This window comes from Anomaloglossus baeobatrachus, chromosome 4 (assembly GCF_048569485.1).
Source record: "Anomaloglossus baeobatrachus isolate aAnoBae1 chromosome 4, aAnoBae1.hap1, whole genome shotgun sequence".
Taxonomy (NCBI): domain Eukaryota; kingdom Metazoa; phylum Chordata; class Amphibia; order Anura; family Aromobatidae; genus Anomaloglossus; species Anomaloglossus baeobatrachus.
Window position 1 is genome coordinate 663,025,325 of NC_134356.1, and position 251,277 is coordinate 663,276,601.

Below are 251,277 nucleotides of genomic sequence, written 5' to 3' on the forward strand. Positions count from 1 at the left end.
CTCACTATTCTTCTGGTGCAGTCACTGTGTACATATTTGTCACGCTCCCCGGTCCCCGTGCTGCGCTCCCCGGTCCCCGTGCTGCGCTCCCCAGTCCCCGTGCTGCACTCCCCGGTTCCCGTGGCACGCTCCCCGGTTCCCGACGGCGCGCTCCGCTCACCACGCTCGCTCCCGGTCCTCCTGCTCCCTCTCCCTCACCGGTATCCTCCAGGTGTTCCTGTTCCAGGCGACCCTCTGCATCGCAGGACACTGCCCGGCACTCCTGCTTCCTCAGCGCCGCTTCCTTCCCTGGTCTCAGGCACTCAGGCCTCGCGCATGCGCGTTAGGGCGCGCGGTCATTGACCTTTTCTTAAAGGGCCAGCGTCCAGAAACAGGATATTGGCTTGCAGGTACAGGGTATATGAGGATTCTTCTTCCAGGTGGACGGGGCCTGTTCTACGTGTTTAGTAAGCTAGGAGTTCAGGTCCCCCTTTGCTTTGTCCTGTATTAACCCTTGTCTGTCTCGCAGAGCCCGTCCTGCCACGCCATCCGGTTCTAACCACGACTGCTGCGTAATTCCTGTCGGAGGGTTGTCGGCTGAGGACTCCACCATCTTCTTCAGTCCGGACCCGGCTCCGATCCCCAACGCCACGTGGGGACCTCCGTCCTCTCGTCCAGCTGGATCCGGTTCCACCTGTCATCTCCACCCGGCACCGGAACCAGAGCCTTATTGTTGGGACTACCATCTGGACCCTTGTGACCTCAGGGACATCTTCCTTCCTCCTCCCGCAACGGACTGTGCCCACACAGCTAGTGCTTCGGCTACCGTGCATCAAGGCCCTCTGACGGGGTGACCGGACAGTCCCTGCATAGGGGTTAGCTCCGGGTTGCTCCGCTGGAGGAGTCTGGTGCACGGCCCAGCGTTTCCACCACCAGGACCTTACAACATTACTTTACTGATCCTGTACTAATCCTGTATTATACTCCAGAGCTGCACTCACTATTCTGCTGGTGCAGTCACTGTGTACATACATTACATAACTGATCCTCAGTTACATCCTGTATTATACCCCAGAGCTGCACTCACTATTCTGCTGCTGCAGTCACTGTCTACATACATTACATTTGTGGCGCCCTGGACAAGCCAGGGGCCACAGATAACAACACCAACACACCCCACACCCCCGGTCAGGCACACCTAAGTCAAACAAAATCCTTGTTGCCTTTCTCCAGGGGCTGATGTCCACACCAGGGGGTGGGCCAGGCGATTGGTCCCGCCCACCGAGGAGTTCACAGTCCTGGAAGCGGGAAAAGGAGTCAGATTAGTTAGAGGAGTGGAGAGAACTGGTAGTAGAGCAGTCTGAAGTGGTCCGGGTGTGTGGCCCGGACGGAACAGCAAGGTTGGCAGATGGTGGTGACCGTCTGCAGGAGAGGCTAATTGGAGCTAGCCGTAAGGACCGTGGACGGGCGGTGGCCCGGCGGTACCGGACCGGTACGCAAAGAGAAGCCAGCACCATCCGGCAGGACCCCGAAAAAGGCTAGGAGTCGCCGTGCAATTTGTCAAATCCGTTAGCGAAGGGAACCTCCTGGGTTTCCCAGCAGCCAAGTCCCGACAAAAGGCAACAGTCCAACCGAGAGAGGGAAACACAGTCACCACCAAGGCTAAAGTTCCCAGGGCCAGAGCCTGCGGGCAAAAGGGGCTCCTTCAGCAACCTTCAAGCTGGGGAGTGGGTTACCGGTGGGAAGCCATTGGAACCGTTTACACTACACAGGTGCAGGGAAAGGCAGTCACCATCAACCTGCCGGGAGGAGAAACACCACAGCCGTCTGTGGGACCCGTCCATCCAGCCGTTTGTTTTACCGGAGACTCTGTGTACATCATTGGCTGAGTCAGTACCACCGTGCCGTGCGGCACAGCGCTGCCCCCGCGACCCTGCACCTCGCCAGGCCCTGTAACCCGCCTGCCATCCATCCCTACCCCATCACCGGCCCCGGGACAATCAACCCCCTACCCACGAAGGGGAGAACTAACATCCAGGCTGCTCCCTGTCATCGCTCCCGGGATCCCCGTCCAGAGCAGCGGTAGTGTCACCAATCTCACCACAATCGTGGGTGGCGTCACGGACAATATCAAATCCCCACAATCATTCCCCCTTTTCACTCACGGGCGAGGAACGCCGCTCGAGTCCCCGGGATCCGGCCCACCACTCGAGCCACCACCGAGCAGCAGCAGCAGCAGCCGGACCCGAGCAGTGGGAGAGCGCAGCGTCCCCTCCTCTGCCCGCGACAACTTGGTGTCACGAACAGGATCTTACCGCTCTGCCGTCTGGTAGAGGTGCGCCTTGTGACCGCCGGATGTGTCCGTCCGAAAAATTTGTGAAGCCGCCATCTTTGGCGCGAAAGATTCCCGCTCGAGCGTCTCCTCGAGCAGTAGGGGCGCGAAGGCCTAAACCCCGCCCCTGTAGAGGAGGAACCGGAAAGAGACTAAGGGGGACTGATGGCGTCTGGCCGTATGTAGCCCGCGGCTATACGAGAAGGGACGCCGGGACCCCGTGATCCGCTGGGCCCTGCAAAGGATGTCTGCCCCACCCAGCTATGCGGAGGCTACCGAGCCGGTGCCCGGAACAGCGGCCTGGCTGAGGGCCCGAACGGCAGGGATCTGCCGACACTACCGAAGTCAGATATGCATACTGATGGAACAGTGGACCGCGGAGGTAGAGGAGGTAGCTGCAGTCGCCCGGGTGTATGGAATGGAAGCAATGATGGAGGAGCTGGTGAGTGACTCACGCCCCTGTGTCCCCGAGGGACCGGCCGTTGTGGCTGAGGGACCCGGTCTACCCCTGGCCCCCGGGGCGCCTCCGTCTTCCTTGCCCGTGCACCGCGCTGCGCCTGGTCCGTCTGGCGTACACCCCTTCGTGGCAGTGGCCGAGAGAGTGGCGAGCCCGGAGGCTGCGGCAGCTGGCGGCGACCCGCCTGGCGCAGGGACGAATGATAGCGACTCCGGACCGGACACAGAGCCTGTTTCCGAGGAAGATGAATGGATCGTTGCTCTGTGTGACATGGAGGCCACTTACATCCCCCGAAGCAGAAATAATGGGTACCGTGCGGCCCATCCCCGTCGCGCCTGCTATGCGCTGGAAGGGCTGATTCCTGTGCTCCTCCACCCGGGGCCGGCTGAGGATGATGAAAGCAAGCAGTGATGGCGGCGGAGTCCCGCTGAAAGTTGTCCCCGTTGGGACCACCAAAGTACCGTTTAAAAGTTTTAAAAGAATGATAAGTGAATGATTACCGAGTAGTTACCTGATTTTCAGCCCTGATTGGAACCGGTCGTTGCCGGCAACTGTTGTCCCCGTGGGGACTGTTTGCAAGTTTATGCGTAGAAGCTGCTACGGACAAGCCCGAGAACTGGCAGGGCAACCACGAACTTGTGGTATGTAAATAAAAATGTTGGCTTTACCGTTACCGCCTCCTGAGAGGCTGATTTGGAGGATGGGCCTGGAGGGAAGTGATGGCCCAGGCCCGCCACTACCGCAACCGGTGGCGATCCTCCGGGGGTTTCAGGGGTTCCCCATGGACGTGGGTCCCCTGAAAAGGACAAAACCCGCTCGGGTAACTTGTGCTGGACTGGGGTCAAGGGGTGCTGCCCATTTGCTTAGGGGCAGCATTAGGGCCAGGTTGCTTGGGTGGGAGAGAGCGGAAGCCGTTACCGTTAGCAACGTTTAAGTATGTGCCTCCCGATGTGGGAAGAAGTTATTATACCTGTATTATATGTTTTACCGTTTATCTTTTTCAGTTGTGAAAATAAAACCGGTGATGGACAGGCAGCCCGCGGATGGTCTGCATTTAACTAAGGGGGAATGTGGCGCCCTGGACAAGCCAGGGGCCACAGATAACAACACCAACACACCCCACACCCCCGGTCAGGCACACCTAAGTCAAACAAAATCCTTGTTACCTTCCTCCAGGGGCTGATGTCCACACCAGGGGGTGGGCCAGGCGGTTGGTCCCGCCCACCGAGGAGTTCACAGTCCTGGAGGCGGGAAAAGGAGTCAGATTAGTTTGAGGAGTGGAGAGAAGTGGTAGTAGAGCAGTCAGAAGTGGTTCGGGTGTGTGGCCCGGACGAAACAGCAAGGTTGGCAGACGGTGGTGACTGTCTGCAGAAGAGGCTAATTGGAGCTAGCCGTAAGGACCGTGGACGGGCGGTGGCTCGGCGGTACTGGACCGGTACGCAAAGAGAAGCCAGCACCATCCGGCAGGGGCTTACGGACCCCGAAAAAGGCTAGGAGTCGCCGTGCAATTTGTCAAATCCGTTAGCGAAGGGAACCTCCTGGGTTTCCCAGCAGCCAAGTCCCGACAGAAGGCAACAGTCCAACTGAGAGAGGGAAACACAGTCACCGCCAAGGCTAAAGTTCCCAGGGCCAGAGCCTGCGGGCAAAAGGGGCTCCTTCAGCAACCTTCAAGCTGGGGAGCGGGTTACCGGTGGGAACCCATTGGAACCGTTTACACTACACAGGTGCAGGGAAAGGCAGTCACCACCACCCTGCCGGGAGGAGAAACACCGCAGCCGTCTGTGGGACCCGTCCATCCAGCCGTTTGTTTTACTGGAGACTCTGTGTACATCATTGGGCTGAGTCAGTACCACCATACTGTGCGTCACAGCGCTGCCCCCACGACCCTGCACCTCGCCAGGCCCTGTAACCCGCCTGCCATCCATCCCTACCCCATCACCGGGCACCGGGACAACCAACCCCCTACCCACGGAGGGGAGAACTAACATCCAGGCTGCTCCCTGTCATCGCTGCCGGGATCCCCGTCCAGAGCAGCGGTGGTGTCACCAATATCACCACAACCGTGGGTGGCGTCACGGACAATATCAAATCCCCACAATCATTCCCCCTTTTCACTCACGGGCGAGGAACGCCGCTCGAGTCCTCGGGATCCGGCCCACCGCTCGAGCCACCACCGAGCAGCAGCAGCAGCAGCCGGACCCGAGCAGTGGGAGAGCGCGGCGTCCCCTCCTCCGACCGCGACACATTACTGATCCTCAGTTACAACCTGTATTATACTCCAGAGCTGCACTCACTATTCTGCTGGTTATTTATTAAAATCTCTTGCTATCAAACACATCCTTTACTGTGATGTTCAGGTTCTCGGACGTGTATCTTCACTGAAAGATTTCTCTTTACGAGGCATCATCACTATTAAGTTATTATGCAAATGCAATTATTCTCATATTTTCTTTAATGGGTAATGCATCTGAGTCAATATGAAATTGAAATCAACCGTTAGAGCATAGATTAGAGTATAAATCACATTTTATTGGATAAACCTCCCAGTGATAATGGAATTTTTTTTCAAAAATAGAAAAACTTAAAATGTACTGTTCCAAATTATTATGCACAACGGAGTTTCCAAATGTTTTATTGGTTGTAAGGAACTGAAAATGGTTGTTTCTTGAATTTACAGCAATAAAGGAGTTATCCGCTACTAGGACAACTCCTTCTCATTCCTCATAGTTGTCCATATTCAAATAAAAAAGCTTATACTCACCTCCCGTGCCAGCTTGGTTCCAGCAATACTCCCTCTCCCGGGTCTCACATGAGGTTATTATCTTACATAAAAGTAATCAACAGGAACTGAGACCTGTGGCTGCCGCTCACTTACTGTTGAATATTTGTAGGGAGAGAGAAGCCGGCGGTGATTGGGAGTGGGGCTCGACTGACGTAACAATCTCACGAAAGCCCAAGAAATCAAGTGCCGAAACCACTGGAACCATGCTGGCACAGGAGGTGAGTATAAGCTTTATATTTTCATATGGGCAAACATGGGGAAGGAGCAGCGATTGTCCTGGTAATGAACAACCCCTTTAAGAGGTTACATTTACTGAAATAAAAAACTTTTCCAATCAAACACAATAGATAAAACACTGAAAATACTGTAACTGACCCAGCTGGTTCCTCTACAGACTAGAGATTTGGACCCCACAGTCCATAAAAGTTCCTGCATGTTCTGGAATACCCTAACCACAGACTATCTGATGGCAACTTGGACCTATGCTGCCTAGGCGGCCATCGAGTGCTTCACGTTTCTTCCAGACATTGACTTCAGTCTCCCGTGGAAAGGTTTTGGTCCGGAGGATAAATCCTGTTTCATGCGCAGGATTTGCATGCAGATCGCCCAGTGAGAGAATTCTGTCAGCGGTTGGGGATCCCACAAAGTCCAATGGGGAAAAATGTCATGCATTGGGGTTCGAACCCATAAAATTGTGCTTTGTGGGTGACTTATCTGTCCACTAAGCCCCAGTGGATACACCTTTTCTCTGGGTGATTATTATCTGTTATCTTTGCTATGGTCTTTTAGGTAATAGGTTTTTTTTTCATTTACTTCAGTCACCTTTCGTCTGCGGCTATATATACCTTCCTGCTGCTGATATTTCCTGCTGGTGATATTTTCATTTGGATGTCTAGCCATACTGCCGTTGTTTTATGCCTGTCAGTGAAAGATTTGGTAACAGTTTATCTCTCTGCTGTTTATGCTTTTCACCCTGCATCTATCTTCTGCTTCTTAGTAGGAAATAGGCGACATACTCCCTAGCAGTATTTAGCCTATGTTTTGCAATTTGTGGTTTGTTGTTACTCACTCTGGGAACCCTTTCTATGTCAGCATTCCTTCTTTTCTGTAGGTATATTGCACTCTGCTCTGCCCTCCTGTTCTTAGGAGGAATGTGAAGCACTTGATGGCCATTCAGGCAGCATAGGTCCGAGTTGCCCCCATTTAGTCTCAGGTTATGGCCATTCTAATATGCTCACGAACCACTTGGGACTGCAGGGCCTGCATCACTAGTCTGGACAGGAACCAGCTGGGTCAGTTGCAGTATTTTCAGTGTTTTGCCAATTTATCCCATGTGATTTAACTACACAGTCATATCAGGTTTATTAAAGGCAGTCTTAAGCGGGCTTTACACGCTGCGATCTCGCTAGCGAGATCGCAAGCGATCGTAGCCACCCCTGTCAGTTGTGCGACACGGGCAAATCGCTGCCCATGCCGCACAACCTCGCTTAGCCCCGTCACACTACTTACCTGCCCTGCGACGTCGCTCTGGCCGGCGAACCGCCTCCTTTCTAAGAGGGCGGTTCTTGCGGCGTTACAGCGACGTCACATGGCAGCCGTCCAATAGAAGCAGAGGGGCGGAGATGAGCGGGACGTAACATCCCGCCCACCTCCTTTCTCAGCGTTGCCGGTGGACGCAGGTAAGGAGATGTTCGTCGCTCTTGCGGTGTCACACATAGTGATGTGTGCCTTCGCTAGAGCAGCGAACAACATCGTACCGACACTAGCAACGATTTTAAGGAAATGAGCGACGTGTCAACGAGCAACGATTTTTCACGTTTTTGTGCTCGTTGATCGTCACTCATTGGTGTTGGTAACGGCGCCGGATGTGCGTCACTACCAACGTGACCCCGACGATATATCGTTACTGATATCGCAGCGTGTAAAGCACCTTTTACACTCATCACCTTGGCAAACACGTATAAGTATATATGCCCTTCTCAGATCCAGTTTAGAAAACCACTTGTCCCTTGCTAGTTGATTAAACAGGTCAGGAATAAAAGGTAGTAGGTAAGGATTTCATACAGTAATTTTATTAATTTCTCTAAAATCCAACAAAGAAAAATCCCATGGCGACGGGTGAGGTGGAAGGCCTTATGTGACCCTTGGAGATAGTTATTTTTGAATGTACTCTCTCGAGGCATCTCTTTCAGGAGGAGAGAGGTTAAACAGATTATATTTAGACAACTTGGTCCCTGGTATAAATTTAATACCACAATCATAAGAGCTATGTGGAGGAAGAACTGAATAAAATCTGGAAGAAGAGATCTCAAAGATGCCAGAGATTTCGATAACTGGTAAAACAAGAATTTCCCCAAGGTGGCGTTACACGCTATGATTTATCTGACAATATGTTGTCAGGGTCATGGATTCCGTAACGCACATCCGGCATCGTTAGCGAGGTCGTTGCGTGTGACACCTACGTGCAACTCTGATCGCAAATAGGATGAAAATCGTTGATCGTTGACACGTTGTTCAGTTTCAAAATATTGTTCATCGTTTGGAACGCAACAGACATATTGGTACGTTTGACACCCTACAAACGACGGACAACATCCACACGACCGCCTGGGTCAAACAAGATATCGCTGAACGATCTTGCGTCGTTTGTGAGATCGTTACGTGTGACCGCTAATAAACGACCTATGTGTGATCTCGGCAAATCGTAACTACGATCTGGGCGTATCACATCGTTTTAGAGATTGGCAGATAAATCGTAACGTGTAACGGGGCCTTTAACGTCACAAATCTCCCAATTGATGGTAGGATTGTGTTTAACCAACCAGGGCATACCCAACACAATTTTAATTGGTAAGGAAAGAAACATCATGAAGGAAATAGATTGTGTGTGTGTAACGCTCCCATTTCATGCACACATTCTTAACCTTAGAAATAACATGACTTTGGGTAAGGGGAGAATTATCAATTGCGGATACTTGAATAGGAAGACTGAGAGTCAAAACTGTGTATTTACACTTGATAGCAGAATCAATGCCTTGAACAAGAATCTGAAAAAAATACTAGTGTATGCCCTTATTATCTTCAGCCTGGACTACTGTAACCTCCTGCTCTCTGGCCTCCCTTCTAACACTCTTACTCCCCTCCAATCTATCCTAAACTCTACTGCCTCTCCTCTCTGCCAATCTCCTCACTGACTTCCCATTGCCCAAAGACTCTGTTTCAAAACCCTAACCATGACATACAAAGCCACCCGCAACTTGTCTCCTTCATACATCTGTGACCTGGTCTTCTGGTACTTACCTGCACGCAATCTCCTATCTTCACAAGATCTCCTTCTCTGCTCCCCTCTTATCACCTCTTCTCAAAATCGCATACCAGATTTCTTCCGTGCCTCCCCCATACTCTGGAACGCTCTACCACAACACATCAGACTCTCACCTACCGTGGAAACCTTCAAAAGGAACTTGAAGACTGACTTCTTCTGACAAGCCTACAACCTGCAGTAACCCTCAGTCCACCATAGCGCTGCACTATTCGATCTACCCTCACCTAATGTATCTTTAACCCCTGTAGACTGTGAGCCCTTGCAGGCAGGGTCCTCTCCCCTCCTGTACCAGTCTGTGCTTTTAAATGCTCATGATTATTGTACTTGTATCAATTATGTATACCCTTTTTCACAATTAAAGCGCCATCCATTATTATATCTGAAACCAGTTCGATAACAGTATAGAAAGAGAGGAGCAAGTGAACCAAGCTCAATTACCTCCTTGGACTCTCTGTAGGCCCCAATTTGCACAGGTTCTCCAGCCTCAATAGGAGGAGAGGAGGATGTCACTGAAACACTCTCATATGTACACTTATCCCTAAGTCGTCTGTCCAAACCCACTGCCAGTGATATAACTTCTTCCATGGACAACGGGGATGGACAATAAACCATCATATCTCGTACCTAACTAGAAAGTCCCTGACAAAATTGACTGTGGAGACCTGCGTTATTCCAGGAGGTTTCCACTGTGAAACATCTGATTTGAGAGCAGTAGTCCTCCACTTAATGATTTCCCTGAACCATCCTACTGATCATTGATTCAGCAACATTATCGAGGTCGTCATAAATGAGCCTCACAGCAAAGAAAAAAGCGTCAACTGAGGAAAAAACTGGAGAAACTTCAGGCAAAGAAAATGCCCAAGCCTGAGGATAATAATAATAATAATAATTGTATTATTTATATAGCGCTATTAATTCCACAGCGCTTTACATACATTGGCAATATTGTCCCCATTGGGGCTCACAATCTAGAGTCCCTATCTGTATAGGATAACACCCAATTAATAACTCTGTCTGTCGCGTCTAGGGTTATGGCGTACTCGGTCCCGAGCACTGTATATCTGGGGAATGCCACTGTGGTGGCCGTTGCCCGGTTCCGTGCCCTGGGTCCTTTTTGTAAAGGGGATATATTTACAATGGATTAGGTTTATGTTCACACTTGATGCCACTTGCGGTGTTGCGGCTATAAGGATGGATCTGTACAATGTCGCTACTGGGGCTGGTCTTAATTGCAGTCTGGACAGTAGGCCCTCCGCAAGCAGGGCTAGGCCCTAGAGGATAGGTGATGTGAAGGAGGTAGTCCACACAGGAGTTCAGTGCAACTGGTCTTTACTCACTTTTGTTGGTGGTAACTGGTTACCCGAGTGTAACAGCGTGTCCCTCCCCCGCCTGTGCTCATGGTGTAATAGTCTGTCTCTCCTTTGTGCTGCTTCTGCTGGGGGATTGTTTGTTCTTCTAAGCATGGGACGTCTCCATTCCACAACTTGGTAAACAAGAAAGAGCCAGAAGTCTAAAGTCCATTCATGTATCAAATGTCATCAAATATCCAGGCAGATTTGGGCCCACCTTAGGAGCTGATCCCAGGAGAGAAGAACAATGAGACCCATGTTAGGTCTGTTAGTTGGATCTTGGCTGGAGAAGCACTAGGATCTATAGCTTATGCTGGATCCTAGAGCCTGTGTATGGACTGTTACAGACTGGAGATCAGTGGCCACGTGGGATTGCGTTTTGTTGTTCACCCTGTTGGACTCAAGGAACTCATATAAGGACCATTCGCATATTTTCCCTGGCATCGGAATACCAGGCGGTGCCCCTGGATCTTTTGTTTTGTTGTGGACTCCTTGCAGACTTTAAGGATTTATAGTTATGTTTGGTGCTTTATCTTTGTGGTTCCAATAAAGCCCTATGGATTGTTCCTTTGCCTGGCTCTGTCGCATACCCCGTCACACCGAGGCCGGCTGGGTTTCACCTCCAGGTCCCATTTGTCCCAGTGTAGTAATCTGGTACCTTCTTCCTCAGCACTTGTCTCTGGTTAATGGGTCCCCGTGGCATAGAGAAACTGGGGGACCCCATTCGGGGGTTTGTCCACTTCTGTCCGCCTGACGGTAGCGTGAACCCTGTGGGGTTGGAGTCTCTGGTCTTATCCCTGGTTCTCCCTTTGCTACAGAGTCTTCACATTCTTAGGGTCAGCAAGGTCCTTGATAGTCCCCTCGCTGTGCAGGTGTTAACGGCCAGCTTGGAGCTTCTCCTGTCCCAGGGTCCTGTACCCGTCAGTGCGTAGTTCCGGGAGTACTCCACCATACTCCACCGGCAACTACCCTCCTGGGCACCAGGTTACTGTCAACTCCGCGTCAGTCCGTCTCTTCACCTCCACCTTCACTCCTTGACTCTCTCAAACTATCTGACTGTTCTGTTCTCAGTCCGCACCTCCCACCTGGTCAACTAGTGGACTGGACTGGCTCCACCTCTAGGCGGCCATCCATTGGTCCGACCCTAGCCCTGTACCATTGTATGGAGGATTTTTTTTGGGAAAACTGGGATTTTGTGAAGTATTTGATGTTACCAATACTGGTCTTCCAGGGCCCAAGCGTGTAGGCCCTGCATCCTGGTGAGGGATGCAGTACCTTGTAGCTCCCTGATGGCTTCAGGGGCGCTACATTTCCTCTAGAAGAAGATGGAGACAAAATACAACTTACATGGAGAAAGAATTATGGAAAACTTACTTCGGTCCCTTACGAAGCAATCCAATAAAATTACCTTAGGCTCAAAAGACAGTTTTGGGTGGACTAAAACCTCTGTAGCGGCAGATAATACATGTTGTTTTTGCCGTTTGATGTCTGCCACCTTCAAATACAGTAAAGACAGTCCAAAAATGCACCTTTTCTTAAAGGGCCAGTACATCCTGACCTGGAAGTGCCTCTCAGCTCTGCTGAAAGGCTTCAGGTATTTAAAGCACAGCATCTTCTCCTTAAGGGAGGTGCCTGGGCAACATGTTCTATACGTTGCTACTTCTCAGGTCCTCAATGTTGCTGCTGCTGTATTTGTGGTGTATTCTACTGCTGATTCATATCTGTGTTTTAGTGCATTACAAGTCCGCTGTTGCTGCAATTATCTACGCTGGCCCCTTTCTATGATATCCACTGCTGCAATTATCGACACTGGTCGCTTTCTATGCTATTCACTGTCACTGCTGCAAGCATCCACGTCTGCCGCTGCTACTGCATCCATCCATCAATCCTGGCCAAATCCAACACATTGGCTGCAGCTGTATCCACAACCAGAGACTGTTTGTGTCCAATTCACGATTCGCTAGCTGTTGAGGTACCACTGATCCCCTGGGGCTGCCTCTGCTGGCTGCTTACCAATGTGTGTGGCTATCAAGCCCATGGAGGTAGATCAAATGCATCCAGTGAATCGCCGCTCATCATGGAGGTGTTAAAAGTAGATTTTCACTACTTTAGGACTTTCAAGGATTCTATCAGCGCTGGGGAATTGGCACAAGTTACGAATTCAAACTTGTTTTTCAAAGATCCAAACCCAATCCACAAAGGATGAATTGTTTATTATATACCTAAGAAAGCTCATGTATAAATGAAGGTGATCACAAAATAGTAACTAATAGCAGAATACATAACAGCATAGTAAATGCAGACACTCCCATCATCCACCCAGTTTGACCAAACCCCTCAAACATCTTTCTTCCAAGTAGTTGATCCTCTTCCCCTATACATTTTTGTCAGGTCTGAAGCTTTTTAACTCCTTCATTACTTTATCAGTGTCCACAGTAAAGTTGGATGCTCATTTCTAAGTAGATCAGATTAATAAACATCATAAAGCTGTAAGAGTATCGAGTAATTTATTTTAAAGAAATAGAAGCAGAATATACCGTATTTTTCGGACTATAAGACGCACCCTGGTTTTAGAGGAGGAAAATAGGAAAATAAAATTTTAAGCAAAAAATGTGGTCATGACACAGGGTTATGGGGCGAGGATCTGCTGCTGACACTGTTATGGGGATAATGTCCCCAAATTCTCTACTAAGGTACCCCAGCCTGGTAATGATCCTCTTGCCTTGTATATACAGTATATGTCCCTCATCCTGGCATATGGCCGCATCCTGCTATATACCGTCATCCTGGCATATGGCCGCATCCTGCTATATACCGTCATCCTGGCATATGGCCACATCCTGCTATATAACCCATCCTGGCATATGGCCCCATCCTGCTATATACCTCCATCCTGCTATATACTCGCATCCTGCTATATACCCCCATCCTGCAATATACCTCCATCCTGCTATATACCTCCATCCTGCTATATACCCCATCCTGCTATATACCCCCATCCTGCTCATATACCCCCATCCTGCTCATATACCCCCATCCTGCTCATATACCCGCATCCTGCTCATATACCCCATCCTGCTCATATACCCCCATCCTGCTCATATACCCCCATCCTGCTCATATACCCGCATCCTGCTTATATACCCCATCCTGCTCATATACCCCCATCCTGCTCATATACCCCCATCTTGCTATATACCCCCATTCTGCTCATATACCTCCATCCTGCTCATATACCCCCGTCCTGCTCATATACCCCCATCCTGCTCATATACCCCCATCCTGCTCATAATATACCCCCATCCTGCTCATAATATACCCCCATCTTGCTCATAATATACCCCCATCCTGCTCATAATATACCCCCATCCTGCTCATATACCCCCATCCTGCTCATAATATACTCCCATCCTGCTATATGCCTTCATCCTGTTATACACCCCCATCCTGGTATAAGGCCCGCATCCTGTGACACATAAAAACAAATAAACGTTCATACTCACCTTACCTCACTCCCTGCAGCATCGCTCCTCCTCCGTCTGTGTTGGCAGCAGCGCCGCTGAGTGGAGCCATCCCCGTTCCCCTGCAGCATTGCGATGTCCTTCTGTCTGTGATGGCGGCGGCTGCGTGTGGACACGAGTGCACAGCGATGACGTCATCGCTGTGCGCAGCGCTAGTCTCCACAAAGCCGCCGCTGGCACAGACAAGAGGACATCGTGGTGCTGCAGAGGAACGGTGAATTATACTGATTCACTACCCCCCGCGCTGATGATGATGCACGGAGCGCAGTGAATACAGCCGCACATGATCACTCCAGGCTGTAGTTGCCGGGGTGATCATGCGGGCAGGCTGTTTAATATGCGCGCATTCCTCGCCCATCATCCCGCCCACCTGTCAGCGCCGGCTTCAGCACTGAGAGATGATGGGTGGGATGATGGGCGTGCATATTAAATGAGCGGGTCCACGTGGTCACGACAGGTTGCTACAGCCTGCTCGTGCCGCCGATGGCCCGCTCCACCGCAGTACCCTCATTCCCCGCAGCCCTACATTCAGACTATAAGATGCCCCCCCACTTTCCCCCAACACCGTTGCCGGTGGACGCAGGTAAGGAGATGTTCGTCGCTCTTGCGGTGTCACACATAGCGATGTGTGCCTTCGCTAGAGCAGCGAACAACATCGTACCGACACTAGCAACGATTTTAAGGAAATGAGCGACGTGTCAACGAGCAACGATTTTTCACGTTTTTGTGCTCGTTGATCGTCACTCATTGGTGTTGGTAACGGCGCCGGATGTGCGTCACTACCAACGTGACCCCGACGATATATCGTTACTGATATCGCAGCGTGTAAAGCACCTTTTACACTCATCACCTTGGCAAACACGTATAAGTATATATGCCCTTCTCAGATCCAGTTTAGAAAACCACTTGTCCCTTGCTAGTTGATTAAACAGGTCAGGAATAAAAGGTAGTAGGTAAGGATTTCATACAGTAATTTTATTAATTTCTCTAAAATCCAACAAAGAAAAATCCCATGGCGACGGGTGAGGTGGAAGGCCTTATGTGACCCTTGGAGATAGTTATTTTTGAATGTACTCTCTCGAGGCATCTCTTTCAGGAGGAGAGAGGTTAAACAGATTATATTTAGACAACTTGGTCCCTGGTATAAATTTAATACCACAATCATAAGAGCTATGTGGAGGAAGAACTGAATAAAATCTGGAAGAAGAGATCTCAAAGATGCCAGAGATTTCGATAACTGGTAAAACAAGAATTTCCCCAAGGTGGCGTTACACGCTATGATTTATCTGACAATATGTTGTCAGGGTCATGGATTCCGTAACGCACATCCGGCATCGTTAGCGAGGTCGTTGCGTGTGACACCTACGTGCAACTCTGATCGCAAATAGGATGAAAATCGTTGATCGTTGACACGTTGTTCAGTTTCAAAATATTGTTCATCGTTTGGAACGCAACAGACATATTGGTACGTTTGACACCCTACAAACGACGGACAACATCCACACGACCGCCTGGGTCAAACAAGATATCGCTGAACGATCTTGCGTCGTTTGTGAGATCGTTACGTGTGACCGCTAATAAACGACCTATGTGTGATCTCGGCAAATCGTAACTACGATCTGGGCGTATCACATCGTTTTAGAGATTGGCAGATAAATCGTAACGTGTAACGGGGCCTTTAACGTCACAAATCTCCCAATTGATGGTAGGATTGTGTTTAACCAACCAGGGCATACCCAACACAATTTTAATTGGTAAGGAAAGAAACATCATGAAGGAAATAGATTGTGTGTGTGTAACGCTCCCATTTCATGCACACATTCTTAACCTTAGAAATAACATGACTTTGGGTAAGGGGAGAATTATCAATTGCGGATACTTGAATAGGAAGACTGAGAGTCAAAACTGTGTATTTACACTTGATAGCAGAATCAATGCCTTGAACAAGAATCTGAAAAAAATACTAGTGTATGCCCTTATTATCTTCAGCCTGGACTACTGTAACCTCCTGCTCTCTGGCCTCCCTTCTAACACTCTTACTCCCCTCCAATCTATCCTAAACTCTACTGCCTCTCCTCTCTGCCAATCTCCTCACTGACTTCCCATTGCCCAAAGACTCTGTTTCAAAACCCTAACCATGACATACAAAGCCACCCGCAACTTGTCTCCTTCATACATCTGTGACCTGGTCTTCTGGTACTTACCTGCACGCAATCTCCTATCTTCACAAGATCTCCTTCTCTGCTCCCCTCTTATCACCTCTTCTCAAAATCGCATACAAGATTTCTTCCATGCCTCCCCCATACTCTGGAACGCTCTACCCCAACACATCAGACTCTCACCTACCGTGGAAACCTTCAAAAGGAACTTGAAGACTGACTTCTTCTGACAAGCCTACAACCTGCAGTAACCCTCAGTCCACCATAGCGCTGCACTATTCGATCTACCCTCACCTAATGTATCTTTAACCCCTGTAGACTGTGAGCCCTTGCAGGCACGGTCCTCTCCCCTCCTGTACCAGTCTGTGCTTTTAAATGCTCATGATTATTGTACTTGTATCAATTATGTATACCCTTTTTCACAATTAAAGCGCCATCCATTATTATATCTGAAACCAGTTCGATAACAGTATAGAAAGAGAGGAGCAAGTGAACCAAGCTCAATTACCTCCTTGGACTCTCTGTAGGCCCCAATTTGCACAGGTTCTCCAGCCTCAATAGGAGGAGAGGAGGATGTCACTGAAACACTCTCATATGTACACTTATCCCTAAGTCGTCTGTCCAAACCCACTGCCAGTGATATAACTTCTTCCATGGACAACGGGGATGGACAATAAACCATCATATCTCGTACCTAACTAGAAAGTCCCTGACAAAATTGACTGTGGAGACCTGCGTTATTCCAGGAGGTTTCCACTGTGAAACATCTGATTTGAGAGCAGTAGTCCTCCACTTAATGATTTCCCTGAACCATCCTACTGATCATTGATTCAGCAACATTATCGAGGTCGTCATAAATGAGCCTCACAGCAAAGAAAAAAGCGTCAACTGAGGAAAAAACTGGAGAAACTTCAGGCAAAGAAAATGCCCAAGCCTGAGGATAATAATAATAATAATAATTGTATTATTTATATAGCGCTATTAATTCCACAGCGCTTTACATACATTGGCAATATTGTCCCCATTGGGGCTCACAATCTAGAGTCCCTATCTGTATAGGATAACACCCAATTAATAACTCTGTCTGTCGCGTCTAGGGTTATGGCGTACTCGGTCCCGAGCACTGTATATCTGGGGAATGCCACTGTGGTGGCCGTTGCCCGGTTCCGTGCCCTGGGTCCTTTTTGTAAAGGGGATATATTTACAATGGATTAGGTTTATGTTCACACTTGATGCCACTTGCGGTGTTGCGGCTATAAGGATGGATCTGTACAATGTCGCTACTGGGGCTGGTCTTAATTGCAGTCTGGACAGTAGGCCCTCCGCAAGCAGGGCTAGGCCCTAGAGGATAGGTGATGTGAAGGAGGTAGTCCACACAGGAGTTCAGTGCAACTGGTCTTTACTCACTTTTGTTGGTGGTAACTGGTTACCCGAGTGTAACAGCGTGTCCCTCCCCCGCCTGTGCTCATGGTGTAATAGTCTGTCTCTCCTTTGTGCTGCTTCTGCTGGGGGATTGTTTGTTCTTCTAAGCATGGGACGTCTCCATTCCACAACTTGGTAAACAAGAAAGAGCCAGAAGTCTAAAGTCCATTCATGTATCAAATGTCATCAAATATCCAGGCAGATTTGGGCCCACCTTAGGAGCTGATCCCAGGAGAGAAGAACAATGAGACCCATGTTAGGTCTGTTAGTTGGATCTTGGCTGGAGAAGCACTAGGATCTATAGCTTATGCTGGATCCTAGAGCCTGTGTATGGACTGTTACAGACTGGAGATCAGTGGCCACGTGGGATTGCGTTTTGTTGTTCACCCTGTTGGACTCAAGGAACTCATATAAGGACCATTCGCATATTTTCCCTGGCATCGGAATACCAGGCGGTGCCCCTGGATCTTTTGTTTTGTTGTGGACTCCTTGCAGACTTTAAGGATTTATAGTTATGTTTGGTGCTTTATCTTTGTGGTTCCAATAAAGCCCTATGGATTGTTCCTTTGCCTGGCTCTGTCGCATACCCCGTCACACCGAGGCCGGCTGGGTTTCACCTCCAGGTCCCATTTGTCCCAGTGTAGTAATCTGGTACCTTCTTCCTCAGCACTTGTCTCTGGTTAATGGGTCCCCGTGGCATAGAGAAACTGGGGGACCCCATTCGGGGGTTTGTCCACTTCTGTCCGCCTGACGGTAGCGTGAACCCTGTGGGGTTGGAGTCTCTGGTCTTATCCCTGGTTCTCCCTTTGCTACAGAGTCTTCACATTCTTAGGGTCAGCAAGGTCCTTGATAGTCCCCTCGCTGTGCAGGTGTTAACGGCCAGCTTGGAGCTTCTCCTGTCCCAGGGTCCTGTACCCGTCAGTGCGTAGTTCCGGGAGTACTCCACCATACTCCACCGGCAACTACCCTCCTGGGCACCAGGTTACTGTCAACTCCGCGTCAGTCCGTCTCTTCACCTCCACCTTCACTCCTTGACTCTCTCAAACTATCTGACTGTTCTGTTCTCAGTCCGCACCTCCCACCTGGTCAACTAGTGGACTGGACTGGCTCCACCTCTAGGCGGCCATCCATTGGTCCGACCCTAGCCCTGTACCATTGTATGGAGGATTTTTTTTGGGAAAACTGGGATTTTGTGAAGTATTTGATGTTACCAATACTGGTCTTCCAGGGCCCAAGCGTGTAGGCCCTGCATCCTGGTGAGGGATGCAGTACCTTGTAGCTCCCTGATGGCTTCAGGGGCGCTACATTTCCTCTAGAAGAAGATGGAGACAAAATACAACTTACATGGAGAAAGAATTATGGAAAACTTACTTCGGTCCCTTACGAAGCAATCCAATAAAATTACCTTAGGCTCAAAAGACAGTTTTGGGTGGACTAAAACCTCTGTAGCGGCAGATAATACATGTTGTTTTTGCCGTTTGATGTCTGCCACCTTCAAATACAGTAAAGACAGTCCAAAAATGCACCTTTTCTTAAAGGGCCAGTACATCCTGACCTGGAAGTGCCTCTCAGCTCTGCTGAAAGGCTTCAGGTATTTAAAGCACAGCATCTTCTCCTTAAGGGAGGTGCCTGGGCAACATGTTCTATACGTTGCTACTTCTCAGGTCCTCAATGTTGCTGCTGCTGTATTTGTGGTGTATTCTACTGCTGATTCATATCTGTGTTTTAGTGCATTACAAGTCCGCTGTTGCTGCAATTATCTACGCTGGCCCCTTTCTATGATATCCACTGCTGCAATTATCGACACTGGTCGCTTTCTATGCTATTCACTGTCACTGCTGCAAGCATCCACGTCTGCCGCTGCTACTGCATCCATCCATCAATCCTGGCCAAATCCAACACATTGGCTGCAGCTGTATCCACAACCAGAGACTGTTTGTGTCCAATTCACGATTCGCTAGCTGTTGAGGTACCACTGATCCCCTGGGGCTGCCTCTGCTGGCTGCTTACCAATGTGTGTGGCTATCAAGCCCATGGAGGTAGATCAAATGCATCCAGTGAATCGCCGCTCATCATGGAGGTGTTAAAAGTAGATTTTCACTACTTTAGGACTTTCAAGGATTCTATCAGCGCTGGGGAATTGGCACAAGTTACGAATTCAAACTTGTTTTTCAAAGATCCAAACCCAATCCACAAAGGATGAATTGTTTATTATATACCTAAGAAAGCTCATGTATAAATGAAGGTGATCACAAAATAGTAACTAATAGCAGAATACATAACAGCATAGTAAATGCAGACACTCCCATCATCCACCCAGTTTGACCAAACCCCTCAAACATCTTTCTTCCAAGTAGTTGATCCTCTTCCCCTATACATTTTTGTCAGGTCTGAAGCTTTTTAACTCCTTCATTACTTTATCAGTGTCCACAGTAAAGTTGGATGCTCATTTCTAAGTAGATCAGATTAATAAACATCATAAAGCTGTAAGAGTATCGAGTAATTTATTTTAAAGAAATAGAAGCAGAATATACCGTATTTTTCAGACTATAAGACGCACCCTGGTTTTAGAGGAGGAAAATAGGAAAATAAAATTTTAAGCAAAAAATGTGGTCATGACACAGGGTTATGGGGCGAGGATCTGCTGCTGACACTGTTATGGGGATAATGTCCCCAAATTCTCTACTAAGGTACCCCAGCCTGGTAATGATCCTCTTGCCTTGTATATACAGTATATGTCCCTCATCCTGGCATATGGCCGCATCCTGCTATATACCGTCATCCTGGCATATGGCCGCATCCTGCTATATACCGTCATCCTGGCATATGGCCACATCCTGCTATATAACCCATCCTGGCATATGGCCCCATCCTGCTATATACCTCCATCCTGCTATATACTCGCATCCTGCTATATACCCCCATCCTGCAATATACCTCCATCCTGCTATATACCTCCATCCTGCTATATACCCCATCCTGCTATATACCCCCATCCTGCTCATATACCCCCATCCTGCTCATATACCCCCATCCTGCTCATATACCCGCATCCTGCTCATATACCCCATCCTGCTCATATACCCCCATCCTGCTCATATACCCCCATCCTGCTCATATACCCGCATCCTGCTTATATACCCCATCCTGCTCATATACCCCCATCCTGCTCATATACCCCCATCTTGCTATATACCCCCATTCTGCTCATATACCTCCATCCTGCTCATATACCCCCGTCCTGCTCATATACCCCCATCCTGCTCATATACCCCCATCCTGCTCATAATATACCCCCATCCTGCTCATAATATACCCCCATCTTGCTCATAATATACCCCCATCCTGCTCATAATATACCCCCATCCTGCTCATATACCCCCATCCTGCTCATAATATACTCCCATCCTGCTATATGCCTTCATCCTGTTATACACCCCCATCCTGGTATAAGGCCCGCATCCTGTGACACATAAAAACAAATAAACGTTCATACTCACCTTACCTCACTCCCTGCAGCATCGCTCCTCCTCCGTCTGTGTTGGCAGCAGCGCCGCTGAGTGGAGCCATCCCCGTTCCCCTGCAGCATTGCGATGTCCTTCTGTCTGTGATGGCGGCGGCTGCGTGTGGACACGAGTGCACAGCGATGACGTCATCGCTGTGCGCACCGCTAGTCTCCACAAAGCCGCCGCTGGCACAGACAAGAGGACATCGTGGTGCTGCAGAGGAACGGTGAATTATACTGATTCACTACCCCCCGCGCTGATGATGATGCACGGAGCGCAGTGAATACAGCCGCACATGATCACTCCAGGCTGTAGTTGCCGGGGTGATCATGCGGGCAGGCTGTTTAATATGCGCGCATTCCTCGCCCATCATCCCGCCCACCTGTCAGCGCCGGCTTCAGCACTGAGAGATGATGGGTGGGATGATGGGCGTGCATATTAAATGAGCGGGTCCACGTGGTCACGACAGGTTGCTACAGCCTGCTCGTGCCGCCGATGGCCCGCTCCACCGCAGTACCCTCATTCCCCGCAGCCCTACATTCAGACTATAAGATGCCCCCCCACTTTCCCCCAACACCGTTGCCGGTGGACGCAGGTAAGGAGATGTTCGTCGCTCTTGCGGTGTCACACATAGCGATGTGTGCCTTCGCTAGAGCAGCGAACAACATCGTACCGACACTAGCAACGATTTTAAGGAAATGAGCGACGTGTCAACGAGCAACGATTTTTCACGTTTTTGTGCTCGTTGATCGTCACTCATTGGTGTTGGTAACGGCGCCGGATGTGCGTCACTACCAACGTGACCCCGACGATATATCGTTACTGATATCGCAGCGTGTAAAGCACCTTTTACACTCATCACCTTGGCAAACACGTATAAGGTTTTATGCCCTTCTCAGATCCAGTTTAGAAAACCACTTGTCCCTTGCTAGTTGATTAAACAGGTCAGGAATAAAAGGTAGTAGGTAAGGATTTCATACAGTAATTTTATTAATTTCTCTAAAATCCAACAAAGAAAAATCCCATGGCGACGGGTGAGGTGGAAGGCCTTATGTGACCCTTGGAGATAGTTATTTTTGAATGTACTCTCTCGAGGCATCTCTTTCAGGAGGAGAGAGGTTAAACAGATTATATTTAGACAACTTGGTCCCTGGTATAAATTTAATACCACAATCATAAGAGCTATGTGGAGGAAGAACTGAATAAAATCTGGAAGAAGAGATCTCAAAGATGCCAGAGATTTCGATAAACAACTGGTAAAACAAGAATTTCCCCAAGACTTAAGATGGCGTTACACGCTATGATTTATCTGACAATATGTTGTCAGGGTCATGGATTCCGTAACGCACATCCGGCATCGTTAGCGAGGTCGTTGCGTGTGACACCTACGTGCGACTCTGATCGCAAATACGATGAAAATCGTTGATCGTTGACACGTTGTTCAGTTTCAAAATATTGTTCATCGTTTGGAACGCAACAGACATATTGGTACGTTTGACACCCTGCCAACGATGAACAACATCCACACGACCGCCTGGGTCAAACAAGATATCGCTGAACGATCGTGCGTCGTTTGTGAGATCGTTACGTGTGACCGCTAATAAACGACCTATGTGTGATCTCGGCAAATCGTAACTACGATCTGGGCGTGTCACATCGTTTTAGAGATTGGCAGATAAATCGTAGCGTGTAACGGGGCCTTTAACTTCACAAATCTCCCAATTGATGGTAGGATTGTGTTTAACCAACCAGGGCATACCCAACACAATTTTAATTGGTAAGCAAAGAAACATCATGAAGGAAACGCTCCCATTTTATGCACACATTCTTAACCTTAGAAATAACATGACTTTGGGTAAGGGGAGAATTATCAATTGCGGATACTTGAATAGGAAGACTGAGAGTCAAAACTGTGTATTTACACTTGATAGCAGAATCAATGCCTTGAACAAGAATCTGAAAAAAATACTAGTGTATGCCCTCATTATCTTCAGCCTGGACTACTGTAACCTCCTGCTCTCTGGCCTCCCTTCTAACACTCTTACTCCCCTCCAATCTATCCTAAATTCTACTGCCTCTCCTCTCTGCCAATCTCCTCACTGACTTCCCATTGCCCAAAGACTCTGTTTCAAAACACTAACCATGACATACAAAGCCACCCGCAACTTGTCTCCTTCATACATCTGTGACCTGGTCTTCTGGTACTTACCTGCACGCAATCTCCTATCTTCACAAGATCTCCTTCTCTGCTCCCCTCTTATCACCTCTTCTCAAAATCGCATACAAGATTTCTTCCATGCCTCCCCCATACTCTGGAACGCTCTACCCCAACACATCAGACTCTCGCCTACCGTGGAAACCTTCAAAAGGAACTTGAAGACTGACTTCTTCTGACAAGCCTACAACCTGCAGTAACCCTCAGTCCACCATAGCGCTGCACTATTCGATCTACCCTCACCTAATGTATCTTTAACCCCTGTAGACTGTGAGCCCTTGCAGGCACGGTCCTCTCCCCTCCTGTACCAGTCTGTGCTTTTAAATGTTCATGATTATTGTACTTGTCTCAATTATGTATACCCTTTTTCACAATTAAAGCGCCATCCATTATTGTATCTGAAACACTGAATCATTACATGACCAGTTCGATAACAGTATAGAAAGAGAGGAGCAAGTGAACCAAGCTCAATTACCTCCTTGGACTCTCTGTAGGCCCCAATTTGCATAGCTTCACCAGCCTCAATAGGAGGAGAGGAGGATGTAACTGAAACACTCTCATATGTACACTTATCCCTAAAGGTACCGTCACACATAACGAGATCGTTAGCGAGATCGCAGCTGAGTCACCGTTTTGGTGACGCAGTAGCAATCCTGTTAGCGATCTCGTTATGTGTGACACCTACCAGTGATCAGGCCCCTGCTGTGAGATCTCTAGTCGTTGCTGAATGGTCCAGGTCATTTTCTTCAAAGGCGACGTCCTGCTGGGCAGGACACATCGCTGTGTTTGACACTGTGTGACAGGGTCACAGTGACTGCTGAGATCGTTATACAGGTCCCTACTGCGACCTGTATCGTTCCTGCATCGCTGGTAAGATCTGACTGTGTGACATCTCACCTGCGACCTCCCAGCGACTTACTAGCGATCCCTATCAGGTCGCATCGTTTTTGGGATCGCTGGTAAGTCGTTGTGTGTGACTGGGCCTTAATTCCATTATTTGTGGCACAGTATGTTAAGCTATTTATCTAATCTTATCACGTGTTATAGTATCTGCTGAGCTGTGTATCTAAATCAATCATGTGTGATATAGTCTGCATAGCCATGCATCTAATGGTATCGTTTGTTACAGTCTACTTTTCAAGTATCTAATATAATTATCTGTGATACAGTATTCTGAGCTGTGTATCTAACTCTATCCTGTGTGATACAGCCCTTTGAGTCGTGTATCTATATCTGTCATGTGTGATACTGTCACGCTCCCCGGTCCCCGTCGCCGCGTGTCACTCACCGCTCCGGTCCCCGGTTCTCCTGCCTGTGCTGGTCCCTCTCACTCCCCCTCATGTGCGTCTCCTGTGCTGTCCGTTCGCCGGTTTCAGCATCCCGCTGCGCCTCCGGATCCTCTGCCTGGTTCCCCTGCACTTCTTGCATCTTCCTCGCCGCTTCCTGCTCTGACCTTCGGCACTCGGGCCTCGTGCACGCGCATTAGGGCGCGTGCGCGCTCGCTCACCTCTTCTTAAAGGGCCAGCGTCCCAGTAACAGGTTATGGCTGATTCAGGTACTGGGTATATAAGTCTTCCCTTTCCAGGTGGGCGGTGCCTGATCAACGTGTTCCATAGCTAGGTGCTCAGGTCCCCTTGTGCTTGTCTCCCTTTTAACACTGTCTCGTCCGCAGAGTCCGTCCGCTGGTCCTGACTGTTGGTTCTCTAGGAGATGTCCCGGTGACCTTCTGCTAAGGATCCCGCCATCTTCCGTCAGCTTGTACCCGTCACCGATCCCCGATTCTACCTGGTACATCAGCCTGCACGTCTCACCAGACCTGGACCCTGTCTGCTGTTCCTACCCGGTACCTGAACCCGGTCCCAGTCATCCGTTCTGCCTACGGTGTCCTTGGACTCAGAGACATTCCCTACAGATCCCTGGAAGGACTCGTACCCTTATTGTTCCGGCTACCGTGCATCTAGGCCCTCTGGTGGGGTGACCGGACAGTCCCTGTGTAGGGGTTAGCTCCGGGTTGCCTCTCTGGGGGAGTCCGGTGCACGGCCCAGTGAATCCACATCCAGGACATTACAGATACGGACTGCTGAGCTGTGTAATTACTATGATCTGAGTGCTGCAATGATATAACTGCTCCACTCACATCTCTGTAAAGACCAGTGAGCATTGCACGCACCAACTAACAATCAGCCCTGCTACCCGTCAAGGTGACATTGTCCACATCTTAGTATCACTTTGCCTTCACCAACAAAATGCCGCTGCGCAGTGTGACACAGGGCGGTGGTTATGGGCGAGATGCTGATTTCTCTTGCCCTGACACGCCACATGAAAGATGGGGTCCTGGTTGGGTGTGTATATTTGTGTAGTGAAGGTGATACGCCGATGCAGGCCGCATGCTGCTGCTGACCTTGGCATGCCAGGACCATACCATGGTGCTGAGAGACCTCTGGAGATAATGAATGTCATCCTATCATTTCCCTGCTTTACGTTGCTATACCGCCTACATCACACTACACTGCCAGTCAGTATGTTCTCATCAATATGGCGGTCACGTAGGATCAGGTAATGATAACATCACCTCTTGCAGGAATTTTTATACTGGACACAATAAAGTTTAACCACCACCAATATTATTCTATAAATTCTGGCGATAAATCCTAAATTTCTCCCTGATCTTCTCTGGGCTATTCCTGAAGCTTACGTTATGTTGTATCCATCACTGTATAATAATAGGGACTCTCTGATTGGATGGATTGTGTATAAATATAAAAGACTTCATTTTGCTTTGTATTTTTTTATTACAGGACGACCCACTACTTGTGGATCCCAGGAAAAGTCAATATGAGACTTACATCAGAGTTCCTGTTTGGCTTTTCCGTGGCGCAGCCTTTATCACGGTGATGTCTGTACTCATCCTAAGGCTAGCGCCACACATCCGTGCTGCCGGCACGTGTTTGTCATTTTTTACACGTACCGGCAGCACGGAAACAACTTAACCAATGCTACCCTATGGTAGCAGGCACACACACGTAAAACCACACGGAACGTGTGTCTGTGTGCGTTTGTACGTGTGTGCGTTTTTGAAAGCGCTGACATGTCCGTTTTTTCACCGGCAGCACGGGTGTCACACGGCCCGCACCCGCACCACACGGGTGTAGTGTGGATGCGGTCCCGTGTGACACGCGCCGGAGAAAACACACATGTCATTGAAAAAAAAAAAAAACATTAACTCACCTTCTCCAGCCCTCCTGTCTCTGCCGCTGCTGCCTCTTGCTGCCGACCGCCGCTCATTATTCTCATTGAATATTCACTTCACTGCCTGGCAGCAGCAGCAGCGGGGAGACGGGAGGGCTGGAGCTGAAGATCAGCACCAAGGACAGCAGCGCGGACAGCAGGAAGGACCAGGTGAGTATAATAATTACTGATTCTACGTGTGCTATCGCGGATAGCACACGTAGAACACACGTGTCACGCACGTACCAGAGACACGTACTTACCTGCACGCAACACGCAGGGAAAATACGTGTCTCTCGGCACGTGCGTGAATTTCACGTGAGTGTGGCAGAAGCCTAATAGAGTACATGGCCTACAAGCTTGTCCAGAGCAAGTGGGCAAAGAGGGAGAAACCCTCTCATTCAGATCCTGAGAGCAAAAGTATTCTGGAAGAATTGAATACTTCCTTGACTCCTGCTTCAAACTATGCCAAAGAGTCTCCTAGATGCAAGTTTAAAGTGGGGTTCAGTAAAATCGTCTGGGTCCGAACTATACCTAATGAGAACATAGGAAGAAAAGCTCGAAGTTCTACGGAGCATAATGAGAGGTTTCTGATCTATCAACGAAACCAACAACCTAGAACTCCAAAGCCGAGGACACCAGAGCCAAGACCACCAGAGCCTAGAATGGCTCCTGCTCCTCAGGATTCAAAAGAAACTCCTAAACGCAAGTTTAAAGTGGGGTTCAGTGATATTGTCTGGGTTCGTACTATACCTAATGACAACAGAGGAAAAAGAGCTCGAAGTTCTACGGAGCATAAAGAGAGGTTTCTGATCTATAAACGAAACCAACAACCCAGAACTCCAGAGCAGAGAACAGCAGAGCCAAGACCACCAGTGTCTATAATGGTTCCTGTTCCTCAGAATTCAGAAGAAACTTCTAAACGCAAATTGAAAGTGGGTTTCAGTGATATTGTCTGGGTTCGCTCTATTCCTAATGAAAATACAGGTAAAAGAGCTTGAAGTTCAACAGAGCATAACGAGAGATTTCTGATCTTTGAACGCAACCCACAACCCAGAACACCAGAGCCAAGAATGCTCACAACCACGCAACCCAGAATCAAAAAGAGAAGTTTTTTCTTTAGATGTTTTCGAGGCGAGGAAGATTAAAGAGTTTCCATCGCTTTTGTGTCAACTGATCCGGAGCCATCCAGGTATGAGTGACGCCTCCTGATGTCATCGGCATTTCACCTCACTCTCTCCTTTTGCTAACTCTAAAGGGTTAAGTTATTCTTTACCATCTTTAAATTTGATGTCCACTTTCTTACAGATAACGAGAAGCCTGAGCTTCAGACCTGTGAACAGCTAAAGGCTGGAGGGTCTTTACCTGTTGATGGCTCCCATCGCTTCTGTCTCAACTGATCCAGGATTCATCAAAGGTATGAGTGATGCCTCCTGATGTCATCGGCATTTCACCTCGCTCTCTCCTTTTGTTAGCTCTGCTGGGTTAGGTTGTTCTTTACCATTTGTAAATTTGTTGTTCACTTTCCTACAGATAATAAGAAGCCTGAAGTTCAGACCTATGAAGAGCTGAAAGCCAGAGGGTCTTTACCTGTTGATGGCTACCAGCCGGAGGGTCTTTCCCTGTTGATGGCTACCAGCCGGAGGGTATTTACCTATTTATGGCACTCAGCAGGAAGATCAATATCTTTTGATGGCACACAGCCAGGTCCCTCCCTTATATCAAGGGACACTGTGACACCAGTCATCCTGAACCATACGCTAACTATGTGGTTAGTCCACCTCACCCTGCACCATCATGGAGGACACTTCTACCAATGTCCACATGTCAACAATAACTTACATGCCTAATGCTGCTATACTGGGGGCATGTGGACCGTAAAACTCCATACAGGATGGACAAACACCCCAACAGACCAAAAGGTAAGAGTTACCTATGTTTAATAACTTTGATTACCTTTTCATTTTGCCACACTTTACTATATAACCATGCTAACATATGCTTTTACAGTTCTGGCTCCACTAATCTTTAGGCTATGTTCCCACGTTGCGTTTTTTCCTGCGTTAACACTGCGTTTTGAACTGCAGCGTTTCAGTGCCAAATTGCATGCGTTCTGCTTCCCCAGCAAAGTCTATGAGAAGTCCAAAAATTCAATGGACACGTTGCACTTTTAATCGCAGCGTTTTGGATGCCAAAAATCGCTGCGGGAAAAAAAAAGCAGCATGTCACTTCTTTTGTGCGTTGTAGCTGCGTTCTCCACCCATTGAAATCAATGATGTGGGTCAAAACGTAACCAAAATGCACTTGGACTGCATTTTTGTTGCGTTCCGCATGCTTTTTTGACAAGCGAAACGCAGGTCTTTTCAGTCTCTCTCTGTCGATGCCGGTCAATCTCTCTCTGTCTATCGTTGTTGGTCAATCCCTCTCTGTCTGTCGGTCGGTCTCTTTCTCTGTCAGTTGGTCGCTCTGTCTCTGTCTCTCTCTCTGTCCGTCGGTCAGTCTCTCTCTCCCTGTCAGTCTCTCTCTCTCTGTCCGTCGGTCGGTCTCTCCTCTCTCTCATACTCACCGATCCCCGATCACAGGCGCGGCACTGCATGGCTGTCACAAAGCTCCGGCGGCTTTTCCTCTTCCGAAAATGCCGGCCGCTCATTAATCCATCTCGTATTCCCTGCTTTCCCCGCCCACCAGCGCCTTTGATTGGTTGCAGTCAGACACGCCCCCACGCTGAGTGACAACTGTCTCTCTGCAACCAATCACAGCCGCCGGTGGGCGGGTCTATATCGTGCAGTAAAATAAATAAAGGAATAATTTAAAAAAAACGTTGTGCAGTCCCCCCAATTTTGATACCAGCCAAGATAAAGCAATACGGCTGAAGGCTGGTATTCTCAGGATGGGGAGCTCCACGTTATGGGGAGCCCACCAGCCTAACAATATCAGCCAGCAGCCGCCCGGAATTGCCGCATCCATTAGATGCGACAGTCCCGGGACTCTACCCGGCTTATCCCGAATTGCCCTGGTGCGGTGGCAAACGGGGTAATAAGGAGTTACTGGCAGCCAATAGCTGCCACTAAGTCCTAAGTTAATCATGGCAGGCGTCTCCCCGAGATACCTTCCATGATTAACCTGTAAGTTAAAGAAAATAAACACACACACCCGAAAAAATCCTTTATTTGAAATAAAAGACAAAAAAACACCACCCTCTTTCACCACTTTATTAACCCCCAAATACCCATCTAGGTCCGGCATAATCCACACGGCGTCCCTCGACGCTTTCAGCTCTGCTACATGAAGCTGACAGAAGCGGTCACAGACCAGACCACTCTCTGTCAGCTCCACGCAGCAACTGAAGTGAGCCGCACGATCAGCGATGACATCAGTCAGATTACCCGCGGCCACCGCTGGATCCTGCAACTGTGACAGCAAGTCGCCCGAGTGACTGAAGTGAGCTGCGCGATCAGTGATGACATCACAGTTGAGTTGCGGTCTCGGGTGGAGGACTCCAGCTGGCCGCGGGTAACCTGAGTGACGGCAGCGCTGATCGCGCTGCTGACTTCAGTCACTCAGGGGATTTGCGGTCACCGGTGAGTCCTTCACGGGTGACCGCTAATCAGGACGCGACACACAGACAGAGCCGCGGTATGACAATGAAGTCGGGTGAAGTTCATCCGAGTTCATTCTCATCGCGCGACTCTGTCTATGTCTGCTGTCAGCGGACATGTAGCAGCACTCAATTGCTGTGGGACTGTACTGCAAAAAATGCATCCAAAACGCATGCAAAATGCATCCAAAACGCATGCAAAATGCATCCAAAATGCATGCGTTTTGGATGCATTTTTTTGACAAACGCAGTGTTTACAGTTTTAGAGGCTGCGTTCTTTTCCGCACTGCACAGAACGCAACGTGCGCACATACCCTTAGGGGCACTTTGCTCACTGCGACATCGCAGGCCGATGCTGTGATGCCGAGTGCGATAGTCCCCGCCCCCGTCGCAGCAGCGATATGTGGTGATAGCTGGCGTAGCGAAAATTATCGCTACGCCAGCTTCACACACACACTCACCTGCCGTGCGACGTCCCTGTGGCCGGCGACCCGCCTCCTTGTTAAGGGGGCGGGTCGTGCGGCGTCACTGTGACGTCACACTGCAGGCGGCCAATCGGAGCGGAGGGGCGGAGATGAGCAGGATGTAAACATCCTGCCCACCTCCTTCCTTCCGCATAACCTACGGAAGCCGCGGTGACGCCGGTAGGAGATGTTCCTCGCTCCTGCGGCTTCACACACAGCGATGTGTGCTGCCGCAGGAGCGAGGAACAACATCGGACTGTCGCGTCAGCGTAATTATGAATTACGCCGACGCTGCACCGATGATACGATTACGACGCTTTTGCGCTCGTTAATCGTATCATCGAGACTTTACACACTGCGATGTCGCATGCGATGCCGGAAGTGCGTCATTTTCAATTTGACCCCACCGACATCGCACCTGCGATGTCGCAGTGTGCAAAGCCCGCCTTAGTCTCCTTTGCTATCCCCAAACCCCAGCATTCTCCAAACAAATAATTATCTCACCTTCTATCTAAGGGGTACTTTGCACACTACGACATCGCAAGCCAATGGTAGCGATGCCGAGCGCGATACTCCCCGCCCCCGTCGCAGCTGCGATATCTTGTGATAGCTGCCGTAGCGAAAATTATCGCTACGGCAGCTTCACATGCACTTACCTGCCCTGCGACATCGCTCTGGCCGGTGGGTCGTGCGGCATCACAGCGATGTCACACTGCAGGCGGCCAATAGAAGCAGGGGCGGAGATGAGCGGGACGTAAACATCCCGCCCACCTCCTTCCTTCCTCATTGGACGGAGGTTTGTCGCTCCTTCGGTGTCACACACAGCGATGTGTGCTGCCGCAGGAGTGACGAACAACATCGCTACTGTCCAGACAACGATATTTGGTGTTGGAACGACCTCTCCAACACCAACAATTTTTGTCTTTTTGCGATCGTTTTAGGTCGCTCCTGCCTGTCACACGCTGCGACATCGCTAACAACGCCGGATGTGCGTCACAAACACCGTGACCCCGACGATATATCGTTAGCGATGTCACAGCGTGTAAAGCACCCTTTAGTGTCTGAGTGTCTAGGTGTGTGAGGTTTCTGCGGGTGTTTATTAGTTGATGGAAAAGGGGACAGGTGAGGAGGACAGGGGTGAGAAAGTGAGTAGATTGTGGTTGGATAGAGGGAAAGGTGAGGTTAGATAGGGATCAGAAGTGGGTGAAGGTGAGGTCTAGTGTACGTCCATCTGTGTAGGTGTCTGTGAAGGACCACTGAGTAAGACCAAAGGATGAAGCAAATGGCTGGAGTTTGGCTGTACACTCGCTAGCGATATCGATACTGATATCGCAGTGTGTAAAGTACCCTTAACTCTACTCTACCCCTGTCCTCCTCCATATCCTCACTCCACAACGCAGACAGTGCCACTGTTTTCCACAATGCCACACTCGCATCAGCTATGCGAATCAATAAACAACCCTTACACAATAATCTCACTAAAAGGTTGTGACAAGTGTCCATGGTTGCGCTGGACGAAACACTCGCAAGAAGACTTCACCTTATTTAAAAAAGCAACTTTTTGGAAGTCAGCCCTCACCTCTGCTAAACAGGTCACTTCTCAATCCTCGTATCTTCTTTATCCCATAACCCCTAACAGTTGTTCAACTATTTAACGCTCTCCTCCGCCCCCCACTGCCCCTGTGAAGCGCCCCATCTATGCAGAAGACTTTGATGCACATTTCAAAAATAAGATTGACCAAACAAGTCAAGTTTTATAGTTCAATCACTACAATCCTGTCACGCTCCCCGGGTCCTCGGATCCCCTCCCCGGGTCCCCTGCTCCGATCCCCGGGTCCTCAGCTCCGCTCCCCGGCTCCCCGGCTCACCTGCCACGCTCCCCGCTCTCCAGCCTCCGGTGCCCGCACTTCCCAGGCCCCCTGGTCTCCGCTCCCGGCGCCCGACGGCTTCCCAGTTCCTGGCCGGCTCCCCTGCGTCCTCCCTTCAGCTTCCTGCCCTGGCTTCTGGCACCCGAGCCGCGCGCATGCGCATTAGGGCGCGCGCGCGGTCACTGAACCTTTCTTAAAGGGCCAGTGTCAATTAACAGGAAATGATGCACTCAGGTACAGGGTATATAGGGGGTTAATGTCCAAGGGAGCGGGGCCTGTTCTTCGTGTTTTCCCAAGCTAGGAGTCAGGTCTCCTTGTGTTCTATGAGATACTTACCTCTCTGTCTTCTAGAGCCGATCCTGCATCGCCATCCGGTCCTGCGGTACCTCGAACCCCGAACGCTGCCCATCTGCCATCCTGACAGTCCGTACCATCTCGGATCCCTGCGGTGACCCGTCATCTCGCTCCAACGGTTCCGGACCCTGCCTGACACCATCACGGCTTCCGAACCTGAGCTCCGTCACCCGGACCACCATCCGTGACCTCGTGGTCCCAGGGACTTCTCCATTTGCTCTCAGTGCACGGACTGTCCTGCTACCTACAGTGCTCCGGCTACCGGACTCCTTTCCCTCATCCGGGAGTTCGGCCCAGTGGATCCACCTCCAGGGTCTACCCGTCCATCTGGCCCTAACAGTAAGAACAGGCCATGGATCCCGCCGAAGCACTAGCGGCCTTGCATGAGGAACTCCAACGCCAGCGTGAAGTCCAGACCCGCATGCTGAACTTTATGACTTCCGTGGACACCCGCCTGACCACGCCACAAGCGGCAGTCACGTCTTCGACATCCCGAGCCTCCACTAGTCAAGCCACGACCCCCGCTCCCGTGGCCGCCTCTTCGGATGCTTCCAGACTGCGTTTGGCCTCACCACCCCGGTACGCCGGAGATCCCAAGACCTGCAGGGGGTTTATAAACCAATGCTCCCTCCATTTCACGCAGCTGCCACATCTGTTTGCCTCCGACCAAGCCAAGGTCGCCTTCATCATGTCTCACCTAGAGGGCGAGGCACTGGCGTGGATGAACCCCTTGTGGGAGAAGGAGGAACCTATGACCAAGAACCTCCAGGAGTTCCTGCAGGCCTTTCGCAGCACTTTTGACGAACCCGGACGCGCCTCCGCGTCTGCGTCATCACTTCTCCGGTTACGTCAGGGAACACTGACGGTGGGTCAATACGCCATCCGTTTCCGCACCTTGGCTTCAGAACTCGGGTGGAATAACGAGGCCCTAACCGCCGCCTTCTGGGAAGGACTATCGGGTCGAATCAAAGATGAGCTGGCTGGACGTGATGTACCGTCCACTCTGGACGCCCTGATTACCCTAGCGACTCGAGTGGACATACGCTTTCAGGAGCGGTCCAAAGAGCTGTCCCGTGAGAGACGTCCGGTAAGGCATTCCTCTCCTCCACCGAAGCCCACCGTACTCCAGTCAACGGCCTCTGGTGTCTCCGTCCATGAGCCCATGCAGATCGACCGTGTGCGACAGTCGGAACAACGTCGAGCAGAGCGGCTCGCCAAGGGTCTCTGCTTTTACTGCGGAGAGGGCACACACCTGCTACGCGCCTGTCCAGAGAGGCCGGGAAACTCCAAAGCCTAGGGTTGGTAGGAGAAGCCACCCTAGGTGCTGGGACTCTCTCAGACCCAGTTACATGGACTGTGCAAGTGACAACGGGAGAGACGCGGTTTACGGCTGAGGCGCACCTCGATTCTGGGGCAGCAGGCAATTTCATCCAGCAGGCCACGGTGGACAAGTACCAGGTGCCTGTTACTCCACTCGACAAGCCCCTAGTGATTGCCTCTGTGGATGGGAGACCCCTCTCTGACACCATCTCCTGGATCACCAAGCCGCTTGAACTGCGTATCGGTGCTCTGCACACCGAGAACATCGCTCTCTACGTCCTCCCACATATGTCACATCAAATCCTGCTGGGCCTTCCTTGGTTGCGGACACACGAGCCTTCAGTCAGCTGGGGCACTGGCGATATCACTCGATGGGGGTCTTCTTGCCATGAGAGATGTCTGAAGACCATACAACCCATCCGGCGACCTCCGGTTCCCGAGTCCCTACCAGGACTGCCCTCAGCCTATTGGTCCTTCGTGGACGTCTTTGATAAGAAGGAGTCCGAAGTACTCCCGCCACATCGTCCTTACGATTGTGCCATTGACCTGCTCCCGGGAACTACACCACCTCGAGGACGGATATATCCACTATCTCCAGCCGAAACAAGGGCCATGTCTACGTACATCACAGAGAGCCTGGCAAGGGGATTCATCCGGAGATCCTCCTCTCCTGCTGGAGCAGGCTTCTTCTTCGTAAAGAAGAAAGAGGGTGACCTACGCCCATGTATAGACTACCGGGGATTGAACCTAATCACCGTGAAAAACAAGTACCCCCTGCCGCTCATCCCTGAATTGTTTGATCGGCTCAGAGGAGCTCGTGTGTTCACCAAGTTGGATCTTCGGGGTGCCTACAACCTGGTCCGTATCCGCTCAGGGGATGAATGGAAGACCGCGTTCAACACTCGCGATGGGCACTATGAATACTGCGTGATGCCCTTCGGCCTGTGCAACGCACCAGCAGTCTTCCAAGAATTAGTGAACGATGTGTTTCGGGACCTTCTCTACGTCTGTGTGGTGGTATATCTGGATGACATCCTTGTCTTCTCTCCGGACCTCCAGACCCACCGAGAGAACGTGCAACTGGTTCTACAACGACTGAGAGAGAATCGTCTGTACGCCAAGTACGAGAAGTGCGTCTTCGAACAGTCTTCTCTCCCCTTCCTGGGGTACCTCATCACCGATACCGGACTGCAGATGGATCCCAAGAAGGTCTCCTCCATTCTCAACTGGCCTCCTCCTTCTGGACTGAAGGCAATCCAACGTTTTCTGGGATTCGCTAACTATTACCGCCAGTTCATTCCTCACTTCTCGGCTCTGACTGCTCCTCTCTCCGCCTTGACCAAGAAGGGGGCTAATCCAAAGGACTGGTCACCTGCGGCCGACGCCGCGTTTGGCGCTCTAAAGCGAGCCTTTGCCTCCTCTCCTGTACTCCACCGTCCAGAGTTAAACCGCCAGTTCACCTTGGAGGTGGATGCCTCCTCCTCGGGAGCCGGAGCAGTGCTTATGCAGAAGTCCTCCTCCGGGAAGATGGTGACGTGCGGTTTCTTCTCCAAGAGATTCTCCGCGCCTGAACGCAATTACACCATCGGTGACCGAGAGCTATTAGCGGTCAAACTGGCTCTGGAGGAATGGCGCTATCTTCTGGAAGGAGCAGTGTACCCTGTCATTGTTTACACGGACCACAAAAACCTGGAATACCTGCGGACTGCTCAGCGACTGAACCCACGGCAAGCCAGGTGGTCCTTGTTCTTTGCCCGGTTCGACTTCCAGCTTCATTTCCGACCCGCGAACAAGAATGTACGCGCTGATGCCTTGTCTAGGTCTTTCGTGCCCCTGGAACAGGAGGAAGAGACATCTCAACCCATCATCTGTCCAAGTAAGATTATTCCGGTGGCTCCTGTCACCCTGGCCCAGATACCACCTGGGAAGACTTATGTCTCTGAGGCTGACAGGCAAAAAGTGTTACACTGGGGCCATGCCTCGAAAACAGCCGGTCATGCAGGTCAGAAGAAAACATGGAGCGCTATTGTACGTCATTACTGGTGGCCATCCCTGCGCACGGACGTCGCCTCCTTTGTCTCTGCCTGCTCCTCCTGTGCCAGGAACAAGACACCCAAACACCTGCCATACGGCCGTCTTCTGCCTCTGCCCATACCCTCAGTTCCCTGGCAACACATAGCGATGGACTTTATTACGGACTTGCCATTATCCTCCGGACACACAGTCATATGGGTCGTGGTGGATCGGTTCTCTAAAATGGCCCATTTCGTTCCTTTGGCTGGACTGCCCTCTGCTCAGGAACTCGCGGTCGCCTATATACAGCACATCTTCCGCTTGCATGGCTTTCCATCACACATAGTGTCCGACAGAGGAACTCAGTTCACCTCCCGCTTCTGGAGGGCTCTCTGCAAACATCTGGGAGTGACTCTGGACTTCTCCTCAGCCTACCATCCTCAGTCGAATGGCCAAGTGGAACGGATCAATCAGATATTGACCTCTTTCTTGCGTCACTACGTGAACGCCCATCATGACGATTGGTCCACGCTTCTTCCTTGGGCTGAATTCTCCCATAATCACCACGTCAGTGAGTCCTCCTCCAGTTCTCCCTTCCATGTCGTCTACGGACTTCAGCCGTCTGTCCCATTGCCTGTATCCTCTTCCTCGGACATCCCTGCTGCTGATGCAGTACTCCGTGACTTTACATCCATTTGGGACTCTGTTAAGGCCTCCCTTGCACGTGCCTCCCTGCGGATGAAGAGACATGCGGACAAGAGACGTCTGGATCCTCCGTGTTTCTCTCCGGGAGATCTCGTCTGGCTTGCTTCCAAATACATCCGACTGCAGATACCATCCTACAAGCTGGGACCTCGCTACATCGGACCGTTTAAAGTCCTCGGCAAGATCAGTGAGGTCTCCTACAAACTGCAGCTCCCGGCCACGATGAGAATACCCAACTCCTTTCACGTCTCTCTGCTCAAGCCGGTTGTCCTTGGTCCCTTCTCCGCTGCCGCCAGTCCGGCCCCTCCTCCTATTGCTGAGGACGACATCTATGCGGTAAGAGATATCGTGGCCATGAAGACCGTACGTGGTCGACAGTTCTTCCTGGTGGACTGGGAAGGGTATGGTCCTGAGGATAGATCCTGGGAGCCCAGGGAGAACGTGGGCACTCCTCTGATCCGTGCCTTCCTGTCCCGGTTGCGGGGAGGGGGGCGTGGGGGGGGGGGTACTGTCACGCTCCCCGGGTCCTCGGATCCCCTCCCCGGGTCCCCTGCTCCGATCCCCGGGTCCTCAGCTCCGCTCCCCGGCTCACCTGCCACGCTCCCCGCTCTCCAGCCTCCGGTGCCCGCACTTCCCAGGCCCCCTGGTCTCCGCTCCCGGCGCCCGACGGCTTCCCAGTTCCTGGCCGGCTCCCCTGCGTCCTCCCTTCAGCTTCCTGCCCTGGCTTCTGGCACCCGGGCCGCGCGCATGCGCATTAGGGCGCGCGCGCGGTCACTGAACCTTTCTTAAAGGGCCAGTGTCAATTAACAGGAAATGATGCACTCAGGTACAGGGTATATAGGGGGTTAATGTCCAAGGGAGCGGGGCCTGTTCTTCGTGTTTTCCCAAGCTAGGAGTCAGGTCTCCTTGTGTTCTATGAGATACTTACCTCTCTGTCTTCTAGAGCCGATCCTGCATCCCCATCCGGTCCTGCGGTACCTCGAACCCCGAACGCTGCCCATCTGCCATCCTGACAGTCCGTACCATCTCGGATCCCTGCGGTGACCCGTCATCTCGCTCCAACGGACCCTGCCTGACACCATCACGGCTTCCGAACCTGAGCTCCGTCACCCGGACCACCATCCGTGACCTCGTGGTCCCAGGGACTTCTCCATTTGCTCTCAGTGCACGGACTGTCCTGCTACCTACAGTGCTCCGGCTACCGGACTCCTTTCCCTCATCCGGGAGTTCGGCCCAGTGGATCCACCTCCAGGGTCTACCCGTCCATCTGGCCCTAACAAATCCCTATATATAACAGAACACAGGCCCATAACCTTCTTCCCCACCATTACTGAAGGAGAGTTTAACCATCTCCTGTCCTTATCGCACATCACCATGTGTGCACTTGACCACATCCAACCTCCTCCCCAACCTCACCACCAGACTTATTGTGGCCTAACCCATCTCTTCAACATATCGTTAACTGCTAGTACCTTCCCTTCTTCTTCCAAACATTCCCACGATCACACACCTTGAAAAATCCATCCCTCTACCCAATCCCTGCTATCGCCTCATATCGCTGCTCCTATTTGCCTCCAAACTTCTCGAACAGCTTGTCCATGCTAAACTTCCCCCCATCTCTCATCTAGCTCACACTTCGACAACCTTCGATTTCCATACCCAAAACTTTACTAGACTGCCATGGCCAAAATTTCAAATGACTCACTGTCAAAGCTAACATACAGTTCTCCATCCTCCTCCTTCTAGACCTGTCCTCTGCCTTTGATACAGTCAAGCACTTGCTACTACTAAAAGTCCTCTCCTCTCTTCCCTTGGTACCAATACCTTTCCCTCTTCTGGATCTCCTGTAACCATTCCAACTACACATTTAGTATCTCCCACTCTCACACTACCTCCTTATCCTGCCATGTCTGTATTGATGTTCCTCAAGTCTCTGTCCTGGGACCCCTACTCTTCTTAATGTATACCTCTTGCCTGGGCCAGCTTGTAAGTCCCTTGGCTTCCAGTACCACTTATACTCTGATTACACTCAGAGCTACCTCTCTGACCCAGAGGTCACCTCTCTGCTGTTCAGAATGTAAGAAGGTCTATCAGCCATATCTTCCTTCTCATCACGTTTTCTGCAGGTCAGTGTGGGAAAAAACTGAACTCATCATCTTTCCTCCAACTCCTCTACCTGAATTTTCTATCACAATAAACAGCATCATGCTTTCTCCTGTACTCGAAGTCTGCTGCTTCAAGCAACCCTTGACTCGGCATTGGCCTTTAAACCGTACATCTAAGCTTTCTCAACCTCCTGCTGCCTCCAACTCAAAATATTTACCGAATCTGTCCATTCCTCAACTCTGAATCTACTAAAATTCTAGTGTACGCAGTCATCATATCCCGCCTTTGTGACGCCCTGGGCAAGCCAGGGGTCACAGGTCACAACAACACACACACCCCACATTCCCTGCAGGTACACCAGCTAACCAGAAATCCTTGTTGCCTTCCTCCAGGGGCTGATGTCCACACCAGGGGGTGGAGCCAGGCAGTTGGTGTCCACCCACCAAGGAGTTCACAGCCCTGGAGGCAGGAAGAAGCAGGCAGATAGAGTGTGGAGTTTGAAGAGAATGGAAGTCTAGCTGAGGGCTAGAGAGGAGTTCAGCCAGGGAGGAGGTGGAAGGAAGTGAAGTGTAGTGGAGCTGAAGAAGAAAGCTGAAGTGACAGAGAAGTGAAAGTAGAGAAAGTGCAAAGTGGCAGTTTAGTACAGCCTGAAGTGGTCTGTGGCTGTGTGCCTGGACAGAGTCAGCAAGGTCAGCAGACGGCGGAGATTGTCTGGAGTGGGACTGTTTGGAAGTTCCTGGAAGGACTGCGGACGGGTGGTGACCCGGCGGTCTGGAGCAGCGTGCAAAGGACAGTCAGCACCAGGGCAGGGGGCTCTCGGACCCCGGCAAGGCTAGGAGTCGCCATAATTTGCCGAATCCGTCAGTGAAGGGGACGTAGATCCCCCAACAACCAAGTCCCGATTGAAGGCAACAGCTCAACCATTACAGGGGAGACACCGCCACCGCCAGGGCACCAGTTTCCCCAGGGCCAGCGCCTGCGGGCAAAGTGTGGAGCTCCTCCGGCCCAGATTGTAGTCGGGGAGCGGGTAACCGGTGGGAACCCATCGCTACCAATAGACGTAACATAGGTGCAGGTAAGAGTGACCATCACCGCCAACTGCAGGGAACCGCAGCACCGTGAACCGTCCGAGGGACCCGTCCAACCAGCCGTTTGTTTACCGAGAACTGTGTCGTGGTTACTGGCTGAGTGAGTACCTCCGTGCTGCAAGGCACAGCGCTGCCCCCCCGCGTCCCTGCGCCCACCAGGCCCTGCATCCTACATCTCATCACCGGACCCCGGGATCACCAACCCCTACCCACGGAGGGGCAACACAACACCTAGCTGCTCCACATCACCACTCCCGGGATACCCGTATTGAGCAGCGGTGGTGCTATAAATCACCACAACCGTGGGTGGCGTCACGGACAATATCCCAACACCCAAATAATCCCCCTTTCACTCACGGGCGAGGAGCGCCGCTCGAGAACCCCCGGGATCCGGCCCACAGCTCGAGCCACCACTGAGTAGCGGCGGCCGCCGGACCCGAGCAGAGGGGTGAGCGCAGTGCTGACACCCTCCTCTCCACCCGCGACACCTTGACTACTGCAACATCCACTTCTGTGGCTTTCCTGCTAACACTCTTTAACCTGTCCAGTCCGTCCTTAACTCTGCTGTCCGACTAATCTACCTCTCTCTTCGCTACTCCTCTGCTCTGCAAATCCTTCCATTTTCTCCAAATATCTCGAAACTAATCTCCAGATATACTCCACACATAATCTCCGGTCCTGCCAAGACCTCCTTCTCTCCTCCACACTTATTCTTTCCCCACCCAGTCACCTCCAAGACTTCTCCCGAGTATTACTTATCCTCTGGAATTCTGTGTCCCAACAAGTCCAATTATCCACCACATTCAGAACCTTCAGATGGAGCTTGAAAACCCATCTCTTCAAAACACTAAATATTCTGCAATGACCCCGCTGCCACTTCACCACCATTGGGGAGTGCGGAAACCCCCCCAACCTCCTGTCTCCTTCCTTATCATCCTATAGAATGTAAGCCTATAAGAGCAGGGCCCTCTCCTCTCTGTACCAGTCTGTCATTGTTATCCTGTTCATTGTCCCTTATATCTGTATTTTGTATGTAACCCCTTCTAATGTTCAGCACCGTGGAATCTATGGTGCTCTATAAATATTAATACTAATAATGATATTAATCTCTTCATCAGGTGTTTGACCAAGAAGAGTTTGGTTATAGCTGAAAAACCACATACAGTCAGGGCCAGAAATATTTGGACAGTGACACAAGTTTTGTTATTTTAGCTGTTTACAAAAACATGTTCAGAAATACAATTATATATATAATATGGGCTGAAAGTGCACACTCCCAGCTGCAATATGAGAGTTTTCACATCCAAATCGGAGAAAGGGTTTAGGAATTATAGCTCTGTAATGCATAGCCTCCTCTTTTTCAAGGGACCAAAAGTAATTGGACAAGGGACTCTAAGGGCTGCAATTAACTCTGAAGGCGTCTCCCTCGTTAACCTGTAATCAATGAAGTAGTTAAAAGGTCTGGGGTTGATTACAGGTGTGTGGTTTTGCATTTGGAAGTTGTTGCTGTGACCAGACAACATGCGGTCTAAGGAACTCTCAATTGAGATGAAGCAGAACATCCTGAGGCTGAAAAGAAAGAAAAAATCCATCACAGAGATAGCAGACATGCTTGGAGTAGCAAAATCAACAGTCGGGTACATTCTGAGAAAAAAGGAATTGACTGGTGAGCTTGGGAACTCAAAAAGGCCTGGGCGTCCACGGATGACAACAGTGGTGGATGATCGCCGCATACTTTCTTTGGTGAAGAAGAACCCGTTCGCAACATCAACTGAAGTCCAGAACACTCTCAGTGAAGTAGGTGTATCTGTCTCTAAGTCAACAGTAAAGAGAAGACTCCATGAAAGTAAATACAAAGGGTTCACATCTAGATGCAAACCATTCATCAATTCCAAAAATAGACAGGCCAGAGTTACATTTGCTGAAAAACACCTCATGAAGCCAGCTCAGTTCTGGAAAAGTATTCTATGGACAGATGAGACAAAGATCAACCTGTACCAGAATGATGGGAAGAAAAAAGTTTGGAGAAGAAAGGGAACGGCACATGATCCAAGGCACACCACATCCTCTGTAAAACATGGTGGAGGCAACGTGATGGCATGGGCATGCATGGCTTTCAATGGCACTGGGTCACTTGTGTTTATTGATGACATAACAGCAGACAAGAGTAGCCGGATGAATTCTGAAGTGTACCGGGATATACTTTCAGCCCAGATTCAGCCAAATGCCGCAAAGTTGATCGGACGGCGCTTCATAGTACAGATGGACAATGACCCCAAGCATACAGCCAAAGCTACCCAGGAGTTCATGAGTGCAAAAAAGTGGAACATTCTGCAATGGCCAAGTCAATCACCAGATCTTAACCCAATTGAGCATGCATTTCACTTGCTCAAATCCAGACTTAAGACGGAAAGACCCACAAACAAGCAAGACCTGAAGGCTGCGGCTGTAAAGGCCTGGCAAAGCATTAAGAAGGAGGAAACCCAGCGTTTGGTGATGTCCATGGGTTCCAGACTTAAGGCAGTGATTGCCTCCAAAGGATTCGCAACAAAATATTGAAAATAAAAATATTTTGTTTGGGTTTGGTTTATTTGTCCAATTACTTTTGACCTCCTAAAATGTGGAGTGTTTGTAAAGAAATGTGACAATTCCTACAATTTCTATCAGATATTTTTGTTCAAACCTTCAAATTAAACGTTACAATCTGCACTTGAATTCTGTTGTAGAGATTTCATTTCAAATCCAATGTGGTGGCATGCAGAGCCCAACTCGCGAAAATTGTGTCACTGTCCAAATATTTCTGGACCTAACTGTAACTGCGAGAAGAAGGCTAGTACCAACATACCTATCAATGGGCGGCACGGTGGCTCAGTGGTTAGCACTGTAGTCTTGCAGCGTTGGGGTCCTGGGTTCAAATCCCACCAAGGACAACATCTGCAAGGAGTTTGTATGTTCTCCCCGTGTTTGCTTGGGTTTCCTCCCACACTCCAAAGACCTACAGATAGGGCTCTAATCATGTACATTAATAAATATCATAAAGCTGTAAAAGCATCGAGGCATTTATTTTAAGAAATAAAAAGCAGAATATATAGAATATTTAGTTATAGGGGGCGCATAAGACGATTAACTACATTCTCTACATTACATGGACGATAAAGAAATCATGTAGAAGAATAATGCAAAACAACCATGAGTAAAAATGGTTAAAATTTTAATTTATTCTATAATTTAAATGGTTAAAAAGGTAAGAAGAATGTCAATTAGTCAATAGATGGCACCAGAACACGAAACTGGGGAATTACCTATAACAAATATCAATGCTAAATGACACTCAGGTAATAAATACAAAGTATAAGGAAGATAATCAACTACTAAAAAGTACAGTCATCAGAAATATAAGTGACCAATAATGAATAGTTACCCTTGTAAGGATGTGGTGCCGGTGTTACGATTGCCGGGTGTATCAAGCCTGGCGAGGTGTGTTCAGACCTACGTGCGTCTGATGATCAACACAAACACATGAAAAAGGCGGGAACCGGAGGCACAAAAATAACAGGAGCCCCTGGATCTAGTGAGAGGGGTAGAAGGGCACCTCCTAACCTCACCTGCAACTGTCCATTCTCTTCTCACCAGTCCCTATACAGTCTCCGCAAGTGTCGCCGAACAGAATCCTACCACCCTATGAAGACCCTGTAGTAACCCTAGCTAGTGAGGGGCAGGTGGGGTTCACTAGACCTCACCGCTGCACTAACAACGCACCAGGGAAGTAAAGACAAACAGGGGGATAATTAACAACCAAAAGGATATAGCTGAGCACAGGAACTAGACTTGCAGAACCTTCCTCAAAGGCGGCCAGAACACAAATGAATCTTCAGCAGGGAATGCTGGGATACACCACTATTTAAAGCTGAAGGGCGTGACTAATTAGTAAGTGCAGCTGATCACTCAGCAACGAACTGCTTTGGAAACACTGCAATAGCAAAACTGACACTTAACCACTTCAGTGCCAAGAGAAATGAAACCCATTTAAATGAAGATAGCTAGATGAGAGGCTCCAGTCCAAAGTCTGTCTCAACATGCAGGGACACGATCGTGACAGCCGTTCCCAATGTGCGTTTCGGTGCTGTGCCTTCTTCTGGCGAAGCACCCTACATCAGAACCTTATATATAAGAAATGAGCCAATAGAAAACAGCGATATATACAGTGATGAGCAAAAGGGTAACAATACTTTGAACCTTTGAATGTCAGATTCCATATCTCTCCATCCACTACAGCTTTGAGCGTGAGACGACCTTCATTTTATAAACAACCATGTTGGATGTCCCAAATAAATCTGACCTGCAACTATTTAATATATGATTAGTTATGCAGATTTTTGTCATGTCACCGCATTGTTACTGTTTTGATTCTGGTGCTTGAACAATCTTTTCTTGCTGTGTACTACAAATATACAGTATATATATATATATATATATATATATATATATATATATATATATATATATATATACAGTAGACCAAAAGTTTGGACACACCTTCTCATTCAAAGAGTTTTCTTTATTTTCATGACTCTGAAAATTGTAGATTCACACACACAAGGCATTAAAACCATGAATTAACACATGTGGAATGAAATACCTAACAAAAAAGTGTGAAACAACTGAAAATCTGTCTTATATTCTAGGCTCTTCAAAGTAGCCACCTTTTGCTTTGATTACTGCTTTGCACACTCTTGGCATTCTCTTGATGAGATTCAAGAAGTAGTCACCGGAAATGGTCTTCACTTCACAGGTGCGCCCTGTCAGGTTTAATAAGTGGGATTTCTTGCCATATAAATGGGGTTGGGACCATCAGTTGTGTTGTGCAGAAGTCTGGTGGATACACAGCTGATAGTCCTACTGAATAGACTGTTAGAATTTGTATTATGGCAAGAAAAAAGCAACTAAGTAAAGAAAAATGAGTGGCCATCATTACTTTAAGAAATGAAGGTCAGTCAGTACGAAAAATTGGGAAAACTTTGAAAGTTTCCCCAAGTGCAGTGGCAAGAACCATCAAACACTATAAAGAAACTGTCTCACATGAGGACTGCCCCAGGAAAGGAAGACCAAGAGTCACCTCTGCTGCGGAGGATAGGTTTATCTGAGTCACCAGCCTCAGAAATCACAGGTTAACAGCAGCTCAGCTTAGAGACCAGGTCAATGCCACACAGAGTTCTAGCAGCAGACACATCTCTAGAACAACTGTTAAGAGGAGACTTTGTGCAGCAGGCCTTCATGGTGAAATAGCTGCTAGGAAACCACTGCTAAGGACAGGCAACAAGCAGAAGAGACTTGTTTGGGCTAAAGAACACAAGGAATGGACATTAGACCAGTGGAAATCTGTGCTTTGGTCTGATGAGTCCAAATTTGAGATCTTTGGATCCAACCACCGTGTCTTTGTGCGACGCAGATAAGGTGAACAGATGGATTCTACATGCCTGGTTCCCACAGTGAAGCATGGAGGAGGAGGTGTGATGGTGTGGGGGCGATTTGCTGGTGACACTGTTGGGAATTTATTCAAAATTGAAGGCATACTGAACCAGCATGGCTACCACAGCATCTTGCAGCGGTGTGCTATTCCATCCGGTTTGCGTTTAGTTGGACCATCATTTATTTTTCAACAGGACAATGACCCCAAACACACCTCCAGGCTGTGTAAGGGCTATTTGACTAAGAAGGAGAGTGATGGGGTGCTACGCCAGATGACCTGGTCTCCACAGTCACCAGACCTGAACCCAATCGAGATGGTTTGGGGTGAGCTGGACCACAGAGTGAAGGCAAAAGGGCCAACAAGTGCTAAGCATCTCTGGCAACTCCTTCAAGACTGTTGGAAAACCATTTCCGGTGACTACCTCTTGAAGCTCATCAAGAGTATGCCAAGAGTGTGCAAAGCAGTAATCAAAGCAAAAGGTAGCTACTCTGAAGAACCAAGAATATAAGACATATTTTCAGTTGTTTCACACTTTTTTTGTTAAGTATTTCATTCCACATGTGATAATTCATAGTTTTGATGACTTCAATGTGAATCTACAATTTTCAGAGTCATGAAAATAAAGAAAACTCTTTGAATGAGGTGTGTCCAAACTTTTGGTCTGTACTGTATATAACACTAACACTATGTAATACACTATGTAAGTGGCAAAAAAACAGTTTTCAACAAAAACATACTAAATAACATTTAGTATAAAGCTTATATTTAAGTGAAAAATATATTGTAGTACAATGTGAACATCAGACATGTAATCATTTTTATGATACACTAACTCATCAAGATATTTAGATAGAACATAAAATATATTTATTGGAAAACAACTCTAGAACACAGGAAAACTGTAATAAATTGTAAATATGTAATGCAATATGTAATATACATATATATACACAGTATATATTAGTTTTTTATATATATATATATATATATATATATTACATATTGCATTACATATTTACAATTTATTACAGTTTTGTGTTCTAGAGTTGTTTTCCAATAAATATATTTTATGTTTTATCTAAATATCTTGATTATTGTATCATAAAAATGATTACATGTCTGATGTTCACATTGTACTACAATATATTTCAAGTGGGAGTCGGAGTCGGTGCAATGGAAATTAAGGAGTCGGAGTCGAAAGTTTGTCTTACCGACTCCACAGCCCTGGTTACTGGAGTATCAAAAAGCACGAGGTGTGCCATACTCAGGGACATGGCCAAGGTAATAAAGGCTGAAAAACCACCACCTCTGACCAAGAAACATAAGATAAAACGTCAAGACTGGGCCAAGAAATATCTTAACTATATAAAGAGAAGGGCTGCACACCAGTGACTATGCAAGGGGAATAAATGTAAAGCAGAAACTGCTGTGTGAATACTGACATGAACAATACAATAGCTATATGTAGAAATGAAAGTATGAATATGGAATCTGCATTACTGCCATAAACTTAAAGAATAAGGAGAAATTTGGCTATTGAATTGATCAATACAACAAAGCCCCAACACCTCGTCACGGTATTCTCTACGTATGTACACACACTAGCTAGGGACCCCAACGTAGAGAATACCGTGACGAGGTGTTGGGGCTTTGTTGTATTGATCAATTCAATAGCCAAATTTCTCCTTATTCTTTAAGTTTATGGCAGTAATGCAGATTCCATGTTCATACTTTCATTTCTACATATAGCTATTGTATTGTTCATGTCAGTATTCACACAGCAGTTTCTGCTGTACATTTATTTCCCTTGCATAATCACTGGTGTGCATATCTTCTCTATATATAGTGAAGTTTTTTTACCCAGTTCAGACTTAGAATGGTGTTCCAGACGTTATTTCTTAATTAAGAAATATCTTAAGACTGATTTTTCAAAGGTTTTATGGACTGATGAGATGAGAGTGACTCTTGATGGTCCAGATGGATGGGCCAAAGGCTGGATCAGTAAAGGGCAGAGCGCTCCACTCCGACTCAGACGCCAGCAAGGTGGAGGTGGGTACTGGTATGGGCTGGTATCATCAAAGATGAACTTATGGGACCTTTTCGGGTTGAGGATGGAGTGAAGCTCAACTCCCAGACCTACTGCCAGTTTCTGGAAGACAACTTCTTCAAGCAGTGGTAGAGGAAGAAGTCGGTATCGTTCAAGAAAAACATGATTTTCATGCAGGACAATGCTCCATCACATGCATCCAACTACTCCACAGCGTGGCTGGCCAGTAAAGGTCTAAAAGATGAAAAAATAATGACATGGCCCCCTTGTTCACCTGATCTGAACCCCATAGAGAACCTGTGGTCCTTCCTAAAATGGGAGCTCTACAGGGGGGGAAAACGGTCCACCTCTGGGAAAAGTGTCTGGAGGCTGTGGTGGCTGCTGCACGCAATGTTGATCGTAAACAGATCAAGCAATGACAGAATCTATGGATGAGTGTCATCATAAAGAAAGGTGGCTATATTGGTCACTAATTTTTTGGGGTTTTGTTTTTGCATGTCAGAAATGTTTATTTCTAAATTTTGTGCAGTTATATTGGTTTATCTGGTGAAAATTAACAAGTGAGATGGGAATATATTCCGTTTTTATTAAGTTGCCTAATAATTCTGCACAGTAATAGTTACCTGCGCAAACAGATATCCTCCTAAGATAGCCAAATCTAAAAAAAAAAAAACACTCCAACTTCCAAAAATATTAAGCTTTGATATTTAGGAGTCTTTTGGGTTGATTGAGAACATAGTTGTTGATCAATAATAAAAATAATCCTCAAAAATACAACTTGCCTAATAATTCTGCACACGGTGTACCCGCACTTACCTCCAGTCCATCTCCTCTTCAGCTCTTCCGCAGAATCCAGGACCTGACGTCACATGAGCGATATGATCGACATGTCACCAAAGGTCCTCAAGTGGTCTCCACATCGGAAGCTGCTCGGATAATGCTATTATCAGTGTGGTTCCTGCTGTAGACACTTGGGGCCTACAAGGGACTCAGTGCCCTAATGCAATTGCCCAGTTTGCCCTATCCTAACACCGGTGCTGCATGGGAGCTTTGTCTGCAATGTATAATGGAGGGGAAGTGTCTGGTACTCATGGGAGGTTTGTGTCTACTAGAGGGCATGCGGGCATGAGTTTTGTCTTTGCACTATACACTGTCATGATGTATCTGGCACTCCTGGAGATGTGACTGCATTGTATATTTGAGGTCACTAGTGATGGGTGGCACTATAACGCTCGGGTGGTCAATAGGAAACTAGAACATCTTTCCTTCAGATCCCCGGGACGTCTGAGTGGGCCGGGAAATCACTGAAATGGCTGGGAAGAGCATGGGGAATCCTCCTGGACGCATCTCTGACTCCCAGGCCGCTGCTGGAGACAATGTTGTCAGAGTATTACACATTTAATGGACTGACAAGAAAAAGTACAAAACTCACAATAAAATAGATTTTAATGGACACTGTTAGGACTCATACCTTCCTGAGTGTAATGAGAGGTTTCTAAGGCAAATTTAGCTAGAGAGAAAAAGTGCTGGCTCCACCCCTTTGGCTATATTCACACTTTTAGAAGCAGCAAGGTAGATAGGAAAAATACAATTTAAATGTAACTTTTACTAGTAAGTTAAGAAAGGGAGTTATCCCTAAAGCCTGCTTTACACAGGACGACCGATTGTGCGATTTCACAATCGATCGTACCCGCCCCCGTCGTTTTTGCGTCACGGGCAAATCGCTGCCCACGGCGCACAAACTCGTTTAACCCCCGTCACACGTACTTACCTTCTGGATGACCTCGCTGTGGGCGACGAACGTCCACTTCCTGAAGGGGGAGGGACGTTCGGCGTCACAGCGACGTCACACAGCCGCCGGCCAATAGAAGCACAGGGGCGGAGATCAGCGGGACGTAAACATCCCGCCCACCTCCTTCCTTCCGCATAGTTGGCGGGTGCCGCAGGATGCAGGTAAGCTGCTGTTCATCGTTCCCGGGGTGTCACACGGAGCGGCGTGTGCTACCCCGGGAACGATGAGCAACCGGCGCCATTTTAATTAAACGAGATTATGAAACCTGTGTCGCTCGGAGGTGTCATACAGCCCGACGTTGCAAGCGATGCCGGATGTGCGTCACAAAAAACGTGACCCCGACGATCTATCGCACGATAGATCGTCTCGTGTAAAGCACCCTAAGACACAAAACACACAACCATAAAGTGCTATTAACGGTGGCTGCTCCATCCTCGGTCCATGCTGCTGTCTCCCAGGGCCTGCACATGCTGCACTGGCTTCCTGGGAATGCCCATAGGGTGCACGTGCAGACACATCGTCCATGATGGCTTCTTAGGAAATAAAAATGGAGTGGGCTGGTGATAATGTTATGATTGTGTAATCAACTCACATGGGAAAACTAGGTAACACACTGAAAATATTGCAACCGACCCAGCCAGTTCCTGTACAGAGTATAGATTTGGGTCCTGAAGTTCCTAATGGTTCTTGCATGGGCTGGAATAGCCCTAACCCCAGACTAAACTATGGCAACTTGGACCTATGCTGCCTGAATGGCCATCGAGTGCATTAAGTTCTTTTTAAGGAACTAGAGGGCAGAGCAGAGTCCAATGTACCAAGAGAAAGGAAGGAGTGCTAAGATAGAAATGGTTACCAGAGTGAGTAAAAACAAACCATGACATACCAAATAAAAGGATAAAGTACGTACTGCTAGAGAGTGTGCAGCCTACTTCCTGACTTTCTTCTTGTGAGCATTGTTAGGGACGGCCGAGCAGTAGGTGTATGCACAACTACAGCCTCTGGAGGAGGTTCACGGGACTCTAGACGCTTCAAATACCTGTTTGATGCTTTGTAATGATATTTTATCAGCTGCTTTCTTAGTCTGATGAATTAATCTGGCAGAAACCTTCCTCATTATGCCTGTAACTGCACAAACCCATCTGTGCTGTGTATCAGCCACAAGTCTCTTTAAAGTTTGATGCTCACACTTATGTTATGGTGAAATATCTAATGTTTTCATACTTTGTCCAAGGCATTGCACTGTTCAGTACTCCTTTCTTTCTGTAGGTATATTGCACTCTGCTCTGCCCTCCAGTTTCTTAGGATGAATATGAAGCACTCGATGGCCATTCAGGCAGCATAGGTCCGAGTTGCCACCATTTAGTCTGAGGTTATTTGCATAATATGTTGGAACATGGTGTATATTTCAGCACATATCCTCCCCTGTATATTAGCGCGATAATAACTGTGACCCCAGAGCGGCACTACAAGACAGAATACATTTTAATAAAATTGATTCAGCAAAACATTTACAAAAAAAATGTAAAACGATACAAAGCGTGTGAATACAAAAGTGACGACAACTTCATGGACGTGACACGGAATAATGCGGGAAGAATCAGGCATCGAGAGTGCGGCGCTAAAGAATCGGGCTGTGTTGAGTGACAGAAGAAAGATTCCACACATATATCCACGTATATACAGAGCACAATATGCAGGGGTTGAGCATTCATGTCATATTATCCATGTATGACTACTTGACAGTAAAGTTCAGCAGTGTAAAATATTTCTCGAAAGTACCTGAAAAACGTCTGATACCTGACAAACACACATACTCTCTGGCTTCAGGCACATTGGGGGACAGTAATTAGGAGAAATCATGGACCATAGAGCACTCACTTCCTGTTCCATCCAGCTACAGTGCCTACAAGTAGTATTCAACCCCCTGCAGATTTAGCAGGTTTACACATTCGGAATTAACTTGGCATTGTGACATTTGGACTGTAGATCAGCCTGGAAGTGTGAAATGCACTGCAGCAAACAAGAATGTTATTTCTTTTTTTTTTTTTTAAATTGTGAAAAGTTTATTCAGAGGGTCATTTATTATTCAACCCCTCAAACCAGCAGAATTCTGTTTGGTTCCCCTAAAGTATTAAGAAGTATTTCAGGCACAAAGAACAATGAGCTTCACATGTTTGGATTAATTATCTCTTTTTCCAGCCTTTTCTGACTAATTAAGACCCTCCCCAAACTTGTGAACAGCACTCATACTTGGTCAACATGGGAAAGACAAAGGAGCATTCCAAGGCCATCAGAGACAAGATCGTGGAGGGTCACAAGGCTGGTAAGGGGTACAAAACCCTTTCCAAGGAGTTGGGCCTACCTGTCTCCACTGTTGGGAGCATCATCCGGAAGTGGAAGGCTTATGGAACTACTGTTAGCCTTCCACGGCCTGGACAGCCTTTGAAAGTTTCCACCCGTGCCGAGGCCAGGCTTGTCCGAAGAGTCAAGGCTAACCCAAGGACAACAAGGAAGGAGCTCCGGGAAGATCTCATGGCAGTGGGGACATTGGTTTCAGTCAATACCATAAGTAACGTACTCCACCGCAATGGTCTCCGTCCCAGACGAGCCCGTAAGGTACCTTTACTTTCAAAGCGTCATGTCAAGGCTCGTCTACAGTTTGCTCATGATCACTTGGAGGACTCTGAGACAGACTGGTTCAAGGTTCTCTGGTCTGATGAGACCAAGATCGAGATCTTTGGTGCCAACCACACACGTGACGTTTGGAGATTGGATGGCACTGCATACGACCCCAAGAATACCATCCCTACAGTCAAGCATGGTGGTGGCAGCATCATGCTGTGGGGCTGTTTCTCAGCCAAGGGGCCTGGCCATCTGGTCCGCATCCATGGGAAGATGGATAGCACGGCCTACCTGGAAATTTTGGCCAAGAACCTCCGCTCCTCCATCAAGGATCTTAAGATGGGTCGTCATTTCATCTTCCAACAAGACAATGACCCAAAGCACACAGCCAAGAAAACCAAGGCCTGGTTCAAGAGGGAAAAAATCAAGGTGTTGCAGTGGCCTAGTCAGTCTCCTGACCTTAACCCAATTGAAAACTTGTAGAAGGAGCTCAAGATTAAAGTCCACATGAGACACCCAAAGAACCTAGATAACTTGGAGAAGATCTGCATGGAGGAGTGGGCCAAGATAACTCCAGAGACCTGTGCCGGCCTGATCAGGTCTTATAAAAGACGATTATTAGCTGTAATTCCAAACAAGGGTTATTCCACAAAATATTAAACCTAGGGGTTGAATAATAATTGACCCACACTTTTATGTTGAAAATTTATTAAAATTTAACTGAGCAACATAACTTGTTGGTTTGTAAGATTTATGCATCTGTTAATAAATCCTGCTCTTGTTTGAAGTTTGCAGGCTCTAACTTATTTGCATCTTATCAAACCTGCTAAATCTGCAGGGGGTTGAATACTACTTGTAGGCACTGTATATGACAGCTGCAGCCAATCACTGTCCTCAGCGGTGGTCAGTAAGTGGCTGCAGCTGTCACAAGCCTATGTGATTGGATCGGTATGATGAGGATCATTAATTTTAATATTTTTTTATAAGAATTCAGTATGGTTTTAAAATATTGAAAAGGAATGAAAAAACTTTTAAAGGGGTTTTCCTTTTTGTGTAACAAAATCAACCTGAGCTTTTCTTGCCTTTCCCAGGTCCAGTGCCGAGTTTCTGCTGTTGCCTCAGTCTCTATTGTTTAGCTGCATCACTAAGACAGCGCTGCGGCCAATCACTGACCTCCACAGCTATGAAGCCAATCACTGAGCTCAATGTAGATGGCACAAGCCAGTGAGCTCAGTGATTGGCTGCAGCACTGTCAAACTGATGTTTGACCTCCACTAAAACATCAAAGACCCAGGCAGTGGCGGAGACTCAGCGCTGGAGCTTGGGAAAGTAAATTAATTACAGGTTGCTCAGAAGAATGTTAAAAAAATTCTCAAATTTACAATTTAACCCCTTATCGACAGGACAAGAGATAGAATCCCGATGTCTGGGGGTCCGACCAAGGGGCCCCCCAAAGATTCTGAGAGCAGGAGTTCTGAAGATCCCGGTGTTAATGGAGTAATGGTCGATCATGTGCAGCGCTTGGCCATCTACTGTGATCCCATTAGGAATGATAGGAGCGGTAGTTCACATGATCAACCACCTTGCGCTTCACACTAGGCCAGTCAGAGCCCCAGCTCTCGAGATCAATGGGAGTCACAACAACCACTTTATGCAAGGAAATTCTGACTGACTGCACCCACCACTAGGAGGAGCCTTTACGTATAGATGTATACAGCTACTATTGACTTCAATGACAGCTGCAAAAATCTGTAAGTAGTGAGTTTCTCTAGCGGCATCTGCAGACTAATATAACTGGTCACAGATGCAATAACCAGTCACAGATGCAATAACCGGTCACAGATGCAATAACCGGTCACAGATGCAATAACCGGTCACAGATGCAATAACCGGTCACAGATGCAATAACCGGTTACAGATGCAATAACCGGTTACAGATGCAATAACCGGATACAGATGCAATAACCAGTCACAGATGCAATAACCGGTCAAAGATGCAATAACCGGTTACAGATGCAATAACCGGTCACAGATGCAATAACCGGTCACAAATGCAATAACCGGTCACAGATGCAATAACCGGTCACAGATGCAATAACCGGTCACACATGCAATAACCGGTCACAGATGCAATAACCGGTCACAGATGCAATAACCGGTCACAGATGCAATAACCGGTCACAGATGCAATAACCGGTCACAGATGCAATCACCGGTCACAGATGCAATAACCGGTTACAGATGCAATAACCGGTCACAGATGCAATAACCGGTCACAGATGCAATAACCAGTCACAGATGCAATAACCGGTCACAGATGCAATAACCGGTCACAGATGCAATAACCGGTCACACATGCAATAACCGGTCACAGATGCAATAACCGGTCACAGATGCAATAACCGGTCACAGATGCAATAACCGGTCACAGATGCAATAACCGGTCACAGATGCAATCACCGGTCACAGATGCAATAACCGGTTACAGATGCAATAACCGGTCACAGATGCAATAACCGGTCACAGATGCAATAACCAGTCACAGATGCAATAACCGGTCACAGATGCAATAACCGGTCACAGATGCAATAACCGGTTACAGATGCAATAACCGGTCACAGATGCAATAACCGGTCACAGATGCAATAACCGGTCACAGATGCAATAACCGGTCACAGATGCAATAACCAGTCACAGATGCAATAACCGGTCACAGATGCAATAACCGGTCACAGATGCAATAACCGGTCACAGATGCAATAACCGGTCACAGATGCAATAACCGGTCACAGATGCAATAACCGGTCACAGATGCAATAACCGGTCACAGATGCAATAACCAGTCACAGATGCAATAACCGGTCACAGATGCAATAACCGGTCACAGATGCAATATCCAGTCACAGATGCAATAACCGGTCACAGATGCAATCACCGGTCACAGATGCAATAACCGGTCACAGATGCAATAACCGGTCACAGATGCAATAACCGGTTACAGATGCAATAACCGGATACAGATGCAATAACCAGTCACAGATGCAATAACCGGTCAAAGATGTAATAACCGGTTACAGATACAATAACCGGTCACAGATGCAATAACCGGTCACAGATGCAATAACCGGTTACAGATGCAATAACCGGTCACAGATGCAATAACCGGTCACAGATGCAATAACCGGTCACAGATGCAATAACCGGTCACAGATGCAATAACCGGTCACAGATGAAATAACCGGTCACAGATGCAATAACCGGTCACAGATGCAATAACCGGTCACAGATGCAATAACCGGTCACAGATGAAATAACCGGTCACAGATGCAATAACCGGTCACAGATGCAATAACCGGTCACAGATGCAATAACCGGTCACAGATGCAATAACCGGTCACAGATGAAATAACCGGTCACAGATGAAATAACCGGTCACAGATGAAATAACCGGTCACAGATGCAATAACCGGTCACAGATGCAATAACCGGTCACAGATGCAATAACCGGTCACAGATGCAATAACCGGTCACAGATGAAATAACCGGTCACTTTTTCAGCTGAAGTTTCTCATCTAAAGGCTCCAACACATAAAATATGATCTATAAACAGCAGGCAGAGCAAAATAAGTGAAAACGTACATGTTGAAAACATTAGGTTGTGCTACATATTGTTTATGTCGAACAAACTCCCTCACCTCAGGATGGAGTGAACATCTTATATTCCACTTATTGTGACAGGTGCTTGCTATGAGATATTGAGTGGAGTGGGTGTTGGAAGGGAACTGACAACTGTTCAGAGCACATTTCTGTCTCACAAATTAAGTTGTCACTTTGCAAGTCCGGCTAGTTAGATTAATACTGTTTAGCAGTATTAAATAATATAATACTGCCACATATGTACAAGAATACAACTACTATTATACTGCCCTAATAGAAAAGAATTAAATAATAAAATGCTACTCCCTATAGAAAATACTATATCTGATATAAATATCTGATATAATACGGCCTCTACGTACTATGAATTACTGAAATAAATTAACTTTTTGATGATATTCTAATTTATTGAGATGCAACTGTATTCAAGTGCATCTCAATAAATTAGAATATCATCAAAAAGTTTAATTTATTTCAGTAATTCAATACAAAAAGGGAAACTCATATATTATATACTGTAGAGTCATTACACACAGAGGGATCGATTCCTATATATTATATACAGTCATTACACACAGAGGGATCTATTTCTATATATTATATATAGAGTCATTACACACAGAGGGATCTATTCCTATATATTATATACAGTCATTACACACAGAGGGATCTATTTCTATATATTATATAGAGTCATTACACACAGAGGGATCTATTCCTATATATTATATACAGTCATTACACACAGAGGGATCTATTCCTATATATTATATAGAGTCATTACACACAGAGGGATCTATTTCTATATATTATATAAAGTCATTACACACAGAGGGATCTATTCCTATATATTATATAGAGTCATTACACACAGAGGGATCTATTCCTATATATTATATAGAGTCATTACACACAGAGTGATCTATTCCTATATATTATATAGAGTCATTACACACAGAGGGATCTATTCCTATATATTATATAGAGTCATTACACACAGAGTGATCTATTCCTATATATTATATATAGTCATTACACACAAAGCGATTTATTTATTTATTTCTATATATTATGTAGAGTCATTATACACAGAGGGATCTATTTCACGTGTTTATTTCTGTTAATGTTGATGTAGATTCCTATATAATATATAGAAATAGATCACTCTCTGTGTAATGACTCTATATAATATATAGAAATAGATCCCTCTGTGTGTAATGACTCTATATAATATATAGGAATAGATCCCTCTGTGTGTAATGACTATATAATATATAGGAATAGATCCCTCTGTGTGTAATGACTCTATATAATATATAGAAATAGATCCCTCTGTGTGTAATGACTCTATATAATATATAGAAATAGATCCCTCTGTGTAATTACTTTATATATAGGAATAGATCCCTCTGTGTGTTATGACTCTATATAATATATAGGAATAGATCCCTCTGTGTATAATGACTCAATATATAGGAATAGATCCCTCATAGATCCCTCTGTGTGTAATGACTCTATAGAATATATAGGAATAGATCCCTCTGTGTGTAATGAGTATAATATATAGGAATAGATGCCTCTGTGTGTAATGACTCTATGTAATATATGCGTTTCCCTTTTTGTATTGAATTACTGAAATAAATGATCTTTTTGATGATATTCTAATTTATTGAGTTGTGTCTGTGTAACTACTGTAATGCTGCTCCCCATTGAAAGGAAAATAACTACTATTATACTGCCAGTTTGTGCAAGAATGTAACTACTACTATAATGCTGCTCCCTATGTAAAATAATGAAACAAATATAATACTGTCCTTATAGAGAGCAAAATTACTAAAATACTGCCCCCTGTACAAGAATAAAACTGCTATAATATCTCCCTTATGTACAAGAATAAAACTATAATACTGGTCCCCGTGTATAAGGAAATAACTACTATAATACTGCCCCTATGTATAAGGAAATAACTACTATAATACTGCCCCTATGTGTAAAGAAATAATTGCTATAACACTGCCCCCTATGGAAAAGAATAGAACTACTAAAAATACTGTCTTGTATGTACAAGAATGTAACTGAGATAATACTGCCCCTATGGGAAAAAACGTACTATACTACTGCCCCCTATAGACAGAAAAATGGAGGTGAATGGGTAAATAGCACTCTTGCTGGTTGATAAGCATCACTTAGTAAATTTCCCCATGGATGCTACATATATACAAATAATAGGTCGCCCTGGATTTACAAAACTACAAAAACATCAGCCGTACTATATTACAAGTCAGGACTGAGCAGGCGTGGGTCACGGGGGGGCTTTGGCTGCCGCTCACCATTCGGCTTCCTCCAGCTCTTGGTAACAGTGGTGTTTTTGGGGGAGGGCTTGTCCCCACTTCCTCGCTGTGTAGGCCGCAGGACTTATACTTGACTGGAAATACAGTTTGAGGGGATCAGAACATCGGGAGTTACAGGCACAAGACACGGAGGAGGGTCGGGTGACATCGGTGGGTGAACTTCCAAGATCCTATTAGGATGAGATTGAGGGATGATGTCACAGTCGCTTGTACTCTAGAAGATATATAAAAATCATACAACCGTCATGGCGGCTTCTACCATTTGGTAGCATTAACCGGCAGATTATATGAACCAATCACAAGCGCTCCACAAGGCCAGCCATGTTTGTTGGGTACCTTTAATAAGTGCAATTTACCCAAGACCCAATCAGGGAATCAGTAAAAGCCATGTAATCTATGTAGTGAAGATGTCTGATGTCCTCTCTGGGTCTTGTAGGTATCTATCTAATAGAAAACAGAGCAATATATACAGACTATAGATATACACAGGGAGAAAATTGTCATAAAAACTCACAATGGTCATTGAAATAACCTGAACCTGACAAAAGTAATTTCCAGTTTAAATTTACTGAATGTCAACTAATGAGAATCAGACTTTGCTTGTTGTGATGATGACTCAGCATCTGGCCACTTGTATGGGGGGGGTGAACTGTTCTTAATTAGGCCAGACATATTGTTCCTTTGTTTGGTGACAAAAGAGAAGTTAGCCATTGTTTCATGTCAGACTGACCGGAGCCCTATTGGCTGTTAAATGTGAATTATCTCAGCCCCTTTGACCACATCAATTATTATGCAGTTGGATTGAACTAGCGATCAATGAGAGAACAGCCATCTCCCACCAATCCTGTAAGACTAAACAATCACTGATCTCGGGGAGACCAGCCAGAGAAAACACTGCCAGCAGCCAGCAAAGGCGCTCAATACAATGAAATCCTAGGTACATTTCCCCCTGGGAAGTATGTTATCAAAAAATTGACTAAAAGGGCCACTTAATATGGTGGTTATGGTGGGCTCCTTAAAAAGAGCCACTCCTTGGCTAGGTCCTTTCCGGAGGGATGTCTGGCTATTTTCTGTGTCGAGACTCCTAACAGAGGCTCCACGGACCTTTTTTGATTTGCATACCAATCCTGTAAGATATACTATAAACAGGACATTGCTCCTGTCACCAGATTCATTATACAGGACTTCAACCTAGGATCCACGGTTCCAGCTGGAGGATCACAGAACTGCTTCAAGGTTCATTCATATGATACAGAACTTCAGCATAGGATCCACGGTTCCAGCTGGAGGATCACTTGGAAAATCTGGCCAATTATAGGGGGGGTGAACTGTTCTTAATTAGGCCACACATATTGTTCCTTTCTTTGGTGACTCAAGAGAAGTTAGCCATTGTTTTATGTCACACTGACTGGAGCCATATTGTCTGTTAAATGTGGATTATCTCAGCCCCTTTGACCCCATCAATTATTATGCAGTCGGATTGAACTAGCGACCAATGAGAGAACAGCCATTTCCCACCACTCCTGTAAGACACTATAAATAGGCCCTTGCTCCTGTCACCACATTCATTATACAGGACTTCAACCTAGGATCCATGGTTTCAGCTGGAGGATCACAAAGAAAACAAGACTGGAATTTGACAAAATGCATATTAAAAAGCCACAAAGCTTCTGTGAGAATGGTCTTTGGATATTGTCACGCTCCCGGTGTCCCAGCAGCCCTCCTTACCCACTGAGCCGGTTCCTGCATCGCACCACCGCTCCATACCCACTGATCCAGTCGTACCTGCATTGCACCACCGCTCTGTACCCACTGATCCAGTCGCACCTGCATCGCACCACCGCTCCGTACCCACTGATCCGGCCTCACCGTCATTGCACTGCTCCTTACCCACTGATCCACTCCACGTGTCCACCGGTCATGGCCGCCGCTCCCGCTCGTGCTCTCCTGTGTCCTGCTCCTGGTCTCATGAGTCTGACTCTGAGTATTAGCCTCATGCCTCTGTATAGGACCAGGCCGCGCCCACTCTCCTGGTTTTATGGACCCAGCACACCTGAAGCAGGATGTGACATACGGCTGTGCTGGATATATAAGACTGGCCTTGCCATAGGGGCGTTGCCTGATCAACGTGTCTAGAAGCTTTGTCTTTTGTGCTAGGTGCTCAGGCCCCCTGGTGCCGTGTCCTGTAGACTTCTTGTCTTTGCTCCCTGGTACCTGTGCCTGTTTTCCTTACCGTCCTGAAGAACTTTGTGACTCTGCTGACCTGGTTATACCTGTCCCGGCCACGCCAGTGCTCCGGCTGCCGTGTACCCTGCCCCCCGGTGGGATACTCGGTCCAGTGGATCCACCTCCTGGGCCCATCAGTCCTCCCGGTCCTGACAGATATATAAGACAAAAACTGGAGCTTTGTGGCAAAGTCACATCAGCTCTATGTTCACAGATGCAAAAATGAAGATTAAAAAAAAAAAAAGAACATTGTACCTACTGTGAAACATGGAGGAGGTTCAGTTATGTTTTGGGGCTGCTTTTCTGCATCTGGCACAGGGTGTCTTGTATCTGTGCAGGGTACAATGAAATCTCAAGATTTCTGCTTCAAGGTTCATTCATATTCTACAGGACTTCAGCATAGGATCCACGGTTCCAGCTGGAGGAATACAGAACTGCTTAACTCCTCAATGCTGAGCCAACAAATTCACTTGGAGAACCCAGGTTGGGACAATTCGGTCATGTGGCTACATATCTTACTGTGCTCGGTCAGCTTCCTAGGCTTGCCGCAATCACCTATCAGTGGGTGCCTGACAAAAGCGGGCTGCTGTTGGTTGGGATAGTGGCCCTGGAATCCCAAAAAGTCATGAAGATTCTAACCCTGGTGAGCCAGCAGAAGGGTAAGACTCTGTCGATAGCACCATCTTGTGTTCTGCCTGGGAATGTACGATATGTTTTTGCTTGTTGGTGAACCAATGAAGTCTTACCAATGTATGGTTCCCTCACCCTGTGTTGCCTGAGTAGTGTTCTGTGCATGGGAAAGGAGTGCGGGTGTTCAGTGGGATGAGCCCCGGTCCGTGAGGTCTTTTTGAAGACAGCCAGGCGAGCGGACGAGAGCACCCACTGACCCTCGTGTCTCCACACTTGTGATTTTTCATTCAACAGAAAAATAAAAAATAATGAAATTGGCCTGGACACAAATGATGGTTTCCTTAATTTAATATTTTGCGCACGACGTTTTGCAGCAATCACTGAGAATAAACGATGTCTGTGACTCTCAATTTGACTTCTGCACCTTCCACAGGAATTTTGGCCTACTCCTTTGGAGCAGATGGCTCCTTGTGTCTCAGGTGGGAAGGCGCCTTCTAAAGACTGAAGATTTCAGCTCTTCCGCATGTGAAGAACAACAGAAGCATACTGTAGATGCAGACACGCACCACTTGATTATCTGGTCCAATGCTACAGATGAAAACTCCTGACTGTTGCTGGAGCTTCAGCGGTGCTCGCTGGTGAGAACAGGCAGATCCAAAGGTGAGACAAAAAGAGGAAAAAGCCGCACTCGCTTTAAAAAAAAAATCATCAAAAAAAAATCAGCCCCTCCTCCATGTTTCACAGTAGGTTCAATGTTCTTTTCTTTTTAACCTTGATTTTTGCATCTGTGAACATAGAGCTCATGTGAATTTGCCAAAAAGCTCCAGTTTTGTCTTATACAGTGTGTCCACCCATATCCTGTCCACCGCCATTAACTTGAGAACAGCGGCAGCTATAGGCATAGAAGTGGTGTCTAGGTATAGTAAAGTAGCCATGCGCTACCCAATCAAGCCAACTATAGCGCCACCTGGTGGAAAACAACGGAGTTAGCATTTTTATCTCGAAAACGGAACGAGATAGAGAAAAAAAAGTGAATTAAAAAATTGTAGGGCATCATCAATTCAATACAAATTGACACCTTGCATACAGAAATGCTATGATATGGAACCCATGACCCCACCAAACATTGAATACTGGTCACGCATATGGCGCTCATTTAACTTTGATGCTCACAGTGGCCCCCGTCGGCTGCAATGCACATCTGGCCTCTGCCCAGCATACTGTATCTTGCTGCACGTTGGGCAATATGGTAGGTGACACGTTTGCACAAGCATCTGTGATACGTGGTCGTAGGTCCTGCAATGTTGGTGGAGGGGTCGCATACACCTGCTGTTTAATGTGACCTCACAGAAAGAAGTCCAATGGGGTCAGGTCAGGTGAGCGGAGGCCACTCCACACACACACCATACCCAATGACTTGTAGGAAGGTCTCCATGAGGTATCGCTTCACGTCCGCAGCCTTGTGAGTTTTACACGTTCTAATCATTGCATTTCTGTATGCAAGGTGTCGACTCGTATTGAATTGATGATGTCCTAAAACTTTGTAATTCACTTTTCTTCTCTATCTCGTTCCGTTGTTTTCCACCAGGTGGCGCTATAGGTGGCTTCATTGGGTAGCGCATGGCTACTTTACTATACCTAGACACCACTTCTATACCTATAGCTGCCGCCGTTCTCAAGTTAATGGCGGTGGACAGGATATGGGTAGACACACTGTATATCCAAAGACCATTCTCACAGAAGCTTTGTGGCTTGTCAATCTGCATTTTGTCAAATTCCAGTCTTGCTTTCTTTATGATTTGCTTTCAACATTGGTTGTCTCCACAGTTGTCTTCCATGAAGTCCACTTTGGCCAAGACATTGACGGATGGTGCGATTTTATGCAGATATATCTTGACCTTGGAGTTCACTTTTAATTGCTTTGTAAAGTTTTTTTTGTGCTCTTTGGTTACCATTCGTATTATCTTTCTCTTCTATTTGTCAGCAATTTTCCTCTTGTGATTCAGTCCAGGGAGGTTGACTACAGCCCCACAGACCTCAAACGTCTGAGCAATATGTGAAACTGTAGTAACAGGAATACCACCCTTTTTGGAGATGGTCCTGTAGCCTTTATCTTAGGCCTAAAACACACGTCCTTGATAACCACTCACGTGTAATACGGGCCGTTTTTCATGTCCGTAATCCGTTTTTTTGTCCGTAAATAACGCACGTGTGGTGGCTGTGTGTCCGGCGTATGGTAACCACGTGTGCGTGTGGAATGGCCGTGTGTGCATGTGAAACTTAACTGACGTGTGTGTGTGTTGTCCGTGTGAAATGTCCGTGTGTGATGTTAAATGTCGTTGATACATGCCGGCTGACAGCAGACAGAGTCGCGCGCTGAGAATGAACTCGGGTGAACTTCACCCGACTTCATCCTCATACCGCGGCTCTGTCTGTGTCGCGTCCTGATTAGCGGTCACCTGTGAAGGACTCACCGGTGACCGCTAATCACCAGAGTGACTGAATGGAGTACCCCTCTTGCATACTCACCGTTCCCCGATCACCAGCACGGCGCTGCACGGCTGTTCTCTATACTCCGGCGGCTTTTCCTCTTTTGAAAAAGCCGGCCGCTCATTAATCAATCTCGTATTCCCTGCTTTCCCCGCCCACCAGCAAATATGATTGGTTGCAGTGAGACACGCCCACACGCTGAGTGACAGCTGTCTCACTGCACCCAATCACAGCAGCCGGTGGGCGTGTCTATACTGTGCAGTAAAATAAATAAATAAATAATTAAAAAACCGGCGTGCGGTCCCCCCAATTTTAATACCAGCCAGATAAAGCCATACGGCTGAAGGCTGGTATTCTCAGGATGGGGAGCCCCACGTTATGGGGAGCCCCCCATCCTAACAATATCAGTCAGCAGCCGCCCAGAATGGCCGCATACATTAGATGCGACTGTTCTGGGACAGTACCCGGCTCTTCCCGATTTGCCCTGGTGCGTTGGCAAATCAGGGTAATAAGGAGTTAATGGCAGCCCATAGCTAATCCTAGATTAATCATGTCAGGAGTCTCCCCGAGATACCTTCCATGATTAATCTGTAAGTGACAGTAAATAAACACACACACCCGAAAAATCCTTTATTAGAAATAAAAAACACAAACACATTCCCTGGTTCACCAATATAATCAGCCCCAAAAAGCCCTCCATGTCCGGCGGAATCCACGATGGTCCAGCGTCGCTTCAAGCTCTGCTGCATGAAGGTGACCGGAGCAGCAGCACACACCGCCGCTCCTGTCAGCTCCACGCAGTAAATGAAGAGAGCCGCGTGATCAGCTGAGCTGTCACTGAGGTTACTCGCGGCCACCGCTGGATCCAGTGACAGCGGGTAACCTCAGTGACAGCTCAGCTGATCGCGCTTCTCACCTCAGTTGCTGCGTGGAGCTGACCGGAGCGGCGGTGTCTTCTGCTGCTCCGGTCACCTTCATGCAGCAGAGCTGGAAGCGACGCTGGACCATCCTGGACTACGCCGGACATGGAGGGCTTTTTGGGGCTGATTAAATTGGTGAACCAGGGAATGTGTTTGTGTTTTTTATTTCTAATAAAGGATTTTTAAGGTGTGTGTGTGTTTATTTACTGTAACTTACTGATTAATCATGGAAGGTGTCTCATAGACGCCTGACATGATTAATCTAGGATTTAGTGGTAGCTATGGGCTGCCATTAACTCCTTATTACCCCGATTTGCCAACGCACCAGGGCAAATCGGGAAGAACCGGGTACTGTCCCAGAACAGTCGCATCTAATGTATGCGGCCATTCTGGGCGGCTGCTGACTGATATTGTTAGGCTGGGGGGCTCCCCATAACGTGGAGCTCCCCATCCTGAGAATACCAGCCTTCAGCCGTATGGCTTTATCTGGCTGGTATTAAAATTGGGGGGAACCGCACGCTGTTTTTTTTTAATTATTTATTTATTTATTTCTATACTCCATAGTGACACGCCCACCGACTGCTGTGATTGGGTGCAGTGAGACACCTGTCACTCAGCGTGGGGGCGTGTCTCACTGCAACCAATCATAGGCGCCGTTGGGCGGAGAAAGCAGGGAATACGAGATTGCTTAATGAGCGGCCGGCTTTTTCAAATTAGAAAAAGCCGCCGGAGCAGTGTGAACGCCGTGCAGCGCCGGTGATCGGGGATCAGTGAGTATGAGAGAGGGGGGGACACTTCAGTCACTCGGGGGATTAGCGGTCACCGGTGAATCCTTCACAGGTGACCGCTAATCAGTACACGGCACACAGACAGAGCCGCGGCATGACAATGAAGTCGGGTGAAGTTCACCCGAGTTCATTCTCATCCCGCTACTCTGTCTTCCGACATGTAGTAACGACATTTTGCATCACACACGGACATTTCTCACGGACAACATAACCACACATCCGTGCAAGGAACGTTTAATTTGGACTCCCATAGGCTAACATTATGTCCGTGTGTGCGTGCTCTGTCCCAAAAACGAACATGCTTCCGTGCCAAATGGAGCAAAAAACGTGGGACGCACACGAACACACGGAAGATCAAATAACACGCACGTGTGCCTTTAAACATAAAAAAACATATGTGCACGTTTGGTCGTATTTCCGGTATGTACGGAAACGGACCAAACACGCACGTTTTAAACGGATGTGTGTTGCAGGCCTTAAAGAATTTTGTCTATACAGTACTTTTCTTTCTAATCTCCTGAGAGAACCCTTTCCTTGGTTTCTTTGCTCCATGTTCAGTGTGGTACAGAGAACGATACCAAACAGCACAGTGACTATATTTCACCCTTCAAATAGGCAGGCTGACTGGTTACAGATTACTGATTAGTAGAGATGCACGGAGTCGCAGATAACCAGCACTGGCAGGTCCCTGCTATCTTTTTTTAAAATTCAGTTCCGTCCTGGAATCCGGTCCCCGTATAAGTCTATGGGGACCAGAATCCGGAGATTTAAAATGTTTGTAGAAGGGATAGGGGGGAAGGAGCACGTGCTGTACTTACCGAGGATCCGTCATGGCGGCACATTGCTTCCAGATCACGCATTCACTTCCGATGCCGCGCATTAGGCCCATCGCATATTCACTGCTTTCCCTGCTTTCCCCACCCACCGGCAGTCCTGGCTTCTGTGATTGGTTGCAGTCAGACGTGCCCCCAGACTGTGTGACAGCGTCCGACTGCAACCAATCACAGGCGCTGTATGTGGGTCTGTATCATATTATGAAAGTAGATAAAACAATTGGTGTAGGGTTCCCCCATATTATGATACCCAGCACAGATAAAGCCCCCATGGCTACAGGTTGCAGCCCCCAGCCGGATGGTAATGAGGGGATTAATGGCAGCCCACAGCTGCCACTAAGTCCTAGATTAGTAATGGCAGGCGTCTATGAGAAAGTGAATGCATGACCTGGAAGCTGTGTGCTGCCAATGCGGAGCCTCAGTTAAGTGTAAAGCGCTTGTTTCATTCCTATTTTCTTTATTTTTCCTTTATTTGACTTTTTTTTGTTTTTTTTTAATCTCTCAAGTGCCGGATCCGGATCAAACACCCAGAATCCCTTTGAAACCGCGCAGATCTGGACCTTTACAGTTCGGGTCCGCTCATCACCAATTACAAGTTTGTAGACACCTGTGATAATAATTCCAGGATATCCCTTAGTTTAACATGGTCAAATTATTTTCTATCTTTCCTATTTGTAACATCATTTTTGACCACCCAATCTTTATTAGTTAGTTGTTGGGTTTTTTTTGGGGGGTGGGGTTTCTGTTGAACCAAAATTCAGAAGCAATGTCTGATTTTCATTAGCTGATATTCGGTGAATTAAAATTGAAAATTACTTTTTATCACTATAAAGTTACTTCAGTGACCATTGTAGGTTTTTCTTACCTAAACAATTTTGTCCATGTATGTATATACAGACTGTAGAAAAAAACAACATTATATGTGGTCTATGAGAAGAGTTAAAGATATAGATTAAATACCCAGTGTAATAATGATGCCTTAAGCTGGGTAACCACACTAAATGCGAGTTTCACAATATGCTTAGAAATATCCCCTGACAAAGCATATTGTAAAACATGCGTCGGGTGCAGTTCTTCAGGTAAGATAGCATTATTACCCATAGATATTTAGAACATTTCCAGTATTATTACCATTAGATATTTAGTAAATAACCAATTGAATTAATGATGCCTCACCTGGAGAACCACATCTGGTGTACGTTTCGCTATGTTTCATCAGGGGATACTTCTGAGCATGTTGTGAAACGCGTAGCCCACAGATGTATTTTTTTCTTTCTATAGTCTGCATATATTGCTCTTTATTCTCAATATGTGTTGTTTTATTTTTTTCTTCTTTTACAGTATCTGACTCCTACGTAACTGGCAAATCACATGGTTCTTATGTCCGTTTATCCTTATTTAAGGAGGCAGGTACTTCCTATATCGCACATTGTTGGACACTTTAGACACTTTAACACCTGAATTAACTCTATCTTTTGTATTGTTAGTGATACCAGCTCACGGGATGATTTTAGCCCACCTGGTTGTTTTTTGTGTATGATAGTGTGTATGTTTTTATACTGCTTTTTATACCTTTCTGCATAAAAAAAGTGATTTTTATTGTTTTGAGAACTATTCTTCTTTCATTATAGGTAGTACATTTTAAATAAAATATGTTTGGCTTGTTGATAACTTTAGTCCACAACAGAAATCTGTATACCCTGTGTATTCTGCAGTTGTCACTGAATCTTTGTCATGCGATGTTCTGCTCTGCACTTGCTAGGTTTCATGGCGGCGTTGGACTCTGTTTAGACTGCAGTCTGACAAGCAACCTGATGTCACTTAGTTGTTGAGCCAGAACCGGGCATCTACTGTTTCATGTTCAATGTTCCTCAGTCCAGCAGGAGTTAATCCCTGCTGGCCTGTGAACTGCTGCTAGGAGCTCAGGTTGCTAATGACAACTCACAGTCGCATCCACCCTTTATAAGGAGCTGGATCCGGTTCCTGATCGCTGATTATAGCTTCAGCGATTCCAGTCTGTGACTTGTGATCCAGTTTCTGGAGATCAGTTGTATGATATCTTGTGTGGTGTGGAAATATCTCTGTTGTTAGTTTATTTCCTCCCTGTATCTTATCTTTTCCTGTGCACTATTGTCTCGCCACTGTGTCTGATTGCAGTGTGTATGTGTTTGGGTTCTCCCCTGTCCGCGTAATTTGTGGGGTTTGTTACTTCGGTCTCAACCCTCCCCAGGGATGGGAGAGAGGGATTGTTAGACCAGGGTTCACACAGGATTTTGGGTCACGCTTGCGGTCCAGATCTCGCCACTATAAGGCGTACCTCTGGGATAAGGGACAGCGACGTGTCCCTAGTCTGAGGGCCAGTCTAGGTGCCTCTGCTTCAGTTACTCATCACTCCATCACTCCCGCGACAATCTCCTTCTGCATGCTTGTTGTTTTTTGGACATGTTGTATGGCAGTTGCCAACCAATCATTATTTCCCCTTGTAGTGAGCTGGAGATTGCATATTGCCTGTGACATGCTGTATGCTGCTGCACATGGCGCAGCATAGAGTCTTTCCTCTGCACGTACTGTCTCTCCCTTGTGTCTGATTGCAGTGTGTATGTGTTTGTGTTCTTCTCTGTCTGCGTTATTTGTGGGGTTTGTTACTTTGGTCCTAACCCTCCCCAGGAGTAGAGGACAGGGGGTGTTAGACCAGGTATGGACAGGAGTTAGGGTTACACTGGCGGTCCAGACCTCACCACCATAAAGTGTACCTCTGGGATAAGGGACAGAGCAGGGTCCCTAGTCTGAGGTCCAGTCTAGGTTCCCCATCACTCCTGTGACAATCTCCTTCTGCCTGCTTGCTGTTTTTTGGACATGTTGTATGGCAGTTGCCAACCAAACATTTTTGCCCCTCGTTGTAGTGTCCTGGAGATTGCACATTGCCTGTGAGATGCTACCTGCTGCTGCACTTGGCGCAGCCTCCAGCCTTTCCTGGGCGTTAGATCTGAAATTGTTGAAGAATCCAGGAGGCCATAACACCACCACCGTAAACTGTCATCTGATTGGCTGGGTATCATTTAAACACCACAAAATGACACACCTGGATCCCATCTAGGTAGTTACCCATGTTATTCACACGTTATAGACAGATTTCACCCTTACCTTTGCTACACTTAACTTTTCACAAGCAGTTTGTAGAGGGATTTCAGCCTCAAATACCCCTTCCTGCTCTTTTTGAATCAAGTCTCCCTCTTCTGGCGAGGAACTCCCAAAGTTATTCAGGACACAGGTCACCTGAAATTAGAAAAGTTGAATATACATTTTTGTATTTTTGTCCTTTTTGTAGTCCTTTTCTATCAATCATTTCACCACCACAAACCAGTATGAACAATATGTCGTAAGTAGAGTTGAGCAGATTGCTAATAATCCTGGTCCGGCGGATCCGTCGCAGGTTGTCACAGAAGTCCAGATCCGATCCGGGCCAATGTAAGTCAATGGGGAGCGGATCCGGGACGAGAGAGAGAGAGAGAGTGAGAGTGAGAGTGAGAGTGAGTGAGTGAGTGAGAAAAAAAAACCCGAACCCGGATCGTGCAGCCGGATGATTCCCGGGTCCAGGTCGGTCCCGGATCGGACACTGAAACCGCACGGATCTGGACTTTTACACTTCGGGTCCGCTCAACACTAGTCGTAAGCCCTAAAAGACCCAAGGCTACCAGGGATATTGGATATTAACAACCCGGCACCACCCTAGCCCATCATGGATAATGTCCAAACCAAACATGATGAGAAGGTTCAGCTCTAACAGTGGTCCTAAGGATGAGAACGCGTGAATTTAATTTTGGAGTGTAGGTAGATTTTATCCTATTATAATACCCAGTAAATTCTTAAGATAGATAAAATAAAAGGGTATAAAACTGCGCTGCCACCAGATGAATTCATGTTGGGTTTATTTGTTACAGGTCGACACGTTTCTGAGAGCTACATCCCCTTCATCAGGACAAAAGAAATACAACATATGGCTTTGGCCCTGATGAAGGGGACAATGCTGCCAGAAACGCGTCGACCTGTAACAAATAAATTCAACATTAATTCATCTGGCGGCAGTGCGGTTTTATACCCTTTTTTAATCTATCTTAAGAATTTCCACATGGGTACTGCGGCAGGTTACAGAGGGGTTGTGCCTTTCACAACCCTGCCAGGAGAGTGCTTTTTCAGTCTGTACCTCACCTTTTAACCAGATAAGACCCTATTTGCGCTGTCCATTATTTTAGTTAATACCCAGTAAATGAGATACCTGCCAGATGAAATTTGGCATCAGAACAGTCCGATAGTATCTAAACCTTTTGCAATCATTCAACATTTTGGAATTCAGTAGAACCTTAGTTTGACCCTTTATCAACCACAGTGTGATGCCGAGCACCCAGGTGTAATGAGATGCAAGACCACTAGGAGTCGCTAGATACCCTAGTAGAGGAGATCTGTGGGGAAGTTGAACAAGCCAGGGGTAAGAAATCGGGAGATCACGTCAGTAAGAGAGGGAGAGAGAGAAGCTGAAGTCAGTGTGCGAGCCGAGAGTCAGTAAACCAGAAAGTCACGTAAAGTACCGGGAAGAGAGCGGAGCCGGGGTCAGAAAACAAGCCGAGGTCGGTAACCAAGAGGGCAAGTCAGGCACATGGGAGAGTGCAGAGCCGGGAATCAGGAGCAAGTCGAAGGTCAGAGCAGCTGGGAGTCAAGACGGAGTAGGGGAGGAGACAGGATGGGGTACGAGGAACTAGGAAGCGGGGCAAGATCAGATGAGACACTTACGGGAACCAGAGATATGCAATGCAAAACAGGAACTATCACTGGCGGTGTTCCCGGTGGACTGGCTCCCAGATAAAGCAAGCCAGACCCCAGAACGAGGCTACAAAGAACAGACCCCCTCCCATACCAAACAGGACTTAAGGGTGCTTTACACGCTGCGACATCGCTACCGATATATCGTTGGGGTTATGTCATTAGTGACGCACATCCGGCGCCGGTAGCGTCATCGCAGTGTGTGACACCAAGGAGCGACGATCAACAATCGCAAAATCGTTCAAAATCGGTGATCGTTTACACGTCGCTCCTTTCCTTAATATCGTTGCTGCCACATGTGTGACACCGCAGGAACGACGAACATCTCCTTACCTGCGTCCACCGGCAATGCGGAAGGAAGGAGGTGGGCGGATGTTACGTCCCGCCATTCTCCGCCCCTTCGCTTCTATTGGACGCCTGCTGTGTAACGTCGCACGAACCGCCCCCTCTGTGCCGGCCAGAGCGACGTCACAGCGAAGGTAAGTCCGTGTGACGGGTGTAAGCGAGGTTGTCGGGCAGCGATTTGCCCGTGTTGCACAACCGATGGGGGCGGGTACGCTCGCTAGCGATATCGATACCGATATCGCAGCGTGTAAAGTACCCTTTAGACCGCTAAGAACAAATTCACTGGAAGAAAATATGAGGCCCAGTACAGGCTCTGCAGGAGAGCAGCGCACCGCTAATCAGAATCATGACACACAGATAATATTTGCCAAGACAAATAAGGTAAAAAAATAGGTAAGACTGGACTAGAGGGTTACTCGTGCTGCACCCCTGGAAGACGCATATGGCATCATGTTACTGCTCTAGTAACACTCACATCATGTAGAAAGACAATAGAAATTGTGCCTGAATGTTCATCTCAGGAATAACGCAGGGACAGAAGCTGAATTGCAAAATGTATTGTGCAGTTTTATTTATTTGCTACATATACGGTAATTTATTTTATTTATTATGTATTACTTATATACTATAAACATATTCTGCAGTGCTTTACATCGCTGTCCCCATTGGTGCTCACAATCTAAATTCAGTATGTCTTTGGAGTGTAGGAGTAACCCAGAAACCCACACAAACATGTGGAGACATTAAATGCTTCCGGGATCCGGCCCACCGCTCGAGCCACCACCGGGGACTCGAGCGGCGTTCCTCGCTCGTGAGTGAAAAGGGGGGAATTGATTGTGGGGATTTGATATTGTCCGTGACGCCACCCACGGTTGTGGTGAGATTGGTGACACCACCGCTGCTCTGGACGGGGATCCCGGGAGCGATGACAGGGAGCAGCCTGGATGTTAGTTCTCCCCTCCGTGGGTAGGGGGTTGGTTGTCCCGGGGCCCAGTGATGGGGTAGGGATGGATGGCAGGCGGGCTACGGGGCCTGGTGAGGTGCAGGGTCGCGGGGGCAGCGCTGTGCCGCACGGCACGGTGGTACTCACTCAGCCAATGATGAACACAGAGTCTCCGGTAGAGTCTCCCTACCCACGGAGGGGAGAACTAACAACAAAGCTGCTCCCTGTCACCGCTCCCGGGATCCCCGTCCAGAGCAGCGGTGGTGTCACCAATCTCACCACAACCGTGGGTGGCGTCACGGACAATAATCAAAACCCCCACAATCAAAATCCCCTTTTCACTCACGGGCGAGGAGCGCCGCTCAAGTCCCCGGGATCCGGCCCGCCGCTCGAGCCACCACCGAGCAGCAGCAGCAGCAGCAGCAGCCAGACCCGAGCAGTGGGAGAGCGCAGCGTCCCCTCCTCCGCCCGCGACATTTATGTGACCCATGACTATTGCTTTTTGGTCTGGGCCATTTGCAAATTCTTACCAGGAAAACAGCGATGGCCGCTCCAGTTATAGTTCCAGCAAGAACATCTCTCCAGTGGTTCCGGTATTCAGCCACTCGCAGCAAACAGAGCAGCCAGGACGGAGACAGCAGTGCCAGGCACAGGGAGGGCTTTACCAGCCGGGAGCCCTTCACTTTCAGCACGAGGGTGACGTACATCTGCGGGCATCAACAAATGACCATTGAGATTCCTGTATCTCGCCCTACTCTGTATACTCTACATACGATTATGGGAGACTTCTCTTGTGCTGCCCCTTCTTTACAATTTACTTCCTCCCCTGACACTGAAATTTCCAGACTCTCGGTGCTGGCATAAGTCAAATCTCTTCGTCAATTGTATAACGAAACACAACTAGTCCATATCTATAGGTTTAGATTAACATTACGCAAACTTGGCACCAAATTTTTACTCTTTTCGATATATTTATATCTGGACTTACCTCTAGATGAAGGATGACTTAATGGACATCTATGATAATGGGGGAAATTTATGACCAAAAATGGAAGACATTTGAAAAAGTAAAGTAACGAAAACCAAATTTAACTGACCGTAGTGTAAACTGCGGCATACGCTCCAAGTGCTGCCGGTTTGGAGGGGAAGGCTTTCCGAGCCTCGATGATGAGATCTGGATCCCCGTCACAAGCGTAGGGTGTGGATATGTACTGCATGTGAGACTTACATCCCAGGGCGGTGTAATTGGGACGGCAGACCGACAAGAAGTGAGGGGCCTGGTTACCGGTGACTGTCTGCACAGCTCCAGCAAAGATCACGGTGCAAAACAGACCAAATGAAAAAAGCCCTAAGATATAAAAAAAATTAATCAAACTTTTTTTATGAATTTTTTTGAACAAATTTGTTGGAATTAGTAACTAAAGGGCCTAGATAGCGATATCAAGACCCTGCGCCCTTCTCTGTAGCAACCATGGTGGCTTTATTATAGCTGATGTTAATGCAAAAATGTAAAGTCTGAGTGTCAATGAGACTAACAGGTCTACAAAAGGTTGGGTGCAGAGGTAACAGGAGCCATCAGACCCTGGTTAAGAAGCCCTAATGTCACATAATCAGACACTGGTTTTATAAATGACACATGGTAGTTCGGCCCTATTTGTCACGGGGTATGAAATGACAGAAGAGGGGCTCCGAGGCTGGCCCTCAGATTTGAGACCCTGTGCTGTCCCTTATGTCATAGGTAGGCTTGATGGTAGCCAGGTCTGAGTCCCCAGCATGACCCTGACTCCTGTCCAAGCCCTGATCTTACTCCCCCTCTCTCCCACCCTTGGGGCGGGCCGGAAACACAGTAATAAAAGAAAACCCCACAGAAACGACACTGACAAGGGAGAACGAAAACTTGTACACTCTGCACTCAAACACAAAGGAGAAACAATACGTGTGCAGGGGAATAAGGGAAAGATGTAAACACACAACAGGGAAACTTCCACACCACTCAAAATCACAACTACAGATCACCATGAACTGGACCACCACTAAGACCAGAATCGCTGGAGCTAAGCTGGAAGAAACCAGTACCTTAAATAGGAAGGAGACAGCTGCACGTGGCAATTAGCAACCTGAACTCCTAGTTCCTGCTCGCCAGTCTGCAGGAATTAACTCCTGCAGGGCTGGACACCAGTGAACCTGAATCAGCCGACGCCCGGCTCTGGCTGAACAACTCTGAAATATCAGGTTGCTTGTCAGACTCTGTAGTGTGAACAGAATTCGACGCTGCCGTACCACCAAAGTGCGTGCAGAGCCAAACATCGGATGACACTATTACAGATTTTGCACTAAGGCCCAACAGCTATAAGTAACACTCATACACAAAAGATAGCTTTGACCGTCGTTCTGGACTGGACTATGCAGAATGCTCCAATGTTCACTATGAGACATAGATTCCACTGTGTCCTCCAGATTCCTCTGGTGGTGGCTGAAAGCAAAAGGACTGGCCATCATCTGAAATCAGACATGCTGGATCCTTATCTCCCCTGACATCTTCTGTCAGGGAACAGTTGGCACTAGGGGTGGACATATCATTGGTGCAGCCTGTGGAGCCGCACAGGGGCCCAAGTGGTAAGGGGTGGCATATCTACCTCCAGAGCAGGTGGAATTGAGCATTTTGATGAACTCTTGGGCTGCAAAGGGACCGGATATTGTTCTTGCACAGGGGCCCTTTTGTCTGTGTCCACCAGTGGTCAGGAGGCCTCCATATGTATTACACTGATGACTAAGCCTAGTCTAATGTGTATTGGTATCTGTACACTTCTCCCTCCAGGAGACAATTTATGTCTCCATACCCATTAGGGTAAAGTTATCTGAACCCGCTGATTTCGGTGGGATCATCTGACCTTCTTCTGTGTATATAGGGGTTTCCTAACTCTCCCCTGGTAGTTGGAAAAAAGATTTGGAAGTTAGAAGTTCAACACCTGATCGTTTTGGGGTTTTTTTGTCCAGGGGAAAAAAGTCACTGACAGAGGTGTCTGGCAGCAGCTTTCTTCTCTCTCCCCATTGAAAACACATGAACATGGTGGAGACAAGCACTCGTTTGGACGGGAGAATCGGGAGATAAGGATGTCAAATATTTCATATGCATGACTGGATTTACTTGTCCGATAAAGTCAGGGTAAACAAACGTCTTGCCTTTTTTTTCAATCTGGACTGACTGCCATTATTTTCAGTTGGGTAGACCTATAGGTTCCCCTGGAATATAATTGGGTAGGTGGTAAGATAAAGATGTACCCACTTGTATTTTGTAACTTAAGGCCGCTTTACACGCTACGACATCGCTAAAGCAATCTCGTTGGGGTCACGGAATTTGTGACGCACATCCGGCCGCGTTAGCGATATCGTTGCGTGTGACACGTATTAGCGATTTTGAATCGTTGCAGAAACGTGCAAAATCGCTAATCTGTGACATCCCCCCTAATCTCGATTATCATTGCTGCTGCAGCTAGTGATGTAGTTCCTCAATCCTGCGGCAGCACACATCGCTACGTGTGGCACCGCAGGAACGAGGAACCTCTCCTTACCTGCATCCAACCCGCAATGAGGAAGGAAGGAGGTGGGCGGCATGTTCGTCCCACTCATCTCCGCCCATTCGCTTCTATTGGGCGGCCGCTTAGTGACGTCGCTGTGACGCCGAACGAACCGCCCCCTTAGAAAGGAGGCGGTTCGCCGGTCACAGCGACGTCGCCGGGCAGGTAAGTAGTGTGACGGGTCTGAGCGATGTTGTGCACCACGGGCAGCGATTTTCCCGTGACGCACAACCGATGGGGGCGTGTACTCACGCTAGCGATATCGGTACCGATATCGCGTGTAAAGCGGCCTTAATACTTAATCCACCTTGGTGACAGTTGTCTTACTGGGCCTAGCAACTTCGAGCCATGTCAGGTCATCGAGACGGAAAACTCACCCAAGATCCTGACAATGCGTCGCAGAAGAGGATTGAAGAAGCAACAATCTCCACAAGAAATGATCTTCTCCCTGTTACTCCATCGTGGATTGATAAGAACGGTGGACACTTCTCCCAGGAGGATCTGTAATCAGAAGACAACTCAACATTAGTGCCACATATCATGGCCAGATAACTGGACACTATATCCATTTAATCTTGTAAAACATCACATGCCAAACAAAGGCCATAAATGTGGAGCCTGTCCATTAATTTTGCTGCTAGGAGAACCTCAATACTTCTACTAAGGATTTCCACTGCATTTTAGAAAATGGCTGAGCGAAATATAAGTGCGACCATCCCTAATCTTGGCTAATAGACTGGTTCAGAGTACCAGTTGTCTGAATGCTTGGGTGTTGAGTGGAGTTGAGGTGAGATATTTTTGGACACTTCTTGATATGGAGGAGGTTCAGAGTCAGGAGGGGTGGAGTGACAGATGGCCAGTGGATTGGTTAGAGGATGTGCCTGGTGAGGAGTCAGTTCTCCATGAGAGTTCGTGGACTTAATATCTGGCATGGATTGAGGGCCTGACAGGGAACCCGGAGGTATACTCGTAAGGTACAGATCCTACTGCTCACCCTAACGGGCTTAGAGAGGCAAGCAGCTAGAGAGCCATCAGGCCCCAGAATCGGACAGCGGTGATAACGGTGGGGGAAATTAGGCACAGGTACAGCTAAATCCTAGGAGCGACGATGAACGAGCGAAAAACAGTCAAAAATCGCTGATCTCTGTCACGTCATTCATTTTCACAATGTCGCTCCAGCTGCAGGTACGATGTTGTTCCTCGTTCCTGTGGCAGCACACATCGCTGTGTATGAAACAGCAGGAACGACAAACATCTCCTTACCTGCCTCCACCGTCAATGCGGAAGGAAGGAGGTGGGCGGGATGTTACGTCCCGCTCATCTCTGCCCCTCTGCTTCTATTGGCCGGCCGCTTAGTGCCGTCGTGGTGACGCCGGACGCACCTCCCCCTTGGAGGAGGGATTGTTCGGCGGTCACAGCGACGTCGCTGAACAGGTATGTGCGTGTGAAGCTGCCGTAGCGATAATGTTCGCTACGGCAGCGATCACCAGATATCGTATGTACGACGGGGGCGGGTGCTATCGCGCTCGACATCGCTAGCCGATGCTAGCGATGTCACAAAGTGTAAAGTACCCCTAAAGGCCACTTTACACGCAGAGATAAATCTTTGGCAGATCTGTGGTTGCAGTGAAATCATGGACATATTCTTCCATTTGTACACAGCAACAAATCTGACACTGATTGTCCACAATTTCACTGCAACCACAGAGCTGCCAAAGATTTATCTCTGTGTGTAAAGTGGCCTTTAGTGTCACACATTGTGCCCGAAGTGATCCCAACGCACAGACTCTTTCTGGAATAGGGGTGCGGAGCCCCAACGACCTGGCGTCCGTACCTTCCTACAAATGTAAGTACAAATGAAAAAGCTGGATTGAAAACTGATTGTCACCTTTAAACTTTGGGGCTGACGAGAACTTTAGACAAGAACATTGTGAAAAATAAAACAAAGTAGATTCTTCACCAAATCTATTCGATTCTCTTAGGATCGCAAAGGCTGAGGTTTTCTGCCGCGTCCTCTAAGACTATTGAAAGGGGTTCCCCCGGGCATGTGTGATCTTAAATCCTGTAGATCTTCCTCACCTGTACCGCGTACCCTATGATCATTCAGGAACCCCAGACTTTTAGAAAATGCTCAGAAATGTGGAATGGAAGAATAACAAGATAACTAGAGACAATCAAGAGAATCATGAACACATCATCAAAAACCTAAAGACCAAAACAATACTAATACTATTCATATTGCGGAAAGGATTCCAGGAAACAGGATATTCTAGAAACACTATTGTGACCGGGTTTCTAGAAAACAGAATATTATGGAGAAACATTTATATTGAATCTAGGAATCCAAAACAGGATATTCTGGAGGATTACTATTACTTTTACTATTACTATCACAACTAGGATACTAGAAGGCAGGACATAGTGAAACACTATTCATATCACACCTAGGATACTACAAGGCAGGACATTGTAGTGAAACACTATTCATATCACACCTAGGATACTACAAGGCAGGACATTGTAGTGAAACACTATTCATATCACAACTAGGATACTACAAGGCAGGACATTGTAGTGAAACACTATTCATATCACAACTAGGATACTACAAGGGAGGACATTGTAGTGAAACACTATTCATATCACACCTAGGATACTACAAGGGAGGACATTGTAGTGAAACACTATTCATATCACACCTAGGATACTACAAGGCAGGACATTGTAGTGAAACACTATTCATATCACAACTAGGATACTACAAGGCAGGACATTGTAGTGAAACACTATTCATATCACAACTAGGATACTACAAGGGAGGACATTGTAGTGAAACACTATTCATATCACACCTAGGATACTACAAGGCAGGACATTGTAGTGAAACACTATTCATATCACACCTAGGATACTACAAGGGAGGACATTGTAGTGAAACACTATTGATATCACACCTAGGATACTACAAGGCAGGACATTGTAGTGAAACACTATTCATATCACAACTAGGATACTACAAGGCAGGACATTGTGGTGAAACACTAATCATATCACAACTAGGATACTACAAGGCAGGACATTGAAATGAAACACTAATCATATCACTACTAGGATACTACAAGGGAGGACATTGTAGTGAAACACTAATCATATCACTACTAGGATACTACAAGGGAGGACATTGTAGTGAAATACTATTCATATGACAACTAGGATACTACAAGGGAGGACATTGTGGTGAAACACTATTCATATCACAACTAGGATACTACAAGGCAGGACATTGTAGTGAAACACTAATCATATCACAACTAGGATACTACAAGGGAGGACATTGTAGTGAAACACTAATCATATCACAACTAGGATACTACAAGGCAGGACATTGTAGTGAAACACTAATCATATCACTACTATGGTAGGATACTACAAGGGAGGACATTGTGGTGAAAAACTATCCCTATTCATATCCCTACTAGGATACTACAAGGCAGGACATTGTAGTCGAACAATAGAAGAGATAATCATTTCTCTATTTCCAAGCAATGAAAATCATTGTTTTTTGTTGGTGCACGGTGAACGTTTCACGGCCAACAATACAATAGATATTGTAATTTGGAGACATTGGTCGGAAAATCTATTAAAAATTTTTTTTATTCTTTATCTTTTATCCTCATGACCTACATTGGATATTATCTTACCTGGAATAATGGCGACCTACTCGATCTGCAATGTTCATTCATTTGTGATGACCTTCTGGTGGTTATTATATAACTTTTGAGAATTGCTGTCTTCACTACATTAAGTGGAAATATTTGGTTTCTTCATGTGTAAGGAATGTACAAGAAAGAAATGGTCTTGAGAAGCCTCGGGCCCCCGAGCACACGCGCAATAACCAAGTCAGCACTCTGATCCCTGCTGTCGCCCTGTCGTACGCCGTTATGTCAGATTACCGTTATGTGACAACCACAGATAGATAATCTCCCCGGAATATCCACAGTCTCATTGTATACACCTAAAGAAAATATACCTACCGTGAGGACTGGCAGCACCGTGATCAGCGGGTACAGGATCCGCGGAGGAACCCGGCTGGCACTTTCAGGACCCGGATAAGGTTTCGATAAAGTACTGTCATAGCAGAAGAATCCCTGGGAATGGACAGGGAAGGTGTCCGTGTACTCAAAGTGGTAGGAAAGGATAACCGTGCCGGCCATCAGGACGAGCTGGAAATAGAGCATCTTGTCAGACGAGCGAAGGATGAGGATAAAGGACAAGAAAGATGAACCGAGAGGGAAGGAAGGGTTAGAGAGAAAGAATGAAGGAGCAAGAGACAAGGAAGAGAAGAAAGGAAAAAGACGGATGTACGCCGATTGGTCGTAGGATCTGCAAAATAATGGGTTTGAAGTAGAGCACAGAAGGCTACAAATAAGGAGGAAGACAAGAAAGTACAAAGGGATAGCAAGAGACACAAAAGAAGGACAAAGCGAGAGATGTGAGGAACCCGGTGAAGCCGTCATCACTGCCCTCACATTTTGTCACGTCTTCCACACCCATCACCATGTCAAGTCCTTCACAATCCCGCCACATCATGTCACACGTGCCCCACTTTCATCGCTTCATGTCTCACCCTCTCATAGCTACGTGGGTTGCAAAAAACACACAGGTCCATCACTTTCAGCCTTCCTGGACCAGTTTTACATTCTCAACGCCATTTGTTATGAGAAAAGCTTCAATAATGACTATAAATGCTGATATAGTGTATTACCAACTCTTGTGGCTGGCATTCCACAGTGACTGCTCTAACTGTAAAGAACCCTTTCCTGTTTAGCTGCTGTTACAACATTTTCTCCACATACAGTCATATGAAAAAGTTTTGGCACCCCTACTAATGTTAACCTTTTTTCATTATAACAATTTGGGTTTTTGCTATTTCAGTTTCATATATCTAATAACTGATGGACTGAGTAATATTTCTGGATTGAAATGAGGTTTATTGTACTAACAGAAAATGTGCAATCCGCATCTAAACTAAATTTGACCGGTGCAAAAGTATGGGCACCTCAACATAAAAGTGGCATTAATATTTTGTAGATCCTCCTTTTGCAAAAATCACAGCCTCTAGTCGCTTCCTGTAGCTTTTAATGAGTTCCTGGATCCTGGATGAAGGTATATTTGACCATTCCTGTTTACAAAACAATTCCAGTTCAGGTAAGTTTGATGGTCGCCGAGCATGGACAGCCGCTTCACATCATCCCACAGATTTTCAATGATATTTAGGTCTGGGGACTGGGATGGCCATTCCAGAACATTGTAATTGTTCCTCTGCATGAATGCCTGAGTAGATTTGGAGCGGTGTTTTGGATCATTGTCTTGCTGAAATATCCATCCCCTGCGTAACTTCAACTTCGTCACTGGTTCTTGCACATTATTGTCAAGAATCTGCTGATACTGAGTTGAATCCATGCGACCCTCAACTTTAACAAGATTCCCAGTGCCGGCATTGGCCACACAGCCCCAAAGCATGATGGAACCTCCACCAAATATTACTGTGGGTGGCAAGTGCTTTTCTTGGAATGCCGTGTTTTTTTGCCTCCATGCATAACGCCTTTTTGTATGACCAAGCAACTCAATCTTTGTTTCATCAGTCCACAGGACCTTCTTCCAAAATGTAACTGGCTTGTCCAAATGTGCTTTTGCATACCTCAGGCGACTGTTTGTGGCATGCTTGCAGAAGCGGCTTCTTTCGAATCACTCTCCCATACAGCTTCTCCTTGTGCAACGTGCGCTGTATTGTTGACTGATGCACATTGACACCATCTGCAGCAAGATGATGCTGCAGGTCTTTGGAAGTGACCTGTGGATTGTCCTTGACTGTTCTCACCATTCTTCTTCTCTGCCTTTCTGATATTTTTCTTGGCCTGCCACTTCTGGGCTTAACAAGAACTGTACCTGTGTTCTTCCATTTCCTTACTATGTTCCTCACAGTGGAAACTGACAGTTTAAATCTCTGAGACATCTTTTTGTACCTTCCCCTGAACAACTATGTTGAGTAATCTTTGTTTTCAGATCATTTGAGAGTTGTTTTGAGGAGCCCATGATGCCACTCTTCATGGGAGATTCAAATAGGAGAACAACTTGCAAGTGGCCACCTTAAATACCTTTTCTCATGATTGGATACACCTGCCTCTGAAGTTCAAAGCTCAATGAAGTTACAAAACTAATTTAGTGCTTTAGTAAGTCAGTAATAAGTAGTTAGGAGTGTTCAAAACAAGAAATTCATAAGGGTGTCCATACTTTTGCACCGGTCAAATTTTGTTTAAATACGGATTGCACATTTTCTGTTAGTACAATAAACCTCATTTCAATCCAGAAATATTACTCAGTCCATCAGTTATTAGATATATGAAACTGAAATTGCTGTTGCAAAACCCCAAATTATTATAAGGAAAAAAGGTTAACATTAATAGGGGTGCCCAAACTTTTTCATATGACTGTATAAATATCCCCTGGTTTCTGGAAGGAATCATTCATGTGCCAGCCCCTTGTATTGACCCCACATGTACTTATACATATAAATGAAGTCTCCTCTGAGGTCATATTTTTTTTTTTTGCTAAACCAGCTCAACTTTTGCACTGTAGAAGAGGCCCTCCATCCCATCTAATGTGAGAGAGTCCCTCCATCCCTTGTAATGTAGGAGAGGCCCTCCATACAGAGCCCCTCCATCCTGTGTAATATACAGTGCCTAGTGAAAGTATTCGGCCCCCTTGAATTTTTCAACCTTTTCCCAGATTTCAGGCTTCAAACATAAAGATAAAAATGTTAATGTTCTGGTGAAGAATCAACAACAAGTGGACACAATTGTGAAGGTGAACGATATTTATTGCTTATTTTAAATTTTTGTAAAAAATAAAAAGCTGAAAATTGGGGCGTGCAATATTATTCATCCCCTTTACTTTCAGTGCAGCAAACTCACTCCAGAAGGTCATTGAGAATCTCTGAATGATCCAATGTTGTCCTAAGTGACTGATGATGATAAATATAAGCCCCTGTGTGTAATCAAGTCTCCGTATAAATGCCCCTGCTCTGTGATAGTCTCACTGTTCTGTTTAAAACACAGAGAGCATCATGAAGACCAAGGAACACAACAGGCAGGTCCGCGATACTGTTGTGGAAAAGTTTAAAGCCGTATTTGGTTACAAAAAGATTTCCAAAACTTTAAACATCCCAAGGAGCACTGTGTAAATGGATATTGAAATGGAAGGAGTATCATACCACTACAAATCTACCAAGACCCGGCCGTCCATCCAAACTTTCATCTCATACAAGGAGAAGACTGATCAGAGATGCAGCCAAGAGGCCCATGATCACTCTGGATGATCTGCAGAGATCTACAGCTGAGGTGGGAGAGTCTGTCCATAGGACAGTAATCAGTCGTACACTGCACAAATCTGGCCTTTATGGAAGAGTGGCAAGGAGAAAGCCATTGCTCAAAGATATCCATGAAAAGTGTTGTTTAAAGTTTGCCACAAGCCACCTGAGAGACACCAAACATGTGGAAGAAAGTGCTCTGGTCAGATGAAACCAAATTCGAACTTTTTGGGAACAATGCCAAACGATATGTTTGGCGTAAAAGCAACACAGCTCATCACCCTGAACACACCATCCCCACTGTCAAACATGGTGGTATCAGCATTATGGTTTAGGCCTGATTTTCTATAGCAGGGACAGGGAAGATGGTTAAAATTGATGGGAAGATGGATGGAGCCAAATACAGGACCATTCTTGAAGAAAACCTGTTGGAGTCTGCAAAAGACCTGAAAAAAGAGAGAAAGACCTCACATCACCTTGCCCAGGTGCTCAGGAGAAAAAGCGTCAATACACAAAGGAATAACTCCGGCACACTGTATGTTTCCCAAAGAGAAAAAGATGGACACAAGAAAGTTGATTTCAAATCCTTTTCTTTTATTCAATGTGAAAAAGTGAAGAAGTGCTGTACAAAACAAAAGGTCCGCCAGGAACAACGTTTCGGCCAAGAGGCCTTCCTCAGGTCGGACAGACTAGAATGCCCCCTTCTGGCTCTGAGTTCTGGTAAATCACCTCTCAGGATCCCCCGGCCTCTCTATGAACCACGACCCGTGTACTATATACAGTGCCATATCGTGCTAGATCTTTTACGTCACTGGAGGTCTCATTTCTACAGCCTCTAGACAACCTACCTTTCCGTGTGCGGCCTCCTACTATAACACACAGGGACTCGTGTTCAAACCATATGTGCGGATATCATTTGAACCTTCCCTGACTAATAGTACTGTGTGGTGACACTACCACTTCCCTACAAGTGCAGTTCCTTCATGTCACAACTCATACGCTGTTCGTGATTACGCATACTCTTTGTGCAGGTGTTAAGCACATATATACATTCTGCTTGCTGATCTCCAGTGATTCCTGTCCATTCTAGTCTGTCCGACCTGAGGAAGGCCTTCCTCTTGGCCGAAACGTTGTTCCTGGCGGACCTTTTGTTTTGTACAGCACTTCTTCACTTTTTCACATTGAATAAAAGAAAAGGATTTGAAATCAACTTTCTTGTGTCCATCTTTTTCTCTTTGGGAAACATACAGTGTGCCGGAGTTATTCCTTTCTGCAAAAGACCTGAGACTGGGACGGAGATTTGTCTTGCAAATTACAATGGAATGGTTCACAAATAAACGTAGCCAGGTGTTAGAATGGCCAAGTCACAGTCCAGACCTGAACCCAATCAAGAATCTGTGGAAAGAGCTGAAAACTGCTGTTCACAAACGCCTCCATCCAACCTCACTCAGCTCCAGCTGTTTACAAAGGAAGAATGGGCGAGAATTTCAGTCTCTCGATGTACAAAACTGATAGAGACATACCCCAAGAGACTGCAGCTGTAATCACAGCAAAAGGGGGCGCTACAAAGTATTAACTTAAAGGGGATGAATAATATTGCACGCCACAATTTTCAGTTATTTATGTTTTACAAAAATTTTAAATAAGCAATAAATTTCGTTCAACTTCACAATTGTGTCCACTTGTTGTTGATTCTTCACCATAGCATTAAATTTTTAACTATTATTAATTAATTATTTATAACTATTATATATTATCTATCTATTTTAGTGTAATGTAGGAGAGGCCCTCCATCCTGTAAAATGTAGGAGAGGCCCTACATCCCGTGTAATGTAGGAGAGGCCCTCCATCCCGTGTAATGTAGGAGAGGCCCTCTATCCCGTGTAATTTAGGAGAGGCCCTTCATCCCGTGTAATGTAGGAAAGGCCGTCTACCCCATGTAATGTAGGAGAGGTCCTCTATCCCGTGTAATGTAGGAGAGGCCCTCCATCCCGTGTAATGTAGGAGAGGCCCCTATCCCGTGTAATTTAGGAGAGGCCCTCCATCCCGTGTAATGTAGGAAAGGCCGTCTACCCCATGTAATGTAGGAGAGGTCCTCTATCCCGTGTAATGTAGGAGAGGCCCTCCATCCCGTGTAATGTAGGAGAGGCCCTCCATCCCGTGTAATGTAGGAGAGGCCCTTCATCCTGTGTAATATAGGAGAGGTCTCCATCCCATGTAACGTAGGAGAGGCCCTCCATCCCGTGTAACGTAGGAGAGGCCCTCCATCCCGTGTAATATAGGAGAGGCCCTCCATCCCGTGTAATGTAGGAGAGGCCCTCCATCCCGTGTAACGTAGGAGAGGCCCTCCATCCCGTGTAACGTAGGACAGGCCCTCCATCCCGTGTAACGTAGGACAGGCCCTCCATCCCGAGTAATGTGGGAGAGGCCCTCCATCCCGTGTAACGTAGGAGAGGCCCTCCATCCCGTGTAATGTAGGAGAGGCCCTCCATCCCGTGTAACGTAGGAGAGGCCCTCCATCCTGTGTAATGTAGGAGAGGCCCTTCACCCTGAGTAATGTAGGAGAGGCCTCCATCCCGTGTAATGTAGGAGAGGCCGTCTATCCAGTGTAATGTAGGAGAGGCCTCCATCCCGTGTAATGTAGGAGAGGCCCTTCACCTTGAGTAATGTAGGAGAGGCCTCCATCCCGTGTAATGTAGGAGAGGCCCTCTATCCAGTGTAATGTAGGAGAGGCCCTCCATCCCGTGTAATGTAGAAGAGGCCTCCATCCCGTGTAATGTAGGAGAGGCCCTTCACCCTGAGTAATGTAGGAGATGCCTCCATCCCGTGTAATGTAGGAGAGGCCTCCATCCCGTGTAATGTAGGAGAGGCCCTTCACCCTGAGTAATGTAGGAGAGGCCTCCATCCCGTGTAATGTAGGAGAGGCCCTCCATCCCGTGTAATGTAGGAGAGGCCCTCCATCCCGTGTAATGTAGTAAAGTTCCTCCATCCTGTGTTATAATCTAGTTGCCACCTTTCAATGAACTCTAAATTCCCAATATCCTTTTTAAAATGTGGAGCCCAAAACTGGATACCAAGTTTATATTCTCCACTCGCATCTTCTCTTCTTACATTTCTCCGATTTCTACAATTTCATATATCTCCAGTGAATCATGTTAAGGTTCTCTAATCCTACTGAATTATTGAATAGCGCCAATTCTAATATAACATGTCACTGACAGTCACAAAGAGTGAGTAAAGAGTCTTAACGTCATGCCACAAACCTCAACTCTCACCGAATAGTCAGAAGGGAAAGAATAAAAGTATTGGCACCTTCCACACACAACATACAACATAACCATGAATCGATCCTGACCGGGGAGGAATTACCTCTACAAATAAGAAGCATGGTATGAAGGAGACGCTGCTCTTAATCTCTGGCTCATTGGCCACCATGTGCGCAGCTCCAGAACAACCTGCAGACAAACAGAAAGAATAAGCAGCAGGTTACTGAAATGAGACTGAGGCCATATTATTCTTAAAGGGATCTGCCAATAGGATTTCACCCCCAAACTATTTATATGAGCATGTAGATCTTTCAAAGACAAGTCCAGCAATACCTTGGAATGGTCGGTTCGTTCCTCCGTTACTGAGAAATCAGCTTTTAAATTGATATGCAAATGAGGCTGAAGATCTATTTGTAGATCTGAAGCCTCTGTCACTCCAGCTCTATTCCCCACCTGCTGCTTCACTGACTGCCTCTCTGCTGTGTGACTTCTGTCAAAAGAGGAAAGTAAATATCCTGCTGGACGTTTCATTTAAAGAGCAACCTGCACATATTAATAGATCGGAGACTGAACTCCTGCGGACAGATTCCCATTAACACTGACTAGTCTGAAGCCTCGGTCCTCGCAGGGACGAGATACACTGTTACTTGCTCCCTATGCCTCCAATGCTTAAAGGCACTTTGCACTTTCTACAATAGCAAAACGTACATATATACAGGGTGGTCCAAAAGTAGGTGGACAGAAAATAATAACATTTATTTTGATTTGTATATAAAATGATATTTAAAAATACCAATCAGATTCCACCTTTCATTTTCCAAAGAGTCTGTGAAGAATGAAAAGTGGAATCTGATTGGTTGCTAAGGGCAACTGAGTCACTTTCACTTTCCACCATGTTTGATAACCCTATTACACATACTGTCCACCTACTTTTGGACCACCCTGTATTTGTAGAAGTGAAACAATGGCACGTTATCATCAGGGTTGTGACGTCACGCAGTGTCATCCTTTATTATACTCCCTTGAGTAATACCATATAGATGTGACCCTAATCCCTGAACAGTTCCATGGGCCACTGGGACCAAGAAATCCAGATATAATTTATACATTTAAAATAAAAAAGCTAAAGGTACAAACACAAGTGAGAATACTGAAAGAAAAAACGAATGGAAAAAAAAATTGTACTTGGGCAATAAAATTATTACAAAAATGGTTGATATAATTAATAAGGAGACCCTCAAAACAGACATAGGGCTATGCACTGTTACAGTACCAAGGTCAAGCTGTCAGTGACAGGTTACAGCGTAATAAGAGGATCAGGAGCCGGGTTACTGTAATAAGAGGTTACAGGGGTAATAAGAAGATCAGGAGCCGGGTTACTGTAATAAGAGGTTACAGGGGTAATAAGAGGATCAGGAGCCGGGTTACTGTAATAAGAGGTTACAGGGGTAATAAGAGGATCAGGAGCCGGGTTACTGTAATAAGAGGTTACAGGGGTAATAAGAGGATCAGGAGCCGGGTTACTGTAATAAGAGGTTACAGGGGTAATAAGAGGATCAGGAGCCGGGTTACTGCAATAAGAGGTTACAGGGGTAATAAGAGGATCAGGAGCCGGGTTACTGTAATAAGAGGATACAGGGGTAATAAGAGGATTAGGAGCCGGGTTACTGTAATAAGAGGATACAGGGGTAATAAGAGGATCAGGAGCCGGGTTACTGTAATAAGAAGTTACAGGGGGAATAAGAGGATCAGGAGCCGGGTTACTGTAATAAGAGGATACAGGGGTAATAAGAGGATCAGGAGCCGGGTTACTGTAATAAGAGGTTACAGGGGTAATAAGAGGATCAGGAGCCGGGTTACTGTAATAAGAAATTACAGGGGTAATAAGAGGATCAGGAGCCGGGTTACTGTAATAAGAGGTTACAGGGTAATAAGAGGATCAGGAGCCGGGTTACTGTAATAAGAGGTTACAGGGGTAATAAGAGGATCAGGAGCCGGGTTACTGTAATAAGAAATTACAGGGTAATAAGAGGATCAGGGGCCGGGTTATTATAATAAGAGGTTATAGGGGTAATAAGAGGATCAGGAGCCGGGTTACTGTAATAGGAGGTTACAGGGGTAATAAGAGGATCAGGAGCCAGGTTACTGTAATAAGAGGTTACAGGGTAATAAGAGGATCAGGAGCCGGGTTACTGTAATAAGAGGTTACAGGGGTAATAAGAGGATCAGGAGCCGGGTTACTGTAATAAGAAATTACAGGGTAATAAGAGGATCAGGGGCCGGGTTACTGTAATAAGAGGTTACAGGGGTAATAAGAGGATCAGGTGCCGGGTTACTGTAATAAGAAATTACAGGGGTAATAAGAGGATCAGGAGCCGGGTTACTGTAATAAGAGGTTACAGGGGTATTAAGAGGATCAGGAGCCGGGTTACTGTAATAAGAGGATACAGGGGTAATAAGAGGATCAGGAGCCGGGTTACTGTAATAAGAGGATACAGGGGTAATAAGAGGATCAGGAGCCGGGTTACTGTAATAAGTGGTTACAGGGGTAATAAGAGGATCAGGAGCCGGGTTACTGTAATAAGAGGTTACAGGAGTAATAAGAGGATCAGGAGCTGGGTTACTATAATAAGAGGTTACAGGCGTAATAAGAGGATCAGGAGCTGGGTTACTGTAATAAGAGGTTACAGGGGTAATAAGAGGATCAGGAGCCGGGTTACTGTAATAAGAGGTTACAGGGGTATTAAGAGGATCAGGAGCCGGGTTACTGTAATAAGAGGATACAGGGGTAATAAGAGGATCAGGAGCCGGGTTACTGTAATAAGAGGATACAGGGGTAATAAGAGGATCAGGAGCCGGGTTACTGTAATAAGTGGTTACAGGGGTAATAAGAGGATCAGGAGCCGGGTTACTGTAATAAGAGGTTACAGGAGTAATAAGAGGATCAGGAGCTGGGTTACTATAATAAGAGGTTACAGGCGTAATAAGAGGATCAGGAGCTGGGTTACTGTAATAAGAGGTTACAGGGGTAATAAGAGGATCAGGAGCCGGGTTACTGTAATAAGAGGATACAGGGGTAATAAGAGGATCAGGAGCCGGGTTACTGTAATAAGAAATTACAGGGGTAATAAGAGGATCAGGAGCCGGGTTACTGTAATAAGAGGTTACAGGGGTATTAAGAGGATCAGGAGCCGGGTTACTGTAATAAGAGGATACAGGGGTAATAAGAGGATCAGGAGCCGGGTTACTGTAATAAGAGGATACAGGGGTAATAAGAGGATCAGGAGCCGGGTTACTGTAATAAGTGGTTACAGGGGTAATAAGAGGATCAGGAGCCGGGTTACTGTAATAAGAGGTTACAGGGGTAATAAGAGGATCAGGAGCCGGTTACTGTAATAAGAGGTTACAGGGGTAATAAGGGGATCAGGAGCCGGGTTACTGTAATAAGAGGATACAGGGTAATAAGAGGATCAGGAGCCGGGTTACTGTAATAAGAGGTTACAGGGGTAATAAGAGGATCAGGAGCCGGGTTACTGTAATAAGAGGTTTCAGGGGTAATAAGAGGATCAGGAGCCGGGTTACTGTAATAAGAGGTTACAGGGTAATAAGAGGAACAGGATCCGGGTTACTGTAATAAGAGGTTACAGGGGTAATAAGAGGATCAGGGGTCGGGTTACTGTAATAAGAGGTTACAGGGGTAATAAGAGGATCAGGAGGCGGGTTACTGTAATAAGAGGTTACAGGGTAATAAGAGGATCAGGAGCTGGGTTACTGTAATAAGAGGTTACAGGGGTAATAAGAGGATCAGGAGCCGGGTTACTGTAATAGAGGATACAGGGGTAATAAGAGGATCAGGAGCCGGGTTACTGTAATAAGGGGTTACAGGGGTAATAAGAGGATCAGGGGTCGGGTTACTGTAATAAGAGGTTACAGGGGTAATAAGAGGATCAGGAGGCGGGTTACTGTAATAAGAGGTTACAGGGTAATAAGAGGATCAGGAGCTGGGTTACTGTAATAAGAGGTTACAGGGGTAATAAGAGGATCAGGAGCCGGGTTACTGTAATAGAGGATACAGGGGTAATAAGAGGATCAGGAGCCGGGTTACTGTAATAAGGGGTTACAGGGGTAATAAGAGGATCAGGGGTCGGGTTACTGTAATAGAGGTTACAGGGGTAATAAGAGGATCAGGAGCCGGGTTACTCTAATAAGAGGTTACAGGGGTAATAAGAGGATCAGGAGCCGGGTTACTGTAATAAGAGGTTTCAGGGGTAATAAGAGGATCAGGAGCCGTGTTACTGTAATAAGAGGTTACAGGGTAATAAGAGGAACAGGATCCGGGTTACTGTAATAAGAGGTTACAGGGGTAATAAGAGGATCAGGGGTCGGGTTACTGTAATAGAGGTTACAGGGGTAATAGGAGGATCAGGAGCCGGGTTACTGTAATAAGAGGATACAGGGGTAATAGGAGGATCAGGAGCCGGGTTACTGTAATAAGAGGTTACAGGGGTAATAAGAGGATCAGGAGCCGGGTTACTGTAATAAGAGGTTACAGGGGTAATAAGAGGGTCAGGAGCCGGGTTACTGTAATAAGAGGTTACAGGGGTAATAAGAGGGTCAGGAGCCGAGTTACTGTAATAGAGGATCAGGAGCCGGGTTACTGTAATAAGAGGTTACAGGGGTAATAAGGGGATCAGGAGCCGGGTTACTGTAATTAGAGGATACAGGGTAATAAGAGGATCAGGAGCCGGGTTACTGTAATAAGAGGATACAGGGTAATAAGAGGATCAGGAGCCGGGTTACTGTAATAAGAGGTTACAGGGGTAATAAGAGGATCAGGAGCCGGGTTACTGTAATAAGAGGTTACAGGGGTAATAAGAGGATCAGGAGCCGGGTTACTGTAATAAGAGGTTACAGGGGTAATAAGAGGATCAGGAGCCGGGTTACTATAATAAGAGGTTACAGGGGTAATAAGAGGATTAGGAGCCGGGTTACTGTAATAAGAGGTTACAGGGTAATAAGAGGATTAGGAGCCGGGTTACTGTAATAAGAGGTTACAGGGGTAATAAGAGGATCAGGAGCCGGGTTACTGTAATAAGAGGTTACAGGGGTAATAAGAGGGTCAGGAGCCGGGTTACTGTAATAAGAGGTTACAGGGGTAATAAGAGGATCAGGAGCCGCGTTACTGTAATAAGAGGTTACAGGGGTAATAAGAGGGTCAGGAGCCGGGTTACTGTAATAAAAGGTTACAGGGGTAATAAGAGGATTAGGAGCCGGGTTACTGTAATAAGAGGTTACAGGGGTAATAAGAGGATCAGGAGCCGGGTTACTGTAATAAGAGGATACAGGGGTAATAAGAGGGTCAGGAGCCGGGTTACTATAATAAGAGGTTACAGGGGTAATAAGAGGGTCAGGAGCCGGGTTACTGTAATAAGAGGTTACAGGGGTAATAAGAGGATCAGGAGCCGGGTTACTGTAATAAGAGGTTACAGGGGTAATAAGAGGGTCAGGAGCCGGGTTACTGTAATAAGAGGTTACAGGGGTAATAAGAGGATCAGGAGCCGGGTTACTATAATAAGAGGTTACAGGGGTAATAAGAGGATCAGGAGCCGGGTTACTGTAATAAGAGGTTACAGGGGTAATAAGAGGATCAGGAGCCGGGTTACTGTAATAAGAGGATACAGGGGTAATAAGAGGGTCAGGAGCCGGGTTACTGTAATAAGAGGTTACAGGGGTAATAAGAGGATCAGGAGTCGGGTTACTGTAATAGGAGGTTACAGGGTAATAAGAGGATCAGGAGCCGGGATACTGTAATAAGAGGTTACAGGGGTAATAAGAGGATCAGGATTTGGGTTGGTGTAGTGGGATGAGGATCTGGTATGTGCCATGTTGGAGGTTTTCGGCTGCCTGTAATCAGTGATATGATGATGTGACATTTATGAAGTCTTCACATAATATGATGACAATCCCCAGTAATGGATGTCCCCTGCAGCCCCCGTTGTAGCACAGACCTGCTGGCATGGTGCAGATATTCCCCCTCCCCACGCTCCGGGGTCTCGGCTCCCGATCACTGTCTTCAAGGAGAAGGGTTTGGAGAAAGCGATGGAAAACAGAAGGAGGGAGATGACAATATTGGGATCAGTAATCGGGGAGGCCGGATGTGATGGATGTATGAGGGGAAAACAATATGGAAATGGCAAAAAAAAAATATATATAATAAGAATCACTGACAGTAAAAACACCAACGAATAAGAGAAAAAAAGAGGGAGGACGCGGGCTGAGATCGGGGAGAGGAGGATAAGGACGGACAATGGAGGGATGAGGGAAAAGAAGAGTGTGATGGAGGGAGGGAGGAGGAGGGGAGTACAGCTGCGGGGGGCTTATTAGTAGGCTGACGGCATATGTTGTGTGATCATAACACCCACCTCTCCATACCTGAGCCCTGACACTAGGACATCGCCCCCTACAGGAAATCTGAGGAACTGCGTGCTTTATATGGGAATCATCTGAGCGTGTCCTGTAGTATGATTACAGTGTTAGGTCTGGATTGTAGGATATGAGTCGTCCACCTGCAGCGGTCGCCCCGGGGACACCACTCCACCTCCAGGGACGCCGCAGGGTCTTCTCTTTGGGATCTCTGGCAACAGGTATGTCAGGTTATTTACATCTGAGTCGTGCCGCCACTCACGGTTTGCGGTCAGGGATATGGGTGACCGCCACTGCAGCTTTGACGAGCGTCTGGGGCTGATGGAGTCTGCAGTTAGATGGTGTGGCCTCCCGTGAGTGAGGCTGGTCCCAGGGGCTCGGGTGCATAGAACAACAGGTTCCAGAATAACTCAGTCTCAGTCCAAAATGTCTTGCAACTGATTTGTACTCACTTTTTGCTGTTTCGTGAGGAACTCGGGCCATGCTGAGATACACCAGGTGGAACCAGGAACTCCTTCAGGCCGAACTGGGGGTAACCATTAACTCGCCTTCCTAGCACTTCTTTGTTTTGGATAACCCCTGACTTAAAGTACCGTGGGGTTCATCCAGGGAAGTCGCTTCTGCCTTTTCGTCCCCTTTTGGCCCGTTTTCCGGCAGCGTGGACCATGTGAGATGGCTTCTGGCTCTGTCTCCTTATGGGTCCCCTGTTGCTGCTGAGGTTCGAACTCTGTATTGTTGGTGAGGTACCTCTAGTCCCCTCACCGGCAGGTTTAGCAGACCACTAAATGGATGTCTACTCTAGGGACCTGTTCCCTGTGCGTGCCTAGTTTCCAGCAGTCCCCGTACTCGGCTGCCTCTCTTCAGGTGTCTTTCTGGCTGTCTGGTCACCGTTCTCCCCTGCTAACAGCTACTACACATGCAGGGTCTGACTAGCCGTGTGTGCACGTGCGTCCTTCAGCAACTGCTCTCACTGCTCCCAGACTGGCTTGTTCCACCTCTTTCCTGATGGCCTCTGCAGATTAGTTCCCAGCCCCTCCACTGCACCCCTTGATTAGAATTGAAGGCAGACCCCTCCCAGGGGCTGCCCAAGGGTCCCATCTAATGGTGTGGGAGACCTGGTCACTATGTGTCTGTGCGTACACACCTCATTCTGGCCTTTGGAATCACCTGGAAGCACTGTCCCAGCATGGGTGCAGTACTCAGTGGTGCCTGACCAGCTCAGGGGCGCCACAGATACTGTTATATATGGGAAGTCTCCTCTATAGGGGAGGCAGATAATGCCTGATTGGTGGATTACTGGGGTCTGACCTCAGAGATCCCCCCACCTAGCAATGTAAAGGAGCTGCTGCACGTGTGCACCTCATTCCAGGGACCCACAAATAAAACATTGTTGAGCTATATTAAAGCTGGAAAACCCTTTTATAAACCAAGATATAGGGTGCTAGTGTCAGACTGGGGAGTCAGGGCCCACCAGTGGATTCTCCGGTTGTCCTGTGGGCCAGACCAAGCCTGAACGGTGGCACTAACTTCAATAGACCCAAATTCAGTGTGTCCACCCATATCCTGTCCACCGCCATTAACATGAGAACGGCGGCAGCTATAGGCATAGAAGTGGTGTCTAGGTATAGTAAAGTAGCCATGCGCTACGCAATGAAACCACCTACAGCGCCACCTGGTGGAAAACAAAGGAGTTAGCATTTTTATCTCAAAAACGGAACGAGATAGAGAAAAAAGTGAATTACAAAGTTGTAGGACATCATCAATTCAATACGAATCCACACCTTGCATACAGAAATGCTATGATTAGAACGTGTAAAACTCACAAGGCTGCGGACGTGAAGCGATACCTCATGGAGACCTTCCTACAAGTCATTGGGTATGGTGGCTGTGTGGAGTGGCCTCCACGCTCACCTGACCTGACCCCATTGAACTTCTTTCTGTGAGGTCACATCACACAGCAGGTGTATGCGACCCCTCCACCAACATTGCAGGACCTACGACCACGTATCACAGATGCTTGTGCAAACGTGTCACCTACCATATTGCACAGCGTGCAGCAAGATACAGTATGCTGTGCAGAGGCCAGATGTGCATTGCAGCTGACGGGGGCCACTTTGAGCATCAAAGTTACATGAGCGCCATATGCGTGACCAGCATTCAATGATTTGGGAGGGTCATGGGTTTCATATCATAGCATTTCTGTATGCAAGGTGTCGATCCGTATTGAATTGATGATGCCCTGCAACTTTTGAATTCACTTTTTTTCTCTATCTCGTTCTGTTTTCAAGATAAAAATGCTAACTCCGTTGTTTTCCACCAGGTGGCGCTATAGGTGGTTTCATTGCGTAGCGCATGGCTACTTTACTATACCTAGACACCACTTCTATGCCTAGAGCTGCCACCATTCTCAAGTTAATGGCGGTGGACAAGATATGGGTGGACACACTGTATAACCAAATAGGGTCTGTCCGGCACCATCTGGACCCACTATTTAATGGACCTGCCAAATTCTGGGAGATTCCCTTTAGAGACCACTTAGAAGCCACAACCAGGACTGACCGCAGCACCTGAGACTTTAATCCGTGAGGTTTCTAAAATTGGGGCACTGTGGATATCGTTGTTATTATGGGGGCACTGTGGATATCGCTGTTATTATGTGGGCACTGTGGATATCGCTGTTATTATGGGGGCACTGTGGATATCACTGTTATTATGGGGGCACTGTGGATATCACTGTTATTATGGGGGCACTGTGGATATCACTGTTATTATGGTGGCACTGTGGATATCACTTATTATGGGGGCACTGTGGATATCACTGTTATTATGGGGGCACTGTGGATATCACTGTTATTATGGGGGCACTGTGGATATCGCTGTTATTATGTGGGCACTGTGGATATCGCTGTTATTATGGGGGAACTGTGGATATCGCTGTTATTATGTGGGCACTGTGGATATCGCTGTTATTATGGGGGAACTGTGGATATCGCTGTTATTATGGGGGCACTGTGGATATAGCTGTTATTATGGGGGCACTGTGGATATCACTGTTATTATGGGGGCACTGTGGATATCGCTGTTATTATGGGGGCACTGTGGATATCACTGTTATTATGGGGGCACTGTGGATATCACTGTTATTATGGGGGCACTGTGGATATAGCTGTTATTATGGGGGCACTGTGGATATCACTGTTATTATGGGGGCACTGTGGATATAGCTGTTATTATGGGGGCACTGTGGATATCGCTGTTATTATAGGGGCACTGTGGATATCACTGTTATTATGGGGGCACTGTGGATATTACTGTTATTATGGGGGAACTGTGGATATCGCTGTTATTATGGGGGCACTGTGGATATCGCTGTTATTATGGGGGCACTGTGGATATCACTGTTATTATGGGGGCACTGTGGATATCACTGTTATTATGGGGGCACTGTGGATATAGCTGTTATTATGGGGGCACTGTGGATATCACTGTTATTATGGGGGCACTGTGGATATCACTGTTATTATGGGGGCACTGTGGATATCACTGTTATTATGGGGGCACTGTGGATATAGCTGTTATTATGGGGGCACTGTGGATATCACTGTTATTATGGGGGCACTGTGGATATAGCTGTTATTATGGGGGCACTGTGGATATCGCTGTTATTATAGGGGCACTGTGGATATCACTGTTATTATGGGGGCACTGTGGATATCTCTGTTATTATGGGGGCACTGTGGATATTGCTGTTATTATGGGGGCACTGTGGATATCACTGTTATTATGGGGGCACTGTGGATATCACTGTTATTATGGGGGCACTGTGGATATCACTGTTATTATGGGGGCACTGTGGATATCACTGTTATTATGGGGGCACTGTGGATATTGCTGTTATTATGGGGGCACTGTGGATATCACTGTTATTATGGGGGCACTGTGGATATCACTGTTATTATGGGGGCACTGTGGATATAGCTGTTATTATGGGGGCACTGTGGATATAGCTGTTATTATGGTGGCACTGTGGATATCGCTGTTATTATGGGGGCACTGTGGATATTGCTGTTATTATGGAGGCACTGTGGATATCATTGTTATTATGGCGGCACTGTGGATGTCACTGTTATTATGGGGGCACTGTGGATATCGCTGTTATTATGGGGGCACTGTGGATATAGCTGTTATTATGGGGGCACTGTGGATATTGCTGTTATTATGGGGGCACTGTGGATATTGCTGTTGTTATGGGGGCACTGTGGATATCACTGTTATTATGGGGGCACTGTGGATATCACTGTTATTATAGGGGCACTGTGGATATAGCTGTTATTATGGGGGCACTGTGGATATAGCTGTTATTATGGGGGCACTGTGGATATCGCTGTTATTATGGGGGCACTGTGGATATAGCTGTTATTATGGGGGCACTGTGGCTATTGCTGTTATTATGGGGGCACTGTGTATATCGCTGTTATTATGGGGGCACTGTGGCTATTGCTGTTATTATGGGGGGCACTGTGGATATCGCTGTTATTATGGGGGCACTGTGGATATAGCTGTTATTATGGGGGCACTGTGGATATAGCTGTTATTATGGGGGCACTGTGTATATCGCTGTTATTATGGGGGCACTGTGGCTATTGCTGTTATTATGGGGGGCACTGTGGATATCGCTGTTATTATGGGGGCACTGTGGATATAGCTGTTATTATGGGGGCACTGTGGATATAGCTGTTATTATGGGGGCACTGTGGATATAGCTGTTATTATCGGGGCACTGTGGATATAGCTGTTATTATGGGGGCACTGTGGATATCGCTGTTATTATGGAGGCACTGTGGATATCGCTGTTATTATGGGGCACTGTGGATATCACTGTTATTATGGGGGCACTGTGGATATTGCTCTTATTATGGGGCACTGTGGATATCACTGTTATTATGGGGGCACTGTGGATATCACTGTTATTATGGGGGCACTGTGCATATCGCTGTTATTATGGGGGCACTGTGGATATAGCTGTTATTATGGGGGCACTGTGGATGTCACTGTTATTATGGGGGCACTGTGGATATAGCTGTTATTATGGGGGCACTGTGGCTATTGCTGTTATTATGGGGGCACTGTGGCTATTGCTGTTATTATAGGGGCACTGTGGATATCGCTGTTATTATGGGGGCACTGTGGATATCACTGTTATTATGGGGGCACTGTGGATATCGCTGTTATTATGGGGGCACTGTGGATATCACTGTTATTATGGGGGCACTGTGGATATAGCTGTTATTATGGGGGCACTGTGGATGTCACTGTTATTATGGGGGCACTGTGGATATAGCTGTTATTATGGGGGCACTGTGGATATAGCTGTTATTATGGGGGCACTGTGGATATTGCTGTTATTATGGGGGCACTGTGGATATAGCTGTTATTATGGGGGCACTGTGGATATTGCTGTTGTTATGGGGGCACTGTGGATATCACTGTTATTATGGGGGCACTGTGGATATCACTGTTATTATAGGGGCACTGTGGATATAGCTGTTATTATGGGGGCACTGTGGATATAGCTGTTATTATGGGGGCACTGTGGATATCGCTGTTATTATGGGGGCACTGTGGATATAGCTGTTATTATGGGGGCACTGTGGCTATTGCTGTTATTATGGGGGCACTGTGTATATCGCTGTTATTATGGGGGCACTGTGGCTATTGCTGTTATTATGGGGGGCACTGTGGATATCGCTGTTATTATGGGGGCACTGTGGATATAGCTGTTATTATGGGGGCACTGTGGATATAGCTGTTATTATGGGGGCACTGTGTATATCGCTGTTATTATGGGGGCACTGTGGCTATTGCTGTTATTATGGGGGGCACTGTGGATATCGCTGTTATTATGGGGGGCACTGTGGATATCGCTGTTATTATGGGGGCACTGTGGATATAGCTGTTATTATGGGGGCACTGTGGATATAGCTGTTATTATGGGGGCACTGTGGATATAGCTGTTATTATGGGGGCACTGTGGATATCGCTGTTATTATGGAGGCACTGTGGATATCGCTGTTATTATGGGGGCACTGTGGATATCACTGTTATTATGGGGCACTGTGGATATCACTGTTATTATGGGGGCACTGTGGATATTGCTCTTATTATGGGGCACTGTGGATATCACTGTTATTATGGGGGCACTGTGGATATCACTGTTATTATGGGGCACTGTGGATATAGCTGTTATTATGGGGGCACTGTGGCTATTGCTGTTATTATGGGGGCACTGTGGCTATTGCTGTTATTATGGGGGCACTGTGGCTATTGCTGTTATTATAGGGGCACTGTGGCTATTGCTGTTATTATAGGGGCACTGTGGATATCGCTGTTATTATGGGGCACTGTGGATGTCACTGTTATTATAGGGGCACTGTGGATATCGCTGTTATTATGGGGCACTGTGGATATCACTGTTATTATGGGGGCACTGTGGATATTGCTCTTATTATGGGGCACTGTGGATATCACTGTTATTATGGGGGCACTGTGGATATCACTGTTATTATGGGGCACTGTGCATATCGCTGTTATTATGGGGGCACTGTGGATATAGCTGTTATTATGGGGGCACTGTGGCTATTGCTGTTATTATGGGGGCACTGTGGCTATTGCTGTTATTATAGGGGCACTGTGGCTATTGCTGTTATTATAGGGGCACTGTGGATATCGCTGTTATTATGGGGCACTGTGGATGTCGCTGTTATTATAGGGGCACTGTGGATATCGCTGTTATTATGGGGGCACTGTGGATATAGCTGTTATTATGGGGGCACTGTGGCTATTGCTGTTATTATGGGGGCACTGTGGCTATTGCTGTTATTATAGGGGCACTGTGGATATCGCTGTTATTATGGGGGCACTGTGGATATCACTGTTATTATGGGGGCACTGTGGATATCGCTGTTATTATGGGGGCACTGTGGATATCACTGTTATTATGGGGGCACTGTGGATATAGCTGTTATTATGGGGGCACTGTGGATGTCACTGTTATTATGGGGGCACTGTGGATATAGCTGTTATTATGGGGGCACTGTGGATATAGCTGTTATTATGGGGGCACTGTGGATATTGCTGTTATTATGGGGGCACTGTGGATATCGCTGTTATTATGGGGGCACTGTGGATATAGCTGTTATTATGGGGGCACTGTGGATATAGCTGTTATTATGGGGGCACTGTGGATATTGATGTTATTATGGGGGCACTGTGGATATCGCTGTTATTATGGGGGCACTGTGGATATCACTGTTATTATGGGGGCACTGTGGATATAGCTGTTATTATGGGGGCACTGTGGATGTCACTGTTATTATGGGGGCACTGTGGATATAGCTGTTATTATGGGGGCACTGTGGATATAGCTGTTATTATGGGGGCACTGTGGATATAGCTGTTATTATGGGGGCACTGTGGATATAGCTGTTATTATGGGGGCACTGTGGATATTGCTGTTATTATGGGGGCACTGTGGATATTGCTGTTATTATGGGGGCACTGTGGATATTGCTGTTATTATGGGGGCACTGTGGATATAGCTGTTATTATGGGGGCACTGTGGATATAGCTGTTATTATGGGGGCACTGTGGATATAGCTGTTATTATGGGGGCACTGTGGATATAGCTGTTATTATGGGGGCACTGTGGATATAGCTGTTATTATGGGGGCACTGTGGATATAGCTGTTATTATGGGGGCACTGTGGATATAGCTGTTATTATGGGGGCACTGTGGATATTGCTGTTATTATGGGGGCACTGTGGATATTGCTGTTATTATGGGAGCTCTGTGGATATCGCTGCAGCAGCCAGACAATGATATGATGATGACAGCTCACGCTCGGCAGCAGCGAACCCTCACTCGTTTGTCCCTCGGAATGCGAACAGAGAAAACAAACTGATCATTTTGCCTCAGCCGAGCTCCCGTAGTCCTCACGTAATCCAGCCATTTTAGTAACGGTTGCTAAGGGAGCAATGCGTAGCTGATTGGTGCTGTCCATTTGTAATTTTTACCACCAATCACTGGAAAAAACATTGTGGTGACGTCATGAGGACAGATGACCTCGCAGGGAGCCCGGAAGTAGCGGTCAGTCGCGCTGCTGCTGTCAGACCGTGAAGTAGACGATTGTCAGGTACAGGGGGCGGCGGCTGACACTATGACGTCACGTATTTACAGTAATGACGTTATATGTGTATTATACCTCATTTTGGAAGCCCATCCACTCCTGCTGGGATCTGTAGTTCTCCAGCATTGCTGCTAATGGTTTCTTAAGAAAACTAGGAAGCTATCTGATCAGGCCAGGCATTTAAAGGGGAACTCCATCTTTTATGACTTGCAGAATACATTTTTTCATACAATCTTATTATTATTATTATTATTATCATTATATAGAGTTCTGATAAATAAGTGGTGTCACCTGTGCACGGCGGCCTCTTCTCTCCTCTGCTGTGCACGGCGGCCGCTCCTCTCCTCTGCTGTGCACGGCGGCCTCTTCTCTCCTCTGCTGCGCACGGCGGCCTCTTCTCTCCTCTGCTGCGCACGGCGGCCTCTTCTCTCCTCTGCTGCGCACGGCGGCCTCTTCTCTCCTCTGCTGCGCACGGCGGCCTCTTCTCTCCTCTGCTGTGCACGGCGGCGGCTCCTCTCCTCTGCTGTGCACGGCGGCCTCTTCTCTCCTCTGCTGTGCACGGCGGCCTCTTCTCTCCTCTGCTGTGCACGGCGGCCTCTTCTCTCCTCTGCTGCGCACGGCGGCCTCTTCTCTCCTCTGCTGTGCACGGCGGCCTCTTCTCTCCTCTGCTGTGCACGGCGGCCTCTTCTCTCCTCTGCTGCGCACGGCGGCCGCTTCTCTCCTCTGCTGCGCACGGCGGCCGCTTCTCTCCTCTGCTGCGCACGGCGGCCGCTTCTCTTCTCTGCTGTGCACGGCTGCCGCTTCTCTCCTCTGCTGTGCACGGCGGCCGCTTCTCTCCTCTGCTGCGCACGGCTGCCGCTTCTCTCCTCTGCTGCGCACGGCGGCCGCTTCTCTCCTCTGCTGCGCACGGCGGCCGCTTCTCTCCTCTGCTGTGCACGGCGGCCGCTTCTCTCCTCTGCTGCGCACGGCGGCCGCTTTACCCCTCTGCTGTGCATGGCAGCTGCTTCTCTCCTCTGCTGTGCACGGCGGCCGCTTCTCTCCTCTGCTGTGTTCTCTTTGCTGGATCTCCTGCTCATGTGCCGTGCGCTGTATGGCGACATTTTTCTGCCCCCTTATGCTGGGGTGCAGGTTGGTGGTGGCGGCGGGCCCGGACTGAGGACCGCACGCAGCTCACTTTGCCCTTTCGCACTGCTCGGAGCCGCTTTATCTCCCGGATTATTGCATGACTCGGCCCCACGTTGGTGATGGAGGTCGGGGTCTGCGGGGGGAGCAGTTGGAGATGATGGGGGTATTAATACGCTGTGTATATGATGTTTGCTGCTGTCTTTCCCCGCAGGATGGCGGTGGAGGGGGATCCCGGGAGCCTGGTGAAGGTGGCGCACGTCCTGCTGCTGGCGGCATCGTGGGGCATGCAGTGCTGGGTGACGTTTGTAGCAGGTGACTCCGGACAATATGTCTCCTCTTTATAGACGTCTGTGGCCACGTCCATTATGGCCATTTTTTTACTTTGGCCGTGGCCAGGCATGGTGCGGGCTAATGGGGTCACCCGGGGGTACCGGGACAAGGAAGTCGGAAAGAGTAGCTTTTTTTGTGACTTGGTCCCGGCAGTGCTGTGGAGGTGGTAGCGCGGCCCCATCACCGGCACTGTGCTTCAATGTATCACCGTCAGAGTGATTTTTGGCTGCGGGTCCTGCTTCATGTCAAAAATTGCCATCTATCCCCTGCTGTCTAATGCTTCCGCTCTCTTCACAGGCTTCGTAATGATCAGGGGCGTCCCCCGGCACACATTCGGACTAGTGCAGAGTAAGCTGTTCCCCTTCTATGGCCACATTGTCTTGTGCTTCTCCTTCCTGAACTTGGCTATTTACGCCACTTATCACCCACGGGAGCTGCTGACTACTACAGAGACTGTGCAGGTGAGTGCCGCAACCCCAAACTATGCTCCATCCTAAATAGTGATGAGCGGGCACTACCATGCTCGGGTGCTCTGTACTCGTAACTAGTGATGAGCGGGCACTACCATGCTCGGGTGCTCTGTACTCGTAACTAGCGATGAGCGGGCACTACCATGATCGGGTGCTCTGTACTCGTAACTAGCGATGAGCGGGCACTACCATGCTCGGGTGCTCTGTACTCGTAACTAGTGATGAGCGAGCACTACCATGCTCGGGTGCTCAGTACTTGTAACTAGTGATGAGCGGGCACTACCATGCTCGGGTGCTCAGTACTTGTAACTAGTGATGAGCGGGCACTACCATGCTCGAGTGCTCGGTACTCGTAACTAGTGATGAGCGGGCACTACTATGCTCAGTACTCGTAACTAGTGATGAGTGGGCACTACCATGCTCGGGTGCTCAGTACTTGTAACTAGTGATGAGCGGGCACTACCATGCTCAGGTGCTCAGTACTCGTAACTAGTGATGAGTGGGCACTACCATGCTCAGGTGCTCAGTACTCGTAACTAGTGATGAGCGGGTACTACCATGCTCAGGTGCTCTGTAATCGTAATTAGTGATGAGTGGGCACTACCATGCTCGGGTGCTCTGTACTTGTAACTAGTGATGAGTGAGCACTGCCATGCTCGGGTGCTCTGTACTTGTCACTAGTGATGAGCGGGCACTACCATGCTCGGGTGCTCTGTACTTGTAACTAGTGATGAGCGGGCACTACCATGCTCGGGTGCTCTGTACTTGTAACTAGTGATGAGCGGGCACTACCATGCTCGGGTGCTCTGTACTCGTAACTAGTGATGAGCGGGCACTACCATGCTCGGGTGCTCAGTACTTGTAACTAGTGATGAGCGGGCACTACCATGCTCGGGTGCTCAGTACTTGTAACTAGTAATGAGCGGGCACTACCATGCTCGAGTGCTCGGTACTCGTAACTAGTGATGAGCGGGCACTACCATGCTCGGGTGCTCTGTACTCGTAACTAGTGATGAGCGGGCACTACCATGCTCGAGTGCTCAGTACTTGTAACTAGTGATGAGTAAGCACTACCATGCTCAGTGTTCGTAACTAGTGATGAGCGGGCACTACCATGCTCGAGTGCTCAGTACTTGTAACTAGTGATGAGCGGGCACTACCATGTTCGGGTGCTCTGTACTCGTAACTAGTGATGAGTGGGCACTACCATGCTCGGGTGCTCAGTACTTGTAACTAGTGATGAGTGGGCACTACCATGCTCAGGTGCTCTGTACTCGTAACTAGTGATGAGCAGGCACTACCATGCTCGGGTGCTCAGTACTTGTAACTAGTGATGAGCGGGCACTACCATGCTCGGGTGCTCAGTACTTGTAACTAGTGATGAGTGGGCACTACCATGCTCGGGTGCTCAGTACTGGTAACTAGTGATGAGCGGGCACTACCATGCTCGGGTGCTCAGTACTGGTAACTAGTGATGAGCAGGCACTACCATGCTCGGGTGCTCAGTACTTGTAACTAGTGATGAGCGGGCACTACCATGCTCGGGTGCTCAGTACTTGTAACTAGTGATGAGCAGGCACTACCATGCTCGGGTTCTTGTTACTTATAACTAGTGATGAGTGGGCACTACCATGCTCGGGTGCTCAGTACTCGTAACTAGTGATGAGCGGGCACTACCATGCTCGGGTGCTCAGTACTCGTAACTAGTGATGAGCGGGCACTACCATGCTCGGGTGCTCAGTACTCGTAACTAGTGATGAGTGAGCACTACCATGCTCGGGTGCTCAGTACTGGTAACTAGTGATGCGCGAGCACTACCATGCTCAGGTGCTCAGTACTTGTAACTAGTGATGAGCGGGCACTACCATGCTCGGGTGCTCGATACAAGTAACACACGTTTTGGCACAACTCGTTACCCGAGTATAATGGAAGTCTATGGGGAGCTGGAGCATTTTTCCATGTACTTCCATTATATTCAGTTAAAGAGTTGCGGAAAAATGCTTGTTACTTGTATCAAGCACCTGAGCATAGTAGTGCCCGCTCATCACTATTCCTAATAGCATTGGTTATATGGGACCGCACAGCCTATTTTGACCCCTCTTGAGCCCCCATCTTACTCTATATACAGTACAGACTAAAAGTTTGGACACAGCTTCTCATTCAAAGAGTTTTCTTTATTTTCATGACTGAAAATCGTAGATTCACATTGAAGGCATCAAAACTATGAATTATCACATGTGGAATGAAATACTTAACAAAAAAGTGTGAAACAACTGAAAATATGTCTTATATTCTAGGCTCTTCAAAGTCACCACCTTTTGCTGTGATTACTGCTTTGCACACTCTTGGCATTCTCTTGATGAGCTTCAAGAGGTAGTCACCGGAAATGGTTCTCACTTCACAGGTGTGCCCTGTCAGGTTTAATAAGTGGGATTTCTTGCCTCATAAATGGGGTTGGGACCATCAGTTGTGTTGTGCAGAAGTCTGGTGGATACACAGCTGATAGTCCTACTGAATAGACTGTTAGAATTTGTATTATGGCAAGAAAAAAGCAGCTAAGTAAAGAAAAACGAGTGGCCATCATTACTTTAAAAAGGAAGGTCAGTCAGTTCGAAAAATTGGGAAAACTTTGAAAGTGTCCCCAAGTGCAGTGGCAAAAACCATCAAACGCTACAAAGAAACTGGCTCACATGAGGACTGCCCCAGGAAAGGAAGACCAAGAGGCACCTCTGCTGCAGAGGATAAGTTTATCCGAGTCACCAGCCTCAGAAATCGCAGGTTAACAGCAGCTCAGATTAGAGACCAGGTCAATGCCACACAGAAATGGAATTGGAAAACCATTTCCGGTGACTGCCTCTTGAAGCTCATCAAGAGAATGCCAAGAGTGTGCAAAGCAGTAATCCTAGCAAAAGGTGGCTACTTTGAAGAACCTAGAATATAAGACATATTTTCAATTGTTTCACACTTTTTTGTTAAGTCTTTCATTCCACATGTGATAATTCATAGTTTTGCTGCCTTCAATGTGAATCTACAATTTTCAGTCATGAAAATAAAGAAAACTCTTTGAATGAGAAGGTGTGTCCAAACTTTTGGTCTGTACTGTACGTGCACCCCAGCTGTCAGCTCTCGTCCAACTTCTCATTCCTCTGTATTTTGCAGATCGCGCTCTTTTTCGTCTCGCTCCTTCTATCTGCACTCAACGCTCGCTGGTTCTCCCCGGCCACTACCAGCGCCATGTTTGAGATGCAGGCCGTGGAGCGTGAGCATGGCCTGGGAGCCGAGATCGGGCTGAGCGCCAACATTGAAGGGTACAAGCGCTTGCGGGAGAAAGACCCCAAATACCAAGCCCTGCGCAAATCTTTCTTTCGCTACCACGGCATCTCCTCTCTGTGCAACATGGTGACATTGTTGTGTAATGGCGCAAACCTTGTATTCACTGCTCTGTTATTGCCTTCAATATAAGGAGTCAGCCGGATGTATGGACCGCGGACCAGCAAACGGGCCGCGCAGCAGCGAGATTATTGCACTTTCATAATTCCAGCTCATATTTTTGTTAATTGATGTGAATTTTCTGCTTGTAAATTTATAATGAATAAAATGTTAGATTTTTATGAAACACTAAAATGTCAAATCCAAATCAGATCATATAATTTGTGTCACAATGTTTGTTATATCGACACTTCCTGCACAAGAATATAACTATTATAATACTGCCCCATATACAAGAATATAACTACTATAATACTGCTCCTATGTACAAGAATATAACTACTATAATACTGCCCCCTATGTACAAGAATATAACTACTATAATACTGCCCCTATGTACAAGAATATAACTACTATAATACTGCTCCTATGTACAAGAATATAACTACTATAATACTGCTCCTATGTACAAGAATATAACTACTATAATACTGCCCCTATGTACAAGAATATAACTACTATAATACTGCCCCTATGTACAAGAATATAACTACTATAATACTGCTCCTATGTACAAGAATATAACTACTATAATACTGCCCCTATGTACAAGAATATAACTACTATAATACTGCCCCCTATGTACAAGAATATAACTACTATAATACTACCCCCTATGTACAAGAATATAACTACTATAATACTGCTCCTATGTACAAGACTATAACTACTATAATACTACCCCCTATGTACAAGAATATAACTACTATAATACTGCTCCTATGTACGAGAATATAACTACTATAATACTGGTCCTATGTACAAGAATATAACTACTATAATACTGCCCCCTATGTACAAGAATATAACTACTATAATACTGCCACTATATACAAGAATATAACTACTATAATACTGCCCCCTATGTACAAGAATATAACTACTATAATACGGCTCCTATGTACAAGAATATAACTACTATAATACTGCCCCTATGTACAAGAATATAACTACTATAATACTGCTCCCTATGTACAAGAATATAACTACTATAATACTGCCCCTATGTACAAGAATATAACTACTATAATACTGCCCCCTATGTACAAGAATATAACTACTATAATACTGCTCCCTATGTACAAGAATATAACTACTATAATACTGCCCCTATGTACAAGAATATAACTACTATAATACTGCCCCCTATGTACAAGAATATAACTACTATAATACTGCCACTATATACAAGAATATAACTACTATAATACTGCCCCCTATGTACAAGAATATAACTACTATAATACTGCTCCTATGTACAAGAATATAACTACTATAATACTGCCCCCTATGTACAAGAATATAACTACTATAATACTGCTCCTATGTACAAGAATATAACTACTATAATACTGCTCCTATGTACAAGAATGTAACTACTATAATACTGCCCCCTATGTACAAGAATATAACTACTATAATACTGCCCCTATGTACAAGAATATAACTACTATAATACTGCCCCTATGTACGAGAATATAACTACTATAATACTGCCCCTATGTACGAGAATATAACTACTATAATACTGCTCCTATGTACAAGAATATAACTACTATAATACTGCCCCTATGTACAAGAATATAGCTACTATAATACTGCCCCTATGTACAAGAATATAACTACTATAATACTGCTCCTATGTACAAGAATATAACTACTATAATACTGCTCCTATGTACAAGAATATAACTACTATAATACTGCTCCTATGTACAAGAATATAACTACTATAATACTGCTCCTATGTACAAGAATATAACTACTATAATACTGCTCCTATGTACAAGAATATAACTACTATAATACTGCCCCTATGTACAAGAATATAACTACTATAATACTGCTCCTATGTACAAGAATATAACTACTATAATACTGCCCCTATGTACAAGAATATAACTACTATAATACTGCCTCTATGTACAAGAATATAACTACTATAATACTGCCTCCTATGTACAAGAATATAACTACTATAATACTGACCCTATGTACAAGAATATAACTACTATAATACTGCCCCTATATACAAGAATATAACTACTATAATACTGCCCCCTATGTACAAGAATATAACTACTATAATACTGCTCCTATGTACAAGAATGTAACTACTATAATACTGCCCCTATGTACAAGAATGTAACTACTATAATACTGTCCCCTATGTACAAGAATATAACTACTCTAATACTGTCCCTATGTACAAGAATATAACTACTATAATACTGCCTCTATGTACAAGAATGTAACTACTATAATACTGCTCCTATGTACAAGAATGTAACTACTATAATACTGCCTCTATGTACAAGAATATAACTACTATAATACTGCCCCTATGTACAAGAATATAACTACTATAATACTGCTCCTATGTACAAGAATGTAACTACTATAATACTGCCCCTATGTACAAGAATATAACTACTATAATACTGCCCCTATGTACAAGAATATAACTACTATAATAATGTCCGCTATGTACAAGAATATAACTACTATAATACTGCCCCTATGTACAAGAATATAACTACTATAATACTGCCCCTATGTACAAGAATATAACTACTATAATACTGCCCTCTATGCACAAGAATATAACTACTATAATACTGCCCCTATGTACAAGAATATAACTACTATAATACTGCTCCTATGTACAAGAATATAACTACTATAATACTGCCCTCTATGTACAAGAATATAACTACTATAATACTGCCTCCTATGTACAAGAATATAACGACTATAATACTGCTCCTATGTACAAGAATATAACTACTATAATACTGCTCCTATGTACAAGAATATAACTACTATAATACTGCTCCTATGTACAAGAATATAACTACTATAATACTACCCCTATGTACAAGAATATAACTACTATAATACTGTCCGCTATGTACAAGAATATAACTACTCTAATACTGCTCCTATGTACAAGAATATAACTACTATAATACTGCCCCATATACAAGAATATAACTACGATAATACTGCCCCTATGTACAAGAATATAACTACTATAATACTGTCCTCTATGTACAAGAATATAACTGCTCTAATACTGCCCCTATGTACAAGAATATAACTACTATAATACTGCTCCTATGTACAAGAATATAACTACTATAATACTGCCCCCTATGTATAAGAATATAACTACTATAATACTGCTCCTATGTACAAGAATATAACTACTATAATACTGCCCCTATGTACAAGAATATAACTACTATAATACTGCCCCTATGTACAAGAATATAACTACTATAATACTGCCCCCTATGTACAAGAATATAACTACTATAATACAGCCCCTATGTACAAGAATATAACTACTATAATACTGCTCCCTATGTACAAGAATATAACTACTATAATACTGCTCCCTATGTACAAGAATATAACTACTATAATACTGCCCCTATGTACAAGAATATAACTACTATAATACTGCCCCCTATGTACAAGAATATAACTACTATAATACTGCCCCTATGTACAAGAATATAACTACTATAATACTGCTCCCTATGTACAAGAATATAACTACTATAATACTGCTCCCTATGTACAAGAATATAACTACTATAATACTGCCCCCTATGTACAAGAATATAACTACTATAATACTGCCCCTATGTACAAGAATATAACTACTATAATACTGTCCGCTATGTACAAGAATATAACTACTCTAATACTGCTCCTATGTACAAGAATATAACTACTATAATACTGCCCCATATACAAGAATATAACTACTATAATACTGCCCCTATGTACAAGAATATAACTACTATAATACTGCCCCTATGTACAAGAATATAACTACTATAATACTGCTCCTATGTACAAGAATATAACTACTATAATACTGCCCCCTATATATAAGAATATAACTACTATAATACAGTCCCCTATATATAAGAATACAACTACTATAATACTGCCCCTATGTACAAGAATATAACTACTATAATACTGCCCCTATGTACAAGAATATAACTACTATAATACTGCCCCTATGTACAAGAATATAACTACTATAATACTGCCCTCTATGTACAAGAATATAACTACTATAATACTGCCCCTATGTACAAGAATATAACTACTATAATACTGCCCCTATGTACAAGAATATAACTACTATAATACTGCTCCTATGTACAAGAATATAACTACTATAATACTGCCCTCTATGTACAAGAATATAACTACTATAATACTGCCTCCTATGTACAAGAATAAAACTACTATAATACTGCCCCTATGTACAAGAATACAACTACTATAATACTGCCCCCTCTGTACAAGAATATAACTACTATAATACTGCTCCTATGTACAAGAATATAACTACTATAATACTGCTCCTATGTACAAGAATATAACTACTATAATACTGCTCCTATGTACAAGAATATAACTACTATAATACTGCCCCATATACAAGAATATAACTACTATAATACTGCCCCTATGTACAAGAATATAACTACTATAATACTGCCCCCTATGTATAAGAATATAACTACTATAGCACTGCTCCTATGTACAAGAATATAACTACTATAATACTGCCCCCTATGTACAAGAATATAACTACTCTAATACTGCCCCTATGTACAAGAATATAACTACTATAATACTGCCCCCTATGTACAAGAATATAACTACTATAATACTGCCCCTATGTACAAGAATATAACTACTATAATACTGCCCCTATGTACAAGAATATAACTACTATAATACTGCTCCTATGTACAAGAATATAACTACTATAATACTGCTCCTATGTACAAGAATATAACTACTATAATACTGCTCCTATGTACAAGAATATAACTACTATAATACTGCCCCATATACAAGAATATAACTACTATAATACTGCCCCTATGTACAAGAATATAACTACTATAATACTGTCCTCTATGTACAAGAATATAACTACTCTAATACTGCCCCTATGTACAAGAATATAACTACTATAATACTGCCCCCTATGTATAAGAATATAACTACTATAGCACTGCTCCTATGTACAAGAATATAACTACTATAATACTGCCCCCTATGTACAAGAATATAACTACTCTAATACTGCCCCTATGTACAAGAATATAACTACTATAATACTGCCCCCTATGTACAAGAATATAACTACTATAATACTGCCCCTATGTACAAGAATATAACTACTATAATACTGCTCCCTATGTACAAGAATATAACTACTATAATACTGCCCCTATGTACAAGAATATAACTACTCTAATACTGCCCCTATGTACAAGAATATAACTGCTATAATACTGTCCCATATACAAGAATATAACTACTATAATACAGCCCCTATGTACAATACAAGAATATAACTACTATAATACTGCCCCCTATATATAAGAATATAACTAATATAATACTTCCCCCTATGTACAAGAATATAACTACTATAATACTGCCCCCTATGTACAAGAATATAGCTACTATAATACTGCTCCTATGTACAAGAATATAACTTCTATAATACTGCCCCTATGTACAAGAATACAACTACTATAATACTGCCCCTATGTACAAGAATATAACTACTATAATACTGCCCCCTATGTACAAGAATATAACTACTATAATACTGCCCCTATATACAAGAATATAACTACTATAATACTGCCCCTATGTACAAGAATATAACTACTATAATACTGCCCCTATGTACAAGAATATAACTACTCTAATACTGCCCCCTATGTACAAGAATATAACTACTATAATACTGCCCCTATGTACAAGAATATAACTACTATAATACTGCCCCATATGTACAAGAATATAACTACTATAATACTGCCCCATATGTACAAGAATATAACTACTATAATACTGCCTCCTATGTACAAGAATATAACTACTATAATACTGCCCCTATGTACAAGAATATAGCTACTATAATACTGCTCCTATGTACAAGAATATAACTGCTATAATACTGCCCCTATGTACAAGAATATAGCTACTATAATACTGCCCCTATGTACAAGAATATAACTACTATAATACTGCCCCTATGTACAAGAATATAGCTACTATAATACTGCTCCTATGTACAAGAATATAACTACTATAATACTGTCTTTGGACCAAATGAGTTAATCTACTGGAAGTGTGACCGGCCGCTGCACTCACTTCCTGTAGCTTGTTCGTTTGGTCCGGAGGCGGAGAGAAGGAAGCCGGCACTGATTGGATACAGGGCTCATATGACGTCACCACCCCACGTGAGTTTCGGCACCATGATCCTGGACACCGCTGTAAGTGCGCCAGTACAGGAGGTGAGTATAGGCTTTATTATTTTACCTGGGGGAAATTAAGGGATTGGTCTTCTTGTAGGGATTCACTTTCAAGATTTCTCAGTTGATGGAGGGCGCATTGTTCTTGAAAAGTAGTAATTCCATAGAGCTCATTACTTAGCGAGTTTTCTTGTAATTGGGAACCTGTTTGAAGCGTATGAATAGGATCCTGATAGTGGCAACGTAGGGTAAGATTTCATACAAGCTTATTTACGTCTGATAATGCACCATAGACGTGAAAGACAAGGGTGGGGGGAAAGGTCAAGCCTCCTGATAAGACATTTATTTGTACTAATGTAAAAACGTAGCAGGAAGATTACCATCTACATTTTCCTTGTGCTCGTCTGCCTCTGATTGTTATCTTCTTGTGTTCTCTCCCTCCACCTCCACCGTTTCTTTTTACGTTTTTTTGACAAATGACAAACCGCATCAGCTCCTCGATGTTTAGCATAGTTCACCTAGGGATCCTCATTACTGCGTGAAAATGAGTTATTGTAGGAGGAATCTGAAGTTGTCAAGCACGGACTTGGGGAGGGTCCGGCATGAGGCAAGGCACACAGCAAAAGGGGGTTTCACTACAACAAACAAGGGGTATATCTGGGACACTTTAATAACGGTGGGCCCTGGTGCTAGGGAAGAGGATAATGGGACACCTCCTGCTCTCCTAGACAGTCCCTATACAGGTTCCGCACTTGTTACCAAGCAGGATACCTGAAACCATGAGAGACCCTGTAATAACCGTGGCTAGTGAGCTGGCATGTGAGGATCACTAGTCTCACCGCTACACTAATACAACAAGAAGGGAAGGTACAACAGACCAGGGAAACAACAAAAGGATAAAGGCCAATTTCACGGCTACAGTCAGACACCATCACTGCAGCCTACACCACAACAAACAAAGGGTACACCAGGAACACTTTGACAACGGTGGGCCCTGGTGCTGGGGAGAGGGATGGTGGGACACTGCCTGCACTCACCTGCAGCTGCACGATACCCTAGTCCCTATCCAGGTTCCGGACCTGTCGCCGAGCCAGATACCTGAAACCCTAAAAGACCTTGTAATAACCCTGGCTAGTGAGCTGACAGGTGAGGATCACTAGTCCCACCACTGCTTTACTACAACAAGAAGGGAAGGTACAACAGACCAGGGAAACAACAAAAGGATAAAGGCCAATTTCACGGCAACAGTCAGACACCAGGATTGCAACTTACACCACAACAAACAAGGAGTACACCGGGTACACGTTGACAATGGTAGGAAGAGGGATGGTGGGACAACGCCTGCACACAGCAGCATGCTAAGCTAGTCCCTATACAGGATTAGCACCTGTCACCGAGCCGGATACCTGAAACCCTTAGAGACCTTGTAATAACCCTGGCTAGCGAGCTGACAGGTAAGGATCACTAGTCCCACCACTGCACTAATACAACAAGAAGGGAAGGTGCGACAGATAGGGGTAAACAACAAAAGGATAAAGTCCAAGTTCATCGCTGCAGTCAGACACCAGGACTGCAGCCTAAACCACAACAACGGACTTCAGCAGCTCCTTCCACCTTGAGGCCTGCCTACAGAATGAATCATAACAACCGGCGCCCTCTACTGGGAGCTGTGGCCATATATAGGGGAAGAGAATGGTCACCAACCAGAAGCGCCTGAGGCCAGAAGACAGAGGCTGCTGCAAAGCAAAACTGACATTAACCCTTTCAGCACCAAAAAAAAGGGATGGCCGAGAGAGACTCTGGCCCAGATCCAGTCACAAGTCTCGAAAAGCAGAGAAACGGCCGTCACAGAAGTATTATCCGATGTCAGATCATCCCTGGAAGTGTCCGTGTCAGGAAAACTGGTTTATACGTCATTAATAAATCCTGCTCACCAGCTGGAAGGAACATTCATCCAGAATATGATACATTGTGTTTGACAGTCCTCTGTAGTCACCATTTTTCTTATCCGCTGGCCTCTGGGAATCATTAATTTGTCCAAGTAGGACTTTAACCTCTTCACAATCGTGGAGACATCTGTACGTCCAAGGCCGTGTGTGTCCCTTTAATGCGGGCTTGCGCGGTGAGCCCGCGTGTTTCCTCTCACACGTCAGTCGATTTGATCTCCGATCCACCCTCGCCTGTTAACTAGTAAAATCCCGCTGCGCTCCGGTGGGGGGGTGCGCCATTGCCCGCCACCATAATTGGCCCCGTAATGCGATCACGGGGCGCCGATGACAGCGCGGGGTCATCTGATGATTCCTGTCGGCGTCATGACATAGGGTAGTTCCTTTGAACGCCGCCATTCATATTTCTGCTGACGCATGGCTATGAACAGCAGAAGCGACCGGACACTGCAGCATAAAGTCCCCTAAGGGGACTAATAAAATCAATAAAAAGTAAAAAAGAAAAAAAAAAAATAACCTATAAAAAAAAAAAATTCAAATCACCCTCTTTTTGCCTCATCGAAAATAAAATAATTAAAAAGAAACCACATATTTGGTATTGCCACGTTCAGAAATGCCCGATCTATCAAAATATAAACTCAATTAATCTATCCGATCTGTACACGGCGTTGCGAGATAAAAAATCCAAAAACCCCAATTTTTTTTTTCTTTTTGGGTACCCGCAACATTGCAATAAAATGCAGTTAGAAGGGATCAAAACATCACATCTACCCAAAAATGGTATCATTAAAAACATAAAAAAATAAGCCGTCACTGAGCCCTATGTACAAGAATATAACTACTATAATACTGCCCCTTTATGTACAATAATATAACTACAATAATACTGCTCCTATGTACAAGAATATAACTTCTATAATACTGCCCCCTATGTACAAGAATATAACTACTATAATACTGCTCCTATGTAATAGAATATAACTACTATAATACTGCCCCCTATGTACAAGAATATAATTACTATAATACTGCCCCCTATGTACAAGAATATAACTACTATAATACTGCCCCTTTATGTACAATAATATAACTACAATAATACTGCTCCTATGTACAAGAATATAACTTCTATAATACTGCCCCCTATGTACAAGAATATAACTACTATAATACTGCTCCTATGTAATAGAATATAACTACTATAATACTGCCCCCTATGTACAAGAATATAATTACTATAATACTGCCCCCAATGTACAAGAATATAACTACTATAATACTGCTCCTATGTAATAGAATATAACTACTATAATACTGCAACCTCTACTCAAAATATTGTGTTTTGCAAAGTGTGCACAGTACCAACATTCCAACCTGTACTTTGAAAAATGAGATTTTTGGCATATACAGTTAGGTCCAGAAATATTTGGACAGTGACACAATTTTGGCGAGTTGGGCTCTGCATGCCACCACATTGGATTTGAAATGAAACCTCTACAACAGAATTCAAGTGCAGATTGTAACGTTTAATGTTAAGGTTTGAACAAAAATATCTGATAGAAATTGTAGGAATTGTCACATTTCTTTACAAACACTCCACATTTTAGGAGGTCAAAAGTAATTGGACAAATAAACCAAACCCAAACAAAATAATTTTATTTTCAATATTTTGTTGCGAATCCTTTGGAGGCAATCACTGCCTTAAGTCTGGAACCCATGGACATCACCAAACGCTGGGTTTCCTCCTTCTTAATGCTTTGCCAGGCCTTTACAGCCGCAGCCTTCAGGTCTTGCTTGTTTGTGGGTCTTTCCGTCTTAAGTCTGGATTTGAGCAAGTGAAATGCATGCTCAATTGGGTTAAGATCTGGTGATTGACTTGGCCATTGCAGAATGTTCCACTTTTTTGCACTCATGAACTCCTGGGTAGCTTTGGCTGTATGCTTGGGGTCATTGTCCATCTGTACTATGAAGCGCCGTCCGATCAACTTTGCGGCATTTGGCTGAATCTGGGCTGAAAGTATATCCCGGTACACTTCAGAATTCATCCGGCTACTCTTGTCTGCTGTTATGTCATCAATAAACACAAGTGACCCAGTGCCATTGAAAGCCATGCATGCCCATGCCATCACGTTGCCTCCACCATGTTTTACAGAGGATGTGGTGTGCCTTGGATCATGTGCCGTTCCCTTTCTTCTCCAAACTTTTTTCTTCCCATCATTCTGGTACAGGTTGATCTTGGTCTCATCTGTCCATAGAATACTTTTCCAGAACTGAGCTGGCTTCATGAGGTGTTTTTCAGCAAATTTAACTCTGGCCTGTCTATTTTTGGAATTGATGAATGGTTTGCATCTAGATGTGAACCCTTTGTATTTACTTTCATGGAGTCTTCTCTTTACTGTTGACTTAGAGACAGATACACCTACTTCACTGAGAGTGTTCTGGACTTCAGCTGATGTTGTGAACGGGTTCTTCTTCACCAAAGAAAGTATGCGGCGATCATCCACCACTGTTGTCATCCGTGGACGCCCAGGCCTTTTTGAGTTCCCAAGCTCACCAGTCAATTCCTTTTTTCTCAGAATGTACCCGACTGTTGATTTTGCTACTCCAAGCATGTCTGCTATCTCTCTGATGGATTTTTTCTTTTTTTTCAGCCTCAGGATGTTCTGCTTCACCTCAATTGAGAGTTCATTAGACCGCATGTTGTCTGGTCACAGCAACAGCTTCCAAATGCAAAACCACACACCTGTAATCAACCCCAGACCTTTTAACTACTTCATTGATTACAGGTTAACGAGGGAGACGCCTTCAGAGTTAATTGCAGCCCTTAGAGTCCCTTGTCCAATTACTTTTGGTCCCTTGAAAAAGAGGAGGCTATGCATTACAGAGCTATGATTCCTAAACCCTTTCTCCGATTTGGATGTGAAAACTCTCATATTGCAGCTGGGAGTGTGCACTTTCAGCCCATATTATATATATATAATTGTATTTCTGAACATGTTTTTGTAAACAGCTAAAATAACAAAACTTGTGTCACTGTCCAAATATTTCTGGACCTAACTGTATATTCCAAGCAGCATGTGCCTGGGCCTATCCCGCCCACAACCATGAATTAGTCATGGAGACGAGACTGAAAAGCACCAGGTACGTGCCGTGCAGTCCTATTTGTGCATATGTGAGGCCGTTTGGCACACTTTAAATAAAAATATTTTAGTGTAGGACTGCCTCAAGAGATTTGCCGTGACGTGGCGAGGTAGCTCGAAAAATTGCAATTTTTTGCCAAAAATCTCATTTTTCAAAGTACAGGTTGGAATGTTGGTGCTGTGCACACTTTGCAAAACACAATATTTTGAGTAGAGGTTGCTCTTATACTATAATACTGCCCCCTATGTACAAGAATATAACTACTATAATACTGTCCCCCTATGTACAAGAATATAACTACTATAATACTGCTCCTATGTACAAGAATATAACTACTATAATACTGCTCCTATGTACAAGAATATAACTACTATAATACTGCCCCTATGTACAAGAATATAACTACTATAATACTGCTCCTATGTACAAGAATATAACTACTATAATACTGCCCCTATGTACAAGAATATAACTACTATAATACTGCCCCCTATGTACAAGAATATAACTACTATAATACTGCTCCTATGTACAAGAATATAACTACTATAATACTGTCTCTATGTACAAGAATTTAACTACTATAATACTGCCCCTATGTACAAGAATATAACTACTATAATACTGCCCCTATGTACAAGAATATAACTACTATAATACTGCCCCCTATGTACAAGAATATAACTACTATAATACTGCTCCCTATGTACAAGAATATAACTACTATAATACTGCCCCTATGTACAATAATATAACTACTATAATACTGCCCTCTATGTACAAGAATATAACTACTATAATACTGCCCCTATGTACAAGAATATAGCTACTATAATACTGCCCCTATGTACAAAAATATGACTAGACAGGAATTTTTGCACAGGACTGCTGGGAACTTGTCATTGTATATAGGTCTTTGTGTTATCCTCTTGTATTGTCTCGCAGTGTTTTGCTGTGATGAAGCCACTAGGGGGCAGCTCTATTTTTTATATTTTCATGGCGTCGTTCTGCTAAGTGGGAGAGAATGTAGTGATTTTCCCTTATCCAATACATGTTGCAAAACACGTACAACTAATAATAATCCTTCTTCTTACTGATCTGCCCATTCTTCCATATTTTCCGAAAGAATTCCATCCAACATATAACAGACATGGACACTATATAGCAGTTTTCCATCATATCCTATCATATGGTAAAGAAAACTGCATTGAAGGAAAGTGATCAGTAAAAATTAACTGCAGAGATACTGGTTATCGATAGGTGAATACAGCTTTACATATATTCAGCTATCTAATTGGTAAATTGGCTGCAGTGAAAAAATGAAGTGTTATTCTCCCTGCAGCTGCTGGCTTCCATGCACTTTGACAGTCCTTGTCTTTTTGGGGATTTTGCTCCTGTCCTTTTTTTAAAGCAGAGTGTCTACTGTATCCAAAGGGCATCTGTCATGTCCGCAAATACTGATTACTTACAGATATTGGGCTGATCTATTGGTTAATAGCGCTGCAATGCTGCCTGGCCGGTGTACTGGAAGCGTGGCTACCGGGGAAAACTGAACTCTGACCCAAACCTCACGGCTCCTGGGAGCAGCACTTTCAGGAAGGACCCAACATGGGAATGTTTTATTCACTGAGCCGCTTCGTTATCGCTTTGGCCTGGTGACACAGTCTCCATCATGCTGGGAAAAGCATCATCGCTAGATCGCTCCTCCATCTTTGGGAGATCCTATACTTTATTCAGGGCAGTGTTCTTAGACAAAATTGTGAATAAGCCAAATATATGAATGAAAAGCCGACACACATGAGTGGTCCGAGGATACTCTACTGCTTCCATGATACTGGACTCATTGTGGTTGTCTCGGGGTCCTTCTCCGATATCACCCAATCAAGAGATTGAGAGATGAGTGAGCAATCCAAAGAACATTTATTCCAAGCAAATCAGAAGGTCCATAAAATAATCCACCACACAAAGGGTAAAGTAGTCCAGGAACAAGGATACAGTCCAGTAAGCGATAAATGTCCAGGTCCCCTCTGGGGAGCCTCAGCTTCTCCCACAGAGGATAAATTTGTCACAATCCTCCAGCAGTCCTTTTCCAGGGAAATTGGGGTTTCTCACAGTCTCTCTGGGGTGTCAGCTTCTCCCTCAGAGGATCAATCTTACTCCTTCTCTCCTGTCTTTCTCGGCAAGAATGAATAATCTCCCAGGTAAGCAGAGAGGTTGGGTGGATTCCAGGCCCCCTCCCCCACACCTAGGGACAAAAGCACTGCAGGGGGTTATAACCCTGCAGACAGGACAAATAATACATAGAATAGACAGAGCACCACGCCTAAAATACCTACACAAAATGATACACAACCCACAATATCACACCATCACAGTGGTTCTCACCTTTTCTTCTCCGGACAATTAAGGGAGGTAAGCAGAGAACTGCTGCTTAGAAATCAATGGCCTGGAGAGAGGTGGCTGGTATGTTAAGAGGTAACCTCTCTCTATCACGAGTGTGCCATGGGTGACAGACAGTCATGTGGTTTCTGGCAATAGAAGGTATTAGCGTTTGACTGTGCAAAATGCTCCCTGACCTTCCATTGTTCCTTCTGTTAGTATTCAATGTACTAGGTAGCTTTCCTGCTGGATTTTCATATGTTCCCCTTTAGGACTCATGGGAGTTAAACTTCTGTCCATCTGCTGATTATCAGTATTCTCCATGTGCTTAAAAACTTCCTTCTTCCCTGGACTAGTGCTGGTGATACTATTCAGGTCATTCAGCTCTGGTTGCAAGCAGGTGGCTTGCTCTCAGTTGTAGCATTGTTATTGAACTCCTCCCTGAGTCATCTGAGGATAAGTAGTTCATATATTTTCCTCCTGTGTGTCCTCCTTGTGTCTTCTCTAGTGTTTAGTGAGGTTGAGGAAGAGTTCATCCCACCCGTTCCCAATTTAGGGCCCAGCACTAGGGATACCTTGGGTCAAGTTAACAGCTCGGCGCATAGGTGCGGAACCTATCTAGGGTGGTGAGGGACCCCAGGGACCAGTAGTAGGATTGGTCAGGGGTCATCATGTCCCCCTTCCCTTACCGTTCACCGCCCGCTTGGTACTTCCCTGTAGCTAGCATGAAACTCTCCTGGAAAGTAACTACTGCACATGGAGGACAGGCTAAATGGAAACAAGCTCTGCACTATAAAAGACAAAAGCTTTAATTGCAGAAGACTTATTTTCATGCTGGTAAAAGTGATTAATGCAATTTGAAAACACTTTCTTTAACTTTTATTGTAATCTAATCTGTGATGATAATAAAACTCCTGAAAAGTCTTCTGTACAGACCATCAAGTATTAGGTCGAGAGGCCTGTGTGAAAACGGCAAGATTTCAGATTTTTTTTAATAACTATATGGAAAATTAAAAAAAAAATAAATTAAACATTATTTAATAGATGGGTCATTTCTGATTACACATTATATTATTTAGCCCACACTGTGAACGATATAAAAAGTAAATAAAAATGAGATAAAAAGTAATGCAAAAGTAATATTTACACTAAATAGCGCCAATAAAAACTACTGTTTACCCAGCAATAAAAACGGCCTCACACAAATCTGTTTATAGAAAATACTAAATGTTTGAAACTCATAAGTTTTTTTTTCTTTGTAATCAAAAACAGTAAAATGAAAAAATAAATTTTATATATATATAAATATATATATTTTTTTAATTTTGGTGATGTACGGCTCGGCATTGTGCTTGGTGATGTACGGCTCTGCATTGTGCTTGGTGATGTACGGCTCGGCATTGTGCTTGGTGATGTACGGCTCGGCATTGTGCTTGGTGATGTACGGCTCGGCATTGTGCTTGGTGATGTACGGCTCGGCATTGGGCTTGGTGATGTACGGCTCGGCATTGTGCTTGGTGATGTACGGCTCGGCATTGTGCTTGGTGATGTACGGCTCGGCATTGGGCTTGGTGATGTACGGCTCGGCATTGTGCTTGGTGATGTACGGCTCTGCATTGTGCTTGGTGATGTACGGCTCTGCATTGTGCTTGGTGATGTACGGCTCCGCATTGTGCTTGGTGATGTACGGCTCAGCATTGTGCTTGGTGATGTACGGCTCGGCATTGTGCTTGGTGATGTACGGCTCGGCATTGTGGTTGGTGATGTACGGCTCGGCATTGTGGTTGGTGATGTACGGCTCGGCATTGTGCTTGGTGATGTACGGCTCGGCATTGTGCTTGGTGATGTACGGCTCGGCATTGTGCTTGGTGATGTACGGCTCGGCATTGTGCTTGGTGATGTACGGCTCGGCATTGTGCTTGGTGATGTACGGCTCGGCATTGTGCTTGGTGATGTATGGCTCGGCATTGTGCTTGGTGATGTACGGCTCGGCATTGTGCTTGGTGATGTACGGCTCGGCATTGTGCTTGGTGATGTATGGCTCGGCATTGTGCTTGGTGATGTACGGCTCGGCATTGTGCTTGGTGATGTACGGCTCGGCATTGTGCTTGGTGATGTACGGCTCCGCATTGTGCTTGGTGATGTACGGCTCCGCATTGTGCTTGGTGATGTACGGCTCTGCATTGTGCTTGGTGATGTGTGGCTCGGCATTGTGTTTGGTGATGTACGGCTCTGCATTGTGCTTGGTGATGTACGGCTCTGCATTGTGCTTGGTGATGTACGGCTCTGCATTGTGCTTGGTGATGTACGGCTCTGCATTGTGCTTGGTGATGTATGGCTCGGCATTGTGCTTGGTGATGTATGGCTCGGCATTGTGCTTGGTGATGTATGGCTCTGCATTGTGCTTGGTGATGTATGGCTCTGCATTGTGCTTGGTGATGTACGGCTCGGCATTGTGTTTGGTGATGTACGGCTCTGCATTGTGTTTGGTGATGTACGGCTCGGCATTGTGCTTGGTGATGTACGGCTCTGCATTGTGTTTGGTGATGTACGGCTCTGCATTGTGTTTGGTGATGTATGGCTCTGCATTGTGCTTGGTGATGTACGGCTCTGCATTGTGTTTGGTGATGTACGGCTCTGCATTGTGCTTGGTGATGTACGGCTCGGCATTGTGCTTGGTGATGTATGGCTCTGTATTGTGCTTGGTGATGTACGGCTCGGCATTGTGTTTGGTGATGTACGGCTCGGCATTGTGCTTGGTGATGTATGGCTCAGCATTGTGCTTGGTGATGTACGGCTCAGCAATGGGCTTGGTGATGTACGGCTCGGCATTGTGCTTGGTGATGTACTGCTGCAGCTGCTCGGCATTGTGCTTGGTGATGTACTGCTGCAGCTGCTCGGCCATGAAGCTCCCGGCAGGCGCAGTGTTTGTGCTGATGTTACCAGAGGAGGTCTGGACTCTGCAGTTCTGGGGTCAGCAGAGCTGTGGTGACTTTTCTGTCCTCTGCTCCTCAGCTCTCGGACCCCACTGTGTAACGTTACGGGGTCTGCACTTCGAGGGTGAGTTGCTGCGATTCCTTCCACATCTCCATAATATTCCGTATTCCAAATTATCATACATATACTGTTTGTCTCTGATTTTCCTAAATGCTTGATATCAGTCAGTGCAGCATGAGAGCACACATTCTCTGCATGAAGATGGTTTCGCTATGGATGGCACACTTCTTATTGTACTTTGGAAGAAAGGGGTCTTGAACAAGGTCATTTTTACACCTTCATGGACGTTAAAAGGGGCCTACAAGCTGTTTCCCCATGATTCTGGCCCAAAACATGACTCCACCACCTCATTGCTGATCTGCAGCCTTGATGGGACACGGTGGCCATCCACCAACCATCCAACACTCCATCCATCTGGACCATCCATGGTTGCACGGCACTCATCAGTAAAGAAGACTGTTTTAATACTAGTCTTCATGTACATGACATCTGGACTCACTGCGACTGTTTCTTCTTGTGAGCACTGTTAGGGGCGGCCGAACAGTAGGTTTATGCACAACTGCAGCCTCTGAAGGAGGATCACGGGCTCCAGAGGCCCCAGAAGCTTCAAATACCTGTTTGCTGCTTTTGTAATGGTATTTTAGCAGCTATTCTCTTATGATGAATTTGCCTGGCAGAAACCTTCCTTATTATGCCTTCATCTGCACTTACCCATCTGTGCTGTGTCAGCCTCGAATGTCTTCACAGTACGATGATCACACTTATGTTTTTGTGAAATATCTACTGTTTTCATACCTTGTCCAAGGCATTGACCTATTGAACGTTATTTCGGCAGCAAAGATCCTTTTGTCTTTCCCATGTTGCTTGAAACTTGTGGCTGCTTAATAATGTGGAACATGCCTCTTAGTTTTCCTTTAATTGGGCTCTGCTGGCAAAAAAAATTATAGATCTTGGAAGGAGAAAAAAAAAGTGAATGTAAAGGAAAAACATGTTCGGGGCTAGAAGTGATTGATGCAGCAGCGTGCCATTGTACCGCCCCCGTGGAAGCAGCTGAGCCGCTCAGATCCGGGTTCGCTGTGGCTCGAGGGTCTCCGGACCCGGCGGTCGTGTGGCCACTCGAATGAAAAGGGGGAAGTATTTACAGGGGAGTTATAGTTCGTGATGCCACCCGTGGTGTTTGGTAATTGGGAGTACCACCGCTGCTGTTGGGACTACCCGGGGATGATGGAACCAAGGTGTTGGAACCCTCCACGGTTAGGGGATGCCCCGGGATTCGGTGGAAGGGGGGAAGTGCCGTGGGGATGAAGGGGTCACTCTCGTACTCATTCAGTTCATAAGCAGACACCGACAACCGGGTAAACCATGTCTCTGGGTACCGCTGCCGCTGAGGGGAGCTCGTCCGGGTCCCATCCCCAATGGTGCTGCCTGGCGGTCCGTGACCTGCCTTCTGGCACTTAATTTGGACTTCAACTTGATGGCCCGGTAGCTTGGAACTAGCTGGGCCCCGCTCCCCACTATGGGTAAGTATGGAAGCTTGCTCTCAGGGCTCACGCTTGGGATTTTCTGGACCGTTTTTGGTTGGAAAGTCCTATCCCCCGGATCGTGAAGGCTCCTTTCTCCTCAGGTGAATTGTCGGGTTGCCTGAAGCTAGTCCCCGACCTAAGGTATGTGTACCCCGTCGTGCCTTCGGTCCCAGACCGGTGATAGGGCCAGGCTGCCGGCCGTCCTCCTCGACAGGTCAGAGCACCTTGCCGCGATCCCCTGCGACCGGGGGTCCGACTCCTCTAGGCCCAGACCATTGTCTACAACCTAGGCAGTTACTTCGGGAGCCCCACTCCTGACTTCCTCTGAGCTCCTCTCAGCACGAGGGCTACTTCCAACCTCCTTCTCCACTCACTGACTCTACTCAACTCTCTACACACCTCACCTCCCCGACCCCCCACATGGGCAACTCTATTCCTCTCAAGCCGTCCACTGGTGTGTCTGGTGGGTGTGGTGCAGGGTGTCTCTAGGATTTTGATTCGCTGATGGAGGCAACACCACTTAAGTATTAAGTAGGGACCCAGAACCAAGAGAGAGGCGGAACACTGCCCGGAAAAGCAGCTTGTGCAATACCCTGTGACGACCTGATAGACCAGGGGCGTCACACCATAACATTATAAAGGGGTCTGAGATTTGAGTCTTTTCTCCATTGGACAGACAATGCCCACTGGCATGAGACAAGGTCCATGCTTTGATGGACTGGCCTACAAAGATGCCTGAGCTGAAACCCATCCAACATCTTAAGAGTAACAAGTCCGATCTCATCAGGGTCCCAGAAGTTGGATCACAATCAAACTGATACTGATGACTTATCCTGAAGCTAGGTCATCAATATTTTCTAATCAGACACCATTTCAATGTTATAATTCAACAGTGTGGGGTGCGGGACTAATGCAATACTAGGGCTCATGTGTTAAAGGGGAGATAAAAAAAAATTACTCTGCTGTCCGTGCCCTCATAAACTATAAGGATTATATTCCCAGCGCAGTTCTATTATTCTTACACTCCCTGTAATTCAGTGTGACAGAAGCTGCTCTCTCTGCTCCTCCTCCCCTCTGGGACCTTACCTCACACATCAGGGGGCCTATTCCTTGCAGTCTCCTGATAATAGCTGCTTCTGTCTGAAAACACTTCTCTGACTGGAGAGAATTTGCTATTATCAGAATTCTAGTTGTTCCTACAGCAGGGAGCTGCACAAAGATGTGTGAGGTAAGGTCCCAAAGGGGAGAGGGAGCAGGGAGAGCAGCTCCTGTCACACTGATGTGTGAGGTAAGGTCCCAGAGGGGAGGGGGTGCAGGGAGAGCAGCTCCTGTCACACTGATGTGTGAGGTAAGGTCCCAGAGGGGAGGGGGTGCAGGGAGAGCAGCTCCTGTCACACTGATGTGTGAGGTAAGGTCCCAGAGGGGAGGGGGAGCAGGGAGAGCAGCTCCTGTCACACTGATGTGTGAGGTAAGGTCCCAGAGGGGAGGGGGTGCAGGGAGAGCAGCTCCTGTCACACTGATGTGTGAGGTAAGGTCCCAGAGGGGAGGGGGAGCAGGGAGAGCAGCTCCTGTCACACTGATGTGTGAGGTAAGGTCCCAGAGGGGAGGGGGTGCAGGGAGAGCAGCTCCTGTCACACTGATGTGTGAGGTAAGGTCCCAGAGGGGAGGGGGTGCAGGGAGAGCAGCTCCTGTCACACTGATGTGTGAGGTAAGGTCCCAGAGGGGAGGGGGTGCAGGGAGAGCAGCTCCTGTCACACTGATGTGTGAGGTAAGATCCCAGAGGGGAGGGGGAGCAGGGAGAGCAGCTCCTGTCACACTGATGTGTGAGGTAAGGTCCCAGAGGGGAGGGGGAGCAGGGAGAGCAGCTCCTGTCACACTGATGTGTGAGGTAAGGTCCCAGAGGGGAGTGGGAGCAGGGAGAGCAGCTCCTGTCACACTGATGTGTGAGGTAAGGTCCCAGAGGGGAGGGGGTGCAGGGAGAGCAGCTCCTGTCACACTGATGTGTGAGGTAAGGTCCCAGAGGGGAGGGGGTGCAGGGAGAGCAGCTCCTGTCACACTGATGTGTGAGGTAAGGTCCCAGAGGGGAGGGGGAGCAGGGAGAGCAGCTCCTGTCACACGGAATTACAGGTATTGTAAGGATAATACAATTTCACTGAGAATCTCATCTTTATAATTTATGAGGGCACAGACCGTATATGAATTTTTAATCTCCCCGGAGCACCCCTTTAATGCTTTTTGTCATGTATAGCTGAGGTGAAGATATTCAAGTTTATTACAACTCTTGAGTATAAAAGTCATGTATCAGATCCCCTAGTTTCATAATATATTCATAACAGCAAAACAGCTGAGACATGTTACTACACACCTTATTAATGACTTCACACAAACCTATAATATACAGGGAGGAGCAACAGTAATATCAAAGTGACGTGTTCCAAGGATAGAACAACACATTATACACAACTCCTTGCACTAATACACCATGACAGATACAGTACACAGCACAGGTACAGTACACACATCTCACTAATACTACACCATGACAGGTACAGTACATAGCACAGGTACAGTACACACATCTCACACTAATACTACACCATGACAGGTACAGTACATAGCACAGGTACAGTACACACATCTCACACTTATATTACACCATGACAGGTACAGAACATAGCACAGGTACAGTACACACATCTCATAATAATACTACACCATAACAGATACAGTACACAGCACAGGTACAGTACACACATCTCACACTAATACTACACCATGATAGGTACAGTACACAGCACAGGTACAGTACACACATCTCACATTAATACTACACCGTGACAGGTACACACAGCACAGGTACACACCACACATCTCACACTAATACTACACCATGACAGGTACACAGCACAGGTACAGTACACACATCTCACACTAATACTACACCATGACAGGTACAGTACACAGCACAGGTACAGTACACACATCTCACATTAATACTACACCATGACAGGTACAGTACACAGCACAGGTACAGTACACACATCTCTCACTAATACTACACCATGACAGGTACAGTACTTACATCTCACACTAATACTACACCATGACAGGTACAGTACATAGCACAGGTACAGTACACATATCTCACACTAATACTACACCATGACAGGTACAGAACATAGCACAGGTACAGTACACACATCTCATACCAATACTACACCATAACAGATACAGTACACAGCACAGGTACAGTACACACATCTCACACTAATACTACACCATGACAGGTACAGTACACAGCACAGGTACAGTACACACATCTCACACTAATACTACACCATGACAGGTATAGTACACAGCACAGGTACAGTACACACATCTCACATTAATACTACACCATGACAGGTACAGTACATAGCACAGATACAATACTTACATCTCACACTAATACTACACCATGACAGGTACAGTACATAGCACAGGTACAGTACTTACATCTCACACTAATACTACACCATGACAGGTACACAGCACAGATACATTACACACATCTCACACTAATACTACACCATGACAGGTACAGTACACAGCAGAGGTACAGTCCACACATCTCATTAATACTACACCATGACAGGTACACAGCACAGGTACAGTACACACATCTCACACTAATACTACACCATGACAGGTACACAGCAATGGTACAGTACACACATCTCACACTAATACTACACCATAACAGGTACAGTACACAGCACAGGTACAGTACACACATCTCACACTAATTCTACACCATGACAGGTACAGTACACAGCAGAGGTACAGTACACACATCTCACACTAATACTACACCATGACAGGTACACAGCAATGGTACAGTACACACATCTCACACTAATACTACACCATGACAGATACAGTACACAGCACAGGTACAGTACACACATCTCTCACTAATACTACACCATGACAGGTACAGTAAACACATCTCACACTACTACAGGTATTGGATACATGTGACTATGATGGAGCAGTATTATATTGTATCATGCTGCAGCAGATGTATATAATTACTTTGGAGTAATTGGAGGGCACAGTGGAGATAAGAAGCCGGATATATCATTAGGATTGCAGGGTCCGGCCATTGTTCAGTATAGTCAGGACAGAGGGACTGTGCAGCCGGCAGAAGGCTGGTCAGGGACAGGAAGGGCCAGCCCTGCAGGGAGACAGGGCAGGGGGAGGAGGTGAGAGAGCCTGTGCGAGGAGAGGAGGGAGAATGCAGGGGAAGGAGACACACCTCACTTTGGAGAGATAGAGCTACCTGCAAACAGACAGATCCGGGAGGGAGGGCAGCAGACAGGAGGCAGCAGCAGACAAGGGGGGACAGAGAAAGTGACATATAGGCTGGGGTAAGAGGGCGCAGAGCACACAGGCTGCTGGACAGGGAGCCCACTGCAAGAGGAAAGTGTCACCAAGAAGAAGCCCCCCGGACCCTGCTGGAGAAGGTAATATACTGAGGGGCAGGTATATAGTGGGGAGGCTGCACTGTGCCACCATTGTCCCCAGCAGCTGCTGTGTCACCCTCCTGGGACACGTCTCCTTACATATGGGTGTGTATGTGCCAACAGCCATGTGTGTGTCCTCCACGTATCCTTATGGACTAATGTGATTGCTCTAGTGTATAATATGACGTATCCACCACACATATAGGCTGTATCCATGGTGGGCTATGTCTGCGGGACGTGCGTCTTCTGGGGTCCGCGCAGTATACAGAGGGTGCGGAGGCTGTTTATTAACTAGGAGTAGCCCTGGGATATAATGGATGGGAGGCTGGGAAGGCGCATGGTGACCTGACAGATGGGGCAGGGTGTTGTCAGCCAAGTATATGGCATTCCCTGCCTGGCCGTGACGTGATATATAATAATCATACACGATTTATAGGACACATTGTAATGGGGCTGCCCCTATAATTAGGGCATGTCGCTGTAGTAATTATTATCATGGCACTGCGATATTTTCGGGGTGTAAATCTCATTGACGCTGCCCCTGCCGATTCAGGGGGGATCATGGAGAATTGATGGCCCAGATCTGGTTGGCTTTCCCCATTACTGCACCTTTTATGAGTCTGCGGCAGCCTCTCCAGAATGGGGGTGATTGAGTGAAGCGACCGTATAACGGGGGCTCTATGTAATGTATGCAGGACCCCCGAATGACTGTACCCATGCCTCGTACCGTTTCCAGCTGATGGAAGAGCTTAGATTACTTTCTTCACCCTTTACAGTAGCGTTTCTTTATCAGCCTCTGTGATCCGGTGTTTTATTTGCTTTGGGGTGTAGCAGGGTAACACCCAGGCTGGCCGCACACCAGGAGCGCCCATCACAAGAGTAATTACATAGGGCTGGAATGACATAAGACTCCAGATCAATGCATCTGCCACCTCCCCGCCTATGGACCATAGCAATGGTGCAACCTGTGCCACCGCATAGGGGCCCAAGAGGTTGGGGGCCCATTACTACCTCCAAAGCAGGCGGAACTGTGCAAGTTTATGAGCTTTTGGGCCGCAAAGGGCCCTTATATTGTTACTGAACAGGGGCCCTTTTCTGTCCGTGTCCGCCAGTGCTATGGACTGTTCCCTGATGCCCGTCTCTCCTCCTTACGGATAGTCTCTGTATTCCCCCTCCCCTAGTCCAAGTTGGTTCATTGTCTCTCCAATAGTTCCAGTATTCCACCCCTCTCACCACCATCGTCCAGGTTGGTTCCTTGTCTGTTGGGTGCAGGACTCCTCTCCCCATTGGAATATCAGGGTGTAGGACTCCTCTCCCCATTGGAATATCAGGGTGTAGGACTCCTCTCCCCATTGGAATATCAGGGTGTAGGACTCCTCTCCCCATTGGAATATCAGGGTGTAGGACTCCGCTCCCCATTGGAATATCAGGGTGTAGGACTCCTCTCCCCATTGGAATATCAGGGTGTAGGACTCTGCTGCCCATTGGAATATCAGGGTGTAGGACTCCGCTCCCCATTGGAATATCAGGGTGTAGGACTCCGCTCCCCATTGGAATATCAGGGTGTAGGACTCCGCTCCCCATTGGAATATCAGGGTGTAGGACTCCTCTCCCCATTGGAATATCAGGGTGTAGGACTCCGCTCCCCATTGGAATATCAGGGTGTAGGACTCCGCTCCCCATTGGAATATCAGGGTGTAGGACTCCTCTCCCCATTGGAATATCAGGGTGTAGGACTCTGCTGCCCATTGGAATATCAGGGTGTAGGACTCCGCTCCCCATTGGAATATCAGGGTGTAGGACTCCGCTCCCCATTGGAATATCAGGGTGTAGGACTCCGCTCCCCATTGGAATATCAGGGTGTAGGACTCCGCTCCCCATTGGAATATCAGGGTGTAGGACTCCTCTCCCCATTGGAATATCAGGGTGTAGGACTCTGCTGCCCATTGGAATATCAGGGTGTAGGACTCCGCTCCTCATTGGAATATCAGGGTGTAGGACTCTGCTGCCCATTGACATATGAGATCTTGGATCATGAAAAGGAACTAAAACCCAAACAAGCTCAAATAGTCCTGATATTTACCCACCCTCCTCCCCCATTTGTCCAGGTTGGTTCTGTGTCTTTTTGGTGCAGGACTCCTCTCCCCATTGGAATATCAGGGTGTAGGACTCCGCTCCCCATTGGAATATCAGGGTGTAGGACTCCGCTCCCCATTGGAATATCAGGGTGTAGGACTCCGCTCCCCATTGGAATATCAGGGTGTAGGACTCCGCTCCCCATTGGAATATCAGGGTGTAGGACTCCGCTCCCCATTGGAATATCAGGGTGTAGGACTCTGCTCCCCATTAGAATATCAGGGTGTAGGACTCCGCTCCCCATTGACATATGAGATCTTGGATTATGAAAAGGAACTAAAACCCAAACAAGCTCAAATATTCCCGGTCGCCCCCCCTCCTCCCCCCACTAGTCAAGGTTGGTTCCGTGTCTTTTTGGTGCAGGACTCCTTTCCCCATTGGGATGTAAGGGTGCAGGATTCCTCTCCCCAATGAAATATCAGACCTTGGATCATGAAAAGGAACTAAAACCCAAACAAGCTCAAATAGTCCTGGTATTTCCCCGCACACACACGCACACACTAGTCCAGGTTGGGTCCGTGTCTTTTTGATGCAGGACTCCTCTCCCCACTGGGATCTAAGGGTGCAGGACTCCTCTCCCCAAGATCCAATAGTCACAGTATTCCCTCTCTCCCAGTCCAGGTTGGTTCCTTTGCGTTTTGGTGTAGGAATCCTCTCCCCATTGAAATATCAGGGTGCAGGGCTCCTCTCCCCATTGGAATATCAGGGTGTAGGACTCCTCTCCCCATTGAAATATTATAGTCCCGGGAATTCTCACTCCCCTAGTTCAGGTTAGTTCTTTGTCTTTTTAGTGTATGACTCCTCCATTGGAATATCAGGGTGCAGGGATCCTCTCCCCATCAGAATATCAGACCTTGGATCCTGAAAAAGAACTAAACACCAAACAAGATCCAATAGTCCTGGTCCCCCCCCCCCCCCCCCACTAGTGCGGATTGGTTCTTTCTTTTTGGTGCAAGAACCCTCTCCCCATTGGAATATCAGGATATAGGACTCATATCCCCATTGGGATATCAGACCTTGGATCATGAAAAGGAACTAAAACCCAAACAAGTTCAAATAGTAGGTATTTCCCTACGCGCACACACGAACACTTGGTTCCATGTCTTTTTGGTGCAGGACTCCTCTCCCCATTGGACCTGAGGGTGCAGGACTCCTCTCCCCAAGCTCCAATAGTCCCAGTAGTCCCTCTTCCCCAGTCCAGGTTGGTTCCTTGTCGTTTTGGTGTGGGCCTCCTCTCTCCATTGGAATATCAGGGTGCAGGGCTCCTCTCCCCATTGAAATCTCAGGGTGCAGGGCTCCTCTCCCCATTGAAATATCAGGCTGCAGGACAAGTCTCCCCATTGAAATGTCGACCTTGGATCATGAAAAGGAACTAAAACCCAAACAAGCTCTTATAATCCTGTTATTCCTTCCCCCAGTTCAGGTTACTTCTTTGTCTTTTTGGTGTATGACTCTTCCATTGGAATATCAGGGTGCAGGGATCCTCTCCCCATTAGAATATCAGACCCTGGATCCTGAAAAAGAACTAAAAAACTAAACAAGATTCAATAGTCCCGGTATCCCTCCACTAGTGCGGATTGGTTCTTTTTGGTGCAAGAATCCTCTCCCCATTGGAATATGAGGATGTAGGACTCCTCTCCCCATTGGGATATCAGACCTTGGATCATGAAAAGGAACTAAAACCCAAACAAGCTCAAATAGTCCTGGTATTTCCTTGTACACACACGCACACACTAGTCCAGGTTGGTTCCATGTCTTTTTGGTGCAGGACTCCTCTCCCCATTGGGATCTAAGGGTGCAGGATTCCTCTCCCACAAGCTCCAATAGTCCCAGTATTCCCTCTCCCCCTGTCCAGGTTGGTTCCATGTCTTTTTGGTGCAGGACTCCTTTCCCCATTGGGATATAAGGGTGTAGGGATCCTCTCCCCATTAGAAAATCAGACCCTGGATCCTGAAAAAGAACTAAAAAAACAAACAAGATCCAATAGTCCCGGGATCCCGCCACTAGTGCGGATTGGTTCTTTTTTTTTGGTGCAAGAATCCTCTCCCCATTGGAATATCAGGATGTAGGACTCCTCTCCCCATTGGGATATCAGACCTTGGATCATGAAAAGGAACCAAAACCCAAACAAGCTCAAATAGTCCTGGTATTTCCCCGTACACACACGCACACACTAGTCCAGGTTGGTTCTGTGTCTTTTTGGTGCAGGACTCCTCTCTCCATTGGGACCTAAGGGGGTAGGACTCCTCTCCCCAAGCTCCAATAGTCCCGGTAGTCCCTCTTCCCCAGTCCAGGTTGGTTCCTTGTCTTTTTGGTGCAGGACTCCTCTCTCCATTGATATATCGGACAATGGATTATGAAAAGGAACTAAAACCCAAACAAGCTCCAATAGTCCTGGTATTCCTTCTCCCAGTCCTGGTTGGTTCCTTGTCTTTTTTGGTGTAGGACTCTTCTCTGCTTTGGGATATTAGGGTGCAGGACTCCTCTCCCCAAGCTCCAATAGTCCCAGTAGTCCCTCTTCCCCAGTCCAGGCTGGTTCCTTGTCTTTTTTGGTGTAGGACTCCTCTCTCCATTGAAATATCAGACCTTCGATTGTAAAAAGGAACTAAGACCCAAACAAGCCCCAATAGTCGCGGTACTCCCTCTCCCCAGTCCAGGTTAGTTCTTTGTCTTTTTGGTGTACGACGCCTCCATTGGAATATCTGACCCTGGATCCTGAAAAAGAACTAAAACCCAAACAAGATCCAATAGTCCCGCTATCCCCCTCCACTAGTGTGGATTGGTTCTTTCTTTTTGGTGCAGGAATCCTCTCCCCATTGGGATATCAGACCTTGGATCATGAAAAGGCACCAGAGAAGCCCCAAGCCTTGGTGGGCCATCATCAGAATAGGGCCTCCTTCTGCTGCTCGCTTGCCTGGTTTCTCTCCTAGTTTTCTGTCCCCGGTGCTGGCACTTATAGTCCGCCTATGTCCATATGGTCCTAATGTATGTGTAGTATACAACCCTGAAGGCATAAGATATTGGTGGAGATGTTTTCGGAGATCAAGGCTGATTTATTGGGAATAGTGGAGCTTGTCCTAGAAACGTGACCTCCAGATGCTCCGTCACCAGCTGCCTGTGTGAGCAGATCTTGGCCCATCCGTGTCTGACCTTGCTTTAGCACACACAGTACCAGATAATGATGCCACCATAATACTGTTGAAAGGAAATGTCCTCTGTATGAGATTTTTCGAGCACTGTGACCTGATGGTGGTAATGTCCTCTATTACCAGCATTACCAGGTCGTCCGTGCTGGATTATTGGACTTGCTGTTGATATTGATGGCGTGTGACGTCGCCACTAATGAAGATGGCTCAGGACAGGCAGATTTACTGACCGCCTCCGTGATCGATGACCTTTCTTTATCCTCTAATGACCCCTCAACCACGGCCATAGACCAGACTCACTTTTTCTTTACTTGTTTTTTGTTGATTTGATGTAAGGGACAGATAATTAAGCCTGAGTACAGAATGGCCGACCTCTCCATCAATTACTTCTGTCACAAAATGTATTCAAAGCTCCTGATCCACAAATGTCAGATAATTCCAGCAGCCACCACCAGGGGGAGCTCCCTGCATCTGGATTTATAGTGCTGTCTATCTCAGTAAGTAGTGAGCTCCCCCTAGTGGTGACTGCACACTGCCAAGGTTTTAAAGAGAATCTGTCACCAGGTTTTTGCTCCCCCATCTGAGAGCAGCATAATATAGAGACAGAGACCCTGATTCCAGCCATGTGTCACTTACTGAGACAGATTTTGATAAAATTAATGTTTTCTCTCTAGCAGTTATACAGAGCTGATGAATATGCTGGACTACCTGCAGCACGCCAAGTAGTCCTGTAATGATAATCTCCTGCTAACTAATCAGTGATTTTATCAAAACTACACTAAGCAGCTCAGTAAGTGACACATGGCTGGAATCAGGATCTCTGCCCCTATATTATGTTGCTCTCAGATTAGGTGGCAAAAACCTGGTGGCAGATTTCCTTTAAGGAAAATTAAGTTCCAATAAAGATATATGTTGTAGTTTTTAGAAGCAGACAGAGGTGGAGCTGGTAGGGGGCAACAGGGACGTGGCTGGAACGGTTATCTACAAGCCAGAAAACTAATGCATCACATGACATGTACTGTAATCTTGAGCTATTTTGAAAATGTAAAGTTACAATCGGACGATTGGTCGTTTTTGTATCTGACAGTTCAGATTACTCTCACAATTTGCTGTACAGATGCTATTTGTGGCAGCCTGTATTCTGTCAAGTGTGTGTGTCTACATATACTAACTATTGAACCAACTGTACACTCAGGTGTCAATGACTTAGCATCGGGGAAGGACTTTGTGGGTGTTTATGGATGGCGCAGGTGACGTCAGTGAATTGACCACGCATGTGTGTGTCTACATATACTAACTATTGAACCCGTTGTACACTCAGGTGTCAATGACTTAGCATCGGGGAAGGACTTTGTGGGTGTTTATGGATGGCACAGGTGACGTCAGTGAATTGACCACACATGTGTGTGTATTGGCAGACAGCAGAGAGCAGCAGCGTGCACCCTTGTAGTTGGCACAGTGATGTCAGTGACCTTGGCTTGCTGTACCTGCTTCAGCAGATCCTCCACCTCCTGCTGTTTGGGCGTCCTGCTCTGAGACCCCACTGCCGGCCTCCTTATGCACACAGCACTATGCAGCCTCTATGGAGGCCCCGCGCTCCCTGGTGCAGAATACAAATCCCTGCATCCCGCCTCCCCGGCCCGCACAGGCCGTGCCCTGCACCACAGCACAGCAGTCATCAGCCTGCGTACAGGCGCAGCCATCTTCAGGTCACGTGATGTTCACACGCTGCTGACCTCCCTCACCATGACGCATGTGACGAGGGTGGGCGGTTCCTCACCATGATGTTCGTGTAGGAGGCCGGAGGCGGCGGCACATGCACAGTGCTATCGTGACGTGAACACAGCACAGCACACGCGCCGACTCTGCTTAGGACAGAAGGCCGCGTTCATCTTTTGGCCTCCTTCACACGTCCGTAAAATCACAAACGTTTTTCACGGACGTGTCAAAGGTGCGTATTGCCCTCTGTGTGCCGTGTTCATGGCACATGTGTGTTCTCCGTGTGCTATCTGTGATAACACACAGAGAACGGGAACTTTCTACTCACCTGTCCCTGGCGTTGCTGTCCGCGGTGCTGATCTTCGGTCTCCGATCCTGCTGACTCCCCGCTGCTGCTTCCGGTCCACAGTGGAGTGAATATATAATGAGCGGGGGTCGGAAGCAAGTGACAGCAGCGGCAGAGACAGCAGGGCTGGAGAAGGTGAGTATAGAATTTTTTATTTCACAGACACGTGTGTTTTCTCTGGTGCGTGTCACACGGAACACATCCGTGTGGTCCGTGTGTGATCCATGTAACACCCGTGATGGCGGAGAAAAACGGACATGTCTACGTGTGGAGCACACGGGCACACGTATCCTCCACACGGTCCATGGCAAAACACATTGATTTTAATGGGTCTACGTGTACCTGTGTCTCCAGCACGTGAGGAAACGGACCAAACACGTACCGGAGACACGGACGTGTGAGGGAGGCCCTATATAGTGAAGACATAAAGTCACTCGAGTACATCTCGTGTATCTCATTAATTCTGTGTTATTTGGCGAGGAGCCCACAGAACCACATTGACCCATCCCTGGCAGGAGCCGTGTTAGTAGCAGTTCTTACACAATCTGGACCTACTTACTCCTCACTGCTCGTACCTCATATTAGCAAACAGCCCAGGTACAATATATGGAGGAAAGTATAGAGGCGTGTTCACATTACACCTCCAGGAGCTTTCAGCATCCATACACTTTAATATGGAGTCAGCCCCTCTGCAGCTATAACGGCTCCCGCTCTTCTGGGAAGGATTGTACCTGATTTCGGAGGCGTCTGTGGGGATTTCTGAGCATTTCAGAGGTCACACCCTGATGTTGGGGGGAGGCCGGGCTCACAATCTCCATTATAGGAGCTGGATGGGGCTGAGGTCCGGGCTCTGTGCGGCCGTCATGTCCCCCCTCCAGGTCTGTATGAACCTTGTGCACTGGGCACAGTTATAGGGAACAGGAAAGGATCTTCTCCAAACTGTTCCTGCACAAATGTCCACAATGTCTTGTGCTGAAAAAATAAGATTTTCCTTCACTTGAATTAAATGGCTGAGGCCGAGCCCTGACAACAGCTCAGAGCATCATCCTCCTCCAGCATCTGTACAGCGGGCACAATGTAGTCAGGGGGTAATATTCACCTAGCAATGCCAGATAGATCACACTGCTCTATCACTGGACAGAACACGTCTCCACCAGAGTCCAGTGGTAGCAGCTACACCGCTCCATCTGACACACAGCATTGTGCTTGGTGATGTATGGCTCGGCATTGTGCTTGGTGATGTACGGCTCGGCATTGTGCTTGGCGATGTATGGCTCTGCATTGTGCTTGACGATGTATGGCTCTGCATGTGCTTGGCAATGTACGGCTCCACATTGTGCTTGGTGATGTACGGCTCAGCATTGTGCTTGGTGATGTACGGCTCGGCATTGTGCTTGGTGATGTACGGCTCGGCATTGTGCTTGGTGATGTACGGCTCGGCATTGTGCTTGGTGATGTACGGCTCGGCATTGTGCTTGGTGATGTACGGCTCGGCATTGTGCTTGGTGATGTACGGCTCGGCATTGTGCTTGGTGATGTACGGCTCGGCATTGTGCTTGGTGATGTACGGCTCGGCATTGTGATTGGTGATGTATGGCTCGGCATTGTGCTTGGCGATTGTATGGCTCGGCATTGTGCTTGGCGATGTATGGCTCGGCATTGTGCTTGGTGATGTATGGCTCGTGCTTGGTGATGTATGGCTCGGCATTGTGCTTGGTGATGTACGGCTCGGCATTGTGCTTGGTGATGTACGGCTCGGCATTGTGCTTGGTGATGTACGTCTCGGCATTGTGCTTGGTGATGTATGGCTCTGCATTGTGCTTGGTGATGTACGGCTCGTGCTTGATGATGTACGGCTCGTGCTTGGTGATGTACGGCTCGTGCTTGGTGATGTACGGCTCGGCATTGTGCTTGGTGATGTACGGCTCGGCATTGGGCTTGGTGATGTACGGCTCGGCATTGTGCTTGGTGATGTACGGCTCGGCATTGTGCTTGGTGATGTATGGCTCGGCATTGTGCTTGGTGATGTATGGCTCGGCATTGTGCTTGGTGATGTACGGCTCGGCATTGTGCTTGGTGATGTACGGCTTGGCATTGTGCTTGGTGATGTACGGCTCGGCATTGTGCTTGGTGATGTATGGCTCGGCATTGTGGTGATGTATGTGTCGCGGGTGGAGGGGACACGCTCGCCACGCTCGGGTCCGGGGCTTCTGCTGCTGCTCGGTGGCTCGAGCGGTGGGCCAGACCCGGGGACTCGAGCAGCGCTCCTCACCCGTGAGTGAAAAGGGATGGTTTGGTTGGGGAGATTGTTTGTGACGCCACCCATGGGACGTGGTGATGATGGTACCACCGCTGCTGGTAACGGGGATCCCGGGAGAGATGGTAGGGAGCAGCTAGGATGTTGTCCCCTCCGTGGGCAGGGGTTGGTGATCCCGGGGCCCGGTGATGTAACGGGGAGGCTGGATGGCTGGGGTGCAGGGACTGCGCGGTGCAGTGCCGGACGGCACTGGTGAACTCACTCAGACAATCACTGACAGAGTCTCTAGTAAACCAAAACGGCTGGATGGATGGGTCCCGCAGCCGGCTGCAGTGTTTGTGCTCTCCCTGGACGGCTGATGGTGGCTGTCCTTCCCTGCACCTTTTAGAATGTTCTGACTCCTGTGGTTGCCCACCGGTAGTCCGCTCCCCGGCGTATGGATGCCGTAGGAGCCCGTTTTGCCCGCAGGCGCTGGCCCTTGGATCTCTAGCCTGTGGCGGTGGCTGTATACCCTCACGGTGTGAGCGGTTGCCTTCTGTCGGGACTTGGTTGTTGGGAAACCCCTGGAGATCCTGTAACACTCGGATTTGACTATTGACGGCGGCTCCAAGCCTGTTCGGGGTCTGGTGGCCCTGCCTGTGTGTGCTTAGCTTCACTCCGCTCCCCGGTTCGGTACCGGCGGGCCAACACCCGACCCCGGTCCTATGGCTCTGCAGAGTTCCGCTAACTCCTACAGACGGCCACCACCGTCTGCCAACCTTGCTGTCAGTGCCTGGGCTCCTACCCAGGCACACGCAGTTTCTCTGACCTCCTACTTTCACCTCCAAGACTAAACTGTCACTTTTCCTGCCTCCAGGCCTGTGAACTCCTCAGTGGGTGGGGCCAACCGCCTCGCTCCGCCCCACCTGGTGTGGACATCAGACCCTGGAGGAGGCAACAAGGGTTTTTGATTGACTGTTGTTACTGTCTAGGGTGGGGGGGGTGGGGATGTTATTATGTATGTGACTACCTGGCTAGTCCAGGTCGTCACATATGGCTCGGCATTGTGCTTGGTGATATACGGCTGCAGCTGCTCGGCCATGAAGCTCCCAGCGGGCACAGTGTTTGTACTGATGTTACCAGAGGAGGTCTGGACTCTGCAGTTATGGGGTCACCAGAGCGGTGGTGATTTTTCTTCCCTCTGCTCCTCAGCACTCGTCCCCCCCCCCCCTCGCTTGTAACGGTACGGGGTCTCCACTTCGTGGTTGAGTTGCTACGGTTCCTTCCACTTCTCAATAATATCCCTCACAGGTGATGGGGGAAGATTCAGGAGGAAGAAATGTCAGGAACGGACTTGTTACCCCGGTGGTTCCTATTACAGGATGCGCTGGTATCAGTGAGCTCTGCACCACCGGACGCTCTGTCACATTAGTAAAGGCAGATGGCATGGTGGGGGTTGTAGGGTAAACACCAGGGGCACGGGGCTGCATTTTACACCTTTGGTAATAGAGCTGAATGAAAATCCTTCATTTGATGCTTTTGGCCGTGTAGTGTGTACGAGGGGTGAATCACTATAGGTGGGTTTTGCTTTTAGGCCATGACAGATATAAGGAAGGGTTCATGCCACTACTGACCATCACTGGAGATGCCACCGCTCATGCACCATCCTCCAGTTCAGTGATTATGTCGCGGGTGGCGGGGCGCTGCGCTCGCTAACGCTCGGGTCCGGCGCTGCTGCTGCTGCTCGGTGTCTCGAGCGGTGGGCCGGATCCGGGGACTCGAGCGGCGCTCCTCGCCCGTGAGTGAAAAGGGTGGTTGGTTTGCGGGATTTAGTCCGTGACGCCACCCACGGGTTGTGGTGAAGATGGGCACCACCGCTGCTGGCGACGGGGATCCCGGGAGCGATGGTGGGGAGCAGCTGGGATGTTGTTTTCCCCCTCCGTGGGTAGGGGTTGGTGGTCCCGGGGCCCGGTGGTGTAACGGGGAGGCAGGGTAGGTGAGGTGCAGGGTTGCAGGGACAGCGCGGCACGGTGCCGGATGGCACGGGTGTACTCACTCAGCAAGAGATGCACAAAGTCTCCGGTAAACCAAACGGCTGGATGGACGAGTCCCGCAGCCGGCTGCAGTGTCTCTCCCCGGACAGGTGATGGCGGCTGTCTTTCCCTGCACCTTTGTGTACTGTCTTGACTACGATGGGTCCCCAACGGTAGTCCGCTCTCCGGTGTATGGATGCTGGAGGAGCCCGTTTGCCCGCAGGCGCTGGCCCTTGGGTCTCTAGCCTTTGGCGGTAGCTGTATACCCTCACGGTGCGGACGGTTGCCTTCTAACGGGTGTTTGGTTGTTAGGAAACCCCTGGGGTTCCTGTCACACTCGGATTTGACTGTTAACGGCGACTCCAAGCCTAGTCGGTGTCCGATGGCCCTGCCTGTGTGTGCTAGCTTCACTTCGCTCCCCGGTCGGTACCGGCGGGCCACCGCCTGACCCCGGTCCTACGGTTCCGCGCCGATCCACCACTCCTGCAGACGGCCACCACCGTCTGCCAACCTTGTTGTCAGTGCCTGGGCAACAAACCCAGACACTCTCCACTTCACTCCTCTCACTTCAACCTCCTGAACGGTTCTACTCCTTTTCCCGCCTCCAGGCCTGTGAACTCCTCGGTGGGTGGGGCCAACCATTTGGCTCTGCCCCACCTGGTGTGGACATCAGACCCTGGAGGGAGGCAACAAGGGTTTTGTGTTTGGCTAATGTTGCTGTCTAGAGGGGGTGTGGGTGTATGTGTGTTACCTGTGACGACCTGGCTAGTCCAGGGCGCCACAATTACAAAGCCCTACCTGTATGTCCCCATCATTTCAATTGGGAGGTACTGAATGTTTTGGTCAAAAGTAATTGGCGGTTCCACTTTTCTGCTGATAAACTTTGACCTGAGACCGGGCTATCTTACAAGTGACTTTTGAGACTTTGATGACCAGAAGGGTAGAGAAGACTTTGCACAGAAATGCCATATGATACGATACTTGTTCTCTTAGGACAGATGGCATCTGCCAATGACACCCGCCAACCACAGAAGGACGCCGCCGACCAGAATTTTGATTACATGTTTAAGCTCCTGATCATCGGGAACAGCAGTGTGGGGAAAACCTCCTTCCTGTTCCGCTACGCCGATGACTCCTTCACCTCCGCCTTCGTCAGCACCGTGGGGATAGACTTCAAGGTGAAGACCGTGTACAGGAATGAGAAGAGGGTAAAGCTGCAAATCTGGGTAAGAAATCAACAATTGTTGTGTATGTGATGGGTGAATGTGCCCCAGACTTCAGCAGCAACCGGACATGACCTATAAGAATACATGTATACATACCATCATGGCCAAAAGTGTTGGCACCCTTGAAATTATTCCAAAAAAGTAACTATTTCTCCCAGAAAACTATTACAATTACACATGTTTATTTCCTTTGTGTGTATTAGAACAACGCAAAAATAAGAGGGAAAAAAAGCAAATTGGACGTAATTTCACACACAACCTCCAAAACGGGCGGTGAAAAATTGTTGGCACCTTTCCAAAATTTTTTTTAAATAACGTTATTATAAGGATGTGATGCTCGTTAAAACTCACCTGTTGCAAGTATCAGTAGTGGGCAATATGAAAATCACACCTGAAACCAAATAAATATGAGAGAAGTTGACTCAATCTTTGCATTGTGTGTCTGTGTGGGAAACACTAAGCACGGAGAACAGAAAGAGGAGAAGAGAACTGTCTGAAATTGTTCAAAAATATCAACAACCTCAAGGTTACAAGTCCATCTCCAGAGATCTTGATGTTCCTTTGTCCACGGTGTGCAACATAATAAGTTTACAATACATGACACTGTAGCTAATCTTCCTGGGCGTGGACAGAGAAAAAATGAAAGGTTGAAACGCAGGATAGTCCGGATGGTGGATAAGCCCCAATCAAGGTCCAAAGAAATTCAAGCTGTCCTGCAGGCTCAGGGGGCATCAGTGTCAACATGAACTATCCGTCCACATCTGAATGAAATGAAACGCTGTTGAGGAGACCCAGGAGGACTCTGCTGACACAGAGACATAAAAAGGCTAAACTGCAGTTTGCTAAATTATATGTGAGTTACCAAACTCCTTCTGGAAAAGACTCTTGTGGACCAATGAGACCAAGATAGAGCTTTTTAGTAAAGCACATCATTCTACTGTTTACTGAAAACGGAATGAGGCCTACAAAGAAAAAAACACAGTGCCTACAATCACACATGGTGGAGGTCAGAGATGTTTGGGGTTGTTTTGCTGCTTCTGCCACTAATTGCCTTGATTGTGTGTAAGGCATCATGAAATGTAAAAGATTAAAAAAGGACTTTGGGTGGCAATGTGGTGCCCAGTGTCAGAAAGCCAAGTGTAAAGGGTGCTTTATACGCTGTGATATCGCTAGCGATCTCGTTAGCGATGTGACACGCCAGATCGCACATACGATTTGCCGAGATCGCACATATGACCGGCGCTACAAAAATGACCTATGTGCGATCTCGGAAATCTTATCTGTGATCTGGCGTGTCACATCGCTAATGAGATCGCTAGCGATGTCGCAGCGTGTAAAGCACCCTTAAGTCCTAGGTCATGGGTCTTCCAACAGGACAAAGACTCCAAACACTTGAAGAAGCCCCAGAAATGGATGGAAACAGAGCGCTTGAGAGTTCTGAAGTGGCAGCAATGAGTGCGGATCTAAACCCCATTGACTCCTGTGGAGAGATCTGAAAATTACTGATAAGAGAAGAGAAGACACCTTCAGATATGAGAGACCTGGAACCCTTTATAAAGAAGAGTTTGCTAATTTGCCTTTTTTCCTCTGTTTTTTTGTGTTGTTCCAATACAGACAAAGGAAATAAACATGTGAATAACAGAACATATATATGATTGTAATAATTTTCTGAGAGAAATACTTCTTTTTAATCTCTTTATTAATGACCTTGTGGATGGAATTGATAGTAAAGTGTCAGTCTTTGCTGATGACACCAAACTATGTAGGATATTAAAAACTGACCTTGATAGTACAATATTACAAAACGATCTGGATAAGATGTCAGAATGGGCATATACTTGGCAAATGAGATTTAATGTTGATAAATGTGAAGTAATGCCCCTAGGACGGAGTAAACCTATAGCTGCGTATACATTAAATGGAAGTAAACTCGGGACTACAGAATAGGAGAAGGACTTGGGTATTCTCATTACAAATAAGCTGAGCAGCAGCACTCAATGTCAGGCAGCAGCTGCTAAAGCAAACAAGATTCTAGGGTGTATAAAATGAGAGATTAGATCCCGTGATCCCAACGTATTATTACCCCTCTATAAATCACTTGTAAGGCCACATCTGGAATATGGGATCGTAATATATATAACATATTATATATGGGAGTTTTGGGCTCCACATTTTAAAAAGGACATTCAGAAGTTAGTCAGTTCATAGGCGGGCAACTAGACTACTACAAGGAATGGAGGCCGCCCGTATGATGAGAGGTTGAAAAAGTTAGATATGTTTAGCTTAGAAAAAAGACGTCTCAGAGGAGATCTCATTTATATGTATAAATACACGTGTGGTCAATATAAAGGACTGGCACATGACTTATTTCTCCAAAGACAGTACTAAGGACCAGGGGGCACTCACTGCGAGTGGAAGAAAAGCGATTCCAGCAGCTAAATAGGAAAGGGTTCTTTACAGTTAGAGCAGTCAGACTGTGGAATACACTACCACAAGAGGTAGTAATGGCAGATACTATAACAGCTTTATATCAGGGCTGGAGGATTTCCACACTACACAACATTGTTGGTTATAAATGACTTAGTGACCAAATGTAGAACTGGTGGAGGAAGAGGGAATTAGATGGACCGAGGGCTTTTTTCAACCTTAGTAACTATGTAACTTCATTTTCTGGAACAATTTCAAGGGTACCAAAACTATCAGCCATGAATATAAATATAGAGCCCGCAAATATATCATATATTAAGAAGTGTGTGCATGGTCTCATTCTTGGCCTGTCACTGAGAAACTAAAAAGCCAACTCCTCCTTTAGACACTATCTTACAAATTACATACAGTCTTATGAAAAAGTTTGGGCACCCCTATTAATGTTAACCTTTTTTCTTTATAACAATTTGGGGTTTTGCTATTTCAGTTTCATACATCTAATAACTGATGGACTGAGTAATATTTCTGGATTGAAATGAGGTTTATTGTACTAACAGAAAATGTGCAATCCGCATTTAAACAAAATTTGACCGGTGCAAAAGTATGGGCACCTCAACATAAAAGTGACTAATAGTTTGTAGATCCTCCTTTTGCAATAATCACAGCCTCTAGTCGCTTCCTGTAGCTGTTAATGAGTCCCTGGATCCTGGATGAAGGTATATTTGACCATTCCTGTTTACAAAACAATTCCAGTTCAGTTAAGTTTGATGGTCGCTGAGCCATGGACAGCCGCTTCACATCATCCCACAGATTTTCAATGATATTCAGGTCTGGGGACTGGGATGGCCATTCCAGAACATTGTAATTGCTCCTCTGCATGAATGCCTGAGTAGATTTGGAGCGGTGTTTTGGATCATTGTCTTGCTGAAATATCCATCCCCTGCGTAACTTCAACTTCGTCACTGATTCTTGCGCATTATTGTCAAGAATCTGCTGATACTGAGTTGAATCCATGCGACCCTCAACTTTAACAAGATTCCCGGTGCTGGCATTGGCCACACAGCCCCAAAGCATGATGGAACCTTCACCAAATTTTACTGTGGGTAGCAAGTGCTTTTCTTGGAATGCCGTGTTTTTTGCCTCCATGCAAAACGCCTTTTTGTATGACCAAACAACTCAATCTTTGTTTCATCAGTCCACAGGACCTTCTTCCAAAATGTAACTGGCTTGTCCAAATGTGCTTTTGCATACCTCAGGCGACTCTGTTTGTGATGTGCTTGCAGAAACGGCTTCTTTCGCATCACTCTCCCATACGGCTTCTCCTTGTGCAACGTGCGCTGTGTTGTTGACCGATGCACATTGACACCATCTGCAGCAAGATGATGCTGCAGGTCTTTGGAGGTGGTCTGTGGATTGTCCTTGACTGTTCTCACCATTCTTCTTCTCTGCCTTTCTGATATTTTTCTTGGCCTGCCACTTATGGGCTTAACAAGAACTGTACCTGTGTTCTTCCATTTCCTTACTATGTTCCTCACAGTGGAAACTGACCGTTTAAATCTCTGAGACAACTTTTTGTACTTTCCCCTGAACAACTATGTTGAATAATCTTTGTTTTCAGATCATTTGAGAGTTGTTTTGAGGAGCCCATGATGCCACTCTTCATAGGAGATTCAAATGGGAGAACAACTTGCAAGTGGCCACCTTAAATACCTTTTCTCATGATGGGATACACCTGCCTATGAAGTTCAAAGCTCAATGAGGTTACAAAACCAATTTAGTGCTTTAGTAAGTCAGTAAAAAGTAGTTAGGAGTGTTCAAATCAAGAAATTGATAAGGGTGCCCATACTTTTGCACCGGTCAAATTTTGTTTAAATGCGGATTGCACATTTTCTATTAGTACAATAAACCTTAATTCAATCCAGAAATATTACTGAGTCCATCAGTTATTAGCTATATGAGACTGAAATAGCTGCTGCAAAACCCCAAATTGTTATAAAGAAAAAAGGTTAACATTAATAGGGGTGCCCAAACTTTGTATCAAATTAACTTTCATAAAACATGACAAGCAAAAGGGTAACAATGTTTTGGACCTTTGAATTTCGGGTTCCATATCTCACCTTCCACTACAGCTCTGAGTGTGAGACGACCTTCATTTTCTAGACAATCATCTTGGCTATCTCATACATAAATGTGACTTGCAACTATTTAGCATATGATTAGTTATGCAGATTCTTGTCCTGTCACTGCATTGTTACTGTTTTGCTTCTGATGGTGGATTTTTTGTCTTCCTTTAGTTTACAAATTACAACCTGTTCTCACATTCCCTAATAGCTCAGTGTGTTATTAGGTGGATTTCCAAGCGAAAGGTCACTGGTTCAAAATTAGGAGCAGCCGTGAGGAAGAGTTCCCAAGAAAAGAGAAACTTCTGAAAAGTAGTCACATGCAGAGAGAAATACCCTATTCTCATTAGAAAGAAAGTACAAGAAGCAATGGGATGAAACTAAAAGGAAGGAGATTCAGATTAGACATTAGGAAAAACTTTCTGACAGTGAGGGCAGTCAGGGAGTGGAACAGACAACCACGGGAAGTAGTGAGGGCAGTCAGGGAGTGGAACAGACAACCACGGGAAGTAGTGAGGGCAGTCAGGGAGTGGAACAGGCGGCCATGGGAGGTGGTGAGGGCAGTCAGGGAGTGGAACAGGCTACCACGGGAGGTAGTGAGGGCAGTCAGGGAGTGGAACAGGCTACTAAGGGAGGCAGTGAGAGCAGTCTGAGAGGGGAACATACTACTACAAAAGGCAGTGAGGGCAGTCAGGAGTACTATAGGCTACCACAGGAGTTAGTGAGGGCAGTCACGAGTGGTACAGGTTACCACGGGAGGCAGATATTGGAAAAGGCTACCGCGGGAGGAAGTGAGGGCAGTCAGGAGTGGTATAGGGTACAACGGGAGGCAGTGAAGGCAGTCAGAGAGTGGAACAGGCTACTACGGAAGGTATTGAGCTCTCCATCAATGGAAATTTTCAAGCGGAAGCTGGATAACCATATAGCTGGGATGATTTAGGAAAACCTGCACTCAGAGGTTGGACCTGATGGCCCTTGAGGTCCCTTCCAACTCTACCATTCTATGGTTCTATGAGCATCATCCAGTTTATTTTTTGGGACTTGAGCTGATGTTTTTCATTTTACCATTTTTGGGTAGATGTGATTATTTATTTTTTTTTGATCGCCTGATACCGCATTTTAATTTTTGTTGCGGCAACCAAAAAAAAAGTAAATCTGGTGTGTTTTTTGTTTTTGTTTTGTTTTTTTTTTCTCGTTACGCCCTTTACCGATCAGATTACTTGATCTTCTATTTGATAGATCTGGCTTTTCTGAATGCGATGATATCAGATATGTGTATTTTTTTTCTTTAATTGCTTTGTTTTCTGTGGCGCAAAAGGGGGGTGATTTGAACTTTTCACATCCATAGTACTCGAGTGTATGAAGTAACTCGTCTTGTAGGACACTCACATGTAGCTCAGCAGTGAGACCACCATCGATACTGGTCAGGTATCCAACGCCTTTAATTGTGAAACACCCCCATTTCATCAGGCTTCCTCCACCGAACTTGACAGTTCCTTCAATTTCTCGATGTTAGCCCCTTTTTCCCTTGTTTCTTCCAGACCCATTTGCCCCCATCAGAGCCGTCTATAGACTTTGTCTCATTGCTCCAAATCCCCCGTTTCCAATCTTCCACTTTTCATACTTCTTTGCAGTCTTGAGCCGACGCTTCTTACGATATTGAGGTCGAGGCTTCTTCACCTTTTTTCGGCCCACCAATCCAGACTTGTGTAACGTGCAGCGTCGCTTGGTGCTTGCATGGACGTCTGTGATCTCATAGTATGAAGCAGACGAGCCGCCTCCACTGCCGGGTGTCTCCACAACTGATAGATGTTGTGATGACCTGACTTGTTGACTCCAGTGTTTTGCCTGGTCGTCACCTCTTGGCTTTTGAATGGATGGACGGACTTTATATTCCTCCTACTGTCATGGCCTCCCATGATGCAGTTTGGCAATTTTTTTGGTGATAGACCACTATTGATGAGGTGGATGATGCTGTTTCTCTTTTTTTGGGAAATCTTCTTCATGGCTCCTCGATTCGCATCAGTGACCTTTCACCTGGAAATCAATCACTGAGCTATTAGGGAATGTGAGAACAGGTTGTAATTTGTAGTATACAGGAAGAAAAAGCTTTTTCCACCTCTAAGAGCAAAACAGTAACAATGCAGTGACCTGACAGGAATCTGCATAACTAATCATGTGCTAAATCGCTGCAAGTGAAATTTCTGTATGAGATAGCCAAGATGATTGTCTATAAAATGAAGGTCGTCTCACGCTCAAAGATGTAGTGGATGTTGAGATATAGAGTCTGAAAATCAAAGGTTCAAAACATTGTTACCCTTTTGCTCTTTCATTTTTATTTATTTATTTTTTTAAATACAGTATAAATCCTCACATAGCCCCCTTGATAGAAGCACACATACATTGTAATCCAAAGGTTTGGGCACCCCTGGTCACAATAACTTTTATTGCGAACATTTAAGCAAGTGGAAGATGCAATGATCTCTAAAAGACATAGCGTTAAATATGACACATTTACTTTTGTGTTAAAATAAATATATATATATATATATATATATATATATATATATATATATATATATATTCCTATTCATATTTTTAAATTAACAGAAAAGGAAAGTGTACCGATACAAAAGTTTGGGCACCCTGCATAGTTAGCACTTAGCAGCGCCCTCTTTGGCAAATATCACAGCGTTTAAACACTTTTCGTAGCAGCCAAGAGTCTTTCAATTTAGTTTGAGGGATTTTCATCCATTCTTCCTGGGAAAAGTCTTCCAGTAATGAAAGATTCCTGGGTCATCTTGCAGTCTTCTCCTGCTTTGTGGGCCTCCACCATTTTGATTTTCAGAGTGCTAGGCAGCTGCTTAGAAGAACCCATGGCAGCTATTTTTTTGGCACAAAGTTAGGGTAGGCTGTGTTTTTATAAAGCTGTGAAATTGGCATCACCTGGCCTATCCTAATGATGATAGTGAACAAGCCAGAAATCTAACAGGCTAATTAAAGGGAACCTGTCACCGGATTTGTCCCCTATAAGCTGTGGCCACCACCAGTGAGACCTTTTATACAGCTCTCTGGAATACTGTATATAAGAGCCCAGGCCGCTCTGTATAAGGTAAAAAACATCTTTCATTATACCACCTTGCAGGGTCAGCCTGGTCCGATGGGTGTTGCTGGTCTCGATCCAGCGCCTCCTCTCTTCCTTCCATCACCGTCCTCCTTCCCAACGCCATGTAGATGGCGCGTCCTACATCATCCACACAGTGTCCTCCATTGCGCACTTCCCACTGCCCGGCTGAGGGCAGATCAAAGTATCGTAATGTACATGCGTAGGCGTTCACTGACCTTTCCCCGCTCCTGCACATCACAGTACTTGGCTCTGTTCATCAAACCGGACCGCCCCGCAGGTGAGTATAATAAAGGTGTTTTCTATGTTATACAGAGTGGCCTGGGCTCTTATATACAGTATTCTAGATTGCCGTGTATAAGGATTCACTGGTGGTGGCTGCAGGTTATAAAGGAAAAAACCTGGTGACAGGTTCACCTTAAGGTCCGAAACCTTGGTCAAAGTCATCTGAGCACACAAAATCTTTCCATTGGACCATTTTCCTTTTTTGTAATTTTTAAAATGAAAAAGATGAGAATATACATATATTTTTTATTTTGCCTAAAATACAAAGGAAATGTTTCATCCTTTACGTGTATGTATGTATGTATATATATAATCACATACTAATCTCTCCCATTCTCCCGGCTCTTTGATCTGATTGGTGGAAGAAGGAGCCAGCGACTCTATCCTCCACCAATGCATTCACTGCTGTGTACAGGATACATACAGCGGTGATATCGGGACGTGGACAGGAGAGGGCATGGTGCAGCCCTTGTCCCACTGTATTCAGCCCTTCGGCTGTCTCGGTCCATGGGCCAGACTGGAGAAGCCGGTGGGCCGGATGTGTCCTGCGGTCCGCACGTTGCCCAGGTCTGGTCTAGTGCATTCATCTGAGTGTTTTGTCGGGGTTAGAGATGATTATCACCGTGCGCTCTCCTGCTTATAGTCTTGTCCTTTACATGTCTTTGTGTTCTCTATCCAGGACACAGCTGGACAGGAGAGATACCGCACTATCACCACTGCATACTATAGAGGAGCTATGGGATTCCTGCTCATGTACGACATCTCAAACATGGACTCCTTCAATGCCGTGCAGGACTGGTGAGAAAATAACCACGATCCTGGGATTGTATGATAAATTAAGGGATTGCTGGGAAGACAAGGATTTTCAAGCCTACCTTGTACTGTACTGCAGAGCTGTATTCATAATTCAGCTGGTTATAATTGTCGTTGTCAGATAATATTCTAACAGTTGAGTTCCAATAATGCTGGAAGTTCTCATTCAACAGATTACTGAACTTAATGCAGACACTAAACTAGCAAGATTTCAGCTCTGCAGAATTGTGGATGCAGCTATGGAGCACAATACAGTATGCAGTGCGTAAATATAGTCCAAAGGGCCTTGGTGAAAAGTTTGATTTCCCCCCACCATCTGAGCCAGCCATTGTAGCATTCAAAATCTTCTTATAAAGACATGCAAAATGCTGGTATATGTGTCCTCATCCTGGTATATATGTCCCGATCAAGGCCCCTTCCTGGTTTATGTCTCCCATCAGGGCCCCATCCTGGTATGTATGTCCCCATCATATCGTTGTCCTGGTGTATATGGCCCCGTAATGTCTCCATCCTGGGATATAGCATCATCCTATTATATGTCTCCATTCTGGCCACATCCTGGTATATAGCCCCATCCTGGTGTATGACCAACATCATGGCCCTATCCTGGTATGTATGTCCCCATCATATCCCCGTCCTGGTATATATGGCCCCATAATGTCTCCATCCTGGGATGTAGCCTCATCCTAGTATATGTCCTCATTCTGGCCACATCCTGGTATATAGCCCCATCATGTTTTTATCCTGGGATCATATCAAAGGGTGCGGGGCTGTAAAGTGCAGCTAGAAAAAAATCACAATCCAGGGCATACAGGTATAGGGGTTTAGTATTGCCAGGAATCCATCACAAATCTCCCGAGCCTGTGCCTGGGAAACTTTCTAAGGATGAACTTTATGGGCTTGTGGGTGAACTTGTTCTTTGAAAATTCAGAATGACTATGACCGTGGGAGTAAACGGAGAGGGAAGAGCTGGCTCCACGGAGAGAGCAAACAGCCCGAGGAGTGGGAGGAACGAGTCACAGGATCTCACATTTACCTGGATTATTCATTATCCCAGCAAGGAGTAATATCATTGTGGGCACAGTAATTGTCAGGAATATCAGGAACGTGTCATTTGCCACCTCTCGGGGTTACCTAGGACAAGTGGATGGGCGGCGTCCCTTAATGGGGCATCTTCTAGATCCACACCTGTCTGTAGAATAAGGGGTCTCTGTTCCCCTTTTTACAGCACAAGAAGATCTTCACCTGTAAAGAACTGTTCTTGGCAATAAAAATCACTGCACATCCAAAACCTTACTGAATGGGAGAATGGGATTCGCTTGTTTTTTGGTACAAGTCATCCACTAGTAGATAGGAGAGCCACAAGCCCATAACATTATATTAGCAACTAGCTGTAGTGCCCGGCGGTGCCCGGGATAGTAACTAAGTGTCATTCTGTCTCTTTCCTACTATTCCTCTTTCTCTTTCCCTCTCCCTCTTTCTGTCTGTCTCTGTGTGTCTGTCTCTCTCTCTCTCTGTTTTTCTCTGTCTCTCTTTCCCGGTCTGTCTCTCTTTCCCGGTCTGTCTCTCTTTCCCGGTCTGTCTCTCTTTCCCGGTCTGTCTCTCTTTCCCGGTCTGCCTCTCTTTCCCGGTCTGCCTCTCTTTCCCGGTCTGCCTCTCTTTCCCGGTCTGCCTCTCTTTCCCGGTCTGCCTCTCTTTCCCGGTCTGCCTCTCTTTCCCGGTCTGCCTCTCTTTCCCGGTCTGCCTCTCTTTCCCGGTCTGCCTCTCTTTCCCGGTCTGCCTCTCTTTCCCGGTCTGCCTCTCTTTCCCGGTCTGCCTCTCTTTCCCGGTCTGCCTCTCTTTCCCGGTCTGCCTCTGTCTGTCTCTCCACAAATATCATATTACCTCACACAGAAGCTTCTTATACTAACAATTTTATTTGTTGCCTATAGCAACCAATCACAGCTCCTATTAATGACCTGTAGCTCCCAGCTCCAATGACTTTAATGGAGGCAGGTTTTTTTGAGAGTAACTGTAAAGCGCGGGGTTAAATTTTACCATCAAAACATAGCCTATGACGTTTCCTGAGTCACATGAGGCGTCTGTGCAAAATTTCGGGATTGTAAATGCGACGGTGTGGATTCCTTTAGCCGACATACACACACATATATACACACACATACACACATACATACATAAATACATACACTCAGCTTTATATATTAGATTGGGATTAGGCTTCTAATACTTTTGTTTATTAAGGCAACCTGTCATAGGGCTTTCTCCAAATAAACTAAATCCAGCACCTTTAAGTCCTCCTGAGCAGCGCTCCACCAACCTGTTCCTTAGTGCCCAGTTCCCCCGCACATCTAACAAAATACTTTTTACAATCCTCCTGTACCGTCCATGTTGTCTGGTCCGATGGATGTGGCTGGTCTGAGCTCTGTGGCTCATCTTTCCCTGCAGTCACCAGCGGTCGTCCTCCTTGATTTACGCGTCCGGTGCCTCCTACCTCATCCGCCGGTGCAGCTCCTGTTCTCTTCTGTGCAGGCACGAAAGTTGAACAGACTACAGATGACGTAGGAGACCTCAATTGTGGGGCCAGAGGAGAAGCCCACAGACCAGCGAAACCCACCGGACCACGACGATTAGCCTACAGTGCGGGAGAATAATAAGAGGCGAGAATCCCTATTGTGTGCACTGCAAGGAGGCAAAAAATGCCCTTAATAGTTGTCAAGGGTTATAAAAACAGTTCAGATCCCGAACAGCGCCACATGTGTCCGTAGGTCGTGTCTGGTATTGCAGCCCGTCATGAATGCGGTCGGCTGCACTTACCACAATGGCAGGAGGTGCACTATAATATCTACAAGGTACTTATCTCTCATGGTGAATGCCAGAAAAATAAATGGTAAAAAAATAAAATAAAATTCCAGAATCTCTTAAAAAATAATGGTGCCACAAAATATAAAATGCCCCCCCCCCCCTCCCCAGAAAACAAATGCTAAAAATATGATGCCCAATTTTTTTTTCCCTTTGACCCTACAGGGCTACCCAAATCAAAACGTACTCATGGGACAACGCACAGGTCCTACTGGTAGGAAACAAGTGTGACCTGGAAGATGATCGAATCATCCCAGCCGAAGACGGACGCAGACTGGCCGAAGAATTAGGTGAGGCTCATCTTATGTTTTCAGAAGCGCAGCGGTCCTCTGCTTCCTTCTTACTGGGGAGGACAATGCGCACCGCCAACCCGAACTGTGTACCCTCTTGTGCCGCCAACAGGGGGCTTTGCCTCTGCAGCACCTGAAAAGTGCAGGGACGTTGCGATCCTGCAATTCGGCAGGGTCTAGCTTTAACTCTCTATAGCTGCTCCTGTCTGAGTATTAGCTGCAGTGCGTATGACCGCTGCAGCCAATCACTGAGCTCAGTGACACTGGTTTTGCACCCAGCTGGAGCTGCTGAGCACAGGGGTGATATGTGCGGTCGTCGTGATGTGGCCACTATATAGTTGATGGAACTGTGCTGTTCCAATCCGCAAGTGATCACATCAAGCCGCCACTGACATACGGATTAGCTCCAACCCCACCGGTCTCATTTTGATGACCTATGCTAAGTATAGACCATCAATATAAAGTACTGAAAAATCCCTTCAATAGTTAAAATTATGGTATTTGTAAAAACAAAAATCTTTACAATTTTTTTTTTACTTTCTATTAAAAATCCTCTCTCATCTCAAAATGTATACTTCTATAGTTTACTGCTCCTTTCCTAGGTTACTCCCAATCTTTCCCGGTCTGTCTATCTCTTTCCCGGTCTGTCTATCTCTTTCCCGGTCTGTCTGCCTCTTTTCCCGGTCTGTCTATCTCTTTCCCGGTCTGTCTGCCTCTTTTCCCGGTCTGTCTGCCTCTTTTCCCGGTCTGTCTGCCTCTTTTCCCGGTCTGTCTGCCTCTTTTCCCGGTCTGTCTGCCTCTTTTCCCGGTCTGTCTGCCTCTTTTCCCGGTCTGTCTGCCTCTTTTCCCTGTCTGCCTCTTTTCCCTGTCTGCCTCTTTTCCCTGTCTGCCTCTTTTCCCTGTCTGCCTCTTTTCCCTGTCTGCCTCTTTTCCCTGTCTGTCTCTATTTGTCTCTCCACAGATATCATATTACCTCACACAGAAGCTTCTTATACTAACAATTTTAACAATAGGTTACTCCCCATCTTTGTGTTTGGGCAAAACGTTTTTTGAAAGTTGAAATCCCTTTAAATGGTATACTAGAAAATGATATTTTATAATTACTGTCCTCCCATGTATATTTACACAAGTGTACACCACCAGATAGAATTGTTTCTAAAGGAAATGGGAAAGCAGGAGTAAGAGTGTGACTATATAAAACAAATTTGACCTTTTATTAATAATTTAAAATATTTATTATAACTCATCTTTCGCCCCCTAGAAAAAGCCAGATTAGCTGGCGAAACACGTGTTATAATAAATATTTTAAATTGTTAAGTAATAAAGATCAATCACCAAGGTGTACTCAAGGTACCAGAGGTATACTAATATAGACAAACCAAAAACCTCTAAAATCACTGATACTTTATTCGTATGTAGCTAATATCCCCAGCAAACATATCACAAACAAAAATAGTAGTGTGTGAATACTACACAAGGGTAATTCGTGATAGGTAGACAGTGGGGGCAACAGGGAGTGACTTTATAGATGAAGAGTTATTTGATGTAGTCACGGATGGCACAGGCCTTACCCTAGCCTTAACCTGCCTGACAACGGAGGTTAATTCACCCTAGATCTTGTGGCGCCCCCGTTCCTCAGTGGCTATCCCTGTTGCACCCTGAACTATGACTGATGGATCACCCTCCACCAAACCTCAGAACGTGCAGGTAAAAAAAATCATTCATGTACACACATATACAGGCATAGGTTGTAAATTGCCATGAAACTAGTATATACATGTAATGCAAATATTCACCATATTGACAGGTCAAGAAGACCGTATAAATTGGATACAGGGGAAAAAACAATAATGACCTTGATGGGGACCTAGGTCACAGGTCAATAATGAAGCCAGCTAACATAAACAGATGTATTAGTGGGTTAAATTACAAAGATGAGCCCATAAAAGACCATTTGCAAAAAAAACCTACCAAAATAAGGATAGTAGCATGGCCCCTAAAGGGATACTCATCATACAAGTGTGATCCCAAAATAGATTATCCATAAATAATAATAATAAATAAATATAATAATAAATATAATAATAAATAATATAATAATAAATATATAATAATAAATAAATAAATGGATAGATCCCCAAATTATTTGTCAACGACCCGACGCGTTTCCCCCCAGGGATTGGGGTTCATCAGGGGTCAAGGGATTGAACAGCGTCTCCCACTGAAGGCCACTTGTCCAGCAGTCTTCACACAAGATAGAATACCCGAGGATCGGGAAGTATCTAATCCTCATGAGGTATGTCACAGGATCCTGTATCCTGCAGATTTAAAGATGAAACGTTTGTAAAATGAGCAGCTTTTTCAATGACAGCAGCTGCCGATCAGCTGGGGTGGGTATTCATAGTGACTCCCGCCCCCTGCCTGTCCGTCCTCCCACTATCTGTTATTTATGCGAAGTCTATTATAGAATTGTTTTACTAAGTGGCTAGAAGGACCTGTGCTGATGTCATATCCATGTGACCAGAAGGGGCGGGGTCTCAGCCAACATAGCTGATACAAGGAAGCAACATTATTTTTCTGTTGGCTGAGGCTCCGCCCCTTCTGGTCACATGGGTATGACATCAGCACAAGTCCTTCTAGTCAGTTAGTAAAGCAATTCCATCCAGAATTAGCATAAATTTCAGATTGAGGGAGGACGGACAGGCAGGGACGCGGGAATCACTATCAAAACCCACCCCAGCTATCAGCTGATCGGCAGCTGCTTTCATTCAAAAAGCTGCTCATTTTCCAAACTTTACTTGCTTGTGTTTCAAAACCTATACATCCTAGCTGACAACTAAAGGTATGTATAGAATCAGCCTGATAGTGCCAGTATAGCACTGGCTTTAGGTTATATAGGACAATCCTGGTGATTAATGCACTTTAATTGAAAAAGAAATGTTAGAGACCCCTAGAAGAAGCAAGACTAGCTGGCGAAACCTGTTTATAATATTTAAAATTGTTAAGTAGTAAAAGTCAAATTATTTGTTATATAATCATCTTTTCTTTTATAATTAGTTGAAAAAGAAATATGCTTTTATGTCATAATGTTAAAAAAGATTCAAATAAAAATATAATTGCCTCTATTGCTGAATTTAAAACAAAAAAAACAAAGCCGGGACTGACCCAAGGTCTCTACTGACACGTTTCTCCTTCTCTTCAAGGATTTGAGTTTTTTGAAGCTAGTGCGAAAGAGAACATCAACGTGAAGCAAGTGTTCGAGCGTTTGGTGGACGTCATCTGTGAGAAGATGAACGAGAGCCTGGAGAATGGACCAGTACCATCAAGTGGAGCCACTCAGCTTAATGACGCTGCCCCTAAGGAGCAGAATAGCTGCTCTTGTTAATCCGGTCACGGAAAATTACACGAAAAAGGCCAATTAGGTCGGAGAGATGTCTCTTGATATATGCAAAGCTCAGCCAGAAGTAATTGCCCACATGGGGCTGTAGGAGGCCCACAGGGAAGGGGGTGACTGCGGCCATCACACTCCCGGCTGAGCGTGACTCCTCCAGAGAGAGACATTGTTACATAGGAATCCCCAAGCTAATCCATTGTTACAGAAATGTATCGGGCGTCCCACAAATATTGGGGGCCGAGTTCATGGTCTATGTGGCCAACATGCACCACCCTATGGTATGATTGCATCTCCAAAGGGGCTTCCTGTGTCTCCTTGCCATTAAGTGCCAAAGATTAACCCAATGTGCCCCTACATGAATAATTCCACCTTTACGAGGGATCTGCAAAGTATCGCTCTGCATGTTTTTGTTTTATTTTTTTAATTGCTCCGCATGAACCTTCTGAAGGGGGGGGCATAGAAGTGTTACTGTGTAAGGATGGGACCCCCCCGTGATGGACTGAGGGTGGGATTACGCCGCGGTCACTGAAGTGCAAATTCGTACATTATATATATATTTGGGTGTCACAAATGAAGCTGTTAACACCTGAAATGTCCCCTCTCTTGTGGGTGTACGATCATTATGCCACATGTTTACATTTTTAATAAAAGGAATTCTCCTTTTATTGTATCTATGAAATGTGACTGAGTATGACAGCGTGACCTGTGTATTAGGAGGGGAGGTCTGTGTGTAGCCCCCCACGGGACCTGCAGGGCATAACCCGTCACCGGGCCAGTGGTTTTGTGGGGTTGCCGTGAATGTCCTGACCCGCCTCCGTGGCCCCGTCGGCTACAGGCAAAGAGAGACTCAAAAGGGAGGGGGAATTGGGGATGCTGTGCAGCGCCACCTTGTGGTGCGCGGACAGGGATTAGGCGCCGCTGCGAGATGTTGCTCTTCTCCGAGGCTGATTTTACCGCAGCCCAGATAGTCCAGCTCCCCACAGGTGGAGCGAGGCCCGGGGAGGACGGTGGTGACTGGGGGAAGAGCTAGGCGGCGGCGCCGGCAAATCAGAGTCTCACACGGGGGCTGCGGTTCCAGATGTTTTTTGTTTTTTTTTAAATTTAACATTTTTATTGGTGTTCAAAACAAAAGTGTGCCGTCCCCACGCTGCTCGGATCCGGACCTACGGTGCGGCTCGAGGGGTGCGCCGGACCCGGGGGTCGTGGATCGATACCCTGGGGCCCAGTGTTGTGCAGGGTTGCAGGTTTCAGCACACTTATGGTTCTGTGGTCCTGGTGCTGGATAAGGCTGTACCGAAGCATGGAGTCAATAAATACAGTGTTCTTTGATAAACCAAGGTGATGGTGGCCGGCCTCCGCTGACGGGTGTGTCTGGTCCCACACCCGGGCTAGTAGTCAGTGTCCTTCTCCTCTGCACTTTGTGTTTCTCTCAAATGGACCTCCCAGTGTGTAACGCAGGAGTCCGCTCCCGGTCCTTTCGTGGGGAGCCGTGCCCGTCGACCCTGACCCGTGGGATCTACCGGGCCCTGGCGGATGCCCTATCCCCCTTGGTGGGTGGTTGTTACTTTTCGGGACTTGGGTTGGGACAGGACCTAAAATCCTGCCCTCAACTGGTTAATTAGCTAGGCCGTTGGTGCCGGTCCTGGCTTCAGGGTCCAAGTACCCCCTTGTGCACGGTTTCCGGGTCGGTTCTCCGGTGTCAGTACCAGCGGGCTACAACCCTGCCCCGGTCCACCTCGGATCTCCGGCAGCCATCTTCCCGTCTCCTGCTAACTCTGACTACTGTCTACCACCTACCCAAGGCACCAGGGCTCCAACCCCGGCACCTGTCAACTTCACTGGACTTTCACACTTCAACTCCAAACTTAAACTCTTTTCTGACGTGTTTCCCGCCCCAGGTGCTCTAGACCCCTAAGTGGGCATTCTCCATCCGCCTGGTCCCGCCCACTGGTGTGTCTGTCCAACCCTAAGGGAGGTGGATAGGGTTTCAGGTCGGCTGGTTTAACCCTGTGTGGGAAAGGTGTAGTGCGGGGGCCTCGACTGTGTGACTACCTGGTTTTGCCAGAGCGTCACAAAAGCAATTGCAATCATTGATATGCAGAAATGGAAAAAATAGCATCATGGTACTGATAATAACAATCAATAGTCCATTAATCACGTACTCTTGCAACTCTGGTGACCATATTTAATACATTTGACTCGCATCAAATATAGCCGAGTCCCACAATCTTTCCCCTCGGTCTTCCACAACATCAGAAGCAGGAATCACTTAAATAGAGAACAAAGGAAAGAAGGAAGGGAGAAAAATAGAAAGGGAGAGAGATATGCCACGGGCACCCCTACCCGCCCGGTCCAAGACCCAATACCAAAAAGCACTCAGGAAGATATCACTCTGTTCACGCAAGTACGCGTCACATTCTACCTCACGGTACAGAAACCAGGACTAGTCAAGAAAGATTCCCAATGGAACCACTTCGTAGCGGTGGCATCCACATCATTACGAGATTGGGCCAGTATCCCTTCCATCCGGTAAATCACGTCTACGGTTCCAGATGTTTTTACTCACAGTTCATATGTGCTGCGCCCGCAGAGTACCGGTCATCGCCGTGATGGGCCCCAGCCGATCCCGAATGAAGCAGAGGTCACCACATGTGTTGTGAAGCATTTGAGACTTTCCTCCTTGTGCCTTATAGTGTGGATCCTCATGGCGTGAAGCTACTTGGGGAACCCAGTGTCCTTGGCCTTAGTTGCCGTCCCGTACGGAGGCAGCATGAAACTTGTTATGGACCCGACCATGGCCGTGGCTCCTGGGTCTATCTGCTACTGTGCCCCAGGACTTTTGGTGGTGGGCAATGGGACGTGAAATCCCCTTTCCCTGCAGATTTGTTAGAGTCCATGAAGGTTTCTCTAACCAAGGGCTCTGCACCCTGACTGGCGCCGGTCCCGAAGGGGCTGTTGGGGGCTCACCCTCTGGCTACCGAGTTGCTCGTCTGTCTCACAGCTCCACTTGGTTGTCTCCTGCTTCTCCCAGTCCGTCCTGTGCAAACTCAGCGCGATGTCATGGCCCCTGGTCCTGGGACTAATTCCTCCAAGCTCCCGTCCCCAGGACCAATCTGTTAAACGCTGCTCTCCTAAGGGTGGCTTTACACGCTACGAGATCGCTACAGCGATCTCATTGAGGTCATAGATTTTGTGACGCACATCCGGCCGCTGTAGCGATCTCGTTGTGTGTGACTCCTAGGAGCAATTTTGGATTGTTGCAAAAACGTCCAAAATCGCTCCTCGTTGACATGGGGGTTGTCACAAACCACAGGGGGGGTCACTCAGAAATCCCTCGCGCTGGCTACCAGTACGTCACAATCGGGGGGTAACAAGTGGGGGTCACCCCTACTTCATACCTCCCGACCGACAGACAGAGCACGTGACGCGCTCTCTAGCGCCCCTCTTATAGTCAGGCCAATTATGGAATTGCCCGACAATAAGCAAGGAGGCCGCTATACTACTTATGCCGATTATTGAAGGGTCCCCGGTGAGAGTAAGGTATATATTCCCCCGACCTCCGCGGGCGGAATATATAATATCTCCCCGAATCTCACTGGCCTCCCCACAATAATCCTTGGCACAACTCGCTGCCACCAACCGCTTCACGGTAACTATTAGCCGAACACACAGACGTGGGATTCAAGATCGAGATAACAGAACAGCCCAAGATTAATTATATAATTTAATCGCCTAAAGCACACTAGAAACTACAATATATACAATAGGGAATCTACAGAATATACAGTTATGTCAGAGTACAGTTACAGATAAAGCATGGGTTACAAACAGGTATACAATTACATCAGTTACCTTGTGTGTCTGGCCACAGGGGGGCGCTGTAGACCAGGTTTCTAGGATTCTTCCTCACAGGTCTTTCCCAACCAGGCCCCCGAGCAGAAGAACACTGGAAAATGGCCGAAGTAGGGTTATCAACCTGGGCAGATCCAGGTCCCCTCCTACCTTAGTGACCTCACAGGGAAGCACTGCCACTCCCCCTGCATGGATCAGAATTATCCAGCAAAGGGGATATTGGCCATAACTTTGCCTGGGAGCGTCGTAGGCGGACGCCAATGCTCTCATTGTGACAGTTATGAATTTAGCTACAGAACGAGGGGACTCATGACCTGTCTACGAGTTCCCATATGGCTGATATCACGCCTGGGGTATTTCCCAAGCTCCCCCTTCCATAAAAAAGGTGTGCCAGCATCGTCCGCCTGCGCAAACACCATTTTTATGGTTGCCATATTTATCGGAGATATGGCTTGCGAGATATGAACCATTTTTTACTGGAGTCGTTCTGTCTGGCTACTTCCAAGCCTTGCTAATGAGATACAACTCTTGTTACAGGGTGACGGCAGGGAGTCATCCTGGGTCCATTGTCCTCACATCATCTCATCTCCATATCAGAGGAGATGGCTGTTGGAGGTGTAAGTGGGATGTGACACCTTCACAGATGCTGGACATTTGAGAACAAGAAAGGGAGGGGGGGCACTGCCAGGGAGTGATGAGAGCAATTATGACTTCTAGTCATAATTCCTCTTCATATCCCAGGATTTACCTCACACCTCCCCCCTTTTGAGGGCGCTAGGGGGCAGCACACTCCGGTGTTCCCCCGTGCGCCCGTCCGCGACCTCTCCTTGTCGGGACAGCCCGTCTGCGTTACCGTGGTCACGGCCCCTTTTGTGGCGAATGGTGAAGTCGTATTGCTGGAGCGCAAGGCTCCATCGCAACAATCGCCCATTCGTCCCAGAGACGGTGTGCAACCAGCTGAGGGGATTGTGGTCCGTCTCCACGATGAAGTGGCGCCCGTATAGATAGGGTTGCAGACGCTGCAGGGCCCACACTATGGCCAGGCACTCCTTCTCCATTGTAGAATAGGCCACTTCCCTTGGTAACAGCTTCCTGCTCAGGTACAAGACTGGGTGCTCTTGGCTCGCAGAGTCCACCTGGCTGAGCACCGCACCGAGGCCGAAGTCACTGGCGTCGGTCTGTACTACAAACGGCCGCGTGAAGTCGGCTGCCTGTAGCACGGGCGGGCTGGACAGGGCGTCCTTTAGGGCCCGGAAGGCTGTCTCGCAGTCCACTGTCCAATCGACTGCAGAGGGCAGCTTCTTCTTGGTGAGGTCCGTCAAGGGCTTTGCCAGGCTACTATAGCATGGAACAAACCTCCTATAGTACCCAGCGGTCCCCAAGAAGGACATCACCTGCTTCTTGGTCCTGGGGGTGGGCCAGGATGCGATGGCCTCCACTTTCTCAGGCTCGGGCTTCAGCGTTCCCCCACCTACCCGGTGACCGAGGTACTGGACCTCGCTCATGGCCAGCTGACACTTTCCCGGCTTGATGGTCAAACCTGCCCGGTGGATCCGCCTGAGCACCTGTGCTAGATGCTCTAGGTGGTCCTCCCAGGTGGGACTGAAGACGGCAATGTCATCCAGGTACGCGGCCGCGTACCCTTCAAGTCCCTTGAGCAGGGTGTTGACCATCCGCTGGAAAGTGGCAGGGGCATTCCTCATCCCGAATGGCATCACCGTGGACTCGTACAGTCCAAATGGGGTAATAAAGGCAGAGCGTTCCCTGGCCTTGCGAGTCAGGGGGATCTGCCAATATCCCCGGCTCAGGTCCATGATGGTCAGGTACTGAGCCCCGGCCAACTGATCGAGCAGGTCATCGATGCGTGGCATTGGGTACGCATCGGCGACCGTGACAGCATTGAGCCCCCTGTAGTCCACGCAGAACCGAGTGGTTCGGTCCTTCTTAGGGACGAGGACTACAGGCGAGGCCCAAGCGCTGTTGGATGCCTGGATCACCCCCAGCTCCAGCATCTCGTCAATCTCCTGGCGCATGTGTTGCTGCACCTCCAGGGAGACCCGATATGCTGAACGCCGGATCGGGGGATGATCCCCAGTGTCCACGTGATGGACAGCCAAGTCAGTCCTTCCGGGCTGGTTGGTAAACAACCCCCGGAAGGGGAGGAGGGTGGCCCACAGCTGGGACCGTTGGTCCTCCAAGAGCTGGTGGCCAACCTCCACATCCTCAATGGATCCGCCTGCCCTAACCTGGGCTAGCATATCCAAGAGGGTTTCCGCTTCTCCCTCCTCGGGCAGGTTGCACACGGGGAGCGCACATGCCTCCCGCTCATGATGTGCCTTCATCATGTTCACATGGAAGGGCTTTCGCCTTCCACGGGCGGGGTCCAGGGTGACCAGGTACGTCACAGGGTTGAGCTGCTGGTACACGAGGTATGGGCCTTCCCAGGCTGCCTGAAGCTTGTCCTGTGGTACGGGGACCAGTACCCACACCTCTTGACCCACTTGGTAGGTCCTCTCACAAGCGTTCTGGTCGTACCAACGCTTCTGATCGGCCTGGGCTTGAGCCATATTGTCGTGTACCAGTTGCGTCAAGGCCTGCATTTTGTCCCGGAAGCGCATGACATACTCGATAACCGACACTCCAGGGGTGGCCAAATCCCCTTCCCAAGCCTCTTTCACCAGAGCCAGGGGGCCCCGCACACGTCGCCCGTACAGGAGCTCAAACTGTGAGAATCCTGTTGAGGCCTGTGGAACCTCCCGGTAAGCAAATAACAGGTGTGGGAGATACCGCTCCCAGTCACGCCCATGGGAGTCGACCAACATCTTAAGCATCTGCTTTAAGGTGCCATTGAACCGCTCGCACAGGCCATTAGTCTGTGGATGGTACGGGCTGGCCACCAGATGTCGCACCTGGACTTGCTTACAGAGGGTCTCCATCAGCTGGGACATGAATTGGGTCCCCCGGTCGGTGAGCATTTCCTGGGGAAAACCCACTCGGGAGAAAATCTCCAGCAATGCGGTGGCCACCTTGTCAGCCCGAATGGACGACAAGGCCACTGCTTCTGGGTACCGGGTGGCATAGTCAACTACCGTCAGTATGAAGCGTTTCCCGGAGCTGCTGGGGATGGCCAGCGGGCCGACCAGATCCACAGCCACCCTCCTGAAAGGCTCATCGATGATTGGCAGAGATACTAGTGGGGCTTTGGGGTGTGGCCCCGCCTTCCCCACTCTCTGACAGGTTTCACACGAACGGCAGTAGGCAGCCACATCGGCCCCCATTTTTGGCCAGTAGAAATGCTGGTTTAACCTGGCCTTGGTCTTAGCGATCCCTAGGTGTCCGGCCATCGGAATCTCATGTGCGATCCGCAACAACTCCGTCCGGAACGGATAGGGTACCACCAACTGTCGGTCCCTGGGCCACGCCTCCGGTGAACCCTGCTGGACCGTGGCCCGGTACAGCCGTCCTTGGTCCCAGACCACTCGCTCCGGGTCCGAGTCCGAGGGAGGCTGTGCCGCCTGCTCCTTTAGAGCTTTCAGGCTGTCGTCAGCTTCTAACGCTGCCTGAAACCCCTGACCAGATGTGGCCAGAATCGACGAGACTGTCACATCTTCGGTCAGTACCCCGGGACCTGTGTCCTGGCCTCCACCTGACTCGGCTGCCACTTGGTCAGAAGGGGAAGAGCTATCGGACCTCCGGGAGGCCCCTTGGCTTCCAGCACTCCCACTGCGGGTGACAGCGGCCACAGCCGCTGCGACCGTGGGTCGTGCCTGCTCCTCCTCCGTTCCTGACCAAGTCGCCGGTTCAGGCAGACCTACCTGGCTTCCTGACACCCCGGTTGTGGGGGAACCCTGCACCGAGATCTTACCTGGGAGCACTTCCGCTCCTGGACCGGCCCCAATCTCACCTGCCTGTTCCCCCTCTGCAGCAACAGAACCCCGCTGTGAAATCTCTGGGGACCCCACATTTGCTGTGGTAGCCCCCACCCCACACACTGGTCCTCCCCCTGCAGCACCCTGCTCTCTGCTTATCCCTGCAGAGGGCAACAGATCCCAGCTCACAGGCTGGTTACTTGTAGAGGCATGGTCACACCTTCCTCTGACCCCCTCCCCTGTCACAGCTGCAGCTGAGTGTGTGTCTATGGTGTCTATGCAAGCAGAAATATCAGAGTTCACTCCCTCCTCCCTTACATCATTCATAGATAACACATTAACATTGTCCGGAGGCACGTCAGCACTGGCTGAAGGTTCAGCCTTTGGGGCGGGGCCAAACTGGGAGGTTATTTGCCCCAAATCTGTCCCAAGTAGCACGTTTGCAGGGATCCGATCAGTTACCCCCACCTCCCTCACCCCTCGCCCTGCGCCCCAGTCCACATAAATGTCAGCAACAGGCAGCGCCGGGTCAATGCCTCCAATCCCGGAGACAGCGAGGGTTTTTCCAGGGATCAAGTCTTGGGGGGACACCATCTCAGGCCGCACCAGAGTCACCTCCGAGGCGCTGTCTCGCAGTCCTATGGTCACAGACTGGCCGACGGTGACAGGTTGGAAGCTGTCCAGGGACCTACCACCACCCCCACCCACACAATACACCTTGGGCGGCCCTTGGGACGGGGACGGAGCCGGGGCCTTGGGACGCTGAGGGCACATGGCCTTGAAGTGTCCAGGTAGGTTGCACTGGTGGCACCGTCTTGGTTCCGCCACGGGCCTGGAGAGGGGAGTTGAGGGGGACACCCCCTGCAGTCTAGGGGCAGGTGGGGCAGTCGCAGAATTCATCTTACCCCCTCTCCAGGTGCTGCTGGTGGCCGCTCTCCTGGCCTCAGGGGCCCGGTTGTTGGTGTAGTCATCGGCAAGGGCAGCTGTAGCCGTGGACCCCTTTGGCTTCTGGTCTCGGATGAACTGGCGGAGATCCTCAGGGCAGTTCCACAAGAGTTGCTCCGTGATGAACAAGTCCAGGATCTCCGGTCCGGTGGAAAGCTGCAGGCCTTGGGTCCAGTGGTCGGCAGCTCGGGCAAGTGCCCGCCGGTGGTCAGCCCAGGAGTCCTTTGGTCCCTTCTGTAGGCTCCGGAACTTCTTGCGGTAGGACTCTGGAGTGAGGTTGTACTGTTGGATCAGGGCCCGCTTGATGGTGTCGTAGCCCTGATCTGCCTCAGCAGGCAAGTCCCCAAGGACATCCAGGGCCTTACCCCTTAAACGGGGGGTCAGGTATTTGGCCCACTGGTCCTTGTCCAGATGGTGCTGCAAGCAAGTCCGTTCAAAAGCAGTCAAGAAAGAGTCCAAGTCTCCATCCTTCTCCAGCACTGGGAAGTCCTCAACACGGACCTTTGGAAGTTTGGTGTCTTGAAGGTCACGTGTGGCTGATGAGGGCCGGAGCTGAGCTAGCTGCAGCTGGTAGTCACGCTCTGCCTGTTGCCGTCGCTCCGCCATGAGTATCTCGTAGGTATCCCGGTCTCCAGCCTGGAGAAGGGCCATAGCCATTTGAAGAAGGCTATCCGAGCCTCCCAGGCTCGGTGGAATGGCACGTGGTGATCTGCGGCCCGCTGCGGAGCCTGGTGCTTCACTGTCCATTGCAGAGCGGAGGGCTGGCATCTGGCTCGTTGAGGAACCTTGGGCGAGCTCCTCCTCATCTTGTCCAGCAGTGCCAGGTTGTGCAATGTCCTCGGCAGAACGGCTTTCTGGCGTCGAGCTCCTGGAGGGCTCGTGGACAACCTCCTCATCGTCTCTGGCCTGAGCATCGGCCATTCCTTTGGCTTTGCTCCTGGTGCTATCAGCCATTGTTGCAGACTTTGGTCACTGACACAGAACTGACACCTGATGCCTCCACACACCTTACAGTATCTGCACTCTGACACTCTAGTGTTGAGCTGGTCTGAAGACCCCAGCAGCCACAGCTGCTGCAGGCAGTCTTTAGTGTCTGGGAGTATGGGTCTCACACTCACACACACTATTATCTCGATCCCACCGCTGCCACCAATATGTCACAAACCACCGGGGGGGTCACTCAGAAATCCCTCGCGCTGGCTACCAGTACGTCACAATCGGGGGGTAACAAGTGGGGGTCACCCCTACTTCATACCTCCCGACCGACAGACAGAGCACGTGACGCGCTCTCTAGCGCCCCTCTTATAGTCAGGCCAATTATGGAATTGCCCGACAATAAGCAAGGAGGCCGCTATACTACTTATGCCGATTATTGAAGGGTCCCCGGTGAGAGTAAGGTATATATTCCCCCGACCTCCGCGGGCGGAATATATAATATCTTCCCGAATCTCACTGGCCTCCCCACAATAATCCTTGGCACAACTCGCTGCCACCAACCGCTTCACGGTAACTATTAGCCGAACACACAGACGTGGGATTCAAGATCGAGATAACAGAACAGCCCAAGATTAATTATATAATTTAATCGCCTAAAGCACACTAGAAACTACAATATATACAATAGGGAATCTACAGAATATACAGTTATGTCAGAGTACAGTTACAGATAAAGCATGGGTTACAAACAGGTATACAATTACATCAGTTACCTTGTGTGTCTGGCCACAGGGGGGCGCTGTAGACCAGGTTTCTAGGATTCTTCCTCACAGGTCTTTCCCAACCAGGCCCCCGAGCAGAAGAACACTGGAAAATGGCCGAAGTAGGGTTATCAACCTGGGCAGATCCAGGTCCCCTCCTACCTTAGTGACCTCACAGGGAAGCACTGCCACTCCCCCTGCATGGATCAGAATTATCCAGCAAAGGGGATATTGGCCATAACTTTGCCTGGGAGCGTCGTAGGCGGACGCCAATGCTCTCATTGTGACAGTTATGAATTTAGCTACAGAACGAGGGGACTCATGACCTGTCTACGAGTTCCCATATGGCTGATATCACGCCTGGGGTATTTCCCAAGCTCCCCCTTCCATAAAAAAGGTGTGCCAGCATCGTCCGCCTGCGCAAACACCATTTTTATGGTTGCCATATTTATCGGAGATATGGCTTGCGAGATATGAACCATTTTTTACTGGAGTCGTTCTGTCTGGCTACTTCCAAGCCTTGCTAATGAGATACAACTCTTGTTACAGGGTGACGGCAGGGAGTCATCCTGGGTCCATTGTCCTCACATCATCTCATCTCCATATCAGAGGAGATGGCTGTTGGAGGTGTAAGTGGGATGTGACACCTTCACAGATGCTGGACATTTGAGAACAAGAAAGGGAGGGGGGGCACTGCCAGGGAGTGATGAGAGCAATTATGACTTCTAGTCATAATTCCTCTTCATATCCCAGGATTTACCTCACAGGGGTCCTCTCCCAATTATCGCTGCTGTCGCTTGGGCGAAGTTGATCCTCGTCCCTGCGGCAGCACACATCGCTACGTGTGATGCCGCAGGAACGAGGAACCTCTCCTTACCTGCCACACGCCAGCAATGAGGAAGGAAGAAGGTGGGCGGGATGTTCGTCCCGCTCAGCTCCGCCCCTCCGCTTTGATTGGGCGGCCGCTTAGTGACGTCGCTGTGACGCCGAGCGAACCGCCCCCCTTAGAAAGGAGGCGGTTTGCCGGTCACAGCGACGTCGTCGAGCAGGTAAGTGTGTGTGACGCTGCTGTAGCGATAATGTTCGCTACAGCAGTGATCTCCACATATCGGCATAACGATAGGGGCAGGTGCTATCACGCTCACCATCGCTAGCATCGGTTAGCGATGTCGCAGCGTGTAAAGCCCGCTTAAGGCTATCTGCTCTCTTCTGTGTCCAAACTGTTCTGGGGTAAAACTCCTTCTAAATTGAAACTAAGTGTGTTCGCTCACTTCCCAGGCAGCCCCCACCTTTTTGATGACTCATCCTGCCCGGGAATTTCCCAGCCTGGTTTCCTAAGTAATGTAAGTGGTGACTCACTAACTAGGTGTTTATGTAAGCGTATTGTGTAAGCTCCAAGCACCAGCGGTTAACCTCCTCTTACCCGGGATAAGCATTGCACCTTAAGACAGATGCAATACTCTGTGGCGACTGAAGCCTCAGGGGCGCCACATGTGTATCCTGATGTCTGTGTATTAGGAGGAGAGGTCTGTGTGTCCTGATGGCTGTGTATTAGGAGGAGGAGAGATCTGTGTGTCCTGATGTCTGTGTATTAGGAGCAGAGGGCTGTGTGTCCTGATGTCTGTGTATTAGGAGGAGGAGAGGTGTGTGTGTCCTGATGTCTGTGTATTAGGAGGAGGAGAGGTCTGTGTGTCCTGATGTCTGTGTATTAGGAGGAGGAGAGGTCTGTGTGTCCTGATGTCTGTGTATTAGGAGGAGGAGAGGTCTGTGTGTCCTGATGTCTCCATTTTAGGAGGAGGAGAGGTCTGTGTGTCCTGATGTCTGTGTATTAGGAGGAGAGGACTGTGTGCCCTGATGTCTGTGTATTAGGAGGAGAGGACTGTGTGTCCTGATGTCTGTCTATTTGGAGGAGGAGAGGTCTGTGTGCCCTGATGTCTGTGTATTAGGAGGAGGAGAGGTCTGTGTGTCCTGATGTCTGTGTATTAGGAGGAAGAGAGGTCTGTGTGTCCTGATGTCTGTGTATTAGGAGGAGGAGAGGTCTGTGTGTCCTGATGTCTGTGTATTAGGAGGAGGAGAGGTCTGTGTGTCCTGATGTCTGTGTATTAGGAGGAGGAGGAGAGGACTGTGTGTCCTGATGTCTGTGTATTAGGAGGAGAGGTCTGTGTGTCCTGATGTCTGTGTATTAGGAGCAGAGGGCTGTGTGTCCTGATGTCTGTGTATTAGGAGGAGGAGAGGTGTGTGTGTCCTGATGTCTGTGTATTAGGAGGAGGAGAGGTCTGTGTGTCCTGATGTCTGTGTATTAGGAGGAGAGGTCTGTGTGTCCTGATGTCTGTGTATTAGGAGGAGGAGAAGTCTGTGTGTCCTGATGTCTGTGTATTAGGAGGAGAGGTCTGTGTGTCCTGATGTCTGTGTATTAGGAGGAGGAGAAGTCTGTGTGTCCTGATGTCTGTGTATTAGGAGGAGAGGTCTGTGTGTCCTGATGTCTGTGTATTAGGAGGAGAGGACTGTGTGTCCTGATGTCTGTGTATTAGGAGGAGAGGACTGTGTGTCCTGATGTCTGTGTATTAGGAGGAGAGGACTGTGTGTCCTGATGTCTGTGTATTAGGAGGAGGAGAGGTCTGTGTGTCCTGATGTCTGTGTATTAGGAGGAGGAGAAGTCTGTGTGTCCTGATGTCTGTGTATTAGGAGGAGAGGTCTGTGTGTCCTGATGTCTGTGTATTAGGAGGAGGAGAGGTCTGTGTGTCCTGATGTCTGTGTATTAGGAGGAGGAGAGGTCTGTGTGTCCTGATGTCTGTGTATTAGGAGGAGGAGAAGTCTGTGTGTCCTGATGTCTGTGTATTAGGAGGAGAGGTCTGTGTGTCCTGATGTCTGTGTATTAGGAGGAGAGGACTGTGTGTCCTGATGTCTGTGTATTAGGAGGAGAGGACTGTGTGTCCTGATGTCTGTGTATTAGGAGGAGGAGAGGTCTGTGTGTCCTGATGTCTGTGTATTAGGAGGAGGAGAGGTCTGTGTATCCTGATGTCTGTGTATTAGGAGGAGGAGAGGTCTGTGTGTCCTGATGTCTGTGTATTAGGAGGAGGAGAGGTCTGTGTGTCCTGATGTCTCCATTTTAGGAGGAGGATGTTATCTTTTTGGAGATCCTACAAACATCGTTAAATGTACCAACAAATGATGACTTTTATTTGTTGTTTTTTTTTTTTTATGATGCAGCTACGTTACGTTACCTCATTACTGATGTATTTTCTTGTGGCAAATGGAAAACACAACAGTAATGCAAGACGGGGACCTGATATTTTAACTTTACTACATCAGAAATTATGCATAATTTTCTTTTTGCTCGTTTATTACTACACAGGGCCTTGAAAAATCCACGTTACACCCAAAAATTAAATGTATTGTATTGTCATTTTATGTGATATACCAGCTATATGTATTTGTGAAGTGGAAGGGATGATACTTGGTTTTCTAAATATGTAAAAATTCTAAATCTGAAAGTTGTGACGTGCATTTGTATTCAGCCCCCTAAGTCAATACTTTATAGGACCACCTTTCTCTGCAGTTACTGTTGCAGTGTTTTAGGGGATGCCTCCCCAGCTTTGCACATCTACAGGTGACATTTCCCCCCTTCTTCTTTGCTCTCTCAGTGAGTTTGGATGGAGACATTTTTGATCAACAATTTTCACATCTTGTCACAAATTCTTACTGGGGTTTCAGTCTGGACTGTGACTGGGCCGCTCACACACAGGAATATGCTCTGATCTAAACCCCCCATTGTAGCTCTGGCAGGATGTTTAGGATTGTTGTCCTGCTGGAAGGTGAACCTACGCCTCGTTCTCAACTTTTGTTGCAGCCTCTAACAGGTTTTCGTACAGGATTGCCCTGTATTCAGCTCCATCTATCTTCCCATGAACTCTGACCAGTTTCCCTGCCTCTGCTGAAAAAAAGCCTCCCCACAGCAGGATGCTGCCTCCACCATGTGTGACTGTGGGGATGGTGTTTTCAATGTAATGTGCAGTGTTAGTTTTCCACCACACATAGCGTTTTGCATTTAGCCCAAAAAGTTCTCCTTTGGCCTCATCTGATCAAACACCTTTTTCCACATGCTCGCTGTGTCCTTTACATGGCTGTTTGCAAACTGCAAACGGGACTTCTTATGGCTCGGCTTTCAAAAATGTCTTTCTTCTTGCCACTCTTCCTTACATGCAACATTTGTGGAGTATACGATTAATAGTCGCCCTGAGCTGGGATCTCTGTGGCTCCTCCTGTGACCAAGGGCCTCTCGACTGCTTCTTTAATTAGTGCTCTCCTTTTTGGGATATCTATTTTGGTGGAAGGCCATGTCTTGGTAGTTTACAGTTGTGCCGTACTCCTTTCATTTTTGGATGATGGATTGAACAATTCTCCTTGACAAGTTCAGAGCTTGGGCTTTTTTTATACCATAACCCTGCATTACTCTTTTCCACAACTTTATCCCTGACCTGTCCGGTGTGTTCCTTGGTTTTCATGATGCTGTTTGATCCCTAATGTTCTCAACAAACCTCTGAGGCCTTCACAGAACATCTGTAGTTATACTGAGAATAAATTACACATAAGGACTCAATTTACAAATTAGGTGACTTCTGGAAGTAATTAGTCACACAGGATTTTATTTAGGGGTTGAATACAAATGCACATCACAATTTTTAAGTTTATATTTTTAAAATATTTATAAAACCATTAATTATTTCTTCTACACTTTATAAATCCTTGCTACTTAGTGTTGGCATCACATAAAATTAAATACTTTTAAGTTTGTGGGTGTAATGTGGAAAAGAATGAATACTTTTTCGAGGCACTGTGCAGGTGTGAGCTTCGTACTTGTACCTGGGTATAGTAATATATGCTGCTCGTGTTCTGTAAATTGCTGTGTACAGATCAGCCTCGGGTGCATTACATTAAATATTTACCTTACAGAACACACAGCTCCAATTTTCCTTTTGAAAATACAAAAGAAAAAAAAAAGTGTTTTTCTTTCCTTCTGCCTTCCACGTTGGTGTTTGCAGGTTTTGTACATTAGGGCGGATACTGGGAACATCACAGGCAGCAATACCAGGGCTTATGGTACAGTCTGCAGCTGGACGGTGCAGCGGCCTCCGCACTGCAGATAATCCACCCGTGTGTGACAAGGCTGCTAATGGATGTGCTGGCGTTAGGAGGAGAAGGTGCAGCACTCGCCTCGGTGATCAGCAGAGGGATCTCAGTAGTCACAGACTATTCTGCACCCGCTGTAATATACCAGAGAATTGTCAGGGCAGCTTTTCAGATAAGGGCGGGATATGCTGCACTTGTTTACATGATGCAACTGTCTAATATACTTGGTTCCAAATCCTCACCATTTGCACAATTTTCTGTCAATGATTCAAAACCTGTCCTGACTAAATACTGCGTTTCCTCGACAATAAGCCCTAGCAGGAATTTTGGGCCTTTTTGGTGTAAGGCTTTAAATATAAGCCCTACCCTGAAAATAAGCCCTAATTACGGTTCAATAATGAAGTGTTCATGCAGCTAAAAAGTTAAAGAATACTGCAGAACACTTCATGAAAGACAGAGGACAACCCCAAAAGAAAGAAGACAGACCCTGCAAGCATACTCATCAGACTGAGCGCTGTGGAACGCGAGGACCTGCGGTGGAACACACACACACATCCGCTGATACCGTACTGCTCCGGTGACCCAGGACTCTGTGACATGAGAGGACCTGTGGTGGAATGCATCGAGGACCTGTAGTGGAACACACACACACACATCCAGTGATACTGTAGTGCTCCGGTGACCTGTGAGGCCGTGGAACGCATCCAGGACCTGCGGTGGAACACACACACACATCCGGTGATACCATACTGCTCCGGTGACCTGGGATGCTGTGGAACGAGAGGACCTGCGGTGGAAGGCATCAAGATTCTGTAGTGGAACACACATGCATCCGGTTATACTGTACTGCTCCGGTCACCTGGGACTCTGTGACATGAGAGGACATGCAGTGGAACGCATCGAGAACCTGTAGTGGAACACGCACACATACATCTGGTGAATCTGGACTGCGTCGGTGACCTGGGAAGCTGTGGAACGCATCCAGAATCTGCGGTGGAACACACACACCCACACACCCGGTGATACCGTACTGCTCTGGTCATCTGGGATGCTGTGGAACGAGAGGACCTGCGGTGGAACACACATACATCCGGTGATACTGTACTGCTCCGGTGACCTGGGATGCAGTGGAACAAGAGGACCTGCGGTGGAACACACACACATCTGGCGATACTGTACTGCTTCAGTGATGTGGGATGCTGTGGAAAGCATCGATGTATTCCACTGCAGGTCCATGATGCACTCCATCGCAGGTCCTCATGGTCACAGCGTCCCAGGTCCCCCTGTCTGCCAGGAGTGCAGTATCACTGGATGTGTCTGATGTGTGTGTGTGTGGGTGAGTGTCAACCAGAAGCAGGGGAAGATTACTGTTTAGAAGACAAAAACCTGCAGGGAGAGCACACAGAGGACCTGGGAGTGACGCAGATGTCCAGAATCTGGTAAGTATGATTTTACTGAGGGGCATCTGGCTTTTTTGGGGGGTAAACTTACCCCCAACCTGTGTTTCCCACAAAAGAGGCCCTACCCTGAAATTAAGCTCTAGGGCATTTTGTTTTTTTGGGGCGGAGGAGAAGGGGAATTAAGACAGTGTCTTATTTTCGGGGAAACACAGTATCTCCATAAGACTATGTAATAATGAAGGCTGGAGCTATAAGGATAGTAGTGCAGGTGAATGGGGGGTCACATTACTGCAAAAAGTCAGAAGCAGTTATGATTGTTTGCATCTTGCTGGTTGCAGTCGCGATACTTTGCCCCTTGCAATGTGACCCCCATTCACTCGCATTATAATGTGATGTAGCCCCAGCATAAAGAAAAAATACATTGTGTATCTGAGCAGTGCAATGTCTCCCATGAACCTTTTGCAGGAGAGAGGGATGACTAGTGGTTAATTAGGGCTGCCGGTCAATAATGATGCCGTGGGTTATTCAAGGATCATGCTTTATTGAGTCAATACGTTTCAAAGCTGCCTTGCTTCCTCATGGAGAAAATGAAAAACTACAGCACAGCAATAATGATGCTGTGTGTTATTCAAGAAACATGGTTTATTGATTCAACGTGTTTCGCAGCTGCCTCGCTTCTTCATGGGGAAAGTGAAAAACCACAATACAGCAGTTACAGGATTGCTGTGTTGTGGTTTTTCACTTTCCCCATGAAGAAGCGAGACAGCTTTGAAACGCGTTGAATCAATAAACCATGTTTCTTCAATAATGCACAGCATTATTATTGCTGTATTTTATTTTTTCATTTTCCCCATGAAGAAGCGAGGCAGCTTCGAAACGGGTTGAATCAAAACAACATGTCTCTTGAATAATGCACAGCATCTCATATGAAGCTCATGCAGGAGAAAAGGATCATTAGTAGTTAATCAAATCAGGGCTGCTGTTCAATAATGAAGCTGTGCGTTATTCAAGAAACCTGGTTTATTGATTCAACGCGTTTCGAAGCTGCCTCACTTCATGGGTAAAATGAAAAACCACAACACAGCAATAATGATGATTTGAATTATTCAAGAAGCATGCTTTATTGATTCAACGAGTTTCGCAGCGACCTTGCTTCTTCATCAGGAAAATGACAAATCACAACACAGCAGTTACTGTGGTTTTTCATTTTCCTGATGAAGAAGCGAGGCAGCTTCGAAACGTATTGAATCAATACCAGAAACCATGTTTCTTGAATAACGCACAGCATCATTAGTGACCGGCAGCCTGGATTAACCAATAATCATCACTCTCTCCTACTCATCAGCTTTTTGAGCCTGTGGATCGGCAGCAGCGGTCATTGATATGCCTTTTTTCTTCCACCGAGGTGAGCACATATGCTCATCTTTATTGCTTTTTCTCTCGGATAAAACCCATTGCGTTGTTTCTCCCTTCTAGCATGAACATCTTGCAGGAAGGTTTACATAGTAGGAATATATTTCGGTATCTGCTGCTCCGGGGTAAATACATGGAGCTGTAAATCTGGTCTATGCGCCACGAGTTCCTGCCCCATTACTTTTTTGCCACGTCCCTTTCAGGAGGTGACAGGTGGCTCACGGCTACAGGTTTTTCAGGAGTAGCAGGTCAGGGTGGGGTATACAGGAATGGTGCCCCTAATGTACATATATTTTGTATAGGTGGCTTTATATCTCTTGCTCATGTGAAGGCATTTTACTGGATTCGCCTTATCTGCAGTCAGGTATGCCGCCAGACCGGAAAGTCCACAAATCTGTGCTGCGCAAGGACCACAAAGGAAAGAGCGCCATGTTATGACAGAAGGTGTATCGGGTCGGTCACTGTTTTCCTTTGCCGGTATGAGTGACAGCAGTGAACAATATTCCTGCCAGGTGCTAGATACATAAGAAATATCATTCATTATATGTCATTGATTTCTCGTTAGTGGGGTCTGACTGCTTGGGACTTTTTTTCCCCAGTTTCCAGTACAATATGGGGCAGAATGAATGGTGTCATTCAAAAGTACAACTCGTCCCAGGTAAAATAAGCCCTCATATGTCTAGGGACCTTCCAAAGCAACTGATCATGTGAAAGGAATTGCAATTAAAGAGAATCTATCAGCAGGTTTTTGCTATGTAATTTGAGGGCAGCATAATATAGAGTAAGAGACTCTTATTTCAGTGATATGTTACTTACTGGACTGTGTATTGCTGTTTCAATACAATCAGTGTTTTATCAGCAGGAGATTATCACTAGAGGACTAGGTGTCTCGTGTCTCTTGGTGCATCCACGCCCTTACTATTGATTGGCAGCTTTCTGTCAATATACACAGAAAGTAGCCAATCAGAGGTGTGGGCGGGGTCATACACAGCTCACCATTTCACGCTCTGCTAGATCTGCAGAAGAGAAAACTGTGATTTTATCACAACTACTGCACCCAGTAACTAATTGATACATAGTTGAAATCAGGGTCTCAGCCCCTACATCATACCGCAGTCGGATTACATAGCAAAGACCTGCTGACAGATTCCCTTTAAGCCCTTTACAACCTTGGACTTACCGATACATCCAAGGTTGTGTTTGTCTTTTTAATGCATGGTGAGCCTGTATGGTTACCCACACATATCGGCTGATCGGATCGGAGATCCATTTGCACCTGTTAATTAGTTAAATCCATCTGTCAATCTCTAACAGCGAGATTTAATGTGCATAGATGGGAAGTGTGCCATTCCCTGCCCCCATCGGCAGCCCTGTGACATGATCATGGAGTGCAGATGAGTTGTCATGAAAATTGGGGGTCAACTGATGAGGGGTCACTGTCATGATGAACTTCCTGTGAAGGCCGGCTGAGCGCTGGCACTCGCAGGAGATCAGTATTTCTGCTGTACAGAGCGGGGCTGAGGCTGATCATGCTCTGTACAGCATCCGCGACCTGAGTACATCAGCTGCAAGTGTCCTAATGGGACTTGTAAAAATAATAAAAAGTGTAAAAAAAAAAAATTCAAATCACCCCCTTTTGCCCCATTGAAAATAAATCAATTAAAAACAAACACATATTTGGTATCGCCGAATTCATAAATGCCCGATCTATCAAAATATCAAATTAATTAATCTGATCAGTACACAGTGTAGCGAGAAAAAAAAATCCAAACACCAAATGTACGTATTTTTGGTCGCTGCAACTGTCGCGGGCGGAGGAGGGGACGCTGCGCTCTCCCACTGCTCGGGTCCGGCCGCTGCTGCTGCTCGGTGGTGGCTCGAGCGGTGGGCCGGATCCCGGGGACTCGAGCGGCGTTCCTCGCCCGTGAGTGAAAAGGGTGGGAATTGGATTGTGGGGATTTGGTTATTGTCCGTGACGCCACCCACGGTTGTGGTGAGATTGGTGACACCACCGCTGCTCTGGACGGGAATCCCGGGAGCGATGACTGGGAGCAGCCTGGATGTTAGTTCTCCCCTCCGTGGGTAGGGGGTCGGTTGTCCCGGGACCCGGTGATGGGGTAGGGATGGATGGCAGGCGGGTTACGGGGCCTGGCGAGGTGCAGGCTCGCGGGGGCAGCGCTGTGCCACACGGCACGGTGGTACTCACTCAGCCAATGATGAGGACACAGTTCTCGGTAAAACACACGGCTGGATGGACGGGTCCCACAGACGGCTGCGGTGTTTCTCCTCCCGGAAGGTTGATGGTGACTGCCTTTCCCTGCACCTGTGTAGTGTGTACGGTTCCAATGGGTTCCCACCGGTAACCCGCTCTCCAGCTTGGATGAGTGCTGAAGGAGCCCCTTTTGCCCGCAGGCTCTGGCCCTGGGAACTTTAGCCTTGGCGGTGACTGTGTTTCCCTCTCTCGGTTGGACTGTTGCCTTCTGACGGGACTTGGCTGCTGGGAAACCCAGGAGGTTCCCTTCGCTAACGGATTTGGCAAATTCACGGCGACTCCTAGCCTTGCCGGGGTCCATAAGCCCCTGCCGGATGGTGCTGGCTTCTCTTTGCGTACCGGTCCGGTACCGCCGGGCCACCGCCCGTCCATGGTCCTTACGGCTAGCTCCAATAGGCCTCTCCTGCAGACGGTCACCACCGTCTGCCAACCTTGCGGATCTGTCCGGGCCACACACCCGGACCAACTTCAGGCTGCTTAACTGCCACTTTCTTCCTTCCACTTCCACTTCCAAACTCTATCTGCCTTACTTTTCCCGCCTCCAGGACTGTGAACTCCTCGGTGGGCGGGGCCAACCGCCTGGCCCACCCCCTGGTGTGAACATCAGCCCCTGGAGGAAGGCAACAAGGGTTTGTGTCTGACTTCGGTGTGCTTGACCGGGAGTGTGGGGTGTGTGGGTGTTGTGCTGTGACGACCTGGCTTGTCCAAGGCGCCACACAACATTACAATAAAATACAATAACAGGTGATCCAAACATTGCATCTACCCACAAATATTAACATTAAAAACATCAGCTCAGGGCGCAAAAAATAACCTGTCACTGAGCCCCAGATCCCGAAAAATGAGAACACTGTGGGTCCCGGAAAGTGGCGACAAATGCAAATTAATTTATTTTTTTATAAATTCTTGAATTTCTTTTCACTGCTTAAATAAAAAAAAACTATAAATATTTGGTATCTACGAACTTGTACCAACCTGGAGAATCATAACGCCGGGTCATTCTTACCATATATAAGGCTATGTTCACACAGGGCATCTTTTGCTGCGTTTTTGGTGCGTTTTTGAGGTCACAAAGATGCACCTAAATGCATGCATTTCCTTTTCCCAGCAAAGTCTATGAGAGTTCTATTTTTCCTGTGTTTTTAAGCCCTTCCAGTCAATAGATTTGACTTAAAAAAAAAAAATGCATTGGGAAAAACACCATAAAAGCGCGTAAAAAACGGACCACGCCATAAGAGAAAAAAATTGTCAGGTACCCAGCGAACAAGACAGAGGACCAGCAGTGAACTAATTGATGAGTATTTTTTTTTTTTTGTTTACCACGCTGGGTCCATATGTAAACTGAAAGCTTCACGCCTGCATTTTTTTTCATTTCTGTATTGTGGGAGTGGAGCTTTAAATGTAAGTCCCCTGCCCCCCGTCTTATCCTCACCCTCCAGCATCTTCATCTGTTATGGCCTCTGCTCGATCGCCAGTGATTAGTGACCTATTAAATACACCATTCAATACAAGTCTATGGGAGCCCTGTCCTGGCCTCATAGACTTGCATTGACAACTTGTGACGTAACTTCTGTGCTCTCCAATATTCAGCAATCATCCAAAAAATGTGACATAAAGATATATCGCATACCCTAAACAGTTAATAATTTGCCAAAATCCACATTTCTGGAGAATCACACAGCAAACCTTTGCAGAATCATTTATACACATCCGCCATCATGCAGCAGTGATTGTAGGCAGAAATTGCAGGAAAATGAAACTCTAGTGATTATGACGTTTAGGCTATGTCCGCACTTTGCATCGAGGTAGTTCTAAATGCATCCTCTGGCAGAAATTGTCTTTGGCAAATTTGGTTTGGACCACAGAAACGCTGAAAATACGCATGCGTTTTGACCGCGTTTTACATGCTTTTCCATAGCTAAAAGTCAGATGCGCTTTCATTACAACAACTCGACTAAATAAACTTTTAACATTCAAACACTAAGAAAAAAAGTGTGAAAAAAATCATAAAATTAATCAAAAATAAAATCTTACCAAAAATAGCTATTTGTATAAAATTGATGAGTTAAAAATAATATTTATGGCTAAAATTTACGTTAAAATATTGTTTTTTATTCATTTAATTGTCGGACTGTATGTGTGTGTAAAGGGACACATCATTACTTCATTTTAATGACAAATACACATGCGTTTATTTGGTCAAAAACGCATGCAATCTGCACCAAACAAGCATGTAAAACGCTAGGATTTTGATAGTGTGTGCGTTTTTACATTTCTCATTGACTTCAATGTTAGCAAAATGCTGCCAAAATGGCAAAAACAACTGACACGCTGCTTCTTTAAACGCAGAGTTTTTGCCACAATTTCTGCAACTGAAATGCTGCGTTTAAAAAAGCATAGTGCGCACAAGAAAGCCCTATTTCCCATAGACTTTGCTTGAAAATCAAAACGCATGCATTTTGACATTAAAACGTTGCAGTTGAAAAAGCTGCAGAAAAGCAGGTAAAAACGCTAAGTGCGCACATAGCCTTACTCAGATCCCTGAAAGTCTACTGTGCAAATAGCTGTGAGGATCAAGCATATCGCAGCTGCCCCACAACCAATTGTCCATCCCATTAAATAAGCTCTAAAACTAATCAATAATTACAAATCCCTAATCCTTAGGCTATGTTCACAGATGCTTTTGTCAGGGCTTCACCTGAAAAACTGGATTAATTGGGCTTTTTCAGGCGGGCGTAAAAAATTTTGGTTAACTGCGTTTTTGTGCCCGCTTGACAAAAATGAGGTCAGACAGAGCACAAAGTGGCTTCTTCATTAAGGTCAATGGCTCCGTCACTGGATACGCCTGAACACTGTGTGCATGGCTTCCAAACGGAAGTCACTAACATTTGGCCAAAATGTGATATGAACATAGCCTAATCTAATATAGGTTCGTGTGTGTGTGTGTGTGTGTGTGTGTGTGTGTGTGTGTGTGCGTGTGTGTGTGTGTGTGTGCGCGCGTGTGTGTGTATATGTGTGCGTGTGTGTTTGTTTTTTGTGGAATTTGGCTGTTGATGGATGCAAATGGTTTCTGGTAGAGATGGTATGAACCAATTTGCAAGTCCCAGTCCAGCAGCCATATCACTGATGTGTAGCTGCCAGATGGGGGTCCTGTAAACCACCTGTCACAGGTGACAGACAGTCATGTGGTTTCTGGCAATAGAAGGTCACAGTGTTTGGCTGCGCAAAATGGTCCCTGACTTTCTGTTGCTCTTGCTGTTAATATTCATTGGTATAGGTAGTTTTCCTGCTTGATTTTTATCTCCCCCCCCCATTAGGACCCAGGGGAGAATGCCTTCTGTCCAGCTGATGATCATCAATATTCTACATGTGCTTAAATACCCCCTTTGTCCCTGGACTTGTGATACTATTCAATTAATTCAAGCTCTGGTTGCAAGCAGGTGGCTTGCAATCATCTGTAGTATTGTTGCTGTGGCTTGCTGAAGTCCTACCTGAGTCATCTGTAGATAAGTAGTTCATGCACTTTTCTTCTGTGTGTCCTCCTTGTGTCTTCCTTTAGCGTTTAGAGGGGATGACTAAGTGCTTATCCCACCCATTCCCTATATAGGGCCCAGCACTAGGGATACTTAGGATCAGGTATCTGGCTCGGTGCATAGGTGCAGAACCCATCTAGGGTGGTGTGGGACCCCAGGGACCAGCAGTGGGTTTGGTCAGGAGTCATCATCTCCCCATTTTCTAGACGCAGGAGTTCCCTTCTCTTCCCTTTCGCCGCTCGCTTGGTAGAAACCTGTATCTAGCGTGACAACACCTCCTACCTGCTAACATCCATGACTTTTGCCTGGTGCAATGTGACACAACAATGTCGTGTTAGGCCAGCTAAAAAGAGGAGCTGCAGATGCTGTAAGGTAAGAATTGTTCACATGGCTCCCATCCGGCAGTCACATAAGGTACGGTTCTCAGAGCTCCCATCTGACCATAGATTACTGGCATGGCCACTAGTCAGGGTCTTCCGAATTGATCGCACCATCTCTAGTTTCTGACTATTCTATGTGTCAGGAGTATTATCTACAACACAACTGTAGAAAATAAAAAATACCTGGACTTCACATCCAAATATTCTACATTGAGCCACTACAAGATGAACATGAGGTTCTTAGTTAACATTTCATTGCCACGTGATGACGGCCCTTTAAGTGGGTCCCTACTGTATTAGGTGCAACACTAAATGGGGACCCCTGCAAAGCAGCACCCACAGAGGGAGGTGCCCCATGAACCCCATGAAGCAATCACAGATCTTCCTCCTCTCCATACACATTGCCTGGTTGTTTTCTGTTAAACCTTCTTCTCCTCCACATAGACTGAAGTGAGAGCTGGGAGTCCATGAAGCTTTTGTTTCAGCCATTTCTTGTCACAAGGAGGTTTTTGCAAACGTCGATGACTGTCATGGCGGCATCAAGATCTGTGTTAACTACAGATTCCTGCACTCTGCCTTCTAACTTCTCTGCCGTCTGTGATCAGCGCAGAGAGACTCTGGCGTCAACTCACAGACTTGTAGTTCAAAGGCAGGCTAGAAAGAGTTAATCCTTACTGGGCTGCTTGTTAGTCTCCTTTGATCACATGCTGTGGGAGAGCCAGTCACATACACTCCCCTCATATATATGCTGGCTTGACTTCTCCTTTAATGCCATCTATAGCTTCTCTATACTGGTCTGAGAAGGTGGTTGGATAAAGACTTATTGGTGGTTACAGTGTTTTTTTAGTGCTGTGTGTGGCTGTGGTGTTAACCCTTATTGTCCTTTTGTTGCTGCCTTACTTCTCTTGTTTTTCTCCTTAGTTTCTTACTTTTTGTTCCTGTGAGTTTGTAGTTTGCCTGGGTTTCTGGTTTTTTTTCCCCCATCTGTCTACAACTGTGTTTCTATCACACTTCTGTCCCTTCCTTCCCTGGGGGGAGGGAATAGATTAGCTCTGGTTAGGAGAATAGTAAGGCACAGGACTCGGGCATCTCTACCATTAGGGGTAATCCTGAGGTTAGGGATAGCCTAGGGTCCCCAGATTAGCTCTGGTCAGGTGAATAGTAAGGCACAAGACTCAGGCATCTCCACGATTAGGGGTAACCCTGAGGCTAGAGATAACCTAGGGTCCCCAATATTAGCTCTGGTCAGGTGAATAGTAAGGCACAAGACTCAGGAATCTCCACCATTAGGGATAACCCTGAGGTTAGGGATAACCTAGGGTCCCCAGATTAGCTCTGGTCAGGTGAATAGTAAGGCACAAGACTCAGGCATATCCACCATTAGGGGTAACCCTGAGACTAGGGATAGCCTAGGGTCCCCAGATTAGCTCTGGTCAGGTGAATAGTAAGGCACAAGACTCAAGCATCTCCACCATTAGGGGTAACCCTGAGGTTAGGGATAGCTTAGGGTCCCCTACCATGAGGGACAGTATAGGAACCCCCCTGTCCCTTGCTATCTTGAAGTCACATAGTGACATTTCTAGTTCAGACTAAATTGTGGCTAGAGCCGCAATCTTGGTCTTGTTTTAAATCCGGAGTTACACCCTTTTTTTTTTTTGCCAAGATGGATCTGGATGTAAGAATGATGTACATTCTTTTCATGAAAAATGGTTAAAGCTAATTACAATATGATTAGATATTCAGAGTATGCAAAAAAATAAAAAAATATCACCCGTTATCAGCTTGTGTCTTGTCTATTTTTAATCTAGAGTCAATGTCTCATTTACACTTTTTGCCTAAATAGTTGTCTGGCTTTTGAAGACTGTTTTCAAAATATCCTATTATGGAATTTAGAGTTAATACCGCAGGGTTATTCAGTACCGTCATCTATTAGCTATAAGTGTATATCAGCTGCAAACAAAGAGTAGTTTTGGAAATACTCTACTATGTGATTGCCCAACCTGTCTATTGTATGTACAAATGTCATTATGTCTGCTGATAAGAGGGCATACTGATGTATTTTTTTTAAGAGCTGGAGATCGTGGTCACCATTCATAGTACATAAAAATGTGAGGTGTACTATACAAACAAAGTACACAAGGCTGTGGCCTCCCCAATAAACCTTTGTGCATGCCTTTGTAACGAGGCGCAGGGCGGTAGTCATGGGCGAGTTGTTGCTCCCTAATGCCCCAGCACGCTATATAAAATATGAGGTCCTGCCTGGGTGTGTTTCGATGTCGGAGGCGCAAGACGCCTGTGTAGGCCGCATGAGGCTGATGGTTTCGACCAACCAGGACTTGATGACGCCGCAGTCAAAAAAGACCACAAGTTCTTTAAAAACAATATAAAAGCTTTACTAGGCAGTCCTTCGGTGACAACTACAAACACCAGGTAGCAGGTACACAGCTTCTTATATGTTTCAGTAGAGGAAACTTAAGCACACCTTCTTCAGCTTAGCTCCACAGGGTTATGTGTGGAAACCACTCCATCCTTCCTGGGGTTTCGCCTCTGATACTCCTTGCAGAGGATGGGGATTTTGCCATTATGGTGGGATTCAAGCTTGAAGCTTTCAGACACTTGAGGATCGCTTACCCAGGACAGTCTCTTGGCTTGTGTGCTTTTCTGTTTTGGCCTATTACCTTTAGAAGCTGTAAGCCATTTAGGCCCTGACTGCCAGAAGTCCTTCTATCTGGACCCTTCTAATTAGGTTACTCCAATATGAAGGTTGATGCAGTTCCTTACTCTGTATTTCGGATCACGCTATCCTGCTTCCAGTCTCCGTATTCCTGTCTGCCACAGGTCACCCACTGCATGCAGCCTTGACGACCATTAAGACCATAGGTCTGCTAAAATCACACGCTGGGTTCTAACTGACTGCCTTTAAGGAAACTGTCTCTCTCCCTACATACTAACCTCTCCCACTATGGGCTAGTCTCAACTTAACACTAGAAGTCCCAGAGAGGGGTCATTTAATATTTCATTTCTACCTTTGGAACCCAGAGACGGGTCGAATGACCTGAAGGATTTTAGCTAACATCCTATAATCACTGTCTTTTGTTCTGTAATTAAGGCCATTTCTGTCGCACCAGAGGAGGTTGTTGTTTTCCATTGAGTTTAGCCAATTAGTTTCTAGTTAGTTCTATTCAGTTTGGACTAAGGGTCATTTGACCCTCTTTCGGGACTTCAGGGGGGAGCTCGAAATGTCTGGGACTTCTAGTGTTAAACTATTTCTTCCCCTAATGTCAACATAACCACAAACTACATTGTTACACATTATAAAATACATCACAATTCACATAACATTACCTTCACAATACATAGGACATAATATGCTTCGCACTAACACGATAGATGTCTTTAGGGGAAAATGCAATAAGTCCACCTCCTTACACCTTCAGATTAGAAAACGAAAGTGAGAGACAGGTATCGGAAGCCTCCTGTCGCCAAAGTATGAGGAGAGCCGGCTTGATCCCAGCATCTACCAGCGATGTCATTGCTGTGGAACTGATGGCCCAGTGTATTACGACTGGAAGACTAGATTCAGGGGGATGCAGAACCTTATGGCCACACACACCCTTAGACCTTTCAGAAGGGAACCCATAAGGGAACCATATTCCGAGCAATTCTTGTGATGGACATACTGTGAAAAAGTGGTCATATAAGTGTTAAAGTATGCACTGTGGGTTAAAAAATTCTTCTTTCTAAGCAGAAGGCCCTCAGATTGAAAGTGGAAGTGCATGCATATGTGCCATCACTCAAGTAGGATACCGATATCCTTTTAAATGGTAACCTCTAAAGGACCTTGTCAGGCTCCTAATGTCCTCCCTCAGGGCAGCATTGTACAGTGACAGATGCGGTGATTTAAGCTGTCTGTCACTAGAATGTACATGTTGAACGTGTGATGAGAGTCCGGTGCTGCAGCAAAAAGTCCAAGGATATGCCAGCTTGTCTGTCACTACTCTATATCCTCATCCTCTACCCCTTCCGGTAATTATGACCCCCATCCTAGGCCCTTTTCAGAAATAATGTCCAATATTGTGCGCCCTTTCCTGGTATAATGTCCCCCATTGTGGGCCCCTTCCAGTAATATACCGTATGTCCTCCATTTGTTCCTGCTATGGGCAACGAAATATGTCACTGTGACTGGCATACTGATGTCAGTTGTTAGCCTCTGGTTGCCCGGCCACGTGTATTGCAGTGCAGGGATCCGGCAGGTCTCTGCACCGCAATATATTTCAGCTGATTATGCGTCATTAGACGCACATCCCTCTGAAATAGGCGGTGTTGTCAGCGGGCTCCTCTTCTGCTCTCTCAGGGCACACTCTCTATCATTACGGCCCTGCTTAGAACCTAAAAGGTTTCCTTTAGAGGCGTTGTCAACCCTATACATATGCTCTATGAAGGTATAATGTTGGGTCTCCCACTCAGGACCCCCTTCATTAGCCAGGTTAGAAAAAGCTTCCACTGGGACTCAGGTTATGGCCAGAGAGAATAGCAGAAATACAAAGTCGTGATTTTGGCCAATCTTCTCGGAATGTTCATATATTTATACCCTTCAAGAATAATAGGAGTTCCATACATAAATATAGGCATTTCTTACATGATAGCAAATAGTAAATTCACATCTGTATAAGTAATTGACACTACCTGTGCTCACACAGTTTCGTCACACCCCTCATCAGCTTCTTTGTATCACATTTCGTGACATTTTGCAGGTCTGAAATGAATAACCTCTTTCCTTACTCTATCATGTGACTGGACCTGTCTGATCTATAGTATGTATTATATTGGCAGCCCATTACCGTAAAGAGATTAAAATTCCACCATCCCATTTATTCAGGCATTGTCTGTCTGGCCTATTAAGAAATTAGGCATGCTATGGGATAAGAAAAATGATCTTAACTGCAGCAAGAATTTGTACGTGCTCTTCAACAATGGGGGACCGTAATGGGAACTAAATTCATGCCAAGTCATAGTAATTGATAGATGAGAATATGGGAACCTGTTTGGCCATATAACAATGGAAAGCTGGCATAAAACTAACTATTCAGGGAAAGGTTGATAGATGATATCTTTGTTTAGTGGTGAGTGAGTTTGGATGATTACTAATAGCATCCCCTAATCAGCTTTCTCATATAAAAAGCGGCAATCAATAAAGCCTTATGTCAAAGTAAAAAAATGACCCCTCTGCTTTTGACAGTTAACTGAGTTTAACGCTTTTCTTTTTCTTACACCCTTTCAGTGAATTTAGCATTAATTGAAGGGATCCTGTTTTAGGATTCTCATGTCTTAAGACTGAAAAGCGTTTATGTCATTCAGAGAAATTTTAATCCATAAGGCATCTCTGGAGAAGGGACATATGCACCCCCAAACAAAACAAATTAAAACTAATTATAACAGGGGAAGAGGGAAAGAGATCAAACACTTCCATCTCCATTGAATAAACAGCCCCCTGCAGTGGCCAGGTAAGTACAGCAGTGAAATTTCCTGGGAAAGAGACCACAACTCTGAGATTCGTTAAAGGCAAAGGAGGAGAACTGCCTTCCGAGGCATAAGCTTCCTCTAATCAAAGCATGTTTTGTAGACACTCTCCAGTGTTCAGACATGAATGTTAGGGTTTTTAATTAATCCAATATTTATGGGAGATAGATTTTCGGCACTGTGATTACGAGGGGAAGAACATGCATTTTGTTATATAATTGTGCAATCAGCGCAACAGACCCAAAGTAATATTGGCCTGATAAATTATGCTATACATACTATATTTATTCTCTATATAAAGATAAAATCATGATAACATACATGACAAGAATATCTTCTACCTGGGATCTCCAGGGGCGAAGATATCCTGTAAGTTTGGGATGTCATACAATTCTGAAGGGCCAAGCACATCCCACTAACACTTCTCACATGAGCTTGTCAAGGTGAGGCATGTCGGTGTAACTTTGATCTAATAAAAAGCAGGAATTTGGTTTGATCCTTTGTCAGCCCTTGGAAGGCACAGCTTGCTGTGAGTTCTGTCCATTTTTCCAAAGAAGCACCTCCTTCCTCTAAGCTCTGAGCCATTTCAGTGTCATCATGTTTAGTAATTTTATTTTGTTTATCCCTACTATCTTATGTAATTGAATGTTATATTGTTTTGTTCCTCTTTGTAACATCTTTTGTATATTTTCATAAACACTGCCTACTTTTGGATTAAACATATAAAATGTAATAGCTTCATTCCTCTTGCTCTATAAACCACATCCCCGAAGACATATGCTGCCTGTAACAAGTGTGCAATCAGCCTGTAAAACAATTGGTGGTGGAAGCTACTAGTTTTTCTTAGCTTACTGTAGAGCTTGGTAGTGACTGTACCAAGGTGTAAATACATTATATATATTTATATATATATATATATATATATATATATATATATATATATATATATATAACAAAAGTTCCCCAATAAATGGCGCAGTAGAAGAAACAGTTGTGGCCTTGTCCATTAATTGTTAGTCAATTGCGTAATTGTTCTGACAAGTGGGGGCTGCAGAATGCTGTTTGTGACAAATTTGTGACAGCTGTGGCATATGTGTATGATCTCCCAGACTGTCAGTTTATAAAGATCCTCTCACGCTTTGTAAATTATTGATTTTAATGGGAAAATGTAACACATAACTTCCCCTGTTGTGGTGCAGAAGGGAATATTAACATTCTGCCAAGTTTCTCAATTTAATAGAGGAGATTGTCACAGTATTAAAGAAGCACTCCAATCAAAGTTTTTATCTTCTTATTATATTGAAATGATCAAATTATATAGCACAATGTACTTACAATTGCTCATTTTGCCTTTCTACCCAGTAGATTCTTCTTTTTTCTCTGCTCTCCTGTCCCTGCAGGAAGTCTCTTGTCCAAGCATAAATTATTACCTTCTTCAACCCCTGACCCAGATGCTCCCTTCTCCCGCCTGCCAGGGACTTTTGCAGCAATGAGTTAGGGAAAAGAGACTTCCTGTATCTACATAGAGCTTAGAAGGATTTGACTAGTCAGTTTTTAATTATGTGATGTCATACACCTATTGGAAAACAGAAGAATTAATTGGGTAGAAGGGCAAAATGAGCAATTCTAAGTACATAGTGCTGTATAATATGATGATTCCAATATATTAAGAGGATAAAAAACTTTGATGGGAGTGCTTCTTTAAGGGATCTGCATACATAGCAGAAAAGGTAGAGGGTTTTTTTCCCCCTACACAAATAATCTACTTTGCTCTACTCATGATGCAATCTTACCACTCCTATAGAATCTGCTACAGCTAGTTGGGTTATAGTTATGCCCATCCATATACCTAACCATTAATGCAAGTTAAAGGACTATGATAAAAAGCGAGATAATCTCACTGGCATCTCATAAGCATGACCATATTTAGGACCCATATTACATATAGGCCCACAGGGTAGTCATGGTTTTACCATGTTGCATTACAGAGGGACATCATTTCTATGGAACAAGACAGTGCCTTATAGACGCAGCATATGATGGCACTTGGATTGTAAACGATCTGTAGGAACTGTCTGCACAGCTGTGTACAGCGTACGGTATCATGTGACTCATTAGTGTTACAAGGTCTCAGGTGTGAATAGGGAGCAGGGGTGTTACATTTGGTGTTATCTCTCACACACTCTCTCATATTGGTCACTGGAAGGTCATCATGGCTCTTCATGACAAAGAATTCTCTAAGGATCTGAGAAAAAGAATTGTTGCTCTACTTAAAGATGGCTGAGGCTATTAGAATATTGCCAACACCCTGACACTGAGCTGCAGAATAGCAGCCAAGACCATGCAGCGGTATAACAAGAGAGGATCCACTCAGAACAGGCCTCACCATGGTCGACCAAATAAGTTGAGTGCACGAGCTCGGTGTCATATCCATAGGTCATCTTTCCAAAATAGATGTATGAGTGCTGCTAGCATTGCTGCAGAGGTTACAGGGGTGAGGGGTTCGCCTGTCAGTGCTCAAATCATATGCTTAAAGTCAGCCTGTCAGTGCTTAGACTATTTTCACTTAGGGGTGTACTCACTTTTGCTGCCAGCGGTTTGAACATTAATGGCTGTGTGGCGAGTTATTTAGAGGACATCAAATTTACACTGTTATACAAGCTGCACACTGACACTGTACATTGTATCACAGGGTCAGATCATCAGTGTTGTCCCAGGAAAGAAGGGAATTTTGTTACTTACCGTAAATTCCTTTTCTTCTAGCTCCTATTGGGAGACCCAGACGATTGGGTGTATAGCTACTGCCTCCGGAGGCCACACAAAGCATTACACTAAAAAGTGTAAGGCCCCTCCCCTTCTGGCTATACACCCCCAGTGGGATCACTGGCTCACCAGTTTTAGTGCAAAAGCAAGAAGGAGGAAAGCCAATAACTGGTTTAAACAAATTCACTCCGAAGTAACATCGGAGAACTGAAAACCATTCAACATGAACAACATGTGTACCCGAAAACAACCAAAAATCCCGAAGGACAACAGGGCGGGTGCTGGGTCTCCCAATAGGAGCTAGAAGAAAAGGAATTTACGGTAAGTAACAAAATTCCCTTCTTCTTCGGCGCTCCATTGGGAGACCCAGACGATTGGGACGTCCAAAAGCTGTCCCTGGGTGGGTAAAGAAATACCTCATGTTAGAGCTGCAAGACAGCCTTCCCCTACGGGGAGGCAACTGCCGCCTGCAGGACTCTTCTACCTAGGCTGGCGTCCGCCGAAGCATAGGTATGCACCTGATAATGTTTGGTGAAAGTGTGCAGACTCGACCAGGTAGCTGCCTGGCACACCTGTTGAGCCGTAGCCTGGTGCCGTAATGCCCAGGACGCACCCACGGCTCTGGTAGAATGGGCCTTCAGCCCTGATGAAACCGGAAGCCCAGTAGAACGGTAGGCTTCAAGGATTGGTTCCTTGATCCATTGAGCCAGGGTGGATGTTGCAGCCTGCGATCCCTTGCGCTGACCAGTGACAAGGACAAAGAGTGCATCCGAGCGGCGCAGGAGCGCCGTGCGGGAATATAGATTCTGGGTGCTCTACACCAGATCCAACAATGCAAAGCCATTACATATCGATGAAATGGATAAAAGGAAGGTAAGGAGATATCCTGATTGTTGATAAAAAGGGGATACCACCTTAGGGAGAAATTCTGGGATCGGACGCAGCACTACCTTATCTTGGTGAACACCAGGAAGGGAGCTCTGGATGACCGCGCTGCTAGTTCTGACACTCTCCGAAGAGACGTGACCGCTACCAGAAAGGCCACTTTCTGTGAAAGTCGAGAAAGTGAAAACAACCCTCAGAGGCTCGAAGGGCGGCTCCTAGAGAGCAATTAATACCCTGTGCAGATCCCATGGGTCTGACGGCCTCTTGTACGGAGGGACAATGTGATAATCCCCCTGCAGGAACGTGCGTACCTGAGGAAGTCGTACTAGGCGCTTCTGAAAGAATACCGACAGCGCTGCGACTTGTCCTTTAAGGGAGCCGAGCGACAAACCTTTTCCCAATCCAGATGCAGGAAGGGGGAAAAAAGGAGACAATGCAAATGGCCAGGGAGACACTCCCTAAGCAGAGCACCAAGATAAGAATAACTTCCACATCTTGTGGGAGATTTTGGCAGACGTCGGCTTCCTAGCCCGTCTCATGGTGGCAATGACGTCTTGAGATAATCCTGAAGACGCTAGGATCTCGGACTCGATGGCCACACAGTCCGGATCAGGGCCGTAGAATTCAGTGGAAAGAACGGCCCTTGGGACAGTAAGTCTGGCCGGTCTGAGAGTGCCCACGGTTGGCCGACCGTGAGATGCCACAGATCCGGGACCACGACCTCCTCGGTCAGTCTGGGACGACGAGGATGGCGCGGCGGCAAGCGGAGCTGAGCTTGCGTAGCACTCTGGGCAACAGTGCCAGAGTAGGAAACACATAGGGTAGCTGGAACTGTGACCAATCCTGAACTAGGGCGCCTGCCGCCAGAGCTCTTTGCTCGTGAGACCGTGCCATGAAAATCGGGACCTTGTTGTTGTGCCGAGACGCCATTAGGTCGACGTCCGGCATCCTCCAGCGGCTACAGATTTCCTGACACCATACTGGGTGCAGAGGCCATTCCCCTGCGTCCATGCCCAGGCGACTGAGGAAGTCTGCTTCCCAATTTTCTACGCCCGGGATGTGAACTGCGGATATGGTGGATGCTCTGTCCCCCACCCACATCAGAATCCGCCGGATTGCCTGGTAGGCTTGGCGATGCGTGTTCCGCCTTGGTGGGCGATGTCTGCCACCGCTGTGGAATTGTCCGACTGAATTCGGATCTGTTTTCCTTCCAGCCACTGCTGGAAGGCTTGCAGGGCAAGATGCACTGCCCAGATTTCCAGAACATTGATCTGAAGGATGGACTCCTCTGAAGAGAGTCCTTGACCGTCTGAGAAGGGAGACGTTCCTGTCTAGGGACGTCGACTCCCCAACCCATTGGCAAAGCATGTCCCATTGAAGTGGACGCAGATGAAACTGCGCGAAAGTGACTACCTCTGCATGAGGCGTCTTAAGGGGTGTGACTGGCCTTGAAGGAGAGACTGCACCCCCGTCTGTAGTGAACGCTGCTTGTCCAGCGGAAGCTTCACTATCGCTGAGGGAGTGTGAAACTCCATGCCCAGATATGTCAGCGATTGGGTCGGTGCCCGATGTAACCTTGAAAAGTTGATGATCCACCCGAAACTCTGGAGAGTCTCCAGCGCCACGTTCAGGCTGTGTCGGCATGCCTCTTGAGAGGGTGCCTTGACAAGTGGATCGTCCAGTAAGGATCACAGAGTGACCCTGAGAGTGCAGGACTGCTCCCACTGCTGCCCTGAACTTGGTGAAAACCCGTAGGGCTGTCGCCAGACCGAAGGGCAGGGCTACGCACTGAAGATGCTCGTCTTCAATAACGAAACGTAGCAAACGCTGGTGCTCTGGAGCAATCGGCACGTGGAGATAAGCATCCTGATGTCTATTGATGCTAGGAAAATCTCCTTGAGACATTGAGGCAATGACGGAGCGGAGGGTTACATCCGGAACCGCCTGGCCTTCACGTGCTTGGTGAGCAGTTTTAGGTCCAGAACGGAACGGAAAAAGCCACCCTTTTTTGGCACCCCAATAAGATTGGAGGAAAAAACCGTGTCTTGTTCCTGAAGAGGAACAGGGATTACCACTCCTTCTGCCTGCAGAAGAGCATCGGCTCGGTGGGGGGGGAGTTCTGAAGAATCGAGCCGGAGGACGAGAACAGAGCTCTATCCTGTACACGTGAGACACAATGTCTCTCACCCACCGGTCTGTGACCTGTGGCAGCTAAATGTACCCAGAAGCGGGAGATTCTGCCACCAACCGCGGATGCGGGGAGAGAGAGCTGAAATACATGAGGAGATCGCCTTGGTAGCGGTTCCTCCTGCTGCCTTCCTTGGGCGTGAATGAGCCCGGCCGGAATCTGAGCCCCTCTGAGCCTTTTGAGCCCTTTTAGACGAGTACAATTGGGACTTGCCCGAGCCTGGGAAGGACCAACCTCGACTGTCCCCCCAGGACAGCATTACTAGGGTAAGTCGCAATGCAGACATTGCGAGGTTAAGGACACCACCTGCGGCACAGATGTACATGTGCTCAAGACCAGCTGCGCAAGACCAGCTGAAATAGGTTAGGGTGCCCATACGGCTGCGAATGCCGGAGCAACCGACACGCTGATAGCTTCACAGACAGATTTCAACCAGAGGTCTATCTGTCTGTCAATGGCATCTTTAAGTGAATTCCCATCTCCACTGCAACTATGGATCTAGCCGCAAGCCTGGAGATTGGGGGATCCACCTTTGGACCCTGGGTCCAGGGCTGTACCACATCAGGGTAAAGGGATAACGTGCATCCTTAATACGTTTGGAGAAAAACGTTTATCTGGTAAGCGTGGTGTTTCTGAACTGCGTCTCTGAAGTCAGCGTGGTCAGAAAAAGTACTCAATCTACGCATGAGTACTGAAAAAGGATTTCTCCTGCTGTGAGCTGACTCCTCCACTGGGGGAGCTGAGGGAGAAATATGCAACATTCCATTGATGGACGCTATAAGATCATTCACTATGGCGTCACCATCCGGTGTATCCGGATTGAGAGCGGTGTCAGGACCAAAGCCCTGATCAGCTACGTCTGCCTCATCATACAGAGAGTCGTCCTGCTGGGACCTTGACCAGTGATGAAGCCGAGTGTCGTACCCAGCGAGCTAGCTTAGGCTGTCTGGGACTGCCGTCCGTGTCAGAGCCTTCACCCTGGAATGCCTGGGACCCCCCCGGAGTACTGAGTACGTTCCAAATGAGGGTGGCCAGGGAGCATTAATCAAGATTGCCCATGGCCTGTCTGGAGTGCAAAGTCTCCATCCCATGACAATCTCCGTCCCTGTCCCTGGACAGGGTTCACAGGTGGTTTCTTTGGCCACTTCTAGTAGAGACCCCGGCTGACCAAGTGCTACAGGGGAGCATTGCCCACAATGGGGGTCAGTGAAACCTGCCGGTGGAACAGTATCTGCAGGAAAAGCAGCATAGAAAGCCCTGTTGCTTTTTTGCTGCTGTATTCTAGTCATCTATGCAATGTACAACATACAAGCATAAACACTTCAGCACATGCAATACAAGCAGCATAGAAAGCCTGTGCCTTGGCACCCTTGCTTTTTTGCTGCTGTTGTCCAGCCATCTAGGAGAATATAGCCCAGAGTAGCGACCGTACAGTGCAATGTATAGCATACAAGCATATATACAAATGAACACTTCAGCACATGCAGTACAAGCAGCCTATAAAGCCTGTGCCTTGGCACCCCTGCTTTTTTGCTACAGTTGTCCAGCCCTCTAGGAGAATATAGCCAAGAGTAGCGACCGTACAGTGCAATGTATAGCATACAAGCATAAGTACAAATGAACACTTCAGCCATGCAATACAAGCAGCCTAGAAAACCTGTGCCTTAGCACCCTTGCGTTTTTGCTGCTGTTATCTCGCCATCTAGAAGGGCATATAGCCAAAGATAGCGACCTACAGTACAGTGTATAGCATACAAGCATAAAATACAAATGGACACTTCGGTATTTAGTGGGGTCAGCACTTCAGGTGCTGCTTACCGCCCGCCTATAACGCGGGTGTGTGGTCGCCAGAGCCCTGTGTTGGTTGCCCAGAGCATGTCTCCGTTCCCCAGCTCGGACGGCGTGCAGGAATGGCTGCCGGCGTCCTTCTCCAGCTCGTGTGACGAGGGGCGGGCCGTGGGCGTGCCCCAGACAAGAGCGGGAAACTGGCGTCCCACTGTGTCCAGTGAAGGGGGCTGGAGAATGCAAAGCAGACTCCAGCCCTCGGCGCTGACTGTCTGTACAGCGTCCCGCCTCTCCCCTGACTGGCAGGGCTGGAGGCGGGAACGAAACGAAAACTAGGCCGCAAAGCCGGGGACTCGAGTAATAAGCGCGGCCGTCCTATGTGCACGGCCAGCGCGGAAGTCCCCGGCGCACCACAAGTCCCAGCCGCGCCACAGTGCAAAAAACACCCAGCAACGGCCGGCGCGGCAGTTCCCAATACATAAAGTCACTCAGCAAAGCTGTAGTGACTAATAGCACGAGCGCTCTGCGCTGTTGCCCCCGGCGCACTAACACTCCCAGCAATGCTGGTGTGTGTGTGCGCGCTTGCCCGGGGACACAGAGTACCTTAATGTAGCAGGGCCTGTCCCTGACGATACTCAGCTCCATATCCAGCAGGTTCTCTGGGTCTGTGGATGGAGCCCGGTCTCAGTGCCTGGAGACCTGTAAGATCCCACTTCACCCAGAGCCCTGAGGGGGGATGGGGAAGGAAAACAGCATGTGGGCTCCAGCCTCCGTACCCGCAATGGGTACCTCAACCTTACAAACCACAAGTGGGGTGAGAAGGGAGCATGCTGGGGACCCCATATGGGCCCACTTTTCTTCCATCCGACATAGTCAGCAGCTGCTGCTGACTAAACAGTGGAGCTATGCGTGGATGTCTGACCTCCTTCGCACAAAGCAGAAAAACTGGTGAGCCAGTGATCCCACTGGGGGTGTATAGCCAGAAGGGGAGGGGCCTTACACTTTTTAGTGTAATGCTTTGTGTGGCCTCCGGAGGCAGTAGCTATACACCCAATCGTCTGGGTCTCCCAATGGAGCGCCGAAGAAAGATTGGTTGCACGATTTTGAAGAGAATATTGCTCATTATGCAGCCAACCGCATCTGGACAACCCAGCCTTACTTTCTGTAAGGCCTCCTTCACACATCCGTGAAAATCACGCACGTGTTTCACGGACGTGTCAAAGGTGCGTTTTCCCCTCCGTGTGCCGCTTTTATGGCACTACGTGTGTTCTCCGTGTGTTATCCGTGATAACACACGGAGAACGGAACTTTCTGCTCACCTGTCCCTGGCGCTGATCTTCGGTCTCCGGTCCTGCCGACTCCCCGGCCGCAGTGAAGTGAATATTAAATGAGCATAATGAGCGGCGGTCGGCAGTAAGTGACAGGAGGGCTAGAGAAGGTGAGTAAAGATTTTTTTTTTTTCTCTGACACGTGTGTTTCTCCGGCGCGTGTCACACGGGACCGCATCCACACTACATCCGTGTGGTACGGGCCGTGTGACACCCGTTCTGCCGGAGAAAAACGGATATGCATCCGTGTGGAGCACACGGACACACGTCTGCTCCACACAGAGGCACGGGCCAATGGCTGAACACGTGCGTGCACATAAACCCATTGATTTTAATGGGATTACGTGTGCCTGTGTCTCCGGTACATGCGGGCACGGACCTAGTACGTACCGGAGACATGTGCGTGTGAAGGGGGCCTAACACAGATTATTTTGACTCACTAGAAGATGAAAACGCTTAATTTCTCAGCTCTGGCCTGTGATGAATAGGAGCAACATTCATATAATTCTACCCATGATGAAATAAGGGAAAGGTGTGGAACATGTGCTGGGTTATACCAGGGTGAGGTCAGCCATGCTTAATTGTATGGCTGATTAATTGGTTACAACAAGTCTAGTTACAAATTACTAGCTACAAATCTACTCGGAACCAGGGATCAGAGGAATCCTCTCACCCAGAATATAATAATCAGTCACGCTAAAATCCCAGATTGCACCTATCAGTAATAAGTGCAGTAATGTAATACCGTATTACTGTGAGATCATACAGAAACATGTAGATTTCTTCTGTCAGGTGAATATAGAATGAAATCTAACCCTGGATATCGTAATATGGAGATATTCTCCTCCAGAGGCCTCTAGTATTTTTATAATCCTTATTATCTAGGACTAGTGAGAGGGAAGATGGTCACCTCCTCCACTTACCTGCCACTGTACCCTGCATTACTAGCCAGGCCCTATACAGGTTCCTCACCTGTCGCCGAGCCGGAACCTGAGCCCGGAGTGACCCTACCAAAGTCCTGGCTAGTGAGTGGGAAGGAAAGGGACGCTAGCCCCACTGCTGCACTAGGACTAGTGAGAGGGAAGATGGACACCTCCTCCACTAACCTGCCGCTGTACTCTGTACTCCTAGCCAGGCCCTATACGGGTTCCTCACCTGTCGCCGAGCAGGAACCTGAAGCCATGAGTGAAGCTACCAAAGTCCTAGCTAGTGAGTGAGAAGGAAAGGGATGCTAGCCTCACAGTTGCACTAAAACAACACATCAGGGAAAGAAGACAGACAGGGGGAAACACTATAACAGACTGCTGCAGTCAGCACCAAGACTGCAGCCACCACACAACTTCAAGAGAGAGTTTCGGCAGCTCCTTCCACCTCCAGGCCAAGCATCCAAATCGCAAATAAAATAACCAGCACCCTCTCCTGGCAGCACATGGTTTATAAAGGTACTGGGAGTGGTCCCAAACCGGAAACACCTGACCAGGAGTTACAAGCTGCTGGAAAGCAAACTGGGTTTCACCGGCAGCCAAGTACAGAGTGAATAATGCGGCAGACTAACATCCAAAAACTGTTCTCCTCAGCTCCGGTCGGTGGGTGTATACTACTGGGGAGGAGTCAATGTTTTGATTTGCATTGTGTCAGCATCCTAGAGCCAGCAGCATACACCCATGGTTTCCTGTGTCCCCCCAATGAAGCGATAGAGAAAATTCCCAATTCCACTAATCGGTGCAGGTCCCAACGGTCGGACTCCCATTGATTAGTAACCTCTTAGGCTACTTTCACACATCAGTTTTTTGCCATCAGGTTCAATCCGGAAAAAAACGGGTAAAACGGATCCGGTACCGCATCCGTTTTTTCCCCATAGACTTGCATTGTTACCGGATTGTACCGGATGGCTTTGCGTTGCATCCGTTTTTTTCCGGATGCGGCAAAATTAGTTAAAGCGGCGGCCGGAGGCAACGTAGCTTGCAACGTTTTTTTGTCCGGAAAAAAAAAACGCATCGCGCCGGATCCGGCGCGATACGGCGTGTTTTACAATAGAAGCCTATGGACGCCGGATCCGGCGTAATGCGGTAAAAAACGGATGCGGCCGCCGGATCCGTTTTTCTAAACTGAGCATGCTCCAATGTAATTAACAAAACGGATCCAGCCAAAAAACGGACGAAAAGGATGCAAAAACGGATGCAAACCGTATCCACCGGATCCGTTTTTTAACGGATCCGGCATAACGGATCCGTTAAAAAACGGATCCGGTGGATACGGTTTGCACTTTTTTTTCAGGATCCGTTGGATCAGGAAAAAAAAGGACTGTGCCTGAATACAGAAAACTGATGTGTGAAAGTAGCCTTATCCTGCAGATTGGTCATAACTTGATTACACCACACCATCCCTTTAATTGTTTATTTAGCAAATTTCACAGTCACACCTGGACACTTGCTCAAAAGAGGGCCCAAAAGCCTTTCTACTACACCAGAAGATCCCAGTATTTTTCACTGGGGTCTGTGGTGAAGCTCCCTGTGTTCCTGCTTTGAGGTTTGGACAATTCTTGTGCTGCAGCCTCTGGTTCTCCTCCTGTAGACGGAGTGTTGAGTGTGTGCGAGCAGGAGGCCGTCTCACGCCCATCATACATGACATAGTTCTCCTGTGACTGTTCCAGGAAGTCCGACCAGCCCTTTTGTTCGGCTTCTCTGAGGCGCAGGAAGGTAAATAGGCTGCAGACATATGACTGTGTGTTCTTGTACATAAGTGTAAACCCACTTAACTAACACAATGCTAACACGTTCGCTGCCAGTTCTGCCTGACAGACCGAGGGCACAAATGTGGAAAAAAAATGTAAGTAGAGCTCCGAAACCATCGTGCACGATTTTCCCCTTGTGTCCTGTCTCTACTCTGTGTAAAGATGTATGGTCACTCCATGTGGAAATAATGCGCGTGACAAACCCTTCTATGAGCTGCCACTAGTCAGTCCAGTCATAGGATTATTTGCTCCATTGATTCTTCAGGAAAAACACCGAAAGCGTCTTCCTGAAGCGTCTTACTCTGGGTAAACTCCACTGGTACAAGAGCATCTATAAGTACATCGTGTGCACATAATCCCTTTAAGGGAGCATTGCCATGGGTAGGTTTTGCAATTGCATTATGATTAGTAAGGGGTCTCACACCTGAGCATGTAGGGGGCCAAAGCCAGTATTAAGGGGGTAGGTAGATGCTGAGCCATAATACACCTCATTTTTTAAATGGAGTACGGCATCAGGTTTTTACTTTGTAATCTTGAGAGCAGCATGATGTAGGGGCTGAGACCCTGATTCCAGTGATGTGTCACATGCTGGTCTGCGTGCTGTCATCAAAACACAATCTCATATTTCTCTGCTGTAGATATAGCAGAGCTTAGAATTCTGAGCTGTGTATAACTCCGCCCACACCACTGATTGGTTCCTTTCCTTGTGCATTGTGGAGTGGGCGGGGTTACACGGAGCAGCAGGACTAGAAGTCATGAGTCCCTGTACTGATAACCTCCTGCTGATAAAACACTGATTGTACTTAATCTAAAACAGCCTAGTGACCCATCACTGGAATCAGGGTCTCAGCACACACATGATATTATTCTCAGATTACATAACAAAAACCTAATGACAGATTCCCTTTGATAGACCCTAAATATACTTTTCAGGTTTACCAGAAAAATTAATTTCTTCCATAGTCTACAGACATAGTCCAAGTATCCTAGTGAAACCCTATGTTTCTTCTTCAATGAGTAGTTCCATAGTTCCACTAAAGTAGTTGTCACTATTGATCAGAAAAAAATCTTTTAAATAATAAGAATTTTATATATATATATATATATATATATATATATATATATATATATATATTTTCTCATATATATACAGTACAGACCAAAAGTTTGGACACACCTTCTCATTCAAAGAGTTTTCTTTATTTTCATGACTCTGAAAATTGTAGATTCACATTGAAGACATCAACACTATGAATTAACACATGTGGAATGAAATACTTAACAAAACAGTGTGAAACAACTGAAATTATGTCTTATATTCTTGGTTCTTCAAAGTCACCACCTTTTGCTTTGATTAATGCTTCGCACACTCTTGGCATTCTCTTGATGAGCTTCAAGAGGTAGTCACCGGAAATGGTTTTCACTTCACAGGTGCGCCCTGTCAGGTTTAATAAGTGGGATTTCTTGCCTTATAAATGGGGTTGGGACCATCAGTTGTGTTGTGCAGAAGTCTGGTGGATACACAGCTGATAGTCCTACTGAATAGACTGTTAGAATTTGTATTATGGCAAGAAAAAAGCAGCTAAGTAAAGAAAAATGTGTGGCCATCATTACTTTAAGAAATGAAGGTCAGTCAGTCCGAAAAATTGGGAAAACGTTAAAAGTGTCCCAAAGTGCAATGGCAAAAACCATCAAACGCTACAAAGAAACTGGCTCACATGAGGATCGCCCCAGGAAAGGAAGACCAAGAGTCACCTCTGCTGTGGAGGATAAGTTTATCCGAGTCACCAGCCTCAGAAATCGCAGGTTAACAGCAGCTCAGATTAGAGACCAGGTCAATGCCACACAGAGTTCTAGCAGCAGACACATCTCTAGAACAACTGTTAAGAGGAGACTTTGTGCAGCAGCCTTCATGGTAAAATAGCTGCTAGGAAACCACTGCTAAGGACAGGCAACAAGCAGAAGAGACTTGTTTGGGCTAAAGAACACAAGGAATGGATATTAGACCAGTGGAAATCTGTGCTTTGGTCTGATGAGTCCAAATTTGAGATCTTTGGATCCAAACACCATGTTTTTGTAGAAAAGGTGAACGGATGGACTCTACATGCATGGCTCCCACCGTGAAGCATGGAGGAGGAGGTGTGATGGTGTGGGGGTGCTTTGCTGGTGACACTGTTGGGGATTTATTCAAAATTGAAACCAGCATGGCTACCACAGCATCTTGCAGCGGCGTGCTATTCCATCTGGTTTGCGTTTAGTTGGACCATCATTTATTTTTCAACAGGATAATGACCCCAAACACACCTCCAGGCTGTGTAAGGGCTATTTGACTAAGAAGGAGATCACTGGCCTCCACTGGCATCACAGATGACCTCCACAGTCACCAGACCTGAACCCAATCAAGATTGGACCGCATAATGAAGGCAAAAGGGCCAACAAGTGCTAAGCATCTCTGGGAACTCCTTCAAGACTGTTGGAAACCATTTGAAGCTCATCAAGAGAATGCCAAGAGTGTGCAAAGCAGTAATCAAAGCAAAAGGCGGCTACTTTGAAGAACCTAGAATATAAGACATATTTTCAGTTGTTTCACACTTTTTTGTTAAGTATTTCATTCCACGTGTGGTAATTCATAGTTTTGATGCCTTCAATTTGAATCTACAATTTTCAGAGTCATGAAAATAAAAAAACTCTTTGAATGGGAAGGTGTGTCCAAACTTTCAAACTTTTGGTCTATACTGTGTGAGTGTATATATATATATATATATATATATATATATATATATATATATATATATACATACCGCTCTGACAAAAATTAAGAGATCACTTGCAAATTTTCAGTTTTTCTGATTTTTCTCTTTATATTTCTGAGTAAAGAAGGGAATTTTGTTACTTACCGTAAATTCCTTTTCTTCTAGCTCCTATTGGGAGACCCAGACGATTGGGTGTATAGCACTGCCTCCGGAGGCCACACAAAGCAATTACACTAAAAAGTGTAAGGCCCCTCCCCTTCTGGCTATACACCCCCAGTGGGATCACTGGCTCACCAGTTTTAGTGCAAAAGCAAGAAGGAGGAAAGCCAATAACTGGTTTAAACAAATTCACTCCGAGTAACATCGGAGAACTGAAAACCGTTCAACATGAACAACATGTGTACCCGCAAACAAACCAAAAATCCCGAAGGACAACAGGGCGGGTGCTGGATCTCCCAATAGGAGCTAGAAGAAAAGGAATTTACGGTAAGTAACAAAATTCCCTTCTTCTTCGGCGCTCCATTGGGAGACCCAGACGATTGGGACGTCCAAAAGCTGTCCCTGGGTGGGTAAAGAATACCTCATGTTAGAGCTGCAAGACAGCCCTCCCCTATAGGGAGGCAACTGCCGCCTGCAGGACTCTTCTACCTAGGCTGGCGTCCGCCGAAGCATAGGTATGCACCTGATAATGTTTGGTGAAAGTGTGCAGACTCGACCAGGTAGCTGCCTGGCACACTTGTTGAGCCGTAGCCTGGTGTCGCAATGCCCAGGACGCACCCACGGCTCTGGTAGAATGGGCCTTCAGCCCTGATGGAACCGTAAGCCCAGCAGAACGGTAGGCTTCAAGAATTGGTTCTTTGATCCATCGAGCCAGGGTGGCCTTAGAAGCCTGCGACCCTTTGCGCTTACCCGCGACAAGGACGAAGAGTGCATCTGAACGGCGCAAGGGCGCCGTGCGGGAAATGTAGATTCTGAGTGCTCTCACCAGATCTAACAAATGTAAATTCTTCTCATACTGATGAACTGCATGAGGACAAAACGAAGGCAAAGAGATATCCTGATTAAGATGAAAAGAGGATACCACCTTCGGGAGAAACTCCTGAATGGGGCGCAGCACTACCTTGTCCTGGTGGAAGACCAGGAAGGGAGCCTTGGATGACAGCGCTGCCAGCTCAGACACTCTCCGAAGAGATGTGATCGCTACCAGAAAAGCCACTTTCTGTGATAGTCTAGAAAGCGAAACCTCCCTGAGAGGCTCGAAGGGCGGCTTCTGGAGGGCAACTAGTACCCTGTTCAGATCCCATGGATCTAACGGCCGCTTGTACGGGGGTACGATATGGCAAACCCCCTGTAGGAACGTGCGCACCTTAGGAAGGCGTGCCAAACGCCTCTGAAAAAAGACGGATAGCGCCGAGACCTGACCTTTAAGGGAGCCGAGCGACAAACCTTTTTCTAACCCAGATTGCAGGAAAGAAAGAAAGGTAGGCAATGCAAATGGCCAGGGAGACACTCCCTGAGCAGAGCACCAGGATAAGAATATCCTCCACGTTCTGTGGTAGATCTTAGCGGACGTGGGCTTCCTAGCCTGTCTCATGGTGGCAACGACCCCTTGGGATAATCCTGAAGACGCTAGGATCCAGGACTCAATGGCCACACAGTCAGGTTCAGGGCCGCAGAATTCCGATGGAAAAACGGCCCTTGGGACAGTAAGTCTGGTCGGTCTGGTAGTGCCCACGGTTGGTCGACCGTGAGCTGCCACAGATCCGGATACCACGCCCTCCTCGGCCAGTCTGGGGCGACGAGTATGACGCGGCTGCAATCGGATCTGATCTTGCGTAGCACTCTGGGCAAGAGTGCCAGAGGTGGAAACACATAAGGGAGCCGGAACTGCGACCAATCTTGCACTAGGGCGTCTGCCGCCAGCGCTCTTTGATCGCGAGACCGTGCCATGAAGGTTGGGACCTTGTTGTTGTGCCGGGACGCCATTAGGTCGACGTCCGGCCTTCCCCATCGGCGACAGATTTCCTGAAACACGTCTGGGTGAAGGGACCATTCCCCTGCGTCCATGCCCTGGCGACTGAGGAAGTCTGCTTCCCAGTTTTCTACGCCGGGGATGTGAACTGCGGATATGGTGGAGGCCGTGGCTTCCACCCACATCAGAATCCGCCGGACTTCCTGGAAGGCTTGCCGACTGCGTGTCCCCCCTTGGTGGTTGATGTATGCCACCGCTGTGGAGTTGTCCGACTGAATTCGGATCTGCCTCCCTTCCAGCCACTGCTGGAAGGCTAGTAGGGCAAGATACACTGCTCTGATTTCCAGAACATTGATCTGAAGGGTGGACTCCTGCTGAGTCCACGTACCCTGAGCCCTGTGGTGGAGAAAAACTGCTCCCCACCCTGACAGACTCGCGTCTGTCGTGACCACCGCCCAAGACGGTGGTAGGAAGGATCTTCCCTGTGATAATGAGGTGGGAAGAAGCCACCACTGCAGAGAGTCCTTGGCCGTCTGGGAAAGGGAGACTTTCCTGTCCAGGGATGTTGACTTCCCGTCCCATTGGCGGAGAATGTCCCATTGAAGTGGGCGCAGATGAAACTGCGCAAACGGAACCGCCTCCATTGCCGCCACCATCTTCCCGAGGAAGTGCATGAGGCGTCTTAAGGAGTGCGACTGACTTTGAAGGAGAGCCTGCACCCCAGTCTGTAGAGACCGCTGCTTGTCCAGCGGAAGCTTCACTATCGCTGAGAGAGTATGAAACTCCATGCCAAGATACGTTAGTGATTGGGTCGGTGACAGATTTGACTTTGAGAAGTTGATGATCCACCCGAACGTCTGGAGAGTCTCCAGTGCAACAGTCAAGCTGAGTTGGCATGCCTCTTGAGAGGGTGCCTTGACCAGTAGATCGTCCAAGTAAGGGATCACAGAGTGTCCCTGAGAGTGCAAGACTGCTACCACTGCCGCCATGATCTTGGTGAACACCCGTGGGGCTGTCGCCAGACCAAATGGCAGAGCTACGAACTGAAGATGGTCGTCTCCTATCACGAAGCGTAGAAAGCGTCGGTGCTCTGTAGCAATCGGCACGTGGAGATAAGCATCCTTGATGTCTATTGATGCTAGGAAATCTCCTTGAGACATTGAGGCAATGACTGAGCGGAGGGATTCCATCCGGAACCGCCTGGCGTTCACATGCTTGTTGAGCAGTTTTAGGTCCAGAACAGGACGGAATGAGCCGTCCTTTTTTGGCACCACAAAGAGATTGGAGTAAAAACCTTGACCTCGTTCCTGAAGAGGAACAGGGACCACCACTCCTTCTGCTCTTAGAGAATTCACCGCCTGCAGAAGGGCATCTGCTCGGTCGGGATGTGGGGAAGTTCTGAAGAACCGAGGCGGAGGACGAGAACTGAACTCTATCCTGTACCCGTGAGACAAAATGTCTGTTACCCACCGGTCTTTGACCTGTGGCAGCCAAATGTCGCAAAAGCGGGAGAGCCTGCCACCGACCGAGGATGCGGAGGGAGGCGGCCGAAAGTCATGAGGCAGCCGCCTTGGAAGCGGTACCTCCGGTTGCTTTCTTGGGGCGTGAGTGAGCCCGCCAGGAATCAGAGCTCCTTTGCTCTTTCTGAGTCCCTTTGGACGAGGAGAATTGGGGCTTGCCCGAGCCTCGAAAGGACCGAAACTTTGACTGCAACTTCCTCTGTGGAGGTTTGCTTGATCTGGGCTGGGGTAAGGAGGAGTCCTTACCTTTGGACTGTTTAATGATTTCCGCCAATTGCTCACCAAACAGTCTGTCTCCAGATAATGGCAAGCTGGTTAAACATTTTTTAGAAGCAGAATCTGCTTTCCATTCTTTTAACCACAAGGCTCTGCGCAAAACTACAGAGTTGGCGGATGCCATTGAGGTACGGCTCGTAGAGTCCAGTACCGCATTGATAGCGTAGGTCGCAAACGCAGACATTTGTGTAGTTAGGGACGCCACTTGCGGCACTGCTGGACGTATGAGAGAGTCCACCTGTGCCAGACCAGCTGAAATAGCTTGGAGCGCCCACACGGCCGCGAATGCTGGAGCAAACGACGCGCCGATAGCTTCATAGACAGATTTCAACCAAAGGTCCATCTGTCTGTCATTGGCATCTTTAAGAGAAGCCCCATCCTCCACTGCAACTATGGATCTAGCTGCAAGCCTGGATATTGGAGGGTCCACTTTTGGACACTGGGTCCAGCGTTTGACCACGTCAGAGGGAAAAGGATAACGAGTATCCTTAAGGCGTTTAGAAAAACGCTTGTCCGGATAAGTATTGTGTTTCTGGATGGATTCTCTGAAGTCAGAGTGGTCCAGAAAAGTACTCAATTTACGCTTGGGATACAGGAAATGGAATTTCTCCTGCTGTGCAGCTGCCTCCTCTGCAGAAGGGGCTGGGGGAGAAATATCCAACAGCCTATTGATGGCCGCTATAAGGTCATTTACCATGGCGTCACCATCTGGCGTATCCAAATTGAGTGCGGCGTCAGGACAAGACTCCTGATCACCCACCTCTGAGTCATCATATAGAGACCCTTCTCGCTGAGACCCTGATCCGCGTGATGACGTGGAGGGTCTCTCCCAGCGAGCTCGCTTAGGCGGACTGGGACTGTCATCGGAGTCAGAGCCCTCAGCCTGTGATGCCTGGGACCCCCTTGAATTACGGATTAGATCCAACTGAGGGGGACCGGGGAACATAGACACCGCAGTGTCCATGGTCTGAGCAACTGGCCTGGACTGCAAGGTTTCCAGGATTTTTGCCATAGTCACAGACATTTTATCAGCAAAAACTGCAAATTCTGACCCCGTCACCGGGGCAGGGTTCGCAGGCGACTCTGCCTGGGCTACCACCACCATAGGCTCTGGCTGACGAAGTGCCACTGGGACTGAACATTGCACACAATGAGAGTCGTTGGAGCCTGCTGGTAGATTAGCCCCACATGCTGTACAAGCAGTGTAAGCAGCCCTTGCCTTGGCACCCTTGCGTTTTGTGGATGACATGTTGTTGTCTCCCCAGAGTAATATAGGGTATACAGCCAAGAAGCGACCAAACAGTGCAGTATATATATATATAAATATATCTGGTACAGCGAAAAACAGTACACAAATATAACACTGTGGCACTAGTGGGGCCGCACGTATGTGCTGCTTACCGCCCGCTTAGCGCGGGTGTGTGGTCGCCAGAAATCCCTAGCCTGGGTCCCCCAGAGCCTGCGTCCGTTCTCCAGCCAGACTGCATGTGTATAATGGCTGCCGGCGTCCTGGGGAGCTGCAAGCCTGGGGGCGGGCCTAGGGCGTGCACAGAGAAAAAGCGCGAAGCCTGTGTCCTACTGTGCTCAGTGAGAGAGCTGGAGCATGTAAATCGTGCTCCAGCCCTCGGCGCTGCCGATTGAACAACGTCTCTCCCCTACCCTGATTGACAGGGTGGGGGGCGTTAACGAAGCGGAGCTAGGCCGCAGAACAAACCGGGAACTAAAGTTAGAAGCGCCGCCGCCGTAAAAGCGCGGTCGGCGCGTCCCCGGCGCACTACAAGTCGCAGCTGCGCCGCCGCTCCAGGGGCGGTCGGCGCGGCGATCCACACACATAAAGTCCCCCAGTAATCTGCGGGGACTATAAGCCCAGCGCACAGCGCTACAGTCCCCGGCGCACTAGCACACCCCGCAAGTCTGGGATGTGCGTGGCCTGTCATACGGGGACACAGAGTACCTGAAAGTTGCAGGGCCTTGTCCCTGAACGGCACTCCCGCTCCACATCCAGCAGGTTCTATGGGTCTGTGGATGGAGCCCGGCCTCAGGGCTTGGTGGCCGGTAAGATCCCACTTCCTCAGAGCCCCTCAGGGGGATGGGGAAGGAAAACAGCATGTGGGCTCCAGCCTCCGTACCAGCAATAGGTACCTCAACCTTACAAACCACAAGTGGGGTAAGAAGGGAGCATGCTGGGGGCCCCATATGGGCCCTCTTTTCTTCCATCCGATATAGTCAGCAGCTACTGCTGACTAAACAGTGGAGCTATGCGTGGATGTCTGACCTCCTTCGCACAAAGCAGAAAACTGGTGAGCCAGTGATCCCACTGGGGGTGTATAGCCAGAAGGGGAGGGGCCTTACACTTTTTAGTGTAATTGCTTTGTGTGGCCTCCGGAGGCAGTGCTATACACCCAATCGTCTGGGTCTCCCAATGGAGCGCCGAAGAAATGTAAATTGTTCTTTTATTCTATAAACGTCTGACAATGTCTCCGAATTTCCAAGCAATAAATTTTGTATTTATTTTGGTCAAAATAACAAGACAATGCACAGAATGCACAGAATGCACAGCGCTTTCACACCTCAAATAATGCAAAGAAAACAAGTTCATAGTCATTTAGAAACAACAATACTAATAATGTTTTACCTCAGGAAGATTCAGAAATCCAAATTCTGAGGAATAACCATGATTGTTAATCCCAGCTTTCATGCATCTTGGCCACTTTCCTCCAGTCTTCACACTGCTTTTGGGTGACCTTATGCCTCTCCTGGTGCAAAAATGTAAGCAGTTCTTTGTTTGATGGCTTGTGACTATCCATCTTCCTCCTGATTACATTCCAGAGGTTTTCAATGGGGTTCAGGTCTGGAGAATGGGCTGGCCATGACAGGGTTTTGATGTGGTGGCCCTTCATCCACACATTGATTGACCTAGCTGTGTGGCATGGCGCATTGTCCTGCTGGAAAAAAACAGTCCTCAGAGTTGGGGAACATTGCCTGAGCAGAAGGAAGCAACTGTTTTTCCAGGATGACCTTGTATGCGGCTTGACATATACATCCTTCACAAAGATTAACCTGCCCAGTTCCAGCCTTGCTGAAGCATCCCCAGATTATCACCGATCCTCCACCAAATTTCACAGTGGGTACAAAACACAGTGGCTTGTACGCCTCTCCAGGTCTCTCTCTAACCATTAGATGACCAGGTGTTGGGCAAAGCTGAAAATTAGGTAAAGAATACTCAACAAACATCTTTGCGAAGGACGCATGAATCAAGCCGCATACAAGGTTATCCCGGAAATACAGTTGCTTCCTTCTGCTCATGTTCCCCAACTCTGAGAACTGTTTTTTCCAGCATCACAATGCGCCATGCCACACAGCTAGGTGAGTCAATGTGTGGATGAAAGACCACCCCATCAAAATCCTGACATGGCCACCACAATCTCCAGACCTGTACCCCATTGAAAACCTCTAGAATGTAATCAAGAGGAAGATGGATAGTCACAAGCCATCAAACAAAGAACTGCTTACATTTTTGCACCAGGAGTGGCATAAGGTCACCCAAAAGCAGTGTGAAGACTGGTGGAAAGCGACCAAGACGCATGAAAGCTGGGATTAACAATCATGGTTAGGCTATGTGCGCACGTTGCGTTTTTAACCGCGTTTCTGCAGCGTTTTTAGCGGCAGCGTTTTTGCGCTAAAACGCATGCGTTTTTGTTTTCCAGCAAAGTCTATGGGAAAAGATGAAATCCTGTCTGCACTTTGCTTTTTTTTTCTGCAGCGTTTAATTTGCATATTTGTGGTCAAAAACCATGCAGAAAAGAAGCAGCATGTCAGTTGTTTTTGCCATTTCTGCAGCGTTTCCTTAACATTGAAGTCAATGAGAAATGGCAAAACGCAACCAAAATCAACATTCCTGCGTTTTTCATGCTTTTTACCTGCTTTTCCACTGCGTTTTTGGCTTCAAAAACGCATGCTTTTCTGGCATAAAATTAAAGGGTTATAATGTTCCTTTACACACACACAAAAACCGAAAATTTAAATGATAAAAAATATTAAACTTTACCTATTTTTCTGTTAAAATGTGCATAACCGCTATTATTTCATTAAAATTGATAATGTTCCATATATTTTTATTAAAAGTTAATTTTATCCTTTTTTTTCATTATTTTTGACTATTCCAACTTTATTTCTTAATGTCTTGATCTACAAAACGCATCTGCAGAAACGCAGGTGAAAACGCAGGTAAAAAGCACTGAAAACGCACTAAAAACGCGGTAAATACGCATGCGTTTTTAGTGCTAAAAAATGGCCAAAAGCCATTTGGTCAAAAACCAAGGGAAGGAAAACGTGCAGAATAAACTGCAGGTACTCCGACGCAACGTGCGGACATAGCCTTATTCCACAAAATATTGACTTCTGAATCTTCCTGAGGTAAATCATTATTAGTATTGTTGTGTGTAAATGATTATGAACTTGTTTTCTTTGCATTATTTGAGGTGTGAAAGCGCTGTGCATTCTGTGCATATTCTTCTAATTTTAACCTTTACTCATTTTCAGAAAATAAATACAAAATTTATTGGTTGGAAATTCGGAGACGTTGTCAGTAGATTATAGAATAAAAGAACAATTTACATTTCACTCAGAAATATACATACTATACCTATAAAGAGAAAAATCAGAAAAACTGACAACTTATATATGCATAATTTGTGTGTGTGTGTGTGTGAGAGAGTGTGTGTGTGTGTGTGTGTGTGAGAGAGTGTGTGTGTGTGTGCGTGTGGTATACTGACTTCTTCACATGCTTTTATCTAATACTATATATATATGGTATAATATATAGGGTATACACTATATATATACACGCTATATATATATATATATATATATATATATATATATATATATATATATATAATGTGTGCGTGTGTGTGTAATGAAGGGAATTTTGTTTACTTACCGTAAATTCCTTTTCTTCTAGCTCTAATTGGGAGACCCAGACAATTGGGTGTATAGCTACTGCCTCCGGAGGCCACACAAAGTATTACACTTAAAAGTGTAAGGCCCCTCCCCTACTGCCTATACACCCCCCGTGGGATCACGGGTTCCTCAGTTTTAGTGCAAAAGCAAGAAGGAGGAAAGCCAATAAACTGGTTTAAGAAAATTCAATCCGAAGGAATATCGGAGAACTGAAACCATTCAACCTGAACAACATGTGTATACAAAAAAACAGGGGCGGGCGCTGGGTCTCCCAATTAGAGCTAGAAGAAAAGGAATTTACGGTAAGTAAACAAAATTCCCTTCTTCTTTGTCGCTCTATTGGGAGACCCAGACAATTGGGATGTCCAAAAGCAATCCCTGGGTGGGTAAAATAATACCTCATGATAGGGCCGTAAAAACGACCCTTTCCTACAGGTGGGCAATCGCCGCCTGAAGGACTTGTCTACCTAGGCTGGCGTCCGCCGAAGCATAGGTATGCACCTGATAATGCTTGGTAAAAGTGTGCAGACTCGACCAGGTAGCCGCCTGGCACACCTGCTGAGCCGTAGCCTGGTGCCGTAAAGCCCAGGACGCACCCACGGCTCTGGAAGAATGGGCTCTCAGCCCTGAGGGAACCGGAAGCCCCGCAGAACGGTAGGCTTCAAGAATTGGTTCCTTGATCCACCGAGCCAGGGTGGATTTGGAAGCTTGCGACCCTTTACGCTGGCCAGCGACAAGGACAAAGAGTGCATCCGAGCGGCGCAGAGGTGCCGTGCGGGAAATGTAGATTCTGAGTGCTCTCACCAGATCCAACATATGCAAATCCTTTTCACATTGATGAACTGGACGAGGACACAAAGAAGGTAAGGAGATATCCTGATTGAGATGAAAGGGGGATACCACCTTAGGGAGAAACTCCGGAATCGGGCGCAGCACCACCTTATCCTGGTGAAATACCAGGAAGGGAGATTTGCATGACAGCGCTGCTAGCTCGGACACTCTCCGAAGAGACGTGACCGCTACTAGAAAAGCCACTTTCTGAGAAAGGCGAGACAGGGAAACATCCCTCATAGGCTCGAAAGGCGGCTTCTGAAGAGCAATTAGAACCCTGTTCAGATCCCAGGGCTCCAACGGCCGCTTGTAAGGAGGGACGATATGACAAACCCCTTGCAGGAACGTGCGTACCTGAGGAAGTCGTGCTAGGCGCTTCTGAAAAAATACAGATAGCGTGGAGACTTGTCCCTTAAGGGAGCCGAGCGACAGACCTTTTTCCAACCCGGATTGCAGGAAGGAAAGAAAAGTAGGCAAAGCAAATGGCCAGGGAGAAACTTCCTGAGCAGAGCACCAAGCTAAGAATATCTTCCACGTCCTGTGGTAGATCTTGGCAGAGGTTAGTTTCCTAGCCTGTCTCATGGTGGCAATGACCTCTTGAGATAATCCTGAAGACGCTAGGATCCAGGACTCAATGGCCACACAGTCAGGCTCAGGGCCGCAGAATTCTGATGGAAAAACGGCCCTTGAGACAGCAAGTCTGGCCGGTCTGGTAGTGCCCACGGTTGTCCTACCGTGAGATGCCACAGATCCGGGTACCACGACCTCCTTGGCCAGTCTGGAGCGACGAGGATGGCGCGGCGGCAGTCGGACCTGATCTTGCGTAGCACTCTGGGCAACAGCGCCAGAGGTGGGAACACATAAGGCAGCCGGAACTGCGACCAATCTTGAACTAAGGCGTCCGCCGCCAGAGCTCTGAGATCGTGAGACCGTGCCATGAAGGCCGGGACCTTGTTGTTGTGCCGGGACGCCATTAGGTCGACGTCCGGCCTCCCCCAGCGGCGACAAATTTCCTGAAACACGTCCGGGTGAAGAGACCATTCCCCTGCGTCCATACCCTGGCGACTGAGGAAATCTGCTTCCCAGTTTTCTACGCCCGGGATGTGAACTGCGGATATGGTGGATGCCGTGTCTTCCACCCACGTCAGAATCCGCCGGACTTCCTGAAAGGCTTGCCGACTGCGTGTCCCTCCTTGGTGGTTGATGTATGCCACCGCTGTGGAGTTGTCCGACTGAATTCGGATCTGCTTGCCTTCCAGCCACTGGTGGAAGGCTTGTAGGGCAAGATACACTGCTCTGATTTCCAGAACATTGATCTGAAGGGTGGACTCTTGCTGAGTCAACGTACCTTGAGCCCTGTGGTGGAGAAAAACTGCTCCCCACCCTGATAGACTCGCGTCCGTTGTGACCACCGCCCAGGATGGGGGTATGAAAGACTTTCCTATTGACAATGAGGTGGGAAGAAGCCACCACTGAAGAGTATCCTTGGCCGCCTGAGAAAGGGAGACGTTCCTGTCTAGGGACGTCGACTTCCCGTCCCATTGGCGGAGAATGTCCCATTGTAGTGGACGCAGATGAAACTGCGCGAAAGGGACTGCCTCCATTGCTGCTACCATCTTCCCTAAGAAGTGCATGAGGCGTCTCAAGGGGTGCGACTGGCCCTGAAGTAGAGATTGCACCCCTGTCTGTAGTGAACGCTGTTTGTCCAGCGGAAGCATCACTATCGCTGAGAGAGTATGAAACTCCATGCCAAGGTATGTTATTGATTGGGTTGGGGTCAGATTTGACTTTGCAAAGTTGATGATCCACCCGAAACTCTGGAGAGTCTCCAGCGCAACGTTCAGGCTGTGTTGGCATGCCTCTTGAGAGGGTGCCTTGACAAGTAGATCGTCCAAGTAAGGGATCACAGAGTGACCCTGAGAGTGCAGGACTGCTACTACTGCTGCCATGACCTTGGTGAAGACCCTTGGGGCTGTCGCCAGACCGAAAGGCAGGGCTACGAACTGAAGGTGTTCGTCTCCTATAACGAAGCGTAGAAAACGCTGGTGCTCTGGAGCAATCGGCACGTGGAGATAATCATCTTTGATGTCTATTGATGCTAGGAAATCTCCTTGAGACATTGAGGCGATGACGGAGCGGAGGGATTCCATCCGGAACCGCCTGGTTTTCACATGCTTGTTGAGCAGTTTTAGGTCCAGAACAGGACGGAAAGACCCGTCCTTTTTTGGCACCACAAACAAATTGGAGTAAAAACCGTGACCTTGCTCCTGAAGAGGAACAGGGATCACCACTCCTTCTGCCTTTAAAGAGCACACCGCCTGCAGAAGAGCATCGGCTCGGTCGGGAGGCGGAGAAGTTCTGAAGAATCGAGTTGGAGGACAAGAACTGAACTCTATCCTGTACCCGTGAGACAGAATGTCTCTCACCCAACGGTCCTTGACATGTGGCAGCCAAATGTCGCCAAAGCGGGAGAGCCTGCCACCGACCGAGGATGCGGAGAGAGGAGACCGAAAGTCATGAGGAAGCCGCCTTGGTAGCGGTTCCTCCGGCTGCTTTCTTTGGGCGTGACTGAGCCCGCCAAGAATCTGAGCTCCTCTGATCCTTTTGAGTCCTTTTGGACGAGGAGAATTGGGACCTGCCCGAGCCTCGAAAGGACCGGAACCTCGACTGTCCCCTTCTCTGTTGGGGTTTGTTTGGTCTGGGCTGAGGTAAGGATGAATCCTTACCCTTGGACTGTTTAATGATTTCATCCAATCTCTCACCAAACAGTCTGTCACCAGAAAATGGCAAACTGGTTAAGCACTTCTTGGAAGCAGAATCTGCCTTCCATTCCCTTAACCACAAGGCTCTGCGTAAAACCACGGAGTTGGCGGACGCCACTGCCGTACGGCTCGTAGAGTCTAGGACAGCATTAATAGCGTAAGACGCAAATGCAGACATTTGAGAGGTTAAGGACGCTACTTGCGGACCAGATGTACGTGTGACAGTGTCAACCTGCGCAAGACCAGCTGAAATAGCTTGGAGTGCCCATACGGCTGCGAATGCTGGAGCAAACGACGCGCCGATAGCTTCATAGATGGATTTCAACCAGAGTTCCATCTGTCTGTCAGTGGCATCTTTAAGTGAAGCCCCATCTTCCACTGCCACTATGGATCTAGCCGCAAGCCTGGAGATTGGGGGATCCACCTTTGGACACTGGGTCCAGCTCTTGACCACTTCAGGGGGAAAGGGATAACGTGTATCCTTAAGACGTTTGGAGAAACGCTTATCCGGATAAGCGTGGTGTTTCTGGACTGACTCTCTAAAGTCAGAGTGGTCCAGAAAAGTACTCAATTTACGCTTGGGATACCTGAAATGGAATTTCTCCTGCTGTGAAGCTGTCTCCTCCACAGGAGGAGCAGGGGGAGAAATCTCCAACATTTTATTGATGGACGCTATGAGATCATTCACTATTGCGTCCCCATCAGGTGTATCCAGATTGAGAGCGGTCTCAGGATCAGAATCCTGATCAGCTACCTCTGCCTCATCATATAGAGAGTCCTCTTGCTGGGACCCTGACCAGTGTGATGAAGTCGAGGGTCGCTCGTAGCGAGCTCGCTTAGGCTGTCTGGGACTGTCGTCCGTGTCAGAGCCATCACCCCGGGATGCATGGGACCCCCCCGGAGCACGGATTTGTTCCAAATGAGGGGGGCCAGGGAGCATTGAATCAACAGTGCCCATGGTCTGAGGTACCGGTCTGGACTGCAAAGTCTCAAGGATTTTAGTCATAGTCACAGACAATCTATCAGCAAAAACTGCAAACTCCGTCCCTGTCACCTGGACAGTGTTCACAGGTGGTTCTCCTTGGGCCACCTCTAGCAGAGGCCCCGGCTGAGCAAGTGCCACAGGGGCCGAACATTGCACACAATGGGGGTCAGTGGCACCAGCCGGTAGAACAGCCGCACATGCGGTACAGGTAGCATAGAAAGCCTGTGTCTTGGCCCCCTTGCTTTTTGCGGACGACATGTTGTCTAGCAATCTAGGAGGGTATATAGCCAAGAATAGCGACCGTACAGTGCAATGTATAGAATACAAGCATATACAAATGAACACTTCGGCACAAGTGGTGTCAGCACCCGAAGTGCCGCTTACCGCCCGCTCCAAGCGGGTGTGTGGTCGCCAGAATCCCGTTTCTGGGTCTCCCAGAGCTTGTCTCCCCTCTGCACTGAGACTGCAAACAGGAATGGCTGCCAGCGTCCTGTGAAGAGGGGCGGGCCGTGGGCGTGCCCCAGACAAAGTGCGGGAAACTGGCGTCCCACTGTGCATAGTGAGGGGGGTTGGAGTATGCTAAGCAGACTCCAGCCCTCGGCGCTGAAGCTCAGCACAGCGTCCCGCCCTTCCCCTGACTGGCAGGCCTGGGGGCGGGAACGAAACGGAACTAGGCCGCAAAAGCCGGGGACTCGATTTATAAGCGCGGCCGCCGTATAAGCGCGGCCAGCGCGGAAGTCCCCGGCGCACCACAAGTCCCAGCCGCGCCGCAGCGCTGCTGTAAAAACCGCCATCAGCGGCCAGCGCGGTAGTTCCTAACACATAAACTCACTCAGCAAGCTGCAGTGAGTATAGCACAAGCGCGCCGCGCTGCTGCCCCCGGCGCACTAACACACCCAGCAATGCTGGTGTGTGTGTGCGCGATTTGTACGGGGACACAGAGTACCTTAATGTAGCAGGGCCCTGTCCCTGACGATACTCAGCTCCATGTCCAGCAGATCCCCAGGGCTGTGGACGGAGCACGGTCTCCTGTGCCTGGAGACCGATAGGATCCCACTTCACCCAGAGCCCTAAGGGGATGGGGAAGGAAAGCAGCATGTGGGCTCCAGCCTCCGTACCCGCAATGGGTACCTCAACCTTAACAAACACCTCCGACAAAAGTGGGGTGAGAAGGGAGCATGCTGGGGGCCCTAGTATGGGCCCTCTTTTCTTCCATCCGATAAAGTCAGCAGCTGCTGCTGACTAAACAGTGGAGCTATGCGTGGATGTTAGCCTCCTTCGCACAAAGCTTGAAAACTGAGGAACCCGTGATCCCACGGGGGGTGTATAGGCAGTAGGGGAGGGGCCTTACACTTTTAAGTGTAATACTTTGTGTGGCCTCCGGAGGCAGTAGCTATACACCCAATTGTCTGGGTCTCCCAATAGAGCGACAAAGAAATATATATATATATATATATATATATATAATTAATACAAAGGACCGGCACTCCAAATCTTCTGAAATATTTTTGTAGTTTATTCCATCATAATATACGCCTGTATATTATGATGGAATAAACTACAAAAATATTTCAGAAGATTTGGAGTGCCGGTCCTTTGTATTAATTATACTGTGGATGCCTTCCTTGGACACGTGCACCTTGAAGGATTGTGTGCCGCCTGGAACTTCTGTTTATATATATATATATATATATATATATATATATATACACACATGGTATTAGATGAAAGCATGTGAAGGAGTCAGTATACCACACGCACACACACACACACAAATTATATATATAAGTTGTCAGTTTTTCTGATTTTTCTCTTTATAGGTATAGTTCGTATATTTTTGAGTGAAATGTAAATTGTTCCTTTACTCTATAAACTACTGACAACGTCTCAATGTACCTATGGTAATGCAGTAGGATATTGTGAGGATTCGGCTCTCCTTGTTTTTTTAAGACTAGTAGCACCCTCTAGTGTTCACATAATGGAAATACAAGTGGCTGCAATAGCCCTGTGTAATAATAGTATGTGGTTTCGTTTCATTTCTCGTTTTCGGGCACGTTAGAGGAAGCATTCCCCGACGTATGTCTCTGTTCTATGCCGCCACATTACGTACCGTCTTGTATATGATTCACTGCTCGGTGTAAACCTTTGTACTGTGATGCTCTGCGTAATATTTCATAGTAGCTTATGCTTTTTCTATGGAGTGTAAGGAACACTATTTTGGCAAGTGCTGAGTGAATAGAGGCCTATCGGTTTTGGGGTACGCGCCCTGTACTTACCTCTGGCATGCCTGAGAAATGTGAATAGGGGCTAATTGCAAGAACATGTAAGGGAATAGTTTGCTGATGCCCGTAGCAACCAATTATTTTGTAAGCTTGATTGGTTACGACTATTTTCTTTTTTTGCATCAGCTTTGTGGGCATTGTTCCTGCGATCAGGCGTTGGTAGCCGTCATTCAGCACCGCCGGCCATTGTGCCCTGTACAATGTGAGAAAAGGCTGGAGGGAGACTCATTAGCAGAAACGAAACAGGAGAGAAAAGCTCAGTGTGAGGACATAATGCATTCAGCGCCATATTACACTCAGCGCATACATGAATTAGAAATCCCCGGCCGAGCTCTGAGCATTAGCGGCTTTTGAATGATTTTTTATTTTTTTTTCTACTGCATTTAATTGCCATTCTCCCGGCCCGGCGTCCTCCAGAGACGCCAATATACAAGAACTATTTTCCATTCTAACAATGCAAATACAATATTTGATAAAAGGTAATGATAATAAAACGTAACAAAGAGAACAGACGAAACGTGGCTTATTAAAGGAAGAAAGGATCCTGCGGGCGAGAGCGTTGTGCGGCATTGTGGCAGCATTGGGGGCTACTCACTGGGGACTGTCCTCTGAAGTGTGTGGTGTAGAGGTGCTGTCTCTCCGCAGGCAGGCACCGGGCGTTATCCCAGTCTGACGAATAGCATCAGCGCAACCAGGATGGAAGACAGCTGCAAATATACAGAAATATCAGTGACAGTACAGTACAGGAGCCTCCGCCCGAGCGCACACCCCATCATCTCTCACTAAGGGGTACATCAGATACTTCATAGACCTGCTGGTCTTTGTAGTTCCCACAGCTGATCCTGTGCCATATAGCCATGTGAGCATTTCAGCCAATCACTGAGGTTATGCAACGTCAACTCTAGCCACATGATGGCTGCAACGAACCAGTGATTAGCTGCAGCGGTCACATGGCTCAGCTGTAAGAAAATACAGGAACAGCAGATGGAAATGTCAAAAAATCGGAGCAGAGGGGATTGGTGAGGTGAGATCCACAGATTTACATGCAGTTTCTTCCTTAGGTAGGATGCTGTCGGACCTTCAGCACCGGTGACAGATCTGAAGCACCGGGTCTTCAGGACGAGGTAGGATTTGTGTTACTTTCTTATGTGTAATGTTTCTTTTACAATCAGTATATATTTATATCGCCCCTTTCTAAAAATGAAAACCAGACTGGGGATATAATAGACAAACCTCTTTGTATATACTACAGTCACAGCAGCTTGCACCTGTTCACACTTGCTTCATTCTGTCAGGCGCTATTAGGTTTTATTTTTTAGGTGGGGGAGGATGTAGTAGAGGCAGCTAAGTATCAGGCGAGGATTAAATTCAGTTTTTATGTGTAAATTTAACATCTCATATATGTATCTATCTATCATGAGCAAGAGGTACAGTATATAGTGGCACATGCCGGGTATATACTTTATGGTAATCTCGCTGGGACTGGCTGATACACATAGCCCGGCTCCTACTGGAACTGCGAAGATCTGAGCAAACTCATATCCCATTCTCTGCTCCTCAATCTCCCGCCTTTTTCTTCCCAAGGGGTGCGGTATGGTCCTGATAACTGACAATTTGGGCCGGGGGCAAGGTCCCACCACTGGTCTAAACGCTGCGCTCTCCAGTGCTGCTAACAGTGGCAGCTTTCCCTCTGCAGCATCAGAGGAGCGCACTGACACTTAGGGACACTTTGCACACTACGACATCGCAAGCCCATGCTTGCGATGCCGAGCGCGATAGTCCCCGCCCCCGTCACAGCTGCGATATCATGGTGATAGCTGCCGTAGCGAACATTATCGCTACGGCAGCTTCACATGCACTCACCTGCCCTGCGACGTCGCTCTGGCAGGCGAACCGCCTCCTTATTAAAGTCATAGCGACGTCACATGGCAGGCAGCCAATAGAAGTGAAGGGGCGGAGATGAGCGGGACGTAAACATCCCGCCCACCTCCGTTCTTCCGCATAGCCGGCGTGAGCCGCAGGACGCCGGTAGGAGATGATCCTCGCTCCTGCGGCTTCACACACAGCGATGTGTGCTGCTTCAGAAACGAGGAACAACATCGTAACATCGGTATTTCCGAAATTATGTAAATGACTGATGCTACACCGATCATACGATTTGGACATTTTTGCGCTCCTTAATCGTATCAAAAGAAGGGAATTTTGTTTACTTACCGTAAATTCCTTTTCTTCTAGCTCCAATTGGGAGACCCAGACAATTGGGTGTATAGCTTCTGCCTCCGGAGGCCACACAAAGTATTACACTTAAAAGTGTAACCCCTCCCCTCTGCTATACACCCCCCCGTGCATCACGGGCTCCTCAGTTTTGGTGCAAAAGCAGGAAGGAGGAAACTTATAAATTGGTCTAAGGTAAATTCAATCCGAAGGATGTTCGGAGAACTGAAACCATGAACCAAAGGAACAATTCAACATGAACAACATGTGTACACAAAAAAACAACAGCCCGAAGGGAACAGGGGCGGGTGCTGGGTCTCCCAATTGGAGCTAGAAGAAAAGGAATTTACGGTAAGTAAACAAAATTCCCTTCTTCTTTGTCGCTCCATTGGGAGACCCAGACAATTGGGACGTCCAAAAGCAGTCCCTGGGTGGGTAAAAGAATACCTCGGTAAAAGAGCCGTAAAACGGCCCCTTCCTACAGGTGGGCAACCGCCGCCTGAAGGACTCGCCTACCTAGGCTGGCATCTGCCGAAGCATAGGTATGCACTTGATAGTGTTTCGTGAAAGTGTGCAGGCTCGACCAGGTAGCCGCCTGACACACCTGCTGAGCCGTAGCCTGGTGCCGCAAAGCCCAGGACGCACCCACGGCTCTGGTAGAATGAGCCTTCAGCCCTGAAGGAACCGGAAGCCCAGAAGAACGGTAGGCTTCCAGAATTGGTTCCTTGATCCACCGAGCCAAGGTTGACTTAGAAGCCTGCGACCCTTTACGCTGGCCAGCGACAAGGACAAAGAGCGCATCCGAGCGGCGCAGGGGCGCCGTACGAGAAATGTAGAGTCTGAGTGCTCTCACCAGATCCAACAAGTGCAAATCCTTTTCACATTGGTGAACTGGATGAGGACAAAAAGAAGGTAAGGAGATATCCTGATTGAGATGAAAAGGGGATACTACCTTCGGGAGAAATTCCGGAACCGGACGCAGAACCACCTTGTCCTGGTGAAACACCAGGAAGGGAGCTTTGCATGACAGCGCTGCTAGCTCAGACACTCTTCGAAGTGATGTGACTGCTACTAGGAAGACCACCTTCTGTGAAAGGCGTGAAAGAGAAATATCCCTCATTGGCTCGAAGGGTGGTTTCTGAAGAGCCGTTAGCACCCTGTTCAGATCCCAGGGTTCAAGCGGACGCTTGTAAGGAGGGACTATGTGGCTAACCCCCTGCAGGAACGTGCGTACCTGCGGAAGCCTGGCTAGACGCTTTTGAAAAAACACAGAGAGCGCCGAGACTTGTCCCTTAAGGGAGCCGAGAGACAAACCCTTTTCCATTCCGCATTGAAGGAAGGACAGAAAAGTGGGCAAGGCAAATGGCCAGGGAGTAAAACCCTGATCAGAGCACCAGGATAAGAAGATCCTCCACGTCCTGTGGTAGATCTTGGCGGACGTTGGTTTCCTGGTCTGTCTCATAGTGGCAATGACCTCTTGAGATAACCCTGAAGACGCTAGGATCCAGGACTCAATGGCCACACAGTCAGGTTGAGGGCCGCAGAATTCAGATGGAAAAATGGCCCTTGAGACAGCAAGTCTGGTCGATCTGGTAGTGCCCACGGTTGGCCCACCGTGAGATGCCACAGATCCGGGTACCACGACCTTCTCGGCCAGTCTGGAGCGACGAGGATGGCGCGGCGGCAGTCGGACCTGATCTTGCGTAACACTCTGGGCAGCATTGCCAGAGGAGGAAACACATAAGGTAGTCGAAACTGCGACCAATCCTGAACTAATGCGCCCGCCGCCAGAGCTCTGTGATCTTGAGACCGTGCCATGAATGCCGGGACTTTGTTGTTGTGCCGAGACGCCATGAGATCGACGTCCGGCGTTCCCCAGCGGCAACAGATCTCTTGAAACACGTCCGGGTGAAGAGACCACTCCCCTGCGTCCATGCCCTGGCGACTGAGAAAGTCTGCTTCCCAGTTTTCTACGCCTGGGATGTGAACTGCGGAGATGGTGGAGGCTGTGGCTTCCACCCACAGCAGAATCCGCCGAACTTCCTGGAAGGCTTGCCGACTGCGTGTGCCGCCTTGGTGGTTGATGTATGCCACCGCCGTGGCGTTGTCCGACTGAATTCGGATCTGCCTGCCTTCCAGCCACGGCTGGAACGCCTTTAGGGCTAGATACACTGCCCTTATCTCCAGAACATTGATCTGAAGGGAGGACTCTGGCTGAGTCCAGGTACCCTGAGCCCTGTGGTGGAGAAAGACCGCTCCCCACCCTGACAGACTCGCGTCCGTCGTGACCACAGCCCAGGATGGGGGTAGGAAGGATTTCCCCTTCGACAGAGAAGTGGGAAGAAGCCACCACTGGAGTGAGGCCTTGGCTGCCCGAGAAAGGGAGACGTTCCTGTCTAGGGACGTCGACTTCCTGTCCCATTTGCGGAGAATGTCCCATTGAAGTGGACGCAGGTGAAACTGCGCAAAAGGAACTGCCTCCATTGCTGCCACCATCTTCCCGAGGAAGTGCATGAGGCGCCTCAAGGGGTGCGACTGGGCTCGAAGGAGAGATTGCACCCCTGTCTGTAGTGAACGCTGTTTGTCCAGCGGAAGTTTCACTATCGCTGAGAGAGTATGAAACTCCATCCCAAGATATGTCAGCGATTGGGTCGGTGTCAGTTTTGACTTTGGGAACTTGATGATCCACCCGAATCTCTGGAGAGTCTCCAGGGCAATGTTCAGGCTGTGTTGGCATGGCACCCGAGAGGGGGCCTTGACAAGAAGATTGTCTAAGTAAGGGATCACCGAGTGTCCCTGAGAGTGTAGGACTGCTACCACTGTTGCCATGACCTTGGTGAAGACCCGTGGGGCTGTCGCCAGGCCGAAGGGCAGTGCCACGAACTGAAGGTGTTCGTCCCCGATGGCGAAACGCAGGAAGCGCTGATGCTCTGGTGCAATCGGCACGTGGAGATAAGCATCCCTGATGTCGATTGATGCTAAGAAGTCTCCTTGGGACATTGATGCGATGACGGAGCGGAGAGATTCCATCCGGAACCGCCTGGTTTTCACGTGTCTGTTGAGCAGTTTTAGGTCCAGAACGGGACGGAAAGATCCGTCCTTTTTTTGCACCACAAACAAGTTGGAGTAAAAACCGTGACCCCGTTGCTGAAGGGGAACAGGGATCACCACTCCTTCTGCCTTCAGAGTGCTCACCGCCTGAAGAAGAGCATCGGCTCGCTCGGGGGGCGGAGATGTTCTGAAGAAACGAGTCGGAGGACGAGAGCTGAACTCTATCCTGTAACCGTGAGACAGAATGTCTCTCACCCATCGGTCTTGGATATGTGGCAACCAGGCGTCGCAAAAGCGGGAGAGCCTGCCACCGACCGAGGATGCGGTTTGGGGAGGCCGAAAGTCATGAGGAGGCCGCTTTGGGAGCGGTTCCTCCAGCGGTCTTCTTAGGACGTGACTTAGACCGCCATGAATCGGAGTTCCTCTGACCCTTCTGAGGCCTGTTGGACGAGGAGAATTGAGATCTGGCTGAAGGCCGAAAGGACCGAAACCTCGATTGTACCTTCCGTTGTGGAGGTCTGTTTGGTTTGGACTGGGGTAAGGACGAGTCCTTTCCCTTGGATTGTTTAATGATTTCATCCAATCGCTCGCCAAACAGGCGGTCACCAGAAAATGGCAACCCGGTTAAGAACTTTTTGGAAGCAGAGTCTGCTTTCCATTCACGTAGCCACATGGCCCTGCGGACTGCCACCGAATTGGCGGATGCTACCGCCGTACGGCTCGCAGAGTCCAGGACAGCATTCATGGCGTAGGACGCAAATGCCGACGCCTGAGAGGTTAAGGACACAACCTGCGGAGTAGAGGCACGTGTGACTGCATTAATCTCAGACTGACAAGCTGAGATAGCTTGGAGAGCCCATACGGCTGCGAATGCCGGAGCAAAGGACGCGCCAATAGCTTCATAGATGGATTTCATCAGGAGCTCTATCCTCGGTGTTGTCTCCCCTCTGAAATTCTCCAGCGTCTGAAGTGCTGATAGCAATGGCTGCCAGCGTTCTGAGAGGGGGAGAGGGCCGTGCGCGTGCCTCAGAAAGTGCGGGAATCTGGTGCCCCACGGTGCTCAGTGAGGGGGGAGGAGGATACGAAGTATGCTCCAGCCCTCAGCGCTGACGTCCAGTGCAGCGTCCCGCCCTTACCCCTGACTGGCAGGCCTGGGGGCGGGAGTATGCGGTACTAGGCCGCAAAAGCCGGGGAGTAAAGTTATAAGCGCGGCCGGCAAACAAGCGCGGTCAGCGCGGTAGTCCCGGCGCACCAACACACCCAGCAGCTGCTGTAGCGTCCATAACACAGGCGCTCTATGCGCCGTCCCCAAGGGGACACAGAGTACCTCAGAGTAGCAGGGCCCTGTCCCTGATGATACCCGGCTCCTGTCCAGCAGATTCCCTCAGGGGCAGTGGAGGGAGCACGGTCCCAGTGCCTGGTGACCGTTAGGATCCCACTTCACCCAGAGCCCCTAAGGGATGGGGAAGGAAAACAGCATGTGGCTCCTGCCTATGTACCCGCAATGGGTACCTCAACCTTAACAGCACCGCCGACCAGAGTGGGGTGAGAAGGGAGCATGCCGGGAGCCCTGTTATGGGCCCTCTTTTCTTCCATCCGATATAGTCAGCAGCTGCTGCCCTTCGCACAAAGCATAAAAACTGAGGAGCCCGTGATGCACGGGGGGGTGTATAGGCAGAGGGGAGGGGTTTACACTTTTAAGTGTAATACTTTGTGTGGCCTCCGGAGGCAGAAGCTATACACCCAATTGTCTGGGTCTCCCAATGGAGCGACAAAGAAAGGATTTATACACTACGATATCGACTGCGAAGCCGGATGTGCGTCACTTTCGATTTGACCCCACCGACATCGCAGCTGCGAGGTCGTAGTGTGCAAAGTGCCCCTAAAGCTGGCTGAACTTCATAGCATGCTCCTTTTCCTAAAAGACCGACCGCCTCGGATAGACTGCTGAGGTGGCTGGTAACCTAGGAAACAAGCTGTAAACTGTAGAATTAAAAATCCCTCAAGCATGAAATTAAATAGGATTTTTAATAAAAGGTAGATTGTAATTTTACCCACTTAATAATTAATAATTTTATTCATTTATATAGCGCTATTAACTCCACAGCGCTTTACATTTTTGGGGCTCACAATCTAGAGTCCCTATCTGTAGGTCTTTGGAGTGTGGGAGGAAACCGGAGAAACCCACACAGACACTGGGAGAATGTACAAACTCCTTGCAGATGTTGTCCTTGGTGGGATTTGAACCCAGGACCTCAGCGCTGCAAGACTGCAGTGCTAACCACTGAGCCACCACAAGACTGCAGTGCTAACCACTGAGACACCACAAGACTGCAGTGCTAACCACTGAGACACCACAAGACTGCAGTGCTAACCACTGAGACACCACAAGACTGCAGTGCTAACCACTGAGCCACCACAAGACTGCAGTGCTAACCACTGAGACACCACAAGACTGCAGTGCTAACCACTGAGCTACCGTGCCGCCCACTTAAGAAAAAATGATCCCATTAGATGCCTCATAAATCAGCAATAGAGAATGTATCATGTAAGTGGTTAGAAAGAAGGAAAGAGCTCCCTCTGTCACGCCATCAGTCACTCCGCAACACATTGGTGGGGTGTGGATGGATTGTCATGGCAGCAGAGGTCCTGAAAATGACCCCCATGACCGACCTTTAGTGCTAATATTAGCCCCTGTCAGCGTTAAACTAACAAATATAATACACTGCAATACACAAGTGAGTGTATTATATGAGCAATGAAGCTCTTACAAGTCCCCTTGTGGGTAGAAATTATCATTAGATGTGCAGGACCCCACCCAGGGGCAAGCTCGCGAGTCTATGGCTGCCGGATCACGGCCCTGCGAACTGTCCTTGGTTCCTCTTCTGATTAGTTAGCCTGGCCGACTGCCGACTAGTGAAAAAGGGGAGCAGGAGGGTTTAAAGGGATATGGACTGGCCATACGGCTATTGGACCAGGATACTGCAAATCTCTTTGATCATCTCTACTTGGAAATAAAATGAAAACTAAAATGAAACTTAATAAAATGTTTTGAAATAAAGTCACCACATCCATCATTTTTAAAAGTAACTAGGTGTAGCACCCGGCATTGCCCGGGATAGTAACTGTCTCTCTCCCAATCTCTGTGTGTCTGTATCAGTCTCTGTATCAGTCTCTGTATCAGTCTCTGTATCAGTCTCTCTGTCTGTCTGTATGTCTCTCTATGTCTGTCAGTTTTGTTCCCCATCTGTCTCTTTCCACGTCTGTCTCTGTCTCTTTCCCTGTCTCGTTCCCTGTCTGTCTCTTTCCCCGTCTGTCTCTTTCCCCGTCTGTCTCTATCTCTTTCCCTGTCTCTTTCCCCATCTGTCTCGTTCCCAGTCTGTCTTGTTCCCCGTCTATCTCTTTCCCCGTCTGTCTCTGTCTCTTTCCCTGTCTGTCTCTGTCTCTTTCCCTGTCTGTCTCTGTCTCTTTCCCTGTCTCTTTACTTGTCTCTGTCTCTTTCCCTGTCTCTTTACTTGTCTGTCTCTTTCCCTGTCTCTTTCCCCATCTGTCTCTGTCTCTTTCCCTGTCTCTTTACTTGTCTCTGTCTCTTTCCCCGTCTGTCTCTGTCTCTTTCCCTGTCTCTTTACTTGTCTCTGTCTCTTTCCCTGTCTCTTTCCCTGGCTCTTTCATTGTCTCTGTCGCTTTCCCTGTCTGTTTCTGTCTCTTTCCCTGTCTCTTTACTTGTCTCTGTCTCTTTCCCTGTCTCTTTCCCCATCTGTCTCTTTCTCTGTCTCTTTCCCTGTCTCTTTCCTTGTCTCTGTCTCTTTCCCTGTCTCTTTCTCCGTCTGTCTCTGTCTCTTTCCCTGTCTCTCTCTTTCCCTGTCTCTTTACTTGTCTGTCTCTCTGTCTCTTTCCCTGTTTGCCTGTCTCTTTCCCTCTGTTTCTGTCTCTTTCCCTGTCTGTCTCTGTCTCTTTCCCTGTCTGTCTCTGTCTCTTTCCCTGTCTGCCTCTGTCTATCTCTTTGACTGTCTCTCTCTGTCTCTTTCTGTCTCTATCCGTCACCCCACCGACATCTTATTACCTCACGCAGAAGCTTCTTATACTAACAATTTATTTTGTTCCTATAGCAACCAATCACAGCTGCTATTAATAACCTAATAGCTTGCAGCTCCATTGACTTTAATGGAGGCAGTTTTTTTTAGAGTAACTGTAAAGCGCGGGCTTAGATTTTCCCGTCAAAACATAGTCTATTACGTTCCCTAAGTCACATGGGGTGTCTGTGCAAAATTTCGTGATTGTAAATGTGAAGGTGTGGATTCCTTTAGCAGACATATATACACACACATACATACATACATACATACATACACTGAGCTTTATATATTAGATGGAGTCCTTAGCGGATGCCAGTACGGGTCACTGGTGTGCGTTGGTTGCCACTGATGTCTATTATTACAGCGGAGTCTTATCTCGGCTGACTGATAGCAGCACTCTTTATGATCAATGACTGTGCATGTCAGCAAGAGAAAGAAACAAGGTAATTCTGTATGAGCCTCATGCCGAATTCACATATCTGTGAAATACAGAGCATTGAATCACAACCCCTGTCTCCTGATCTGAGCTATCTGCCTCAGGTAGGGTCAAGTATTACAATAATAGGAGCACGCTCTGAGTGAATTCGGCCTAAGAAATCATGGAAATGATGGGTGATTTATTTTATATGTCCTGTATACATTAAATCCTGATGCCAGGTTACAGGCCAGCATTGTAGATAAATGATAATGAATGTGATGAGTGGTGACGGTGTGCCCTGATGATATCCACGTCCTCACCTCCCATCCTGTGATGACGGCGGCTGCGATCCCTATGGCCGTGCTGTGCTTCCTCACTGCTTGAATCATCGCAGAAGAGCAGCCCTGCGAAGCGAGACATAGATTTCGTTATTGCACCAGGACAGTATGGAGGATGATTGTGTGCAGATTTGTAGCACTGTGGAGCCTGTGATGACTGTGAGGATCTGCATCCCGTGTTGTACATTGTCACGGCCATCCTATGTGTACATGGCGCCGAATTATGCAGATATTCTCCATTAGAAGCTAAGAACGTCTGGTTACACAACGTCTGGTTGAACACAGCACTTTTATCTCTGGGATTCCATAAAGTTCAGTTGGACTTCTATGGGTGCCGTATATCATCCCTGTAACCCCACAGTGTGAATGACTCCTGTCATGGGGCAGTGACTACAGACTTTTGCACATACTGTAGATACAATTCATGAAGGCAGCGTTACAATGCTCCCAGCCCGGCGTCCTAAAAGTGCCGCTACCGGGCGAGGATGAACTTATCTTGTCCTAGGAGCCGTCGGCCTAGACAACATACTGTGATCTGCAGCTGTAACCACGCCCACACACTTTGATTGACAGCTCGCTCTGCAGTGCATCTGTGCACCACAAGCTGTCAATCAGAGTGCGGGGGCGTGGTTACAGCTGCCGCTCTATGTACAGTGAGCGGTGACTGTAGCCTCTCTGTGCACTCCCATGACTAAAATTTGGCGGGTCCTGAGAGAACATAAGTTAATTTTCTCCTCGCAGCTGCACTTTCAGTATGGCAACCAGGCAGCATTGCAATGCTATTTACTTGCAGATTAAACCTATATAGTGTTTTTAGAAGTGACGGGTTCCAATTAAGTTTTAGTGTAGCACCAAAGAATGGAGCAAAATAAAAATGTGATATTTTGGACTAAAAAAGGTTTGACCTGGGATAAGGTTATTAACATGACTTGTATGTATCTCCTGCAGAGGACACTCAGGCCGGGTTCACAAGGTTCACGATTTCTATATGGACCACAATGCCCAGACTGACTGGAAATTCAGACCCGCACTTCTATCCTCATTGACTGTAAGTGCAGGTCAGGAGATCTGTGGCGCCCCTGAGGCTTCAGTCACCACAGGGTACTGCACCTCACTTCAAGTGCAGTATTCATTTCAGGTAAAGAGGGGGTTAATCACCGGTGTTTCCACATTTCACCTTACATACAGCTGAGGTACCTTCCCACTGGGGTCTGGACTAGGCTAGGCAAGGGCTGGCCATCACGAGACATGGGACTTTCCTGGTCACTAGGATAACCACCTGGGGGGATGGACACCACTTGGGGTAGAAGTAGGAGCAACTCTGACAAACTTCAGTCAAATCGGGACTACAGTTCTGGCAACACGACCCCACCTTCTTCCTTCTTTCTTCTTCACGGGGCCTGTGGCTTGGAGCGAGAAGCTTAGCCCGGGTTCCTCACTTCCACAGGTGCAACCCTTAGGAAAGGACATTTCCAAATACCGGTGGCTATCTCCAAATTATCTGGGATCGGCTGGGGCCCATCAGAGTAGAGACCGGTACCCTGAGGCAGCACTTGAACTGTGAGTAAAAAGACCTGGAACCGCAGCAGCTGACTCAGCCCCTTATTGTCGTCGTTGTCACCCCGCGCTTCGGCGGCAACTGCCATGACTACAGCCTCCATCATCTTCACCCGGGGCCCACTCCACCTATGGGGAGCAGAACCATCCTTGCTGCAACACCACCAGCCCCGGAGGACATCACCCGCAGCGGCGGCTAATCCCTGGCCGCGTACCACAGGTGGCATCACGAGACAAACTACTATTCCATCATTCTTCATCATCCCTTTTATTGTACACCTCGGGGCCACAGAGCTGGGAAGGGCCACCTGTGACATCTCCCTGACCCAACATCACCGGCCCGGCGACTAGTACGTTTAACCCCTTGCCCCGTGGGTGCTACAGATCCCCGATCAGTCTGAGTCCATACATGTATACAACCGTATGTACCCAGCCTTACAGGAAGTCTCAGACAACACTAATAGCAATTGGGCAAATTAATAAGTTAAAGTGTAACATCAGGTCCACCAGAGAGTGAGCCCGACAGACACTGACCAGTGAGGACGCCCCCTCCAGACTCCCTCTCTGGGTATGATGGATTGGGCCTCTCCCATTTACCTCTGTGTAGATAACTTGGTTGGATGTAGTCACTCCATCGCATTCGCTCAGTGCGGGGTCCTTACAACATGTTTTGGGATAATTCAATCCGGTTTTCGTAGAGAAAGTGGAGTTGATGAAATCTTGATAACTGAAGAATCCACAGCATTTAAACTAATAAATAAAAGATGAGGAATGATACATTGAAACAAATTGTAGGGCATCATCAATTCAATACGAATCGACACCTTGCATACAGAAATGCTATGATATGAAACCCATGACCCCCCCCAAAACATTGAATGCTGGTCACGCATATGGCTCTCATTTAACTTTGATGCTCAGCGTGGCCCCCGACAGCTGCAATGCACATCTGGCCTCTGCACAGCATACTGTATCTTGCTGCACGCTGTGCAATATGGTAGGGGACACGTTTGCACAAGCATCTGTGATACGTCGGCGTAGGTCCTGCAATGTTGGTGGAGGGGTCGCATACACCTGCTGTTTGATGTCACCTCACAGAAAGAAGTCCAATGGGGTCAGGTCAGGTGAGCGTGGAGGCCACTCCACACAGCCACCATACCCAATGACTTGTAGGAAGGTCTCCATGAGGTATCGCTTCACGTCCGCAGCCTTGTGAGTTTTACACGTTCTAATCATAGCATTTCTGTATGCAAGGTGTCGTTTTGTATTGAATTGATGATGCCCTACAACTTTGTAATTCACTTTTTTTTCTCTATCTCGTTCCGTTTTTGAGATAAAAATGCTAAATACGTTGTTTTCCACCAGGTGGCGCTATAGGTGGTTTCATTGCATAGCACATGGCTACTTTACTATACCTAGAGTATAATTATGACACTGAACCTCACCTCCTTCATGATGGAGTCCCAGCTTTCATTCATCAGGCCGCTGCTATCACTCCCATACTTCTCCTTGATGGACTCCAGACCTTTGTCTTTTACAATGCTGTCAGACTAATAAACAAAAAAAAAAGGATTAAAGGGAACCAATCACCAGGATTTTCGTATATAAGCTAAAGCCAGTGCTATACTGGCACTATCAGGCTGATTCTATACATACCTGTAGTGGTCAGCTCAGATGTTTAAGTTTTGAAATCCAAGAAAGTAAAGGTCCAGTCACACTAAGCAACTTACCAGCGATCCCAACAACGATAGGGATCGCTGGTAAGTTGCTAGGAGGTTGCTGGTGAGATGTCACACTGCGACGCTCCAGCGATCCCACCAGCAACCTGACCTGGCAGGGATCGCTGGAGCGTCGCTACACGAGTTGCTGGTGAGCTCACCAGCAACCAGTGACAAGTCCCCAGCGCTGCGTGGAAGATGCTGCGCTTGGTAACTAAGGTAAATATCGGGTAACCAACACGATATTTACCTTGGTTACCACCGCACGGAGCTACACGTGCAGAGAGCAGGGAGCAGCGCACACTGAGCGCTGGCTCCCTACTCTCCTAGTTACAGCACACATCGGGTTAATTACCCGATGTGTGCTGCAGCTAAATGTGCACAGAGCAGGGAGCAGCGCACAATGCTTAGCCCTGGCTCCTTGCTCTCCTAGCTACAGCACACATCGGGTTAATTACCCGATGTGTGCTACAGCTAAATGTGCACAGAGCAGGGAGCAGCTCACAATGCTTAGCGCTGGCTCCTTGCTCTCCTAGTTACAGCACACATCGGGTTAATTAACCCAATGCGTGCTGCAGCTAAATGTGCACAGAGCAGGGAGCAGCTCACAATGCTTAGCGCTGGCTCCTTGCTCTCCTAGTTACAGCACACATCGGGTTAATTAACCCGATGTGTGCTGCAGCTAAATGTGCACAGAGCAGGGAGCAGCGCACACTGCTTAGCGCTGGCTCCTTTCTCTCCTAGTTACAGCACACATCGGGTTAATTAACCCGATGTGTGCTGCAGCTACATGTGCACAGAGCAGGGAGCAGCGCACACCGCTTAGCGCTGGCTCCTTGCTCTCCTAGTTACAGCACACATCGGGTTAATTAACCCGATGTGTGCTGCAGCTACATGTGCACAGAGCAGGAGCCGGCACTAACAGTGAGAGCGGCGGAGGCTGGTAACAAAGGTAAATATCGGGTAACCAAGGACAGGGCTTCTTGGTTACCCGATGTTTACATTGGTTACCAGCCTCCGCAGAAGCCGGCTCCTGCTGCCTGCACATTCAGTTGTTGCTGTCTCGCTGTCACACACAGCGATCTGTGCTTCACAGCGGGACAGCAACAACTAAAAAATGGCCCAGGACATTCAGCAACAACCAACGACCTCACAGCAGGGGCCAGGTTGTTGCTGGATGTCACACACAGCAACATCGCTAGCAACGTCACAAAAGTTGTTCGTTAGCAGCGATGTTGCTAGCGATGTTGCTTAGTGTGACGGGGCCTTAAAGTTTATAAAATCAACACCTTCTTGAGCGACAGCAGCTGAGGATCAGATAATATCTGGGGGGGTATTCATAGTTATCCCCTCCCCCTGCATACACAGCACTGGGGGGGAACAGGCACTGGGGGTGGGGTGGCACACAGTACTAGAGGGTACACAGCACTGGGGGTGGGGTGGCACACAGTACTAGAGGGTACACAGCACTGGGGGTGGGGTGGCACACAGTACTAGAGGGTAAACAGCACTGGGGGTGGCACACAGTACTAGAGGGTACAAAGCACTGGGGGTGGAGTGGCACACAGTACTAGAGGGTACACAGCACTGGGGGTGGAGTGGCACACAGTACTAGAGGGTATACATCTCTGGGGGTGGAGTGGCACACAGTACTGGAGGGTACACAGCACTGGGGGTGGGGTGGCACACAGTACTAGAGGGCACACAGCACTGGGGGTAGGGTGGCACACAGTACTAGAAAGTACACAGCACTGGGGGTGGAGTGGCACACAGTACTAGAGGGTACACAGCACTGGGGGTGGGGTGGCACACAGTACTAGAGGGTAAACAGTACTGGGGGTGGGGTGGCACACAGTACTAGAGTGTACACAGCACTGGGGGTGGGGTGGCACACAGTATTAGAGGGTACACAGCACTGGGGGTAGGGTGGCACACAGTACTAGAGGGTACACAGCACTGGGGGTGGGGTGGCACACAGTACTAGAGGGTACACAGCACTGGGGGTGGGGTGGCACACAGTACTAGAGGGTAAACAGCACTGGGGGTGGAGTGGCACACAGTACTAGAGGGTACACAGCACTGGGGGTGGGGTGGCACACAGTACTAGAGGGTACACAGCACTGGGGGTGGGGTGGCACACAGTACTAGAGGGTACACAGCACTGGGGGTAGGGTGGCACACAGAACTAGAGGGCACACAGCACTGGGGGTGGAGTGGCACACAGTACTAGAGTGTACACAGCACTGGGGGTGGCACACAGAACTAGAGGGCACACAGTACTGGGGGTGGAGTGGCACACAGTACTAGAGGGTACACAGCACTGGGGGTGGAGTGGCACACAGTACTAGAGGGCACACAGCACTGGGGGTGGAGTGGCACACAGTACTAGAGGGCACACAGCACTGGGGGTAGGGTGGCACACAATACTAGAGGGCACACAGCACTGGGGGTGGGGTGGCACACAGTACTAGAGTGTACATAGCACTGGGGGTGGAGTGGCACACAGTACTAGAGTGTACACAGCACTGGGGGTGGAGTGGCACACAGTACTAGAGGGTACACAGCACTGGGGGTGGAGTGGCACACAGTACTAGAGTGTACACAGCACTGGGGGTGGAGTGGCACACAGTACTAGAGTGTACACAGCACTGGGGGTGGGGTGGCACACAGTACTAGAGGGTACACAGCACTGGGGGTGGAGTGGCACACAGAACTAGAGGGTACACAGCACTGGGGGTGGGGTGGCACACAGAACTAGAGGGTAAACAGCACTGGGGGTGGAGTGGCACACAGTACTAGAGGGTACACAGCACTGGGGGTGGGGTGGCACACAGAACTAGAGGGTACACAGCACTGGGGGTGGGGTGGCACACAGAACTAGAGGGTAAACAGCACTGGGGGTGGAGTGGCACACAGTACTAGAGGGTACACAGCACTGGGGGTGGGGTGGCACACAGTACTAGAGGGTACACAGCACTGGGGGTGGGGTGGCACACAGTACTAGAGGGTACACAGCACTGGGGGTAGGGTGGCACACAGAACTAGAGGGCACACAGCACTGGGGGTGGAGTGGCACACAGAACTAGAGGGTAAACAGCACTGGGGGTGGAGTGGCACACAGAACTAGAGGGTAAACAGCACTGGGGGTGGAGTGGCACACAGTACTAGAGGGTACACAGCATTGGGGGTGGGGTGGCACACAGTACTAGAGGGTACACAGCACTGGGGGTGGGGTGGCACACAGTACTAGAGGGTACACAGCACTGGGGGTAGGGTGGCACACAGAACTAGAGGGCACACAGCACTGGGGGTGGAGTGGCACACAGTACTAGAGTGTACACAGCACTGGGGGTGGCACACAGAACTAGAGGGCACACAGTACTGGGGGTGGAGTAGCACACAGTACTAGAGGGTACAAAGCACTGGGGGTGGAGTGGCACACAGTACTAGAGGGCACACAGCACTGGGGGTAGGGTGGCACACAATACTAGAGGGCACACAGCACTGGGGGTGGGGTGGCACACAGTACTAGAGTGTACATAGCACTGGGGGTGGAGTGGCACACAGTACTAGAGTGTACACAGCACTGGGGGTGGAGTGGCACACAGTACTAGAGGGTACACAGCACTGGGGGTGGGGTGGCACACAGTACTAGAGGGTACACAGCACTGGGGGTGGGGTGGCACACAGAACTAGAGGGTACACAGCACTGGGGGTGGGGTGGCACACAGTACTAGAGGGTACACAGCACTGGGGGTGGAGTGGCACACAGTACTAGAGGGTACACAGCACTGGGGGTGGGGTGGCACACAGAACTAGAGGGCACACAGCACTGGGGGTGGGGTGGCACACAGTATTAGAGGGTACACAGCACTGGGGGTAGGGTGGCACACAGTACTAGAGGGTACACAGCACTGGGGGTGGAGTGGCACACAGTACTAGAGGGTACACAGCACTGGGGGTGGGGTGGCACACAGTACTAGAGGGTACACAGCACTGGGGGTGGAGTGGCACACAGTACTAGAGGGTACACAGCACTGGGGGTGGGGTGGCACACAGTACTAGAGGATACACAGCACTGGGGGTGGAGTGGCACACAGTACTAGAGTGTACACAGCACTGGGGGTGGGGTGGCACACAGTACTAGAGTGTACACAGCACTGGGGGTGGAGTGGCACACAGTACTAGAGGGTACACAGCACTGGGGGTGGGGTGGCACACAAAACTAGAGGGTACACAGCACTGGGGGTGGGGTGGCACACAGTACTAGAGTGTACACAGCACTGGGGGTGGGGTGGCACACAGTATTAGAGGGTACACAGCACTGGGGGTAGGGTGGCACACAGTACTAGAGGGTACACAGCACTGGGGGTGGAGTGGCACACAGTACTAGAGGGTACACAGCACTGGGGGTGGAGTGGCACACAGTACTAGAGGGTACACAGCACTGGGGGTGGAGTGGCACACAGTACTAGAGGGCACACAGCACTGGGGGTAGGGTGGCACACAGTACTAGAGGGTACACAGCACTGGGGGTGGAGTGGCACACAGTACTAGAGTGTACACAGCACTGGGGGTGGAGTGGCACACAGTACTAGAGTGTACACAGCACTGGGGGTGGAGTGGCACACAGTACTAGAGGGCACACAGCACTGGGGGTGGGGTGGCACACAGTATTAGAGGGTACACAGCACTGGGGGTAGGGTGGCACACAGAACTAGAGGGCACACAGCACTGGGGGTGGAGTGGCACACAGTACTAGAGTGTACACAGCACTGGGGGTGGCACACAGAACTAGAGGGCACACATTACTGGGGGTGGAGTGGCACACAGTACTAGAGGGTACAAAGCACTGGGGGTGGAGTGGCACACAGTACTAGAGGGCACACAGCACTGGGGGTAGGGTGGCACACAATACTAGAGGGCACACAGCACTGGGGGTGGGGTGGCACACAGTACTAGAGTGTACAAAGCACTGGGGGTGGAGTGGCACACAGTACTAGAGTGTACACAGCACTGGGGGTGGAGTGGCACATAGTACTAGAGGGTACACAGCACTGGGGGTGGAGTGGCACACAGTACTAGAGTGTACACAGCACTGGGGGTGGAGTGGCACACAGTACTAGAGTGTACACAGCACTGGGGGTGGGGTGGCACACAGTACTAGAGTGTACACAGCACTGGGGGTGGGGTGGCACACAGTACTAGAGGGTACACAGCACTGGGGGTGGAGTGGCACACAGTACTAGAGGGTACACAGCACTGGGGGTGGGGTGGCACACAGAACTAGGGGGCACACAGCACTGGGGGTGGGGTGGCACACAGTATTAGAGGGTACACAGCACTGGGGGTGGAGTGGCACACAGTACTAGAGGGTACACAGCACTGGGGGTGGAGTGGCACACAGTACTAGAGTGTAGACGGAACTGGGGGTGGGGTGGCACACAGTACTAGAGGACACAAAGCACTGGGGGTGGAGTGGCACACAGTACTAGAGGGTACACAGCACTGGGGGTGGAGTGGCACACAGTACTAGAGTGTACACAGCACTGGGGGTGGAGTGGCACACAGTACTAGAGGGTACACAGCACTGGGGGTGGAGTGGCACACAGTACTAGAGGGTACACAGCACTGGGGGTGGAGTGGCACACAGTACTAGAGTGTACACAGCACCGGGGGTGGGGTGGCACACAGTACTAGAGGGTACACAGCACTGGGGGTGGAGTGGCACACAGTACTAGAGTGTACACAGCACTGGGGGTGGGGTGGCACACAGTACTAGAGGGTACACAGCACTGGGGGTAGGGTGGCACACAGTATTAGAGGGTACACAGCACTGGGGGTGGAGTGGCACACAGTACTAGAGTGTACACGGAACTGGGGGTGGGGTGGCACACAGTACTAGAGGACACACAGCACTGGGGGTGGAGTGGCACACAGTACTAGAGTGTACACAGCACTGGGGGTGGGGTGGCACACTGTACTAGAGTGTACACAGCACTGGGGGTGGAGTGGCACACAGTACTAGAGTGTACACAGCACTGGGGGTGGAGTGGCACACAGTACTAGAGGGCAAACAGCACTGGGGGTGGAGTGGCACACAGTACTAGAGGGCACACAGCACTGGGGGTGGAGTGGCACACAGTACTAGAGGGCACACAGCACTGGGGGTGGAGTGGCACACAGTATTAGAGGGTACACAGCACTGGGGGTAGGGTGGCACACAGTACTAGAGGGCACACAGCACTGGGGGTGGAGTGGCACACAGTACTAGAGTGTACACAGCACTGGGGGTGGAGTGGCACACAGTACTAGAGGGCACACAGCACTGGGGGTAGGGTGGCACACAGTACTAGAGGGCACACAGCACTGGGGGTGGAGTGGCACACAGTACTAGAGGGCACACAGCACTGGGGGTGGAATGGCACACAGTACTAGAGTGTACACAGCACTGGGGGTGGAGTGGCACACAGTACTAGAGTTTACACAGCACTGGGGGTGGAGTGGCACACAGTACTAGAGGACACACAGCACTGGGAGTGGGGTGGCACACAGTACTAGAGGGTACACAGCACTGGGAGTGGGGTCGCACACAGTATTAGAGTGTACACAGTACGGGAGGGCAGCACTGGGTTGCGGACTCACAGCACTGGGGAGGAGGAGTCACAGAGCACCGATCCAGGAGGCATGTACTGCAAGGAGATCGGTAAAGCTGCTGTTCCTTTTCTTCTGTGGGGCAGGAAAAGCGCATCTCGTGCTTACCTCGCCCACAAGGTAAGCCCTGAGCACACTGGCACAGAGTGAGGACCTCATACTATGCGCACGCAGTGTTCAGAATGCTGCGTGCACATCCTTGCATCACGCAATGAGATTTAAAGGGCCAACAGCAGGCAAGGTCGCAGCTGCTGCCCGGGCATTGCGGTTCTCGGGAGTGTGCGCCACTTCCTGTAGAGAGACTAAGACACTAAGACCCGCCCACACTTCCTGTAGAGACTTATACCCGCCCACACTTCCTGTAGACACTAAGACCCGCCCACACTTCCTGTAGAGACTTATACCCGCCCACACTTTCTGTAGACACTAAGACCCGCCCACACTTCCTGTAGAGACTTATACCCGCCCACACATTCTGTACAGACACTAAGACCCACCCATATGTTCTGTAGAGAGACTAAGATCCGCACAGACTTTCTATAGAGACTAAGACCAGCCCACACTTCCTATAGAGAGATTAAGACCAGCCCACACTTCCTATAGAGAGATTAAGACCAGCCCACACTTCCTATAGAGCGATTAAGACCAGCCCACACTTCCTGTAGAGACTAAGACCAGCCCACACTTCCTATAGAGAGATTAAGACCAGCCCACACTTCCTGTAGAGAGATTAAGACCAGCCCACACTTCCTATAGAGAGATAAAGACCAGCCCACACTTCCTATAGGGAGACTAAGACCAGCCCACACTTCCTATAGAGAGACTAAGACCATCCCACACTTCCTATAGAGAGATTAAGACCAGCCCACACTTCCTATAGAGCGATTAAGACCAGCCCACACTTCCTATAGAGAGACTAAGACCATCCCACACTTCCTATAGAGAGATTAAGACCAGCCCACACTTCCTATAGAGAGACTAAGACCAGCCCACACTTCCTATAGAGAGACTAAGACCAGCCCACACTTCCTATAGAGAGATTAAGACCATCCCACACTTCCTATAGAGAGATTAAGACCAGCCCACACTTCCTGTACAGAGACTAAGACCAGCCCACAATTCCTATAGAGAGATTAAGACCAGCCCACACTTCCTGTAGAGAGACTAAGACCAGCCCACACTTCCTGTAGAGAGACTAAGACCAGCCCACACTTCCTGTAGAGACTAAGACCAGCCCACACTTCCTGTAGAGAGACTAAGACCAGCCCACACTTCCTGTAGAGAGACTAAGACCAGCCCACACTTCCTGTAGAGACTTAGGGCGGCTTTGCACATTGCAACATCGCACGTGCGATGTCGGTGGGGTCAAATCGAAAGTGACGCACATCCGGCGTCACTTTCGACATCGTAGTGTGTAAAGCCTAGATGATACGATTAACGAGCGCAAAAGCGTCGTTATCGTATCATCGGTGCAGGCTCCGACTTTTTCATAATTACACTGCCGCGACAGGTACGCTGTTGTTCCTCGTTTTTGCGGTAGCACACATCGCTGTGTGTGAAGCCGCAGGAGCGAGGAACATCACCTTACCTGCCTCCCGGCTGCAATGAGAAGGAAGGAGGTGGGCGGGATGTTTACATCCTGCTCATCTCCGCCCCTCCGCTCCTATTGGCCGCCTGCAATGTGACGTCGCTATGACGCCGCACGATCCGCCACCTTAGGAAGGAGGCGGGTCGCCGGCCAGAGCAACGGTCGCAGGGCAGGTGAGTGCATGTGAAGCTGGCGTAGCGATAATGTTTGCTACGCCAGCTATCACAAGATATCGTACCTGCGACGGGGGCGGGGACTATCGAGTGTGACATCGCAGCATCGGCTTGCGATGTCGCAACGTGCAAAGCCCGCCTAAGACCAGCCCACACTTCCTATGGAGAGATTAAGACCAGCCCACACTTCCTGTAGAGACTAAGACCAGCCCACACTTTCTATAGAGAGACTAAGACCAGCCCACACTTCCTGTAGAGAGACTAAGGGCGGCTTTGCACACTACGACATCGTAGGTGCGATGTCGGTGGGGTCAAATCAAAAGTGACGCACATCCGGCGTCACTTGCGATGTCGTAGTGTGTAAAACCTTTTTGATACGATGAACGAGCGCAAAAGCGTCGTTATCGTATCATCGGTGTATTCTCCGACATTTCCATAATGCCGGTGCAGAGACAGGTACGATGTTGTTCCTCGTTCCTGCGGCAGCACACATCGCTGTGTATGAAGCCGCAGGAGCGTGGAACATCACCTTACCTGCGTCCCGGCCGGCTATGCGGAAGGAAGGAGGTGGGCGGGATGTTTACATCCTGCTCATCTCCGCCCCTCCGCTTCTATTGGCCGCCTGCCGTGTGACGCCGCCGACCTGCTTCCTTAGGAAAGAGGCGGGTCGCGGGCCAGAGCGACGGTCGCAGGGCAGGTGAGTGCATGTGAAGCTGGCGTAGCGATAATGTTCGCTATGCCAGCTATCACAAGATATCGTACCTGCGACGGGGGCGGGGACTATGGCACTCGACATCGTAGCATCGGCTTGCGATATCGTAATGTGCAAAGCCCGCCTAAGACTAGCCCACACTTCCTATAGAGAGACTAAGACCAGCCCACACTTCCTATAGAGAGACTAAGACCAGCCCACACTTCCTGTAGAGAGACTAATGTGGGCGTCACACGAGACGATCTATCACGCGATGCATCATCGAGGTCACGGTTTTCGTGACGCACATCCGGCATCGTTTGCGACATCGTTTCGTGTGACACCTCCGAACGACGCAGAATCGGTTACAAATCGTGAGTCGTGTACACGTCGCTTATTTTTAAAAAATCATTTATTTTTCATGGCGCCGGTTGTTTATGGTAACTGGGCCAGCACACATCGCTCCGTGTGACACCCCGGGAACGATGAAGACAGCTTACTTGCGTCCCGCGGCACCCGCCGGCAATGTGGAAGGAAGGAGGTGGGCGGGATGTTACGTCCCGCTCATCTCCGCTCCTCCGCTTGTATTGGCCGGCGGCTGTGTGACGTTGCTGTAACGCCGAACGTCCCTCCCCCTTCAGGAAGAGGATGTTTGTCGCCCACAGCGACGTCGCTCAGCAGGTAAGTACGTGTGACGGCAGATTAATGACTTTTTGAGACATGGGCAGTGATTTGCCCGTGACACACAAACGACGGGGTTGGGTACGATCGCTCGTGCGATCACACGATAGATCGTAGCGTGTGACGCCCGCATAAGACCAGCCCACATTTCCTGTAGAGAGACTAAGATCAGCCCACACTTTCTGTAGAGAGACCAAGACCAGCCCACACTTTCTGTAGAGAGACCAAGACCAGCCCACACTTTCTGTAGAGAGACCAAGACCAGCCCACACTTTCTGTAGAGAGACCAAGACCAGCCCACACTTTCTGTAGAGAGACTAAGACCTGTTCAGACTTCCTGTAGAGACTAAGACCAGTCCACACTTCCTGCAGAGAATAAGACCAGCCCACACTTCCTGTAGAGAGTAAGACCAGCCCACACTTCCTGTAGAGAGTAAGACCAGCCCACACTTCCTGCAGAGAATAAGACCAGCCCACACTTCCTGCAGAGAATAAGACCAGCCCACACTTCCTGTAGAGAGTAAGACCAGCCCACACTTCCTGTAGAGAGTAAGACCAGCCCACACTTCCTGTAGAGAGTAGACCAGCCCACACTTCCTGTAGAGAGTAAGACCAGCCCACACTTCCTGTAGAGACTAAGACCAGCCCACACTTCCTGTAGAGACTAAGACCAACCCACACGTCCTGTAGAGACTAAGACCTGTCCAGACTCCTGTAAAGATGAAGACTCACCCCCACGTCCTGTAGAGTGGCAAGGACTAATTCACATTCACTATGTAGAGAGACAAAGATCTGCACTCACTTCCTATAGGGACAAAAATCCACACTGAACTTCCTGTAGAGAGATATACACTCTTCTACACATCATGTAGCGAGACAAATACTTTTCCACACTTCCTGTACACCGACTGAGACCAGCCTCCACTTCCTGTAGAGAAACAAAGACACTTCCACTCTTACTGTACACAGACAGACCCCCCCACTTCCTGTAGAGAGAAAAAACTCAGCCCCTTTTCCTCTAGAGAGACAGAGACTCTTCCACACCTCCTGTAGAAGAGACAAAGACCTCCTGACCCCACTTCCTGTAGAGAGACAAAACCCACCCTCATTCCACACTTCCTGTAGAGAGACTAAACCTCTTCCTGTAGAGAGACAAAGACCAGGAACCACTTTCTATAGAGACAAAGGCTGGACCCTACTTCCTGCACAATCATCTGCATTTCTGCTACTAGACACAGATTACACTTGATACCAGGCAGTGGATAGCAGGTTACGCAGGTGAGAGACACTTAGTTGCCAGCACCTTACAGTGATTAATTCAAGCTGAAAATATTACCGGTAATTGGGTAAACAAAATACAACGTATATTGCACTTTAGTAAGTTATTGCACTGGATGTCGGCTGAGCCTGAGTTTATAGAAATAGATTAAATAGTTTAAAAATATAGCACAAAAAAGCAAACATTACAGGGGTTGTCTAGGACCAGAAACAGCGTCATACGTGTGCACGTGTCAAGTCTGATTAGGCAGCAAGAGTGTAAATTTAGTTGAGTTGCGCTATTAAATACATGTGGACATGGTGATGAGGCCTCTGGAAAAAGTAGTCATTTTTTTAATCCCAGACAACTCTTTCAAAGTATACAGTGTGTCCACCCATATCCTGTCCACCGCCATTAACTTGAGAACGGTGGCAGCTATAGGCATAGAAGTGGTGTCTAGGTATAGTAAAGTAGCCATGCGCTACACAATGAAACCACCTATAGCACCACCTGGTGGAAAACAACGGAGTTAGCATTTTTATCTAGAAAACGGAACGAGAGAGAAAAAAGTGAATTACAAAGTTGTAGGACATCATCAATTCAATACGAATCGACAACTTGCCTAGAGAAATACTATGATTAGAACGTGTAAAACTCACAAGGCTGCGGACGTGAAGCGATACCTCATGGAGACCTTCCTACAAGTCATTGGGTATGGTGGCTGTGTGGAGTGGCCTCCGCTCACCTGACCTGACCCCATTGGACTTGTTTCTGTGAGGTCACATCAAACAGGCAGGTGTATGCGACCCCTCCCACCAACATTGCAGGACCTACGACCCACATATCACAGATGCTTGTGCAAAGTGTCACCTGCCATATTGCACAACGTGCAGCAAGATACAGTATGCTGTGCAGAGGCCAGATGTCATTGCAGCTGACGGGGGACACTTTGAGCATCAAAGTTAAATGAGCGCCATATGCGTGACCAGCATTCAATGTTTGGGGGGGTCATGGGTTTCATATCAGAGCATTTCTGTATGCAAGGTGTCGATTCGTATTGAATTGATGATGCCCTGCAACTTTGTAATTCACTTTTTTCTCTGTCTCGTTCCATTTTCAAGATAAAAATGCTAACTCCGTTGTTATCCACCAGGTGGCGCTATAGGTGGCTTCATTGCGTAGCGCATGGCTACTTTACTATACCTAGACACCACTTCTATGCCTAGAGCTGCCGCCGTTCTCAAGTTAATGGCGGTGGACAGGATATGGGTGGACACACTGTAGATGTGATGATACAGTTATACATCCTACGGGACAGGTACAATTACTACAACTCACCACATCAGCGAAAGCCAGAACCAGAACAGCTGCTGCCATCTCACAGATAAACAGACCCAGCATTATCAGCAAAAACTGCACGGGAACAATGAGACTCATTTACCAAGTGACACAAAACAGAAGGAAATGATTTGTACAAATATATTGACACAAAGAGGAAAAAAAACACTCTCAGATGTGAATACTTGTATTATGCAGTACAGGAATGTGTTGGCTTCTGGTATTGTGAGGATGAGTCATGTACTGTGATGGAGGACAATCTCGCCATTGAGTGTTGTGTTTTTGGAGGAAGTATTATCGTGTTATGTGATTTCGCAGTAGTCCAGGTACCTTTCCTAGGGCTACATCTGTGTGTATTATGCAGAGAAATGGGGTACACTCGACCACGTAGCAGAAGCTGAGACCACGCTGGCGCAGCGTTATACCCCCACTCACCAGTCAGCCACTTACACATCTTTACAGATCCTCAGCTTGTGAATGTCCATTGGCTTACATAGGGTCCCAATAGCTTCATGTTTTCGGTAGTTTATTTTCCCATTCCTGGATCTTGATCTGGGGCTTGTAATACTTGTGTATGTCCGATCGTTTGATTTCCCCGATTGCTTTGACCATGGTTTGTGGCTCTGATCATGTTTGCGTATGGGCCCCTATATGTCACCTTTGTTCCCCTGAACTTGGTTCCTTATGATGTGATTGTACTAACCTGAAGGCTTTTGGATTGATACCACTAGCCTAGGTACCTTATGGTGTAGTAAGTAACGCTAATCTTGGTGCCTTGTGGTTTGGTAGTGTGTCGCCCCAGGGCTATGGGGTATTCGGTCCCGGGCGGTGTATTGCTGGGGAGATGTCACTGGGTGGCCGTTGCCCGGTTCCGTGACCTGGGGTCGCTTTTAAAAGGGGAATATTTACAGGGGAGATGAAATAAAAGTTTATATCGTGATTTGTGACACCACTTGCGGGTTGCGGCTATGTGGATGGAGCCGCTGCACAGTTCTCACTACTGGGGCTGGTGTTGATGGCAGCCTGGATGATGGGCCCTCCGCAAGTAGAGCCAGGACCCAGGAGATAGATGATGTTATTGGGCGCGGAAAGAAGGTAGGCCACACAAGGGATTGCAGTGTAATTGGTTTCTTTACTCACAGTGCGGTTAAAGCTGGTAACCCAAGTAAGGCTGGTCCTAACCGCTGGTCCCCTTAGTCCCAGTGCCGGTGTGGTGACCTGGTGACTTCTTTCCCCTGCACCTGTCTCTGGTTGGTGGGTCCCCGTGGCTTGGAGCGTCTGGGGGTCCCCTTCTGGTAGACTCTCAGTCTCAGTCCGTATAACAGGTAGCTTGAACCCCGTGGTCGGATTCTCTGGTCCTGGTCCCTGATTCTCCCGTTGCTACTGTGTCCCGAACTTTACGGTCAGTGAGGTCCTGGATGGTCCCCTCACCGTGCAGACTTTATCAGGTCTGCCTGGAGCGTTTTTCCTGACCTAGGGTCCTGTACCCCATCGGTGCTATGGTTCCAAGAGTAATCCACCGTACTCCACCAGCAACCAACCGTCTGGGCCCTCAGGTTACCGATACACTCTCCTGTCAGTGCGGTTACGTCCGTCTCCTCTCACTTCCACTGTCTCCCCCCTCCCACCTGGTTGTCGTCTGGTGGCCATCCATTGGGTCTAACCCTAGTCTGTCACCAGTCTTTGAGAATGGGGAAAACAGGGATTAATTTGAATGTTTTTCTGTTACCGGCGCTGGTCTTCTGGGTCCCTGGGGGTAGGCCCTGCATCATTGCCAGGATGCTGTCACGCTCCCCAGCTCCCGTGCCACGCTCCCCAGCTCCCGTGCCACGCTCCCCGGCTCCCGTGCCACGCTCCCCGGCTCCCGTGCCACGCTCCCCTGCCACGCTCCCCGGCTCCCCTGCCACGCTTCCCCGCTCACGTGTCACGCTCCCCGGCTCCCGTGCCACGCTTCCCCGCTCCCGTGCCACGCTCCCCGGTCCCCCGCTCCACAACCTCCATGCTCCCTCACCTGCGTCCTCCAGGCGACCCGGTCCCCACTCCCGGCGCCCGTCGGCGACGCTGAGCCAGCCCGGCACTCCTGCTTCCTGTGCACCGCTTCCTGCTCTGGCTTCTGGCACCCGGGCCTCGCGCATGCGCATTAGGGGCGCGCGCGCGGTCATTGACCCTCTCTTAAAGGGCCAGCGTCCTCCAACAGGATATTGAAGAATCAGGTACAGGGTATATAGGGGGTTCCTTTCCAAGTGGGCGGGGCCTGTTCTTCGTGTTTGCTAAGCTAGGAGTCAGGTCCCCCTGTGCCTTGTCTCGTACTCACCTATCGCTCTTGTAGAGCCGCTCCTGTCTCGCCAACCGGTCCTGACGGTTCCAGAACCCCGAACGGTGACTGTCCGCCATCTCGTCAGTCCCTACCGTCTCCGATCCCTGGATCCGTGTGGTGACCGACCTCCTCGCTCAGCTGCTTCCGGACTCTGCCTGACATCATCCCGGCCTCCGAACCTCAGCTCCGTCACCCGGACTACCTTCAGAGACTCCGTGGTCCCAGGGACTTCTTCACTCCACTCCTCTGAACGGACTGTCCTGCTACCCGTAGTGCTCCGGCTACCGGGCACCTTGCCCTCGGTGGAGTGCTCAGTCCAGTGGATCCACCTCCTGGGCCTACCCGTCCTCCTGGTCCTAACAGTAAGAACAGGCCATGGATCCCGCCCAAGCACTAGCGTCCCAGCTGGCCGGATTGCAGCAGGAACTCGGACGACAATGCGAGACCCAATCCCGCATGCTAGCCTTTATGACCTCAGTGGACACCCGTCTGAATACGCTGCAAGCAACAGCCACGTCCCTGGCATCACAGTCCACGTCCACAGCTCCCGTGGCAGCTTCCTCGGAAGCCTCTAAACTCCGCTTGGCCTCTCCACCCCGGTATGCCGGAGATCCTAAGACCTGCAGAGTATTCTCGAATCAGTGCTCCCTCCACTTTAAGCTGCTTCCGCATCTGTTTGCCTCCGATCAAGCCAAGGTGGCGTTTGTGATGTCCCATCTAGAGGGTGAGGCACTGGCCTGGATGAACCCCTTGTGGGAGAAGGAGGACCCTGTAACTACTAACATCCAGGAATTCCTGCAGGCGTTTAGAACCACCTTTGACGAACCCGGACGTGCCGCCGCGTCCGCCTCATCACTCCTCAGGCTACGTCAGGGGACCTTGACGGTGGGTCAATATGCCATCCGCTTCCGCACCATGGCCTTAGAATTAGGGTGGAACAATGAGGCCCTAACCGCCGCCTTCTGGGAAGGACTCTCCGGTCGTATTAAGGACGAGCTGGCCGGCCGCGATGTTCCTTCCACCCTGGATGCCCTGATCGCACTAGCCACCCGCGTGGACCTCCGATTTCAGGAACGATCCAAAGAGGTGTCCCGTGAGAGACGTCCGATACGGCATTCCTCTCCTCTGCAGAAGCCCGCCGTACCTCAGTCGGTGTCGTCTGGCGTCTCTGTCCACGAGCCCATGCAGATTGACCGTTTGAGGCAGTCCGAACAACGCCGAGCAGAACGGCTCGCCAAGGGCCTCTGCTTCTACTGCGGAGAGGGCACACACCTGCTACGTTCCTGTCCAGAGAGGCCGGGAAACTCCAAAGCCTAGGGTTGGTAGGAGAGGCCACCCTAGGTACTGGGACTCTCTCAGACCCGGTTACGTGGACTGTTCAAGTGACAGCGGGAGAGACGCGGTGCACGGCAGAGGCATACCTCAATTCCGGGGCAGCAGGCAATTTCATCCAGCAGGCCACGGTGGACAAGTTCCAGGTGCCTGTTACTCCACTCGACAAACCCCTCGTGATTGCCTCTGTAGACGGGAGACCCCTCTCTGACACCATCTCTTGGATCACCAAGCCTGTAGAACTACGTATCGGTGCCCTGCACACCGAGAAAATCACTCTCTACGTCCTCCCGCACATGTCTCATCAAATCCTGCTGGGACTCCCCTGGTTACGGACACACGAACCGTCGGTCAGCTGGCGTGCTGGCGAAATTACCCGATGGGGCTCCTCTTGCCACGAGAACTGCCTGAAGTCCATACAGCCCATCCGACGACCTCCGGTCCCGGAGTCCCTACCAGGACTGCTTTCGGCCTATTGGTCCTTCGCGGACTTTTTTGATAAAAAAGAGTCAGAGGTACTGCCGCCACATCGTCCTTACGACTTTGCCATCGACCTACTCCCAGGAACCACACCACCTCGAGGACGGATATATCCTTTGTCCTATGTTGAAACAAGGGCCATGTCTGCCTACATCACTGAGAACCTGGCAAGGGGATTCATCCGGAGATCCTCCTCTCCTGCTGGAGCAGGCTTCTTCTTCGTTAAGAAAAAAGAGGGCGACCTGCGCCCCTGCATTGACTATCGGGGATTGAACCAAATCACCGTAAAGAATAAATACCCCCTGCCGCTCATCCCCGAATTGTTTGATCGGCTTAGAGGAGCTTGTGTGTTTACCAAGTTGGATCTTCGTGGTGCCTACAACCTGGTCCGCATCCGCTCTGGGGACGAATGGAAGACCGCATTTAACACTCGCGAAGGGCACTACGAGTATTGTGTGATGCCCTTCAGCCTGTGTAACGCACTGGCAGTCTTTCAAGAACTAGTGAACGACGTGTTCCGGCACCTTCTCTACGTCTGTGTGGTGGTATATTTAGATGACATCCTGGTCTTCTCTCCGGACCTCCAGACCCACAGAGAGAACGTGCAGCTGGTACTACAAAGGCTTAGAGAGAATCGCCTGTACGCCAAGTACGAGAAGTGTGTCTTCGAGCAGTCTTCTCTTCCCTTCCTGGGTTACGTAATCTCCGATACCGGCCTGCAGATGGACCCGGAGAAGGTTTCCCTCTCATTCTCAACTGGCCCCCTCCTTCCGGACTGAAGGCAATTCAACGTTTTCTTGGCTTTGCGAACTATTACCGTCAGTTCATCCCTCACTTCTCTGCCCTGACTGCGCCTCTCTCTGCCTTGACCAAGAAGGGGGCTAATCCGAAGGACTGGTCACCTGCGGCCGACGCCGTGTTTGGCTCCCTGAAGCGGGCATTTGCTTCCTCTCCTGTGCTCCACCGTCCTGAGTAAAACCGACAGTTCACCTTGGAGGTGGATGCCTCCTCCTCTGTGGCCGGGGCAGTGCTCATGCAGAAGTCCTCCACCGGGAAGATGGTCACTTGCGGATTCTTCTCCAAGAGCTTCTCGGCGCCTGAACGCAACTACACCATCGGTGACCGAGAGCTGTTAGCAGTCAAACTGGCTCTGGAGGAATGGCGCTACCTTCTGGAGGGAGCAGTGTACCCCGTGATCATTTACACGGACCACAAGAACCTGGAATACCTGCGGTCTGCTCAGCGACTGAACCCACGACAAGCCAGGTGGTCCTTGTTCTTTGCCAGGTTCAATTTTCAACTCCATTTTCGGCCCGCGGATAAGAATGTGCGAGCTGATGCCTTGTTCAGGTCATTCGTGCCCATGGAACAGGAGGAGGAGACATCCCAGCCCATCATCTGCCCAAGTAAAGTCATTCCGGTGGCTCCTGTCACTCTGGCCCAGATACCGCCCGGGAAGACCTATGTCTCTGAAACCGACAGACAAAAAGTCTTGCACTGAGGCCATGCCTCGAAAATAGCCGGCCATGCTGGTCAGAAGAGAACATGGAGTACAATTGTACGTCACTATTGGTGACCATCCCTTCGCACGGACGTCGCGTCTTTTGTCTCACCCTGCTCCTCCTGTGCCCGGAACAAGACGCCCAAACACCTGCCATATGGTCATCTTCTGCCGCTGCCAATTCCCTCCGTTCCGTGGCAACACATTGCAATGGACTTTATTACAGACTTGCCCTTGTCCTCCGGACACACGGTCATATGGGTCGTGGTGGACCGTTTCTCCAAGATGGCTCATTTCGTCCCTATGGCTGGACTGCCCTCTGCCCAGGAGCTCGCTGACGCCTACATACAGCACATCTTCCGGTTGCATGGCTTTCCCTCACACATTGTGTCCGACAGAGGAACTCAGTTTACCTCGCGCTTCTGGAGGGCTCTCTGCAAACATCTGGGAGTGGCTCTGGACTTTTCTTCGGCCTACCACCCTCAGTCGAATGGCCAAGTGGAACGAGTCAATCAGATCCTGACCTCCTTCTTGCGTCACTACGTTAACACCCATCACGACGATTGGTCCACGCTCCTTCCTTGGGCTGAATTCTCCCATAACCATCACGTCAGTGAGTCCTCCTCCAGCTCTCCCTTCCATGTCGTTTACGGACTTCAGCCTTCCGTCCCGTTACCAGTATCTTCTTCCTCGGATGTCCCTGCTGCTGATACCGTAGTCCGTGACTTTTCAACAATTTGGGACTCTGTCAAGACGTCCCTTGGACGCGCTTCCCTGCGGATGAAGAGACACGCGGACAAGAGGCGTCTGGATCCTCCGTGTTTCTCTCCTGGAGATCTGGTCTGGCTTGCTTCCAAATATGTCCGATTGAAGCTACCATCGTACAAGCTGGGTCCTCGATACATTGAGCCGTTTAAAGTCATCGGCAAGATCAATGAGGTCTCCTACAAGCTGCAGCTCCTGGCCACGATGAGGATACCCAACTCCTTCCACGTCTCCCTGCTCAAGCCGGTTGTCCTTGGTCCCTTCTCCGCTGATGCCAGTTCTCCTCCTCCTATTGCTGACGATGACATCTATGCGGTAAGGGATATCGTGGCCATGAAGACCGTGCGGGGCCGACAGTTCTTCCTGGTGGACTGGGCAGGGTATGGTCCTGAGGATAGGTCCTGGGAACCCTGGGAGAATGTGGGTACTCCCCTGATACGTGCCTTCCTGTCCCGGTTGCGGGGAGGGGGTACTGTCACGCTCCCCAGCTCCCGTGCCACGCTCCCCAGCTCCCGTGCCACGCTCCCCGACTCCCGTGCCACGCTTCCCCGCTCCCGTGCCACGCTCCCCGGTCCCCCGCTCCACAGCCTTCATGCTCCCTCACCTGCGTCCTCCAGGTGACCCGGTCCCCGCTCCCGGCGCCCGTCGGCGACGCTGAGCCAGCCCGGGACTTCTGCCTCCTGTGCACTGCTTCCTGCTCTGGCTTCTGGCACCCGGGCTTCGCACATGCGCGTTAGGGCGAGCGCGCGGTCATTGACCCTCTCTTAAAGGGCCAGCGTCCTCCAACAGGATATTGAAGAATCAGGTACAGGGTATATAGGGGGTGCCTTTCCAAGTGGGCGGGGCCTGTTCTTAGTGTTTGCTAAGCTAGGAGTCAGGTCCCCCTGTGCCTTGTCCCGTACTCACCTATCTCTCTTGTAGAGCCGCTCCTGTCTCGCCAACCGGTCCTGACGGTTCCAGAACCCCGAACGGTGACTGTCCGCCATCTCGTCAGTCCCTACCGTCTCTGATCGCTGGATCCGTGTGGTGACCGACCTCCTCGCTCAGCTGGTTCCGGACTCTGCCTGACATCATCCCGGCCTCCGAACCTGAGCTCCGTCACCCGGACTACCTTCAGAGACTCCGTGGTCCAAGGGACTTCTTCACTCCACTCCTCTGAACAGACTGTCCTGCTACCCGTAGTGCTCCGGCTACCGGGCACCTTGCCCTCAGTGGGGTGCTCTGTCCCGTGGATCCACCTCCTGGGCCTACCCGTCCTCCTGCTCCTAACAGATGCAGTACCTTGTAGCTCCTGATGCTTCAGCGGCATTACAGTAGTCCTAACCATAGTGCCTTAACGTGGCTCTATCTTTTGTTTATTTGTGGGTTGGTGCCCGCCAAAACAAGTGTCCAAACCCCTTGTAGGGCAAGCAGCTATTTCTCCCAAACTCAAGTGTGCAGCCGGCAGACACCTAAGGACGCCGCTTACCTCTTGGAGATATAAAAGGATGGCACATTGCAATTTAGCATGTCCAATGCCTTCTCTCCGTAACATCATCTGTTGGATTGAGAAGTGAAACCGGAGGATTCAACCGAATTTTTTCTCATGTATATGGCAGCTTAAAGAGACTGTGTCAAATTTGGAAGGTATCCCCTAAATTTGAGATCACTGAAGAGCAGCTGAGAACAGAGTCTAGTGCTCCCAATGATTGGCGGGGGAATCTTCAGAGCCTTGTTATCAGTATCGGTCCTCCCCCGATTAGGATGTTATCCCCTATCGTTTGGATAGGAGGCAACTTCTAATGTTGATACAAACCCTTTATTATTGATGCTGAGAATCTACTGCTTAAGTCCATAGTTTTCAATATATATTTTTTCCTATCCCGGTCAATAGAGTGGTGTCATTGGTGTACGAGGCACTGGGGTGATTGCACTGGTTATGTGGCGCCCTGGACAAGCCAGGGGCCACAGAGAACAACACCAACACACCCCACACTCCCAGCAGGCACACCGAAGTCAGAACACAAAACCCTTGTTGCCTTCCTCCAGGGGCTGATGTCCACACCAGAGGGTGGGCCAGGCGGTTGGTCCCGCCCACCGAGGAGCTCACAGTCCTGGAGGCGGGAAAACAGACAGTTCAGTTTTGGAGGTGAAAGTGGAAGGAGGTGAAGTGGTAGTGGAGCAACTAACTGACAG

At 47.9% G+C, this 251,277-nt stretch overlaps 4 protein-coding genes across 12 annotated transcripts in view; 2 read left to right on the forward strand and 2 right to left on the reverse strand.

Annotated features, from left to right (window-relative positions):
- Positions 1–55,034: 55,034 nt before the first annotated feature.
- Positions 55,035–92,291, reverse strand: PLPPR2 (phospholipid phosphatase related 2). Of its 2 annotated transcripts, none has more exons than XM_075346579.1 (8): positions 91,945–92,291; positions 86,040–86,125; positions 79,336–79,524; positions 75,679–75,802; positions 72,821–73,071; positions 72,254–72,430; positions 68,762–68,893; positions 55,035–57,900 (listed from the first exon to the last, which is right to left on the reverse strand). In XM_075346579.1, the coding sequence occupies exons 1-8, from the start codon at positions 91,952–91,954 to the stop codon at positions 57,706–57,708; spliced, it is 1,164 nt and encodes a 387-aa protein (XP_075202694.1). In that variant the 5' UTR covers positions 91,955–92,291; the 3' UTR covers positions 55,035–57,705. The 2 variants fall into 2 exon arrangements, with proteins under 2 accessions (XP_075202694.1, XP_075202695.1); XM_075346580.1 differs by having other exon boundaries at positions 55,035–57,944.
- Positions 92,292–92,463: 172 nt separating this feature from the next.
- On the forward strand, positions 92,464–157,585 carry LOC142304316 (ras-related protein Rab-3D-like). Of its 5 annotated transcripts, none has more exons than XM_075346582.1 (7): positions 92,464–92,580; positions 101,882–101,982; positions 102,298–102,461; positions 141,376–141,603; positions 150,239–150,357; positions 153,397–153,521; positions 156,725–157,585. In XM_075346582.1, the coding sequence occupies exons 2-7, from the start codon at positions 101,883–101,885 to the stop codon at positions 156,904–156,906; spliced, it is 918 nt and encodes a 305-aa protein (XP_075202697.1). In that variant the 5' UTR covers positions 92,464–92,580; position 101,882; the 3' UTR covers positions 156,907–157,585. The 5 variants fall into 5 exon arrangements, with proteins under 5 accessions (XP_075202697.1, XP_075202701.1, XP_075202696.1 ...); XM_075346581.1 differs by lacking the exon at positions 92,464–92,580 and adding an exon at positions 100,409–100,551; XM_075346584.1 differs by lacking the exons at positions 92,464–92,580; positions 101,882–101,982; positions 102,298–102,461 and adding an exon at positions 128,506–128,761 and having other exon boundaries at positions 141,371–141,603.
- Positions 157,586–198,521: 40,936 nt separating this feature from the next.
- The window catches only part of DNASE2 (deoxyribonuclease 2, lysosomal), an 88,669-nt gene continuing 35,913 nt past the window's right edge, over positions 198,522–251,277 (forward strand). Inside the window, exons 1-2 of one of the 3 annotated variants that reach the window (XM_075343132.1) lie at positions 198,522–198,574; positions 218,014–218,076. The gene's annotated coding sequence lies outside the window, so the exon portion shown is untranslated. Of the gene's footprint in view, positions 198,575–198,648; positions 198,705–217,483; positions 217,742–218,013; positions 218,077–251,277 lie in introns of those variants that run through there. The other 2 variants (XM_075343134.1, XM_075343133.1) reach the window with 2 other exon arrangements.
- The window catches only part of LOC142302057 (tetraspanin-1-like), a 40,325-nt gene continuing 6,350 nt past the window's right edge, over positions 217,303–251,277 (reverse strand). For both annotated transcript variants that reach the window (XM_075343136.1, XM_075343137.1), the window contains exons 4-8: positions 242,708–242,782; positions 230,052–230,156; positions 229,204–229,356; positions 227,032–227,115; positions 217,303–217,659 (exon numbers count right to left, since the gene is read on the reverse strand). In XM_075343136.1, coding sequence (XP_075199251.1) covers positions 217,612–217,659; positions 227,032–227,115; positions 229,204–229,356; positions 230,052–230,156; positions 242,708–242,782 — 465 coding nt within the window. In that variant the 3' untranslated portion in view covers positions 217,303–217,611. The remainder of the gene's footprint in view (positions 217,660–227,031; positions 227,116–229,203; positions 229,357–230,051; positions 230,157–242,707; positions 242,783–251,277) is intronic.

Coding starts and splice junctions, on each gene's coding strand:
- PLPPR2 (XM_075346579.1), bottom strand. Junction 73,072..75,678: donor ACGCATTGTCAGGATCTTGG/GTGAGTTTTCCG, acceptor TTTATATCTTAG/GGCTTTTTTCATTTGGTCTG. Junction 57,901..68,761: donor AAAAGTTAAGTGTAGCAAAG/GTAAGGGTGAAA, acceptor TCATCCTAATAG/GATCTTGGAAGTTCACCCAC.
- LOC142304316 (XM_075346582.1), top strand. CDS start 101,883: ATGGCGGTGGAGGGGGATCCCGGGAGCCTGGTGAAGGTGGCGCACGTC. Junction 141,604..150,238: donor GGGTAAAGCTGCAAATCTGG/GTAAGAAATCAA, acceptor TTCTCTATCCAG/GACACAGCTGGACAGGAGAG. Junction 150,358..153,396: donor TTCAATGCCGTGCAGGACTG/GTGAGAAAATAA, acceptor TTGACCCTACAG/GGCTACCCAAATCAAAACGT.